At 43.3% G+C, this 288,358-nt stretch overlaps 3 protein-coding genes and 1 long non-coding RNA gene across 5 annotated transcripts; 2 read left to right on the top strand and 2 right to left on the bottom strand.

Annotated features, from left to right (window-relative positions):
* The first annotated feature begins 80,201 nt into the window (after nt 1-80,201).
* Nucleotides 80,202-204,217, top strand: TRPC7 (transient receptor potential cation channel subfamily C member 7). Its single transcript, XM_017681083.3, has 11 exons — nt 80,202-80,973; nt 123,872-124,054; nt 155,602-155,766; nt 162,911-163,127; nt 171,590-171,823; nt 174,829-175,093; nt 189,233-189,428; nt 194,396-194,617; nt 195,280-195,360; nt 201,691-201,766; nt 203,389-204,217. Exons 1-11 carry the CDS (start codon nt 80,221-80,223, stop codon nt 203,556-203,558), a joined length of 2,562 nt encoding a protein of 853 aa, XP_017536572.3. The 5' UTR covers nt 80,202-80,220; the 3' UTR covers nt 203,559-204,217.
* LOC140846180 (uncharacterized) lies at nt 101,906-171,674 on the bottom strand. 2 transcript variants are annotated; one of them, XR_012125093.1, is made up of 3 exons: nt 171,571-171,674; nt 163,858-163,983; nt 101,906-102,085 (listed from the first exon to the last, which is right to left on the bottom strand). It is a non-coding gene; the product is annotated as an uncharacterized lncRNA (long non-coding RNA). The 2 variants fall into 2 exon arrangements; XR_012125094.1 differs by lacking the exon at nt 101,906-102,085 and adding an exon at nt 161,074-161,164.
* An 18,171-nt stretch (nt 204,218-222,388) lies between the features above and the next one.
* SMIM32 (small integral membrane protein 32) lies at nt 222,389-222,983 on the top strand. Its single transcript, XM_037015904.2, has one exon. It carries the CDS (start codon nt 222,537-222,539, stop codon nt 222,846-222,848), a length of 312 nt encoding a protein of 103 aa, XP_036871799.1. The 5' UTR covers nt 222,389-222,536; the 3' UTR covers nt 222,849-222,983.
* An 8,633-nt stretch (nt 222,984-231,616) lies between these two features.
* SMAD5 (SMAD family member 5) lies at nt 231,617-287,401 on the bottom strand. The gene is made up of 7 exons (XM_073221668.1): nt 286,955-287,401; nt 260,699-261,259; nt 253,006-253,257; nt 249,248-249,367; nt 240,041-240,262; nt 238,043-238,299; nt 231,617-236,618 (listed from the first exon to the last, which is right to left on the bottom strand). The coding sequence occupies exons 2-7, from the start codon at nt 261,099-261,101 to the stop codon at nt 236,475-236,477; spliced, it is 1,398 nt and encodes a 465-aa protein (XP_073077769.1). The 5' UTR covers nt 261,102-261,259; nt 286,955-287,401; the 3' UTR covers nt 231,617-236,474.
* Between the last annotated feature and the right edge of the window lie 957 nt (nt 287,402-288,358).

Below are 288,358 nucleotides of genomic sequence, written 5' to 3'. Positions count from 1 at the left end.
GTGAAATATTCCATTAGCATGTTGTCTATATGTGGGTGGCTCAAAATGAGTTTTGTGGTTTTAGTGATCAATTTCCAGATGGAAAAGCAAACAGAGATATACTGTACCACCACCCATAGTGTAATCCAACTGTGACCCTGTGCTAGAAATCTCCGTTGGCAGCCTGAAGTGACAGTGTGGACACATATTCAGAACTAAACAATGGGTGTGTTCCATCCCAGAAAAATATGAGTGGGGAAATGTATTTGACTAGGGGACCCACCACTGAAACCATTATGTAAGAGAATACTTAGAAGCATGCCCCAAAATACAGAGGGTTTTTGAAAATAGCATAAAGTCAACTGCAGGAACTATTTAACACTGGTCGTAGTTTCACGTAGACTGCGGCAATGCAACATCCTGTTCTTCTTTCTCGCCTACCATGTCCCCTTCTACCTGGTTCAAAATGCCTGAGAGTGTGACCGGCCATCAGACGAGCACAGGTGAGGAAGCATCTTGGGACGGGCGCAGAGGCACCTGAGAGACAGAGACAAGCACACACCTGCCCCAAGAAATTTCAGTCATGCAGCACTTCAGTCCAGCACTGCCACCACATCCAGTTAATGAATTCGGTTCTCATATTCTCCTTGGTAAGGCAGTTTTTTCTTCAAGGAGTTGCACACATTTTCAAAGTCTGAATATCTGCAAAGAATGTTTTACCCTCCATGGCAGGATTAGTTTTTCCTGCTCTAATAGGACTGTAAGTTAAGGTCTTTCATTTCAGCGTATATCCTGTTAGCACACACAGTAGCATGGAACACGGAGGAACCACGCAAACAGCAAGCCCTTTACATTAAAACAATCACTTTCCCTCAATACTGTATATTAATTAGTCCTTTCCACCCTACATGATCAAGGGTCAAGTGGCTGGTCTGCAGGAAGCTCCACATTACTTGGCTCCCAGTCTGTTCCCCCAAATTCAGACCTTGTCACCAGCCCCCCTGTATTTTCTAGAAGCAAGAGTGGAGGCTACTCTCAGTTTAGTCCCACGGAGAGGCTCAGGTACAGCTGCTGCCTGGTGGAGCTTCGGCAGCAGAGTCCGGCGGATAAACCGTGTCCAAAGGCGGCTCCCTCCCTCACTCTCCCAGGAAACTTTCCCCCCTGCTGTGTATCACAGGGGCCCCTGCCTCACGTATTATTTATTTTATTAGTGAGGATATCCAGAAACCTAACCTCCGGGGAGACAAGGAAAAGGTTCTGAGCAGAGAGTGGTATGCCCTTTTTTATCTGATTATCATGGAATTAATCTTCTTGTTCCGGGCAGAACTCTCTTATTTTTTACCAGAACCATCTGGCTTACAGTTCCTTGTACCCATTGCACTTTCAAATGATAGAGAAAAATGAATACCACAATTAAGAAACTGAGATTTCTTTAACTAAGAATATAACTAAGGATATAAGAAGTGAGCAAGGTCCAGACAATGCCCAGCCTTGCAAGATTCAAATCCAGCTCTTTCTAAATATGTCATCAGGGCCCAGCTACTTAACCTTTATGATGCTCACTCTCCTTATCTATAAAACAGGGATATTAATAATGCCTACACCTCAGCACTGTTGTGAGGAAGTCTAAATGAATATTCTTTCATTCTAGCTCAACAATTAATGAACAGAATTATTAGAGGTTATTCCTAACTTGTCTTCCTTCACCTTCTCTCTTTTGTAATTAATCCTGTAGTCATTGAAATTTTTCTAAAGCATTGCTAATCATAAACCTACATTGCTTAAAAAATAATGTTCCCTCATTGGCTATAGCAGGAATGGCAAATAGGTTTCATTCAGCTCAGGAACCAATCCCAAGTCATTTATTGTAGATTCCTGGGTTGATGTTTCTGGCCTCAGTAGTAACTATATTCTTACAACTGATTGCAGATGTGTGCCATTCCTTAACTTAGAATACAGATACTTCCCTTGATCTACCTCTTTCTTGTTTTTCAGTCTCCTTCCCAATCACCTTCTGTCCTCTTTCCCAATTAGAAACGTACCTCAAAGAGATGTGCAACTGGATCCAAGAGCCATGCGCGAGGTAATACCACCAATGTGTTACCCTTTGCACAGACTGTGAATACCCGTCATTCTTCTGCATGTTGGTTCATGCTTTTTGTCTGCAAATATTCTTTCCAATTAAGAGAACTCTTACTCATCCATAAAATCCTTGTGTATCTTATTCGAGAAGTCTCTGTCCTTAGTATCCCAGGTCAGGCCCCTTGGATGCATGTTGTCACAGAAACATGCCTCTCTCCTTCAGAGAATGTGTCTTAGTTTGAAGTGACAGAGTCAGCAGTGTGGTCACATGACGACCGCCTGTACTCCTTACCGCACTCCCAAGCAAATCATACCGTTTGGGCCCTCTCCACCACCTCTGTATCTCCAGCACCAAGCACCTAGTCGGCCACAGTTGCCCAGTGTCCTTCTGAAATGGATGGATAGTCCCAAGGTACTAAACTTCTCACCAGCCCAGTCAGTATCAATGCCAAACTTCAGGCAAGAAATGAAGGAAAAAAGACATAAGTATTTATTTTAAATTCCCATGATCTCTTGGTGGTTCTTACATTTCACTGAGTTACAAATGCTATACTCTGACCCTCCCTGGCCCAAACTCTTCCATTACCCTTGACTGAAAGATCTTTCTAGATGCCTCAAATCACTGTAATGCATGTGTTGAAATAATCTAGAGACCTAAAGGAAAAATTGGGATGTCTCTCTCTTTCTCCTATTGCATTCTTTTGATGTGTTAATTTGTCATGTGCCAAGTCAGAGGTTTTGTTTTAGAGCAAGCTCTAAAGATCAAAAAGAGAATTCTAGTTCTATATCCATTAGTAATTCAAGATTCACACTGAGGCACTTTAGGTAGTGTATGAAGTCTATTACTAATATCCAGAGTTCTGATATATTAAAATCTAAGAGAGAGAAGATGAAGGACAGACTCTCTCCTCAGGGGAATTCTGGTTCCTATCTGGTTTGCCAACTAGTAAAACCCCTCCACCAATAAACCTGAGATTTTATTGACAATAGAGTTCCAGTTCTTAGCAAGTTAAAATAACTCTGAAATACTGAGGAAGATTCTATTAGAAAATGTAGTTTGAGAAGAAATTTGTTATTTTATACACCATGAGAATGATGTCTTCCAAAACTATATTTTACATTATACTCATTTGTTTGGGAACTGGCAGGGATCTGAGAATGGTTCCAGCCTAGTATTTGTATTCTATAGGTGAGGAAACCTGGAAGTAGTTACAACTCAATCTCTGAGGCACTCTATAAACCAGCATTTTTTCAAAAAGACTGTTCCTTGGAGTTTAAGTTTTATGAGATGCCATTATGTGTTTCACAAAAAGGAGGAAAGTAATGTCACTGAATTTGTTTGGGAAATGTTGACTTAAGCAAAATCCAACAAGTACCTACCACCAGAATTCTTAGGGCCTTTAATTTGTTAGTAGATTATGAAAGTCTCCAAAAGGGAGAATGCATCAAACAGTTTCACAGTCAGAACCATTTTTCATGACTGTTTCTCAGGACTGTGATTGTTGAAAAGTGTTGGGCAAGAAATACTGCCTTTAGCTTACATGTAAAGGGATTACTTCAGGAGAGAGCCAAACATTGGAAAAGAGAGAGACAATCAAATGAATCAAGCCTCTGAACAGCGGGACCAGCAAAACAAGACAAAAACAAATTCACAAAGCGAGTCTTGACAAGGAAAGAGAGAGATCCAACCGCCTTGGTGAGAGCATTTTTTGGTAAGTGATGCGACCCTGGCTCCTTAGCTCACCAAAGCAGCTATTGCCCTGGGGTCAAGCAAATAGCTTTCTCACATGGAGACTTGCACCACCTGCTCTGCTCTCCCCCAGAAGGACTCAGGATGGAACCGGACACATGTTGTGCAGTAACTGGGCTCCTCTTCATTTTAATTCACATGGGATGCAAAATGGAAATCAGGAGCGTTTGAGGTGGTTGCATTCTGCCTAAATCAATTCTGCCTTTGGTTATAATTGGATAATCCTGCCCTAAATTGTCGTCTCATGCATCCGTGGGCTCTTAAACAGCAAGTGCTTTTCATTTCACAGGAAATGACTTTTGACTGTATAAAGCAATCTTTGTGGGAAGTTTGTATTTCTCTTTATGTTTGTGAAGTGCTTTGAGACAGAGGTCAGAATAAAATATAGATTTATAACTACTATTAGTAATCATAAAAGCATTATGAAGTCATTTATTCTGCCTTTGATACAGACAGGTGGAAAAAAGCTAATTCTTGTATGTAGAATGGGAGCTCAGTCTCCAATGACAAACATCCATCTTCCCTGTGTGCACCAACTCCCAATTGTAGGTATGTAGACAGAAGCTGAGTGAGGATTCTGGCAACTGAGTTCTAAGCCAGTCTCACCTGGCTTCTGGAGTTGAAAGCCACACCTTCCTAAGTGGGAGGGAGCCATGGGTGCATATGTAGGAACAAAATATCGGGCCGTATCCAATGCTCATCCCAAACTAACACAGGCAGTTTTGCTTTGGTGTTCGGATTTGTTTTTGTTTTTCTTTCCATATGTATTTATTTGTTTTCACTAATTATTTTAATGAAATTAGCTGTAGGTTTTTAGCACAGTCCAGAAGAGAGAGACAAAGTTTCAATTTCTCACTGTAACTAAAATTTTAAAAATTCTGTTCCCCAAATATTGTGAGTCCAAGCCAACCACTGACAAAGCTCTCCAGCAGTGGTTTTCCTTATGCATTGTTTTGCTTCCATTCTTACCTTTTCCCCATGACCAAATGAAGACTTTCCATTCGAATAGGTGCCATAAAGAAGAAATGGAGAAAGATATGCCTCGATGAAGGTCAACTTCTAACAGCCTTTAATTATTTAATTTTTGAGCTTGCTGATTTTGATGATAGCAGAAGGGTTGTTTCATTAAATATTAGCAAACATCTCATACAAACCTCAAAACATGACGTCTTATAGTTCTTCACAAATGTTATTAAAGCTGGAAGACACATATTTTCCTCAAAGTCTAACTTGCATTAGCTATCTCAACAAAACAGTAATTATAGTATAGTATAGTATAGTATATAGTATAGTATAATAATATAATACAGTAGAGTAATATAATAATTATGATTTTCTCCAGCAGTGCTGGGCTTACCAGGTACCAAAGCAGATAAGACAAGTGGCTGGGTCACGACTTCTAGCAATGTTCAGTGTCAGGAATGTTCAGACAAGGAATGTCGGTTTGAAGAGGTGTTAGTAGAGACTCTAAATGAAATGAAAAGGAGGGCAATCCTTAGCTGCCTTAATGTTGAGGGACTGTCTCTGGCCCCCACCCAGCAAAGGAGGCCCTGGGACAGGAGCACCAAAGCCAGAGTACACCACCACAGGACCCCAGAGACTTTCTCCCTGTTCAGAAGCCCTCCCCCCCTCCTGGTTTGGCCATGAGGGGGTGGGAAACCCCTGTCCCATATCACACAGTGGGTGCTCAAAATGTGATGGCTGGGTAACAAGTCTGTGGTGTTCTTTTTTAAAAAAGCACATGGGAGCTCAGAATTTCTTCATGTATTATTTAGTCTGAGCAAGGGATTGTTTCTTTATATATGGCTATGTTTTACCCCTGTTGTAATACTTCCCAAAGAAATCATGGTTTTTCTTCTTTGCTGGTAAGAATAAAAGGAAGGAAGAATAGAGGGAAGACCCAAAGGAAGGAAAGAAGGAGAGAGGAGGAGAAGGTGAGAAGAGGAAGGGAGAAAATGAGCGAAATAAAAGAAAAGCCATCTCTACGGGTTTTGAAATATGCCTAAGAAAATGACTAATAGAAGACTTAAATGAATTCTTAAGTAATTCCAAGAACCCAAACTGTCACCATTCATTATGGGTTTGCATTCATTTAAAAGTCCTATAAAACTCTCACTTGGCCCTACTACTCTCTTTAGGTATTCCATTTGTTCTGGAAATACAGTGTTGTCCACATAGAAGCCTACATTGTGTGTATTAATTTTAAATATTTAGAGCCATGGGTGAACGGAGGAAGGTCCAAAGCACAACGTGCATTAAATCTCAAAAATGAAATCCATATTTTGTTATGTTCTAATATATTAACACATGGGGATTTTTTAATTGTCAGAGGAGCTCATTTCTCCTGGCCCTGTGTTAGGCATAGAATATAAGGGGTAATCAGACACTTAAGTACTTAACCAAATTCAGTACACTGCAGTTTTAAAACATAAATGTGAGTATCTTTATTCTCCTGTTTGTCAGGGCATGTTTTTCTTTGACATGCCTTCCTTGGAGATTATTTTGAGTTATAATGATGGGCAAATTAAGGAAAGCATTTTAAGAAGACAAGATTCTAAATAGGTTATAATTGCAGAAAAAGAGTTGGCTCTACTGAATGTGTTTTTCCTTTCCTTCATCATTAGAGCTGTGTCTAATTCCTATGACATAAAAAAACCTCAAAGGCTACAATGATTTATTTTCACATTTTCAACTCAAATCTGAAGACAGCTGGGAAATAGCCATGCATTTCTGCATTTATTATTTTTAAATGTAGCATAAGAGCAGTATGGGAGAATATATTCATAAATGACTTATCTAATAAGGGGTTAACATCCAAAATATGTAAAGACCTCACATGCCTCAACATCTAAAAGCAAATGACCCAATTAAAAAACGGGCAGAGGATATGAACAGATACACTTCTCCAAAGAAGGAATTCAGATGGCCAACAGGCACATGAGAAGATGCTCCACATCGCTAATCATCAGGGAAATGCAAATGAAAACCACAAGGAGATATCACCTCACACCAGTTAGAAATGGCCAACACAGAAAAGACTAAGAACAACAAATGCTGGCGAGGGTGAGGAGAAAAGGGAACCCTCCTACACTGCTGGTGGGTATGTAAATTAGTTCAACCATTGTGGAAAGCAATATGGAGGTTTCTCAAAAAGCTAAAAATACAAATACCATTTGATTCAGTAATTCCACTCTTAGGAATTTACCCAAAGAAAACAAGATGCCTGAATCCAAAAGACATATGCACTCCTATGTTTATTGCAGCACTACTTACAGTAGCCTAGAAATGGAAGCAACCTAAGTGTCCATCAGTAGATGAACGGATAAAGAAGATGTGGTACATATACACAATGGAATATTATTCAGCCATAAGAAGAAAACAAATCCTACCATTTGCAACAACATGGATGGAGCTAGAGGGTATTATGCTCGGTGAAATAAGCCAGGTGGAGAAGGACAAGTACCAAATGACTTCACTAATTTGTGGAGTATAACAAAGCAAAACTGAAGGAACAAAACAGCAGCAGAATCACAAACTCCAAGAAGGACTTAGCGGTTACCAAAGGGAAAGGGTTTGAGAGGGTGGGTGTGGAGGGAGAAGGGGGTTAAGGGGCATTATAATTAGCACACACAGTACAGGTAGGTCACTGAGAAGACAGTATAGCATGGAGAAGACGAGTAATGACTCTATAGCATCTTACTATGCTGATGGACAGTGACTGCAACGGGGTGGAGGGAGGACTTGATAATATGGGTGAATGTTGAAATCACAATGTTGTTCATGTGAACCTTCATAAGATCGTATATCAATGATACCTTAATTAAAAATAAATAAAATAAAAAATTAACATTAAAAAAATTTGTTTAAATGTAGGGTAAGAAGATGGCACAGGTGAGAGTTACTGGACTTTTATAATTTATTATACTATAGTTTCTAGTTTATTCTAGCTAGGTAGAATGCCTTGGTGTTTGAGTGGTGAGTTCCAAATACCATTTTAATTTTTTTCTGGTTGTAAAAATACTTTCTTGTTGTGTTGTCATTTTTTCACCCACAATAACTATGTCTGCTCTGTAGAGAAAAGGTAATCATAATGGTTGAGAGCAGAAACTCCAGAATCAGGCAAAACCTTGGTTCAAATCCTGCTCATCATTTATTAGAGGGGTCATTTTAGACAAAACAACTCTACCTCATTAAGCTTCAGTTACCTAATCTTTAAAAGTGGGCTGAAAGTACCTATTCCTTGAGATTTCTGTGAGTCCTCCGGTGAAGCGCTTAGCATAATGCTGAGTACCTGATGAACACTCAGTCAGTCCACGGTCTTAGCAGGGGTGGGGAGGACTGCAGAGGCGCTTTCATCCGCCCTGTATTGAGCTGTCTAAGCACAGCTTGGCAGGCTTTCCTCTCTGGGCTTGTCTGAGTAGCTGGGATTCTCTGTTCAAACAGCAGGGATGTATCTGTCTTCTCAGTTCTGCAGCTTAAACCTGATGGGGTCTAGACATTAAGCCATGTCTTAGACATGAATAATTCCTAATTTAGTTTCCTACTGGTTATTAAAACAGCACAATAAAATTAGCTTTGAATAGGTTGGGCCTGCTTTCCAAGGCTGCACTGTTTGATTTCTATCTTGATTCAATATATGGTTTCAGAGGTTCCCAGTCTCACTAGAGGAAAGGCTTCCCCCAACCCCACATCTTGACAAGACTGCAGTTATCTTGATATGCAAGTTATTTTATCACCACAGCCTTAGAAGGCGGCAGGGATGGCTGTCATTGATACCATGGAAGCCATGAGAAATCTGAGCTCTGGAACTAAAGCAACTAGCGTAGGATCCCACAGCTAATGAGAGGCAGAACAAAGAAAAGACCCAATCTCAAGACTTTCAAAGATAACTTTTCCAATTTCTTTTTCAGTGGCTCTGTGCTCGTACGTTAGTCTGAGGTAAACATCTTGGCTAGCAGTTCTCACGTTTGGGTTTGTAAAAGGATCACCTGAGGAGTCTGATACAGTCCAGACACCCAGACCCTAGCTCCAGACACGCAGATTCACTCATTCTGGAGTGGGGCCTGGGAGTCTGTGGATTTCACCAGCTCCCAGGCAGTTCTGATGTGGCACCACATTTGGAGAAACTTTGAATTCTTACAACTCTGGTGCTCTCTAAGCCACAGCAGCACTCCTCTGAGAGAGTTCTCTGAGAAGAATAGACCATTTCTTCAATGTTCTTCATAGATGCAGAAATAATACCAGTCAGCTTAGGCTAAGCTGTTACAGCAGTAACAAAAGCCTCCCAACCTCAGTGGCTTGCAAAAGCAGAGGATTTGCTGACTTACATTTATGTCCCTACGACTTGTCTATAAATAGACATGTCCATTTCATTTGGGCACCTTGCCTGGAGAACAGCCCTTATTCAGAACATCTGATGTCATGGTAGGAAGGAAAAGAGAGAGATGGCAGAATCACATGATGGCTCTTAAAGCTTTTGCTAGGAAGTGTCATATGGCATTTCCACATATATTCATTGGCCAAAGAAAATCACATGCCTAAGTCTGCTGTCAAGGAGTCAGGAAGTAAGTTCCTGCCTTAGGAATGAGCTGGGAGCCAGTTCTGGGGATTATTTTCACGGTAGTATAATGACCCACAGGGGCCTTACGTGTCGTCTTGAGTGCGTCTACTCCATCTTTCCTGGACTAACCAAGATTTTGCCCACCAACTGTTTTCTGGCCAAGCTTAATATTTTGCGACCATAATTTCCTCCTATTCTTTAACTATCTTTTTTTAGGTATTGTGTTTTCTACATTATATTGTCTTATACCTGAATACTTCTGATTATTCAAACATCTAAGTACTTAAGTTCCAAATTCTAAAATTTTATAGTGTTGTTAATATTTCTTCATGTTAAGAAATTTGCTTTGATATATTTAAAGATAATTTTGGGTCCAGGAGTGACCCTCTGTATCTTATAATGTCTATTTCTGCTTTTGGAGCATGCCAGTGGCTGCTGGCCACATGTTTCAATCAAAGGCGATTTTCCTCTCTCTGTTTGGCTCTGTTTCCTGACCAGCAGATAGAATAACTTTGAAGCTTTCCCATTTTTATAATAAACAGGCACTTCAAATGCCAGTGCTCTGTTCATCATTAAAATTCATCTAACATTTTGCGTCTTCCCTGCAACCTCCCAGGTGAATGATGGGTGGTTCGTGGCACAGCTGAAGTGTGTTTTTTGTCCCTGGGGCCATAAAGAATGAACTTGCCAGGAGTAATCTTATTTTCTCTGCTGAGTAAATGATTGTTGGATTATATATGAATACAATATATCTATAGACAGGAGAATACAGTTAGTACAGCCAAGATTTGTAAGACATACGATCAAATGTGTTCCCTCACTTGAGTGACCAATACCAAATAACTAAATAAAATAAAAAAGCTGCTGCTGACAAGGGAGTCAATGAATATTTGTTTGTTTTTCGTATGTTTAGTCAATGAGTTTTTATGATAAACTGTAGTTATTTATTCACAATTCGATTCTCTGTTCTTAGGGAATTGCAAATTTTATTTGAAATTGTAGCTTTAACCTGATAAACCACATGTAAGCTCTAAGCCAATGTGAAATGGGAGTGAGCCCTGAAATATAATTCTGCATTCTCTCTCTTATTCATTCTTTCTTCCTCTCCTCGTCTCTCCTTTAAAAACCTAGTAATATTCCCAATCATTTTGTTAATGAGCTCCGATCTACCTAATTCATACAGGTTTATTGAATGTGTATTATGCATCAGGCATTCTTCAGGGCACTGGGAACAATGTAATGAACAAAACTTAGTCCTGCCCTCACAGACATTCCATACTAATGTGTACATATGTCATTGTGGTTTTTCTATTTCTAAGACACAGTTATTCATAATATATTTAAAAACTTCTACTGAACGTTTACTATGTGCCAGGCATAATTCCAAATACTAACAATAAAGTGATGAATAAAACCAACAAAAATCCCTGTATTTATAGAGCTTACATTAAGTGAGGGGAAATTCATAATGAATACATAACTAAGTAAAACATAAAATATGTCAACAGGTATGTAAGTACTATGGAGAAAAGTAAATCAGGGAAGAAGAAATAGGGAATGTTTGGAGTGGCAATTTAAAGAGGATGCCTGCAGTTCATGAGGAAGAGAGTGATGCAGGTTTTTGGGCTGAGAGCATTCCACGGAGGGGTAACAGCAGGTGCAAGTGCCCTGAGGCAGGAGAGCGTCTGTCATTTTCAGTGCGCAGCAGGACAGTCCTGCTGAAGGTAAGAACATACACATACTGCAGTGACATGTCTAAGCTGGCTTCTATTTGTGGAGTAAGAAACATTGAATCATCAGCTGGAGTAATGCAGAAGTGGACAGACAGCACAGGATTGTAGCTAAAAGGTCTTGCAATTATTCTTATCACCAGAAATAGAAAAATGACAATGAGGAAATTAGTGGAAATGACAACAGGAAAGATCCTCACAATCTGTCTTTGTCTGAAGAGCATCATTTAAAAAATATATATATATATATCCAGATGTGGAATACAAGGTAATCAGCAAACTTAATCCATTGAAATCCAGATGTTGAAAAGTATTCAGTTAAAGAAAAACAAGTACCTTCTTTCTGGAGAGAACCAGCTGATGTGTTCAGTATGGTATAAAGTACAACGACTCGACTCCATTTTATATTTTCTTTTTACGAAAGCTCTAATTCTCAAGAAACTCTCTAATACCCTAGGCTGCTTATGCCTAGATTTCTCCCTATTTTTCTCAATCCTTTGTAAGGTGACAGAAACAGTTCTCTGCACCAACATACTAAAGGAGAGCTGATTTTACAGCAATTGCTAAAAAATCATAGATGTATATATTATAAAATCATTAAATAAAATTTCTGGTCCTAGAAATTATCACGTGATCACTTCAGTGCTTTTCGTTGGTTTAGAATAAACAAACATACAGCTTTCACGGTGTCATTATTATTTTGGTAGTGGTGGTGGCAGGAACTGAAGTCCTTTTTAAAATAAGCTCCTTTATACTTCCTTTTAAAAAGTCAATCATATCAGGTCTTTTAGGACTGGTGATGAAAGGCAGACTCCCTACAGCTTTATCAGAGTAACTAATAAAACTATCAAGAGACCACACAGCATTGCCAAAAATCTGTGCTTTGAAAATGGACCAGAATTTGGATGCCAACACTGACAACACTTAGAAACTGCTTAACCTTGGCAGTTACTTAACCTCTCTGATCCTCTGAAAAATGAGGAAAATCACTCTACCTGCCACAGTAGAGTTCTTTAGAGGAAGAGGTACTATCACCTTTAAGATGCTTTGTGCAGTCCCTGTGCTCAATGCACATCAGCTAATGTTAGAAATAAATACCTTGCAGATTATCTGTTGATTTAGGCAAGGATCTGTCTGTCCAAAAGCCATATACGAGGGATGTTATTTTTACGTATATATTTCTCTGGGTCTGGGGAGAAGGGATTCAGAGGACAAGGAAAACCTTCTGGGTTTCATGAACAAAACACTGAACGCTGTACTAATTGCAGCTGGGGCTGCCGAGCACCCGAGTCACACCTTCCCAGACTTATTCTCGGCTTTGTCCTCCCAGTTAGGAACACATTTCCACTTTGTGCAAATGAGATTTGCCCTTTGTTAATAAAATTCTGCCTTATCTTAAATCAGAATTCTAAAGTGTATTAGTTTTAAAATGGTTAAGTCATTTCTTCAATAGTTTAACTTCTTTTATGCAGAGAGCATCCGAGGGGAGAATCGTTATTAAACACACTCAAAAGAAAAAAATGTCTCTCCAAGCAGGGCTGGCTGTTTAATAAATAATCCATTGAATTTTTGCAGCCCTTTCTTTCAGATAAAAAGCAATAGCAAGGCCCGTTAAAGAAACCCATCCCATCACGGCAAAATCCACACCCCTCAGAAAGTGTCTCATAGACGGAGATGACAGCACGGAGGGCTGAAAGAAGCTTGTCTTTGTGGAGAGAACAAAGATGTCTCTGGCAATTAAAAGCACATTCGTCTGCTTTAGCTGCACTCGAGGGGCAGTCTGAGGAAACCACAGAGTTGGGGTGCCCTTCCTCCAAGGCAGGTGGCAGGAGCACACTAATAAGGGAAAATAATGACTGAATGAGTCAATTCGGTATAGGACTATTTTAAACACATTATAACATAATTGAGGTCTCATGACTTTTACTATGCAACTGTTCTGTTTATTTTTATCTACTATATGGATATATACTTGCATGCCAATGGGGAGACCACTACAGAAGTAAGTCTCAAACAAATTCATCTTCTGGACACCTTCATTCATCTGATAGGCAAGGACCTTCAAATCAGGCCATTACCCATTTTACTGGCTCCTGTCTCTACCGTCACATCTGTGCCGTACACTCCAGACAGACCAATGAGTCTGTGGTCTCCAAGTAAGACATGCCCCTCAAGAGTGTGAGTAGCTGTTTCCTCTCCTGGCCTGCTCTCCTCCCCACCTACAATCATGCTGTCTTCCCTGACTCACTGCTGTCAGGAGGCCCTCCTCACCTCCCATGCAGAGCTCCTTGTCTCCTGTTTTGTCCCCGTGGTGCCCAATACCACATTTTCCTCATAGCTCAGAACCCCACGCAGCGCCCTATTTACTCGTCTATCTCCCCATCAGACCGGAAGTAGTGACTTGCACATGCCAAGATCAAGCATAACACCAACAGAGAGGACCTCAATAAATATTTAAATAAATGAATAAGCCAATAACTATAAATTAATGAATAAAAGATATCTCTCTAAAAAATTAGGGTGCTTTTGGTTTGTCTTTAGCCTTCCTTAAATTGGCATCTGCCCTCCAGCTTCCTAGAAGATGTTACAGGCTGTTCGGTTTGGGCAAAGATTTGCAACTCCAGTGTCTTTCACTATTTCCCTTGAGAAGCAAGGTTAGGAGCTGGTGCCAGACAGCAGGGCCAGAGCCGGCCCTCTGGTTCATTGACAGGATTGAAAAAGCTGGTTTGTCAAACAAGATAATTCAATCTGGGGTAACCAAGTAACCTCGCTTTTGTTCATTGAAAAAAAAAAGTGTATTCAAGTGATACAAATTATCAAGTACACAGAATGCCAGGATTTCAGATGCAGAAATGCTAAAATGAGTAACTTCAAGAATAAACATTTTGAAAAATGAATGATAGAGGCACTCACCTGAGGTCTCACCTGACTCACTGGTAGCTCTCAAGCCCCAGCCTCTGAGAGCACATGGGGGCTGGTGAGCAGACACTGGACTCAGAGATCAGAGGCCAACTCCCCCAGCATGCCCCGAAACTGGGGGAGCCACAAACTGCTCTGGTGAAGTCAAAGGACTTCAACCCAATCTTTCTTCATTCCAGAGCAAAACGTTGGGAAAGGGGCCAAGGTTTACCCCTCTGACCACCCTGTTCTCGAGCGGGCCCAAAAAACTTGATGGCCTTTCACATTAAAAACGTTTATTCAGTATCTGCCCAAGTCCAAGCCCTGTGCTGCCATCACCCATGTCGTTGCCCTCTCAAAATACTTACGAGTTGCTCTCCCTCCCTCACTATTGTCACTTCTGCTGTTGAGGCTATTGACTTCACACCTCTTCTTTCTAGTTAGTGTCAGTTTTCATTTGCCCAAAGCCTTACTTGAAAGTGTTGGGGAAATGTGTTGTTGGTCTCTACTCTCTCAGGCAAAACTCACCTATTCAGAAGGTTGTCATTAACTCAACTATGTACTCTTAGCATTGCTAGTCATTAAATAAACATGGACATTAAGGGGTGTTTAGGAACAGGGAGAGACTGGAAGAGAGAGAATAAAGGACCTGGATCTTGGGAGGATGGGCTGGAATTCATCCAGAATGAGGAAAGTCGGGGGACCCTAGAGCTAGTGCAGTGGAGGCACCCTGGTCAGGGAAGAGTTGGGAGTACTGATCTTAAGACAGAAATGTGGCATAATGGGAGTTAACAGAAAATTTAATATTGTTCAGTGTTCAAAGGAGCCCTTTTCTTTGTGGAGTAAAAATGAAGCTATTTCACTGGATATAAAAAATGGCAATATTTCTGACTGTCCCTGTGTATTTTTAGCTGTCGAGATGAGATGGTTATCTCATAACCATAGTTAATGCATAATTTTCAATGGTTCAGATTTTCCATGTTGCAGATTTGGGTATGACATTTTGGGATCTCTTTGTGTTAAGGGAAGATAGATGTCTTTCTTTGTTAATGATTTAGAATAATTTTTATCTGAGTTCTAACAGATTTTGTTCTTTTTGAAGACCTTTATCTCTTTTTAAAATGACAAAGAATGAGAAAAAATAGGGCTAGAAGACATTTTAAAGCCATCTTGCCCAGTCCTCCGTCCCGTGTGGAAATGCATTTCCATTTGAGCCATTTCAGACACTAATTTGTTTGGACACAAATGCCGTGACATTCAAACACAACACCCAAGTCAGGATCATTCCAGACACCTTGACACAAAAGGTGCTAAAATGAGGAACACATGAGACTTTGAGCATAACACACATGTTAAGTCAAGGCATAAAAATACTAGTTTATTGATTTTAAGGAATTCATGCTCACTTCCAGGAACTGGGAAAGGTCATCATTCTGGCACCAGCCATCCCAGTGCACTGATACGATTTGGTACTGCATCTATCTTCACACGGAACAATGTGGGAACATTGGGGAAGCTTTTATTTTGCAATTCAACAAATGTATGTGAAACACTATTAAAGGTACTTTGGAAGGAGCTGATTCATACGCGGTGAAAGACACTCCATATTCTACTCACAGGAGGATAAACTGGATAACTTCCCAAGAGAATAACCTCTGTGGGGGTGGAGACCACATGCATTGTTCACATGACTTTTTCTCCAATGCCTACTACTGCCTAAAAATAATAGGTGCTTAAAAATATTTGTTAAATAAATACATGAATTAATAGGAATTTGGCTATAAGTTTGGACCCACCATTTTGTCTTTAGGAAGTTATTCTTCTGCCTTTAGAAATGTATTCTAAAAAAATAAGCATGAATGAGATCAAATATTTAGCTATGTAAATTCTCATCCTAATATTGAAAGTGATTTCCAAGAGTAGGAGGGATAAATGTAAAAATTGGGGGAGGGGACACTTAAATTATGTACATCACATAATGGAGTGCTATGAAGTTATTAAAATTAGGTGTTATTTAAAAGTATCTAATGACAGGGAAAGATGAAAAGGTTGATAAATATAAAAGTAGATTACCACCTTTACTAATTATCGTCTTTATCAAAATGACTATAGCATTTACCACAGGGTCTTAGAATTGAAAACAACTTTATTTCCTCATTTTTGTTCATTCTCTACTTTCTGTCATTAATATGTACTATATATTTGTAGCAGTAAGATATATAGTATAATGAAAGGATTTGTTCTCCTTTCTCTACCTCTCACCTGAAAACTATACAATGGTACCTGAAATTGATCTCTATTCATTAAGCTGTCTCAGAGATCATCAATAAATTCCTTAGTTCTTATTAGTTTTATTGTTAGTTTCATTATTAGTTTAGACGAGAATTCAAAGAAAGACGAGGGGCAGATATTTTAACTTATATGAAGCCAACCAGGATTTTTGGAGCCACTGGAAAACATAACAAACAGTTTAAGCAAACTACAATTACTCTAAATCAAAACTCTCAACCATAATTGAGAACTCTGGGGAAGGGAAGACTCTGCTTTGCTTGATATGTTCTAAAAGCACCTGCTATGGTCAACCAGGATCTGAAGACCCCACCTGGGGAGTGGGGAGGCCTTTGGAAGGGAGATACGGCTATGAAGACCCCCACTAAGATGCCAACTGACTATGGGGTTGGGGGGATCACTGTGTGCAAACCAATGAAATGGATAGATCGGCACCAATGGCCATCCTTTCTCATCAGCTGGCCTCAAGTTCACTGTCTTATTAGTCAGCTCAGGCGGCTATGACAAAATGCCATAGACAGGGCGGCTTTCACAACAAACAGTTCTTTCTCACAGTCTTGAGGCTGAAAAGCCTAAGGCCAAGGTGCCAGGAGGTTCTGTGCTTACTGAGGGCCTGCCCCCGGCTCACAGCCAGCCCCCTCCTCTCGTGTGCTCACGTGGCTTTTCCTCACTGCGTGAGAAAGAGAAAGCCCTGGTGTCCCCTCCTCTCCTGTAAGAGCACTAACCCCATCAGTAGGGGGATGGGGAGCTCCACTCTCATAACCTTGTCCGACCCTAACTACGTCACAAAGAAGGTTCGCCATCGCACTGGAGGTTAAAGCTCCAACACAGGGATTCGAGGTGAGGTGGGGACACAAACATTCAGCACTCCCCTTTCTTTGCTTGTTTCTAGCTAATTGTAGCTGAAAATACAACTCTGAGGAAGGGATAAATGAGTTCTACACAATGGGCACAGACTCAAGTCCAGGGTGCAGAGCTGCTTGGTGAAGAGCAGAGAGCAGGGCCATGGGCCGGGAAGGAGGTGGCATTTACTAAGGGTCTTCCAGTTGCCACACCTGGATCCTCCATTATTTGCTCCAAGTCTCACATGATTTCTGTGAGTTGGAATCATGGCCCACATTTTACCCGTGAGAAAAACATGGCTCAGGCAGGTTAGGTCACATAGCTAGGAAGTGGTGGAATTGACTTTAAAATCCACAGCTGGCTGGCTCCAAAGCTAGTGCTTTTTCCAATTAACAATAATGTAAATGGCTGGAATTTAATTTCTATGAGAGCAGGGAGCTTTGTCTTGTTCGCTAATGTGTGCCAAGCATATAGAGCTATCCACATAGTGTTTGTTCAGAAAGTGCTTGTTGAGTGAATGAGTAAATGAATTAATCAAGACAAAAGTATAACTGGCATTGAAAGAAACATCAAAATTCTTACATCTTGTTGAGCTGAGACTTTACAGACATTGTAGATTGAACCCATTAAAATTGGGTGGCTGTGTCCTGGTTTGTAAAGTATTTTAGCACAGCATACACATCTCAATAGTGTTCACAAATAAAATTAATTGTTAAAAGAAGACTTGCTCCAGAAATATTCATTTCAGCTGGAGGGATGATTCCTGACTGATGTTAATGTGCCACCCTGCAGGCTCTTTGCTCCTGAGGCTGAGCGTTCAGACCTCCACCTGTCCTCGGCGCAGCTGCCCACGGGGACAGGAGAGCTGCCAGGCAGAGCTGAGACCAAGGCGAGCTGCCATTCGCTGATGCAGCCGACCTGATGTCTCCCTCCTTTTGCAGCTGGCTGTATGCTTCTTATTGTATCCCTGCCCTGGAATACGGTTCGAGCAAAGTGGTTTAACATTTTAGTCAGTCCCCAATTCGGCACATTCTCAATTCAATTTAAATGGTGCTAAACAGCATTAACAGTCATCTCGCACAGGCAGCTCCTCCCAGCAACTTCATTGTAAATCTTCCCCCATGCAATTTCTATTAGAAACCTTAGTGCAAAACCCCTCCCAAAGACTATAGAAAAGACCAGAATTGACTAAATTTGATAGACATGAATGTGTGTGTGTGTGTGTGTGTGTGTGTGTGTGTGTGTGTGCGCGCATACGCGCGTGAGTGTCTAGGACCAGGCTAGACCTCTCATCTTACATACATTGGCTTTTGGTACCTAGAATCATCACCAAGAGCAAATTTTCTTTATACCTGTGGGTGCCAAAATACTACACAACTTTGAACAAAGCATTTGAACTCTGTAAGCTTCAATTACCTATTCTGTAAATTGGGACCATGAAAACCTGAAAACTATTTTGGGTCTTAAATGAAATTATGCAGCACCTGGAATTCTCTCATTTTAGGAACAGTCATTAAGACATGGCTTCCTCTAGCCTCATAGCTATTTGGTGGCACCTCTAGAATTAGTACCCAAGTCTCCCAATTGAGGGTCCTGTTGTCATCCTGCCACACTTCCCAATTTTAGATAGGATTTAGAGCATGTTTTATATCAGACTCTGGTAATTTTCAATCTCAAAAGCCAACCTAGTATTTTTTTTAAAAAGAATGAATAAAAATCATTCTTAAAATAATTTAGTTCTTTTACTCTCAGGATGTTGAGATACTCCATCCATCACCTGCATCATTTTGTTTGTCATAATATGGTCCTGGAGTGTACTTATTATTTGTTTTATTCACAAAGTAGGAACTCATCCTTAATTCAAAAAGTAGGTGTACAGAACATTTTTTTTGTTTTCCTCCAGAAAAGGAAGCAAAACAAAAATAATAAAAGCTGTGGTTTTAAAAAATTCAAATAAATGGTTCCCAAACTGGATCCTGCAATAGGATAATTTTATACTGTCTGGTATTTTAGTAAGCAGGCTCACAAGAAATGTCTTACAGTCATAAAAAGAATCCACTGTGAGCTATTCAGTTTTGTTGACGGCCAACTTCACTGCAGAATTCTCCAATGAACTGTCAAGTTTCTTGGCATTTGAAATCATCAAGAGACTTCAAGGAACAAAGGAACAGATAAAAATGAAGGTGGTCGCCAGGACTGACCATCTGTGGAGCTCTCAATGCTGCCCTGAACTTGATAGCCAGCCCAGGATTCCCTCATATCCAAAGAGCAGTCTGTTAACATAGTTAGCGAGTAGATAATGCTCTGGGACTAGACAGGTGAGGATTCAAGTCCTGACTGTGCCACTTTACTAGCCCTGTGACCTTGAACAAATAAATATTTAAATGTCAGTTTCCAACTTGCAGTCTTACAAGCTTACTAATAATAGTCCTACAGGCTTACTGTGAAGATTGGATGAGATAATGTGAGATAAAACTTAGGGAATTGCTTAGCATGTGGCAAGCACTCAGTATCATGTTTATTTATTTGATGTTTGTTTGGTTAAATAGGCGCTTAATACCAGGTTGATCACATATCCGGCTGGCATGTTCGTCAATCACTGACGGATGGCCTCCAACCATCCTGTCCAGGTGGTTAGACAAGAAGAGCTTCCTGCTGCGGAGTCCTATCAATGTTCACTGACTTTATGGAATGCCACCCCCAGCAAGTGAAAGGCATTGTGACACCAGCTAGGTTTAATTCATTCTTTCTGGTAACTTACTAGCTCTGAAACTAGGGCAAATAATTCAAAGTCTCCGAACTTTGGGTTTTCTTAACTCCAAAAGTGAAAAAGTCTCTGAGAGACATGAAGATTGATGGAAATAATACATGTAAAGAACCTAGAACAGTGATAACACAGTTAACTTTTGTCAAGCCCTCTTGTAAACTCTCCTTAGCATTGTGATAATCGTCACACCTGCATTATTTCTTCAGTGTTTTCGATCACCGTGTATCATGCCTATTTTACAGGAGAGGACACGGAAGCTCCGAAAGGTAATTCCCATGTCTTAGGTCACATAGCCAAGGGGCACAGAACTAGGAACTGCACCTATTCTGTCTCACTCCAAAGGCCAATACACAACGTACCTCCTTACACCACCTCCTCTGGCCCCTTCACTAATACGGGGCCAGGTTGATTCCGTATCTAAACACTGGATTCACTAGGCATTTAACTAATTCTCTAAATTGTGTCCTCTATGAAATTTCTTCATCCTGATATCAGTATCAATCTTTAGGTCAGTGGAGTATGTGCATCAGAATTTTCTCACCCTGAGTCCTGGCACAACATTAAGTATGAAGCACGGATCACTCCCTTGTTCTGGGTATGTGAAGTGTGCCACCATCGTATTATATGTAGCTAGTCTATTCTAGACACGCTGGGGAACGGCTGTCAAGAGTCTCTGAAACTGCTTTCAAAATCGGTGTAGCACCGGGATGCATCCACAAACACACACAGTAAAGGACTAGGGACTGGCTGAACTCATCAAAATTGGCTCTTGTGGGAAGCAAATGCAATCACTTACTGGAGCTCTGCAAATTACCTAAGTTTCTTCTAAAAATCCTGCAGCCTTTAGGAGAAATAACAAGTTGTAGGATAATTAAATGGCAGGATCTTCCTTTTACTGTGGAAAAATGCTATTATTTATCACTGGTGGGGAATGGAAAGGGGTTATACTACTTAAAAGATGTTCCTGTGTTCTTAGCTTGCTCCAATTTGCAGTCTGGCAAGTGTCTGTTTTGACCAGAGGAGATTTTCCCCTCCCCTTCTTCCCACTGGCAAGACAAGAGATGAAGTTCCCCTGAGAAATACCACACTGAGATTTTCTTGATATATTAGGCTGAAATGTCTTTTTGAATCTTACAATTCCATAAAACCTGAATTACAGTGTAAGTACAGTAGTTTCCCCCTTATCCACGAGGGATGTATTCAAAGACTCCCAGAGGATGCCTGAAATCGCAGATAGTACCAAACCTTAATATTACTGTTTTTTCCTATACATAATTATCTATCATAAATTTTAACTTATAAATTAAGCACAGTATGATTATAGAATATGCATTGTAATAAAAATTATGTGACTGTGGTCTCTCACTCTGAAAATATCTTCTGCTGATGATATGAGATGATGAAATACATATGCTATCAGATGAATTGAGGCGAATGATGTAGACACTGTGGCATCAGGCTACTACTGACCTAACCATCTGGCAGGAACATCATCTGCTTCTGGACTGAGGCTGATGGCAGGTAACTAACTAAACCTGTGGAAAGCAAAGCCGCAACCACTACCTGCTCACTACCCTTTCCACTTTTCTGGAGAAGCACATTTTTCATCGTCATTTCAAAAGTCTGCTGCTTTGCCTGATATCTGATTTTGAAGCAGTGATTTAAGACAATCAGTAAGAACTGGGCCTTTGGGGTTTGAGGTCCAACCACACAGCCATGGCTCAGTCTAGCAGCGCAGCATCCAGCAAAATGTAAGACTGTGGAAGGGTAGCTATTAACCCCCACAAGGTTTTCTTTTCCATAGATTTTCAGTCCTGGCACTAATGCTTGGTTTAGGATATGGTAGGCAGCCAGATGGAATGACCAGACAAACCCATGAAGGGCTGAGTACACATTATGTCCATTGGTAAAATACCACTCCCCATAAAGGAGGAGTGAAACATTACCAAGTAGAAGCTTTAAATTTTATATAAGTTTACAAATATCTGATGATTACTACCAGTTCCTCTCTGCCACCTGTTAGATACGTGAGCACTTGAAAGTTACCCAACTTTCCCAAGCCTCAGTTTTCTTCATCTCTAAAAGAGAGATAATAACAGAAGTCCTCATAAGGTTCTTGTTGGCTTAAATGACATAATCCATAACATGAATTAATATTTGTAAGTGCTTAGAATAATACTTGGCACAGGGTAAATGCCGTATAAATGGCTTTTCATTAAATAAAATGCTTTGTCTAGTGTTTGGCAGATAGAACACACTCAATAAATGCATGATGGTAGAGTTAATATTACTGTCACCATCATCATCTCCATGTCAGAATGCACAGAATGTCAAAATTGCACAGAATAATATGGGAAACAAAGACGAAAATCACATGGTCCTTCTTCTTAAGGAGCTTCCCTTCAGTGGGGAGAAAAACATGTAGGAATGCATCCTACTGACCACTAATCGTGTGTATAGAATCCGAAACACTAACAGCCACTCCCCAGTCTTGTTATCTCAGAAGAGATCAGTCATTAGCTATCATACAAAAACAGTACCCTTCAAATAACCAGACCTAGGAGCTGATACAGCTTTCATATTTCATGATAATAATGGAAGTAAAAAAAGTAATGGACATGGAAGAGAGAAAGAGATTAACTCTGACTGACATTATCAGGAGATACTTCAGGGAAACTGTGGCATTTAAGAGTAAGCCAGAAAAATGAGAAAAATCAAAACATGTTGTCGTGTTAGGATTTCTTTTTCTAGTTATGATGAAGTTATTGGTCCTGGATTTCAATGGGCTCTACCACGGAAAACAACTATAACATTGGACAAAATTACTGAGACAACTGTTTTTGGACATTGGCTAATAGTACTGAAATTCTGTAAGCTGTGAGGGCAGGAGAAATCTTGAGGTGAGTCCCTTAATGGCCACAATCATCTGCTTAGGAACAATTTCCTAACCACTGCACGGTGAGCTGGAGTCCAGGCCGAGCCCGGCAATTCCACTGAGCTGGTGAGAAACAAATAACCATCTGGGCAACTGAAGTCTGAAATATAGGGGCCCAGATATATGGAAACTGTGCCGAAGGGTTCCCCGGAAGCCTGTTTGGAAGCTTCTCATAAGGCTTTGGCAGAGACTGAGCTGTGACTGTATAGGTCAGACAATATGAGACTCATTGGCTACTACAGAGCAGAGGTCAGAACAAAGGTAACAGCAGCCAAGCAGTGCTAGGGAACATTGGTGGTCAAATCTAGACTGAGAGAATAAGACTCATTAATACCTCTTTAACGTCTTACAGATACAGCTGAGATGCCAGAAAGGCTGAACCTAAAGAGTAAAGACCACATCATAAAAAAAGGGATACTCTACATCTATCCTTGCAAAGCCTAACACCAAGACCTGACAGATCTGTATGGGGAGATAAAGATAAAGGCTGAGTCCCACCAAGTTAGAGCAGCTAAGGAAATACTTCAGGCTTTTCACAGATCCACCATAAATAAAGCATAAAACCAAGTCTACACAGGTTGAAGGCAATCAACCAGTACTGAACTGCCCTAACAGAACAAAAATTAACACTCTTCAGAAGAAGATAACAGATTTCAGAGTTTCTTAAATGTATCATTATCCAGTACACAACCAAAAATTACTAGAGATAAAGGGGTGTGGTGGGTGGAGGAGAAAGGAAGGAAGAGGAGAAGCAAAGAGGAAAGAAAAATGGGAATGTGTGACCCATGCTCAAAAAGGAGCCATCAATAAAAACCAAAGGTAGATGTTGTATTCAGCAAACAAAGGTGTTACAACGTGTATGATAAATTCATTTAAAGAACTAAAGAAATGAAGAATTCAAGAAATATTACCTTAATAGTATTAAATCTCATTAGAATATAAAAATCCTTTCTATCACTTGACATCAACCACTGTGAAGAGAACCTAAAGGCAAGCCACAATTTGGGAGAAAATATTTTCAAACTACATGTCTGATAAAGGACTTGTATCCCAAATGTACAAAGGACTCTTAAAACTCAACAATAAAAAAACAATTAAACTAAAACATGGGCAAAAATTAGAACAAACATTTCACAAAAGACATATAGATGACAAAAGATGCTCAACATTATATGTCATTAGGGAATCACAAATTAAAACAATGAGACACTACCTATACTCTGATATACCTATTAGAATAGCAAAAAACAAAAAATATAAACCTGATCATACAATGGCTACTGAGGATGTGGAATAAAAGGAACTCTCATTCATTATTTGTAAGAAATGAAAATTGCATTGCACTTTAGAAGACAGTTTGGCAGTTTCTTACAAAGTTTTACCACACAATCATACTTCTGCTATTTACCAACCTAATTTGGAAATTTATGTCTACACAAAAGCTGCACAGGAACATTTAGAGTAGATGTATTCATAATCATCCCAAACAAGAGGTAACCAAAATGCTCTTCAAGGGCAAATGGATAAATAAACCAGTCTATCCATACACTGGAGAAACGAGGAATGTTCCCAGTCCCTCCCAACCAAACGGCCTGTTCGGGAAACGGAGCTGTGTTTGGGATGGCCCCTCCCCTTCCTGCCCGGGCAAGGGGGCTGAGACACAGCCACACTCACTGTGGTTTTCAGCACCGTCTGACCAGAAGGGCTGATGAGAACACCTGAAAGCTGTGCAGCCCAGCAGTCCTCGAGCTGAGATAAGGGTAGGCACAGCCAATAGTTTGCAGCAAAGCCAGTGAACCTGTTCAGGCAGGGAACTTGGGGTGCAAGTTGGCTTAGTTAAGACAACAAAGAGCTTTACTAGATTTAGAGCTGCTCCTCCCACTGCACCTGGGCAGGGAAACAAATTTGTAGCCCTGCTCATTGCTGACTACAACCTCCAGCCTGCCTTTCCAGGGAACCTAAACAGAACACACAAGAAGCTTCGAAGCCCGTCCAATAGCCTGGCTCACGGTGTCCCCTGAACAGACGGAATGGCCCATGGTTTTACCTGCAGAGCAAAACCAAGGAAAGGATAGTCTTTTTGTAAAATGGAATGGGAGCCAATTAGATGTTCATATGGAAAAGTAATGAACATCTATTCATACCTTTTGCCATATACAAAAATGAATCCAAAACAAATTGTATACCTAAAATACTTATACACTTAAAATCTAAAACTATGAAGGGAAAATCTAAACTTCTAGAGGGAAACAAATGAAAAAAATATTCACAACCCTAAGATAATCAAAAATACTTTACACAGGACACAAAACATTAGTAAGTAGACAATCCAATAAAATATGGATAAGTGACTTGAAGATACATCAAAAAAGAAGATAAATGGAAAATACACACATGAAGAGGTTTTAAACAATATGGGGAAAAGTAAACTATCATCACAATTATATACCATTGCACACCCACTTAAAAGGCTACAATTAAGGAAAACTGCTAATACCAAGTGTTACAAAAGTGTGGAGCAACTAGAACTCTTATATATTGCTGGTGGAAATGTAAATATAAAATGAAACAATCACCTTAGGGAACTATTTGGCTATTTCTTAGAAAATTAAACATACACTTACCTCTGACCCAGCAATCTACTCCTAGGTATTTTCTCTAAGAAATATGAAAATATATATCCACAAAAAGACTTATACAAGAATACTCACAGCAGTTTTATTCATAATTATTTATAATTATGAATTATTATATATTATTATTATTTATTAACACTATTTATTCATAACTCCAAACTGGAAACAACCGAAATATCTAGCAGTAGGTGAGTAGTTAAACAAATTGCAGTACATTCTCGGCAATAAAAAGTAAAAAGGAACAAAATACTGATTCACACACTATAGATGAATCACACAAACATGCTGAATGTAAACAGACAGACACAAAAAATACACACTGTGCAATTGCCTTTATATAAAGTTCTAGAACAGGCAAAACTAGCCCTAGATGATGGAGAACAAAATCAGTGTTTGACTGTAAGGAGAGTAACAGGCTGGTTGCCAAGGAACCTGAGGAAACTTCCAGAATGATAAAAATATTCTGTATCTTAATTGGGGTGGTGATTACATTAGTTTATACATTTATCAAAACTGGTACACCAAAAATATATACATTTTATTGAATGTAAATAAATCTAGAACACTGATAGACAAATGTTTGCAAACTCACATGGCATTAGGAGGGGGCAGCAGTAAATTATCAGGTGGCGGGAAATGTGTGGAGACAGCAGGTCTTAGCCTTCTCTTAAGTCCTTTGTACTCTGCCGAGAATCCCCTAACAGGAAATCAAACACAGTCGGTCCCCTCAATGACATCACTGCGTAATGAACAGAGCAAATAAGTAAACACAATGAGGACAATGCTGTGACAGAGCGAGCCTAGGTGTTATGGGAACCCTGGGGGGGGTGCCCAATTCAGCCAGCAGGAGCGCTTCACAGGGAGGATGCCAACCAGAATTCTGAAGAAAAAAAAAACCAGATATGCTTAAGGAAGAAAACATAAGCGGTGATGAGGAAGAAGATTCCTGGCAGAGGCACAGGAGCAGGAAATAGCATAGTTTGCTTGGGAAACACAAGTAAGTTCAAGACAGATGAAGGAAGACATGGCAACGTAAGTGGAAAGCTGTCAGGGACTGGGTGGGACCAGCCCCCTTAGGTCGGATTCCAGTTTTAGGCTGCAGATGATTGGCAGGCATTCTCCCGAGAAGCACAGAATCAAGTTGTGATCTTGGAAAGCTCACTGTAGCATGGATGAGAGAAAGGACAGGAGAGAAACTAGAGGCTGCAGGAGACTGGGACGGAAACTGAGGCAAGGAATAATGACCCGGAGTGGGGTGGCCAGGAGGCGGTGAGTGGAGGAGGAGTGGAGTCCAGCACCTGCTACCATGCCTGAGGCAGGTCACAAATCCAAGTCCACTGTCACCCCCAGGTTGAAATCTGTCCTAACATCTCAACTCCTTTCAGCTACTGAAAACTAATTCAGTGGGTCAACTTATGCAGCCTTAAGTAGCACGAGAGCCTTGTGGTGACTGGAAGGGACATGCCTCTGAGCATTAGCTCATTCAAATTCCCCTCCCCTTGGGAATGACTGTCTTTCTACAACCTGTTGGATAGGAAACTCTCATTTCTGGCCATGCGGCTTGGTCTTTCTTCTCAGACGACTGCAATTCCTGTTCACCTCATTTTGCCATTTCTCTGTCTCCTGCCGCTAGGACTAGACCGACTCTCTTTATGCCAATGAGATCTGATTGCTGAGGGAGCCATTCTACTTAGCGTCTGGTGGCAGCCTGGACAAGAGGCTATCCCCTCATTTCAACATGTTTAACCATTAGGTGGAAAACAGAAAAAACAGACTGGGCACTCACTGTCTGAATATTCAGTGAGGAGATATGTTCCAAACTGCCCTCCACTGAGAGTCCTCAAATTGAAGACAAAATCCAGATTATTTTAGATGGGGACTGCGGCAACGCCTCCTCCCGCAGGACTCCAGGAGTCACCCAGCCGAGCAATCATTGCTGAACCCTGCAATGTACTGGTCCCTGCACTGCGTTACTGGGGCCACCAGAGGACAGGTGCTGGGGGATCACGAAGGGACCGTAGAAGGCAGTTCACACACTCGCACTGCAGCTCCCTGAAGGCATACCAGGTGCTTCCCTAGCTTGGGTGGAATGTAGGCCTGGCAGTGGGCAGACTAAGGTGCGCACCTGAGGGATGGTCTGGGCACTCAGATAGGGAAGGTTCTTAGCTCAGAGACTCTGATGCCCTACTATGCTGGCACATGTAGGAGCAGAGAGAGTCTTCTGCTCTCAGGGACATGGACATGTTGGGGGGATGAACCATTGTCCCCCGAGGCTCTGACATCCTGTACTCTGGAAGGAGGCCAACAGCAATGTTGAGAGTGTCCTTCTCCTCATCTGATTCTTTTCACCTGCAGGGGTGCCCCTCTTCCTCCCAGGGAGCTTCTCTCTCTTCTCTGCCTCTGAATCTACCCAGTCCCAGCTCAAACAGCCCCTCCTGCCTGAAGCCTTCCAGATAACCCAGGGCAGAGTTAGTTCATCCTCTGTGCTCACAATTTCTGTATGTCACAGAGGTGGTGGCACTGCAGCTGGCCCTAAAGAATGGGTAAGATTCTGGAAGAATTATGTATATAGAATACTACAGGGGTCAGTCACAGTGTGAATGAAGTCTTAGAGGAGTGAATGCAGTCACCCAGCTATCCACTCATTCACTCGTTCAACATATATCACTGAACTCTGACTAGGTGCCAGCCTCAATGTTGAACATTCACTTGGGAGCCTGACAGACATGGCTCTGACCTATGCAGAGATGTCGCTCCTGAACAAGCACTGGTCTCTCACATGCACACTCTGGATTCCAGAAAACAATCATCTGCTGCACTGTAAACTGCAGCATCAATGTTATGCCAACCTGCTGGCTCAAGCTCAGGAAAAGAGTGGGGATTTTATAGCAGATTTGCATACAGCAGAGGGAACCACAATCTCTATCCTATTTCTATATTTCATGTCTCTGGAGCTAACAGCAGGATTATTTTCCTGGATTTTTTCTCATTTATTTCTCCACAGAAAGAAATGCTTGTTTCTAAAAGAAAAGAAAATCTCCTGATGAGTTATGTATCCCCTGGACACACCGATGGGCTGGATTATTCTAATCAAGGTGAGCACCACAGTATTCATCACAGTCAGAGAAAAAAGACTGGTTGAATGTGGTTTCTCTTTAAGGACTAGTCAGAAATTTCAGAGAAGTGATTTTCAGATATTCACGCTGTTTCCTAGGTCTGTGGTCCCCCAAACTGGAGTAGTTCTGACCTCAGCTTGATTTCATTATAGCTATTTTCAGTCTCCTTTTCAATTGAGTTACATGGCTTATTCATCTTCAGATGTGAACTAAATGTATTTCTCTTTGGGAGGAATGTGTGATGCTTTTTGGAATTATGGGTGGTTCCCTGGTGAGACGGAGAACGGCCAGGGGGTCAGAGACCATGGGTGTACAAGCCCAGAGGCCAACCTTACTGACACTGTGGAAGGTAAGAGCAGGTGGAGGGATGGTTTAGAACTCACCAACCGCTGCCTGTCACCAGGCCAGGCTCCAGTTGGAGAGGCAACTGCCAGGACACTCACATCCTTCATGCATCTAACACACATCCTATGAAGTCTGGAGGCTGTTTGCTCCAGTGGGGAACCGTCAAGTACCCTGCCTCAAGCAGGAGGCAGACAAGGACCTGGACAATCTCTAGTGTGCATAGCCAGAGAGGAAGGCGCTTTAGGGGGATGGCGGAGGTGCTGCAAATGGAAGAAAGAAGAGAGAAATAATAAACTGAATAAATTTCAAAGGGCAAATGGAAGTGAGCCAGGTGATGAGGGCTCAAGACCTTCCAGAGAGAATGAAGCAGCAGCACGTGTAAGTACGTGGGATGCGAATGGTTCACACCGGAAACTGCAGGTCACTCTGCTTGGCTAGAGTAGCAGAGGCTTAAGGAATGTAGGAGAAGAAGGGCCCTGACTGTGCGTGTTAAATCTATGCTTAATCTTTATCAGGATAAACCAGCAACCCACTCTGGAGTCTTTCTGGGCGAGCCTGGGCAAGCTGCTTCACCTTTCCGAGCCTCAGTTTTCTCATCTGCAAAATGAGGATAATAGCAGCACCCATCTCACAGAGTTGTGAAAGTAACAGGATCCCTACAATACTCATCACCCTGCGCTCGAGAACTTACATCCTGTAAATAACACAAGCAACATGCTCGGCCCAATGACCAGCAATAGTATAAGTCCTTAAGATACAATAACTGCTCTCTTTTTAAACTGTCTGTCACCATCATCAAGAGAAAACGTTCTCCCTACCAATTTGCATTTTCTGGGGACTCAAAAAATTACCTTATGTAAAAGCCAATCAGATTATCTAGTTCTCCTATGTCACGCCCCAGTATGAAGGTGAGACAGGGACCATAGATGTAGTCAGAATAGAGTGAGGGCGTCCGGAGGGGGCAGGGCGGGATATCTGCAGTCTGAGCAATGTAACTACACGCAAGGAAACCCCCCTACTAAAAACATTGAGCTCTAGAATCATTCTTCAGTGACATCAGTTAATGTTCCCCAAATAAAAAAGAGTAACACATGTTTTATTATGCTAATCATTTGTAACCCTGTGTAAGACTCACTTTAGCATACTAAAAGGCCCAGGCCTATGTGCTGTCTTTCCTCCTTCAGATCTGACGAGGTAATTCTGCAAACCGAGCAACTAACTTAGCTGCAGACCCAGCTGTAGACGGCAGGGTAAAGGGCAGGAAGAATTCCATCTTAAAGATAAGATTGCATTTTAACACCCAGGAAGTTCAAGAGCAAGATTCTTTAGCAAGTAGACAATACCTCAGCCCACCTTGGGGGCTGGGCAGGCAGCCTTTTGATATGCTCCCAGACCAAGGCGTCCGTGTCCCAGAGAGAAATCAAGGCAGGAAATTCCTTATGTTAAGTTAATTTTTAATATTCAGAGACCACTTAACAAGTCCCCACCCCTAAGTTTTTTCATGTTCTCGAAAAATCCTCAACTGCCTATAAAACCCCCTAGACAAAGCACCACTATGGAGTCTCTAGTCCCTCCTGGCGTGAGCCGGGGGCTCTGTCCTTTCACTTTATCTCTAAATAAAAGCCTGTACCTTGCTCTCCTACCTTGGCTGTTTGTGAAGCTCATTCTTCGGCTCCGCAATCGAACCCCGGCATCAAAGGTATTTGCCTTACGTGACTATTCAGTGATAATTAGAAAGCACATTTATTTCCCTTTTAACTGGTAAATTAAAAACATTCCACGGGAGAGACATGAACAACACAGAGAGTAAAAATATTTATACAAGGAAACTGACCCCTGTATATTAACAATGCAATTAAATGGACTGGAAAGAACTTCCTGTGTTCCCTTAAGTTTTAAAGAAATAGTCCATCTGATACTAATCAAAGTCATAAATAAAATATTAGTAATTAAATCAGTACTAAGTCAAACAAATAAAAATTGGTATCAGTGCTAGAATGAGTCCCTATTATGAAACATATTAATGTAATTAATCACATGAATATTTGGAGAGGTAAGAAGAAGTGATTGTATGATAATGCGGGAGCTGTTTCTGTGCAGTGGCTGAGCCAGAAGCTCTGCCTGCGATGGGTTCGAGGGCAAATCACGCAAGGAAGTGGAGGGGGTAGTTATAGGACAGTCAAGGCTTGGCATGAATGAACACAGGAAAAAGATGGGGTGGTATTTTGAAACAAGAGCACAAAAGATAGTGGTGTGTAGATATATCTTCCTCTCCTACATTCCTCAAGGTGTCAAATACTACGAGATATAACCTACAGGAAAGGAGCTCACATAGGGGGAATATGTAAATATTAGGAAAGTAAAGAGGTGAACTATGCAACTATCAATGAGCTGCGTAAGTGGTTAAGAGCTCAGACTCTGGAGCCAGACTGATGGGTTGAGTTCCGTCTCCATAATTTACTAGCTATGTGATCTTGAGCAAGTTATCTACCCTCTGTATCTTGTATACTTACAAAATTAAAATAACAATGGTGCCCTACTCACAGAGGTGCTATAAGGATTAGACATAGCATTGTTCCTGGCAGTGCATTAAAGAAGTAAAATCAATGTTCTCTACAAAGTGTAAACTACTTAGTCCTACGAAGTATAATACCTGACACTATTAAGTATAGAATAGATATTATGTATCTATATCACATCAGAGTATAGGTACTATTTTTTTCGGATTGGGTACGTAGGAAAGCACAGAAATAAGGAACTTAGAGGATGTCAGACACTGAGAGGCAGAGCTGAGACCAGGAGCGGTTCGTGTCCCCGATAACGTCATCATGAAGCGGGTTCCTCCGAGTGTTGAAGTCAGAAATCCCAGAACTCCATTCTCCCCCAGGATGACCTTGACCATTACAGCAAGAAAAGGAAGAAGCTAAGAAGTATAAGGAGGAAGGGACACAGCACACTAGAGCAATGTCCATGTGAAGAACAAATCGAGAAGAATACGGTTCAAGGTGGACGTTCTGTATACTTCAGTATTATTTGAAACTATGACAGTGAAAATGTATCAATACAGTATTTACGTACTAAAAAAAATGACAAAGTGCACGATGTTACCATTAGGGGTAACCAAGTACAGAGTACATGGGATCTCCTTGCATTATTTTTTAAAACTGTATGTGAATCTCTATGCAACTCAATAGAAATTTCAATAAAAACAAGAATAATAATGGAGAGCGTGCTTGAAAGAAAACCCTACATTGTCTTCCTTGCTCTAATCCTACCCACCACTGCAGAGAGGGGCAAAGGAGCATCTATTTTATACAGAGAAATTAAAACTATGACAACAGGCACGTTTCTCTCCCTATACGTGATGATGCACGGGGGGGAAGGTGGCAGACAGTCCCTCAAGAGCCGCCCAAATATCCTTTGCTTTGGTCCCTTTGCCATGGGTCAGGCCCCTTCCTCAGTGTTGCAGCTCAGGATGTGGTGGCAACTGGTCCAGGGGTGAGAGGCAGATGCACACAGGAGCCAAGCTCACACATTTGCAAAAGAACCCATGATGCCAGGGCAGCCAAGGAGCTAAAACCAGGGGCTGTTATAGGGCGCTTTGGTTTCAATGCTCCTGCTGTCACTTACTGTGTGGCTTTTTGCAATCTCCTTAACCTCTCTGAACATTCATTTCCTTACCTATGATAATCACATTATAACAGTATCACCTTATTTGAAAGATGAAATGCCACGGAGACTTCAAGATAAACAGAGTGGATTGAATAATCCATGGATGTCTACCTCTGCCCAAAACTTTACTAGAATAATAGTTAAGGACTAAAGGAAGTACGATACTCAAGGCCAAAGATAATGTAGAGTAGCCTAAAGGGGAGACACATCAACAATATTCTTAGTATTCAGAACACAGTGAAGAAATGTAACAAGTCGGATTGAACAGAGGAGGCTGAAACCTAAAAGCATCTGGTCAGCCTTCCTTGTAAAATCAAAGTACATAAGAACTAGGAGGAATGTTAGCACCTCAAAGTTCTCTTTGTAAAATGTAGAACTAAGACCTAAAGAACGGAAAGTTGTTCATGGCGCCACGGCAATTGGTGTCAGAGTGGGACTAAACCCCTGTCCTGACTCCAATCCTAATACTTAGCCACAGGGCATTTCGTCTTCCTTGTCTTGATATCTAAGCAGTAGTTTCCAACGTGCTGACCAAAATCAGGATTTTCTATTTTTTTTTGAGCTTGTGGCTCTGGGGTCCTGAAATGGGAAATGAGGCTTACTGAGATGAGAAGGGAGAAAGAATTATTGGGAACCAGGAGATGCACCAAGGTACCTTCCGTGGCCAAACAGAACGTTGCATGCGAGCTCTTTGACTTTCCCAGAAAGTATCTGCAAATCAAAAAGTACTGCAGAAGACAGCCACACAAAGGAGGCCGGTCTGGATGTCACGAAACTAGTGGAGGTTCAGAGTTAATCTGCTGTTTCTCTGGTCCCAGGTGACAGCGCTGCTGGAAGCTTGAATGAAGTTCAGCAAATTAATCGTGCCTATTTTATGCGTCCTGAATACTGTGTACACAGCATTCCTGAGGTTGATTACTGTCTCAGGCAGTGCAGGGGGATTGGTTTTATGATGATTTCAATTACAGATAACTGCTGTACCCAGAATCACACAGCAGCTGCTTGTAAACTAGAGCTTGATATGGACCACTGGCTGCCAGAGGCCAAGGGCTGCCCAGAACATGCTTTTAATTGAAAGCTGATGATGAAAGAGCTCTGTTTCTAGAGAAGGAAGTGCTGTTTCTCCCATGTTTTGCGTGCTTTCCCGTTGGTGCTGTCCCCACTTTGGAGTCAGGCAGAAATGACAGCTCTGCTGCAGCCTCCTTTCTGCTTTTCTGTAAGAATAACTAGCATGTATATCTTGCCAGTGGGTATGCGAAACTGGCACTGGAAACAGCCCAGCAGTCCTGACACCCTCAAGAGGAATTCCCGGCATTATACAATAGGTTTCTGGCTTCCTGCAAATGACCTGAGAGGATGCCTAAGCATGCTGGCCAGAAGCACCGGGGCCGCAGGCACCCAGACTGCCTGCATAGGGAAGTCCTTGCCCCTGTGTCACCCTCAGGCACCTGGAAGCCAGCCTCCCTCTATCGAAGCCATCAGTGAGTGTGTCACCAAGAGCAGCACTCTGAGCGTCTCAGTTTGAGAGGGACCAGGTGCCCAGCAAGTGGTCGCCCCATGGCAGTGGCCTAGATCATCACAGCTGCCAAGGAGCAGGGCTGGCTGCCTGCTGGCCAGAGCACTCCCTCCACTGCAGGGAACGGAGGTCTGGGGGGCAGGGCCCCCCTCCAGGTCACAGAGAATTGGAGCGTCACCTCAGACTACCATCAGACCTCAGGGCTGCACGTTCAGTGATGAAGGTTAGAAACTCATTATTTCTGTTTTCTTACTGGCTTCTCACATCAGGGTTGTTGTAAAGGCAAAATGTTTATGAATCTGTTGCTACTCACACCTTCCAGCTCTTACATTTTCCACGAAATCCCACCTTTACAAATGCCACATGTGGAGACCTCCATTAAAAAAACCTGGTGGTCAGCACTGCAGCTATCCCCCACCACAAGCGATGGTTTGCAGGAAAGCAGAGAAGCAGGGGGTCAGCCCAGCCACCCTCCAGACCGTGTGAGCCTGTGGAACAGATCTGTGTCCTCTCACCTGAACTTGCACAGTTTGAGCCTGCGTTGGCCTAACCCCTCTCAGCCTTTGTCCTTCTGACCCGGAGCACTTCCAGTGCTTTCCATCCCAGGGCCCTGGCATGAATCCCACACACTAAAGTAATTTCAATTTTGGTTTTTATGAGGAGAAAAAATATACTGATGATACCTGTGGGGAACCCCATAGAAACCACCAATCCACTTTCTCACCGGCCTGTGACTATAAAACTAAGCTGCCTTTTCAGAACAAAACACTTAAAATCTGTCTGTAGCACTTCCCTTTTGTTCTTTGGTACATATGGGGCTGACCCAAGAAAATAAGAGAGTCGTTAATTGCCGTACATCTGTATGGCTGAAAGGGCCCCCACTAAAGAGATAGTCCTAGAGAAATTTAGGAGATCTACTCCAAAGATAAATTGCAGTGTTCATCCAGGAATGTTGAAACTGCTTTCAACTCCACAAGTGACAGAATGTCTAGCTTCTAAATGAAGTTTAGTGTCTGTCAGGCTTCCTGCTGCATTCAGATGACACTCTCAAAGCTGTCACATAGAGATCCCATCATGGATGTTTCCTGCTTCTTTAATCCCAAAGGGGTTGCTGAAAATGCAGCAATCAGACCTCAGTATTAACTTAAAAAAAAAAAGGAGGTCACACGATGACAGGGCCACAGCAGTACCAGGTATTAAAGAGGACTTTTTCATAAACTGAAGCCTTTAAGGAAAAACAGTACAATAAACATCATGGCCCAATGTGGCATATAATTTCGCTAAATTAGAAGGAGACAAGGACCTAGCATTCTACATGTACATGGACAGTCAAAAAAAGAGAAATCGGGCTCCACTGACATTACAAATGCTAGGAGGACACTGTGGGCCGCACTGCTCTGCCCGGGCCCTGCCGCCACTGCTAAGGGGGTGCTGCTCTCTGAGAGCGCCCGGTGCTCAATGGCCCAGGGGTTCTGGAGGCAGCGGGGCTGCATGAGTGCTTCCCAGTCGTCTCCATTAGGCTCCCCTCCAGCTCCCCCTCACCACAGAACGTCATCGCCCGTCTAACAGAGGCCCAAGCCCAGAGATGAACAAGGCAGAGAGCCTTCCGCTGACCTGCCCGGCTCCTTCTGCCTTCAGGGTGAATTCTCTCCAGGGGGCTCCTCGGCCCCTTGGCAAGGAGCATTTTGGCTGGTCGGACCAATCCAGCAGACATGAGTCTGCTGCCCAGGGGACATGAGGCGCCCACGCCCCACAAACACGTCCTACACATGATGCCCCGCGCAGAGGGGGGAGCTGCTGTGTCTGCCCTCTGTAGTCGCCAGAATGTGCCTGTGCTCACTGGCCTCCCGCTTCCAGTGTCAGTGCCCATTTCTACCTCAGAACAGGGCACATGCTGGCTGAATGGACTATTCTTTAATGGAGACGTCCAGAACGGAACATCCAGGACAGTTAGAAGAGGGGTGGTTGGCAGTTGGGATGTCCCTTCTGCCAGTAGTTGGGACAGCCTTCCTTAGGCCCTTCAGAAGTCGTTGGGGGAAGAGGTCATTCTTCCCTTCCTCTTTTCTGCTGATTCTCTGTGGGCCACACTCACACGGAGGGCTGCCTCAGGAAGAGGGGAGTGAGCCTCTATGCGCAGTGACCTCAGTGCAGTGCGTTCAAGCCCCGCCCCTAACATCCCCTACCCCAGCATGTCCAGGTATTCAGAGCTCTTGCATTTCTGAAGCCCCACTGCTACCACATCACTTGCAGTGCCACGTCAGGGAAATGAGAAGATAAGAACCACCATGGACAGAGCTTCACGACATGTATAAACATCAGGAAGACATCTCCAAAAGAAGCGACCCCCAGTGCCGCCAGAACGTTCTCTTTTGTACTAGAAGTAGCCACCGTCCTGAGCATGGGGTTCCAGGCCCAGCCACACCCATTCCTTTAGTGAATTTAACGTTCACTTACGGATTTAGGTGCGGTGCCCTTCATCTCCTGCCTGGGTTGACAAGGAAATGAGTTGATAGGGTGTAATATTCCAGTAAAAAAAGTACATATAGGAACTTATGTTGGCTCTATAAATCAACAACCTCTAACATGCCCATTCGGGGATCATTTCCTATTTGTTCCCAGGTACTCCACGAGGAAGCTACTGACAGGAGGGACAGAGTGTGAGGGTGGAAATCAGACCCGAGGCAAAGCAAACACTCTCTTCCTTTGTCTCTCTTGCCAGTGTCACTAGTTCATTGATGGCATCATTGGTGAGTCTGGCTTTGAGCCAAGTGTTGCTTTCTGAACAAGGAGCAGGGGATGGAGAAGCCATAAAATGCTAACTGCTCCACATGTAAGCTCAGGGCCACGTGCCCCATGCTGCTGTGTCCCATCAGTCATTGCAGCCTCTAGTCCCACCAAGTGTAAGGCTTCCTTAGCAGACACCCAGAAGAAGAATAAACAATGGTCCTCCCTGGTGCCTATAGCTCCTGACTGCCTAGTTAACATAAGATGAGCCTAAATTTATTTCCAAAGCTCTGGAAACTCCATTTCCCAGACTGAGATACTGAGTGCAGAATAAAGCAGGGGCCAGGACCACTAAGTCAACAGTTCCACAAGGAGAGAGACCCCACCCGCCACTGCAGAATCCCTAGACCACTGCTCAGCCCCTACCCCTGCGCAGAAGTACAATATTCCTGGTCCCTCCACTCTGACTGTTGCCTTCACTTCTCTCCTGGCTCCCCCACAGATACATGCGGTGACACACAGAAAAGCTCAGCCAGACACCCAACCACACACACACACACACACACACAGAGATGTACACATACGCGTACACTCACACATAGGTGCTTTAATAACAAGGTGTGGGGCTTCTTATTTCTTTCACCAGTATGGCACTCCAATTTGCTGGTGAAAACAGCAATTTATCCCAGTTGGGTCCCTTTTTGTATCATTAATTTCTCACATGCATTGGAAGAGTCCTTAGAGACTAAGGTCAATCTCATTGTAAAAGTAGGAAAACTGAGGCCCAGATGTGGAGGGTAATTGCTTGAGTGAATTAGCAACGGTCAGGAACCACTGGGTCCTCTGTTTCCTAAGCTAAGCAGTCCTTGGTCCCTTCTGGTGATGACTTTTCAGCCATTTGCCCCACCAAGGTTACCCTGATAATGAAAGGGGCTGCCCACTTACTGAGTGTCCCCCACTTGCCAGGCATGGCCGAGGCCTCTCATATGCACTGTCTGCAATCTCAATACGAATCCTGCAGGGTACATGTCATCTGTATCTTAGAACTAAAGAAACCAAAGTTCAATTGAACCACATGAAATGGACAGTATTTGATCATTTCTGATGATAAAAATGGCGAATCAGTAATTCTCCCCAGACCTCAGGGCAGGTAAGGGACCATACCAGGCTGTGCTCCCAGAGCCCTTGCCCTCTGCTGCGGCCTCCTCCGCCCCCGCACTGGCCTCTGGGTCAGGCCGGCTCCCTCCGCCAGTCGCGCCATGGCCTCATTTCATGTCTATGGTCAGCCCAGGCCCACTGCTCCTCACTGAATCCCCACTGCAGCAGCCCTCTTTCCTGACCTCAGCCCTCTCTGCCTTGGAGCTTTTCCGCTCTCATCAGATGTCTGGTGACCCCTCTGACTCTCCTGTTTGCCATGAGGACCCCTGTGCCCACATTGAGCCTCCCCCATCCACACCCATCAGGAGAGCTCCTCTCCTTTCCTGGCCTGCCTGCCCTTTTCCTACTTGGAGCCTCCTAAGTATTTACTCCTCACATTTTCACAGTTTACGCACAGGCGCTGTCTTGGCCTTAAAGATACGTCCATAAATGTTCTGATATTTCTGCTTTAAAGAGGGAGAGCTTACCTCCTCTCCTCCTGAGCACAGGTTGGCCTTAGTGACTGGCTTCTAACAAGGTGAACATACCACTTCTGAGGTTAAGTTATAAAAAGACTACAGCTGCAACCGGAAGCTCGCTCTTTCTCGACACTTGCTCTGGGGGAAGCCGTGTCGTGCACAGCCCTATGGAGAGGTCCATTTAGCAGATTCTTGCCAACAGCCACAGGAATGATCTTGAAGAGGAATCTCCACCCCCATCAAGTCTCAGAGACTGCAGTCCTGGCCAGCAGCTTGGCTTGAACCACCCAGCTAAGATGCTCCTATATTCCTAACCCACAAAAGTTGTAAGATAATTAACATCTGTTGCTTTAAGTTGCTAAATCAAGGATCACTGAATAGCTAATACAGGCACCTTGAGCCTTAATCGGCAGAAAAAGGCCACCACTGTATTGCCAGCTGCATATTGCAGACAGGCTTGCTTACTGGTGTTCCTTAATTATTCTCACTGCCTCCGTAATTGAAAACTGGCCTATATTTGGTCCCTTCCCAGAATCCTTCCTCACCAGGTGCTATGGCTTCCAAGACCTCAGCTAATGGATATTTTCAGATTAATTTTTGTTTTTAGTTCCAAACAAACTAATGAAGAGTAAAACAACAAAATCTCCAAAGATACGATGTACTTGTCTAGCATGAGTATGTGCTGACGCAGAAGGACTTACACAGCTATCACACCACTCAAAACATCTCACTGCTTTGTTCTTGGTTTCTGACTTTGAGCTACAAGATGAGAAGTTTCCAGTCCACTGAAACGCATGCTGACATTAAAAATGTGTCAGAGTAGCGACAGAGACAAAAGACTCAAATATCTGAAAATTGAGTCTAATTCTCAGGAGTGTGCACCTTACCCAGTGGGCAAATCATTTTAAACACTTCTGTGGGGATAAAACCCTGCAATTACAAGCATGGAATGTCCCTGTGGGTTGTTTGGTGGCCATGGAATCCTACTGAATAGAAGTTGATTTAATGTAAGTGGACTCAAAAACCCTGCTGGGGATTCAGAAGCTTTTACCACGGGAGTGCTACTGCGATAAGACAGCGTTTGCTTTCTACAGGCCACTGAGGCGGATGCACTTGGCATTTTCTCTCTCATCCCCTTTGCTCCTCTTGTCTCATCCCTGTGTCACACTCCCTCATCTGCGTGTTAAGCTACTCGGGTCTGTTCAGAAGTGTTAGGGACAGGTTTCATTACTTGTGGCAGGTCTGTCACCGTGGAACCAAGGAATTAACCTCTCCTTGTTTGTGACATGCTTACCAGGCCTTTAAATTGATGTGCAACAATATTGTTTCTAACCTTTGGGAAATGGACAAGAAAATCAACTTGAGCTTTCTAGCTATTTCACAAAGTCCACAATAGTAGCTTTGCTCATTCTTGCTCTGCTGCATTCCCCAGCTCTACCTGCCCCCGGGTGAGCGGCTAATAGTACTGTGCGTCATCTGGAGTCCAGGACACTGGGTAGGAGCTAACGTTAATGATCTGCCCATCCTCAGAATCATCCACCCCAAACCTCTTCTCCTAACAGGGGCACCCTGAGAACATTGCCTGGCTCCAAAGGTAAGCCTCTCCAGTTTGACAGAAACCAGGTCTTTGAAAACCAAATTGGAAGATTGTCCTATAAAAGAGGTGATATCACCTAAGGTAAGACATGGACAGAGGAGGCCATGTGAAATGGGTAAACGTGAACCCTAATCAGAGACAAAAATGAGTCTGTTGTATTTGCTTTTGATATTACAGATAAGGGAAGGTCCAGGTATTAGCCCAGAAGTGCTTCCCCCACTCACTACTTCCACCGACTAAATGGATCTCTGAAGCAGCCAACTGGAAATGTGATCTGTATTTCAAGAAAGCACGCCCAGCTTCCATCATTCGAATTTGGTGATTTACTGTTTATACACATGCTAAAGCAGGAAAGAGTAAAATAATTTGAGATCAAAATCTGAAAACACACGGGTGTTTGAAAGGAAAAGCAACTGGGCCCGTATCAGGAACACCTTTTATTGTCCCAGCTGTCAACCGACTCTGGGATCTGGCTGTAGGATTTCAGTTTTATTATATAACTTCTCTATGGTTTCATCACCTGTCAAATGGAGATATTAATAGAATCTTCCTCATAGGACTATTGTGAAGATAAAATAAAACCACATATTAGAACAATTCCTGGCACACAGGAAGCCCTCAGTGCGTATTAGCTATTGTTGTTGATGTTACTTTTATTATCATCCCGTTCTGTCTGCCAGCAGGTCCATGTGGGAAGCTGCATCATCAGCACGGTGCTGCTTGGTGAGCAGGGGGCCTGCACATTAGGATGAATGCGGTGCTTACGGACACTGGCCAGAAGGCGCACGGACCCCATATCTATTATACACAGAGGGTCTCATCAGTGGGGTCAGAATACTCTAATTCTGCTGCTTAAAGCTTCCTCTGTTCTGGTGGGGTGAGTGCTGCTTATGCACCGTTTGCGCTTCTCCTCTGCCTTTCTCTTTCTTTATTGTAAGTCAAACATTCTAGACAGTCTTTCTGGTGAAGAACCACTGTGTCTCCCCCAGGTCTCTTAATCTATTATGATCAGTATGCCTTAATTGTAACTTTCCCCTCCCAAGGGCCTTACAGCTTTCACGTCCTAGTTCTTGGTGGGCACTGTAGTCCCCAAGAATTTACTAGTTTTCTGACAAAGCTTTTGCCCACATAAGTTTTTGGAGATCTGTAAAATTATCTAAAGAATTCAGTTTAGATACTTCCTAGATTCCTAGTAGTCCAATAAAATGTTCTCTTTTCTGAGTTTGATGAAGGAAATTTGTCCCAGTGCTTAATGTTCTTGTTTATTTCTACTTAAAACGGAAGGAGGAGGGGATTATCCACAAGTGTAAGGTGCCTTGAAACTATAGTCATTATTCGTGCTAGCCTTTGGGTTCTCCTAGGCTAATCACAGGGCAGGACAGCATTATCTGCCCAAGGGGCCACATCGGAGACTGGCAAAAGCTTGAACCACTGAAAATGGTTTTCATTATATTTTCTAATGATAGTTTTCATTAATTTCTTAAAACTGCCCTTAAAACAAATAGATATCCAAGGGATACTTCAAGCCAGATCAGATTTCCACGTCAATTATAATAAAGCCACTTTCTCTGAAATGCTATCCTAACATAAACACAGCTGATTAGGTCAAAGTCTCCTGGCTAATACTGGAAGAGGTCTTCCCATGTGCAAGATGCCTTATATAATCTGCACCACTGGGTTTTCACAACAAACCTTTGAGGAAGGTATTACCCTCAAGAAGCACAAAGAGGTCCACAACTTATTAGAGGACCAGAACTGGCAAGGGAGTGAGTTGGGATACTTTTTTTTCTGGTTCATAATTCAATCTAAAAAAGCAGAAGCCACTCTAGATATTTCAAGTAGAGAGGGATTTAATACAGAGAAATAAGTTACAAAACTGCTGGGCAGGCTGGAAGAACGAAAGGGGGCCATGGTGTGACCCAAAGATGAACTACACTGCCCTCTTCTGACCCATGGCCCTGGGCCCCTGAGCTGCCAGGGCATGTGCCTCAGGGGTCAAGAACCATCAGCGTGCTTACAGCCGTCAGCTGATGCCTCTGCCCCCGGAGCTCCATGAGGAAGTCCATCTCTCCCTGCCTGCACCTCAGTGCTCAAGCGTTCTCCCACTGGAAGAACCCTGCTGAAAAGAGAACCTAGAAGATACAGTTTACAGACTTTGAGCCCCTAGGTTGCAGAGGACCAAGGATGCCTATGGATAGAACTCAGGGGGACTCAAGAACTTACATGAGAAAAAATAATTAATCACCATTGTCACTAATCTCCTACTCGAAATTTAGCATTTCTCTCAAGTATAAGCATGGGTAACTATCTGCAGAACAATAAACAGTACTGTGATTTTTTTAGCAATGAAAGGCACAGTTATCTTCATACCTCATTATAGTTGATATACTTCAAAAATGCACCCCTACCTCAAATTAGTGGCTGTTAGATCCATCACTAGATCTCAGTATTGAAAACATTAATAAAGAAGCACATATATTACTATATCACAAAAGCATTGCTTTATATATTTTCATAGCCAATATAATTAATTTCCAATGAAATCCTGTGTTTTTTATTTTAGTCATTTAAAAGCCATCATTTGAAAAGTGGTCCATGGGTTTCACCAGATGCTGAAGGGTCAGTCTGGGGTACAAGAACATTAATTACCCTTGGCCAAGAAAGACAGAGGTGATTCTTAGAACTAATACACAGTATCTGAAATCTAAACCCCTTTCCGTCAGACCTCATCATCTGTGCCATCATATCACACGTTACTGGGCTTGAGAGTGAGAGCAACCCTTCATGCACTCTGAACACCAGCAGGCACTGATGCAGCCTTGGGAATCCCGAGTGACCCCTGGAGGAGTAGCCTTTTCATCCAAAAGATCAGTTCTTTTCAAGTGAGGTGGAGAGAACATCATCTTTCATCACCTTTGAAGAATCTGATTTGATTTCCACACAAGCTGCCTTTTCATTTGCAAGGTGCCTCTTCCAATGACTTCATTAAGACATCTCAGAACTACAGAGCGGACTCCTATTTCCTCAGGCAGAGTCAGGCCATGTGCAAAGATTAAAGGCTGGAGTGCTCAGAGGAAGAAATAAAGGTGTTCTCCTGTGGTATCTTCCATGGAACATCCAACTCCAAATGCATGTGTGTGGTATTTTCTTTTCTGACAGGGCTTCCATCTGCGAGCCTGGCTACGAATACGGATGACCTGTTTGTCCGCACGCATGTGAAAATGACAGAACTAGAAGAGACCTCACTTGACAGATACAGAGACCAAGAGAAATACTGTGTCATGGTTAAGGTCTAGGTCACAGAGTCAAATGGACTTGGGTTTGAAGTCTGACTTCTCATACTATTCGTGTGACAATGGGTACAAACCTGAGCCAGAGGGTCACTTAATCATAGGCTTGCCATCCATGAAGTGAGGGGAAGAGGGAAGATTTACTTCTCAAGATATTTTCTTTTTGGTAATAAATGAAATAAAACATGAAACAACTAGCACTCACAACAAGTATTATTAGCATAAACAGAGACAAGGCTACTCAAGGTCTTAAGAAGGGATGGTACAGAGCCAGGTCTGAGACCCAAGCTTCTGGCTCTTTCTTTGGTTATTTTCTGCATGAAGATCTTTTTGTGACAGTTTTTCTTTCCCCTAGGATTTGGCTGGGCAGCTGGTGAACTGCCTGGCCCCTTTCTAATATGTGCCTAGAGAAGGAAAGGTATAAAAACAGCATGTTTATGTAACAAACAGAGACTCCCTAAGCAATACCTGCTTCTTCCTTCTCCAGGAAAATGAGAGAATAACAGTGGACCAGCCAAAGACAGACAAAGACAGACATCAAGTGAGCTTTTAATCTTGTACCTGCTAGAAATCAGATTTCTGGACTCTAAGCTCCCTCTGATAAATGGGCTGTCCTCTTTTCACTGCTATGTGATCCATTTGTAGCACATGCTCAGCCAAGGCTTCAGTCCAAATCATAATCACCTTTGGCAAACTCATCTCCAGGTGATTCAACAGATTTCTGCGGGATGACATGTTCCCAAGTTGTGCTGTCACTCATATGGGCTCCCTTTACTGCCCACTTGGCTGAACAGACTGGTAGGGGAGCACCTCCGTTATAGTCCAGGTCCTCAGGGACTCACAGCAGAGAGGAGAGAGCATTGGCAAACAGGCCAAGACCCCACAAATCCAGGATTCCGGGGCAGCACATGCCAGGAGGTACGATCTTAACAGAAGACATAGTCAGGAAGAGCTGCCGGGAGGGAGTCACGTAAGTGGAGAAGTTCAACAGGTGAAAAAAAAAAAAGATAAATACCAGACAAAAGAGAGGGCACACCCCAAGGCCCAGAGGAGAGAAACAGAGTGGGTTTACAAAACCAAAAAAAAAAAAAATTCTGTAGGACTCTGGGATTGGTAAACATTAAATTAAATCTTGAATCTTGGATTAAGGAAATTTCTTTTCCCTAATGCCTTGATACCAGAAAGAAGTTATGTTACACTGACATGATGCCGATTCTTTTCAGAGTGGAGGGGATCTCCCTTGGAGACCTCCAGCTCAGAGCGGAGAGAGCAGTGCTGGGCACCCAACAGGAGCTGGGGTTTGTATAAAACATAGCAAGCGCCTTAAAAGAGACCCTTTTCAGGCTGGCAGCTGGGCTGGCCTCCCTGTACATTTGCCACCCAATGAGAGTGAGTCGGGCAGGGAAACGACGGCATTCCTGCTGATGTGGCCATCAGGAGACGCCGCAACAGAGGGTCTGACTAGAGATGGGACCGGATTTCTGCTGGGCACTCCACTGAGTCTTCAAGCTCCTGACAGCCGAGGGCAAGACAGCAAGTCAGTTTTAGGGTCCAGCTTTTGATGATTTGGCTCGGGTTGTCAGAGCGCTCCAGTTTGCCTGGGACTCGGGGCTTCCAGGAACAGGGGGGCTTTCCATGGTGAATCTAGGCAGGCACCCGATGGGCCGCAATGCCTTGATCACCCAGGTTCAGCCCATGACAAGTGGGCCAACTCTGTGCTGGGCCCCTAGTGAGGCCTAAAAATATGGAGATGGTTAAGACACAGTTCCTGCCCTCAAGAACTGCACAGGGCAATGGAAAAGACAGATGTGTAACCAAAATAAGCCCTGGGACCCCCATGTAGCCTTGTCTTGATTAAGTGGTAAATTCAAAGAAGTAAGCCTGGCAACTACAGTACTGAAATCACGTCTCTAATCTCTCTCTCTCGGAGCGCACCAGAGACCCATTTCATCGCCGCCTGTCTTCTTCCTTTTACAACCCCCCTTCTGTCACCTCTTGTCCAGATCTCTTGGGAACTCAACGTGCCTAAGTTTCTGGGGCCATCCTCACATTCGGCCCCCTCCCGGGGTTTTCCTGGCACCCTAACTGCAAGGGTTGTCTCCCTTCTCTCTGAGCCCACAACACCATTTCTCTACCAGAAGCAGCGCCTGGGACGCAGCCTCCTCCTGGGCCAGTCCCGGAGGGCTGGGGGCCCAGCGACTCCGCAGTCCCAGGCCTCCTCTCTGTCCACAGAGGGGCAGGGCGGTTGTTCTCTCATGTGATCGCTCTGCTTGCAAGCAACTCTCCACCTCATTTCCCACATAAGCAGATCGTTTCAAACTGCTCTGGTAAGGGCCGCGATGAGCATGATACATGCACAGCCACAGAAGTGGGCACTGAGCCCAGGAACAAAGCACATACTCGGTCCCTGGAACGAAACCAGGCTTTGTCCTAGAGAGTCAGGGCTTCTTACTGTTCCACACCCAGAGGAACTCTAACCGTGGAAGTTGGTTGGGGGGAGGGGGGCAGTCCTTTAAGGCCGCATTCAACCAACCCACAAGCAAGGGAGCCCGAAAACAAAGTGAAATGCATACACCAAAGGGCTCTATTTTCTAAACCTCTGAAGAAAAAGAGGTGTTTTGTAGGGGAATCTGGGGTAGGGGTAGCTAGGTCTGCAGGGGATAATCTATTTGGTCACTAGAACTGTGGATTAATTCTGTGGCTAAAGGAACATACAACCTCATCACAGTAAGTGCTAGCAATATCCTGGCTGCAACAGGGGAGGCCTTGTGCACGGCAGTGCCCATTTACACACTCACGGCCCTTTGCCAAGGTCCTTTATGGAACACCAGTAAAATCATGCACTGCACAGATCAATACAGAGCCAGACTGCTTGGCTTTGAGTCCACTGACCAGCTGTGGGACCTTGAACAAGTTTTTTCACCTCTCTGTGGCTCAATTTCTACCTCTGGAAAACAAAGGTAATAATATTAATGCCTACATCAAAAGGTTACTGAGAACATTAAACAACACAATGTCTGCAAAGTACTTGGAATAGTGCCTGGTATATAGTGAGCAGCCACGTAAGTTCTTACTTAATGACTTTTTTATTTTCAGCATCATTTAATCTGTATTTACATTGCACCAAACACTACTTTTACAATAGTCCTAAAAGTTCAAAATTATGTCTGGTTTATATTCAGGGAAACTGAGCCTCAGAAAGGAAAGTAGCTCACCCAGATCACAGGGTTGATAAATAGCAAAGTTAGAAGCCAAGTCCAGGTCTGTCTGGCCTCAAAGCCCACGTTCTGGGCTATTTTGCCTCTTGACTCCCCAAACCAAGTTTTGGAAGGTATTTCTCCAAGGCTTTTTGTCTAAGTCCTACCTCCCTTCTGAAGTCCCTCAGATATTTGGGGCTGGTCTAGAAGCAGCTGTGGGAGCTGCAGTTTGTTCAGGGAGAGGCCCAGACATGGGCCCGGCCAGCCTCTACCCAGCCCCGGGGAGGTGGGGTCTCAGGCTGGGTTCTGGTGCCTGCAAGGCTCCCTGGTGGCTACTCAGGAGAGTGCCTCCCTGGGAAGGTGCCGCCGTCTTCACTGTCAAGTGGCCCAAAGGAAACCGGAGGTCCCCAGAGCCTCCTCGCCTCGGGCCAGTCCCCCCTCCTCAGGGGAGGGGTGCCGCCTTTGACTCTGGGGACAACCTGAAGGAGAGGCACGGGCAGGACAGAGGACAGGGCGCTTTCCCACCCCGACACCATAGCTGTGTCTGCAGAACAACAACAGGAAGGGCAAGCGCAACAATGGATGTAGTGGTTATTACACAAGGACAAGGGGACTGACACGGCTTGAGTCACCAAGCGCAGAGAGCTACTCTGAGCGACCTACACAGAGCATCTCCTATACCCCTCACAACAACCCTACAAATGGTATTAATGACCCCTCCTTACAAATGTGAAATTTAGACCCAGAAACAGGAAGTTATTTGCCCAACACCTCACAGTTAGAGGCAGAACAGGGGAGAGGGCCACCTGATTCCAGTCTGTAAATCTCTTCCCGACTCAGGAGACTAGGACTGAGACCTTGCTCTGGTAGCTCTGTGGGGTAACCGAGTTCGCCCCCTTCCCTGACATACATAGCTTTAACTCTCACTCCACAGGTCAAGTCACACTTCTCCAAAAGCACGATGGCATGTTCCCCACCTCTGTACCTCTGTAAGCCTTCTTCCTCTGTCGGGAACACCCCAGCCCAGTTTCTTGGGCTAAGTCATTCCCACTGCTTTTCTTTCAAGCACCACTTTCTCTGAAAGTCTTCCTGATGCATCCTCCCACCCCACGCTGCATCAGGTGACCTCTTATGAGCTTCCATAGGCCTTCCCTCATCATTGCCAGCACCACACTGAATCAGAATGACCTGTGTAGCAGCTAAGTATCTCAGCACGCAATCTAAATTGTGCACAAAAAAAAACCTTTCCTTCATTGCTCCACAATTGAACTTAATTCCCATTTGCGCTCCTAAATCATAATCTCAGTCACTTCAGGGCAGTATTCGTTAGCCTCTCAGTCCATCTGGCTCACGCCTCATGCCCACACCTTCCCCAGTCTGAGTAGGGGTTGAGAGCTCTCTTTCCCCCACAGAACACCCACCAAGAGCAAAGGCTGATCAGTACTGAGGCATAAGTGAAGAGAGAGATGGATGGAATATCTGCTCCTCGGTTGTTATCCTTAACTCATGCTGGCATCTGGTGAGATACGGCCCACCCCACTTTGAGCCTCTGTTATCTATACGCAGAGGCCTTAGTCCCTGTCTCAAGATCTGGTCATTTCTGTGTCTCTTGGGACACATGGGAATCATTTTCCTGTTCTCCATGCAATGCTGTGCTCTAAGAAGCTGTCTCAAGGCCACCTGCCCTACATATGCCACATACCCACCTCCACTGTCCCTACTTGTCAGGATAAAGACAAGGACAGCTCAGGGAACCCTGTCATCATCCCAGGCTTTGCCAAGAAAGTTAAGTGCAGATACCCTACCTCCAGACTGTTCCCAAACCTACCTTGATACACTGTCAATTCCTTTACCCATCCACCCTAGAACGCATCCCTGAGAGTCACAGGACCCTCCTAAGGGAACAGCATCAGCGCTCATTGCTACTGCAGTCCCTCTACGGCTCCTCCTTTAGCCCAGAAAACTCTTTATCTTTATGGAGCAGGGAGAGGAAACCCCAAACTCTGAATGGTCTTATATTCTCTACACTAAGAGTTTATTTAAAGCAAAGATTTGGGAAACTCTAAATTTCTAAGCTTTTGTAAATAAAAAGTCTATTCTTTCAAACTGTCATCTGTGCTTTGAATTTCCAAGCATTGTTTGAAACTAAAAAGCCAAGACTCATCTTACAGTGGCCATGAGCAGCTGTCTATGACAGGCTGTTATATAAAAACAGAAACAAAGCAAAACAAAACTTCCCTGTAGCAAAGAATCCCTCAAGGTCTAGTTTGAATAGGGAATGTGCTACAGGACAAAAAAAAAAAAAAAAAAATAGTAACCAAACAGTAGTAAATATACTGAAATAGTATCCCACTACTTCTTAACATGTCTGATTCTCCATCAGACTGATGTACAATATAGTTCAGTTGAATAGATAAATAAAAAAACAGTGATTTCTCTTCAGTGTTTGGAATTTCAAGAAATAAACAACTGGGCTATTAAATAGAATATGCATGAGCAATCTAGAAGCTCCCTGTACTGGAACAGTAAGGCCAGCAGAATGGAAACTTCTGCATGACATTTTTCCCCAGTATTTACTAAGCAGTTAATATGAGGCAGACACTGCTAGATGTTTTACAATACATTATCTCAATTCTATCTTAGAAACGAGAGCATGGAATCTTCTAGGGAACAACTTCTAGTGCCTGGGGCTCAGGTTGTTCACTAGAAAATGGGAGAGATCTTTTCCCCTCAGGATAGCCACGAAGCTCAAAGGCTTATCAGCCCAGGTATAGTGAGATGGGAACTGGAGTGCTAAGTTACAGAAAAGGAGCATCTTTCCTGGCATCTGTGGTTCTGACCTCATTAGATCTGAGAGTGAAAAACTGGGAAACGTATCTGTTACTTCATTTCATGTTTTGTATTATCAGCTCTTTCACTGAGATAAATTCACAGAAGTTAATTTGGGGAAACTGGTAATAATTTCAGGGAGACTCTTGGAAACCTCATATTACATTTGCCGGAGGCTCCTAATTTGACTTTCAATCAACACAGCTGAAATACGTGGCATGAAAATTTTATAGCAAAAGGAAAATGTGTGTGCCAGGGGGTAACCTCCTTTATGAGTTAATTATTTACTTTTAAAGGGAAAATACTGCAAAATAAATCACAGGTGCATCGTTCCTCCTAGTCTGGCTGGCGTATGGAGATGACTATGCTCTCTAAAATCAGATGGAACCATTTATTCAGATGCATTCTAAAACTACTGCTGTCCAACTCTACTGTCAAACTGGAAACTGGGAGGGAGACAGTTTACTGCAGGGGGATGACCAGACGCGCAGACAAGAGGTCTGAGCCCAAGCCAGGACTCTCTCCTTCCTGCCTTGCTGGGTCACTCATGACCCTTACTCCGTTTTCTCCTCTCTATCCTGGGGATAATAGTAACCCCCTTACCTGTAGCATATGGTTGCTGTGAGAATTAAACCGGTTGATACACGCGGAAGAGTGTTTACCCTGTAAAACGTCAGGCCCTTCTCAAAAACAAGAAGGTAACCTGGCTAACAGGCAATGCGTCCTGTTCCTCTTACAGAAAAAACAGGAATAACACAGCTAGCACTTCTGAAGAGCTCACCCCATACGAGCACAGCTCTAAATGATTAAAATTAACTCGTTTTATCCTTAAATGACCCAATATAGTAGGTTGCATGATTACTCACATTTATTAATAAGGAAATGAAGTCAAGGAGAGGCTAAGGCGTTTGCCACGACGGTACGCGGTGAAGCCGGGATTCTAACCCAGGCCATCTGGCTCCGGAATCTCTACTCTTACTGTACTCGGGAAGAACGGCTTCCTGTCTGTCAGCCTCCCCTCAGACATCTCTATCCTTTGATCCTTCTGTAAAGCCAAACTTCTTTGGGCCATAGAATAGCTAAAAGAAAGAAATCTCCCCAGAACCGAGTCGGCCTTGGGATCTGGCTCTCCTCCCGCCTTAGCGCTGCTATTTATGTAACTTGTGCCGCTGTAAACTTCTGCCGGCTGATCCTCTCTCTGCTCTCTGAGGTCGTGCGGAGCAAGATGAAGCCCTTCCAGTGGAAATAACGCAAATACTGAAGATAAATCCTCAAATCCACCATGAACCTTTCTAAAAACCTAAACATCCCCGACTCGTCAACTCTTTATCCTATAGGCCGTTCCTTGAACTTCTCCAGGTGCTCACTGACGACTTCTGTGTTCCTGTTTTTGTCCCCTAGAAATGGGCCATGACTGGACAGACTTTACTGTGGTGGGCTAGAACCAGACCTGCAAAATCTCCAAGGTATGCCCATCCGGAGTTTTGGGGAAGAATTATGTATATATTCCAGACAGGAATTCTTTGTCAAGTATACCTGTGTTGCAAGTATCCTCACTCTCTGGGTGTTTTCCATTTTGTTTATGGTAGTTTTTGATGAAGAAAAATTCTTAGTTTTACTGTAGTCGAATGTTCAACCTTTCATTTCCAGTTTAGATTTTTTGCCAACATTTTAAGAAATCATCTCACCACAAAGTCAAAATATATTCTCCAATACTGTCTCCTAAAGTTACATGGTTTGAACTTTCATCTTAATTTTTAAACATATTTTAGGAAGGAATCCAATTATATATTTTAGTATGTAAATGATCCCAGTACCATTTATTGAAAAGCACATCTATTCCCCCATTGATTTACAATTCCAATTTCATCTGAAATCAAGCTCCCATGTATGTGAAGTCTATTTCAGGGCTTTCTATTCAGATTCATTGGCCTATTTTTCTATCCACAACTCACAGAATATTTTCATAGCTTTAAAATAAATCTTCATCTCTGCTCAAGCAATCCCACCCACTATACTTTCCTCCTGTGGGAAGTTTACTACCACTGCCCTTTTGCTGTTCTAAATTTTTAGAAATAACTTAACTTCTCCAACCAACCAAAACACCCCACCACCACACACGCACAGCAAACACAAACCTGTTTTATATATTTTATAAAGTTTAGTAAGGAAAAATAAAGCACACAAATGTGATATGACAATATTAATATTAAATTATGGTAATAAGGCAAATGCATCTTTAGGAATAAAATAAGGTCGTACTTAATGACGGAAGAAAAAATTCACCAGGAAGCTATAAAAATCCTGATCCAGTATTAATATAACCCTGGAGTCTCAAAATGCATAAAAAATAAGTAGACTTGAGAGGAGAAATTGATTATACAACTAATCACAGGATATTTTAACACATCTCTCTTGGAAACCGATAGATCAAGCAGGAAAAATAATAATTATAATAAGGTAATAAGGGATTTGAACAACAAAATGAACAATAGTGATCCAGCAGACATGTTCTGCAAATAGAATAAACACGTTCTTTTCAGGCACACGTGGACCATTCACAAAAAGTGACCATGTCCTGGACCGTGGAAGGAGTTTCTACCAAGCCATCAGTACCAAACACTGGATTCTCTAACTACAAGGCAATAATGCTAGAAATTAACAGCAAAATGACAGCCTTTCAAAGTCCATACATACAGCTCTCACAGGGTGTTTCATGGCTTGTCAAAATCGTGGAAAGAGACCTGGTAAATGGCTTCTCTCATGAGAGTAAAGAAAAAGGACTTAACAACATAAGCTATGGACTTAAGCAGGCTCCAAGTCATTACTAACCAGCCTTGTGACCTTAGGGAAGTGACACAGCCTTTCTGTACCACCATTTCCCTACAGTTAGAATGGAAAGTGTCTTTTTTGCAGGGCTGCATGAGGATTAAATGAGTTAATACATAGCACTTGGCATAAAGACAGACCACACAGAAATATCTAATGTTTACTTTTATAGACTTTGATTTTGTTTAGTTGATGTGATTATTGTTGATACCCTTATTACACTAATACTTGTTTCTTGATTATCACAAAATGAATTTCTCTTAGGTTTTCTACCCTGGTACGAAGCACTCTTTCAAATCTGAACCATTGATTCAGGTTCAAAGTTACTAGCTTCTAGTTGCTCACATTTGGTTTCTCTGGGGGTTCATGAATCCCAAGGAAACTCTTTTTCCAACTTCTCTATTTAAAACACCCAAAGGGGTCATTCAAATTTGGTTATCTTTTATCAAATATAGGACTAATGCCCTTCTCATATCTTCTTTGAAATCTTTCCAAGCCCTTTGTGGATGAGTGTAGATCCTGGATGTCTAAAATGCTCATGAACTACGTGACTTGGGTTAGAAATCCTACCATGTTTCACTTAGTCCCCTGTGACCCTAAAGAGGCTCTGGCTTATAAGTGTAAACAAAGGACAGGCACTACTAGAGGGATGTGACCAAAATGCACTTAATTTTTTTCCCTATTGAAGTATAATTGACACAGAATAAGCCACAAACATTTAAATTGAACAATGGGACAAATTTTGACATATGTACACCACTGTTTAGCCATCAGCAAGATAACGAACATTTAAATCACCCCCAAAAGCTTCCTGTGCACACCCTTTTAACAGCTTTGAGATGGAGGTCTGTGTGCGTGTTTATCTGGGAGGGCTGGCGTCATGATACTGGTGCAGGAGGGAGGGCAGCAGGACTGGAAACAGGGAAGAGTGGGGGGTGACCCACCATGTGCAGGTGACAGAGGCCCCACCCCGCCTAGCTGACCCCATGGGAGCTCAGAGTTGCCTCACATTGAGGCGGGAAGCCTGTCCTTTGTACCCAACCTCTACCAGTCTCTGGATATGGACTTCGCCCTGGGGAGGAATTTAACCCTGGTAGTTCCCTTTGGCCCAAGGCATTCCTGGGGAGGGAGGGTAGGTGACTCAGCAGGCAGCATTCCCGGCATTCACTGGAATGAGTACCTGCATCCTGAAGGGGTATCTGGGTGAAACAGCACAACAGACACCTTCAAATAGCCCAGTAAGGGACACAGGGTGGGGAGACCTGGTCCCTGCCTTCCCAGAGTGAGGATATCGATAGCTCCACTTTGTCAGGGAGAATCCAGCCCAGCCACACCAAAGCCTCTGCCTGCACCCTGCACCGTGCCATGCACTGAGCTAAGCACTGCACATGGGTTACTGCACCACCCAGCCACCATTCCACCCAGTGCAGCAGACGGGGCCGCTGAAGCCCAGGAAGACCAAGTAGCCACCCAACATCCCGCCATCAGTGAACTCAGAGCTAAGAGTCAAAACTCCAGGCTGTGTCCCTATTCCACATTCTAACTACTACAGTCTATGCCTCTTTGAGCTTGTGTTGCAGGAGCTTGTGTTTTTTATTGCATATTTTATATTGCATATCTTGTAAAAGGTACTACTTTTGCAAGTTATGTTTAAATGTGAAAATTAGCAGTTTGGCACCCACTGATTCTATAAATCGCTCAATGCCTGTATTAGAAATTACTAAGGTAACATCTGCAAAGTTATTTAAGACTTTGTCATCACAGTAGGAAAGGCTGTCATTATAGCTTCCAATTGTTGAAGGAAAACACCATGCTAGAATTAGCTTGATTCAACAGTTAGAAACAAGATGGAGATATTCATTCGACAAGAAGGAGAATTTGAAGGCACAGGCACAGAGCCTCATTTCTTATTCCTCAGGAAATGGTCATTTTTACTGAATTTTCCTAGTAACTGAGAGAGATCAAGTTTGACCGATGCAGTTCTCTGATGAAATTCATTACCTATTGTATCTGACAAGGTTCAATCAGAAAGCAAAACCACTGTGACATATTAGATGTATTAAAAGATAAATCATAGAGATTTGACTTTACACAACTGGTGAGGCAGGTTAAAAATGTATGTGAAACTATTCCAACTCCTTCTGGTACTAGAGCCTGATGCAGACAAGGCCATCAGGAAGAGAAGACAGAGGAAATGGGGGGGAAGCAAGGGAAAACTGGAGCCTCTGAGGATGAACAGAAAGGACTAGTACCCACAGCAGTCTCACTATCCCCAGGCTACTGCTGGGATGTGGGGGTACCCTGCAGGGGAAGCTGGCACCCTTCTTCACAGAGCTAAGCACACGTCTGGTCCATGAGTCAAAAAACTTAATGGTGGAACTGCAGCGGAAGCTGGAGTTGAGCCAGCTGGTCAGCTACAGCACGTGACGGTATGCAGGGGGCTGCAGGAGCACCTCCTGCCCCACGCTGACCTTCTGGGCGTAAAAAGTATGGGTGCTGCTTCACTTTCACCTGCCTCATCTCCTGCAAAATGCCTCTTGTGGCCCAACTGACTTAGAATTACACAGGGAAAGGAATTCTAAAGTGTGGAAAGTGTAGTTTTAGCTAAGCTGACACAATACAAATCCACCACAACCATTTTTGAGGGCAGGTCTAGCACGAGGATGTAAACAGCTGTTGTATCTGAGAAAATGTCACTTTATATCTTCTCAAAACCGATTTGGTATTAGGTACGCAAAAACTAAGGTTTTTTATTTCCCAAATAGTAACTAGTTACTAAATACTTGATGGTGGATTTACAACCATTACTTTAGTTAATTTTTATGGCTAATACTGTATTATTACTTCCACTTTGCAAACAAATGCATTGAAGCCTGAGAAGTTAACAGACTTACTCGGAGCTACATGGTAACTTGTAAATTTGGGATCCAGGTCTCCCTAATTCCCGTAACTCCTGCCTGTCACCAATTCACTATGCTAATCCTGTGGCACTAGTTACAGAAAATCTTCAATTATCACCTCTTATCTGAGAAAGCTGAGGAGAGCCAGACTCTCTGTGGCATTGGTGTGGGTCTGCTTACTTTTGGCTGGATGGAGTCACAGACTCATAAAGAATGAGACCTGGAAGGGGGTCCAGAGATGGTCTCCCGCCAGAAACAAGGACGGACAAGGGAAAAGAGGAGGATTAAAAGTTCAGAAGGAGAAGCGAGAGAGGAGAATCACAAGCCGTAAAGGGAATACGTGGCAGAACTAAGATTGGAGGAAAAGGGTATGAGCAGAGGAATTAAAGTACTCGTGCATTTTCAAAAGGGAGAGAAGGATTTATGTAGTCACGCACAGCCCGACGTCCAGTCAGGACCTGCAACGAGGCTGCGGCGACAGACCGGAGCTGCTGTGTCTCAGTCAGACCTGATACACCTGCTGTCATGACCAAAATGACCTCACCATTCCCACAGCTTGACTGAACTTTACAGCTTCCCTTTTCTTCCAGCATTTACTTTACAAAACTTGTAATTATACTCATTTCCCTGCTTCTTTGAAATGTAAATCTTTTTAAAAGTTTCTTACCACTTTACAACCCTGTACTGTTTTTCTGACGGACCTGGAAGCCGTCCCTCTGAAATGTGAATATCTAGGGAGATGGCCCCCGTATCTCCTAGTTTGTGTGGAGGGACAGGAGCCCAGCTTCCCCAGGACCCCCTGCTCCGAGTTGTGAAGCTACCTCCAGTCTGGAAGACACAGGAAGCTTACTTTTCCTTTGGGTAAGGCCTATGATTCCCCCCTGCCCACCGTCCCATCTCTTAAAAACTTTTTAGCCCTGTGTTTCAGCAGAGAAGAACCCAGGCTGGGTTCTAGCCTCTCTCTCGTTTAGCGGTAACCTCTAATAAAGTGTCTCTTGCCTGTTCGATCTTGTTCAGTGTGAATTTTGCTTTAGCAGTCATAAGCCAGACTGAGAATACGCAGAAGTTTAGCTCTGGCCCACCTATTGGGAAAGCATTTATTATGAAAAGGAAAATAATAGCATCAATCAAAAAATGAGGAATTCAAGCACTTGCAGGGCCAAACTGAGAAAGACAGCATAGAGGCTTAGAGCACAGGCTGCGGAGTTCATCAGATTCCAGTCTGAGCCCTCCATCTACCTCTTAAGGGTCCTTACTGCTCTCAGAGGCCGGGGAACATTATTCCACCTTATTTTCTCTATGGCACAGTAAACAGGGATGGTGGTAATTGTGTCACGCTGGCTGTGCTGAGAAGTAAATCAGTGCACCTGACACTTCTGTGAGGCGGGCTAACTAGGAGTAAAGAAAATTATCCTAATTATTTACACCTCAGAAGGAGCCTTTTTCCCCCCAACTTTCTATTCTGAAGTATTTCAGACCTAGGGAAAAGTTAAAGAATAGTACCACATTCCTTTAACCTAGATTCACCGACCTCTCATTTTCCCTCTCTTCCTCTCACTTTCTTCACCATATGAAAATAGATTACAGACACCATGCCTAAATACTTCACCCCTAAATACTTCAGCATCCAGTTCTACAGAAAGGGACATTCCCTACACAACCGAAATGTATTATCACACTGTCTTGCCAATGAGTTTGGCAAGTTCACTATGGTTTCAGTGAGATGGAGATCTAACACTGGAACGTTCTTGGGGTGAAAGGGTTTATTACCTGGCTTGCTCTCCTGGCAATAGGTCGAGCACTAGAATTACATCTGCATCCAGCAGTCTTAAGGTCTGCACTCCTCCTTCGCCTCTGCCTCGCCCAGAGCCCTGGGCGGAGCTCTTTATATAGTGACCAGTCAGTAATAGCTTATTGCCTACGGGTGTGGACGCGGTAGCCTAGGGCCAGTTACATCGTCAAGTAGTTTAGGGTCAGGTGAGGACCTGGCCATGGGAACTTCCATTTTCCCCCCACACACCTAATATCATGTGTTATTTATTCCATATTTAAGTTTCTTCAACTGTTCCAAAAATGTCTTTTATTGTTTGGTTTGGTACTTTCTGATGCAAGATTCCTTCAAGGTTCCCATGCTTCTCTGTATTGTTTACAGAGAAGTAGGTAGACAAGTGTGCATGTTTTTATGTATTAAGTCTGTTTTTTATGACATTGATTTTTTAAAGACTCCAGTCCAGTTGACTTGTAAATAAACTAGATTCTAGATATGCCTGTTGGTTTCCTCACTATTAGATTCAGGCATCCCAACAACTGCAGAATACACATTCTTTTCAAGTACATGTGGAACATTTGCCAAAACAGGTCATAACACGGGGCCACAAAACAAGTCCCTGATCACATTAATATTAAATTAGAAATTAACAGCAATAAGATATTTGGAAAATTCCCAAATATTTGAAAATTGAGGACCATATCTAAATAATCCATGTCAAAGAAAAAATTATAAGAAAAAATAGAAAATAAACTGAATGATACTGAAAACATCTCAAAATCTGCATGATGCAGCTAAGCGCTGCTTACAGAAAAGTTTGTAACTTTGAGTACTCATTTTTCTCTATGCAGAAAATAAGAAAATAATAAAGGTCTTAAATCAATGACCTAAGGTACAAGCCAAACCAAAGTAAACAGAAAAGATGAAATAATATAGAAATAAATAAAACTGAAGCCAGATAAACAAAAGAGAAAACTAGCAATCAAAATTCCTTGAAAAAATAATAAGATTGATAAACACTTACCAAGACTGATTAAGAAAACAAAAGGACACAAATTATCAATACTATGAATAAAAGACAGGTCATCACTGAAAAGCCTACTGTTTTTAAGAGGATAATAGGAGAATATTATTAAGAGCTCTATGCCAATAAATTTGACCACTTAGATGAAATGGACAACTTCCTCAAAAAACACAGCTTACCAAAACTGACCTAAGATTCAGAATATTTTTTAGCAAGTATTTTCTCCAGATGATGTTCTGTATAATTTCAGGAGGCACATTATGTCAGATTATCCCACTTTTAGATATGCTAAGTTTGATTTCTTGGTTAAGGTCTGGGACATCAGATATGTCCATGAGAAAAGCACGTTTTTCCTTTTACCCTGAATAATCTCTGGGGTAATACTTTAAGACCACATCATATCTTGACCCTGCAAATCAACCAATGGTTTCAGCATTCGCTGATCATCCTAGTTTGTAAACTGACTGATAATCAATAAATAATTGATCATTAATAACTAATTACACTGTGATTAAAATACAGATTTTCAAATTGTTATTCCATCTACATTTATTAACTAGCATTTTTTATAAAAAGCTTTTCTTCTCTCTCCTGCTCTCTCAATATTTCTCTCCCATCACTATGAACTCTTGAATTCAATTTTTACTCAACATGTTATAATCAGTTATCATCACTCCCTTTGAGATGTAACTTTTCCCAAGCCAGCTTTCCTACTTTCCTTTTTAATGAACCCATTAGTCTTTGCACACTTAACTTGCTTTTTGACATGAGATTTTTCAGGCTTGCCTCGTAAATTCCTTGCTCTGGGCCTGGAAATGGCCATTTCTCTAAGAAGCACTTTACTGATGATTGGTACTTAGAAATCTGGTCTAGGTGCCAACTGTACTGAAGGGGATCTGCTTAAAGCCCTCTTGGTAACCAGAGCTAGGAAGTGTGTGTGTATATGTCCATGTTATCTATCAATCTACACACACGTGATGAGCTCATTCTGATCCCTCTCTTTGAAATCCAACCCTATGTCATTTGGCCCACCTATGAAAGTAAAAACCCTGCTTCCCCAAAACATCAATATATTTACTCATTTGCTTTATCCTATTATACACACAAAACAGTGTCACAATTATACCACCAAAAACAATGCTACTAAGCAAATGCCAGCAGTTCTCTGTGGTTCTTTTTGACTTTACAATACATTCTATTTAGAGTTTACAGTCAAAGTCCTGTGTTCAAGTTATTTGACCCAAATTCTTTTCTCTGTGATTACTATCAATTTGGCATACAGTTTATTTTTGTTTATATTCAATGTGTACCTTTCTGAGTTTTTGTTGTATTTTTCAGTATTTAAAATTTTACATGGTTCACTATTAAAACTATATAAAAATAATCTACTACAGAAAACCTGCATTCATTCCTATACCCTCCACACCGTCCCTACATGCCCTAAATAAATATTTTCATTAACTTCTAGTTGATGTACCCTGTTCCGTTTTGCAAAAATGAGCAATTTCCCCTTCTTTCTTACATGTTGTAGCCTATTTTATGCACCCCATTATATACTGGATTCATGGAGAGCTACCTACTTTCTTTTTGGCTGCACTGAAAGGAGCACTATGTTTGATTCAGTCATTCTCCTTTGAGTGATCATTTAAATTGACTGCAATATTTTGTTACTACAATTTATTTCTGAATGAAAACCTTGCACATATACTGTTTCATATTTGTGGAGGTGTGTCTTGGGGCAGATATTTAAAAATGGAATTTCTGGTTCAAAAGTAAATGCATAATTTTATTAGATACCAAATCCCCTTCAGAGGGGTTATTATCATTTTGTACTCCCACCAGAAATTTATGGAAATATGTGAATTTCCATAACCTTGGTAAATGCATTATCTGGATTTTGAACTTTCTACCAATCTAATAAAAAATGGCCTCTTCGTAAAGTTCTAATTTTCACTTTATTATAAGTAAAGTTGAATATGTTTTCTTGCATTTAAGGGCCATTTTAATATTTTTTGTGAACTGTTTGGGTTTTTCGTCCACTTATATCATATTTTGTGTTTTTCCCCCCTATTTTTTTTTGATATCTTTAATATACAATCATGAGCAACATTGTGGTTACTGGATTCCCCCCATTATCAAGTCCCTACCACGTACCCCATTACAGTCACTGTCCATCAGCGTAGTAAGATGCTGTAGAGTCACTACTTGTCTTCTCTGTGCTATCCTGCCTTCCCCGTGACCCCACGTTATGTGTGCTAATCGTAATGCCCCTTATTCCCCTTCTCCCTCCCTTCCAGCCCATCCTCCCCAGTCCCTTTCCCTTTGGCAACTGTTAGTCCATTCTTGGGTTCTGTGAGTCTGCTTTTTCCCCCAATTTTTAAGAATTCTCTGCTTATTAAAGAAATAAGTCCTTTGACCATGATATATGTCTCCTGATTTTTCACTGGTCTTTTGATCTTACATGTGGTATTCTGCCATGTAAAAAATATTTTTATTTATTTTTATGTAATTGATAATATCAATCTTTTATTTTGTTGTTTTTAGATTTTGGATTATAGTTTGAAAGTTCGTTCATGCCCAAGTCAGGAGTCAAATCATCTATGTTTTCTTCTCTTATTATACATGGGTTCATTTCTTACATGTAGATCTCTGATCCATTTGGAATTTGTTCTGGTGATTGGTATGAGATATGAAACTAACTTTTTTCCAAATGACTATCCGGTTGTCCCAAAAGCATTTATTTTAAAAGTCCATATTGTCCAAAACAGAAGGAATCTGAGGCATGGAAATAAGTCAGAGAAAGACAAATAGCATAGGATTTCACTTATATGTGGAATCTAAAAGAAAATAAAACAAATAAACAAAACAGAAATAGACTCATAAATACTGAGGACAAACTGGTGCCATGGGGGTGGTGGGTGCAGGAGGATGGGTGAAATAGGTGAAGGAGATAAAGAAGTACAAACTTCCAAAGATAAAAAGTAAAACACAGCAATTGTAGTCAGTAATACTGTAATAACTTTGTAAGGTGAGAGATGGTAACTACACTTACAGTGAGCATTTTGTAATTATGTAATTGTTGAATCATTTTATTGTACACCTGAAACTAATATAATATTATCCTTCAATTTAAAAAAATTGAACTGAAAAATTTTAATTATATTTTAAAGCAAATAAAATTGAATTTTAAAAAAAGAAAGAATATGACCCATACCTAATGAATGCATTAGTTTAAATACTCAGAGGAAGCAAAAGTTTCTTTTTTATCCTTTATAATTTCTCTAGGTGCTACAATTTATTGTGATTTTTTAGAAATATTGACTTTAATCAATCTAACTTTCTATTTTATACATTAAGAAATCCCTCACAGTAATTATTTATACATCCTAATCTAGCAAAATCCAAATATAATCCCAGTTTTGCAAATTTGTTAGTTTCCATAAAAGAAATACTTTGATTTTTTGAAGGAATTATTTATTCTCAGAATTAGTCCAATGAGACAAGATAACTTTCTTAAGGAAACCAATACTGTAACCCTGTTCAATTTCCTAGAATATCAAGGGCTCAATATCAGACACCTTTGCTGACTCACGATTCAGGTACTTCAGAAAGAAGTCTCCAGTTGAGAGACTGTCTCTGCCCTTCAGTGTTCCACATACTTCTCTTCACCAGTGTCCTCTTCTGCACTGGGTAGTATCACATCACCATTTTGGAGAAGGAGAATCCAGAGGGGGAATAAATCAGTTCAAGCAGAAACACCCTGGTGCACAAGAGAGAGAAATAAGTTGTCTTGTCAATGGGTTTCAGCCCTGGGCAACTTCGCTATGGATTCTGTGAGACCAAAGAATTGACAGTAGAACGTTTCTTTGGGGTAAAAGGGTTTATTACCCAGCTCGTTCTCCTGGCGGTAGGCTGAGCACTAGCATCTCTGCCTCTGCCCAGAGCACTGGGCCCATCTCTCTATAGAGTGCAATAATAGCTTATTGCCTACAGGTGTGGAAGCGGTAGCCTAGCAACAGGCCAGTTACACCATCAGGTGGTTTAAGTTCAGTGAGGATCCTGGCCATAGGAACCCCAACTTTCCCACATAAGTAAAATAATGTTTGGGGCCTATTAGTCATCATGATTCTCTATACTCCATCTCTAATAAAACAAACCATCTTAATCAAACACCCCTGGATAATTGGTCCCAGTGACTAATACATACCCACTGATCCAGAGCCTGAGAAATGTGAGTAACAAACAATAAACCTGCTTAGGATAATGTGATTGATTTTAACTTCCTTTGAAATAAGCCCAACAAACGGTGATGCACCATCTAGTTAACCATGCAGCACAACTGCAATTGTCAAGGTTGTTCATTTCATTACACAGTGTCCTTTCTCAGAAAAAAATTTTTCTGCTCTTAGGATAAGGAGTTGTTGTCCTTCTTCATCTTACCACATGGTTTCCACTGGTGACTTGTTTTTATTTCACTCTGACTTCTAGAAAACCTGGAGCCTGTCTGGAGCCTGTGGATAGGATTCAGGGTGATACGTGCACATTAGTTTAGATGGTGCAGTTTATGTCCCTATCCTTAATAATGCCCTATTCTTTTTCACCTATCTCTAATTTATTTTGTATTTTCTGTCCCTGTGAGTCTCCTGTTGCAGGTTGAGCTCTTAGAAAAAGATCAGAGATAGAGTATGAGGTGCACGATGTTTATTTGTAATTAACACTGGTGAAAAAAAGAGAACAGTGGAAAATTGCACAGGGAAAACTGCAGGCCTGATTAAACCTTTGCCAACCTGGCAGGTGCTCTGAAGCAAGTAGAGTCCTGTGCTAAACCACAGTGGTTGGTATATTCTGCACCCCACCAGCCCCACCAGTTAGTCACCAGACACAGGCTTCCCCAAAGGGATGTGAGCTCAGGTAAGATGGGTCTCCACTGAGGCGGACTCGGAAGGAGCTACAGAGGCTGTCTGCTGATCATAATAATCTCAGCTGGGGAGCAAGTCCTTCCTTGAGGGAGAAGCTGTGTGACACACCCACCTCTTTTTCTACATCAGTCGCTTTCTCCATACAGAATGGAAGAAAAGCTGAGAATCTTCCCCAGGTGTCTGGTGTGCCGCTCTTCCTTAAAGAAGCCTAGTAGAGAGATGTTAATGCGATGACTACAGTGCCTAGAGCAGAACTGCGTCTCAGAGTCCCAGCTGATACCCATCATCTTCTTTCATTATGCTTATTAGATTCCATTAACCATTAGCTACCACCTATGCTGGGCTGGCTGCTTACACAGTAGTGTGACCCAGACCTTCAGACCTAAGGACCTGAATCCGTGGTCACCATGCCCTTTGGCTGGAATCACTGTTCGAGCCCATTTACAACCACAATTGGGCAACAGAGTACTAAGATAGCCCAAGAAGATCAACCGAGTTCCACCCCTATTCCTCCCTGCCTCCACTGCACAGTAACAGCCCCATCTCCTCCAAAGTGCTCAAGCAACAAGTGAAGTTTATAATTCAACAGGACCCCTTCTGTGTCGCCTTGAGAAAGTGTACCTCCTTTGCTAAACAGGACATCTAACCCAACGGAACCAGTAGTTACGGGGAAAGGAAAATACAGTGACCCTCAGTGGGGCACGGAAAGTGATGGCAACTGGGGCTTCTACTGTTTCCACCACTTGGTTCTTGTGTGCGTGTATTCTTCCTACTGGGGACACACCACATAAAGGTCAGTGATTCAGTGCATATATAGCATTCTAGCTATCGCCCCATCCTTGTAGAGTATTGCTTCTGAGCCTCCAATGGTCTATCAGGCTAGCAGTTTCTGAGTGGAGTAAGTAGAATGTAATATGGCCACAGAATTTCATAGTCACAGATCCACTCATGAACCTCCTTGGCTATAAATGGGTCCTTGGTCTGAGGCAATGTTGTGATGGATCCCGTGCCAGTGACTCACAAACAATCTATACACTCCTGGACAGTAGTGCTGGCTGAGACCATGTGGACAGGAAAGGCAAATTCATTCCCAGAAAACACATCCATTCCCATGAGACATGTGAAACTAAACAACTAACCCTTCCAGGATGAAATGAGCTCAGTGCAGTCAACCTGCCACCTATAGGCTAGTTGGTCTTCTTGAATAGTGTCATATTAACACCGTTCTCTGTTGCAAGCACACTGGATATTCAGCAGTGACCACAGCTAGACAAGCCCAGATAAATGAGATTCCAGGCTGTTGGGGTCCTGCATATCCTTTACCTTTGCTACCATCATTATGTGTCTGTTGTGCCAGCACTCAGGTAGCTGATGACAGAGGCTAGCTGCTGTCAGCTGGGCAGGTCATTTTATTTACTTGGTTGTTTAGTATCACTTTCACAGTAGACGCTATTTGGTGGACATTAACATGTGGTACAATGATCTTCACAATTCATATCCCATATGTCCATCCATATGCCTGACTTTCTTATCTTCCATTCCTTCTCTTTCCAGGTCCCCAGTCAGCTGGCCAAGCCATTCATCACTATCCATGAGTTTGTATCCATGAGTTTAATCTCAGATTCATTCTCTTTTCATGCAAAAGGGATAACCAGGTCCACCAATTTCTGTGCATTGAGAGGATTTCCCTTATATTTCAAGGCAATCTTTAAATGACATTCTAGTGTATAGCTACCATCCATTTTTGACTTGTACCCAAATACTAAGGCAACTAATCTGTATACTGAATTCAGGCTTTTTCCTCCTCTTTCACCTGGTGTATTAAATTCTCCAGATAGCCACAGATATGAGCTGAGGAAGGGTCACTGGTGCCATGGAGATCTGAGTGACCTCCTTATGCTCATGTAATTTGCTTGTGTCCTCTGGTCCTGCTACTCAGTCCTAGATACCACTTCTATTTTTCAATGCATTGTTCCTGGGTCCATCTAACCTATGACTTATGGATCTGATAGACCCCAGCTCATGATGGACAGTTCTGGACATACAGTCAATTAGTTTCTCATGGTCAAATGGTCCATCTCTGCCAGGACCCAGTGGCATGTCAGTTGTTCTCCAAAAAGGTGTATAACTCTCCCTTGCAAATGGCAAGGCCATGCTTCAGAACCCCAAAGGTCCACATTATGATTCTCTCACTGGGCCTTAACACAAATTATACATATCTTTTCCCACCAATGACAACCCCTAATACTATTTGATCTTCTAGGCTGTGTGGTCCAAGAGCAGGGCTGCCCACACTAAAATCTGGTCCTACTATAGATCACTTTTCTGCTGGGAACTCTACCCAAAGCTGCAATATCTCATGCTTCTTTGAATACAGACTGAAACAGAATCCTTAGATGTAGAATTTGCTGCCTCGTGAATCCAAAGAGGCCTGCCAGTCATTGTGATTCTTTGGGTTGCAGACAGCAGGAGAGTCATTTGTCTTTTACTTTGGAGGGATGTATTTGCATGCTGCTGGTTCCTGGACTCTTAAACATTTTAGAGACACAGAAAACCCATAACTCTTCACAGGTTTCATCTCTTACCTTCTAGAATACATACTTGTAAGACACCAGACCCTCCAGCATACTGACCACCTCTTGCTTCTCTGGCCCAGTCAACATAACATCATCCATCTAATAAAACAACATGTTTTGCAGTATGCTCAGGCAGGCCAGACCTCTGTTCTACACTATGACAGAGAGCAGGACAGTTAACATAAGTCCTCAAGCAAAATTGTAAATATATACTTCTGTCTATTCCACATGAATGCTATCTGATTCTGTTATGTTATGAAAATAACACATTTTCCGAAACAATTACAACATACCTGAGGCCTACTAATCTTCCCCAACAAAGATACCACATCTAATACAGTGGCTGTGACTGGAGCTACTATTTGCTTGAACATGCAGTAGTCTACAGTTGTCACCTGGCATTAAATGGAGGTACCATGGGGACCCTGTTATCCTTTAAACCCTACCGGGTGCCATTAATCTCCACCACTCTCCTTCTCCAGAATGCCATAGTGTTTTTTACTTTACCATCTTGGCTGTGTAACTGGCATGGGGAATAGTTTCAAGAGCCTTCCACTTGATATTCCCTGTTGTGATAATTCTCACCCCACATGACTAGGACCAAATGTGGAGGATGCACCAATAGCTAAGCATTCCGAACTCAATAGTCCAGGACCAGTGAAACTGCTATCAGGTTGACCATCTGACCATGAGTAATACGCACTTAGGATCATGGATCCAGTGGACCCCCTGTAAGCTCAACCTTGGTCAGCACTCCATTTCTTACCTGGTCATTATGCACCACCACACTAACAAGCGGGCATGGAGAGGTTTGGGTCCCTGGACATTCATGTCAACTCAAACCCTGTATTTAACAGATCTCAAAATTAGGAATTCCCCTTTCTCTTTTCCCTAGCGCAAAACTGTTCAAGCAAATGACCACAGGACCCATTGGAGAAAGAATAGAGGAATCATTACCTTGTAAAGAACCTAGGTGTTCTTTCTCTTAGGAATTGACCTGCCTCTGCAATCAACAGGTTCCACAACTGAAAACTGGATCCAATCTAGAAACTGGGCAAGGCAATCATGAATTCTTTTTAAAAGACCAATTTTTTAAAAGACTATTTTAAGTTCACTGCAAAATTAAGCTGCAAGTATAGAGTTCCAATATATCCTCTGCCCCCACATAGGTACAGCCTCCCCAACTATTACCATCCCCTACCAGAGTGGAATATATGTTACAATTGAGAACCTATGTTGACACAGAATTATCAAAGTCCGTAACTCCATCAGAGCCCACTCTCGGTGTAGTGCGTCCTGTGGATCTGGGCAAATGTACAATGATGTGTGTCCAACGTCACAGTATCATACAGAGCACTTTCATTGCACTGTTCATCCTTCCCTCCCTGCCAAGCCCTGCAACCACTGATCCTTTTACTATGTCCATAGTTTTGTCTTTTCAAGTATGTCACAGAGTCAGTCGTGCAGAAGCCTTTTCAGATCGGCTTCTTTCGCTAAGTAATAAGCATTTAGGATCATAACTTTTTATTGAAGTAATATGCCCTCAGTCCTCTGATTATCCTTTCTTGATTTTTCTATAGGCACAAACTGAACAACATCTTAGCCACCCATCTCTTTCATCCCTAGAGACTCTTCTCTGTTAATCATTTCCATAATTCTGTGGGTCTCCACTGTTTCGGGTTTTATCATGCCCATTTCTACCAGTGAGCCAAGTACCTGTACCAGACTATCCTGCTGCAGCCCTCGCCAACAAAGAAGAACCACACTGAATATTTTAGTGGTGCTTGTGCCCTTCTTACCAGTGCATTTCTTACCAGTGAACATAATCATTTCATGGGCCCTCTAGCCAGCACCCCCATATCTATAAGCTTTTTATTCCCTTTCTCCATCCTTTGCCATGGAAATTCTGTCACTTCAACTTTGTGTAATGTAAGCCATTGCTTTTTTTCATGTTTCCAGGGGTCATCCTAGTAGTAAGTTTATACCATTCCCTGGCATCCTTGCCAGAATGTTCAACCCTGTAATTCAAGAGAACCTTTCCAAGTCAATAACCTCTTTACTATCCACTTTTTATTTCAGGCCCCCTTGGTCAAGCATCCTCAGAATCCAGACCCATATCATCTTCCCTGACTCTAGTACATGTTGGCAAGTTCTTTTAGCTCCTTTGGACCATTGTCCTTTTACTGCCTTAGCAGGCATAGAACATCTTCTGCAGTATTATGGTCTCTAGAAATTAAAGTCAACTCAGATCCTGTGTACAACTCAACACTAATTAAAGGCCTTGCAGGCAGTAGGGAAGGTGATGTGAGTCCTAGAGCAGGCACATGGTCTCATGAGAGGCCTGTGTAATGTCTTCCAGTGCAAGATGGTGGGTACTAGCTCTTAATAGGAATAAGTGGGCCATGTCTACAGGCTCAGAGCATTCAGGGCTACATGGGAGGTCAAAAATCTTCAAAGACATCCATGCAGATATCCTAATCCCATCAGAATCCATCAGGTTTTCCCAACCAAGGTGCTAACCTTGGCATGACAAACCTATTTTAGTTGGGCATTTAGTCATCTCTGAAATTCAGTCTTCTGAATATTAATTCTTTTGCTTAGAACAAGACTTTCTCTATCATTCCACTAGAGTTGATAAGAGCTTCTCTGTGTGCAACCAAGAAGTCCTCTGGCTTTTACACCTGGATTTCAATTGTCTATTGTACACCCCCAGCTACTCACTCTTTCTGTTGGGCATCAGTGGCACTTAACAGTGGCCATCCAATACCACTGTGCTTTGTCATTATTATTGCTCCCATAAGTTTCAAATGTATGATACATCACACCTGCTGATGTATTCTCTTCCACCAGTACAACCTCCCAATTCAGTACAGATGAAAGTTTCGGCGGTGGCCCATCACCTTGTTCCGGGAGCTGTGTGTGCTCCACACATGACCAGTGGTGGAGTTCACAATGCCAGATGAATGGTGGTGACCCAGCTCCAAACCCTGTATTTTCTCATACTTCCTCAGACCACACATGGCACTGACTAATGCAGGTTCAGTTCTCTGGATGCAGACACTGAGATCGAGTTTGAGGTGAAAGATACTTATTAGGGATCAATATTTATAGAAGGAAGAGAGAGGACGTAAAATTGGGCAGAGGGATATCAAACTCGGATAATTTAGCCAATACATGGCAGTGAGCTCTGAAATAAGTATTACTCACAAGAGTGGCCCTAAAATGACCTAAATATTCCCACCTTGATCAGTCCCCAGATATATACTGCCCAAGAAAATGTGTGCCTCGGGTAAGGTGGCTCTTTACAGCTGAGGCAGACCCTGAAGGAAATGACTGCAAGTCCATCAGCTGCATGCTATCTCTGCCCACGCCCTTCCTTGAAAGGGATCCCCATGTATAAACAATTATTTCATATTAGTTATGTTTACTTTTTAAAGAAAACTTTAAAAGGTTACTAGCAAATTATAGCTGATATAAATCCTGTAAAGCACAACCATTAAAATCCACACAGGTACAGCCCCAATGGGAAGATCAGTTTGCATAAAAGCATAAAAATGAATAGGACTAAGTTAGCATTCGTCTTACCATCTGTCTAAGACACAGACCCATTTCTACTCACTCCTCACTTGCTCGTGAATACAAACACGACTTCTCATGACTTGAGAACAGTCTAGAGCACAGGATGGACTTTTACTGGATCTTGTGTTCACTCTGGAGAAGTTTTCCATCAACCAAGATAAGAGAGATTCTCCACTCTTAGTGAATATGAGCTTGTTGTTAATCAGAATTACTTTTCTATTGGGCCGATTTGCACTACTTTCTTAAATCAATAGTGTAGGAAGTCCGCCTGCTATATTGCTGCTTCTATCTAGGAGAAACAGCTAATTCTATCCAGTAACCAAACAAAGTAGTATGACTATTAAGGAACATTCTAAGGGGGGAAGAAAAGAGAGTGCGTACCCAAAGGATTCAGTCATTGGAAACAGACTTTCATACTCGTGGCTGCAGTTTCTAAAACAACTTAGTCTTCTGACAGGCAGGAACAGTGTATCATCAAAGTGTGATTTATGAATCCCCTGCATCAGAATCACCAGAAGTCTTTGGGAAAAAAATGCAAATTCTCTGAGAAAGGAGCACCAGAAATTCATGTTTTTATATTTTTAGCAGGCTGATTAGGTGATGATGGCACATTAGTCTGAGAATAACAGGTCAACAATATCGTTCAGTCATAGAGTGAGATATTAAGCAATAATGAAAGCTAAAGTATGCTAAGCTCTGACTATGTGCCAGGCATTTCTGTTAAGTTTTCTCATTTTATTAACATTATAACTCTACAAGTGAGACTGTATTACTTTTATCTTACAGGTGATAAAAGTGACGGACACACTTAGGGGATAGAAGATTTGGAATTAAAAAACAAGAAGTTTGTTGAAAAGTGGTAAGCACTTGCGGGTAAAATTGTAACATTTCCAGAATATCTCGCCTGGCTTTAGTACATCTGCATATCAATAGGCGTTCAGAGGGGGAAAGAAGTACGGCTTTAGTGTGTTTGCATCATTCCTCAGGGGTGGAGAGAAGTTCATCTCCATATCAGTGGGTAATTACCTGGGCAAGGAGGGTTTATCTGTACCTGAGAGGGAGGGGAGGGGAGGGCCGGTTTTGCTGCTGCTGGTGCAGGAAAGAGAGAGGGTCTCAGACTGCAGTTTGTAAGAAATAAATGGATTTTAAACTTTATTTCTCCCTTTGACTGGTTCCGGTTTTTAGAGGTGTTCTGCCTGGAATTTCTTCTCCCCAGACTTACAGCACTCTACTGTGAAAGTAGGAGAAAATAAAGCACAAGACCTTGTACAGGAACCTTAGACATTTATAGTCTTCTGAACTTTTGCTGGTGATAATGAGGACCTAATTACTTCCATGTTTTACATGCTGAAAACATTTTGATATGTATGTAGCATTTTTCAGAGTACAAGTATTTACCCAGTGTACCAAACGTCATGCATGATGTCCTCAACAAGTGATAAAGCTCTCTCCTAACACAGACATCGAACCTTGAATCCATTGCAAAACGTCATCTTATCATCGCTTTTGAAGAGCTGGCTGTCTGGCCTGATTCTGACCTGCCTTCAGTTAATATATCTATGAAATAATTTGCTCATTCCCTCCTTATGTATAACTGTTGTGCCATCACTGGCACACTTTAAAAAATACGGTTTTTTTTTATGAGTTCATTATGAGTGGTAACAAAACATAGTTCATGTCAGAATTTCACAAAAATATTCTCTTGGTTATTTATTAAAAACAGAATATAATAAGACTTCATCTCCATCATTATCAACTCAAAGCTGCAACCCATCCTTCTTTAAAAAGTATTTTATAATTAAGAGTTATTTTATATTGTTTCACTAATTATGATGATGAGGACCCTAATCAAAAGGGTATTACCAGTGTTACAGCTCATCTTCCAACTTGTGGTTAAGACTTTTGTTGGATTTATATATTTTGTTCTACGTTTCAGTGTGACACTAAATAGCTCTCAATGCATTAACATTTTATTCAGATGAGTTAAACGTATTGTTGCTGACTCTAATTAAAAATAAAATTTCCTTGTCTTTCAAGATGTTTCAAGATGTAAAATGTTTTAAAGAAAAAGTCTTAATTTTAAGAAGATTTCTTTTTAAAAGTTGTACTATCCAGTAAAGCACAGTCATTAACATTGGGAAGCTTGTGTGGAGGCTTATAGAAGCAAAATTAGTTTGTTGTCAAGCTACTTAGAGTTTTAACTAGAAAATTACTTTATCTTGAACAAGGAGGGGAGCAAGAACACTTGAACTTATTTGGGTTCAACTGAACCCAATGCTAATATTTGGGTGCTTTGTATATGTTATTTTCAGTTAATTATCCCCATACATTTTGAAAAAGGAATCGATATCCCCTTTATTACCCACCATTTACATATGAGGACACTGAGATTCAGTGAGGTTAAGTATTATGCCCAAGGTCACATAGTTAATGAGTAAAAATTCCTGGGTCTTCCTCCATACACTATGTTGTTTCTGAAGAAAATGCGATTAGGAGCCAATGTAATCTGATTTGCATATAAACCTAGAATGGCATTGTGCAAAATGCATTATAAGCCAACCCTTTAATCCTAAATATTGCATTTGCACACCAAGACAATCTTTACAGATTGTTACTCGTTAATCCATGGGTTGGTTTCAAAGAATAAGTACTCTGATTTATTGTCCTGTGACCCAAGTAGATCCTAAGAGTAATAATGCTGGTTTCTCTCACACAGACAGTACTTCCATTAAAGAGGTTTCTCTCCCATGAGGCCATCAAAATACCTTAGTGTTTCAGAACTGCAGACCATTTGTCAACACAGCAATTGGTGAGAGTGGGGACTGTGGGGGAAATGGTTTTTTGTATTAGGAGTTCCTTTCAAAAAGTGTAGTTACAAATGAAAGGTAGTCTTGTTACTGACATGAGACTTCATCTATACCACTGACCTCTTCTTGATCTTAGACAATGGCAAAAGATTATGAAACAAAAGGCTAAAGTTAAAAGATGATTCACTCACAGAAGACCAAGTGGGGTGAGAACTGAAAGCTTATTAAAGGAAACCATTTCTGTCATTCCTGAGGTTCCTCTTCTCAACTCCGTCTGTAAGCATGCACAAACACAACAGGTAGAAAACCAGTTCATTCCTCATTTTTCATTTATTTAAAAATATGAATATTCTGCCTTAGGAGCCAGAAACTGCTGCCTTATATAACTGAGGTGTGTGTGTGTGTGTGTGTGTGTGTGTGTGTGTGTGTGAGAGAGAGAGAGAGAAAGAGAGAGAGAGAGAGAGAGAGGGAGATGTGCTGCTCTGGGGCATGAGAGGCAGCAGGTAGCAATACCGAGGAGTGTAGGCAGAGTTGCTACTTCCCTTTCAAAGCTGCTGTCTGGGAGAGGGGGTGGGGAATACACCAACCCATCACCATACTGCATGCCAGTCTCACACACGGATTCTTCCCTGTCATGTTCCCTGGGAAATTTCCCCCAGATTAGGAAAAGAACGGTAAGGCGCGTCTGCTTTGAAAAGCGAGTTTTTACCACTGCAGCACAAAGGACAGTGGAGCGCGCCTTCACACACACACACCCTCGCAGCTCCAGTCACTCGACCAGCTATATGCTTCAGCACCACGGAGAGCGGCACCCCCTCGGCTACATGGGGAGCCAGCTTCCCGCGCCTCAACACCGGATTCCGGGCATCTAGAGGAGGGACAAGCCTACGTTGCCTATTTCACCCTCAATGTAAGCAGCTGTGATGATTCTTTCATATTGATTTTTCCAGTAGAGGTTGCTTTCTTGCTGAAATATGTAATTAAACTTTTATTTATTAGCCTTCTCATGCATTGTTTAGATTTTTAGATGTAAATCTGGATCTGAATTCTTTATTATTTGTTCGATTGGTATAGGATTTTTTTACTTTTCATTGGAAGTCTAAGTTTAGAAAGCCATTTAAATAGACAACTCATCCTGGCAGCCCAGTCTTTTTGTGCTGGAGTGTAGTTTTATTCCTAGAAGAGAGTATGTGTTTTGTCTCTTCTCCTACTTCACTACTGACAGCTTTTTAATTTGATATTTTGGGGTCTGTATTTATCTTAATATAAATATGGGGGTAGGAGGAGAAAGAAAGCTATATTCTACTAAGCAACTACTAGTAAGGAACTACAGGTGGGAAGAAATAAATTGATACTTTTCTTTTCTTCATTGAAAATATGTCCTTTAGACATCCATTTCGACATAATGAATATGCTCTTAATAGAAGAGATCTGGGCAGGGCTTTGACACAAGCTTTGAAACTCAAGAATACAGAATCTCCCTCTTTAAGTCTGAAGTTTATATTCACTTAGGTATGATTGAGTAGACATACTCAGGATGCTACGCCATTAATTGTGATTTAAAGACTTAACAGATTCAGGGTAAATTTGAAAGAGGCAATAATGATTGACCCTATCTGATGACACTCACTGAATTTCTGCCTCAGAATGCCACCTGCTGGTGGGTCCTATTTCTGAAGCAGTGGCCATACATCAGATTTATGAATGAATTCACATTAAATCCAGAATATTCATTATAGATATGATTCAAACTCACTAAGATCTTTTAAATAATGACACTGGGTCAATTATTTAACAACTTACCAGGGTTCTATGTCACAATTAAAATTTCATGAAAGTTTATTTCAAAAACAATTGCTCCTAAGCTTAGGGACATGTAAACTAGCTAACTCCTTTAGGCAGTAATTAACCCAGAAAAAAATCAGAACTGTGTGGAGCCTCATTGAGGCTAATTGCAGATGCATGTGGTATCCTGGATGAGAGCTATCAGGAAAATATCTTAGAAAAAGTAATCAACATTCTCCCCCAGATAAAATATTCAGCATGTTATTTCTTTCATTATTATCATTTCACAATTTAAGGGCCTCGCTTACTTTCTTAATGGTAGATATTCATTTGAGACACTTTTGTCACAGAGGTCAATGAAACAATCCAAAGATTACATGTATCTATTTTATTCCAAGACAAATCTTTGAGGGAAAAAAACATGTAACTATTAGAATTTATTGCTTCAGCTCTATTTGGACCTACACACAATGAGATAGAAACCCCCAGTTTCATAACTCCCTAGTTCAAAGAAGAAATTTTAAAAAGCATGCACAAAGTGCTAGTTATACTTGGATGGCTAATATGAGGTAGCTTGAAAATACTGAGTGTGACCTCTTCTCTAAATGATGTTATTTGGTGAAAAATAAATTGCTGACAAAGTCATTTAACATGCAGGATCTCTAGATATTTTTCAACCCAAGATGAATGGGAAAAAAATATCCCACATTGCAGAACAGTTTGAAAAGTATATCTCAATATAATGTTTTGTAATGAGTAGCAGAGGGATACTTTGCTTGTTTCCTGTTGGACCTGACTGGTAAGGTATATGAACTCATTTATATTGATGGGGTAAATAGGTGCATATCTTTTTCATCTTATTCAAAATACAGGTATTGTACAAGCAAATTATTGTCACTAGCTTAGGTGGAGATTGAATGCTTTGGACCCACAATTATTACAATTTTATTAAAGTAGTTAATACTATCCAATGTTATTAGAGCACTTACTAGGCACTACAATTTATATTTACTATCTTGCCTCAACTTCAACAGAATAAGATGACGATACTTAGAACTAGGTTGGATGCCTTTAGAAAGAGATAAAGTTTTTCAGGAGTATTCTGAAGATGTGGGAATGCCTCAGTTTTTGGCCCCAGTCATCCAAGGAACTGAATACATTCTCCGATACATTAGCTCTCATCTGGCGTCTATGGGCCATTGTTCATAGTGGAGCTAACTGGAAACTAATTTTGCTTTCGAACTCATACTTGATTTTAAAAGTTGTCAGTTACAAACAGGATACAGTAGTTACAGGATTGTATGGCTCCTACATTTGTAATAAGAAAGATACTGGTAAATGTTAACACTTCTATTTATTGATCTTCTTTAGTGAAAACCCAATTTGAAGTATTTAAGAATTAAGTTATTTGACCATGAACTATATGTCAGGCAATAGGGGTACTGGGTACCAAGTAATTCCCCTGCCCTCAAGGATCCTGCACTCTAATGGAAAAATTTATAGCCTAAAGAAGCTTAGAGAAAATACAGGAGGAAGATGAATTGCAGTGGCATCACCAGAAAAAAGTGTGGGCTTTAAGCAGGTTAGACTCCTAACAGTGGGTCATAAGCTGTTCAGCTTTAACAAAAGTAATTAATTTATCCATACCTCACTTCGTCATTGGATGAAGTGGAATAACAACAGAACCTGTATCATGTAGTATTTATGAGAATATTAAATAATAATGCATATAAAGTACTCAGCATGGTGTCTGCAATATGGTTAACATGTAATAAATGTTAATCATTATGATTGAGGAAAACAGTTAAGCTATTTATTTCATCTTCACTGTGGTCTTAGGAACCATGGAAGATAGATTTAATCATTTCCTTTCTATTGGTAAGATAACTGAGGTTTAGAAGAAGGCTCCAAATCACTTGACTGTTTCATCACTGTTGCTCTGGACTAAACCTCAAACTATGTAGACTTAAGAGTGAATGCACAGCTCAAACTCCCAGATTTTGTTTGGTTCTACATTCAGTTTTGGAATTTACAGACTGATTTGTTTTCAGACTTGAATAATTTCCACAGAGAACTATGGTACATGAAGCAATGCTACAAAAAGACAAACAATATCTCAAAAAAAGACATTAAGTGGCCTTTTCTTCATCAGTAACTAATCACAATCCCTGTGTCCAAAAGGCTTTATGGTCATGCTCATCTGCAGCTGGTCTTAGGGTACAGAATTCATACTTGTCATGGATCACTGACATCTGGCTTGCTTCAGACTGGCTGATGCATCTGTAAAAGCAGCTTGATAAAAATAGCAACCAAGGTATCAAGAGGGAATTTAATAATCAGTCCTCCTCTCAAACACAGTTTTGTTTCCACTGGAACCCTTCTTCTCAATGACATCAAATGTCAATGTATGCATTTATGGAAAATGAAAAACACAGTATCTTAATTGAGGTGTTTGATGATTTTGATCACACATTACCCCAATAATATATGCAAAAAAATCATATGTACGCAAAGTTCACTTTTAAGAAAAATATTAAAGGGCAATCAAGTGCTAACTGCATTTTAGGGAGAAGCATTTTACCTACTATTGGCCCTAAAACTGTGACAAGATCCCCAGAATCCCACAGAACAACACATCTGATTCATGAGTGTAAGCTTTGGCCACCAGCTCCTGTGGACCAAATGACATACCATCCTCTGTGGCTTCTTTCTAACCCATGTATGGTTATAGCCTGACCATAATGTCACAATTAAGTGGCAAAGATATAGTGGGCAAATATACTTACCGGTATATAAATGTTTAAATGAGGGAAGTCGGGAGAAGTTGGTAAAAGGGTAAAAATGTTAACCTATAAGAAAGTTTGAAGATCGAATGTAAATCATGGTGACTCTAGCTAATAACACTGGATGACATAACTGAAGTTTGCTAAGAGAGTAGAACTTAAATGTTCTCACGCACACAAAATACACACATACATATATACTTGAGGTTTTAGATGTGTTTATTAACCAGATGGTGGGATTCCTTTCATGATGTACACATATATCAAATCACCACAATGTATGCTTTTTAAATATTTTACAATATTGTCAATTATACCTTAATAAAGCTGGAAAAACAAAATCAGTGTTTATAAATGTTGCAGCTGAGCTAAGGGTGCAGAATTCTTACTTCTCTGAAGGATATCAGGGTAAAAGAGAATCAGAGATAATAAGAAGCCCCCAGTGAAAAGGTTAGAAGGCCTCCATCAATATCTGAATCTATTCATGTAGCTTAGGTTCTGCTGTGAAACTCCTTATATTGGAAGCAACTTCCTTCTCGCATGTCTCACTATATGCTTGTATGCATACATGACTTGATGGCCCACAAGGTTTCATCAGTGCCAAATTCTACTAGGAAAGAAGCAAGACTGACAATTCTGTGAGCATCCAAATGTATCTCAAAGCTGACGTTTTAAAGGCTGGGAAAGAGAGGCTTGTTTATTTCTTACTACATCTGGGTGTCTGCTCTCAAGGTCATTCAGAAGAATGCATGTCCAATGGTGAGGATATTTTAATTTTAGAGAAATACCAGCCATACACATATATTTTTTTCTTTAATAAAATGTAATCATTTTAGAAACATCAAATTTCTATGAGGTTCTACTCCTGTGCAGAAATTATTTGCCCTAGGGTTTAGTCTTTTTCTTTCACCTACCTCAATTTCTCCACCTAAAAAATGAGAAGGCTATTCCTTTCCTTTTGCTTGCTTGTTTGTTTAATGAGAGGAATTAATAAACAATGCTTTCACATCCCTTCAGTTTGTAGGCTGTAGCATCTATGAGATTCAAAGGGACTCTGAATCTAGAATGGGTACTTACGTGCTCCCTGTAAAATGTTACTGTGCTCTGACTTGGTTTAGTAGTTACTGTGTTTCCTTTAAATTAATCTCTTGATGGCTAGTTGCTGTGTAGTAGTTGTGTACCCCTGACCTTGGAGTCTGACCTACGCTCCCTCTTGAGCAGACGGATGTGGAGTCAAGCTGAAGGGCCAGCTCCTTCTAGGAGAGCTGCTGCTTCATCTCTGACACACTGCTTAGATGCTCCTGTGTGGAAACTGCCTTTCCTGAGGTTGAGTTGTGATAGCTAGATCCAGAGAGGTGCTCCCAAGAAAGGTGAAAGCCTCATGACAGGGACAGGCAGAGTAATTAGTCTTTCGGGAGCTCAATTCTCACCTGAGTGATGATGACACCCAAATGACAGGCCTTGAAACTGAGTTCACAGCATCCTCTCCAACAAGGCCTTTTGGGGATACAATGAGGTAACTGCTTAGCTTTCAACTCAGTCACCTCCTCTCCACCTATAAAACCTGTAATAATAAATGCCTGCATGCTGTTTGTGAGTCCCTCTCTCTGATAAAGGCTTCTGTTGGACTCCCTATCTATGGTCTGCTTTGGCTTCAATGAGCAGCCACTTTCCCTGGAATGATGGCGTTGCTGAGAGAAATAAGCTCAGAAGGAGCCAAAGAACTTGAATGCTGAGAATGTTTCACACATCAATCTTTGTTATCAAAGTGCACTTTAGAAAAGTGGATGGCAGTTCAGACACTCTTCCTAAAGGAGCACAGAGCCCTCTATTGGGGTTTATGGCCCACAGTTGACTTTTGAGGGAGTTGCCCATACTTATTCCTTTTAATTTTTGCAGATGAAAATGCTGCTCAACTGAACAGGTTAGCAGCTTCTCCCAGGAAGTGTGACTTGGGCCTAGGTAGGATTAGAGAACAAGTTCTGACCTCCAAGTCTTTGCTTTATACCCAACAGGGCCCACTAAAGACGCTAAAACCAAGAGCTTTTGGGCAGATCAAAAGGTAAAAGGAGCAGAAAACTAAATGAAGCTGAAAATTTTAAAAATCACAAGACTGCTTGTCACCTTTTAAAAAAATCTTGAAATACTAGATTTAATGTAAAAACCTTCATCTGTGATTACTTTTATTTTTTATAAATGGTTTAAGTGAAATATTGAATATTCTTAATGCACAGAGACATAACCAATAGCAAAAAGACAACTAGGAACATGGAAAATAGTTCAAAACAATCCCCCAAGTTCTTACTCTCTAGAACAGATAGTCTCTTATTGAAATGTATGCCATTCTATTTGAATAACGTGAGTGAAGGTAGACTAGAAAAGGAGAATAGAAAATATGGGTAGGGCAAAGCAGAGAATCAGAAAAGTGTGAAATATTCAAGTTCATAGACAGTTAGGAAACATCTGGTCCAGACTCACTTTTCTACAGTTGAAGCACCTTGAACTAGAGACCTGCTTAAGGTCCCAAGGCTGGCTGCAGATGGGGTACCTGGCTCAAGTTCATATTACACTACAGCTGTTATTTCCTCTAGTCTGCCATTTTAAAACACTGGCAAACTAAAGGTTAGTCCCAAGTCACAAAGCTGGCAAAAGGTAGAGCCAAGATTCCTACTCCAGACTTCTGATTCTGAAGCCTGTTTCTCAGCTCTACTCGTCTCAGGATCTTCATCTGAGAGAAGCTTAAAAATAGCATCTACTTTATAGGCTTGATGTAAGAATTGCTCAAGTAATATATATGAGGTATATTAACTTCTTAGTATAATTACTGGCATATAATAGGTGCGTAATAAAGGCTGATTGGTATTAGTAGCAGTATTAGTATTAACTTCTATACTAAGACACAACAGGAAAGAACAAGTTAGAAATGAACCCAACATATAAATTGACCTGTTGTTTCAGCTATATAAAAATCCAGGTTCAATCTTAAGAAGCTATGGCAGAATTTCCTCAGGAGGGCTGCCTCAGTGGCCCTGAGAAAGTGGCAATGAGTCGAGGCCTACTCCCTGCTACATCCTGCCCTTTAGGAGGTGCTTAGGATGCATGGGACCAGAAAGTATGCACAGTCCCCATATCCTATAGCACTGAATGCAGAAACACAGGTGTGGCTATGCGTGCCTGTCGTAGGTTTGTTACAGTGCAGGAGCGCAGTGGGGCAGTACACCTGACGCCTGAACCAAAGGCAGCACAACCCACGATGGTCATCCCTAGAGCAGAGCCCTTGGACAGCTGGCCGCACCCACAGGCAAGAGGGTACAGAATAAAACCAACACTGACTGAGTTCTTTCTCCATGCATGTTACCTTGTTTAATTCTCCTAGGGACCCTATGGCACAGAAAAGTTATCCATGTCATACAGGTTAAATTGCAGAGAAGTGTTGTGCTGAAGCACAGAGAAGTTAAGTGGCACGCACAACTTTGCACGGATGCAAATAAAATTGACAGTTCTTGGCCTGTGTCAGTCACACCAGCACCCCACACCCTCCACCTGCATCTCCCATTAGACTCCACCAAAACATACTTCTCCAGCTCTGCCACCTCTCCCCCAACCAAGGAGCGCAGGTGCAAGACAACTACATCAATATTCTTCCATTTGAAGAAGAATAGTCCAGATTATCCAGTTTGTCTTGATCTTAATCCAATGATAAGACAATGATTTCTAGTAAGATTTCATGGTTTCTCTTAAGATGCCAGTCATGACATTCTCCTCGATCTCAACAACTGTCATTTGCTCTGTGCCCTGGGAACCCACAGGCCCGTGGGAGAGTAACCAAGTGTCTTTGCCTTGTCGCCTCACAGGCTGGGGAACAGCACCTTCAAAAACATGCAGCGCAGGCACACAACCCTGAGGGAGAAGGGCCGCCGCCAAGCCATCCGGGGTCCCGCCTACATGTTCAACGAGAAGGGCACCAGCCTGACGCCAGAGGAGGAGCGCTTCCTGGACTCGGCTGAGTATGGCAACATCCCCGTGGTCAGGAAAATGCTGGAGGAGTCTAAGACCCTTAACTTTAACTGCGTGGACTACATGGGGCAAAATGCACTGCAGCTGGCCGTGGGCAATGAGCACCTAGAGGTCACAGAGCTGCTGCTCAAGAAAGAGAACCTGGCACGGGTGGGAGATGCGCTGCTGCTGGCCATCAGCAAGGGCTACGTGCGCATCGTGGAGGCCATCCTCAACCACCCCGCCTTCGCACAGGGCCAGCGCCTGACGCTCAGCCCGCTGGAGCAGGAGCTGCGCGACGACGACTTCTACGCCTATGACGAGGATGGTACGCGCTTCTCCCACGACATCACGCCCATCATCCTGGCCGCCCACTGCCAGGAGTATGAGATCGTGCACATCCTATTACTCAAGGGGGCCCGCATTGAGCGGCCCCACGACTACTTCTGCAAATGCAACGAGTGCACCGAGAAGCAGCGGAAGGACTCCTTCAGCCACTCCCGCTCCCGCATGAACGCCTACAAGGGACTGGCAAGTGCTGCCTACTTGTCCCTGTCCAGTGAAGACCCTGTCCTCACCGCACTGGAGCTAAGCAACGAGTTAGCCAGACTAGCCAACATTGAGACCGAATTCAAGGTAACTCCCCCACTCACCGCCCCACAGGCGGATTGTGCGGTGGGCTCCAGGTGTGTCTAGTAGCCACGTGGGTTGTCTTCTGGTCTAACACAGTGATGGCCTCAGGTCTCCCCGTTCAGGCTCACAGGGAGGAACGCACTTCCTCAACCTGTGTCAGATGTAGACCTGGGGGATATTCGGTCCGTCAGATGGGATATTTGAAACCATATAAATGTGGAGAAGAGGTGACTTAAGCACTAATCCACACTGGAAAAGGCAAGCAGCGCACGGGCAGGATGACGCTGTGGCTCTGGTATAAATGCCTCAGCTCTCCTTCAGGGAGCTCAGGAGGACCTAGGATACCTGTGGCCGCTTCCTAGTCCGAGTCTTAGACTTGATTGTCTCACCTGCATGGTTTTGATGAGTCTTTTTTGTATCTCTCTTCCATCCTAGGCTGTGATGATCCTAGATTCAGTGTCATATCTAATACTAGAAAGATTTGGCTGAAGTCTTTCCCAATTTTGCAAGGTACTGCTTTTGTCCTGCCAAAAACAGATGAGGGGGAGTTCCATGAAAATAAACCTGTCTCTGTAGAGTTGGGCTTGTCACCCCAGTAGATGGACCCAGGGGTGAGCCCAGTAGTTCGGCCACCCTAAGAACACCTGGACCTATCAGGCTGTTCCTGTCCAGCCAAGGGGATGGGGATCCATGTCTAAAGTCCATTATTCAATAATGATCCTGTGCTTTTAATATCCACCGACATCTTTCCTGAAACAGACTTTTGATAACAGTAATAAAGAGCAAACATTTAGTGGCTACTTACATTTAGTACGCCAAGCACACTACTGCCTTACCTATATAATTTTGTATAATACTCATTACCCATTATTGCTACAACCACTATTATCCCAATTTCACAAGCACCCACAGAAGTAGAAAGATATCAAAGCTATTAAACAGCAAAACCATTATTCCTATATAAGCATTTTTACTGCAGAGCCAGCTTCTAGCCATGCCAGGAAATTGCAAGTCGGAGGCCTTGTTTCTGCACTGGGCTTCTCAGTCTCATTTATTTTATCTGAATGATACAGGCATTCTCCGTTGAAGGAGGTGTGACTAGTAGAATAGAAACTACAACTGGGCTCATAATTTCTCACCCCGACATTCAATCAGAGCCTACAATGCCATGGAACATGCAAAAGAGCATCACACGCAGGGCTGACAATGAAGCTGGAGAAAGATGTCAGCTGCAGGAGAAAAGTTCATTGCCCAAGCAAGATGTCTGTGCAAAAACTGGCCGTGCACAGGCCCCAGTTTGGTGATCAAGGATGGATGCCAACCCATAGCAAGGGAGGCCCCTTGGACCACATGGTTCAGGGAGATCCCAGAGGAAGAATCAGAACTGGACAGGGCCTTGCTAAGCAGGAGGAATTAGATCAATGGCAAGAGAGAGGTGGGGGCAAGCAAAGGTGAGGACCAGAGTGGCCCACCGCAGGCAGGCCACCGAGAAGAAGCTCCATGGGACCAGAATAAAGGCCTCCTATAGGGCACACAGGAGAACGCTGAAGAGATGAGTCAGGACAGATCTCAGAGGGCCCCTGCTTGTGAGGCTGAGTATTTTGGATGTTATCCCGTAGGACATGGGGAGCCACTGGAAGTCTGTGATTAGGGGATAAAATGATGAAGATTAAGAGTTTTAGAAACTTGCTAGACTAGCAGGTAAGATGAATTAGAGGATCTGGAGTGTGAGGCACTGGGACTAAAGAAGGGCACAAGTTAGTTGTTCAAGCACAGGGCCTCTCTGTAGGAGAGGGAACACCCACAGCAAAGGACAGAAGAGCCAGGCCTACAGGAAGCTGCAGGACACCACAAGGTGTGACAGGATAAAGATTCCTATAATGAAACCAACTTTATTCCGTCCGTCCCCCCATATTGCACCCATCTACTGAACTGGGGCCACTTCCCTAAATCCTGCATTGTTCATAGCCTCATGCAGAAAAACTGGTGGATGCAGATGGAGAGACGGCCCAAAGCAGCCCCCAAGGAATGTGAGTCATTGCTTGTTCTTCCCTTGTTTCTGTGCAGTAAATGCCACCCACTAGCAATAAGGCCAGTGACATCCCCAGGAAACTTGGGGGACTTCTGCTTGTTCCCTGGGCTTCAGACGGAATCTGCGCAGGTCATGTGAAAGACATGGCTAAGCCAACCAATTTAGATATTTCTTGAAAAAAAAAATTCAAGCAAAAAACGTTTTGGATCAGATTATTTAAATAATCGCACAATTCTCTACTTATCCAGAATCTGGAAATACAACCTTACTAAATACAATGACACTAGACTAACATTTTTAATTACATCTGAGCCATTTGTTTCCTTTACTAAAATCCAGTCTGGCATATTTCAGTGTATATAATATCTAAAAGTGGAAGTTTGTTGAAAGCATGTACTATGATTTTTTATTTAAAAAGTAAATTATGAAAATTATGGACAATTAAGAACACTGCTCATGTGAGGACAAATCCATTCTACAATGCAATGATTTACTCAGAATAAGAGTTAGCCTAAGTACATTTGCTGGCTATTAAATCCCCCTAGTTACCTTTGTTTGAAATAATGTCTTTCAGATTGTCGAAAAATGGCATATTATAAATTAACATAACCATCCTTTTAGAACTTTATTACTTATTCAACTCTCCTCGTATGTGCATTCCTGAAATAATAAATCTTCTCAGAGAAGAGCTTAGCAAGAGGGAAGTAAAATTGTAATAAAAGAATAAAGAGCAAGTGTGCATTGTAAAATGCACTCTTTAGGAGTCTGTTCTGCTTTAAAGGGATCACACGTTGCTGACTGTAGCCAAGTGGAGATTACCCAATGCTGTCAACTGTGTAAAAAAGCTATCAGGTTCTCCCTGGAGATGCCATATACCATCCTCCAGGTCCTCTAAAAAACACTCATTCTAGGAGTGACTCTTACTGTAGACTAGAAAACATTTAAGTGCAAACTCGGAATTCAGTCGCCCAGGCTATGATTTTTGGAGTCATTTTATCACCAGAATAGTCTAGTCATTAGCCAGAAGTACAGCCCATGTCAAGATCTCCAGTAAATTGTGTTGGAACAAGATCCTTGCTAGCAAGCTATTTTTGTGTGGAAGTTATACAGCTGTTGCGGCATTTTCTTACGTTTCTCTTCTTCGTGGGTCTAGAAAAATATTAAAACTCAGTGGGGCTACTGAGACCTTCCTAATCCCCTTCGTGGTGCCCACTAATCTAGTAAACATTTCACAAATACTTGAAAAAGGTAATGAAAGAATCCTAAAAGGAAAATCATTTCAACTGATGAAGCAAGTGCTTACTTTTATCTGTGTTTTAAACTCCTCCTACACGTATGGATTTAATAGAGGGACTGGACAGACATGGCAAAAGGGTGAGGCCCTAAAGGTTATGAAGTGGTTGGGGGGAGAAAACTAACACACATTAAATACCTGAAGTCAATCACATTCTGCATTGTTTGGAACCAAAGACCACCAAGCTCCTGGAGGGCAGAGCATCTTGTTGGTCTTGTCCATAGAACTTCATATGGGGTCTAGGAGCCCTGCCCACAGTGAATTCTGGTTGACTGGTTTACCTGTGCAGGAGACAGAGCAGGGGAAGACTGGCATGGGATGGGCTATTCAGAGGTGTTTCATCCTGATGAAACAGGCTGTCTCTGTGCAGGGGTACTTGGAGTAGCATGGAAAAACAAGGAACATGTTTAAGTCGGTTGCATTACAGCTTCTGCCACCAAGAACGCTGTAAGGTCTCTACCTTTCTGTTGAATTATTCTGCTTGGTTTACTTCACTGATCATCCTGATAATAGTGCTCAGTGTCGCCTTTATTTTGCTGTTGTCTTCCCAGATTCCTCTGCATTCTGTCTATGCATGTTGTTTGTGCAGCTGATGTTTCAAAAGGATGACAGGTGTTAATCTTTCTTTCACTTTAGCTATGTGAACAGCAATGTCTAGCAAGGGCGGGAGGGGCAGAGAAGGAAAGGATGACAACAGAATATTCTAGTGAGTCTTTGGAAAGGAAGGGAACACAGGATGGGGATTGGAGGTACCCTTCTTGTTCTCTGACCTTTGGCTCAAGTTTAAAAGAACCCACTGTTTCTCAGTCAGGGAACTGTGGAAGTCCAACAAACACTGTCTTCGTTATTTAAGATTTTGTCATTCTGACTATTAGCAAGGCTACAACTGAGAATACAAAACACCAGCACAGAGGCTGCTGACTGTGTTTCACTCACAAGCGATTTATTCTTACGGACCACAGAGAAGAGGAGGGGGCAAGACAGCAAAGCTGAGCTGCATCTTGCTTAAGGAGTTGATTTTTCTGTTTGTCAATGGGATGTTAAACACGTGTATTAAGAAAAATAGATAATGAATTATGCATCAGTGTTTGTGTTGCCATTTTAAGACCCATAAAAAAACCTCTCTGGATCTAAAATACCACAAATTAAAAATGTAAATAATGATAAATCAGATCAATTTGCCACCTGCTATGATGTCTAGTAAGATCCTATTGTGGAAGGTAAAGACGTTGAGATGACACTTTGTAATCCGCTTGCAAACTCATCCAAACGGAAGGGGAAAGAGGTGAGGGGAGGAGGACTGACTCTGTGCTGTGGTAGGGGGAGCTCGGGCCACGTCTGCACTCTGGCCACACGGAGCCAGGGGGCCGGGGAGGCTGTACAAAGGCCCACCCTGAGCCTGAGGCGGCACCAAAGGCTAAGTAAGCCCGCTGCCCCCAGCATCCAATGGGAGCGGCTTTTGCACCTGCTTCTCATGCTTTGAATATTTTGAGCATTTCTAAATTTTATAGACCAACACCCTGGGAAAATATATTTCCTTGACGTTTTAAAGTTAGTATAAACAACTGCCTGTTTAACATGCAGGAAATGACTTGAAAATTGCTTCCTTTTCCATTGGGAAAATATTTTTTAAGCTATGAAGGCTGCAGGTCTTAAAGGCAGGTTGTTTCTTTCTAAGACACTGGCAGAAGACTCCTCAAAGCACTCACTTCTGTATCACCCCCAACACCCTTAAGGACCTGACTGTCACCCAAGCCCCCTGCTTGACCACCTGATGATGCAGAATGTAAGCAGAGAAGGATCATGGACGGCAGGCGATGGCATATGATGGAATGGTCCCCCGCTAAGCATGCCCAGGCAGGGTGCAGTCAGAGTGTACATGCCAGTTGTCAGGTGCACCCCGGGGGTAGTTTCATCAGCTTCCGTATCTGAGGGCAAGATCCAGTGACCAGCTTATTTAGGAGAAGGGACACAGGTGACTTCTGCCCATGTTAGCTTTGTCTTTTTCTAGTTTCTACGTAAGTGTCTGAAGGAGCACTTTTGCCAGAGCATTCATTAGTCAGTCATCACAGGAAATGAGCTAATTAATGTGTCCTTTAATGACAGCTTTTCACTGAGTCATAACTACTGCCTCAAGTTAAATGATTTTTCTCTTCCAGGATTTATGCTGTGAGTATCAGCCTCTAAAATACAGGGAGAGAGTGCATGTTGAGTAACAGGTACTCAGGTGTAATACAGGAGGCCACTTCGGGATGAGGACAAGGGCAGGGGACAGGCTCTGCCATGTTTCATTTCCCCAGAACTATGGGTAGAGAGAAAAGAGTTTGACTTTGGAATCAGACTGACTTGGATTCCAGTCTGAGCCCCATCTCCTGACAACCATTCAGTCTTGGGCATCTATTGGTAAGTAACTTTCTTACATGAAACATGGGCAGCACGAGGATAGGTATTAGAATTTAATATGTCTAAAAACAGAGTATTTTGTTTTCCCCATCCAAACACTTGCTCTTACTCTAATCTCTGTAAATGACATCACGATTCAGCCTGTTCTTAAGAGCTTTCTATGCCTCCCCATCCCATTTAACCTCCACAAAGTCCTGGCCCATATTAGCTGCCCTGTAAATAAATAAGTCAGTGAATGAATTAATGATTAATGACCTCCCAGGGTATTGGTGAGGATTAAATGAGATGAAGAACATAAAAGTCTTTGCAAAGAACCTGACACATAATAAGTATAATTCTTCTCCAGAGAGCTCAGTGGGAATCAGCCCACTGGATTTTCAGCACCCCCACAACTTGTCCTCCTGATAAGCACACTTATGGTTCAGCACCTCGTGCATTCAGGGGGGTCTTCCAAATTTCTGCTAAGCTTCCCTACTCTTCCCAGAAGATCCTTCCAGAATGAGGAAAAGTATAAGCTGTACATGTGGCCACAAAGTTAAAAAAAGCCAAGGGAATATTTTCCAATAGGAAAAATGCAGACCACTGAACCTTCGTAAGCCTAGAGTGTTGCTAAAATATTACTATGAAAAGATGAAATGTAGGTGGGAAAGATAGAGCAGCAAGGGAGGGAATGGAGAAAATGGGCAGGCAGAGCTCCTGCCAAATACAGAGGTTTTTTTTAATATCTCCATGGAAAAGATTTCTCACTACACACATACACACACACACACTGGAGAAAAATCATTTCCTATACAAGTGCAACTATCAGTCTGCAGTATCAGAGATGCGGAGAAGGTGGAGACAGCGCTTGAGAACATTAGTCAGTGAGCAGTAGCACAAATTAAATTAAATGGAAATGACAGAGAAGCAGGATTTTTCTCTGGAAAAATGTTACAATGCTATATAAATTCATCATAATAGAAAAATGTTAATCAAATACACTGCACACCCATCAACACAGAGGCATGGGTTTTACTACTAGCAAATTAACTTTCAGAATGAATGTGGAAAATATGTCAGGAGGGTGGGATGGGACTATGGTCTACGGACCTATAGGGTATCAGAACTGGAGGAGCCCTAGTTATAGAGCCATCTAAAAATTCAGCATTCATACATATAAACATACAACAAACATTTACTAAGCCTCTAGTTTGTACCATACTCTGGGCTGGGTGCTGGGATGTAATGATGAATAAGATAGTTTTTCTCTTCAGCACCTTATAGCCTAGTAGAGAAGATAGGCATTCCCCATATAATCATACAAATAAACATAGGTTTACAACCATGCTGAGTGCTGAGCAGTAAAAGGGCACTTTTAAAAGAGCTGACTTTGTGTGTGTGTGTGTGTGTGTGTGTGTGTGTGTGTGTGTGTGTGTGTGTGTGTGTGTGTGTGTGTGTGTGTGTGTTGGCAGCAGGGGGTAGGGGGCATACACACACATTTAAAGATTTCTCAGAGGAGACAATGTTTAACGATACCTGAGAGTATTTCAGAGACAAACAGAGACCAGGGAATAGGGAAGACTGTTCCAGGCCTAGAAACTGCACATGAAATAGCCCAAAGCCAAGAGCAGAAAGAGGCCCATCTCCAGAATCGTGAGCAGCTCCCTCCCTCTTGTGGGGAGTTAAGGGGAGGCAGCAGGTGGAAGAGACACTGAAGAAAAGCATCTCTGCCAGGACATCACTGGAGGCCAGGTTAAGAAGATGGACTTCATTTTAGGGTGAACAGGAACCACTAAAGGTTTCAGCAGGTTAGTGAGTGACTCACATCTGCCATTTAAAAAGATCTACCCTGCCTGCTGTTGGTAATGGATCAGAGGGTACAAGACCGGAAGGAGCTGGATGACTCCGGAGAAAGGGGAGGGCCTCCCAGAGAGGCAGCGAATGGCACGTGCATGCGGAAGGACCAGTGCGTCTCGGCCAGTGGGTGATCTGTAAAAGTCGGGGTACCAGCACAGGCAAGGAGGCCGGCTCGCGACTGTTTCCAGGGCAGGTTTCTTGTCTCTGAGCACCCAGGACCTTGCTTCTTCTCTCCCTGGGGCCTCTCAGTGCTTCCCAGTGGAGGGGCATAGGGAGAAGAAACACCCTCGACCTCGCACACTTGGATTTGAGCCATCCCACCAAAGTACCCACTGCTTGGCACATACCAGGACACAACCAGAGCATGCCCGTGTGGCCTCCAGTCACCCTACCAGGGTGCCCTCTATAGTGAACAACTCAAGACCCCAACCCCTGCCTGCTTCAACTAACTATAGCAGTCCTACCAGGGCACCCCCTAAACACAGCACCCCAGGATACCCTGAAATGTACCCACCTGGGCTCCAGCCAGCCAGCCAAAGCCTACCCAGGGCATGTTCTTACAGTAAGCCATTTCTCCAAATTGGGAGAGGTAGCTGTTTTGTCTATTTCATAGAAACAAAGAAACTAAAAAAATAAAATAAAAAGAGAGACAGAGGACTACCCTCCAAACAAAAGAACAAGACAAAACATCAGAAAAAGAAGTAAACAAAATGGAGTTTAAAAATCTACCTGATACTCAGAACCTCACCCCCCCTGCTTTGAGAGAAATCTTCTGCATCCGTGGATGTCTTGCTGCCCTTGTCTAGCCTGGATTAATACTTAGTCCATAGGCACACACCTGATCATCTGATCATCTACATTTGCCCTCTTACTGCACTAAACTATGTTTTCTACCTTTATCTTGCATCTACCTACCACTTCAGCATTTTATTAAAAATAATAATAATAATAATAATAATAATAATAGGAGAAATGTGGGATCAACATATAAATCAAGTATAAAAATCAAATGAATATTCATATTTGACCTGATTGTTTATAGGTCATATTGCATGATCAAAACCGAAAGTTTCTGTGATGAATGCCCTTGTACTGTTCACCATGTAAGAATTTATTCACTCTGTAAGAACTCGTTCACCATGTAAGAACTTGTTCATTATGCTTCAGAAGATTGGAGACTGACGAGAATTAGGCTTGAGATGGATTAATGATTGTACATTGAGCGTTGACCCCCCTATACTGAATTTTATTGTTGTTAACAACCATTTGATCAATAAATATGAGAGATGCCCTCTCAAAAAAAAAAAATCTACCTGATAAAGAGTTCATAATAATGGTTATAAAGATGCCCACCAGACTTGAGGAGAGAGTGTATAAACTCAGAGAACTTCAACAAAGAGACAATATAAAAAAGAGCCAATCAGAGTTGAAGACTACAATAAAATAAATGAAAAACAGCAAATTAGAGGATGCAGAAGGCACATCAGCAATCTGGAAGACAGAGTAATAGTATTCAAACTGAGCAACAAAAGGAAAACCTCAAAAGAATGAGGATAGGTTAAGGAACCAATAGGAAAACATACAGCAAAAGTAGTACATAGTCACTCGTATAAAAGTTAAAAGACAAAGTAATAAAATCAACTGTGTCTAAAAAATTAGTAAAAGGAACCACAAAATAAAAAGGTGTAAAGTATACCATCATATTCAGAAAACAGAGTATGGAGAATAAAAACGTAGTGCTCTTAGAATGCATTCGAACTTAAGTAAGCATCAACTTAACATAGACTGGTTTATACACAGGATGTCATATGTGAACCTCATGGTAACCACAAACAAAAACCTATAATAGATACACCAAAAATAAAGGGAAAGAAATTTAAGCATAATGTTAAATAAAGTCATAAAATTACAAGGGAAGAGAGCAAAAGAAGAAAGGGACAGTGAAAAAATAATCGAAATACAATTAAAATAGCAATATACCTATCAATAATTTCACTAAATGCAAATAGTACAAATGCTTCAGTGAAAATACAAAGAGTGGTTGAGTGGATAAACACACAAGACCCATCTATAAACTGTCTAAAAAACACTCACTTCAGACCTAAAGACACATACAGACTTAAAGTGAAGGGATGGCAAAGACATTCCATGAAAACAGAATTGAAGGGGAAAAAAAGCTGGGGTAGCACTACTTATATCAGACTTACATAATAGACTTTAAAACAAGGATTGTAACAAGACACAAAGCAGGATATTATATAACAATAAAGGAATCAATCCTGCAAGAAGACAAAATTGTAAATATCTATGCAATTAACACAGGAGCACCTAAATACATAAGGCAAATATTAACAGATGTAAAGGGAGAGACAGCAATACAATAGTAATAGGGGACTTTAACCCCCGACCTACATCAATGGATAGATAATTCAGATAGAAAATCAATTAAGAAACAGCATCTCTGAATGACACACTAGACCAGATGGACTTAACAGATATATACAGAATATTCCATCCAAAACAGCAGAATACACATTCTTTTCAACTGCACATGAAACACTCTCCAGGACAGATCACAATGTTAGGCCACAAAACAAGTCTCAATAAATTTAAGAAGACCGAAATCTCATTAAGCATCTTCTCCTACCACAATGATATAAAACTCAAAATCAATTACAAGAAAGAAAAAAAAAAGACACAAACATGGGAGACTAACCAACATGCTATTAAACAACCAATAGGTTGATAGAGAAATCAAAGAGGAAATAAAAAAATACTTGGAGACTAATGAAAATAGAAACACACAGTCTCAAAATCTTTGGAACACAGCAAAAGGGGTTCTAAAAGGGAAGTTTATAGCAATACATGCCTACCTCAGGAAACAAGAAATTCTCAAATAAGCAATCTAATCTTACACCTAAAGGACCAATAAAAACAAGAACAAAGCCCAAAGTTAGTAGAGGAAGGAAATAAGACCAGAGTAGAAATAAATGAAATAGAGACTAAAAATCATAGAAAATATCTGTAAAACTAAGAGCTTGTTCTTTGAAAAGATAAACCAAATTGATAAATACTTAGCCACACACATCAAGAAAAAAAGAGAGTCCAAATAAATATAATCAGAAATGAAATATAAGTTACAACGGACATCACAGAAATACAAAGGATTGTAAGAGATTACTATGAAAAATTATATGGTAACAGAATGGATAACCTAGGAGAAATGGATAAATTCCTAGAAATATAAAATATTCCAAGACTGAAATAGGAAGAAATAGAAAATCAGAGAAGGCCAATTACTAGTGATGAAATTAACTGGTAATCAAAACTCGCCCAGCAAACAAAACTACAATACCAGGTGTCTTCACAGGTGAATTCTACCAAACATTTCAAGAACAATTAACACCTATCCTTCTTAAACTATTCCAAAAAACTGAAGATGAAGGAATACTTCCAAATTAATTCTACAGGGCCAATATTACCCTGATAATGCTGACAAAAACACTACCAAAGATTACAGACTAATATCCTTGCTGAACACAGATGCAAAGATCCTCAACAAACTATTAGCAAATTGAATTCAAAAATACATTAAAAGGATCATTCGCCACAACCAAGTGGGATTTATTCCAGGGATGCAAGAATATTTCAGCATCAAAAAATCAACCCATGTAATACATTAACAAAAGGAAGGATAAAAACCATACAGTCATTTCAATATATGCTGAAAAACTATTGGACAAAATTCAACATCCAGTTATGATAAAAGCTCTCAACAAAGTGGGTACAAAGGGAACATATGTCAACACAATAAAGACCATATATGACAACACCACAGCTACCATCAAACTCAGTGTGAAAAACTGAAAGCTTTTCCTCCAAGATAAGGAAAAAGACAAGGATGTCTTTACCCAGATTAGACAAAATAGATTTTATTTGACATAGTACTGGAAGTCCTAGCCAGAGTAATCAGGAAAAAAAAAAGGAAATAAAAGGCATCAAATTGGTAAGGAAGAAGTAAAACTATCACTATATAAGATGACATGGTATATATATATAGGAAACTTTTGAAGACTCCACCAAAAAACTATTAAAAATAATAAATTCAATAAAGTGGTAAGATATAACTGTTGCATTTCTGTATACTAAAAACAAACTAGAAGAAAGAGAAATTAAGAAAAAAATCCCATCAAAAGGAATAAAATACCTAGGAATAAATTTAACCAAAGAGGTGAAAGACCTGTACTCTGAAAACTATTCCACAATGACACAAATGGAAGGATAGCCCTGCTTAGGGATTGGAAGAATTAATAGTATTTAAATGACCATTTAAGCAATCTACAGATTTCATACAATGCCTATCAAAATACCAATGGAGTTTTTCACAGAACTAGAACAAGTAATTCCAAAATTTGTGTGGAACTACAAAAGATCTGGAATAACCAAGACAATCTTAAGAAAGAAGAACAAAGCTGGAGGTGTCATGCTTCCTGCTTTCAAACTATACTACAAAGCTATAGTAATCAAAACAGTGTGGTACTAGCATAAAAAATAGACACACAAATAAATGGAATAGGATGGAGCCCAGAAATAAACCCACATTTATATGGTCAATTAATACATGACAAAAGAGGCAAGAATATACAATGGGAGAAAAGAGTCTCTTCAGTAAATGGTGTTGGGAAAACCATACAACTACATGTAAAAAAATCAAACTGGACCACTCCTTTACATCATACACAAAAAATAAACTCAAAATGGATTAATGACCTAAATGAAAGACCTGAAACCACAAAACTAAAAGAAAACAAAGGCAGTAAACACTTCAACATCAGCATAAGCAACTTTTATCTGGACACACTCAGGCAAGGGAAACCAAAACAAAAATATACAAGTGGGACTACATTTAACTAGAAAGCTTCTGCATAGCAAGGGAGCAAGGGAAATCATCAACAAAAAGAAATGGCAACCAACTGTATAAGAGAATATATTTGCATATGATATACCTAATAAGGGGCTAATACCCAAAATACATAATTCATTCAACACCAAAAAAAAACCAAAAACCAAGCAACCCAATTAAAAAATGGGCAGAGGACCTGAAAGAACATTTTTCCAAGACACACAGATGGCCAACAGGCACCTGAAGAGATGCTCCACATCACTGATCATCAGGAAAATGCAAATCAGAACCACATGAGGTATCACCTCACACCAGTCAGAATGGCCACCATCCAAAAGACAAGAAATAACAGGTGTTGGCAAGGATGTGGAGAAAAGGGAGCCCTTCTACACTGTTGGTGGGAATGTAAAATTGGTCCAGCCACTATGGAAAGCAGTATAGAAGTTCCTCAAAAAACTAAAAACAGAAATACCATACAACCCAGTAATTCCACTTCTGGGAATTTCCCTGAAGAAAACAAAAATCACTGATTCATAAAGATATATGCACCCCTATGTTTATTGTTGTATTATTTACAATAGCCAAGATATGGAAGCAACTTAAGTGTCCATCAGTAGATGAATTGATAAGGAAGATGTGGTACATATACACAGTGGAATATTATTCAGTCATAAAAAAAAGAAATCCTGCCATTTGCAACAACATGAATGGACCCAGAATGTATTATGCCAAGTGAAGTAAGTCAGGAAGAGAAAGACAAATGCTATATGATTTCACTTATATGTGGATTCCAAAAAAAATAAAACAAATGAACAAAACAGAAATTGACTCAATAGACACTGAGAAGAGACCAGTGTTTGCCATAGGGGAAGGAGGTTGGTGAAATAGGTGAAGGGGATAAAGAGGCACAAAATCTCAATCACAATATAAATTGGTCATGGGATGAAAGTTCAGCATAGAGAATACAGTCAAAACACACTGTAATATCTAAGTTGTCAGACAGTAACTACACTAGCTGGGGTGAGCATTTAATAATGTAGATAACTGCCAAATCGCTGCTGTGTACTTGAAACCAATATAATATTGTGTATCAACTACACTTCAATTTGAAAAAATAATAAATTGACAGGGAAAAAAAAGGGGTCTATATACCAACTTAGTAGTGAAAGGGGAGGGACAAAAAATATCTAAAGGAAAAGAGGGCTTTTAGGAAACACATGTACTTTTAGGGACCCAGATGGAAGGCGTGAGGTTTGTGATGTTTGTTATCATCTGGATGCAGGTGGTCAGTCTCTTTTCTGGCCAGAAACCCCCACCCCACAGGATTATGGCAGCTGCATTTTGGGGGAAGGCTCTGTTAAGAAGTTTTAAAAGAAGCCAAAGAAATTCAGCTGCTGTTTGTTCAGATGTTTTTAGCTTAAAATAATCTTTATGCCATTCTGATGGGCCGAGAGTCCTTAGAGATAATCAATAAAACTAAACCTCTAACAATTCACTGAGTTTGTAATAGAAAACAACTTCTGCAGCCCAGTATTGGGTGAGGGTGGGTCCCAGACCCTGTGTCTTTTCCACACCCCCTTGCCCACAGGAACTGCTCTCAAACTTTTTAATTGTTGTGGGTTTTACAGGTGAGACATGATCACCCAATGCTATTTTAATCTGAATATTTTAAGAGTAAGATTAAACACTTTTTGTTTCTTGTTTGCATTTCTTTTTCTGTGAATTGTCTGTTCCTCTTTTTTTGCTCATTTTGGGTCATTCCTGTTTTAATTTTTGACTTGTAAAAATTTTTTATGAAAAACAAGTCAGCCCTTTGTATTATGTGTTGTGAATATTTTTCAGCTTGGCTTGTTATATCCCTACGGTATGCCTTTCTGAAGGGAAATGTTTATTTTTTGTTTTATTTATTGTTTTATTTGTCAGTCTTTCATTTGTGGTTTCTAAGTTTCATGCCATGCTTGGCAAGGTCTTCCCTATTCGAATATTATTTTTAAAATGCACCTGTGTTTTCTTCTAGTATTGTTAACAGCTTCATCTTGTGTATTTAACTCTTTCATCCATCCAGAAACCATTCTGATTTAAGAAAGACATTCTCTCACCTTCTTAAGAGCAATATCCCTCTGCTCCTTCCAGTTAGTTATCAAGATTTGATTCTGTCTGACAGTCAAAGACTCCCATCTGAAAATATCAAACACAGGAACTTCATGTAATTAAGCGGAATGAAGGCGGCTGCCAGTGGATAGGACTGCATGTTTGCCCATCAAATCCCAGACACATATATTTAAGCCAGAAGTTTTAAAAAGGAAAAGCCAAAAGCCATTCAGTTAATTTCTAAAACTTTTTCTAAAAGGCTTTCTTTTTCAGGCTATGAATCATTTTAATATTGGGTTTTTAGGCTGTAAAATGGTAAAGAGCCATGGTTCTCTTCTGCCATTAGGCTGTAGGGGAGGAAAAATATATTTTTCCCCCTACCCGCCTAGTTTCCCAGCTGGAGCCCTGACAAAAGACAGGTTAACAAGAAAAAAATAGCAGTTTATTAACAGGTGTATTACACACACAGATGGAAGAATTCAGAGACGAGTGAGTCAAAGGAGTCATTGGAAGTTGGGCTTATACAGCATCTTAACAAAAGGAGAATAAAATTTTAGAAAAGTGACAAGAAAAATGAAAAGGATTTTGAGCTTCTGGGGGCATCAAAGTGTTAGAAGGTAAATATGTGGGGGAAACTAATGGTAGCTGGGGGCTAGTTTTAGCAAGGCTTGTTATAAAGACTCCCCTGGTGCTGTCTCTGAACTGAAAAGAGTCGACTAGGGTTTTCTCGGTGACAACTTCTTTCCTTCTTGGTAGAGCGGAGAGCGATGACTCTCTTGACAAACTTACATCCTGCTTTTAGCCAAACGGGAGAGCAGAGAGCCTTTCTTTTATCTTTTTCTTCTTGATTGCCCTCAGCTAAAAATAATCCTTATGTCAAAGTGGCATATTTGGAGGCAGCATATTCTGCTATCCTTCAAGCCCATGAATTATATAAAAAGCTGGCAAATGCCACTGCAGCTTCTGGGTCCAAGGTGGAGGTTCACTTAACACCAATCAAGAGAACTGAGAGAACTGCATTTGATTGCAAAGTGAAAAAAATCTCCATCATTCAGAAATCTCACTTGGCATGGATGAAGGAAGCGTCTCCCTCTCTTTCCCACTTATGAACTATGTGAGCGGTGCTTACCCCAGGCATTACACAGTCAACTCAGTGTAGGAATAAGAAACTGCAATAAACACTCTTTGGACACTCCTGGCATTGGCTTCCTTCCAAAACCTGTGCTCAAACAGGAAGCCATGCACTTTTCCACCAGCTCTCAGTAAAAAAGATCAGGTAGTGTGTTACCATCTGTATGCCTTTGCCAACCCCAAGAGGTCCGGAGAAGTTGGGGAATACAGGCTCTGGTCACAGGAGAAGCAGGATGCTATCAGACCCGGGAAAACTAAGAAAACTAAAGCTGTGTTTCTAGTCCTCAGATTACAATGATGTTAAAATGATTAAGGCTAAAATTTTGTATTATCAATTTTCAACCAGAAAAGCACTCCCCAAATGCTTGGTAGCATGATTATCTTTCATATTATGATCTGTTTCCCATGCCTACAATGTGGAATTAATAATAATGCCCTATTTTTCTGGGCTCCAGAGCAGGCTTGCTAATTATTGATGGATCAATGCTTTGAAAATTAAGAAGGACCACACTGAAATGTTAAGCAATGCTCCTCTCTCTCTCTCTCTCTCTCTCTCTCTCTCACACACACACACACACACACACACACACACACACACACACACACATTCTGGAAATACAACACACTTCACATTTACTAATAATACAGTTGCTTGGTGGGAGTCAGAGCTCATATTTGCATTCTTGGGAACAGTAGCGTGAGTCTGTGGGCCTTTTGCATGATGAAGAATAAAGCTTTACCTGTTGAGTGAATAGCTCTCTCCAGCTTCTCCTATGTACTCTCTGAAACAGTGGTTCAAGAATCATTCTAATGCCAATTTCTCTTCTCCAGTGATTATTAATTGTGCTTAAAGTTTATACTCCAAAAAATTTCCATACTAGCTTCCCATTGCACATCAGAAACTTGTTTTATGTGCTTGAAACTGACATTTTAACATAAATATGGAGATGAGCCCCAGGAAATGTGCAGAAAGAAGAAAAATGCTGAAAAAATTAGGAGCAAAGCTTATCTTCCTAAATGGCATCTCTTCAAGATTACAAATGTAGAGACCAGATTCTGAACATAGTGTTGGACCATTTCCTCATTGAAGCAAGTGTCTGAGGGGCGCTCTCACAGCACTGAGACTTTGAAAATCACTTAAGGGGACCGAATAGCTTGGAGCCCTGGGGTCACACTCTCCACAGGACACAGCTTAAGTCACAGGTGCTATGGCATCATAAAAGGTCCTCTGGGGCACTGCTAGGAGGGGACCTTGACAGGCGAGCCTCTAGACACAGAAAGTGGAAGGAAGAGGCCCAGGGCGCCCGTGAGCTGCCGTGTGACTCTGGCTCGGTCACTGCACTGCCCTGCAGCTCCTCCTCCTCATTCGTGGAGCCAGGCGCTGGGGCTAGTGATCCCTTAAGACCCCGACCTCTCTAGCCTTTCCTGCTTCTCATTTCTTCAGAGCATTTTCATGAACAACATTTAAACTGAGATTTAAGAAGAGATGAGTGAACAGACTGAGTGGTTAAATGACTTCTCAGCAAAGGGTGGTCTTTGTTCTGTGTACCAGATACTGTACCAGGCACTAGGAGTACCAGCATGGATGAGACCCAGGCTCAGTCCTCAAAGCAATGAGAGAGACTGGAGGGTTGAGGGATCATCAGAGCGTAGCAGAGCAGGACGCAACACTGTGAGAACACAGAGAGGAGAGCAGGAACTGCCTGGTGATGTCAGAGAAGACCTCCTGGAAGAAGTGGTATTTTGAAGTGGTTCTTGAAGGATGAGTAGGAGTTTGTTAAATGGACAAGAGAAAGAAAAGCATAAAGGCAGAGGAATGAGCATTTCAGAGGCATGAACGACCCCATGTACTTGGTGAACAGGTGTAACTGGAGGGGACCTGAATTTATAGAAGGAGGCTAATGTTGGTAAGGTATGATAATAAAATGTTTGATTTTATCCTGTAGCTTTTTAACCAAGGGGGTGATGGTTTGGCATCTGGGTAGGACAAGGAACTGCCATCAGCAAATGGCAGGTCTTCAAATGGAGGCTAGTTCAAAAGTCTACACACTAAACTATAAGGACTTGAATTAAAATTGTGACTATGGATACGAGGAGTGGGGATCAGACACAAGAGATACTTTAGATCAGAATCCATGGATTCCGGTAACTAACAGGCAAAGAAAAAGGTGGACCCAGGGTTTCTAGCTCAGGAGGCTGAGTCGATGGGGACTCTACTTTCTAGAACAGAAAGCGTATCAGGTTTGTTTGTTAGATGGAAGACTCACTCACGTTCAGCTTGGGGCTTGCAGAGTTTTAAGTGTCTGCAGGACTTACTGGTGTATAGGACCACTTGGCAGCTGAGTATGTAAATCAGCTCCTGAGAATACAAGTTGGGTTTAGAGGTGAAAACCTGGAAATCATCAGCAAACAGGTGACAGTGGAAGCTGTGCAGAGAAAGGAGATCTTGTCAAAACCTCAATCTTTTTTTATATTTACAAAATAGGTACAGTATAAGACCTACTTCCAAGGATTCTTCAGTCATTCATTAGATAGATTACTTTAAAGCAAAAAAATGGAATCTGCTTTTCTTGATTAGATTTGGACTTATTTAAATCCAATCACTTGCTCATCTTTCCCCATGTCTTCTGGGCTTCTAGAAAGTCACCCCAGTTGTCTGTGCATAAGATAATGAGCCTTTAACAGGCAGCTTGGGCCCTAAGACCATCTTTTAGAGCCAAGTGTCACCTTCTCACTGCTCCCAGATCAGTTCCCTGGTAGCCACACACTAGCACTTAGTTCCTCCTTCGCTTCCTGTAAGTAAAATTCCTGAATCAGAGTATGTGTATGAAGTCATTTTATGCAACGCTTACTAAGTCCTATAATGTGGCATGCCCGGGGCTGGAATACACAAACGAATGAAACTGATTAGTTAGGCATGAAAATGTCAAAAATACAGAGAGCACTTCATCAGGGCTACTGGGCCCTAAGAATTAAATGCAGTGGGGGCCCAAGTATGAAACAGTGGATTTCCCAAGGGACGCCATGAAAGCCATCCTGGAGTTACCTTCAAGCTGGTCTTGAGAAGAGGCAGGGGTTTTTAGAGGCAGCAAAGAGGAGAGTCAGTGCAGGCCTGGGAACACAATGGACAGACTCACCGACGTGAAAAGAATGGAGTAGGCTCCTTTGGTCAGAGACACCACAAGCACTAATTTACTTAACTCAGTTTTGGGTTCTGATTTATAATTAAGCAGGGCTCTATGTTTTTTTAATTGCTACGTTGCCATCTAGTTATTAGCTCCACTTAATCAATAGCATTTTCAGCAATCATAAGCAAATTTTTAAAAATTACTTCTATACATACACTGTGCTAAAATTACTCTTCAACACGATTCTCATCAACATTTACTATTCTGAATCCATAATCAGGTGAGTCATGACATAATCCTCTGCAAGGGTATATTATCTGGTGATGCCAATTCTAAATTAGTGTTTCCCTGAACTGTTTTCACAATATACAGTTAGTACAAATAAGATGCATAGGTCACATTGGCTCTGAACCTCTTGCATCTTCTCCTAATTTGATACTGAAAGAACAAATAGAGTTTTCAGGTCTCAAGTAGAGGAGATGGCAGCCCTGCCAGCACAGCAGCACTGAGGGTGGATGCCCGTCTCCCACACTGAGATTTAAGGGGTCAGCAAACTTGGTCCAAAGGAAAACAGGCAGGCTGAAATACAAGAACACTCAGGTTTTTTTCTGATTATACTGGTAATACATAATTAATGCTCAAAATGAATCCATGTATAAGAAGAAAAGAAAAATTATCTGTCATCCATCAGGTATTGACATGTTAGGGAATTGCCTTCCAGGGTTTAATGTCCCAAGTACGCTACATATTGAACTCCCACTTTGTCTCTGTACCTTAAATCCTGCTGGTATTGAAACTTAAATATTCCCTCAATCCATGTCCATCCCCGCATCCTGACCAGCACAGCACTCGATCGGCTCCCACCTTGAGCCTGCCTCCAGGCCACACTGCACCCCTACACTAAGGCTGTCCTCCACACAGGGCGGGAAGGATTCCACCCAGATACAATCGGCCTGTGCCATTCTTCCCCTTAGGAAGCCCTGGTGGCTCCCCACTGCCTACGGAGTAAGGTCCCAGCACCTTCCTTACCAGGGACACAAAACCCTCCGTGACCCGGCTCCCGCCTGCCCCTCCAGGCCCAGGGTCTTCTGCCATCCTCTGCCTGTCTATGCTCCCCTGTCTATGGAAGAAGAACCATGATACTATGTACGTCCTAGGTTTGTCATGGGAACTGAATGAGCTAAACATGTAAAGCATTCAGGGTGGGACCTGGCACACGGTAAGCAGTCAGTAAAGGGTGATTGCAGTAAGAACGGTGACAGTCATTTGTTTTAATATTGTCTCCCATTATAGTACATATAGGGACCAGCCAATGGCTGCTAAGCAAACCCCACGTGAGCAAGACCGGAAGGCAGGGGAAAGATGGGACTGCTTCTATGGAAGTGAACCATGGGGCTTCCTGAGGGTCCCTCTTTCTCTTTCAATCACACATCCTGCCCGATTTCCTGAGTACAACATGGAATAATAACCCTACAATGAAGCAATGACCTCTGGCGACAGGAGAGGCAGAGAGATGGAGAGACAGAGACAGAGAAAACAGAGAGCACTGGACAGAGGGAAGAGAGCCCTGAAGTCTCCCAAGGAACCCAGGAGTCTGAGAGGTGTGGGGCCGGGGCAGGGCCCCTCAGACCTGCCCGTGCATCCAGCAGAACAGGCAGAAAGCTGAGGCCGGGCTCTTCTGGGAGTTCAGTGAGCAAGGACCACAGAGCAGCTTTAACCTGGGGAAGAATGTGCGGGGTGCACATGGATTTCTCTCTGGATACGTAAGTGCATCCCTGTTTATTTAACTATGAGAAGTAATGTAAAACATCGGATAATGTGCACAACCTATGCACATAACCATGCTACGGCTGAAGCAGCCAATAACCATCACAGTGCACATGTCAGTGAATCCTCGCTCCCCTCCAGCCTTTGCACCTGCCAGGCTGTCTTCCTGGGAGGTCATTCATTCCCTGTTACCTCTCCTCCCCACATCTGCCCCACCCCTGCTAGCTTTACCCAAACTCAGGTCTCAGTTTGTACTCTAACTCCTTTTGGAAGTCCCCCATATCTGTAGCTGGGAGGCGTGTCCAGGGTGCTTACGTCACCTTGTGGTCCTTACCTGGTTATACGTATCATTCCTCAAGGTCAAGGACTGTGCTTTATTTAGAAGTGTATCCCCATGCCTGGCACACGGTGGGCGCTCAAATATACTTGGAGAATTAGTGAATGAAGTTCTTTGAGTTACTCATCTGTTTCCTTGAAAGACAGCCTCTACCTTCTTTAGGCGAGCCTCTGGATCCGTCAGAGGGGACTTGCTGTGAATCAACAAGCAGAGTCACCTATTACCTCTGGGGCCTCACAGTGCCGTGGTGACGGGTTAAGGAGGCCCTTACACTGTTAGCAGCTGCCAACTACGTAAACCAAAAATCAGGTTGGAAACCAGAGTAACCAGCTGGCTCTGAAAGGCAGTGCAGTCACCTGCAGATTCAGGGGACCGGCACCTGTGCCTGCACCTGCACCTGCACCATGAGTAGTCAAGGATCAGCGCCAACCCTGTGCTCTCAGCTTCCTTCCCACTGCCCGTACCTTCCACTTGAGGACTGATCGTGAAGCTGGGCAACCGAAGTCAGCGAGTGATACGTCAGCTTTGCTACAAAAAGCACTTGAAGACTAACACTCAAAAGAGACAAATGTTCCACATTTATACTCTTTGCTAACCTGTAAGCCACAGGTATCACAGCATTGGCTAACAGTTGTCACATATTGTGTTATGTGACTTATATTCACCGTCTTACTGTTTACTCCTTGCAACAACACTATAAAGAGCATCATAATCCGCCAAGTATAGATTAAACTAGAGCGCACAGAGATGTGTTACACACTCAAATCACACAGCAGTATGCAGCAGGATGGGATTTGAACCCAGACACTCTGATTCTAAAGCCCAGGCACTAACCACTCAGTAATCCCCCTCATGCAAAGACTGATCAGGCCTGTGCCAAACAATTCTAACATCACCAACGGCCCACATACAATCATTTTTCCCAAATCCTGAAACTCTTAGGACAGACACCCCATAGAAAAATGTAGGGAGTAAGTCTGGCATAAATAAAGGAAGGCCTGCAAAGAGTGAATAATAAATTCAAGGAGCCAGAGGGTGACTGCCGGCAGAGTCAGGGCCTGGTCTTTAAGAGGGTCACTGGAGCAGGGAGCCTGTCCTGCCCCATCCCACCTGCATGGCAGAACTCTTGATTCTGAGGACCCAGGGGCTGTCCAGATGTCCCTAGAAGAACCAGGGCAAGAAATGCTGGCTACCCACCTTAGATCTGCATTCCTCGATGGGGATTAAATGCCAAAGGATATTTGCTTGTTATGGTCCTTCAAAGCATGGGCGTTATCGATATGGCGCATGTTAATGAAACAATTAAGTGTGTGCATGAAAGCTAAAACATGGATTGAAGCTTTTCAATTTTCATCTGCAATAAGGAGCACCAGGCTCAGGTCCATGTTTAACATCCATTCATTATTTCAGTGATTCCGGTTACAGTTAATAAGGATTCAGCCGTGTGTTAAATCCTATCATTCACTTTTTTCATCCATCAGCTGGATGAGGGGACGTGGAAAAGGGAGTGCTGGGGGGCGGGATGCGGCCTGGGAGTCCTTTCTCAGCTAAGGTACTGAGCATCTGTATGCCCAGCACCGTGCTATGTGCCTCGCTGAGCCCTCACAGTATGATCCGAGGGAGTGTTGTCATCCCTCTTTGCGTCATCGCCACCTCCTAGGTCACCCCTCAGAACCTGTGCTCGAGCCTCCACAAGGCTCACTGTCCTTACTCCCCCTTCTGCACCTTGGAGGCCTCCCCACTTCACACTCAGGACATCATAGTTCCTCCTCAGCAAAGCCCCCCATGTCACTGTCCCCTCCTCCTGCACATCTGTCACCTCCTTGCTCTTCCTAAGGACTGGCTCCCTAAGGACACACCTTCCGCGTAGCTCTCTCAAGTGGGGCTGGTTTTGCTCCACTGGGCATGGAGGAGAGGTCAGGGGGCATGCATCTCCTGCTCTTACCTTGTCATTTCCAGACCTTTCTCCTTCTCTCCTCCCTAAGGACACGCCTCTTGCAGTCAGTTTCATGAGAGGGTATCACCCGTTATCCCTCATCATTGCAGTGTTAGACAGTGGGTCACTCTATCACGCCCCCATGGTTTTAGTTCCTGCTATGTAAGTTCTTGGTACTTTAATATACACACAGATCGTGCTTTTAACACCCTGGCTGTTTTAAGAACTCATTTCCTCCAGTGATCTTCCTTGAGTCACCATGAGCCTATCTGAGCCTATACTTCTCATGATCAATAAATGCAAATTCTTCATAATCTAAGCATCACGGTCACACCCTGACTACTAGCTCAGATTTTTCCGTCTCCCTCTAATACCCCTACTCTATCTATCTTTTGCTTTCCCCCCAGGACCTCTAACTCACTAATCAAACCATCTTTTTCTTAAAGAGGATTTTTTAGAGCAATTTTAGGTTCACAGCACTAATGAGCAGGAAGTACAGGGATTTCCCATATACCCTCTGCTTCCCCATGCAGAGCCTCCCCCATTACCAACATCCCCACCAGAGCGCCCCACTTGGCACAGCTGGTGGCCCTGCACTGATGCATCAGCACCACGCGGGGTCCACGGCCTACATCAGGCTCCACTCCTGGCGATGTGCGTTCTACAGGTTTGGACAAATGTTTGGTGGCATGGATCCACCATTGCACTACCACAGAAAGCAGGTCCACTGCCCCACAAATCCTCTGGGCTGTGACCATTCGTCCCTCCCCACAGCCCACCCTCAATCCCTGGCAATAACCAATCTTTCAACTGTCCCCAGGATTTTGTCTTTTTCAGAATGTCATAGTTGGAATCATACAGTATGTGGCATTTTCACATTGGCTTCTTTCACTTAGTGATATGCATTTATGGTTCCTCTGTCTCTTTTCATGGCTGGATAGCTCGTTTCTTTATAGCCCTGAATAATATTCCATTGTCTGCAAGTACCACTTTATCCATCACCTACTAAAGGACATCTTGGTTGCTTCCAAGTTTGGGCAATTAGGAATAAAGCTGCCATAAACATCCACATGCAGGTTTTTATGTGGACATAGTTTTTGACTCCTTTGTCTAAATACTAAGAGCATGTCTGATGCTTAGTTTTGTAAAAAACTACCAAGTTTATATTTAAAATGGGTTTCTTATAGACAATACACAGTTGGGTCTTGCTTTTCTAAACATGTTCCCACTTTCCTTCTCCCCTGGAAGTCCTACCTCCCCTCATACAAGCCTCAGTTCCAGGGACTATTATCATCTCTCCTTCACATACACCTCAATTCCTTGGCCCCTCTTGTATTCTTTGGCAAAAATAAAATCCTGCTAAATCTAATTCTCTATCTACTCCATGCCAGCACCTAGAAAGGGGAATGTGGTTTTAAAGAATCAACCATGTTAGCTGGTCCTTTTAAATTTCTGACCATAACACTGAAATGGACTCTTACTGTTCTCCAGCAATCATATCTTCCTAATCCATTCCCTCTAAAATCCCCTAAAACTTTTTCAGACCTCCTCTCCTCAAATTCCCATTACCTACTCAATTCTTATTCTCAGCTGATCATTTTTCTTCATATTTCACTTTTTAAAAAATGAAGCATTAGAAAGACAATGTCTACAGATTCCAAACACCAATGCAGGCATCCAGCTACTAGCATCCTCACCCACACACTTGACCTTCTCCTATTACACATACACCGTCTGTGATTCTAATTCATCTCTCCATGTACATACTATTTATATAATCTTCTGTCATATATACTACTAACTACTGGATTAGCAAAATGATCTATGATATCATATGCAATAATCTGCATAATTATCTTCCGGAAAATTCCCATCAACATACAAAATATCATGATTTCCCCAGTCGGGAGGATGGACGGAGAAAGAAAGGGAAGGAGGGAGGGAGGTGGGAGACAGAGGGAAGGGGGAGGGGAGGGAGGTGGGAGACAGAGGGAAGGGGGAGGGGAGGGAGGTGGCAGACAGACGGAAGGGGGAGGGGAGGGAGGTGGCAGACAGAGGGAAGGGGGAGGGGAGGGAGGTGGCAGACGGAAGGGGGAGGGGAGGAAGGTGGCAGACAGGGAAGGGGAGGGGAGGGAGGTGGTAGACAGATGGAAGGGGGAGGGGAGGGAGGTAGGAGACAGAGGGAAGGGGCAGGGGAGGGAGGTGGGAGATAGGGAAGGGGGAGGGGAGGGAGGTGGGAGACAGAGGGAAGGGGGAGGGGAGGGAGGTGGCAGACAGACGGAAGGGGGAGGGGAGGGAGGTGGGAGGTGGTAAACAGACGGAAGGGGGAGGGGAGGGAGGTGGGAGACAGAGGGAAGGGGCAGGGGAGGGAGGTGGGAGATAGGGAAGGGGGAGGGGAGGGAGGTGGCAGACAGACGGAAGGGGGAGGGGAGGGAGGTGGCAGACAGGGAAGGGGAGGGGAGGGGAGGGAGGTGGCAGACAGGGAAGGGGAGGGGAGGGAGGTGGCAGACAGGGAAGGGGAGGGGAGGGAGGTGGCAGACAGGGAAGGGGAGGGGAGGGAGGTGGCAGACAGGGAAGGGGAGGGTCAAGAGAGGAAAAAAAGAAAGCTTCCCTTGACCTTGTATTTCTCATGTCAACTCCTTGTCCATTTCAGCAAGCCCCTTCACACTAAAAATCCTCAGAAGTGCTTCTATATTACTGACCTCCAGTTCATCTCCTCCCAGCCTTTAATCCTCACCAGTCATGCCCCACACTCCCCCATCAGGGTCATCAGTGACCTCCAGGTTGCTAGATCCAGTGGCCGACTCTCAGTCCTCTTCCTTGGGAATACTACTACCAGCATTACAGGGTAACTGTCACCATTTAATGTGAAATACTCAAATTTTTAGAACACTTTTATTCTAAGCTGTTACTGTAATCACTTCTTAAACAAATTCAGCCTAAATGTCAAAAATCAGAAAACCCTCCAGGTTTGCAGCATGCCCGCTTGCGTTGATCATTTCCATTAGCATTTCCTCTGGCGCTTTCTGTAACATTCCTGCCCACGCCTGGGTCTCTGGAGGGACGAAAGGGGGAGTGGACCTGAGGCCCACACCCTTTTTAAGATCTAATTTCTATGGTCTCTGGTGAGGAATGAGTGCTGGTTATCCTGTACTGTGCGGGTGTCTCCACAATATCAGTCTGAGATATTCGTTTAAGTTCTGACCAATCAAAGTAATGAGCTTCATTCTCTCTTCCACTTCGCTTGTCAGTCACTTTGAAAAAGTTTCAGAGTTGGGATTTTTAACCAAACTCAAGCAAACTAATAATTTCCTGAAATTGGTATTGTCAAAACAATGGCTTCCACACCCAAAATTTAAGGTATCAACATACCTGGTTAGATGATCGTGGTTTGTCCTCTGTGACGGAGCCAGAGATTCACCTCATAACAAATTAGTTAGTGAAATTTATGGACAAAGAGGAAAGGGAAGAAATTCTGGACCAGTTGAAAATCAAACAATCTCTGTTAATATCTGTGTTACGCAGAGCTCAAGAAATTAATGGTGGATAAATATTCTAAAAGTAGTTCAACACATTGACCAAATAAAAAGCTCTGAGCCTATAATTTTGGATTGAAAGCCAGCAACATTTTATTCATAGATATTAATACTTTGTAAAAAAAATAATTCAAACCAAAGTGAAAGCTTGTTATTTACCATTTTATTAGTCATACTGGTAAGTGCTTCTACGTTACGTGTTCTTTCAGGATTGTTCAAGTGTAAACAATACACATTTACAGACAACATGCTTGTGTATATAGAAAATTCCAAGTAATCTACAAAGAACAAGAAAGTGATTTTTACCTAGGTCATAGAATATAAAGTCAACTTATAAAAATCTATCATATTTCTAGGGACAGTAATGAACAATTAAAAACCAAACATTTTAAACAGTATTTCCAATAGCTAGAAAAATGAAATACTTGGATATCTTACAAAACATATGTAGAAACTACATTTTGAAAGCTATAAAACACTAAAGAGAAATCAAAGAAGACCCAACTAATGGAGAGGTATACCATGTTCATGGTTTGAAGGATTCAACATAGTTAAGATGTCAGTTCTCCTCAAACTAATCTATAGACTTAACACAATTCCCATAAAAAAATCCAGCAGAATTTCTGGTAGATATGGACAAGCCTCATTCAAAAATGTGTATGAAAAAGGACAGGAAGAAAAAGAGCCAGAAATTTTTGAAAAATAATGGCAGACTTGAAGGACCCAAAGTACTTCATTTTAAGGCTTAATACAAAGCTACAAAAATAAAAAGAGTGGGTAGTAGTGAAATAAAAGATACACAGATCGAGGACACAGAATAGAAAGCACAAAAGCAACCCTATAAAATATGGTTAACAATTTTTAACAACTATAAAAGCAATTCAATGAGAAAGAATACTATTTCAATAAATTAGGCTTGAAACAAATGAACACCATCCATGTGCAGTAAAAGGAATCTTAACTCATACCTTATCCCTCAAATAAAAGATAACACAAAATGATTCATGATATTTAAAAAAGATACACAAAATTCACCTAAATGGAAAACCTAAACTATAAAACTCCTAGAGGAAATCATAGAACATATTTGTGACCTGGAATTAAGAAAAGATTTCCTAGCTATGAACCAAAAGTGTGTAACAAAAGAAATAATGTAAGTTGAATGTCACCAAAATTTAAAACTTTTATTCTTTGAAAGATACTAAGAAAATGAAAATATAAGTCAGAGGCTGAGAGAAAATATTTATAAACCCTATCTTTTATAAAGGAATTATATCCAGAATACATATCAGAACTCTCAAAGCTCAATAATAAGAAAACAGACTGAATATTTTTAACAATGTACAATGAAAAGAAAGGAGAGAAGATGGCAAAGTAAGAGGAGCCTAAGCTAACCCCCTTCCACAGATGCACAAAAGATGCAACTCTACACGGAGCAACTCTCTGAAAACAGCCCAAAACTCAGACTAGCAAAACAGACCTTCCACAGATAAAGATATAAAGTAATGGCACATCAAGGTGAGTAGGACCGGCAGAGACACAATGTAGTCAAGACCCACACCCACTGCATGACCGCCCATAAGGAGGAAAGATATCGCAAATGCAGACAGCCTCTTGGAGGAGCAAGGGGTTCAAGCCCAACCTAGAGCATCCCTGCCCTGGGATGACAAGACCCAGACGTTTGGCTTTGAAAATCAGGGGGCTTAATTCCAGGAGAGCCAGGAAACCAAGACACTACTTTTAAAGGGCCCATGCACAAATGAATTTGCTACAAGATCTAACACAGAGACAGCAGTTTGAAAACCTCTTGAGTCATATATGAAGATTTATTGACTAGTTTTATAGCATGTGCTGAAGGGGCAGCAATTGGTAGGAACTTTCTCCAGGAATGGAAGCACTGGCAGGCACCATTTCTATGACCCTCATGCCACCTCGTTGACCCAAAACTGGCAGGTGCCATTTCTGACACTCTCCATCTACCATGCTAGCACCACTCACCTGGCCCTGGCACTCTCCTGCATGCCAACCCTGCTCAACCTGCCCACTCTGGCAGGCACCAGTCCGAAGCAGCTTCTGCCCTGCCACATCCAGTGAGTGGCCTTGGCCAGGATGGTGCCCCCCAAACAAAATGGCTCCTGCCTGGAGTGGAGGGGGGTGGTGTACCATCCTTGCCACCAGTGCAGCACAGCAGTCAAGACCCAGACAACAGGAGGGCACACACACCCCACACAGGACACCCCTGGAGCACCAGGGGTATTGTGCTCCTAGACCCCACAGGACACCTTCTAGGTAAGGCCACTATCTCGAGGCTGGGAGAAACAGCTGATCTACTGAAAAGAACAAAAGACAGAGAGTCAAGCAGAATAAGGAGACCAACAAAAGGACAGGAGAAAACCTCAGAAAAAGAAATGATGAAGTGGAAATAAGCAGCCAGATAGAGTTCAAAGTAATAGTCATAAAGATACCAAATTCAAGATAAAAATGGATAAATACACAATATTATATTGGTTTCAACTATACGACATACTGATTTGACAATTGCCTATATTACTAAATACTCACCCCAACTAGTATAGTTACCATCTGTCAACATAGAAACATGGTACAGAAACACTGACTATATTCTCTATGCTGTACTTTCATCCCCAAAACTAATTTATATGTGATTGAGATTTTGTGCCCTTTATCCCCTTCACCTATTTCACCCATCCCTCTCCAAACCCTCCCCCATGGTAACCACCAGTCACCTCTCAGTATCTATGAGACTGCTGTTGTTTCTGTTCATTTAATTTTGTTTGGTTTGGATTCTACATATAAGTGAAATCATACTGTATTTGTTTTTTTCTGCCTGGTTTATTTCACTTAGCATAATATCCTGTAGGTCTACACATATTGTATATCAGCTATACTTCAATAAAAATATTTTTTAAAACTCATCAAAAGAGAAATCTTCTCACAAAAGAGGAGATGAGAAATTGGCACCACACCCATACAGACACTGTCATAAACTATCATATCCCCCACGCTATTCCCTCAAAGTCTATTTATCAATATTTTCTAAAACTTATGTGCTTTCCCATAAGCAGCCTTTGTCCCTTACTTTCCCCTATTAAGATGGCATATAAGTTCTCATACCTCACTGCTCCACTGGATAGTCACTTCCTCTACATGAAGCCCTTGTGTATGTATGTAAAATTATAAATGAATAAACTTGTAAGCCTTTTCTCCTATTAAAAAAAGAATGGATTAACACAGTGAAATTTTTTAAAAAAGAGAGATAAAAAATATATAAAAAGAACCAATCAAGATTGAAGAATATAATAAATGAAATGAAAAATACACTAAAGGGAATGAATGGCAGATTAGATAATGCAAAAGAGTTAGTCAGTGACCTGGAAAACACCCAAGTAATGGAAATAACCCAAGCTGAACAGCAAAAAGAAAAAGGAATTTTAAATAAAAAAATACAGATAGTTTAAAGGACCTCTTGTGCAACATCAAGTGCACTGACATTCACAATATAGGGATCCCTGAAGGAGAAGAAAGAAAGAGGGAAGAACACTTACTTGAAGAAGTAATAAATGAAAAATTCCCCAGCCTGGGAAGAAAACAGACATCCAGGTCCATAGAGCACAGAAAGTCCCAAACAAGATGAACTCTAAAGAGGTCCTAACCAACACACATAATAATGAAAATGTCAAACATTAAAGAAAAAGAGAGACTCTTAAAAGCAGCAAGAGAAAAGTAACAAATTACATACAAGAGAACATCCATAAGCCTATTAGTGATTTTTCAGAAATTCTGCAAGCCAGAAGGGAGTGCCATGATATAATCAAAGTGCTAAAAGGAAGAAACCTACAACCAAGCAGACTCTACCTGGCAAGGTTATCATTCAGAATTGAAGGGCAGAAAGAAGTTCATCATCACTAAATTTGCAACATTACAAGAAATCTTAAAAGACAATTTTTTATGTGAAAAATAAAATGCCATAACTAGAAGACAGTGAAAGAAAAAAAATCTCACTAGTTAAAGTCAACATACAGAAAAGGCAGTGGATCAAACACATATAATCCTAGTATGAAAGTTAAAAGAGAAAAGTATAACAATCAAATATATCTAGAATAATTAGCTAAGGGGTACACATAATAAAAAGATCTAATTATGACATCAAAAACAAAACATGGGTGAGGGAGAGTAAAAAATATAGTGCTTTTAGAATGTGTTCAAACTTAAGCAACCATCAATTTAAAATAGACTGCTATATACATGTGAACCTCATAGCAACCATAAACCAAAAAAAAAAAAACTGTAGTATGTACCCAAAAAATACAGAGAAAGAAATCCAAGTATAACACTAAAGAAAGTCATCAACTCATGGAAGAAAGCAACAGAAGAAATGAACAGAGAAGAACCTTAGAAGAAAACAGAAAACAATTAACCAAATAACAGTAAGCACATACCTATTAAAATTACTTTAAGTGTAAATGGACTAAATGTTCCAATAAAAAGATACAGAATGCAAGAGTGGATTAAGAAAAACTCATCTATATGCTGCCTACAAGAGACTCAACTTAAGACCTAAAGATATATACAGACTGAAAGTGAAAGGATGAAAAAAGATATTTCATGAAAATAGAAATGAAAAGGAAATGGGAGTAACAATACTTACATCAGACAAAAGAGAATTTAAAACAAAGACTGTAACAAGAAACCAAGAAGGACATTACATAATGATAAAAGGATCAATTAAACAAGAGGATATAACAATTATAAATATTTATGACCCAACACAGGGGCACCTAAATCTATAAAGCAAATATTAACAGACAAAGAGAGAAACTGACAGTAACACAATAACTGTAGGGGCCTTTAACACCCTCCCATTTACATAACTAAGTAGATCAATCCAAGCAAAATAATAAGGAAACAATGGACTTAAATGACACAGATGTACTTAACAGATATATACAAAACTTTTCATCCAAAAAGAGTAAAGTAATACACATTCTTTTATATGCACATGGCACATTCTCCAGGATAGATCACATGTTGAGCCGCAAAACAAATCTCAATAAATTTAAGGTAACTGAAAATAGAAAACATCTTTTCTAAACACAAACAGTATGAAATCAATTAAAAGGGGAAAAAAAGAAAAGAAACAACCCAAACTGTGGAGAATAAAAAACATGCTATTAAACAACAAAAAGTCAAAGAGAAAATAAACTAGTTTGAGGCAACAAAAAATGAAAACACAATGTTCCAAAATCTATGGGACAGAGCAAAAGCAGTTCTAAGAGAAAAGTTTTATACAGACCTACCTCCAGGAAAAAGAAATATCTCAAAAAAATAATATAACTAACATTACATGTAGAGGAACTAGAAAAGGAAAAACAAAGTACAAGTTAGTAGAAGAAAGGAAACAATAAAGATCAGGGTGGAAACAATGAAACACAGACTAAAAAAAATACAAAGATCAATGAAACTAAGACTTGGTTCTTTGAAAAGATAACAAAAATTGAAAACCTTGAGCCAGACACATTGAAAAAAAAGGGAGCAAGCCCAAATGAATAAAATCAAAAATGGAACAGGTGATATTACAACTGACTTTGTAGAAATGCAAAGAATTTTGAGAGACTACTATGAACATTTATATGTTAACAGATTGGACAACCTAGAAGAAATGAATAAATTCCTAGAAACACACAATCTTCCAAGACTAAACCAGGAAGAAACAGAAAATCTGAACAGACCAAATACTAGTAATAAAACTGCATCATAATTTTTAAAGACCTCCCAAATACAAAAATAAAACAGACACATGTCCAGGTGAATTCTACCAAATATTTAAAGAATAATTAATACCTATACTTCTGAAACTATTTTTAAAAAATAAATAAAATTCATTCTATAAGGCAGCATTGTATTGATACCAAAACCAAACAAAGACACTACTAAAAAGAAAAAGAAAATTACAGATCAATTTACCTGATGAACACAGATGAGACAATCCTAAACAAAATATTAGCAAACCAAATGCAAAAAATATATTAAAAGGATCATTCACTATGACCAAGTGGGATTTATTCCAGGGATGCAAGGATGGTTCGATATTCACAAATCAATTGATGTGACACACCACGTTAACAAAAGGAAGGATAAAAACTATATGATTATCTCAATAGAGCCAGAAAAATATGACAAAATTCAACATCCATCTGTGATAAAAACTCTCAACAAAGTGGGTGCAGAGGGAATATACCTCAACATAATAAAGTGCACATATGAAAACACCACACCTACCATCATACAGCTGGAAGCTTTTCCTCAACAGAAGTAAGACAAGGTAGCCCACTCTCACCACTTTTATTCAACATAGTACTGTAAGTCCTAGCCATAGCAATCAGATGAGAAAGAGATAAAATGCACTCCAAATTGACAAGAAGCAAAATTGTCACTATTTGCAAATGACATACTATATATAGAAAACTCTAAAGACTCCACCAAAAAAACTATTACAGCCAATAAATTAATTCAGCAAAAGTTGCAGGACATTTAGTAAGTAAATATCTTGTGTTTCTCTATACTAATAACAAATTAATAGAAAGGAATTAAGAAAATAATCCCATTTATAATTGCATCACAAACTCTTATGAAGGTTTCACAAGAAAACAATGTGGTTACTACATTCACCCTTATTATCGAGTCCCCTCCCATACCCATTACAGTCACTGTCCATCAGCGTAGTAAGATGCCACAATCTCCCCACTTGTCTTCTCTGAGCTACACTGTCTTCCCTGTGACCCCACACACACTATGTGAACTGATCATGATACCCCACAATCCCCTTCTCCCTCCTTCCCCACCCACCCTCCCACACACACCCCCTTTGGTAACCACTAGTCCCTTCTTGGAGTCTGTGAGTCTGCTGCTATTTTTGTTCCTTTAGTTTTGCTTCATTGTTATACTCCACAAATGAGGGAAATCATTTGGTATTTTGTCCTTCTCTGCCTGACTCATCTCACTGAGCATAATACCCTCTAGCTCTATCCATGTTGTTGCAAATGGTAAGATTTATTTCTTTCTTATGACTGAATAGTATTCCATTGTGTATATGTACCACCTCTTCTTTATCCATTCATTTACTGATGGACACTTAGGTTGCTTCCATATCTTGGCTATTGTAAATAGTACTGCAATAAACATAGGGGTGCATATGTCTTTTTGAATCTGAGAAGTTGTTTTCTTTGAGTAAATTCCTAGGAGTGGAGTGGAATGCCTGCATCAAATGGTATTTCTATTTTTAGTTTTTTGAGGGATCTCGATATTGTTTTCCACAATGGTTGAACTAGTTTACATTCCCACCAGCAGTGTAGGAGGGCTCCCCTTTCTTCACATTCTCTCCAGCATTTGTTGTTCCTAGTCTTTTGGATGTTGGCCATCCTAACTGGTGTGAGGTGATATCGAATTGTGGTTTTAATTTTCATTTCCCTGATAATTAGCGATGCAGAGCATCTTTTCATGTGGCTGTTGGCCATCTGAATTTTTTCTTTGGAGAAGTGTCTGTTCATATCCTCCACCCATTTTTTAATAGGGTTATTTGCCTTTGGGTGTTGAGGCATTGTGAGTTCTTTAAATATTTTGGAACTAGGAATAAATTTAATGAAAGAGGTAAAAGACCTATACCCTGAAAACTATAAGACATTGATTAAAAACTGAAGATGATACAAATAAACAGAAAGATATATAATGTTCATGGATTGGAAGAATTAATATTGTTAAAATGTCCATACTACCCAACCCAATGCAATCTTCAGATCTAGTGAAATCCCTATCAAGTTACCAATCACATTTTTCACAGCCAGAACAAATAATCCTAAAATTTGTAAGGAACCACAAAAGACCAAATAATAGCCAAAGCAATCTTGAAAAAGAACAAAGCTGGAGGTATTACACTCCCATATTTCAAACTATATTACAAATACAAAGTAATCAAAACAGTATGGTACCGACACAAAAACAGACACGCAGATCAGTGGAATAGAGAACCCAGACAGACCCACACATACATGCTCAAATAATCTACAGCAAAGGAAGTAAGAATATACAATAGGGAAAAGAAAGTCTCTTCCATAAATGGTGTAGGGAAAATGGGACAGCTACATGCAAAGGAATGAAACTGGGCCTCCTTTTTAGATCATATATAAAAATTAACTTGAAATTGATCTAAGACCTGAAACCACAAAACTCCTAAAAGATAACATGGCAGCAAACTCTTGGACATCAATCTTAGCAATATTTTTCTGGGTCTGTGTCCTTGGGCAAGGGCAACAAAAGCAAAAATAAATAGATGGGACTACACCAAACTAAAAAGTTTCTGCACACTAAAAGAAACCATCAACAAACTTTTTAACAAAAATGAAAAGGCAACCTACTGAATGGGAGGAGATAATTGCAAGTGATATGTCTGATAAGGGGTTTAATATCAAAATATATAACGAACTCATAAAACTCAACACCAAAACAAACAAACAAACATTGATTTAAAAGTGGGCAGAGAACTTGAATAGATATGTTTCCAAAGAAGACAAACAGATGGCCAACAGGTACATGAAAAGATGCTCAACATCACTAATCATCAGGGAAATGCAAATTAAAACCACAATGAGATATCACCTCTCACATGTTAAAATAGCCAGTAGCAAAAACACAAGAGATAACAAGTGTTGGTGAGGATGCGAAGAAAAGGGAACCCCATGCACTGTTGGTAGGAATGCAAATTGGTAAAACCACAGCAGAAAACAGTATTGAGGTTCCTCAAAAATTATAAATAGAAACACCATGATCCAGAAATTCTTTTGATATTTATTCCAAGAAAATGAAAACACTAATTTGAGAAAACTTATGTTCATTATGTTTTCACTAAATGCATGCTTATGTTCACTAAAAAATATTTAGTACATATACACAACAGAATATTACTCAGCCATAAAAAAAGAATGAGGTCTTGCCATTTGCAACTAAACAGAAGGACCCAGAAGGTATTATGCTAAGTGACATAAGTTAAGGAATGACAAATGCCTTGTATAACTTCGTTATACATGGAATCTAAAAAACATAAAAACAAAAAAACATAACAATTAAATATACAGAGAACTGATGGTTACTAGAGTAGAGGGGTGTGGGCGAATGGGTGAAATAGGTGACAGGGATTAAGAGTACAAATGTCCAGTTATGAAATAAATAAGCCACAGGGATATAAAGAACAGCATAGGGAATACAGTCCAAAGTATTATAATAACTCTGTATGGTGACAGATGGAAACTAGACTCAGGTGATCATTTTGCAATGTACATAAATGTTGAATCACTATATTGTACATCTGAAACTAATATAATAAACAAAAGATGTGAAAAGAAACTGTATTAGAAAGGTAGCAAATAAGCACATAAGAAGATGCTCAACATCATTAGCCATTAGGGGATACAAATTAAAACCACAAGAGATACCACCACAGAGAAAATAAACTGACCATACCAAATTGATAAGAATATGGAGCATAGAACTCTCATATACTGGTGGTAATATAAATTACACAACCATTTCAGAAAATGATTGCCAGTCATGGTAAATTAAACATATATTTAACCATGTAGCCAGTAATCCCTCTCCTAGATATTTACCATAAAGAATTAAAAATTTCACTCAAGAACTTGTACATGAATGTGTTTATAGAAGCTCTATTCATAATTGCCAAAAACTAGGAGCAACCAAATGTCCTTTTATGAGTGATTATGAACTGATGTGTGCATGAAATGGATGTGAACTAAAAAGAAATTTACTAGTGATACATACAACAACATGGATGAATCTCAGGGGAATTATACTGAGTAAAAGCAGCCAGTCTCTAAAGGTTATATACTACACAATTTCATTTACATTTTATTCTGGAAAAGGCAAAAGTCTAGTGCCTCTTTGTTTCATGCTCAGCACAGCCACAGCTCATGGTCCCAAGAAGCACTACAGCATGCAGTGGCTTCAAAGCATTCATCTGGACAAAATAACTGGTGCACTTGCTCTTCATCCATTCACCAGTCCCCAGAAGCTAAGAATGGCTTCCCTTTGTCTCTTTAAGAACACACTTGAGTATGCCCTCAGAGGAGATTAAAGAATATCTGCCTATCACCGTTCTATCTGCCTATCACCGTTCATTGAGATAAATGGCAAGGTGATAAGGACTTACATTGCTGGTTTTGTAAATGTCATCAGCACTGAAAAGACGAGAACTTCCATCTGCCTATGAGGCCAAGGGTCAACTTTGTCGTTCATTGTATTACTCCTAAGGAGGTCAAACGTAAGCGGTACAAAATGAGAAAGATCTCCATGAACACAAAAGAAATCTCTTCTCTGGTGATACTATCCACTCCCCTGACCTCATCAAGGGGAACATCATCATTCAGACTGACCTGGAAACAGACAAGATTAGAAATTTAATCAAGATTTAATCAAGATTACAGATTTCAACACTGCTAACCTATGTACAGTGACTAGAGGTGCGAACCTGGGAAGGACTGGTGTGATGAAGGACTAGAGATAAAGAGCAGGGAACAGATGCAGGGCATACTTTTGATATATAGATTAGCTATGGAGTGAAAGAGAAAGAAGAATCAAGCTCCCCATATTTTGTGTTCTCCTCCCCTTGGGCCAGTCTTGCTTCTACTCCAGTGATTGAAAATCAAAAAGGGCAGGAGGTCACGAATTTGAAATCAATGGTCAAATGAGGTGGTAACAATAACAAAACTGCTTTAGTTTTGGTATCTAATTTTATTTAGTTTTTATTTGTTATCTGTGCTATTTATTAACTATACATCATCTTACATCATCTTGATATTGATTTTCAAAATGATTTTATATATATATGTGTGTGTATGTTATTACAGATTAAAAACTGAGGTGCAAAAGAGTGAAATGGCTTGCTCTATTTCTAACTACTCAGTAATAAAATAAGAGTTAAAACTCCAGATCCTTCCAGCTTCAAAACCTATGCCCCACTCTACTACAGAATCTATTGGGTATTCAAATATCCAGCCCACCCTCTACTTCCCCAAGTTAGTTGAAAGTCAGCCCCAGTTGTGCCTCTGATTTTACAACATGCTAAGCAGAAGGAAACATCCTGCTCACTGAGGGGCAACAAGGTGAGAGGGAGGAGAACAGGATTTGAATCAGACTGAGTTGTTTTGAATCTTGGTTCTATTATTTAGTAATTATGTCGTCTTAGACAAGTACACTGTTCTGACTGATTGAACAAGTACTTATTAAGTGCCCATCATGTTCCAAGAACTGTTCTAGACCCATACGATATAGCTGTGAACAAAACAGCAAAGATTCCTGCCCTCAAGAAGCTTGCATTCTAGAGGAGGCCACAGATAATAAACATAATAAAGAGGTAATATACATAGTATGTCATGTGGCCACAGTACTATGAAGAAAACAAGTTTTTAAAAATATTAAAGGAAGGCTTCTGAGAAAGTGACACTTGAGCAAAGACTTGAAGGAGTTGATCAAGTGGTTCATGTAAATCCCTGGGGGAGGAGTTATACAAAGAGAACAGACAGTACAAAGTTCTGGTCCATGCCAAGTGTGAACAGCAGGGGGTTAGAGAGGCTGGAGCAGACTGAGGGAGGGAGAGAACCACAGGAAGGAAAAGCAGGGAGAGAGCGAGAGGCGACGGAACACATATCCTCGTAGGGCAGCGTAATGACTCCTCTTACTTTGAGTGGATGGGGAGCCATCGGAGGGTTTGAGCAGAACAGCGCCATGATCTGACTATTTGTTCTAAGTATCCCTCCAACTGATGTATAGAGAATACACCATAGGGGACCAGGACAGAATCAGGGAGACCAGTCAGAGGAGTCTCTTGGGTTAGTCCAACCAAGAGATGTCAATGGTTTGGACCAAGGTTGAAACAGAATTGGTGAAAAGAGATCAGATTATGTATGTATTTGGAAGGTAGAGCTTGCAGCATCCGCCACTGAATTACATGCCATGTGTAAGAGGAAGAGCGGCACCAAGGATAAATCTAAGATTTTTTTTTGTCCTGAAAAACAGAAAGGGTAGGGAAAGCTAGGTAAGGTAGAAAAGACTAAATCCAGGTTAGTTTTGTTAAGTATCCAAATGGAAATATCAAGTTGTTAACTGGATATATGAGTTAGCTTCAGGAGAGAAGTCTGGGCTTAAGATGTAAATTTTGGAGTCATCAGCATATGGGTGGCATGTGAATTCTAGATAAGATCACTAAGGCAATGACTATAAGTAAATAAAACGAGAATTCAAAGGACTGGGCACATCTTTAGGGCATTCCAAATTAAAATATCAGGGAGATGAGAGTGAACCAACAAAGAATGCAAAAAGGAGTCATTTCAGAAGAAAAAACACAGACTAGGTTATGCTGGAAGCCAAGTAAAGAATGTGTATTACAAGTAATCAGCTACTTCAAAGCACTTGGCAGTCATTTAAGATGAGGACTGAGAACCCAATCACTGTATTTAGCGACATGAAAGTCACTTGTTGACCTTGATAAGGACAGTCTCAGTGGAGGCAGAGGGTAAGTCTTATTGAACTGTGCAAGAATGCAACAAGTGCAATTGGAAACAATGGGTGTAGACAACTCTATTGAGGAGCTTCGCTATAAAATGAACAGAAAGTTGGAGTAATAAATGGAGAGGGAAGTGGGGTCAAGATAAAACCCTTTTTACCTCTGTAAGACAAAAGAGTAGCAGCATGTTTGTTTACTAAGTCAGTAGGGAAAGAGAAATTGACAATGCAGATGAAAGAAAGGAAGACTGCAGAGCCATGTCCCTGCCCATCACCCATAAGGAGCTGGTATCCAGCACCCACCCGGCAGAGTTGGCCTTAGATAGGAGCAGGGGCAGTTCATCTGTAGTAAGAAGAAGGGAAACAAAGTCCGTGAGCACAGATGCATGTAGGTAGGAGAAGTGGTAGTATGAGTATGTGGACCTCGTTTTCTGATGACTATATTATCCAAACAAAATAGGAAACAAGGTCCTCATCTGAAAGTTAGGAGGTGGAGATGTTACAAGAGTGAGGTTAGAAGGAATGAAACGCTTTCTTAGGAGAGAGGGAGAATGAGTTGCCCAAGAGCAATAGGGACTACTTGCCGGCAGAGGTGGTGTGTTTACACATGCGTGGTCAGGGCAGTTGTGTTTGTTCCAGCACATTCACTGCACAGAGGCAGGAGCAGAGCAGTGGAGTTGGATTCAACCAAGGTCAGGCTTCTACCCAGTGACGAGGATGAAATAAGAGCAAGAGGGGTATGTGCAGGGACAACTGTAATGACTGTCCAGGAAATACAAGCTCTGCAAGGAGGGAGATAAGGACCTGAGGGGGATGAATACCAATGAAAAGATGGTATGGCCTATGGCTTGTAGGTCTGGTGGAATCAAAAGATTGCTGGAGTTGGGGTCCCAGAGGAAGTAGCTGGCCATATAGGAGGGGGTGGTCAGAGAGGAAAACGTGAGGGTACAGCTGGGGCATTGCTGCAGTTATTGGGAATAGCCAAAGGAATGAGTGGCTCAGTTAAGAGTTGAGGATAAAGCATTGGAAAAGATGTTGTCAAGGAAATGAGAGGGCAGGCGAATGGGAGGGTCACCTTCCTGGCTACTGAAAGCACCAAGAATAGCAGCAGCAGCAATGCTGGGAGAGTGACAGTGAGACAGGAGCTAAAACCTTCATGAAAGGTCAGAGTGACCCAGAGACGATATAAGCGCTAATATAAGGAAAAGTGGATTTGGCCCGTTTGTTTACCTCTCTGAATCTCTGCTTCCTCATTTGTAAAATGGAAGTGCTGACAGCCCTTCCATCATGAGGTTTTATAAGGACCAGTGAGATGACGCAAGTAGGACATCTGTCGCCCATTGGGACTGGCAGACTTTACTGTGCAGGATATTAAATTATTTAGGTCTTGGGTATGTGCCTCATCTGCCTCCAACTCCAAAATTAAGGAGTGTGGCCTGGAAGGCTCACTGAGCTCAGGGTTAACCCACTAAATCACAATCACCATAATTCCCTAGAGATGCTCTCCAATGGCTTTCTCTTAGGCCTGGGCCTGGCCATGACCCTCCCACCTGGAGCTATCCTATCCATGTCATCTCCCTCTTCCTCGCACGCCTGGGTTCTGTCTGTCTCTCACAGCCATTTGCAGATACCAGGCTTCTTATCTTCCAGCCTGTGTCTAATGCAGAAGGCAAAAGGCACATCACCTGCTCTGGCTGCTCCAGTATGTCTCCCTTTTTATGTCCAGGCTAGCTGGGAGAGCCCAAGGAAGCAGAAGTCTCTAATGAAATGGTACTCTGTGTTCTGTGCTGAGCCCACAAATGTGCAAAGGCTCTGGGGCAGCACAGGCTGACTTACAACTAGGATACGGAGCTCGGGCCAAGGGCTGGGTTAGACCTTTCCATTTCTTTTCTGTATCCATCCATGCATCAACTCTAAGCGCAAGTTTCCACCGTGAGATGAGGTCTTATCTAGCTAACAGGGAACTGCCTGTTCTACCAGGAACAGGCAATAATATTCAGAGACTCCTCGTTCTGAAAGAGACACAATAGCGTTGATGGAAAGGGGGCAGAGACTCAGGGAACCCGAGCTGCAGCAGCACGACTGCCAGAGTTGAATGGGTCCATGTAATGAGGTGACCTTCCTTGTTCATTTTGCTGAGCCCAGTGTCCCTTGAGACTCCCACCCCAGCTCATCAGGGCTCTGGGAGTATCTTAGCTGGGATTAGCTACAAGCAAGTTTTACTTCGCATTACTCTGGTGCAACCCTGAGGGCGGGTCCCTAGCCTCCTCTACCCCCACACTACTCAGAGGTCACGTCTGCCTTGTTCATGGCTAATTTTTCATTGCCTGGGACACAGTAAGTAGGAAGTGGGGGAGGAAGGGAAGAAGGAAAGGGGAAAGGAGAAGAGAAGGGTAGGGAAGGGAAGGAAGGAAGGAATAGAGGGATGATGGGATTGTGTGTGTGCATGTGTGTGAGGATGGAGGAACACAAGAACACAGCTATTCATGTCACCAACTAGCTCTGCGCTAGGTGCCAAAACCTAGAACACTCCAAGTATCTTCACTGAATCGATCTCCATGAAAAACTGCTTGAACTGAGCAGTTGTTTTTCTACCCAGCCTGTCCCTTCTCTCCCTAAATTATACATAAAAATGAAGGGTGGCCGCTCTTGTCTCAAAATATTTTCTTGATCCTTTTCCTTTGCCTACCAAACAAACATTGACTTGCCTCTTTCTCTAATGCAAAGTGTCACCTTGAGGCAGCACTGCTGGAAGGAGACAAGAATCATTAATTCAGAAAAATGGCTAAGCGGTGACAGCTTGCCATGCTCCCACCTATTTGCTGAGGAATCCAGGTTCTGGAAAAGCAAACCTGCGTTCCTATTGACCAACCACTATTCACGAGTCTGAGGGCTACTGACATTAACACTGAAAGTGACATTTGGCTCTTGTGTCTTTTCTGAATAGACTCATTTCAACTAAGAGACCAAGAAGGAAGCCTCCAGGAGAAAATATTTTGGGGGAGGAGTGGTGTGAGGATGACATGAAACATTCTTTGTGGATATTCCGGATCCTTATCTGGAATTGCAGCAGTCTGTATGAGGGAGAGAGAAGCTGGCATGTTACTAGGGAAGAAGTCAACCTCTCAAAGAGAATTCATAAAGGTATGCTTAGGGAAGAGGAGAGAGAACTCCTGAGCAACTCATGAAAAAACAAAACAAAAGGTCAAGGTCTAAAAATGTTTATTCAACAGGCAAGTAATTTAAGGAGCCATGATTTGCTGTACAAAAGAATTTGTGGTAAGATTTAAATTACATTTGATTTTTAAATTTATAATTGATAAGCAGATTTTCTGGCACATTAAAAGAAAGCACACCTGTAGACAGTTTTTTACAATTTTAGCATATCAGCCGTATCCCTCCAGTAAACTTCCTGTGTAGAGCAGTTACCGTTAGAGATTGGTGATAAACGAGTGACGTGTTACTTCCGCCAGCCTTTGAAGTTCATATCCTTACCACTCCTATCTCAGAACTGGGTAGGGAGAACTGCCGCTTTGAAAGAGCTTAGGATGGCCTTGGCAGAATCACTTGGAGAACAAGGTCTTTTGAAGACAGACTGCTTAGCCTCATCACAGGAATTATGAGTCATTAAATCTGCCACAGGGCCCAGGAACCTGCCGTTTGAGCACACACCCAGGGTGATTTTGAGGCAGATGGCCTGTGGAGAACATCTTGACTAATCCTGGCTCAGGGAAGATATTCTTTGGCTTGTGTGTCAAGAGGAATTTCCCTGCCTTCTGGACCCGCACGTCCCCTAGTTCCAATACTCTCCATAAGCTCATGCTTAATGGACAGGTTCTGGCTGACAATGCAGTGCTGGGCAGTATGATCTGTGAGGCTCATTGTGACACACCCTGGTTTCTTTTTATTCTGTCAGAACGATTACAGGAAGTTATCTATGCAATGCAAGGATTTTGTGGTGGGAGTGCTGGACCTGTGCCGAGACACCGAAGAGGTGGAAGCGATTTTAAATGGTGATGTGAACTTCCAAGTCTTGTCTGACCACCACCGACCGAGTCTGAGCCGGATCAAACTTGCCATTAAATATGAAGTCAAGAAGGTAAGCTTCCCTGCCCCTCCCGGCCTTTCTGCATCACAGAACCACTGGCCTAGCTTTGTGCGCGTGCATATTTTATGTTCCCACAAGATGACAGCGACAGCACCAACTGCCCGACTTCTCTGTAGACGGGGAACGGCCAGCCTGCAGGACAGCTCAGAGCCCCTCCCCCACCCCACCCCCTCCTGCCCCAGCCCACAGGGAGAGAGAGGGGAGAGACAGAGACAGAAAGAGACAGACAGAGACAGACGGGGTGGGCAGTGCTGATTATCACTGATAGTCGTTCCACGGACAGGCTTTGAGCCTGGAGGCCAAGAGGGGATGTTCAGCCTCCAAACCACTGGCGGGGACAATGTCACTCACAGTCAATGCTCCCATTGGTTGGAAGGCCGATTCCCCAAGTTTTCATGAGAAACATATTACTCAAGTCTTTCAGCACCATCTACTGAGCTTCCTCTGTGCTTGGGGACTTGGGTAGAAAACGTTTTAGTGTAGGGGCTTCGTGGAATCCATGCTTCTGGGAAGCTTAGAGGAATTTCACTCCCCAGGACTATGAAAGTCCTCAGCAGGAAGCTCGAACAGACTTCCACAAGAGTAAGCTTGTCCCACCTCATCCATCAACCTCAAGGTTTCTTTAATGGCCACTGGCACCCAGTAGCCCTCAAATCCACAGTGACTGGTCAGACTGAGGTCCTAAGGAGCACAACTCAATTACGTTTCACTTTGGAAGTAATCTAGCGTCCGTCTTCAGCATCTGCTCTTAGGTTAGATGATGTCATTCATTCTGATAAAAACTGCAGAGCTCCAAAGATACATGTGTTTAAATAGCAATGTGCTTTCCATATAAGCAAGATGGCTGATCAATCTTTAAGGATTCTTCCCCCAATTATTAGACAGGGTCAGTACTGTGGGTATTTTCGATGCCCCTGAATTGGCCTCTGGGCATTTTTCCTCTTGCCTGATTATCTTAATACGTGTGCAGTGAACTCTCTTTTAAGAAATCACATTTAACTCGAGAGCTCCCAAGTTTGATAAAATCTTCCCTGTCCTTTTACTTTTAATAATAATCAAAAACTCTAAGAAAAAATATCTTTTTTTAAAGACTCTGAGTCCCAAAGATAAAAATGGTAAATCATGAGAAAGGTGGCCTTAGATTCATATTCCAAAACATAGTGTTATGAGAAGGGAGTAGTCAGACTGCAATTTCAAGAACAATCCTGTTTTCTTAGCTCAGACACGAACTCCTTTCTCAGCCCGCCGCAAGAGCTCCCTAGGCTGCTCATCAAAGCATAGCAACCCCTTCCAGAAGCTGAGACACCCACGGCTTTGGAGTTTAAACAAACCCTGCTGTGGAGACCACTTGGCAATGGTAAAGATGAGCTTGAGTTTCCAGAACCAAAAGCATTTCCTTCTTTCCCCAAGCCATCGCAGCCTCCTGCCTCCCAGCGTGGGGGAAGACAGCACAGTGTGAAAGGTGAAGACGTGTCATCTTCAAAGAACAGGGCATGTTTGGCATTTGCAAATTTACATTCACGGCTTTGGCTGTTCATGAGCAATTCCAACAGCCCGTGAAACACAAGCATTTATCAGTTTACACAAACATTAATCTAAATCTCTTAGCCAAACTACCTTTCAGGGTAGACCAGATAGTCCAGATGTCTGCCCACCACCTCACAGCTCCATGTTCCCTCTCACTGTCAGCTACCAAGTACAAAACAGTCCTGGTTATGAATAAAAAGAAAGTAAGGCACTCAACAAACATGACGGTTTGCGTCAGAATGAAAAGTTTCATAAGGGAATTACTTAGTGGTATTTGCCAATTAAGAAAGTCATAAAGGCCTCAGGAAATACCCAATGTGAATGTCAAGTGTCTGTTGCAATCCACAGGTAGGAAGATGATAAATGACCTGCATAAAATGTCAACCTTGCTCAATTCAAAGACCTCCCAAAAGGTAAATTCTTTCAAATCACGTGTGCCATCAAATCACATGTGCAGAAGTAAACAGACTCATAGTTTTCCTTGACATTTACTCTGTCATGAATCACTAGTGAAAACACCTATTATTAAAAAGGATTGTTAATATCATAATGCGATTCCATTTTTAACTTCTAAACCTTAGCATGCTTGCATGGGCCCAATCTAACCCTAGCTCTTTAAGTTATGAAATGACTAGCACCAAGGCCTATTTATAAATACATTTCCTTTTACACCTGATGAGCCCAAAGCTGGACTATAAGAACACAAAAAATTCCTAGGGCTCTACCCCCATGCTATCAAATCAAACCATTAATTCAGTGGTTAAATCAAACTAATTATTCTTGGCTGTTCCAGGGGCCCTACTGATAGATGTGACCTTAAAAAAAGGTTTTGTGTTCAAATAAATTTGGAGACCTTGAGTTAAACAGAGTCCAAAGATTTCCTTGCTTAAAGACATTATAGAGACTTTACTATGCATTGCTACTCTGAAAGAAAATGGGTACAATACGTATTACTTGATCGCAGAACTCTATTTGTCATGGAACATCAGATGAAACTAGTTTTCCATGTAGTAATCTTTGAGAAACTGTAACATAGAATCAGCCTATAAATCTCTGAAATTCGTAGATCTGAATGAAGTGGGTACCGCCCTGTCGCTGGTACTCAGCCCTGGATCATCTCCTTTGTTAGAATGTCTGCCTCTTCTTGGGCATCACCCTAATGTCAGGTCTCTGGCTGGCTCAGTTACAGTCAGCCTCCACTAGATAAAGACAATTGTCCTACTATGGCACAAGGGCCCTGATAAAGCGGAAAGGATCAGGAAGTGGGTATCAGGAGACCAAATTTCTAGCATGATTCTTAACACTTACTAGTCATGCGCTCTTGGGCAAGTCTTTTAAAGTCCTCTGGGCCTCATTCCTCATCTGCAAAATGGGTATGTAAGCTTTTGCTTCACAGTTTTCTGTGAACTTTCAAATGCATTGATATGAGAAGAACTGCTCTGGAAACTGTGAAGTTCTCTGCCGCTCCACAGGGAAGCATCGTTGATCATTCAATGATGCCCCTTCCTTGGGACTTGAGGAGTCCTTCTATCCCTAAAGACAGTCCCAAGCTTATCCTTCATTATATCCCCAGAGAATGCTAGCAATGTTCCCCGGGTAAGGACATCATCCTTATAGCCTAAAATTCCTCTAGAAAAGACCACAGACCTTGGGAGGATATGATTGTTCTCCAAGACTTCTGCCTTAACAGGGTAACTCAGCCTCTCCAGTACCCAGGTGGTGTCATCTGAAATGTTTACCATTATGTTTGGTAGACAGGGTTGGAGAAATGGCCAGGAGGGTTTCCGTTAAGGTTAATCTTGGTCCAGTCACTTATTAATGGGGTCACTTGATTGAGTCAGCCTCTCTATGTCTTACTTTCCTCACCTATAGTTTGGAGAAAAATGCCTACTTATAGGATTATGATGAGAATCAAATGGGATAAAGTATGTGTACTTCAAATAGCCCTTGACCTCACCAGGCTTTGGGTATAAAACAAGTAGTAGTACACACGTTGCACTGGCTTAGAGTCGGTGTCCACATGACATAAGATACTTCTTTTATCCACCCTGGTCCATCCCAGTCCATCCCAGCCTTTACGGGTCACAGTCCCTTGAGAAGTCAAGCTTGCCTCACGAAGAAGCAAGGATGCCTCTCTCCCCATGCGGAGTCACACTTCAGCTCAGAAGCAGCTCTACTTGTGCCTCACAGATAAAGGAAACAATCCCTCCAGCTCTGGCCCGCAGCCCTGTGTGTATGCAGGCTTCAGGCTTCTTCTCCAGGGCTAATATGAGTAAAAGACATCTTGTTGTCTTCTCCATTTCTGCCTCCCTTCCCAAGAACCATGCCTAAATTCCTTCTTAAAGGCCCTCTTCTCCCCCTGCATAGCAACTCTAAATAAATGCTTAGGGGACTCCCAGCCTCCCTAACTGGGAAGACACAAACAGTCCCTGAACCTGCTTAGGCTCACTGGGCCCAAGCTGCACCCATAAAAGAAGCCCAGTGTCTGGCATGTGGTCATGGCTGAGGAACTGGTCACAGAGACCCACACACCACCCCTGGGGCTCTCAAACTTGCCTACCTGAAGCTACACATCAGGGCCCTTCACCTCCCTCCCTCCCTCTCTCCTTTTTATCACTTCATCATCTCTAGGCCTACAGGGATGTTATCTCCCTTTCTTTCCCCTACATCACCTCTTCCTTCTTCCTGACTTCAGGTCACTTTAATGAGGATCAGGTGAAAGGTCTTCACCTGATCCAAGTTCACTGAAAGAACTTTGTAGGCATGTGTCCTCCGGGCTCAACTGCCAAAGAAAAATGGGTCAGAGAGACCCAGAAGTGCCTATTTAACATGACAGAAGACTTAACTCTCCCTGTAGAGGAAATGGAGGCCAATTTGGACATAACAAAGCAAAGGTACGCTACTTAAAAAAAAAGGAAAACACATGAATACTTTATCCCAAACTGTATTACTCCCACTGCAGAAAGCATGTCTATTATCAGGCATTATTCCACCACCAGGGTTGGTTAGTTCAATCTGACCTGCTGCTGCAGACACCGTCTGTGAGCTCTACAGACACTGCCCAGCCTGCCGGGGTCCTGAGGAGGGTTAAGACACAGCGCTGCTCTCAAAGAGCCATCAGTGTGGCGGGGGAGGTGGGAACAGCTACGCTCTGTCTGCAGCAACAGCAGCCCCTGCACTCCACCAGCTGAGCAAGGTCAAGTTCACAGCAGTCACCTCTTTCAGACTTCTAGGTGGCCCCAATTCCCACATCTTGGCATGTGGCTTGATTTGGGGCTCCAGTCATGGTGCCAGCCATCTTTCCTTCCAACTGATGAGACTCCCCACTCTCCTCAAGCAGCAGTTCCACTCCACCGAGCCTTCCAGACCCAGACATTTTAGAAGTGCTCTTTCATGACTCTGCCAACTCCTGGGTGATTCCTAGCTCAGAAATCTAGTCTCATGAAATAAAGACCTGGAACAGGACTGTGGAGGGGGAAGGAATGAAGAGGGGTACCCTCAATAGCCCTACTCAGTAACAGAGCTCCCTTTATCTTCACATCATTGTACTAAGGAACGATGGTTTTCATTCATTTAGTGACTCGGCATTTAACAGGCACTCATGGATGTCTACCGCACCACCAGCTCTGTGCGGAGAAGACCAAGACCCAGGCCTTGCCTTTGAGGGTTCATGTAACAAAGCAGAGAGATGTATGAACAATGGGTTACAATCCCGTCTGAGCTGGGGAAACAAGAATGGGAAGCGGGGAGCAGAAAGGCCAGCAAACACTCTGACCGGCACAGTCTAAACCTCAGGAGAAGTCTCTGAAGCGGAAACACTTGCGACAGGGCTGAGCTGATGGAAGGTGCTGGATGGGTGGCAATTCAAGCAGAAAGTGGTGAGAAAAGACAAACAGGCAGCGAGAGGTGGAGGCTGAAAAGCTGCGGGCACCCGAGGAAGAGGCATGTTTAGGGAACATGTTTATGGAGGGGATGAGTGTTTCCCTGTGGCTATATCACTGGGGAAAGAAACAGACTAGAAAGCTTGTCAGAACCAGACCCCTGAAGATATTAAATGCCATGAACTAGAGCTTGAACTTCCTACTGCCAGCCCTATCAAGTAGAATTTTCTGTGATGATGGAAATGTTCTCTTTTCTACTAATATGGTGGCTAATTAGCCTTTGAAATGTGGCTAACGTAATTATGCAACTGAATTCTTTTTAATTAATTAATTTCAATTTCAATAGCCACATGTGGCCAGTGGTTACCAAATTGGACAGCGTGACTATATATCCTTATTCATGCATTCAACAAACTTTCACTGTGTGACTACAAAGTATGCTGTGCTAATCACTGGGGACATGGCAGTGAATAAAAATGACATGATGTCAGCCATCCTGGGAAGGCAGATATTAATCAAAACATCACACCAATAAATTATAATGTTGCAATTGAAGTATTATAAAGGAGAAGAACGTGGCATTACAACTTCTAAAGGTCGATGCGACCTGATCAGGAACGTCAAGGAAGGCTTCTCCTGGGACCTCATGCTTTCTGAGAGTGAAAGAAGAAAAGTTAACCACAGGCAAGGAGGACATTTCTGGCAGAGAGAACATGTTCCAAGCATGTTTAAAGGCCTACGGGAAGAAGAAACAGCATGTACGGGGAACTGAAATAATGTGAATGCTGCCATGTTAGAAAGCAGGCGGAAGAGCTGGGGTGGGACGGGTCTGGAGAAGCAGGCAGGGATGGGCCATGCGGAGGCTCACACACCTGCTCATGGATTTTGTTCTTTTCTTTTTTAAAGACAAACATAGGAAACCACTGGAGAGGACTTTAACGAGAAGTGACTGTAAAGATTAGTACAGATGGGGAGACAGCTTTTTCTCTGAGGAAGGCTGGAAGGCATAAAGGGTAAATACGCGTGCAGCATTATTTGTTGGGCAAAAGGGACAGGATATTAACCCAGATAGGTGAAGTTGTGTTGACGAGCAAAATCAAACTGTAGTGGCTTTTAACAAAAGAAAGTTTATGTACTGCTCATCCTATTTCCATTTTGGAGCAGAATTCACTCAGAAACCCAGGCTGACAGAATGGCCAGCATCTCAAATGTTTCCACCCTGCTAACACCAGAGTCTCATACCGGCAATTAACTGCTGTCACCTGGGAGTGGCGCACATCGTTGCTGCTCACAACTCATTGTCAGCCACGGGTCACATTACCCACGCCGTCAGCAGAGGGGTCAAGAGGTTTAACCCTGTCCTCTGTTTGAAAGCAGAGAAAAATGAAGCGTTTTAGCAAATAACACTAATGACTACCAACAGGAGGAGGAGGTGGATGGAAATATTAATAGCCTCAACTTCTCTATCAATAGAAAGCAGAAACACCCTGAGGTAGAAGGCAGCCTGGAAAAAGTGAAAAAAAAAAAAGTTTGGGGAAAGTTCTTGGGGCGATGGGGAGAGCGCTGAACAGTAAATCAATAGCCTAGCCAAGGCTGGAGATTTGTACATTTTTTAGTAATGGACTGTGTTTTTACTAAAAAGAGAAAATCTCTGAGAAAAATGGGAACACAACAAGTAAGTGTCCTCCAAGAGCCTCCGTTCCCTGCTGCCAACTTGATTTCAAGAGACACGGGGCCAGAAGTGCACAGAATGTGCCCTTAGGGCACAGCACCCAGAAGGTTCCCCGCAGAGAAAGGTCGGGGGGAGGAGGCGCGGGCCGATCCACTCACATCACCGCTCCGTCTAAAGCTGGCTAGGGCCTCTCAGCCCAGAAGTTCCCTTGCTTCTTTCTCTAAAAATCACTGCCTTGGGCACATTCTATAGCCATGCTGTAAATGGGCCCGTTTTTTTCACCTAGAAAAACTCCCAGAAGAAAATAGAACCTGCTGGGTAGCAATACAGTGTTAGGGCCCAGAGCCTGCCTGCTCACATTCCCCTTGCTAAGTACATAGCTTTAGGTAAGCTATTTAACCCGCTGGCCTGCAGGGACCTCCAGCTAAGGCGGACACCGCTCCAACCCTCGGGAGCCTCTTGGCCTCAGACTGTGCTGAGAGAGACATGGGGGTCTGGCAGCGGATGCCCCGGGGCTGAAACCCCTCATCCTAGTGCAGTGACCATGGGTAGGGACACTAGAGGGAGGGCAGACGACCTCAGCTGGGGTTCTCTTTCATCTCCTCGGTCTCCACAGAGCATAGGGCCGGGGAGCAAAGGGGACCTGGGGACACCAGGGCTTTCTAGAGGACGTCTGAAAGGCCACTCAGTGGCTCACGTGATCTAAGCAGACATTCTCCCACTGTGTCTTCCTGCTGAGACATCATTTGAACAGATGCTCAGAGTTAAGAAGATCAGAGCACACAGTCTGGCTGGTCAGGCAGTACCCCAAACTGCACTGTAGGACACCCAGTAACTGCCAAACGGTGTTGGAATCCACTGGTGTCAAAACCATTAAGCAACATCCTCTTTGGAGATTTCACTCGGCACTTCCATGGCCCTGGCCTGGCCACATGGCACAGAAATCAATGTCCATTCATCTCCCAGCTCAGAGAGGTGGAAACCTTTGCATAGTTTTGTTTTTCTCAAGCAGCAAATCTTAAGAAGGAGTAATCCAAGTATGTATGTATCTCTTTTCTGCCTAGAAAAACTCTCTGGGATGAAAAATAAAACCTGTTGGGCAGAAGTATTGGCTAAGGCACAAGTATAGAAGCCTGACTGCACATTCAAATCCCAAATTCTTTATTTACAAGATATGTGGCCTTAGATAAGTTATTTCATCTCTGGGCTTCAATTTTTTTTTATCTGCATAATGGGAACAAATAACAGTACCTAACAAACTATAATCAATGTTTATTACCACAAATAAGGTAGCTAGAACATTGTAAGTGCATAATACATGTTGGCTAAAGGAAGTTGTTTCCCATGTCGGTTTTACAATCAGAACTATCCTTTCTTAAGAGAACTATCAAAACCAGGGTACCCCAACCTCAGCACTGCTGCCATTTGGGGCCAGATAGTTTATTGCTGTGGGCAAAGAATGTGTCCTGTGTCCTACAAGATATTTAGCAATATCCCTGGCCTCTCCCACTAGATGCCAGTAGCACTCTCCCCTGAAGCTGTGTCACCCAAAAATGTCTCCAGACAAGGTCTCTAATGTCCCTGTGGGGAGGAGTGGAGCAAAATCACCTCCTGTTGAAATCTCCAGGGTAGTTTTCAGGATCTAGGTCATAACCTCTGAGCTGTAAAGCCCTGATGCAGGGATTGTAGTTCTCCAAGAATGCACTGCATCTCCGGAGACCAAACCTAAAATTAAGCCAAATTCAAACTCATGGCATCTCTCCAGAACAAACCAAATTCTCAAACTTAGCTGCACAACAGAACCACCAGCTTTGTAAAAGACACCAGTGTTATTGCCTCATCCACACAGTTTTTAATCCAGTTCTTCTGGGTGGGAGCCCAGGGCCTGTGTTTTTTTAAGGCGCTCTGATAATTCTACATATTGTAAAGACTGAGCTCCTAGAAGGTGGGACCTCTCCTCATCCATCTTGGTCTCTGAAGACAGAGAACAAGACATACCCTGGCACATAATGTGCAGGCTCCATGCTGAACAAATGAAAAGAAGGTGTCAAGGGCAAAGCCATTGGCTTTAATGCTTCCCCTTGTGATTAAAACCCATATAACGGAATTCCGATAATGTTCCAGGCTGGCCTCAGACTATGGGGCCCTCGTTTCCACTGCTGACCTCTGTCCCTTTTGGGTCTGTAACTCTGGAAAAGAGCCCTCACTACCCACTGGTTCTGGCCTGGCAGTCTAAGGGATGGAGCTGTCAGCTGGGTGGTTCCCAGGGTGGCCCTGCACAGCCAGGGAGAGGCACTGGAGCCCTGGTCCTCTGCAGGGGAGCTCAGCTCGCTGAGGGCTCCACAGCAGGTCTCAGCAGTGCCCCTCACCAGCCTGAGGGCTGGCCTGCCCCTGCACCCTGCCTGACTCCGCTTGAAGTGGGGGAGAGCAGAGCACCTGATGCCTCCCCTCGTCCCTCCCTCAGGCCTGTTGTGAATTATCTGACACAACTTTCTCTGAAGAGCAGATACTACATATCTGCACATTTGCAAAAGAGATTTCAGATCCTCAAAGTACAGGTTGTCACACAGGGCAGAAAACTATTGCCTTTTGGGTTATTTTCCTGCCTTCTGTTCAGCTCTTTCAATACATAAATACTTAGATGAAAGAATAATCTTTTAAAGCATATTTCTCCTTGGTTATTATGTTTCCCAAGCCATGTAACCCAACAGCTTATGTAACTCTCATTCCCATTCATCATGTGATATTTTGTTAAGATAGTCAGAGCTTGATTATCATTACCTGATTTGGGAGCTAAAAAGAAGAGAGGAATTTGAGGAGCTTTCAAGAAAGGAACATAAATCCCCAGTGCTCCCAAGAAATAGATGGAAAACAGATGCATTTACTAGCCCAAAGTGGAAAGAACAATAGCCATTTTCAAATTATCACTTTTATCCCAATGTCAAACAGATCTTAGATATTATAGTCTCCATCCCTCCCCAAGCACCTGTGACTAAGTCTAGTAATTAAGCTAAAGACCAACTACACATTTCTGTTTTATTATTTCTGTAGTAAATGCTCATGTATGGATTCAGAGTCTTAATGAATATTTGATCTTTTATATATTCTTCCTATTATGTGCCACAATGCATTATTCTTTTATTAACATTCATCTGCCTAAGGTCACTTGCAAATTACTTGATGGAAGGGGAGTTTTGTAAGTATAATTGTAGATGAAAATCTTTGCTTAATGGAGATCCTTTCATTTATGCAATCCAAGCCACAGTCATATCTTACCTAGATGACTTCAATAGCCTGAAACGTTACCTATCTTGGCCTTTCCCTCCCTACATTCCCTCCCCTGATACTCTCAAGAAACAGAATTTTTTTAAGTAATCAGATTCTGTCATGCTGTCTCTCAAATCTTCCATCTAAAAGTGAACAAGACAAGCACAGTCCCTGCCCTCAGGGAGTTCATAGTCTAATAATCATCACTGCTGAAAGCAGAGCCTGAGGCAAGGATCCTTGTGCAAGTGAGTGATCTCAGGAGAAACCTGCAATGAAGGAGTTGAAGCAGGATGAAGACAGGAGAAGCTAAGATGTGGTTTCATGAAGCCTAACTTCAGCCCAATCTTGGGAGGAGCTCTGGAGTGAGTACCACCAGACATGCCCCATATTGCAGTAAGGGGACTGGCCTTTTGCATTCCTCTATTAGTCAGTCATTAGTTGCAGGCTGCCTCCGAGGGCAGGGCATGATCTCCTAGGTATTTCTGTGCAAAGGAGCTTCCACTGGCTGGGGGAGTTTTTGGAGAAGGGTATACATGTGAGCCCTCAGCAGCCAATACCACCAGCAGCCGGCGATGGGGGCATCTTACTTTTGAAGGGATCTTGGCAGGCCACTAACAACATCTTCTTGTCCCTAAAGCACTTCAAATCCAAACTACTAACCCCTACAAGGTGCTTCATGGCCTGACCTCTGCCTTCCTGTCCAAACTCACCTTGCGACAAGCTCCCTCCTGCCCACAGATCTCCAGCCACAGTGCCTGCCTCTCTTTGGCAGTGTACTGACTTGACACTAGCCCACACCACAGAAGTTACCGATCCCTTTCCCTCGAATCTCTGCTGGCTGCGTTCTCCTCACTGTTCAAAACTCCAAAACTCAGATAAGTGTCTCCTTCTCCGAGAGCCTCCTGACCACCCCAGGTGAATGTGGTCTCCCCAGGGCTCCTTCTCTCATCAGCCACTCTGTACCACAGCACCCTCTTTTATAGTAAATATCATTTGTTTACCTGTTTATTGTCTATTCCCCCCAACGTAGTAAACTCTATGGCAGCCGCTCACCACTGTATCCCTAGCCTGGAACAGACCCAGGCAAGTAGAAAACTCTCACAAATATTTATTGAATAAGTGAATAACTGAATGAATCGATGCACCATCCCTGAGTTTTCCTCTAGTTTTTATTTTTCTGAAATGCAACAAAATCCCACATTCTAGGTGAGATGCATTCCCAAAAGCTGTCGAGGAAACTCTCAGCGTTCTCTCAAGATCAAAATGAGACCAACAGAAAAGCAGCCCCTGATGAGCTACTAGGTATTAGGCATTACCTGTCTCATTCTTGAACTCGTAAAACTACTGGCACTTAGTCCATGGAAACGCAGATCCTAACTGATGGCCTTATTGTATTTAGGGAAAAAAATACCATTGTTGATTAATAAAATTAATTGCATCACCAAATTGCATCCTGACGAAATTGCAAATCAATTAATTTTTTCTACTTAATATTCTATAATAAACCCACCTGATGTATCGTCTGACTGCTCTGCTTGCTGCCCTGCTGACAGGTGCTAGCTCTTCCTAAAGAGACAGACGTGCGAGCTTGAAGGGGGGAACAATCATGCGACACCTATTATCAGCTAAATCTGGACATTAACTAGATAAGTAGGACCCAGCCCCGGCCACCAGAAAGGAAAGGTCAACGCCGGCAAAACGCTGTGGGAAACCTTCAAGGAAGAAGCAGAGGCAGCTTCTGGGTCAGACCCTCAAGGCTGGGTCAGAGCTCAGAAGAACAAGGGAATGAAGACATTCCGGACGGCGGAAACAGCGGGGGAAGCACAAAGGCGGGAACTGCGGAGGGCCAGGGTGAAGGCAAACGGGAAGAGAGCAGGCTGCTCAGGAGAAGACAGAGTGAGGAGCCTGGGGCTGGAGGAAGAGGGCCAGCTGGGCTGGGCTGGGCCGGGCCAGGGGGACGTGCTGAGTGGGCAACGTTCACTCCATAACAGGAAACCCTCGAGGCTGTCTTTGCAGTGCGCCTTTATAACTGTGCGTATTTATTACACAAACAGCATTGTAACGATAAGGAAAATATTTAAAAGGAAAAGAACACTCTGTGATCGTATGCCCCACATGCCAATTGTTTTCATTTGTTTACATTCTCCCAATTCTTTCCCATATGCAGACATGAATTTACACAGTTAGAGCTATAGAGTAAATAATTCTGTGATTTGATTTATCTAGCTTTAGAAGATAAATATTTTTCTATATTTTTGGATAATTATTATTTTATGCCAGCATAATATCGATGTACCATTGTTTATATCTTCCCTACTGGTGAACATTCACTTTTCATATAGATTTGTATTTTACTATTACCTCCATACGTATTGTTTTCTTTCCTTCTTTTCTGTTATTTATTAAAATTGAATTTCTGAGAGTGAGGCTACTAGGTCAAAGGACAGAAATATTTGTGAAACACATTGTAAAATTAGTTTCCCAAAGGGCTATACTATTTCCCAACATCAGCCATATTATACGGCTGAACTGGTTTCATCAGTACTTTGCGAGTATTAGGTAATGCTGGGACTGTTTCCTCTAACTTAGGAGATGTAAACTACTGTTGTGTGCATATTTAAAATGCACTCCTCTGGTCACTAGGCAGACGAATATTTTCTCTGTGAACTCCCCCCACCCACAGTCATTCACTACACCACACCACCAATATCCTCTAGCATTTCCATACTGAAGCCTTGATCTTTTCCGTGTTGATTTGTATGGCTCTTGCGTAATGTGGAACTTCTTGCACATTTGTGGCCAACTTGGTGGTACGGCGTGACTATAGGAAGCCTTGCTTCCATAGACAGTTCTAGTAGCAAGGTCTGATGGCCACTACGTAAGCTGCTATCAGCAGCAAGGTTTGAGGGGACCAACCAAGATGTCATCAGAGGAATCCAGTGGGAGGTGACGGAGGCCAAAAGCAAGGTGGTGGCTGTTTGTCAAATGAAGGAACCTATGTAACTGTTATTTTGGAAGTGAAAAGTAGGACTTTGCAATCCAGGGCACAAATTCAACCTAGAAGCTTCTGTGAGAACGTGGCCTACCAACCGTAGAATAAATTGCTTTACTCATACTCCTTAGTTGCCCTAAGAGAGATTTCATTACGGTGAGGCGGGGAATGGGGGCCTTTATGGCAGGAGGGGGCAGTGCAGAGCTCAGGGCCCACATGGATGAGGGGAGGCACTGGGCGACAGACAAGGAGAGAAGCATCAGGACTCCAGAGAGCTGCCCGGAGAGAAGGCGCGCAGAGTGGCTCTCTCGGCGAGTGCCGGCCCTGTCCTGGACCCTCATGTGCGTGCCACATTCTCAGGGCAGCCTTAGTCCCATTTGCCCACTTCACTGATGAAGGAACCGAGCCCAGAAAGGGAAAGTCACCAAAAATTATGCAGATAGTAAGAAGCACAGCTTTGGCTTTGTTCCTGGTAACAAATCCCCTGTCCCGAACGACCATACTGTGCCGGGACCAGCAGGGCTAAGATCAGCTCTCCCAGGTTGCCAGAAGAGTTCCCAGGCAGGGCGGGGGCAAGTGAGCTCCCAGAGCCAGGTGCTCTTGCTCAAGTCCACGGCCGTGTGCGTAAAGGCAGAGCGGCCCACAACCTGGAGGAGGGGCCTGACAGTGCGACTAACACAGCAGATTCCCAGAGACGGACTGAGCCTCTCACCAGATCATCCACTGCCCTTCTTATTCAGTTTTCCCTGGTTATTTTCAGCGGACTCAAATTCCTAATAAGGACCCTCATTCAATGGACAAAAAGGAGATGTTAAAATGTTCACTGACTGGAAGCTTCTTTCAATAATCACCAGGTTGGAATTAAGTGAAATTAAAATCGGTTAGGGAGTATTTACAAAGTGCCAACAACCAAATCCATTAGCACCAGTTAGAGATCCTCAACTGATAATAGACCACTGCCAGAGATAACTGACCGTGGACCATGAGGGTGAGGGGTGCATATATATTTAATATATATATATAGTGTTCTATTAGCTGTAATTGGCTGTGTTACTTATAAACAATACACACATATCCTGAAGGTTCTTTACTTGGTTGTTAAAAACTTCTTTATAAAATAATAGACTCCCTCCCAGATAATCAAAGAATGTGTTTCTGCTAAAAAACCAGACAGGATGTGGAAAGAAGATTCCATTTGGAGTAGTGGTTAGAATCCTGAGCTCTGCAGTGAGACAGTCGGGGGTTGCCTTAGGCAAATCACTTAACCTTGCTTTTCCTTTATCTCTAAAGTGGGGGTAATAAACTTGCCTTATAAAGTTCCAGAAGAGAGTTAAGTACTGAATAAATGTGGACTACTAGCACCTTACAAATGCTACCTTTCAGGAACTAATTCTGATCCACAGCAGACACTGTTAGGGGCCTGGTTACGTATTATCTGTGGGGCAGGCCAGGCACAACCCACTCTGACTTGCTATAGCCTATTACTAGGAAAGTTCTCTTTCTCTAACCTTAATTTACTCTGTTGGAATTATTATTTTATTATATTATTAAAATTGCATATGTAACATTATACATATATTCATATATAATATTAAATATATAATTAGTGGAGAAACAGGTATAATCAGTATGAATTTGCTTCATGACTCTCGGATTAAGAAATCTCCCATCTTAACTGGTAGTTGGTTGAGACGGAACCCTGGAGTGAGAGGGTCTGGTGGCTTACATCCTGACTGTTGTGTGACCTTAGATAAGTTACATAGCTTTCTCCATGCCTGTTTCCTTATTTCTTAAAACTACAAAAAGCTGATGATTATGTCTGTCATAGGATAATTGTTAGGATCAAATTAATACATGAAAATCACTTACAACAAAATCTGGTGCATCGTAAGTGCTCAAAAAACGTTGGCTCTTACCATTTTTTAATTTTTCTAAATAACAGGAAATCTGACCCAGTGTCTCCTACCCAGGTTGCCAAAAAGTCCTGTCTAATTTACCCTGGGCATCCTCACCACAGTTCTGAAGACTCAATGGTATACCTGAAGGAGGGCTCTTGGCCTGTGTCCTTCTCCTTGTGGACACCTGATGTCCCTAACACACACTGGTCACCACCATCTGTCCCGAGCCAGGGCTCCATCTTCTCCATTCACTCACTGGGTCCCAGATACTATGGTGGTGCCGGGAATATAAGAACAAAAACAAAACAGACAAGAATCCCTTCCTTCACGGTGCTTCCAATGAAGCAAGATCTCTGGGCCAGACTAGTACTAGGACTCCCCCCTTCCACAAAGAACTCCCTTGGCCTTGGTCAGTTCCCCCAACACTCTAGCATAACACCCATTTCAGGGTCCTTCTCATTCCAGGGCAGGTGGTTCATGTGGAATCTGATATCTGTATCCCATGGAAAACTCCCAACGCCCACTTCCCTCTTCTAGTCTCAGGAAGCATTTTTCTAACACCAGGTACCCTCCTCCACCCCTCCCATTCATTGGGCCTCAAAAATAGGCCAGCATATGATCTTCAGAACTATACCTAAAACCCCCAGAAGCTGTGAACCTCTTCCTAAGCCAGGACCACCTGGCTCACAAAGCCCTTCTGGGTGCTTCGTCAGTAAGTGAAGGCAAAACACCACTCGTTCTCCCACAGTGAGACTTCACACAAGAAAACAAGACAGGTTCATCTCCCAGGCAGGATATTCAGACACACAGCAACGCAGAGCGGGTCCAAGCAAGAGGCATGCATGGTTCAGCAAGCAGTAGGTAGCGGCTGGGCCCCAGAGCAGTCAGAGGGAAGGGTGACCCAGAACAGACCCATGGGTCTGCTAACCATGCAATTAACATGATCTGGGGAGACCACTTACAGCGGAGTTCAGGAGCCAGATTTCATATGGTCCGGAGGCGTTTAGGGAAGATAAAAAAAAAAACACAGGTGAGAGCAGCTGTGCCAAGGAGGGACGCTCCCTCCTCAGGGAACAGAGAGAAGCAGAGGCTGAGCATCGTGACAGAGAGGAGGTGGGGACCGAGGGGGAAGCCCTTGCCCAACAGCCCCACAGAGGAAACACGGCGGAGTGTGGGGACTGGAAGCAGAAGGGAGGTCCAACCAACAGCAATCGTCTGATTTGGTTACAATTCTGTGGGTCAGGAAGCCAGGCAGGACTCCAGTGATAAGTGCTCAGGTGCTCAACGCACCAGCTGCAGTCATCTGCTCGGCTGTCTTCAGTGGTGACTGGGCTGGAGCGGAAGAGGCCAGAAAGCTCCACCGCCATGTCGAGCACTGAGGTGCTCCTCCACGCGGTCTCTCTTTCTCTCCCTCCACACATGGCTACGTCAGGCTTCCTAACAGCATAGTGATGTCAGGGAGGTGGCTTCTTACCCAGCAGCTGCCTTCCGAGAAAGAGCTCTCCCAGGAGAAGGGACATGCTGAAGACCTCTTAGGCCCAGTCTTAGAAAGTTTGCGGCATCACTTCTGCCACAGTCCACTGATCGAAACAGATGGCCGCGAGCTAGCTCAACTTCAAGGGCAACAGAACTAGAGCCACTTCCTGAGGAGGGAGAGTCAGGGTCACTGCGAAGCATGTGACATGGGAAATATTGCTGCTACCATCTTTAAAAATGCCATTTTAGTCCAGGAGGAAAGAAGGGTTAGAGTTCCTATTTGTGGGGGTGCACTGCAGAGTTAAGGAGATGAGCTAGAAGATTCATTTATTCACGCAGAAAACATTTGTTGAGAACCTACTATGTGCCAGACACTGTTCTGGGCACTCTGAATACAATATAATAAAAAAGGTCCTTGCCCTTATGGAACTTGCCCTCTAGTACAATGACAGACAATAAATACAGAATATAAAGTCAGGAGGTTGGTAAGTAATATAAATAGAAAAAATACAGGGTGACAGATGAATGGATACAGAAGATGTGGTACATATTATTCAGCCATAAGAAGAAAACAGATCCTACCATTTGCAACAACACGGATGGAGCTGGAGGGTATTATGCTCAGTGAAATAAGCCAGGCAGAGAAAGACAAGTATCAAATGATTTCCCTCATCTGTGGAGTATAAGAACTAAGAAAAAACTGAAGGAGCAAAACAGCAGCAGACTCACAGAACCCAAGAATGGACGAACAATTACCAAAGGGAAAGGGACTGGGGAAGTTGGGTGGGAAGGGAGGGATAAGGGGGAATAAGGGGTATTACGATCAGCACACATAATGTAGCAGGGGGGAGATACTCGGAAGGCAGTATAACACAAAGACAAGTAGTGATTCTATAGCATCTTACTACGCTGATGGACAGTGACTGCAATGGGGTGTGTGTGGTGGGCACATAATAATAGGGGAAGTCTAGTAACCATAATATTGCTCACGTAATTGTAATTGCTCATTAATAATAGCAAAATAAAAATAAAAAAATACAGGGTGAGAGGACAGGAAGGGACTGAGTTATTGATAGAGGGAAGGCTCCTACTTCGATCAGGGTGGTCCAGGAAGGCCTTGGTGTGTTTCGGGAAAAGTCAGGTCAGTGGGACTAGACCACAGTGAGCAGAGCAGGAGAGTGGCAGGATGTGAAAGAGGCAAGAACCGGATTATCACAAATTTTATAGACACTGGAAGAAATGTGATTTTTTTCTCAGCAGAGTGAGGTCTGGCCTTTCTCACCCAGCTGATGGAGGCTCGGGAACCCATCCTCACTAGCTGGATAATGCCATCTCCCTGCTCTTGGGGAAAGAAGGTGGGGTGAGACCACTGCACTCACCATCATACCTGTGCCCCCTGCCTTATCCTCAGGTCCCCAGCCTGCCCTTCTAGATTCTCAGAGCTTCGGTGTAGTGCGCTTGCTATATGTTTGACATCATAGTGACTAGAAGCTACCCAAACCTGATCCAGAAAAAATGTAAAAAGAATTCTGCATAGCTCCAGATGGCCTTATAAATTAAGTTAAACCCATAACTGGCCCAGGAACCTTCCCCACCATAATTACATTAGTGATCATTAACATTTAAAGAGGCTGCAAACAGAATCCTGGACATTGCAATAAATCAGCATTGTCCACTGGTTGGTTCCATGAGTCAGGTGTTCCTGGAGCCTTCGGAGACAGTCTGATGCTACAATTTAAATGATATGGTTCTGCTCTCTGGTAAATGGGAGGGCAGCAGGGGCAGAAGTGGGGGCAAGTATATGCACACACATGGTCCACACCACAGGTATCTGGACCATGCATCTAAAAGTAGAGTCTATTACAACTCCACCTAGCTCTCAAGGCACCCTACTTTTCCAAGTGATGTTTAGTGTCCATCTTAGCATGATGCAAGACCCTTGAAAGACTCCAATCTCCCATCACTCCTCAGTGGTCCATCCACCCTGTACCTCTCCTGACACAGCAGCTCTAGGGCATCCCTAACACAACAAAACAACACACTTTATTAAGTGCTCGATCTACACCCTTCACCATACCAAGTGCTTTGAATGCACTCATTCGATGTGCCATCAATACAGTGATCGGTAAATCCAGCTCAGAGGCAAGTCAAGATTTAAACCAGGATCTATCTGACTCTTGAGCCCAAAGTCTGTGCAGCTCCTTCTCCTCAGCACGTCCTTCTTGACTCTTGATGGCCTGGTTACAGCTCATGTAGTTTATAGCTCAGCTCAAGGGTCCCTCCTCTGGGAAACCTTTCCTTGGGCTAGCTGCCTCTTTGCTGCTATTTCATGGTGTGCTGAGCTAACCCCATTACAGCACTCACTGAGCTACACTGAATGTGCCCGTGTGCTCCTGTGTCTCTCTGACTGGACTTTGTGGGCCCTGAGAGCAAGGACATTATTTTAGACCTCTGTGTTCCTGGTGTCTTGCTCAATAGGTATTTTCTGGATGGATGGATATAAATTTATGTATTCACAAATGTAACCTTAAATGTATCACAATAATTTATGGGACTCATTTTCTACTTCTTACGAAAATGGACATGCTGCATGGAAGAAAGAGAGATTTTATTTGCCATAGGTTGATAAAAACCAGCAATCAATGTATGTCCAAAACTCAACCCATCAAGAAACCTTCTCTGGATAGCATAGCCTGGGGGTTGGCCCCTGAATGACAAATGGGACGGACTACTGTTCAAATACCAAATGCGACTGTCGAGGAGACCTTTGCACGGGTTGCTGAATATTCATACCCCTCATTTGACATCTAAGAACAGGGAGCCGGTAACCACCCACGTGTTCAGAATGTGCCTTCACCAGAAACAAATGCTGCAAGCTTCCCAGTGTTTGGGCTGTGGTGAATTTCCACATTTCCCAAAGAAGTGACAGGAGCCATTGAGGACGTCCAGGCTAGAAGCCATGGATGACAGAGCAGACACAGATACCACCAAGAGAAAAGAAACTAACATTCAGGAATCTGGTTAAGGTATGCACCAGGCTCTTGTCTAAGTAACAATGTCCCTTCAAGTATCAAAGGGTAGAAATGGACAGTGTGACATATGGAGTTAGGAGACACCCCTTCTCTGTGTGCTCCAGATGTGAAGAATTATAGCGGCTGCTTGCATAGGGTCCAAAACCATATGAAAAAGAACTTGAACACTGTTTACCCTGGGTTTGACTTTGTTGATCAGGATGGTGCTAGTAAGTGGGAGCAAGAAGTAAGATTAGTTTTTAAGGATGGTCTGAGAAATAAATTCCCAAAAGTTTCAAGAGTCTGTCAAAGGTCTGAATGTGGGGGATGAGCACAGGTTGTGAGCTCAGCGAAAGGTGGTGTTCATATCCTCCCCGACCTCCCACAAGCCAAGACGAGCTGTGTGTACGGAGCTAAGGGCACTGCCCCAGGATTTAACACTTCTGTCCATCCAGCATTTGGGAAGCTAACTCATGCAGTCAAATCAAGGTAAAATTAAATAAGACAAGTAGACCTCCATCTGGGATCGTCGGAAGCAGAATCATGCAGGCCTGAGCACCAAGAAGGGGAATCTGTGGAACAATGAAGACATTACTTCACCTTGGGCATCATTTCCAGCAATTCTGCTGGGGGTCTGCCCCCTAAAAAAGATGGAAATTTGGAAACTTTGGACTCATGAAGAGAAAGTTGTAAGTAAACTCCAGGTAGTAGTTCCCTGTGGTTCCTTCATCTGCAACTGAACTAGTATTTTATTTGATTATTTGAGAAAATATTTCTTAAAAATATATGACTATCCCACCCTACCACCTTGCCATGAGCTCCATTACCCTAGAACTACAGTTTTTGTTTTGGTTGGAAGCTGTATTTCATATTTCAAGAAAGTACATCCAATCTACATGTCTTTTTCAGTTTAATTAAAAGTAGATGCAAATTTTCTACATCAATACCAATACCTCTGGGTATTCTTGCAAGAAAAATTTAAAGTTCTTTCTCTACTGAAGAACCATGAAAACTGTAGATGAACACTATGTATGTGAGCATACCTTAGATTGTTTAAAAATTTTAATGGGTGACATAATTCTTTGGGCAGGGCTTACAATACAATGATTTATATTTCTGATTTTTATTACAGAAATAAAAAATTATACCAACAAAAAAGAAAGTATTTTGCCACTTAAGAATTGAACCACACACCAAAATTAGAATTGTATTTCCAGACCCTTGAAACCTCCCTTGAGTTGTTGTGGTTATGGTCATTTTATAGATGGAGAAACTGAGGCATGAGACGTTAAGCTACTCTGCTCCTCACTGGTTAGCAATACAGCCAAGACTGGCACCCAGGCATGCTGACCTCAGAGCCTGTGTGTCTTCTATGACCCCATGATACCAAAGGGACAGCACAGTCACCAGGGAAGGTCTACAGAGTTACAGATACAACTTAGGAACATTATCCAGTCAGACCTCAAGCTCAGAGAATTACCTGAAACTACAGCTTTTCCTAGCAAGATGTTAGTGTCAGGTAGGACTTGGCAAGAGGCCCAAGTTCCTAATTAGGTTCCTTCAGCAAAGTGGTTTTTTGACTGGGGTCTGTACGTTTCAAGGTTGTCAATCTGGACTCAGGTGGCCTCCACGTTAACCCGGTTTCTGGCAAAGCGGTGACCCGGTAGTTGAGCCGCTGCTGAATCCACTGCTGCTACTCCTGTCTGTGCACAGGGAAGAGGGCCCGGGACTTCACCGTCAGTGTGGTGACTCACTCCTTTCAGAAGATGAAGCTGTCGAGGAAACTGGCTTCCAGCCTTTCCCCTTGCGCACCCCTGATTTTTACCTCCACTGGGACTTGGCTGGTCCACAGGCAGAGCACAGAAAGATGAGGGTTCTAACAGCACCTTTAATCAAGAGGCTCCCTGACCTCAGGGGGCTTGGAGAGATCACTGTGGTCTCTCGTGCTTTGGAGTATCTACCGATTTTAAATCCACCTTGCGGAAATAGAGGAGAACAGCTGAAGCGTTGTTTTTAAAGTCAGACTGGCCCGACTTCAAGTCCAGACCCTGTCATAGTCGCCTTTGTGATTGCAGGCAAGTTATTTAACTTCTCTGTGCCTCATGCTTCCATATTTAAAACAGGGATATAACAATACCTATCTCAAGGACTTGATGTGAGGGCTAAATAATATAGTGACTTAAGGCCAGAGCCTGAATAGATGCTCAATAAACATGAGCTGTTCTTTATTTTAATCATAATTATGATGGTCTAAGCATTTTCTGGATTGGTGTCAGTTTGCAATGGTAATGGAATACATAGAAATTAAGCAATCCTAATCGTAACTCCAAAACATAAACCTCAAACCCTACATTAGCCTCACATTTCGATCTTCTCTTCCACAAGAACAGCCTCAATAGTTCGTATCACCTCTTCCTGTCTACCCTCTAGTAGAGCTGTGAAGACAGGTGTTCATCAGACCCTGAGCAACAGAGGTTGATATTTAGAAATTATTCTGCAATGACGAGTCACAGAGAAGATCACGGAGCAAATCTTAGAGGCTTTGGAAGAGCAGCAATTCATTGCCCAACAAGTATTTAATGAACAGCTATTATGCAAAACACAAGGCTGCATACTCTTGGAGACACAAAGACAGTTGGTTCTTTCAAAAGCTTAAGAAGAACAGAAGAGAGCAGAGGTAAACACACAGTACAGCTATTCTCACCTTGACCATGAGTCATGATTACCAAGTGAGTGGGCCACAGAACAAGACCCAGAGGAGCCCAAGACATCTAAGGGGGCTGAGGGACTTGACAGGACCTGAAGGTAGAGTGAAACTTGGGTCTAGAAGGCTGAATAGGAATTGAACCAGAGAGGAATAAGCGTCCTTCCTTGAACACAGACGGGGGGCTACACAGGCCATGTCTGAGAGCAGTAAGCAAAGCAGCTTGGCTGGAGACGAAGGCTCAGGATAGGGAGTAGCTGGAGATGATCCACGAAGGTATGCTAGAAGCTGCTTCCATTTCTCCTTTGGTTCAATGCTAGGGCTATGCCCTAAGCTGGGTGGAGAGAGTCACTGCCCAGGTATGGAGAGTGGCCTCTCGGTGACACTGTGGAAGAGCAGAGGCAGTCATCTGGAGCCAACCAAAAGTTCACTCAGCCCACAGTGGGACTCGGGAAGCTGGGTCACCTCAACAGCACCCTCTGGGCTCACTGCTGTGGGAGGACTTCTGGTGGGCACTGTAAAATCACACACTTGGCATCTGCCTCTAGAAGGCCAGCCACGGGCCCCTGCCATGGCACTAGCGCTTAGGAAATGGCTCACCCACAGCTCTGGGAGAAGTCCAGCACCAATTTGGGGGGTTCCTATGCCCTAGAGACTAAAGTACAGACTGTTTACAAGCAAGTATCTTCATGAAAAAAATCATTCTTTCTTGGTAAGAGGGAAGCTGCTGAGTCACAGGTAGTCAGTCCTCAGAGGAACCCACCAGAATCTAGGGCACTTGTAAAAGTAATCCCTTGTTGGTCTAGAAAACTGGAGATTGGCTTAATTTGAGGTAGGAGAGTTTTTTTTTATGTTCTGCTGTCCCAGGGAAACAGGAACACAGAGTTGTCTTGGAGAACAGTGGAGAAAACTAGTCCACAGAGTGATGATATCAAATCTCTGTGGGAGTAAAGAGCCTTCAGAAATGCCCATCTCCTCTGGCTGGGAGATTTCTAGAATGGCTCGGTGAGCAGCTGCCTGGCAGGACCCTCAGCTGTGGGAATAACTGAGAAGCAAGCTGGTGGGACGTTCGGTTGCACGAGCAGAAGAGGAGGTAGACGCTGGAATCAAATGGCAGACGTCTACACAGGCATCCTCGGGGACTCCCCCAGCAATGAAGGACGCATCTAAAAGATACCTGAAGAGTAAGAAAACGGAAAACTTAGAAGGTGGTGTTGCAAAAAGGTGAGAAGGGGGAAGGCAGTGTGCCGAGGCAACGCACATAAAACAAAGAACGAAAAACCCCCACGAGCTGGGCTCTCATCCAGGTCCCACTCGCTGGCTCTGTTCTTGGGCACCCACTTCATATGACCATATGAATTTTTCCTGGTAAGATCTTCAAAATCCCAGCTGCCTTTAGGAAGGAAGGAAATTGTTGTCGTTGTCATTGTTTTCCAATCCCTGGCACTTCCACATGAAAATCAATTCGGTGCAGACATGATTTCAGTCATTTATCCGTTCATCGTGTCCTGGGGACCAAGCAAAACCTTCAGACTCTTGCACCCATGTGCCTCTTCCAGATGTGGTGACATGGCCAGAAGTGCTGGGAATCTGCCACATCACAGGGGCAGTGAGTAAGGAAGGCCACCCTAGTCCTGTGGGTGGCACCTGAGCTCAGAGAATGTCTAGCTGGGCCATTCGCTCATTCAAACGGCACTGCCTGAGCACCCAGTCACTGAGCACCAGGCTAAGCACCACATGAGCCATGAGGGAGTTTTCTCCCCAGTAGGGGATCATTCAGCCATATAACTATGATAAAAGGGAGAGACTAAGAATTATTTAAGAGAGTGAGAGATTCCCACCTGAGGGGGTAAGGTAAGCTTTCATGGCAGAGGTAATTATTGAGCAGGACAGAACTTGGATATGTGGAAATGAGAGAGAAAGCATTCCAGGCAGCAGAGAGACCGTGAGCAAAGGCTCAGAGAAGGACAAGCCTGAGGAAGCTCCGAGAACAGCTCTGCTGGAGTCTGGCCAGAGACCAGGGATGGGAGGGAAAAGAGCAGGGGTCAACCTGGAACAGCAGCTGGAAGTCAGGTTTCAAACTCTATCTCCTACTCTCCCCTCCTTTGTTGTCTTCTTCTCTTTTTTTCCCTCCTTTCTTTCCCTTTCATTTGCTGCCTTTCTCCCCAGTCCCCTGCTCCTAGGCCTCCATTGCTCCATCCATCCCAAATAGTGCAAATGGAGTAGATGTGGGATTAGCATAGAATTTCTACTGCTTTGGAGAAGGAAGTCAGAGATCAACTGTCCTCCCCAAGAGGAGTGTGCTGCCCACTGCCACAACGTGAAAGGAGACCCCCAAAACTTTGGCTGGAAAACCACAGGAGCATCTCTGTGGCACATCTGAAATCTGCAGGCTCAGAGATGTCATTCTGCTTGGCAGACAGAATGGAGAAAGTGGCCTGACCCAGAAGGGATGTGGGAAACCTCAGCTGGTGGAGGCGCTGCGTGGAAGTGGTTAAGAACGTCCACTCCGGAGTCAGATCTGAAGTCATAGCACCATTTAGTGGACACGATAGTTCCCACCTTGTGTAAGGAGGATTAAATGAGAAAATGATTCTAATGTGCTCAGCACAGGTCCTAGCCCATATGAGTACTCAACAGACCTTTGGTTTCTGTTCATTTATTACAAAGAACTAGGACCAGGAAGGACTAAGTCCAAGCCAGACAATCAGGAGATTTAAGAAGGAACTTACTAGAATGGAAAGACCTCAGATAGACCAGTTGGACACCTAACTGCACCACTTTCTAGCTGTTGAACTTGAGTTAACCCAGCCTCAGTTTCCCCAACTGCGAGATGGGGATGATAATATAACCTCAGCTGTATATGAGGATGCAGTTAACAGGTCTATTTTTTGGAGGGTTATTATGAAGATTATAGATGATGTAATTAAAATCCCTTCATAAACTGGGTCCTCAATAATTAACAGTAGAAACACTCAAGCTGTGAGTGTGCTCTTGTCACTCCCACCACCATCCCCCTGCAGTAGCCACTTGCGAGTGACAGGGCTAAATAAACAGGCTCGATGAGCATGGTGACAATGTTGGTCACCAGAATGCTCCACTGATTTAAAACTTGATAAAAACAATGGCAATTTTTGCTTTCTTTGTTATTGCAATCAGGCATACTAAATGTCAGGAATGTTTAACTCTAAAAACACAACGGCCACTCAACACTCTCTCTGAAGGCATAAGCTCCGCAAAGAGAAAAGCTAAGTGACCTACTTAACAGCTCTGAAGGGGAAGCAGAAGTGGTAGTAGGAATGGCAGCAGCAGGAATGCCAATGCCCACCTTAAATACTCAGCACCTGGCCAGAGACTCAACACCCACCTCGCATTTTCCTCTCTCACGGATCACAATGGCAGGAGCAGGAAGTGACTTGCCCCGGGTCTCACAGCTAGGAAGTGGCAGATCTGGGATTTGCACCTGGATGGTCCCACCTCAGAGCCCGTGCACGTAACCAATTAGCTAACTGCTGGCATGGAGAAGAGCAGTGGGAAGATTAGGTTATCCATGGAGGCAAAACAATTAGCTGGGCCACGAGGGGGACTTTCAGCAGCAGGTCTCACAAGGAGGAAGGGCCCAGGGGAAAGCACACCAGGCACCCGCTGGTGGGTGAGCATTCAGTGTTTATTCATTCACTCACCGTGGAGAGCCTACTCCAGAGTCGGAAGGGTGTTACTGCTAAACCCTATTCCACCTGCAGGGTGACACAGCTGAGAGCTCCAAGTGGACCAAAGACCGCAACTGCCCTATTTCCAGGGCTGAGCACCGTGCCTGGTGAAAGGGGACACTGAGGAAAAGTTTGCTGAGTGAATGAATGAATGAACAAATAAACCAACAACTGAACTAGTAAATGAATGAAATTTGCATTTCTCTTTTTCCCTTTTCAACTTCCATGACTTGAGAGCTTCGCCAAGACAAAATGGGAGGAAAGCACATTACCAGCACTGAACCCAATCCTGAGAGGTGTTCCAAAGAGTAAACGGCAGTGCAGAATCACTCTAATTCAGATCAACCGTCTACACACAGAAAAACCACTTTATGACTGTGGCTTGAGACAACGGCTGTCTTATTTTGCTTATGCAGACAGCTTCCAAAAAGGAAATATATTTCTATAAGCAAATGCTGGTGATGAGCTAAATAGAAAATCTTGACCAGAGTCACACTGGACCTCAGTGGAGCCCTGATGGTTTCTCTCTATAAAAGAAAGTAATTTTCTCTATAAGCATTGGATTTCATAAATTTTTCTCCAGCTAAGTTATTCTTCAGCTTATCAAACCATGTAATGCCACATCTCATTATTCTATAAATGAAGCCTAGCATCAGAGAGAAAAATCTGTGCTTAAGGGATATGGAACTCACACAGCCTCACAGTCTCTGAGCTCAAATGTAGCCCTCTTTCCCTCCCCTCGAAAAAGGCAAAATGCAGGACATAACAGTTTTGAAGGTGGAGCAAGGGAGGGGCATTCAGGAGAAAGGAGGAGGACTTCCTGCAGGCCCAGTAACTTGTGCGCTCCCCACTGACGGAGGGCTCACTAATCAGCAGCGGGTGAGTATCGCTGTGCGGCTGAACTGATCTGATGGTAACCCTGGCTGCCCTAGTACAGACCTGCCCACTTTGAGCTAACTGCCTAGATAAACCAAGCTGCACCTTCAGTGGAAGATGAAAAAGGAGGGACTGGATAGAGAGGGAGTGGCCTACCCCACACGGTTAGGTTACATAGGCTTTCCAAAGGCACCGACATTTCAAGAAACTATCTGCTGAAATAGCATGGAAGCCAGAATAAAGACAGGAGGGTGCAGCAGAGCTACAGGGAGTGGAAGGGAAGAAAGGAGAAATAAAAGGAAGGGACAGAAAAAAATGGAAGAGTCATAGGCTTATTACTATTTATCAAATACTAATACAGCACTTACTATTTGTCAGGTACTGTTCTAAACACTTTATAAATAGTAATTCACTTAATCCTCATTATTAGCCTCATTTTACAGAGGAGGAAAGCCAAGCAGAGAGAGAGCCGATGACCTGAGAGCAAATGGCCAACGTGCAGCAGAGCTAGGACTTGAACCCAGGGAGACGAGCATCAATCCACATAACTTCCCCTATCACGGAAGTCTTGGAACCTATCGTAATGTATCTGGTCCAAAGGTGTTAACATCCCATGAAACAGCCCTCAAAATAGTTAAGGAACCTTTATCAACAACTAACTATTCCTCAATCCTTGTAGATGAATATAAGATGGGGAAAAGAGTAAAGTGAATGGTTTCCCTCTGGGCAATAAAAAAAATAGTAGCCCATGGATCAACTAAAAGCAAAGTAACAGCCAAGATTTGGCCAATATACTCAAGAGTTCCCATATATGAGCATTATATTCTATGTCACCAGGGGCTAGAAGGGACAAGAAGTTTAGGTGAGATATTAACAGAAAACTAGCTTTGGGTACAATATTGTTTTATATTAACCATATTAATATAAGGCTGGTAAAATGTGCCGGCAGGATAACTGGCCTGGGACGGATTCAAGAACTGGCAGCCACACGAGTCCTGGTCCGTCCTCATCTCAGGTCCTGTTTTCCAGTCTGGCTCCTCCCACCAGTCTCTTTTTTCATTAAAGGTAATTCTGTCTCAGAGCTCCCTCCAATCTCTTTGCATTTTAACTTCTCTTGGCTCCCCCGAGATCTCTGGACAGTCCATCCCCCTTGGGGCTGTGGTTTGATTCATTTCTCCTGAGGCTGCTGAGCTCCATCTAAGCCACCTTAACAGCTTCTCAGCCCCAGGCCATCGTGAACTTGCTGCTATGACGAGTATCAGTCATGTCACAGGAAAAACTGAGGTGGTCCCATCAGTTCTTCCCTTGAAGAACTTTCATAAAAGTGTACCATGCTCCCAGGCTAGAATGGTTTAGGAGAAGAAATGGCCTGGGCAAAGCTCACTGTGTCGTCCATCCTTCGATCATTCCATCCTTCTGTGAGCTGCACGCCCAAGACAGCACGATTCCCATTCTAGTCTAGCTGCGGGGTTTTCCTCCACGCTTTGACCCTGCTTTTGAAAATCTTCCCCTTCGCCCTCTCCCCAGGGGCTCTCCCTGCCTTTCCTCCTTCGCTGAGCACCCTTTTGGTTGGGGTGCTCTTTGTGTCCTGACACTCTGCCCTGTGCTACCTTCATATTCCTCAGGTCAGGGATGATACTTCAAAAGCACAGTGGAAAAGCTCTTTGACCCACACAGAACTGTATGTCATGACGTTGTCTTCAACACAGAAAAGTGCCCATATAAAGATAAACAACAGTTCCGCCTTCAGCTATCAGCTGCTGTCAGCTTTCTGGGAGCATGACGAAGTCTATCTGCAGAGAAACGGCATGTTTGGAGTTAGGTTGCTTTATTTCAGAGGAAGAAATGTAGCTGTGGAAATTAGCAAAGGTCTAATCAGAGGAGGAGAGTCTCAAGAGAGCTCCTCGTTTCATTTGGGACCACTGTCTACCTCTGAGGCGGGCAAGGGAGAGTGGGAACGGTTCCCCCGTGTCCTCTCAGAATGTCTTGCCCTCTGGCTCTGCTGCCCAATCTGTTGTGCTGACTTGTCTGCAAGAGGCAGCAGCAGAAGTGTGGATGGGCTCTTCCAGGATAGGGACACAGTCCAATGGAGGGAACTAAGCCTGGAGTCCTTCAGAGCAGCTACAATGCAGCAAACCTTAGGGTGAACCACGTGGCCTTCTGCTATTTCGAAGATATATTCTACCTTCTAATCGGATTGTGATTTTCTCCAGGGCAAGGTCATCTCAGCACCCAGAGAAGGCTGACTGTTGAAAAACGAAGTGACTGACCCCCCTTCCCACCAGCCCATCCCTCTATGGTACCTGTGTTGTGAAGAGGTGCTGAGAATTACTGAAACCTCTGCATGATTTTCCGTTGCTTGTTCCACTTTGCTGTTAGCCAGAAAGCACAGGAAAGCATACTGCCTGCTGGCTTCAGGGTTCCTACCTGGGTTAAGGAGAATCCACTGCTCTTGTTCTTGGAAGGCATGACCACAGGGGTTTCCACAATTGACAGCAATGAGTGCAATGATGCTACAGAAAAGCCCCATGGGCAGCTCTACTGTTTGAGTAACAATGTATCAGGTGCTGTTGCAGGACCAAATGAGCCTCTGACAGTGTCCTCACAGATGACCCTGCTGCCGCCATGAGTTCTCAGAAACTGGAAACAAGAACGTGTTGCCATCCACACTGGGAATTTGAAAAAATATAGTTTTATTTATATTGTTCTTATAATGAAAAGGGAATGTTTTGCATTTCCTCAGGATCACTGTACACATTCCCTCAATACCCAATGAGGTAAATGGGATGAAAACTGGCACATTATGCTCCAGGGCAATCAGATGAAAAGTCAGTCCCTTCGAGGAATGCCCAGTCTCTCTGCTCTAATCCATGGGTCCCTAGCTCCTGAGTAGGCCACCCTGAGCAGGGCCAAAGAGCCCTAGCACATATAGTAGACCCTGGATAACACAGATTTGAACTGCATGGGTCTACTTATACAGAGCACTTTTTCAAAAATAAACTGAAATTTTTTTTGGAGATTTGCAACAGTTTGAAAGAAACACTTTCTTTTCTCTAGCTTACGTTAAGAATACAGTATCTAAAACACATAACATACCAAACATGCGTTAACTATTTATATTATCAGTCAACAGCAAGCTCTTAAGTAGTTAAGTTTTGGGGGAGCAAAAGTTATACATGGATTTTCTACTGTGGGAGTGTTCAGCACCCCTAACTCCCATGTTGTTCAAGGGTCAGCTATAAAGGCATCCTCCTGTCACAGAGTGGAAATAAGCTAAGGAGAAAAATGTTCTCAAATGTAAACTTTAACATTTTACTTAAATATTGCCTATTACCAGTTTCCACTGGCCAGGACTCAGAATCAGCTAAACAGATAGCCAAGTAGCGCCAAACATTTGCAGAAAAAGGAAGTTTGGCTTCAGCAACTCAAGCAGAAAAAGGAAGATTTTATACATAAATATACGGCTGTCTCGTGGATCACGTGGGCAGAGTAGAGCTGGGTCCCAGAGAGGGTGGGACACTCTCTGAGCCTCTTTCTTTTTGCTCTTTTTATGTGGCTTGTTTCTCCACACAGTGGAAGATGGTTACCCACATCTCCCAAGGCTACATGTTAACACCCCAGTAAATAAAGAAACTAGTTCTCTCAGTCATAGTCTCAAATACCCAGCTGAGAAACCTTGGCAGGCCTGGTTTATGGCAGGGTTCCAGTCCAGTATGCTATACCCAGCAGGGTGAGGTCATACAGTACAAAGTGGCCCCAAGAGGCCCATCTTATAACCCGGGCATCAGGGCAGGGCAGTCCTAGGGGGAGTTGGTGGTGAGAAGCCACTGCATGAGGGATGCAATGTTTCCGTGCCCAGCATGCCACAGAGAGCCCCATGGAGCCAAGCCAAACACCACTGCGGTCCAGTGGGGAATTACCCAGGAGCTCGAACATGTCCTCTAGATTAAGGACTTTTTCTTAGACAACATACGAAGAGAGAGGAGAACCTTTCTACAGTATCTTGTTTAATCCCAGAAGACCATGTACCACACTCTGTTTTGCGAATGAGAATATTGAAGCTCAGAGTGGTTAAGTAACCAGCCGAAAGTCACCTGGCTAGTAAATAATAAGGAAAAACTCAAATCCATGGGGTACTCCCAAACCCCATTCATGTTCCACCATTCTTCTGTTTGCCTCCAAAATGAACTCCTTCCAGAGATACATCTCCCTGGATTGGAGACAAGCATTAACCCTGATACTGGCTATCATTTTCTGTGCCTGAGACTTCTATAGGTCCTCAAACTGCCAAGTACTGATGCAGGCAGTCCTGCAAGGACCGTGACTATAGCACAAAGTCCCCCAGCATCCCCCGTTCAGAAGAGCCCAGCAGGTACCTGACCCAGCCACCCCAACTCTAACACCCAGGCCACCCCCAGGTGAAACATTTCAGCCCCGAGCTACTCACAGGACACACACTGTTCAAGTGTACCAATGCCATTTTCCTGTTTGCATTTTGTTTTTGTTTTTGTTTTGTTTTTACAGTTCGTTGCTCATCCTAACTGTCAGCAGCAATTGCTTACCATGTGGTATGAAAATCTCTCAGGCTTACGTCAACAATCTATCGCTGTGAAATTCCTGGCTGTCTTTGGAGTCTCCCTAGGCCTCCCTTTTCTCGCCATAGCCTATTGGATTGCTCCGTGCAGCAAGGTACAGACTGCTTAAGGTGCATGTCATTTGCAGTTATTTCTTCTCTCTTCTTAGCATGACCTGAAGTTCATTTTTGTTCAAATCACCAGCTGATCATTTCCCACGTTTAAAGAAAATAGCCCTGAGGTACCCAGCAAAGGTAGAAAACCACACAGAACTGACTTTTTTAAATCATTTTTTTTAAAAAGAGAGGAGTGGTAAGACAGGAAATTTTAAACATGTGAAGCAAAATCTGATAAGTAACAAAAGTGAGAGGGAATAAAGGCACTTTTCCCTTCTAACTATGCAATGTCCTAGGCATGGCCTCCAAACGCATAGTAATAATTACAGTAATGGTAACAGGGATAGCCAACATTCATTGGGCACTTTCTTTTTGCTAAGCCTTTTTCAGAGAATATCTCATTTCATTCCCCCAATTACGTTATGACGCATATACTTCACAAAGTAGGTTCAGAAAAGAGCAGTAACTAATAGGCTAAGAGTCCAGTGCAGCTCATGCTGGGGCACTGCAGACCCACCTTAGCATCTACTCAGTTTCCCAGGCTTTCTTAATTGGATCCTGGTCCACACGGGCAGCTAATTAGGTCACGAGAAGGAAAGACACAGGAAAGAGAAGGAGATGTTGAAAAATGCAGAGCTGGGTTTCTCTAGGCCAAGGGAGAGTATCTGGTGCCCATGCGTCACAGGAGGAGTGGAATCTGCAGGTGCCAAGCTGTCACGCCTCCCACTCTACCATCCCTACGGCCGGGCCATTTGATCCAAAGCCACAGGAAGCCCCAGCAGGGACTCTAGTTTCAGGCAAGAGTTAGTGCCTCTAAGACTGAACCATGCAGAAATTCAGAAATACGTTTCATGGGTTAAGATGGTCCTTAAAGGTTGCAAAGCTACATTTACCCACTGATACATTAAAAAGGACTTAAGCTTAAGTAATCAATGTTCAGTAGAAGAAATATGACTACAGGGAGATTAGTACCACAGGATATTTCATCAGCTAATGTGGTTAATAAAGGTGTCATCAGTGAACAGAACCTCTTGTCAACATCACCAAGAGGAAACTCATGCTGGGACAACGGGCCTGAGACTTCAGAGTTGGCTGTTGATGAGGCCACCTAACCAGGCAGGCAATGAACTTAGCACAGGAGGGGTGCCAGAGAGACGTGTTAGGGCTCAAACTCTTTCTTCTGTAGAGGGTATTACAAACACAAGTCTTCAGACTGAATATCAGTGGTGTTGAACCATGTGTCTCCTGAGGATTTTGTTTCTATGGCACTCTGCCATGCCATGGACTTCTAAATCAGAATTCCCCAAATGACACACATGTAGGTGAAGGCAAGGTTTTCTGTCCTCCATTATGAGCTGGAGAAAAAAATGCAGCAAGTGAAAAAAGCCAATCAGATTTTAAACTGGATTAGAATTGTTCATTGATTTCAGGCACGTGTTTTCATACTAGAATTATCTAGTCTACACTGCAGGTTAGATCCTTGCCTTCACCCAGAGCCTAGATGGATAGGGATGCTAACCTCTCCACTCTTGGAGCCCCAAACTGATTCTAGGAGGCTGTCCAATCACTAAAGGAACAGCACTTGCTAGGAAAAAATCATTCCCAATCCTCACTTCTGCTCTAAAACAAAACGTGACACTTCCAGGCAAGTGGGACTAGCCAATACCAGCAAATCAATTTGCCTCTTGCTGCCTGGTGGCCTGGGGAAATATTCAGAAAGAGATGATATACCAGGAGCTGCATAAATTTTTTACATTTTCAGTAAGTCTGAGAATAATAATTTTGGCCAATATCATGTACATGTGATGCAAAAAAAAAAAGAGCACATGCGGGACAGGGAGGGAATTCTGGACTTTTGGGGGACCCAGTAAATCCAGAAGACCGATGCCACCATGGAACATAGGGGTCAGACCTATAGCAGTCTTCTAGAACATTCTGGAAGCAATGATTGCAGGAAAGTTTGGCCCTATGGCTGGAGCTCCCTCTTCTATGTTCAGATACACTCCTGATTAACATTTGGTGCTCCTGGAGCTTCTAGTAAGACTGAAACAGGACAGCACTAAAGATACACATGAGCTGGTCATTAAGCCATTTGTGCCTATGTGCACTTTCTGGGCTGCAATTCTGAGCTCAATGCAGTGCAAGCTCAGTGTCTGGAGCTGAGTGACAAGTGGCATGAGATAATTCTGGGTGGCACCGCTCATTCTAAGGAAAGATTCCCTCATTAAACAGCTTGTCAAATTTGCTCTGAGGCATCTAAAGGACAGATAAAACAGCCAAGATATTTTTAGTGTTTCCTTTCACCATTTAGAAAGAAAACTTTTCAAGTTTGGCAGAGATATTTTATTACTAGGGATTACAGAGGGGTCACATCTTCCAGGTGAAGAAACCAGCCTCTCTAAAGGCTTCTGATGTCCAGTATACAATGCCCTCCAGAGAGGAGTGGTGGTACAGTGCAGAAATCTGTTGGTCTTCTGGCATCCCTGCTCCCAAGGGGCCGCTGCCTTCTTATCTGTCTAGTAAATCTATGAAAAAGGCAGTGTCATTCCAGTAATTTCTAGTTCTAATGACATTATTATACCTCCCTCGAAGAAATTAGACCTTGATGTTCTTTAATAAATGTATTCATAAAATGTTACTGCTAAACCTCATCAACCATTTAATGTCCGTCAATGTCTAGCAAAAGTTGAGGTTTCTGTTTCCAACCTAATAGTGCATTTGTTTTCTAACAGTTGCTGTCCTACTTTAGGGACTATTAGGGACACCAAAGTCACTTGATTAGCTGCCAAAATAACCTCATCATTTCTCTCCTATTGAATTCCCAAGGCTGTCAATTCTATTTTTACCTAAGTTCTGAGGGTCTCTAAGAAAGACAGTTAAATGAGATTATAATGCTGACAGTGTCAACAGTTCTTCTTCTTACTAACATGGTCATTGAAGAGGGTAACCAAGTCACAGATGTGTACATCTGGTGATAACTACAGGTCTGGAGCATGGGGCAGGCTTGTCAGGGTCAACAGGAGAACAGATATTTTGTCATCTCTCTTCACTGTCAGCACCCTGAGTGAGGTGGCGCAGCCCACGGGGAGGCCCAGGAGTGCTTATCTGCAGGCATGCTCCTGCAGGGATCTTGTCCAGCAGAAACCTTTCACCTCTCAACATAAGACCCAAGGCCAAGGGGCCTTTACAGCTGACAAGGCTGTTTCCATTCTTCACTGTTCCATTCTGATTCTTAATTTGGGTTGTTTGCTGTTAAGATCTGAGCACTGGAAGAATAACAGACATCTTCCAGGGCTCAAACAGCATCTCTCTAGCCAGTGGATGAGGGCAGAAGTCAGCATCATGAAAGTGCTGCGGAACCACATAAGTTCTAATTGTAAAGGGAAGAGAAATGAAACTGACTTCTTCGGTTATCTGTTAACCTTTTGCTGTTCAATTATCCTTAGAATTAGTCCCAGGACTCAGGCAGGGAGAGCTGTAAACAACTTTAGACTCCTACCTCATGTCTTTGTAACATGCAATAATCTATAAGTGCTACTGCCACATAACTCTTGCTTGGAGAAATATCAGTGTTAGTTGCCACCCCAGGCCCCCTCAGCACCATTCCCAACAAAACAACTAGTGAGAAGGTGCAAGTGACTCCACAGCTTTTAAAGATCCCTGCTTTACCTTACCAAAGCTGAAATGGTTTGAAACAAGAGTCTTCAAACCATGTGGTCCAGGGATAATCAGGAGAGGACAGTGCCTCCGAAGGCCTCTGTACACCCCTCATTTGTCTTTACCAGAGATCTACGCTAAAGAAAATCACTAGGCAATTTTTGAAGCACTGAAATGGAGGGGATATTTGTGCCAGGAAATAGGTCACTTCTTGCTTTTATGTTACAAAAGCTTCTGCCCTCACATCCAAACAGAAAGTCTATCACCTGTCACCCTACTGACACAGGATTTAAGGATTTAAGAAGGCTGATCACTTTCATGCTTAGCCCAGTCTCAGCCCTGCCACACTCTCCCAATCTCTCTATTTCCAATCACAGGTTGTAGCCTGTCTCTCTCCCCAAGAAAATCAGCAACTCTGAAGGGGAAGACCAACTCTTACAGCTTGTTTCATGTCCATCATCTACAATGCCTAGCATCTTGTTGCACACAGAAAGCACCCTAAAAGGGCTCATCGCCTGAATAATGTAAGGACTCTGTGTAGGCCCCACTTTGTGAACCTGTGCATCTAAGCTCTTCCAGCATCAGCTGAGTTTCTTTTGAGTTTCCCCTTAGAGGAATTGCCTGAAGCCCTCCAGCGCCACATAGCAAGTGCTTCCTATGTGTCAGCTGCTGTTCTGCTTTGTGCACAGTATATAGTTCATTCCTTACAAAAAAAAAAAAAAAAAGAAATAGACTCAGAAATGCAGAGAACAGACTGGTGGTTGTCCTAGGGGAGGGGGTGGGAGATGGATGAAATAGGTAAAGGGGAAAACATTAGTGAGAATGTATGATATCTTGACCTGGGCAATGGTTATATGAGTATATGCATATGTCAAAATTTGTCAAACTGTACACTAAGATTTGTACGTTTTATTTATTAAATTTAAAGTTAAAAGGTAAAAATAAAAAAACAAATACAGAGAACAGACTGGTGGTTGCCACCAGAGAGGGGGATGGGGTGATGGGTGAAATAGATGAAGGGTATAAAGAGGTACAAACTTCCAATTATAAAATCAATTAGTCATAGGGATGAAAGGGCAGCATAGGGAATATAGTAACATCTTTGTATGTTGACAGAGGGTAACTACACTTATCGTGGTGAGCATTTAATAATGTATAAAACTGTCAAATCACTAGGTTGTACACCTGAAACCAATATAAAATTGTATATCAACTATATTTCAATTTTTTTTGAATCCCACACAAAGATAAAGCAAATAAATCCCTCAAACCAGCTGTTCTGAGGAATCCCAAGGCCTACTTGGGTGGTTGAGTGTGGATTCCTGCAGTCACGTGCCTCGCCTGGGTGAGAAGACAGAAAGGCACTCCCATATCGTCATCCGGGCAATCACTGGGAGGTGCTACGTAGAGGCCACTGATAAAGGACTGGGAAAACCTAGCCATCTATCACTTAAGAGCTGTGTCCATCTCTATTTTCCCCACCTTTGTCTGACATTTCTGAAACCCTGCTGGGACACACAAGACCTGGGTCCCCTGGCAACTCTGCTCAGCCTACCCTCTCCCCCTGACCCACTCCCCACCCCGCAGCCAGGCTCCACATTCCCTCACCTCACCACTGCCCCAGCAGGGACACAGTCACAGGAACAGCGCAGCGTGAAGACTGTTTAGGGACATCTCCTGGGCACACCAAAGTATCCCAGGATCCTGGTTGGGAAATGGGGCTCCAAGAGTCCAACACAGCTAAAACATTGAAAAATCCAAACAAACTAGTTGATATATAAATCAAAATGACACATGGTTTAATTCAGTTTTTCACCAAATTTATGTTAGCTATTTTATTTGTCCTTATACTTAATTTCTGCATTTCGAATATAGCACATGTACCTATGGCCAACAATGACCTACAGTCCCTATTTTGTAAACAATGAGGTTAAACATTAAGAGAAATGCCGCTTGTAAAACGTTTGCGGGCCCCATGGTTTACAGGTAAACATTTTTTTCCATTTCTGAAGTTACTCTACCGTCTTATGACATTTGACAATGCAGGTGAATTCAAATAAGTTTCTTCCAGCACAAGTAGGATTCCCAATGTCTGCACTTGAGATGCAGTTTCTTTAAAAAGATAAAAATTTATCTTTTTAAAATTTCAATGGGTTCTAAGGCTTTAGAATCATTAACAAATCATGTTACACTAATAACTAGAATAATTAAAGTGGATGGCAACCCTACTGAGGCATTTACTAAAAGAACATTATCGAGCTACCTGATTTATAAGTACTGTGTTGAACAGAGTCGTAATTAGGGAAGTTTTACCTAGAGAAACCCCTGTAACTGATTTTCTACTGAACCAATACTTGATCTGCTGGGTGACATTTCATTCTAGGACATTTCACTGAATGAGGCAGAATGTGAGCCTCAGTTGGCCAGTCGCTGGCTGCAACTGAACGTCGCCCTGGAGAATGAGCTGAGCCTCAGAAAAGGTTTCCCTCTTGGCTCTTGTCCTACAAGCATACCTGCGTAAGGGGTGAGATTTAATGCTTAGATGAGGGTGATGGCAGTGACATGGAAGAGACCCACGTGAGTCTATTACTAGGGGTCAGCAAAGACTGACTGTGCCGCCCCCAGTTTAGTCCTAAAATATCTAAGTGGGCTTTGGATGACATTCCAGGGACAGAGAAGATGTGACCAATACCTGCTCCCTAACAGGGCATCATTTGGGTCATTTCAGGCTTACATGGAACAATTGTACAACTGAATTATGCACTGGGTCATTAGGAAAACTTCAGTGTTTTAAAACAGTATCACAAAGGCTATGGTCTTTTCCTGTGCTACAATAAAATTACAATTTTTTAAATTAGAAAATAAAAGTCCTGTATGTCTAGAAACTAAATAACCTCTGAATTAAAAGTGAAACCAAAGGGAAATTACGAACTATTTATAACTGAGTATCAGTGAAAACACTATGTCTCAAAATTTAAGGGAATACAACTAAAGCAGGACCTAGTAGGAAATGTATAGCTTTAAACAAATTTACCAAGATATAAGACAGAATGAAAACAGATCATCTAAGTATAAAACTCAGGAAAATGGACAAAAGAGCAACAGAGCATAACCATACTGTAGTGTGAAAATTCTGAACTCTCTAAGACAGATTGTTTTTTCCCCAGATCTGGAAGGACTAAGACTCATATCCATGCAGCTGGGGATGGCTGTGTAGTTGGCTGGTACTATGATGCTATGTTATTCATTTCTCCCATCACTCCCGCTAATCTTCTAAATAGCGAAAAACTGAAATCAATAGAAAATAGATTTGGTCAAGCAGCATCTCAGAGAAAAGTGCAAAGGACAATGTCTGGATTCGGTTAGCGGTTTCTGTCCAAGATGGAGGAGACACTGGTTAAGCTAGTGGCAGAAGTGTTTTAAAGAGAGAGACGGGCCCTCACCCAGAGCTGCCAGTTTAACATGTCTTGTATGTATTGTTTCCAGCTAGGAAGAACCCTGAGGAGCCCTTTCATGAAATTTGTAGCTCATGCAGTTTCTTTCACAATCTTCTTGGGATTGTTAGTTGTGAATGCGTCAGACCGCTTCGAAGGGGTTAAAACCCTGCCCAACGAGACCTTCACGGACTACCCAAAACAGGTCTTCAGAGTGAAAACGACACAATTCTCCTGGACAGAAATGCTCATCATGAAGTGGGTCTTAGGTAAGCAAGTCACTCTCTCTTTTATCCTCCCCTCCCCTGATTATAACAGACATGACTGAACTCTGACTTCCGAACCCCTTCCTCTCCTCCTGAGCGCACTCTGGGCACACAATGGGGAGTGGGCGGACAAAACAGAAGTCAAGGCCAATGTCTGTGTGTGCTGGTGTGCAAGGTGCACAGATCTGTGATACAAATGCTAATTTTGAAAGGAGCTGTTTGGGGGAAATTCATTACATACTTTTCATTATACATGTAATGAAAGTGACTATAAAATGGCTTCACATGGGAAAACATTATTTTGACCATTTAAATATAGTCTACTGGAAGCCTTTAGGAAAACAAGTTCTGCTTCTGAAAATGAGTATAAAATTGCACGGCTTTAGTGGTACTTTTTGTTTTCATTTTTTCATTGAAGACTGATATATAGTAGAATCATGATGATAAATATAAATCTAAAAAGTTATAGGATAACATTTTCTCATTATTTGTGTCAATGAATATAACAAAGCTATGAATTCCTCTTCGTGGTGGTATCTGGTGCTGCCCAGGTCTGCCACTAATTGCCAAGGACACTGGTCCCAGTTTCCTCATTGCCTAGCTAAGGAAGGCCATCTCTCTTTTGCCCAACTCATAAGAACTTTTAATAATATGAAGAAACAAGATAAAATAAAACTAAAAAAGGTTAAAACTGTACATGGCAAAATGTGACAGACGTGCTCATGTGGCTTACCTTGCGTGTTTCCCTTTACTTAAAGGACCATAGTCCTGTGCAGTTTCCAATGTCTGAAGATAGTTTCTTTTTTCTTTTTCTGTTTGTTTCTCCATCACGGCTGACAAAGGAAGTCAGAATTCTTTTCTAAAACAGAACCACAAATATAAAAGAAAATTAATTATAAAATTAATAATAATGTCTTCGTATCTTCAGATACAGTCAGTATTCAAATTTCTTTGAGAAGGAGGATGAATAAATATCTGCAAAGCTTGCTTTCTCTCCTCCTTCAGGTCTCTGTTCAGGTTTTACCGTATTAGGGTAGGTGAGTAGGTAAGAACATGCCCCCTTATCTCCTTTTTCTGCTAAGGTGAAGTTTGAACAGACACCTGAAGGAACAGAGGAAGCAAGCTTTGCAGACATCTGGGTGAAAAGCATTCCAGACCGAAGGATCAGTTTATGTTAAAGGTTTAGATTCAGGACGAGGCTGGACCTGCTTCACAGCAAAAAAAAAAAAAAAAAAACCGCAGGGTGGCTGGAGCATAATAAATAAGGGGGAGAGAGCAGAGATAAGGTCACAGGGATAAGCAGAGTCAAATCACACCAAGGCCTTGTAAGCCATGAAACAGAGTTTAGACTTTATTCTGAGGGTGGTGGGAAACCATTGGAGAGTTCCGCGCACAGAAGTGACATCACAGGACGTAAGTCTCTAACGGATCACTGGTTGCTGTCTAGAGAACAGCTGATTCTGGGACATGAGCAGAAGCAGCGAGGTCAGTTAGGAGGCCACTACAGCAGTTCACGCAGGAAATGGGTGGTTTTGAGGAGGTGGTCGGTGGTGATTACATTGTAAAAGTCAAGTCAGTATTATTTATTATTGGATTTTCTGTGAGGTGTGAAAGAAAAGAGAGCAATCAAGGAAAATTCCGTATGTTTTTAGCTCGAGTAATGGTATAATAGAAAACCATTCACTAAGACAGGAAAGCCCAGGGGAGCAGCAGTTTGGAGAGGGAGTAGAGAGGGAAACCAAGAGCTCAGTTTGAGATATCCTTCAGGTATCTAAGTGGGAATGTCAAGTAGCAACTGGATACACGTACCTGAAGCTCAGAGGAGAGGGTGGGGCAGGAGACATAAATGTAGGCATATCAGCATATTTACAGTAAATTATATGCTATCACCCCGACTGCAAATGTGGAGAGATGAGCTGAGGACCAAGCCCTAAGGCACACCAACGTTAAAACGATGGGAAGTTGAGAAGCCGCCAGCAAAGGAGACTGGGGAAGAGGAGAGCTGAGACAGTGGCATCCCAGGAGCCACAGGGACTGTATCAAGAACGAGGGCGTGATCACTCCTGCCAGATGCTGCGGACAGATCAAGTAATGGGAGGCCTGAGACGTGACCGTTGAATCTGGAAGCCAACTTCCTGAGCAGCACGCGGGAATGGAGTCCAGCATGCAAGTGGAGGACCTGACCTCAGCAGGCACATGGACACTTCATTTACTGCAACAGGAGGGAAGATGGAGGTGGAGGCAGAGAGCAGGTGGCTTGAGAGATGCAGTGGTGGGAGCAATGGGGACGTTTTCTGATATTTCTTCTATTTTTCTCAATTTTTTTTCCTCAATAAATATTTTCTAGTTACTAAGCATTACATTATGTTTAAGGTACTATAACAGATAATGGGGGAGCAGCTATGTAAGAGTAACATCTTATGTCTGCCTTCTGGAGCTCTATAATTATTATAAAATAATAACAACAATAATAATAATAGCCCTTGAGAGAAATATTCTGAGTGCTGTGGTCCCTGTGTTCTTTGTGCTGGCCCCCCTGAAGTCCACAATCTCACCAACTCTCCTCTCATCAAGACGCCTGAAATGGCAGCAGGCCCCTAACAATGAAGTCTTTGAATTCTACTCCCAGGCACTGCTGGGAAGGCCTTGGACCAGCCAGAAACACAGCAGCACAGTCCTTTACTCCTTTACGCCCATAATGCATCATACTCACAAATGCAGAACTCTTAAAACCGACTGGTTATAAGAACACCCAAACCATAACTCCCTCTCTGCCAGAAGCAGCCCTGGGGTTGAAGAGAAGTCTAGGACCCTAATGAGTCCAACCTGTTCTTTTCGGGGATGGAGAGGCTGACCACAGAGAGGCGAATGACTTGCCCACGTGTCCCTTCCCACCCCCATGCCTCGGTATGTTCTCAGCACAGGAGCTAAAGTGACCCACTTAAAATGCAATCAGATTTTGTCACTCGGCCTCAAAACTCTTCACTGGCTTCCCGTCTCCCTCACAGTGACAGCCAATGTTGTTAAAATACTTACAAAGCCCTCACCTCTCCTCTCCGTCTCTATGGCCTCATATCCCACCACCTTCCACCTCACTCACTGTTTCAGCCCCGCTGGCTTCCTGGCTTCAGTTTCTGCCTCAGAACCTTTGCTTGCGCTGTCCCCTCTGCCTCCAAGTTCTTCCCACAGATAGCCTGGTTCACTCCAGAGCTGCTTCAAGTCCCTGCTCAAAAGTCTCCTCAAAATGAGGCCTTTTTAAACCAACCTATTTAAAACTGCAAGTTCCTCCACCCTGTCTTCCTATTCTCCATTCTCTTTTGCATGTGTCATACCAGTCAACCCCTCTGACAATACTACATGCTTTCCTTTGTTTCCTGCCTGCCTCTATTAATATTACTATTTCTGTAATCACACAGATGTGCAGTTGACCCTCTTCATCTTCTGTCAGCCCTCTCTCCATGTGGCCAGCTGATTTTCCCAATGACCTCTTTCAATGGCCACGGAGTGTGACAATACTCTTATTTTCCCAACCCCCACTCCTCCTGGGCATGCAGGTCGTTCCTTATGCTGCATACTTCTACGGAAAGATCAAACCCAGCTAGAAATACATCTTTCCTTTACTCTCAATGCTTTACTTGATTAGCAGCAGAATGGGGGAACACTCTAGATCATCAATCCAGAAGACTGAAGGCCTGAAGGGGGGGGGGCTCTCACGGTCTAGTGGGCCCTCACTGACTGACCTTCCGTGCTGCCAAGCTCCAAACCCACTCCCTGACCCTTGAGCCACAGTGGGCCTCCTGAACTTCCCTAGAAGAGCCTGTTCTTTCTCACTTCCAAGGCCACCATCTGGAACACCCTGTCAGCCCCTCCTCCTTCACCTAGTTACTTCCTGATTCCTCATGCCAGGTGTCACCTCCTCCATGAATTCACTCCATTTGTCAACAGAGACAAGTTGTTCCAGGCACTCTACTGGGTCTCGCGATTATAATGCTGACTGCTCTTACCCCTGTGTCTCCACGAACAGTCCCCCAGACATTCTTTACTATGGCATCTGTCACCCTGTAGCCCTAATGCTTGAGGGCACATCAGTCTCCAGCACAAGACTGAGCTTGCTTTGGCAAGGATGGCATCTTCTTGGTCATTGTATCCCCAGAATGGTGGCTGGCACACAGTCGAGACTCAACAGTGTCTGTTAAGTGGGTGAATGAGTTCCTGACCAGTTAGAGCAAGCTTGTGCCTCACAGAATGCACAGTGGACAACAGCACAGTGGACAGCAAGGGCTCTGGACTGCCTGCATAGCTGTGGACAACTCACGTGCCGTCTTCAAACATGAGTTTTTTCATCTGTAAAGAGGGATAATTACAGCAAACACCTCTCAAGCTAGTAAGAAGATTTAGTGTTGACAAAGTGCTTACTGCAGGGTCTGGCGCCTAGCAGGTGTGCAATAATTGTTAGCTACTAAAATCAGAGAAGAGAAGGTAGAACTTTGTTAAGAAATTTTTTAATCTATTAATATTATCTTCCTGCCTGGAGAACGGATGAACCCTGAATGTATCTAAGGCCCCGATCTGTTGTAAAGGACCTGCCATTGGGATAGTATTCGGGTGTTACGGCTTGAGGACATATTCTCCCATGTGTGAGTTCACAGAACACCTGGCCTAACGGCTGAAAAGTTGACCTGAAAGAACAGCCAGGCCCCCCAGGAGGTGGTTTGGGAAGAGGTCTCTTCTGCTAGGGGCTCTGGGGCTCTGTAGCGGAAGCCATGGCCATTTAAGAAATGTGCATATTTAAGTCTCAGGGGATTTTGAAGGGTTAGACCTTCTGAATAGAATGTGACGCAGGGATGGGAGGGAACCACCTTTTGAACTGTCAGGCTCCATCTCAGCAGCCTGCGGGCCTCAGAACCTGCCCAAATGAAACTACCCACCTTCCCCAAGGCTTCCCACCATTTCCCCGCCTGTTCCTCTGCCAGCCACTCCGACTGAGGATGAGTGACCCTGTTCTCTGAGCTCCAGGCATCCCTGAGTAAAAGGGATTCTGCCTCAAGGGTCCAAGGCGCTCATCCTTCTCCCCAGAGCCCGCAGGCTCTAAATACTCTGATTGATTTGCTGGGAACAAGAGACCAGGAGGCTCAGCTTGGATATAAAATGCTGAACTAGCCTCAGCACCTTGGAAGCAGAGGGCCTAATTTCACTCACTAAATTAATTTCACACATCTCTTTTTTCATTAAGCATTCCTGCTGCTCAAACCTTTGGGCCCATTCTACTTTTACTCATGGCCTTGGAATAATTTTCATTAGTCTGTGTGAGTTACTATTTAAATTTAGAAAGACTGATGTGGGCATCTGACCGCAGAGGAAGTGATCCGCAATGCCCAATGAGGAGCTACTCTACTAATGAGGAAAGTCAGTTTTCTATAAATAATTTGCATTTCAGATTTGTAGAGCTTTTAGTGTTTGAAATTACCCCAAAACCCCAAGGAAATCAAGGGATTTATCTAAAATGACACATCCAGTAAGGCACCAAGCTAGAACTTGAACTCAGGGCTTCCTAAACTAAGGTGCTCATCCTGAGTGACTGCCTGTGATTCTCCTAGTGCCCAACTAAAAGCAATTCCATTAAGATATGAGGAATTTTAATGGTGGGGGAAGAAAGCAACAAACATTATTTTTTCCAGCCTGTAATGGTTTTTCTAATAACATTTTTAAAACATCTATTTCAATGGGCACAGATGAAAAGTACATTTCAGTGTTAAGAAAATCATTGCTTCACTGAACTAGCACACATTTTGAAAGGGGTAGCTTAAGAAGTGTGGCTTTGTTACAGACAGAAAGGCAAGGTGAGGACAGATGGTGCCAGGTACACTGTGAACAGACCTGCAATGTTTCCTATTGTGGGGACTCCAATTTGACACAGACACACAGATCTTACAATCTGTTTCATCAAACAAAGCCACGACTGCTCTGCCCAGCTGCTTTCAAGTTATTTTCCTCCTTAGAAAAACACTGTTTCAATTCCTTTTGTTTAATGGACCCTTTTCACCAGAAAAAGGTAAGATTCTGAATAAAAGAGTCCCTGACGAGAGAAAAGATGATCAGCTCAGCACTGAAATGTGGCCAGATGTGGGCCTGTGACCAAGTGGGCTATGCTTCAGCCCCATGACCATTTGTCCGTCCCTGGTATCATCCTTGACTCCAGCTTTCCAGGCTGCTGGTTCCTCTAAGGTCACTATGCTACGATGTGGCCATCTGCCTTTGTGCTTGAGATTGAGGTCTGGAGGAGGCAGGGGAGAGAACAGAAGCAAAGGGTTGAGGTGGAACTGTTAGGGGACTTCTGGGTAGGCCTGCTGTGGGAGAATACAGGATGTATAAAGAGTAGAAGGTCTGACAGCCTAGCTTTGGGGTCAGGACTTTTATCTTGGGGGTCATGAAGAATGCATAGCAGGGGAAAGTGACCATGATCTGACCTGTAGCCTGGGAGGTAACAAAATGGAACTTCTAACTGAGAGGCAGGATGGATCTGATGTCACCGGAGGAGGATCTGCAGAACTGTGGTGGTCCAGTGACAGTCCAAGGAGTCAGGGCTGCAAGAGAGCCCTGGGCAACGGTGAGATGGGGATGGGAGGCTGGGGGGCCAGTTTGGGATATATGCTATCTCTGGTGCCACCAGGACGTCATTTATAGCCTTTTCCTGCAGTGTGGAAATTCAGCTTTGAAACTCCAGAAAAACAGTAACATATTTACCTGTGGGGCATTTACAAGAAAATGAAGGACAAAGCTTAGGAGTGGATGCACTTATGCAAGGACAGAGGGAAGGAAAAGAATGGCTGAAACCTTCAAAAGCAGCAGCCTTTAAGGGATGGGGGGAAGATAAGGAGCAACAAGGGAAGCTGAGGAGAAGCAGTGGGAAGTGCAGGAGGCACCTGGGAAGGCTGGTCATCATATCCAAGGTGCAGGAGCCAGGGGAGTGCCAAGAGAGGCCAGCAGTGTTAAGCCTTTGGTAGGGTGTGGTCAGTGAGCTGGAATTGTTTCACTAACCAAGCAGTTGGCGATTCTGTTACCATTGATGTGGTAATCCCTCGTAAGTGTACAGGTTAAGTGTAGCATGGTATAACACAGAATAGGCTGGTTCTGCGTCAAATCTTTCCCAGGTCTGAATAGCTATAAGACTCTGATAGCATTTTCAAAATGTTCAGAAGTTTTTCACATATTTCCTGCTTTGAACCCAATTTTATTTCGTGGAGGGGCAGAAAAACATAGTGGTCAAGAGCAGGGACGCTCCAGGGTCAGACCTTATGGATTCAAATTCCAGATCTTCTGCTTCCTAGCGGGGGCATAGTACATTCTCTGTGCCTAATGAGACATTAACTATAAAATTGGGGAAATAACAATGTTTTTCATGGGATTGTTGCAAAGATTTAAGGGAATTAATATATACAGAACAGTGCCCAGCGCACTGTTGGTGCTCAAACTGTTCTCAAATAGTAGTTACGTTTTAATAATCTAATTTAGTTTTAAAAATCAGTGAAGATGAAGGTAGAGAATAGCACTATTCAAGAGAACATAGTGCAAGCCACACATTTAATTTAAAATTTTCTAGTAGCCACATTGTGAAAAAAAAAATGTGAAGTTAATATTAACCCAATATACCAAAACACTATCATTCCAAAAAGTGACTGATATAAAAAATTCCTGAGATTTTTACTCTGTTTGTACTAAGTCTTTAAAATCTGATGTGTACTTGACACTTACACAGCACCTCTCCATTCAACTGGCCACATTTCAAGTGCTCAATATCCGCATGTGATTAGAGTGCAGGCATCGAAGGACACACACCAAACTGTCAGTCTAGCCACCTCACAGGCGGGCTTTCCAGTAGCGTGGGGGAACTAGTTACATTTTATTTACACACTTGTGCATTATTTACTATGTAAGGAGGACATACATTTATAAAATCTATTAAGTTGCAAAAGAGCAAGGAAAAAAACGAATAACCCAAAAATCAATGCTCACTGAAACAATCATAGAAACACAGTCAAGTATTCTAATATGGGAGTTAGGAGAACCAGGTTCTAGGTCACATGTAGGACCTTCAGGAAGCTCTTTCTCATTCCTAGGCCTGTTTCCTAATATTTCGTTTAGAACTGTATGATTCCTTAAGACTTCCCACTTCTTAAAAGGTATAAATGTCAGCCCTACACTTCTGTATTGCCTCCAAGAATCTATCAATGGCTGAGAACGCTCACTTCGGGAGATGGTTTATCCTTAAGCAAACGGCCAGGTGATACATCTCATCATCCCAAGGTGTCCTACCTCTAGAGCCTTTGGAGACACGTTTTGTTTGCTGCTGAGTATCAACGCCCTCAAGCTCCAAAGGGCCTACATTTACATTTGTATCCCGGTTCCTTCCAAATCATCCCCCGTGGCCACAAACTGAAAAACGAACCTGACCATCTCTTCCGCAGGAATGATTTGGTCCGAATGCAAGGAAATCTGGGAGGAGGGGCCTCGGGAGTACGTGCTACACCTGTGGAACCTGCTGGATTTCGGGATGCTGTCCATCTTCGTGGCTTCCTTCACCGCCAGGTTCATGGCCTTCTTAAAGGCCAGCGAGGCCCAGCTGTACGTGGACCAACACGTGCAGGATGACACGCTGCGCAACGTCTCGCTTCCGCCGGAAGTGGCGTACTTCACCTACGGTGAGCCGGAGGGGACTGGGGACCGGTGCGCTCATGGGGCGTGGCTGGGGCCCTTGGCGTGATGGGCCCTCGGCTTGGCTGGCCCCAGAGCTGGGGATTTGTACTGTGGACGACGTGGTCATCTGGACTCCCAGTGCAGACGCCCTCTCCTGAAAAAGGTCCACTCCCCGCAGTATGACCAGCTGAATTAATATAAGAACTCAATCTTTCTGTGTTAAGGGTGATTTTAGAAAGACTCTTGGAATCTTTGTGGGGGGTTTTTTTCTATTACTTTTTAAAGAAAGATCTCGTTTCTGATGTGGATACAGAGCACAAAGGGGAAATGTACATATGGAAGGATTTTCTTTCTATATTTGATCCCTGTGCAAAGATAAATCCTGCTTTCCCAGATTGAAAGTTCTTTTCTCGTGGCAAAATACGTTCTTAGGAGATGCCTTAATTCTTTCAGAAAAGGCCATACAGTACAAGATTGAAGCCACACAGCTCCTGTGACCTCAGACTCTTCATGGTCAGGTATAGCAACCCTGCAGGTTGGCCACGTAACGCAAAACTTTACTTACTGCACAAATTCAATGTAGGTTGTGTTATGCAGATTACGTGGCATGTAAATATAATAGGGAAACACCCACTGAGAAATGAGTCTTGTAGTATTACAAATTATCCACTATTCATTTGTCGGTTTGACAAATTCAGACTTTTTAAAAACAAAATGGTTTGTATACTTTCCCCTCTGCTGCTCAGTATTCATTAATGAAAGATGAGAGAACCTTGATACAGCCTTAGGTACTTTTCTTAATGTCATGTTCAGGCTGAAGTATTGTCCACTTGTGAATTCTATTCCTTTTATGGACTGTATTAGGGTCTCACCCCACCCAGAGTATTGCACATTATTGCCCTTGTTTTGTGGTTCACCCTATGCCCTTGGAGATCTCTGGATCGCCGAAGGTTCACTGGTGTTCCAGTTGTGGGGAAAGAGAGCCCTCTTGTGGCCAGCCAGGTAGTGGTCCCTTCCAACCTCCACAGCACCAAGTAGGCAGATACCAATTTTTCAGGTCCCAATAAGGGCAGTTTTTCTCACGGATAGAGCTCCAACAAGAAAATCCCTTTGTCTGAATATCACAGTGCTGTTTGCTTTTACACCCATCACAACTTTTAAAAGCCAGTCCAAATAGGTTATTTTTCACTAAAATTCCTGACAACAGCTAAATCTATTTTAACAGATTTTAGGAGTGGCTTTTATCATTACAGCTTAGGTTTAAGATGGTAAATTATAGGGGGGCAGAAAAAAGAAATTCCTTATTGGTGTCTGTTTGAAGAAGCCAAGTCTTATTTCATGTTATCCAAATGTGTTATTTATTCAAAGTGAACGACAGATAGAGTGGAAAAACATAATTTGTTCTTCCTACTTGTCTTTCCTGGACTTCTGTGTTATGACCTTGATGAGAACATAGAGTCTATAATTTTATTATATTTATAAATGTAAGTGAGAATGCACTATGTGAAACTATGGCAAATAGAGGTCTTGATTCCCTTAGTAAAGGTCTCTCTGCTCCTTATTATAATTGTTTAACAGAGTCTAGCCTTGAAAACAAAGAACAAAATTTCTCCTCTTCCAGCTCCCTTGGGGTGCCAAGAATTGCTACATAATGTCCTTGCTATCTGCATTTACCTGGCTCTGAAAAGGACCCCATACCCCAAATCTAATCTTAAAAATGGCAACAGTCATATCTACTCTACAGGGTTGTTGTGAAAATTACAGCTAATGTAAGTCGAAGGGCTAATTTAGGTTTCTTGAAGTTTCTCGATTGAAGTTTCACTTAGCATTTCTCAACAGGGACCCCACAGGCATATTCAGCAGAGCAATTTTCATGGATCGGTCTGTCTGGAGCATTGCAGGATGTTAGCACCCCAGTAATATTCCTACCCCGTCATTCTGACAACAAACAGCAGACGCCTACAAACACTTCCCCAGGAGAAAGGTGCTGCCTGCACAAGAGAGTCACTGTACATCCGGCTTTTTAGCAGTAGACGCTGCCCCTTGTACCATTAGAACTGCAACAGGAACCCTTTACAGGCTTGTTCTGTGGTAGGAATACACCCAGGTAGCTCAGATCCTCACCACAAGCAGAACCACCTCTCCAGCTCAGGACGGGTCTCAGGACTCTTGCCACCCAGGATGGAGGCCTTCGCTCAAGCAAGGAGCAGTTCTCCCAGATACACGCTGCCTGTGGAATAAAACTAAGAGCATTTTCTCAGGCAATATCCTCCGGACTCCTAGCCCACTTGTGGGCACATTTATTCTGATTAGTAGCTACTCTATATTTTCAGTTAGGATTTTATTCAATCACTTAACATTTATCAGTACCTGCTGTGTGTCAAACCCTATGCTAAGCACTTTACATATATGATTTCATTTCATCCTTTTTACAGTTAGTGTGTGAGGTTGATATCCCCAATTTAAGGATGGGGACAATGAGGCTCAAAAAGATTAACTGATTTGCTCAGAGTCACACAGCCAGTGAGTAGAAAGGCTACTTTCAACCTCGGGTCTGCCTAGATTCCAAGTCCATGCTCCTCGCCACTACCTCCTCGTGGTACTTGCCCAGGAAATGGGACAGTCCCTGCTTGTGGAGCCCAAACACCGGTAAGGAGGACAGAACAGCAGGGAGCACTGACAGAGGGGTGCAAAGGATACCGTGGGAGCAGAAAGGAGTAGGGAACCTGTCCCAGCCACGGGGGTCACAGAAGGCTTCCTGAATAAGATGGCATCTGAGCAGAGCCTTGAAGGATGACTGAGCGTGAAGCAGACCCTAAAGTGATGGACAGGCATCTCAGACAGATGGGCCAGCACCTTCAGAGTATTGGGATTAATGTGAGAAGGGATATAATTTAAAGACAAGGGCAGGTATGACAAGCGATAAGTTTACAGACCTCTAAATATGTCTAACTGGTTTCTCTTCCAGAGCAGATCCTGTCCCCCAGTAACCCAGATTGTTTTCTTTTAGCCAGGGACAAGTGGTGGCCTTCAGACCCCCAGATCATATCGGAAGGGCTGTATGCAATAGCTGTTGTGCTGAGCTTCTCTCGGATCGCGTACATCCTGCCAGCCAATGAGAGCTTTGGGCCCCTGCAGATCTCCCTGGGGAGGACTGTGAAAGATATCTTCAAGTTCATGGTCATTTTCATCATGGTATTTGTGGCCTTCATGATTGGGATGTTCAATCTGTATTCCTACTATCGAGGTGCAAAGTACAACCCAGCGTTTACAACGTGAGTATCCCAGGGCTCCCCCTGAGGGTTTCTTTGGGCTTCCCAGGAATCCTTGGGAGTCTCTTGCAAGTGTCTCCTTGACAAGACTCAGGTTTCCTTGGTATTTCTGAAGGTTAAAGGCAACTTTATTCAAGGGTGGCTTAGAGTTGAGGTTCTGGAGCTGAAAGAACAGAAGAGCTCATTAAATCCTCACTTTCCCACACAAATTGCATGCTGTGTGGCCATGAGCATGTTCCTTAACATCTCTGATCCTTAGCTTCCTCATCTTTAAAATGAGGATAATAGTAGTACCTGCTTCATAGATTCAGTGAGATGAAGATTCAGTGAGATGATATAGCTGCCGCACAGTAAACTCAATAAATAGGAGGAATTATTATTATATCTATTATTATTGTCTTAGCCTGTGTTACCTAGAAAGCGGAGCCCTGGGCAAATATGGCATGCCAACACTTTATTAGAGCAAGGAGGTTACAATCCAAATAAAATAAGATGGATAGAAAAAAGAAGGTGACGTGTGGAAGGAGGGAAAGCAAATACAGGTTGCTGACCAGGCCACCACCTACCAGAATGTGCAACTTCTGAATGGGGAAGTCACAGGGAAACACTATGTCTCAGAAGACCCCAGCAGCATGAGAAACAGAGAATGGACCAGCCAGATCCTTCCCATCTGCTGTCTCTCATTAGTCAAATTCATTGTAGGACACGAACTCACCTGCACTTGCAGGGCGGCCACTGGGGAAGCCCTGGCTGCACAGCACGAGAGCCGGTCTGCAGGTGGGTGTGGGAAGCAGCTCCCTGTGCCTGGCTGGGCAAGCCAGCACCTGTGCATGGACACCCAGCAAGTCCCACAGCATCATGGGTCTTGGCAGCAGCAGGGAAGGCCCAGACAAGAGAGCCAAAGCCCTGTCAGCTGACTGACCTCAGGGTTCAGAAGCAGCTGATACAGGCAGAGCAAGACAATACCATGGAGGTGGTATGGAAGCTTGCTGAGCCTGTGTCTGCAAAGACCCAGAGCTCCTCCCCTCTGGAGAGGATGCCAGGTGGTCTTCTCTGGAGGGCCATCAGTAGCTCTGGGCAGGGGCCTAGTGGAGGAGGCAGGCACACCTGAGCTTACATCCTGGCACAGATACTTACTGGCTGATGACCTTATGCCAGGTCACTTGATTTATCTGAGCCTCTGTGTTCTCACCTATAAAATGGAAATAACTTTCCACCTTGATCATAACAACCTTTGTGAATAAATGAAGAAGTCATACAAAGTGCTTGAAGCCCAGAAGGGATTCTAACCTAGGTCCTTCCCCAGGTCCATCCAGGACCAGAGCTTCTTGCCTTCAACAAGCTGTTGCCCTGAATCTGGAGGGAAGGGCAGGGAGGTCTCTCTAGCCACCAGCAAAGCACTGGAACCAGCAGGGCTAAGCACTTCATGACACCTGTCCCCAGACACCCTGAGTGGCCTGGGATTTGTTTTGCAGCCAGTGAAAACAGCGGAGCTGCAGCCACACAAGTCCCAGAGCAATCCCTGCCTGGCAGCAGGACTTCACTCTGCTCTTTCTCCCGAGAAACCTTCCTTCAAGGGAAGCTCCTTGTCTCTAGAACCCAGACCAAGGGCAGTGAACCCTGTGCCCCTCAGCTCAGAATCACAGACAGCCCTGCTGCCCACGTGCAACTACCCAGAAGGGTGGGACCCTCGTGCTACTGAGCCACAGAAGCCCTTCTCTGAGGCAGTTTGTATTCACAGAGAGCAGGTGCCCTGCGCAGTGCTGAGAAATGCCCCTGAGGGGTGCCTGGCTCTGCCCCTCAGGCCCCAGCAGCCCACAGCTCAGACAGACGGGTTTCTGTTGAGCTCTTCTCTTACTGGTTGGGTGGCCATGGGTAAGTGCTGAAATCCCCTGGGCCTCAATTTCCCAGCTCTAAAGTGAGAAAACTAAGATGGCAAACTTCCCAGGACTGTTGTAAAGACAGAGTAAGAAGAAACAGGATCAGATACAGGGCTTAGCGTATATAATGTTTCCATGGATGGCAGTGATGACAATGGAGATGGTGAGGAAGGAAGAGGGGGAAAGATACGTTGCAAGAAAAGATGCCTAGGTACTGATTTGGCTCTAAAGGACCCTTTCCGGGCAGTGGCCTAGTTTGCGAACTGTCCACCAGGCCAGACCAAGTGCATTATCGAACCAGCTGGACTATTTCATATCACGTCAAAACTCAGTGACTAACTGTTGGAGGAAGAATGAAGTAAACTTTAATCACCCAAAAGCAAATTTGCCCTAAATCTACTAGAAGCAAAGCAGAAAGCATCCTCTCAGCACGGGATGCACTGTCGTTAAACAACAGTCAAGATGTCCGTCAATAAACAAAGGCTCTTAACCCTCTGTGGTCAGACCCTCACGTCCCCCCTGTGTTTCCGGTCTAGCCCCGGGCCTTGCACACAGTTATGCTTCATGAATGAGAATGAGAAAAGGAACAGGAGAAACGAAGCCCAATTCAAGCGACAGGCTGCAAATCTGACCACATGGACTTCTGCCCGTTTCTGCCGCCCTGGGGTTTCTGTGCAAGCCCCCTTCCTTCTCCTTACAGGGAACCGGTACTGGCAGGACTGACCGTCCTGTACAGCAGGACTGACCTGGCCACAGCTCTCAGCGAGGTGCAGCACAGCTCATCCGCAGAGGGAGCCTCTAAGCTCAGGACAAGGCCTGCAAAAGGTGAAATCTGGAGAAACGGGCCCAGCACCTGGCTTGTCCCATGAGACTCTGCAGACCCAAGCCACCCAACCGAAGCGCCCTCCCAGAAGGGGGAGGGAAGAAAAGGTGTGGCAACGCCAAGTGCAGTAAAGAGAGGACAGGATATTTATCACCTTGCTGGTTCCTAAAATGGGAGGTGCAGCCGTGAACAGAATTTGACTGAGCAGGAAAATGGTCAGTAGAGCAGTGGACTGGAGAGGAAAGAATGGATTTTTGTGAATGTCACCTTTGACCTTTTGACTGCTCTCTGGAGTGCGTCGCCCAAAGAGATCTTTGATAAGCAAAAAGCCATGTCAGGATAAATGAGACCGGAACTCGAGGGGCCTCAGAACTGTTCCGGGACTGAAGTGGAATGACCGCTCTCGGGGGAATGCTTGCTTCGAGTGGCCCATGCCCAGGCACGCCACCCTGCTAGGAAGCTTCCCGCGGGCCCACCCACAAGAGGCCTTCCCTCCTGCGGACTCTGGGCTCGCAGGGTAAGACGGGCCCTCTCATCTGTTCCTGTGAAGTTGGAAGATTCAATCCTACAGAAAAGGAATTTGGACCGGAGCACACTGCAGGAATCCTACCCTATCTTTGACCCCCCCCAACCCCACCCCTACATGTTCATGGATGGCGTTCACTCCTTAAGGCTGTTCAGAAGTCCACTTTGAAAGTCAGCTGTTAGGAACCAAGGCACAGCTGCTCAGAAGAGCCCTGCTCCCCCTCGGGGTGTGGCCCCACACTAGGTCATGAAAGCCAGTCCTACCCAAATCCCTTGAGTTATAGTACTGTTCCAAAAGGGAAGGATAGGGATATTCTGGGACAAAAGAGAAGGTTCCTCTACCAACCACAGACCCCCCCCCAATCCCCAAAGTCCTTCCCTAACCCCCAGAGTATCCTGGGGATTATCTGGGGCGATGTCTAAATTTGGGACTTACCATCCCCACCCCCACCCCCAGAGAGAGTCTAATTGCAGTAGTTCCAGGATAGAGCCCAGAAATCTGCCTTAACAAGCCACTGGGCGATTCTGATATAGGCGGGCCTGGGACCACACGTTAAGAAATGCTGAACTAATCCAACCTCACCATCACTCAGATGGGGAGACAGAGGTCACTCTGCTATGTGCATTTCAAAAGGGAAAGCTTGCTAGCCTAAGTGAGGGTCTGATTGGTGGAATCTCGGCCCTGTGCAGGTGGGACTACGGGGGTTTTTTGGCAAGCGCTAGTCAGAACAGGTAGCCAGACCCTGCAGGGAGCAAGCTCCGGAGTCAGATTCTATGAGCAGATCCCAATCTGTCAGCCTCCTTGCCCTTCAGAACCAGGGTTCTCTCAAAGGTCTGGGTTATTTTTCACAGTTGCTCCTGTGTCTGGGGCTGGCCTGAAGCCAGGAGCAGGGGCGTATGCACAGGGGTCTGGATCGGTGAGCTACGCCTGTCTGCACACGACAGATTATACACCTGCCAGGAGCACATTATCTGCAAGGGACTTCGGTAGAGACTTCCAGTGACCAAAAGGAGGAAGAGAAGGTGGTCAGACACACTTCATGCCCTCAGAGGACAAAATCAAAGTGTCCCAAGGCCGGGACGGGGGTGAGGAAGTGGAGAGAAAATCGCCCGTGAACACTCCTTCTTCAAGAAAGTCTAAATTCTCCATTCGAACTATTAGTAATTTTGTTCTTAATGGGAACTTACCTTTGATTTTATCCTGGAAGTCAGTAGACAGATAGAATTTGCTTTTTGGAGGTTTGTTTGGTAGCCAGCTTTGCTGGAATGTACACATCCCATAAAGCAAAGACTTTCTGCGTAGAGACTGCATGGAAAGCCTGGGCTCCCGGCACTCCAGTCACAGTGTTAGAGGAAGAGAGACAACAGGTCCTCGGCTCGCTGATGACAAACGGGTGGGCGAGAATGCACAGAGAAACGATAGCCTTCCGTGTGCTGAGAGAAGCATGGGGGCTGGGGGCGACGAGGTGACCCCCAGCGGGGAAGTGAAGGGCTCTCCGACACACTCCGGATGGGTTCCTGATCCCCCCTTTGGGCGAACTTGGACTCCCCTACTTGATTCTGGTTGGAGATTAAACGTGGGCCCTGCCCCTGAAAAGATGATCCCGGCTGATCTTTGCTGCAGACTGTTGTGGAACCAGCTTCGTAGCCTAGCTGGGTTAAGACTTCTCTAATCAAAAACAATACCTCTTCTAAGGCTTTTCTGCCTCCCCAGGAATCATTTTAATGGAAGGAGCTTCAGCAGTGCTAGACAAAATTAGAAGCTTCCATTTTCCCTTGACAGTGATGGAAAATTTCCCCATTCTATGAAGGGAGGGAGTCATATGCCCACTAGGGGCAGGAGGCCCTGATTCAGCTCACCCGACTCAGCAAGGCCACAGAAAAGCAGCCCCTCCCTGCCGGGCGGGCACTGGGGCTGAGGACAAGGCTCCCTAGGACTCCTGCACACACCCCACCCAGGGCTACTGCACCAGCCGCTGTGGAATAAGGGGTGACAGACACGTGACCCGCTCTCTCATTTAATCCATGCAGCAGTGGAATGACATAGATTCTACGACCAGAAAACTAAGGCTCAAAGAGATTCTCGCCTTGCCCAAGATCAGAGCCAAGAGGATCTGAGCACAGACCTGTATGACTCCACGCCCATCTTGCAACTTTTGACCTGCAATTCCCGAGAGTGGGACTCCTACCCCCACACCAGGGCCTATGCTCTGAAGTGGAGGCTGAGTCTCTTCAAAAGTTGGGTCACTTTGCTGTGGCAGTAAATTCTAAAGACTAGCATATTAAATTTGGATTTTTATGATGATTCTGCACACCTCGTCCCCGAATACGCAGCCTGTGGTTGTTCTCTGGGCAAGGCAGGTTCCGACTCCCGAGTGTGTGCATCCATTTGACAAACACTATGCGCTACTCCTGCCAAGTTCTGTGTTGGGCCCTGGGATCATACAAACTAATATAATCCTCCTCCTGTCCCCAGGGAACTCTTAAACAAGCGGGGCGTAAGGGAAGAAAAGCATCAGCTCTTACACCACGTGATCATCACCACCGGGTGCTCGGCAGCACAGCGAGAAAGAGGCACTGAACTCTGCCTGGCAGGGTCCAGGAAGGCTTCCTGGAGGGAGTGACACTAAACCGAGGGTCTTGGGTGACTAGAACGGCGTGCCAGCCTGCTCAAGGTGTAAAGGACAGGACACTCTTTGAGAACTGCAAGTAGGCAAGAGGTTGGGGAAATGGCAGAAGACCAAATAAGACAACCCAGGACTTTTTAAGTCCTGGTAAATCCCGTCTCCGCTGAGGCCTTTTTAAAAGGAGCAAGACATGATCAGATCTGCCCTCAGAAAGAGTGCTGTGGCCCCTGTGCGAGGGCTGGGGGAAGGGGCGAGGGAAGGCCGAGCTGGGCCTGAGCTTGGTGGTGGGATTTCATGATAAGCAATAGCTCCCCTCATGGAACTTGCAGACTATTTGGGAGGAATGTTAATCAAAGAGTCACAGAATGAGGGTCTGTTTGCAAGCTGAGAACATGTTGTGAAGGAAAGGAACTTGAAAGAGGCAGCCCCAAAGGAAGCCAAACTAAACCCGTTGGGGGGCTGGGGCAGGGAGCCCTGCGAGAGGGCGCGCGGTCCGCAGGGACGGAGGAGGTGGGGGGGGATGAGGCGTGGAGACTGACTGGGCGAGGGGCTGTGTGAGGGCAGGAGCATGTTCTCGGGTTTGACGTTGGGGAGGCTCTAGAAGGACTTGGGGGAAGGGGTCAAGGAGAGTATGACGCAGAGAAGGGCGGGTCCCTGGTGCTCCATGGAAGGGACAGGGGCTGTGACCTTCCCCAGGGTCCACGGCCAGCAGAGCTGGAGGCAGCCACTCAGAGCTGGGGGAAGGCGCCGAGGCTTGGTGAAGTCTGTGTCCCAGAGGACCGGAGGAACCGCGGGGCCTTGAGGGCCCGTGCTCTGCACCAAGGGCCAAGCAGAGACTTGCTGAGGGGAAAGTGGGCTCATTAGCTAAAAATACCATACATGCTTTGCAAACAGAAGACCAGAGCCTGAGACTCGCCAAAGAAGGAAAGGAAGGGAGACAGTCAGCGGGCCTTACAGGCCCAGACACCTCCAGAGAGAATGATGCGTCGGAGGGGGCCCCTGATGGCAAAGGGCGATACCCCTGGGAAGGTCCAGCAGGCGCAGAGGGCGCTCTGGGGCCATGTGAGGCTGGATCACATTACCTGCCCTCATGAGACTCACCAGAACCAAGGGTTCGTCAAGAGAAAGCAGGGAAAGGCGGCAGGTGGCATCGTAGGACCCTGGCGCACCACCATGTGCTTTGAGCGGAGCCGCTGAAGGTGTTTGTAGGTGGGAGCGTGGAAGGGAGCCGGCCTACTGTGCTGTACGGAGAGCAGATTCGCCCAGGCTCCTGGGTCAGTGTTGACATACAGGCATCTTTGATACAGAAGTGCTTTATCATATTTTCTTATATTTCGATAGTTCTAATCTTACCTTTCATTTGTTAAATTCTAGTGAGGCATAAGGGTTTGGCGGAATGCAAGAGCTTATTCTGCCCATTTTTGTGTGAAGAAACTAGTCCAGAGAGGCTCTGAGACTTGATGGAGGAGACAGCAGTGGCCCCTGAGGGCCCAGGTCAGGGTCAGAGAGGCTGGGCATCGGGAAATAGCCTTCATGTATCAAAAATCAGCTTAGGTCTAATGTGAGTTCTTATCTTTGCATAACTCTCCAATAAGTGAGAAAAATCAAAATGTTTTCCTGGACTGCATTACAATGATTATGCCTATCATAGTGGGCATTCTACTATCATATGATGATTATTTATACTTTTCCCTCATGTTTATTCATGACATGAAATTTTAAAAACCCACCAGTAACTTGGAATGTCTGGAACAGGCTGCGAGCCCACAAACTTTTGAGAAAGCCTTGACGATACACAGAAAACATGCTTTTTTTGATGACACCTTCACAGCATATCTTCAGGTGCTCCCCCACATCCCCCAGCCCGCTCTCCGAGCCACCTTCCTCAAGGGGAGGAAAGCCCTGCCTGTTTATCCATGAACATTCAATTCTAGGATGGGAATAAGGCTTAAGCGGTTGGTCCTCAAAGTGACAGAGTGTCAGGAATCTGAACTCTCCAGGGTCAGCTCTAAAGATACAATCGGAAGGGACAGTGCTTAGGGTTATCTGCAGCAAGCTGGCAAACAACAAATCGCCTTGTGCCTCAATTTCCCAGCATTCAATCCTGCATTGACAAAAAACATTTACTGGATCCCTACCATGGGCCAGGCGCTGTCTGCACACTGGTGACGGGGCAGCCGGCAGGTCAGCAGGAGGACCCTGCCCCGTGGAGGTCACATTCCTCCATGAAGGGGAAAAGAGGGAAAAGAATAAAAGAATAAACAGACCACTACGATCATTCCTGATTAAGAGCTGGAAGCTAGGGAAGAAAGTAAAATGCTGTACAAAAGGGTAATTAGGGGAGGCCTCCTTCCGTCCAGGTGGTCAGAGAGGCCATCTGAGCATGTGGAAATTAAGTTTAAAGCCCAGGGGCTGAGAAGAATGAGGAGGATGGCCAACTGGAAAGGACAGGGAAGGGCATTCCAGGCAGAGGGAACAGCAGATGCACCGGGCCAGGAGCGCAGCGCCCTGAGTGAGGGGCAGCCAGTGGAGCTCCAGGAGGTGGTCAAGAGTCAGACGAGGACGGGCCTGGAGGCCTTGGTCAGGTGACCTGGTTCAGGTCATCAGCCTCAGGAAAACCACCAAAGAGGAAGGGCAGAATCTGATCTGTATTTTTAATGGGTTGTTCTGAGCACTGATTGTAGGGTATATGTGTTCTTTGGTCTGATGCTGAAGCCTACTGCAGTTAAGAAAGAAAGAAAGAAAAAATAGCACTAATAATAAAATTAGTAACATGTATTGCATATGTGTTACATGCCAAGCAGTATTTTATGCACTTCACATTCTATTAACTCATTTAATCCTCACAACAACCTACCAAGTAGTGATTGCAGCTTTCCCGTTTTACAGCTAGAGAAAAAAGAGGCCCAGAGAGACTAAGTTATTTGGCCAAAAGCTCACAGCCAAACCCACGATTGTCTGACCTTAGGACCTGCCCTTCGCCTCACCAGGGCCCTGCCTCAACACTAAGGTCACGATCCAGCAAGGATTCATGTATTCATTCAATGGACATTGAGTTCACCGAGTTCTTTCAGTGTGCCAGGTTCCGTACTAGGTTTGGTGTCTCAGGAGTGAAGAAAACACAGCTCTGCCCTCAAGGGGCAGCCAAGGTACCAGGCGTAGGGTTTGACCCTCAGGATGAACACATCTGTGCTCCACAGGCTTTGTACTTCCCGTTCCCTGGCACTGACCCTGGGGCTGGCCTCCCCTACTTCTGGACTAAGCTAAACTCCTTGTTTAGGACCCGAGATGAACCTGGCAGTGACTCAGAGGACACAGGCTCGCAGGGCAGGGCAGAGGCGGGTTCAGCCTTCCTCAGGCACTTGACTCCCTCTTCTGACCTTCTGCAAGACTGGTCCAGTTGCTCTCGGTCTCCAGGTCTGGGCATCAGACAAACAGCCACCCTGGCAGGGTCTTTCTATACTCCAACCACCTTCCTCCATCACTCCAGCTCGGATGGCAGGGGAGCATCGTTTCTGCTTCAGCAGAACTCCAGCACAGCAGTAGCTATTGTCTTCCGGACTTGAGAACAGCCTTTCAGGGGCTGATCCTCCTGCTTAATGTTAGCCTGCTCTGTGCACATGTGGGTAGGTAAGTGAACTTAGCCGTTTGGGGTGGGGGCCAGTTCCATGATACCGGAGGGAGGGCGTCCTGGCATTTCTGAAGCAGCAATTTTCATAACAATTGCCCCAAACCCTCGCCTTGTTGATCAGTTTGTTCTCTGAGATCCATACACAACTGCCTCTTCAGGCAACCTGTTATTAAGGTCCCATCATCCAGGCGAGACAGACCTGGAAGAGAACTGATTACGTCGCCCTGCCTCCTGCATGACAGATCAGCCCCAACCTTCCCCCCCAAACACCCCCGCGCAGTAAGAGGGGTGAATCACGGTCTATTCAGCGTCACTCACAGACATTCCCCTGGGAGCACTTCTTATGCTAGGATGGCCTATTGACTACACTTTCCAGTCCCTTCCACTGCAAGCCAAGAGTCAAATATTAAAAGACAGCATGGGCTGGAGAAATCAGAAAGAGGATTCGCATGAAATCCAGGGTTTTGGACGATATTGGCAGACAGGAAGGAAAATGTGGCTTGTCAGAAAAGTCAACAAACTTCTGAATTATTAACTCCATTCAGCCCTGTGTGGGAGCACCTGAGGGGCTGATGGGCGCATGTGTGTTCCCTCCCCAGTAAGGCAAGACAAACGGCATCCTTGCCTACAGCCATACAGCCTTCTCTCACCCTGTCTGGGACCTCCACAGGGACAGAAACAAGTCTGGGCACCCTTGTATCCTTACCACCTGGTACAGTGCCTGGCACATCGTCCATAGCTCATTTAGTATTGGCAAATAGATGAATAAATATAATAGTGACCCTTACTGGGCTTTTACTATATACTTCACATGGGTTGTTCATTTAATTCACAGCAACTTAATAATAAGGCACCACTAACCCTTTCACAGATGAGTAAATGGAGGCTTGAACAGGTTCTGTAACATGCCTCAAGTCCCACAGCCAGTGCATGGCGGAGCTCGGATTTGAACCCAGGCATGCACCTTTGTTCTTACTCCTCCTGCTATCTTGTGAAGCTTCCTGTGATGGACACACTTGAAGGAGTCTGTCACGAACTCTGCAGGTGGCCAGAGTGATTAGGAGGAGAATGTGGAGCCAGTGACCACCATCCCTTCAGGACAGAACCTCAGGTTTAGCCTTGAAACCAGCTAGTTGATTGGAGGGGCTTTTGAGATAAGTTGCTTCATGGTGAGTATCAAGCCTATTCCAAGATATCTTCTTCCTGAAACACAGCCCCTCACCTCCAGCCTCCACAGTGACTGCCTTCTGCCCCATGCCCTGGGTCTCACAGTCCTGAAAATTGTGGGTGATGGTTCATGCATGACTCAGAGAGCATCACAAACTCATGAAACATTGCAGTCAGCACCAGTGCCCAAGCTCTTGGGATTAGTAAGGTGCCTTTGACTCCTTTGCAAGGCCAGCCTTCTCTCTAAGAATGTATCATGGTAGTTTCCAAGGTCAAGGTAACACAGGTCTTTATCCACTCAGGACAGTAAAAACAAGTTTTGTTTAATTCTTGGCACATATTTAACCAGAAGATGCCACTACCATGGCATATCAATTAATTGTGGAGCTCTTGTCACCATAAAAAAAAATCTAGATTTCATGGAATTTTTTCCCTCCCTTTTTCTTTCTGCTAGGCTGTCATATTCATATTGATTTCTAAGAGCTCTTTATATAAGAAAGACATTATTCATTGTCATGTGTTACAAATACGAATTCTTTTCTCTTATATTTTTACTTACTATGTTTTTGATATGCAAGTATAGTTTCATGTGATCATCTCTCTCCTTTCCCTTTCTGTTTCTGAAACCTCTCCCAACCCAATATTATATAAATACCAATATTTTATTCTAGTTTTTTGATCATGTAGTTTTTAGCATTGAACTCTTCAATTCCATTCAGAACTTATTTAGTTATTTGGTTTGAGCTATGGATAGAATATTTGGTTTTGCTCACCATTTAGCCCAGCAAATTAAGCATAACTCAGCCCATAAGATCCTCTCTGAGAAACAACAAAATCAGTCTTTTCAGTTAGTCCTGTTCATGTCAAGAGCACTGAGTGCAAATGAAATACCCAAGAGATCCTCAGGTGAATCTAGCCATTTTGGATGATTTGAGCCAATGGACCCAGCTTTTCTTTAAAGGGGTTCTTGCTACTGCAACCCATTTTGCCTCATAATAAAAGGAAGTGAGGCTTATAGACACTCCCTAAAGAACTTGGAAAAGATTGTTAAAAATGTGTCGTTGGGCTAAGACCCCACCCCTTCCTGCCCAGTCAGGTGCCATGGACTCGGGCAATCCCAGTGAATCTGGGCTTCTTGTAATTAGATTCTCGTGGAGGTCATGGCCAAATTCAAGTCCAGAGGCTAATCCTTAAACTATAGAATAGAAATGAAAAAGGTGTAAAGATTGTTTGGAAGCCAGACAACAGATCAAACAGACCGGCACTGCAAGCCTGGGGTTGGGGGTGCTGGGAGGGGAGGATCTAAGGCACAGTTGGTGGAAGTATCTGTAAATATTCTTTTACTAGAACACGTACTGCTTAATGGGCCAGCTCCACTTCCTGCAGATTATTGACACAGAATGCCTAAGTGAAGGCAGCAAGGATGAATCAGAACTTAGTGGCAAAATCCATAGCAAGAAGCAAATGAGAAAAAAATACAAGCTGGAATCTAGGCCATTTTCCCTGATCAAAATTCAGAAGGCTTTCCCTGAATGAGTTCCATCAGTTGCTTCGTTTATGTCAGCCAAAGGCTTGTGGGGTTTTCCAGGGTAGGAAAGGGCAGATGAGTTTCTGTAAAACATCTCTCAGTCGCATGCATTGTCCGTCTCTTAGGTTGTTCATGGTAAATGCATCATCCTGAACCAGTGCCCGGCTGCCCAGCCCCTCCCTCACACAGCGTGTCCACCAGCTCCCCTGCTGAGCCTGCTGGGGAAAAGAACAATGTCAGAGAGATCGCATCTGCTGTCTCCTTCCAGTGCCGGACCTGGGGCTCAGCCAGTGGTTTGGGCTGCTCTCTGCCACTGTTCCCTTCCACCAGGGTGGTAACTGAAAGATTACTTCTTCACGGAAGACAATACCTGCCGTGAATCCTGCCCACATGTTGAATTGCATCTTTTTGACACAAAATGGATGCTATATCTTGCATGAGGAAACAGTTGCGTCCTGGTCTCCAAATAGCATCAGGAGCTGGACCTCCAAAATAATAGCTTAATATCCAGTCGTTACTTATAACTCCCAACTAAATTCCTTCTTACTAAAACCAAAATAAATTAAAAATTCCAAACTCACAATTTTAAAAGAAACCAAAATCAAATAATGATAACAAAAATTCACTTCAATTTTCAGTTTTCAGACTCTAGGATGGATGCATAGGGAGTGAGTCAAACAGCTGGCTAGACCTAGACACACACACACACACACACACACACAAAAGCTGAAAATTCATGCAAGTCAGAGTTGGATTTTTAGCCAAAGTGCCTAGTAACTAGTATTTTTGTACATCTTGTGAAATAAATACCAATCCTTAAGAAATGCTGGGTTTGTTTTTTTTTTGAGATTTAGCTAAGTCTGGCTATTTTGGGGTGTGTTGAAAATGTGAAATGTTAAAGAGAAAAAAGAAAGTGCTTTCTCATAATGGTACCAAAAACCTGGATACAAACTAAAAGACCTGCACTTAACCATTCAGATGTTAATCGGATAGACATGCATGTTCTAAACCATTCAGGCGAATGCCAGCTTTCTGATTAAGTTTGATATCATAAGCCTGATGTAGGATCATAGCCACAAAGTATAGACTGTGAAATGTGCTTGGAGTGTATTCTTAAAGCTAGTATATTTTGACAACTTTGTAAGCTCAGAGGGGTCAAAGAGCACTGTTCTAAAAGCCACACCTTCTCTGAACTGCCCTCAGAGCACAGGCAGCGTCTACCTTGAGTAAGCTGCAGGGTGAGGTCTGGACAGTTACCTGGGAAATATGAACACACCAAACTCATCACTCTCATAATTCAACTCCAGTTTAGGGGTCTTGATACATGTGGATGGCCTCACTACCCAGAGCCAGCGGGTAGTAAAACATAGTAGTTAGAAGTGTGTGCTTTTGAAACCCTTGGACATGCCTGGGTTTGCACCCCACTTTTCTGCTGGGTGCCACTGGGAAAGGCATGTAAGACCTTGTCAGTGCTTCTATCTGTAAAAAGGAAGTAATGAGTGAGCCACCACACAGGTGGTCATGAGGCTTAAGAGCTGCTCTGGCAAGTGCCCAGCAAGGGCCGGGCACCCTGATGCTAACTCCTCCGTGGGTGCCACCCTCTACCCCTTCACACAGGGCTGCAAGTCTGAGAAGAGACACTCAAGAGACTATTGAAGAGTGTTCTTTCTAAGGCTAAAAGGCTAAAACAAGAGCAAACATTTGCCCTTGGTGTTTAATTTTAAATGTTTAATTACAAGATAAAAACGATGCCACAGCCGGGAGTCCCAGTAAATGGACTGAATGGAAAAGAAAGAGCCTGTGCTTTGTAATATTCTTGGAAATCTGGATATCTCATTATTTCATAATGCAGGCACCAGCCCCACTGCAGGGTAACTGCTGAAGTCTGGGTAATGGCAATTTTCTTATGAGAAGTGTTAGCTGATGCAAACTGCCTGAAAGGACTGTCTGTTCCCTTGCAGGGTTGAAGAAAGTTTTAAAACCTTATTTTGGTCCATCTTTGGCTTGTCTGAAGTGATCTCGGTGGTGCTGAAATACGACCATAAGTTCATTGAGAACATCGGCTACGTTCTCTATGGCGTTTACAACGTCACTATGGTGGTAGTACTGCTCAATATGCTAATAGCCATGATCAACAACTCCTATCAGGAAATTGAGGTAAGACCAGTTCACTGAAAATGCTCTCTCCCCCTTGGTTTAATTTACACTGATGTTTTCAGAAATGAGGATAATGATCTTAAAAGCCTTTGTGTTATTAAATGTGAGGCCAGAACAGCAAACAACCAGCATTCTTCCTGGATTCCTCCAACAGCCTGGGGGCTGTTGACACAGCAGGCACCACATGTAAAATGGTCCAAGTGGCAGAAAGAATCAGGGTCAGGAATCTTTCCTCTTTTACATGTGTCTCCCCAGGACAGCATGCAGGTGACCTATGGCAAATTGGAATGACTGTATTTTCAGGCCACATCCCTTCTAAAGCCATGCACACATTATTCATTAAGTACCGACTGTATGCCACGCCTGTGCTAAGCACTGGCAATATAGAGATGACTAAGACAGAGCCCCTGCCCTGAAAGAACTCAGTCCTTGGAGGAGAACAGAGGCTTCAATCAGCAAATTGCTGTGTCCTGGGGCAAACTCACCCAGAGGAGATCAACCAGGTGCAGGAGGTACTAAGCAAGCTGTGACTGACTACGGGGGAAGGGAGCATCCAGAAGTGATGATTGAAGGCCAGTCAAAGACTAATACAATCTTGCTGAACAGATGAGATAGTTGGGAGGCAATTTATCAAAATCTAAAATGCACAAACCATAAGGTATTGATTGCAGCCTTGTTTGGAACAGCCAGAAAATGAAAACAAACTAAATGAGTATTAATAGGCTTCTAGTTAAATAGAGCGGTGGGATACTTGTAATTTTGAGAGGAAGATGTTCTCTATATACTGATGTGGAAAGACCTCCAGTTAGAGTGAAAAAAAAATCAAGTTGCAGAACAATGTATACCATGTGCTCTTTCTCATGTAAGAGAGGAAGAAAAGGGACCACATACTCATTTTTTATTGTATAAGCATTTGAAAAAGAAAAGAGCCTCTGAAAGGGTACTCAAGAAACCGCAGAACAGGGGAGGGGTTGAGAGGGGAGGGTTGGGGACATGGTGGGTGGAAGGCTTTTCTCTTTATACCTTTTTATGTTTTATAAATCATATTGTTGTTTTACTTATCATAAAGTTAAGTAAACAAACTAAAAATTAAAGTAAAATCATTAACCCTTTGACTCAACAATTCCAATTCTAGGACCAAATCCATGCAGAAATACAATTTCACATAGATGTTCATTAAAGGAAAACCTTGGAAATAACCCATCAATACCAGAAAGTTTAAATAAACTAAGATATAGTATAGATCTTAGGACAGTGTATATACAATGAGAAAAAATTTTTGTCTTAACACAGCAAAATCCCTATGATATTGTTAGGTGGAAAAATGCAAGTTGTAGAAATACACATATAGGTAACATCTTATTTACATAATAATGCATGCATATACAGAAAGGAAAAGTAGAAAAGGTAGAGAAACAGTACCACACCCTTGACCCTGGACATCCCCCGAGGAAGGGAGCAAGAGGAAAGAGGAGATTGAAAGGGAACTGTCACATTTTCTGGTGCACTGTACTTGTCTTTTATTAGAAACAGTTATTTGTGTATTTCTCCCATAGAAAAGACTTAAGACCTCCATGTATCAGTTTGCTACAGCTGTCATAGCAGAATCCCACAGACCGGGTGGCTTAGCACCCGAAAGTCATTTCCTCACTGTTCTGTAGGTGAGACGTTCAAGACCACAGGGTGGTTTCTTAGAGGGCCCTTTCCTTGGCTTGCAGACGGCCGCCTTCCCGCTGGGTCCTCACGTGGCCTTTCCTCTGTGCACATGCATCCCTGCCTCTCTTGTTCTATGATGGCACTAGTCATACTGGAGGAGGGTCCCACCTTATAACCTCACTTGGCCTTCATTAGATTTTGAAAGGCCTTATCTCCAAATACAGTCACATTCTAAAATACTAGGGACTAAGGCTTCAACATACAAATTTTAGGAGGGAATGTTTGGTCCATACACACACACCCCACCAAAAAAAAGAGTATTCTAAATAGGAGGAACAACATGTATAAGGCATAGGGGGTGAAACAGTCTGGTTTATTTGCCTGGAAGAGGGTAGACTGTGTAAGGAAAAGCGGTGAGAGGTGAGAGGTGAGAGAAAGAGGTGAGCCGGCAGGAAGTCTTAGCCTCCCCAGAGGCCGCCACCCACAGGAAATGCAGCACAGCTGATGGACAAACATATTTTTTTCAAACTGCTTTATGTGTATGGTCACCTGTGTGAATGAGCTGCTGCCAACTAGCCCTCCCTGCCCCTCTGGGCCTCAGTTTCCCCACGAGTAAGAGAAACAATCTGTGGGTCTCTGTACCACTCACCCCAGGCAGTCTGCACCATCCTAGCAAACACATCCCACTTTGCTCCAAATGAAGGTGGTATGTAAAGCCGAGTGATTGGCAAGAGAGAGGCCCACTACTTTGAGGCAGGAGTGGGCAAGCGCCCCACCACAGCACGGTGCCATGAGCTGGAGAGAGCACAGCATCCCACACCTCCCTGCTGGGCTCTGAGCTGCTCTTTGTCAGGTGACAGCATGTGTCCTTCCCCATCCTAACTAGCACCTCGAGTGCAAGGACACTGAGAGGCAGAGTGAAGCCTCTGGGCAGTGGCCGGTACGCCCAGTCACAGTGCACTTAGATGAAGCGCACGTCTAGACATCTTTGCATGAGAAGGCTCATTTATTCAGGCAGTGCGTCCTGAGCAGCTGCTCTCTGAATCCGTGGACCGCCTGCCTGTGCCCCTGCCATCCCTGCACTGCTGGCCCATGGGTGGGAGAGAGGCCTGCCCCCACCCAGCCCGGCAGCCCTGCCCACGCCTGCTGCCTGTGTTCCCTCCTCCCGGGAGCCACTGCAGTTATCCCTGCTGCACCTGCACACCCCCTCCATCTAATACTTCCTGTCAGCTTTTAAATAATTCTCTTGATCTTAAAAACATAAAAACTACAAAAAAATCCTGTCTCACTTTCCAGCTCTTGACCTCTTTCTCTCCTGTCCTTTCCTACCCACTTTCTCAAAGAGTTGTTTGCCCTTCTCACTGCCTCTCCCACTAACTCACTCCTGTTCTTCTCTACTCCCCACCTCACCCACACTGACCCGGTTGAGAGCTACTCACCCCTTGGACGGCAGCTCAAACACCAGCCACCAGGGCAGCCTCCCTGACCCCCAGGCCAGGTCAGGGGCCCCTGCGCCCACAGCCAGACTGTTCGGCAAAGAACAGATTGGCTGTGCCAGGACCTACCTTGCACAGGCCAGGTGCACGGTAGGTGTTCAACAGATGTTTGCTAAAAGGTAGGCACTGAAAACTAGGTACATTTAAATTCTCTAGTAACCACATTATAAAAAGTAAACATGGAATAGGTGAAATTAATTTCAGTGATATGTTTAGTAGCTGAAATTTACTAGCTACTAAAGTAGCTAGGTTTACTAAGTGTCTGACATTAAGTGTTTTTCATGCATTAAGTCCTTTAATTTTCACAACAACCCATGAGATAGGTATTGTCATCCTCATTTTTCAGACGAGGAAACTGAGAAGCAGCTAAGTCACCTGCCACAGCTACACAGCTAGAAGGGGACAGAGCCGTGATTTGAGCCCTGGCAGCCTCCAGAGCCTGCGCTCTCACCGTTGTACCACCCTCTCTCTCAGATGGGGTGTCCCTGTCACAGCTGTCTGCTGTTGAGCAGAGGCCAAGAGCAGCCCTTGCCTTCACAAAGCTTCCAGTCTAAAAGACCTGTATGGGTTGTCCCTGTAACCCAGGCCAGGTGCTGACGGGGTCTCAGCAAACGCAAACAAGCTAGTGATGCCTGCAGGTGATGGCCCTGTATCTCACAGGGCGCCCTTGCTGGGTTCACAGCCCCTTGAAGCATAGCTCGTGCCTGTGCGGAGAGGAAGCCAGGCTCACGGACCGCAGGGCCATGTGAAGGCGGCAGCATTGTCTCCATGTGCGGATGAGGAAGCCCAAGGCCCTCACCTGAAGCCGCACAGCCTGCGAGGGGTTGCAAACCAAATCCCACGCCTCTTCCCCGGCCTCAGACGTCAGGGGCCCCACCTCGCTTTCTGGCATGAGCACCGAGTCAGAAGTAACAGATGGGAGGCTTAAATCCACCACTCCTACCAGAGAAAGCAACTGGCCAGACTGTCCTGCTAACTAACTAGTCAGGTCTGTTTCCCTTGAGCTGCATATGCAGAATCTCTTAACATCCTCCCAGCAGCACCCAGACCATTAAGAAATACACTTCGTAGTGAAATGCACTGTGGTGTCCAGTACGTAGACACTATGTACCTGTTGAGGACTTGAAATGTGGCTGGTCCCAACTGAGATGTGCTATTAGTATGCAATACACACCAATTTCAAAGACTCAGTAGAAAAAAAAGTGAGCTATCTCAATAATTTTTATAAGGATTACATGTTGAAATATTTCAAATCATTAACTAATGGATTGCCCATTAAAAATGGACTAAAACATATCACTGAAATTCATTTCACCTATTCCATGTTTACTTTTTATAATGTGGTTCCTAGAGAATTTAAATGTACTTGGGTGGCTCGCCTTGTGGCCCACATCCTATTTCTGTCGGGCGCTGCTGCTCTGAAAGGTGAATAGCGGGTGCTGCGGTGGCTGGGGGCGCAGTGAGCAGAGCTGTAAATGCCAACAGATGACGAGAGCAAGTGGCAGTGGAAAAGGTCTTTAGTAAAGGGTAAGCGGAAGATGTTGGTGAAAATACCCAGTGGAGAATCAGGGCGGAGGAGCTGGCTGAGGATTTCAGCCATGAATCCTGAGGAATTAGGCAGAGATTAGGAGTGACTCCTTGTCGGGTTTCCGTGAGTGCAGAGGCCGCAGTGCGTGCCTCTGTAAGGAGGAAGAATATCCACAATGTATCATAGCTCCTGTTCGGAAAATCCCCCGTCAGGATCTGCAGACACATCCCCACTCCAGATGGACCTATTGCAGCCTTTGACAGTGTGCGGTCTCCCTCGTCTCACAGGAGGATGCAGACGTGGAGTGGAAATTTGCCCGAGCAAAGCTCTGGCTGTCCTATTTTGATGAAGGAAGAACTTTACCTGCTCCTTTTAACCTAGTGCCAAGTCCTAAATCATTTTATTATCTCATAATGAGAATCAAGATGTGCCTCATAAAACTCTGCAAATCTAAGGCCAAAAGCTGTGAAAATGACCTTGAAATGGGCATGCTGAACTCCAAATTCAAGGTAGGTGGCATGGGGTATGATGGGGCTAAAGAAGGCAGCAGGAGGGCGAGAAGGGAGTTGTGTGCTTGATTCAGATGGTGTCCCCGATGCAAGGGGGACTCAGGAGCCGGGTGGGGCCACTGCTTTTCTGAATCTGCGGCACCTCCGCAAAGCTGCAGCACCAGCAGAGGTGGGGCGGCCTGTGGGGGCTCCCCTTCTGTGCGCTGTCCCTGAGAGGTGCACATTGCTGGGGGCTTAGCAAGCCACCTGGTCGACAAGTGACCCCCCTGAGGGAACCTCTTAGTGGACTCGGAAGCAAAATAGCTCTTTCCAGAAAGGACCTGGAGAATGGTCTCAGAGAAGAAACTTCTCTGACCATTATTTCCTCCTCCTGAAAGTCACAAAATTTATTAGCATATTAAAATCTCTGAGGAGTCCTAGAGGAAAGACACCCATATAACTTTAATTCAGTGTTTCCCAGACAATGTGGACCAAACAATATTCTGTAACCACTGACATCCTACAGAACTAAACTCCCCAGGAACAGTGTTGTAGTAAGCCAAGCAGCAATGGATGTATCAGCCTCCCAAGGGTCCTCTTTTTAGAGACAGCCCCATATGTGGGTGCTGTTCAAGTTCTATCCTGTATGTATGTATTATGTATTGGGGTTTTCTCTTCCCCAGAAGGCTCGCTACCAGGCTGGCATAAGGAATTCTGAAAACCTGACAGCAAATAACAGTTTCAGCAAGCCCACCAGATACCAGGTAAGCCCCCCTTTCCCAGGTCTGGGCAGAAGTGGACTCCACTCAGACATGGACTTAGTCACATGGTTCTCTCATCCCCTCCGAACGCAGCTTCTTCCCTTCCTTCACTCAGAAAGTATGGAGTACCTACTATACGCCAGGTGCTGCACTAGTTACTGGGGCTACAGACATGGGTCCATCCTAGTGACCCTCCCAGTCCAGTAAGGGATAGAGAAGTTAACAAGTAAACACACAATAAATACATAACTTCAAGTCAGTGAAAGTGCCAGGAAGAAACAGCATGCAAAAACAGAGAAAAATTGAGGGCTCCTAACACTGATGGGCAGTGACTGCAATGGGGCATGGGGGGGAGACTCGATAATATGGGTGAATGTAGCAACTACATTGTTTTCTTGTGAAACCTTCATCAGAGTGTATATCAATGATACCTTCATAAAAATAATAATAATAATAATAATAAACAATCGCGGGGCCCTGCTTAGATATGGTTATCAGAGGAGGCATCGTCAGGGAGAGAACTGTTAGCTGAGACCTCAGATGAGGAGGAGGCAGAGATGTGAGGCCTTCTGGCAGAGGAAAAGCAGCAGCAAAAGCCAGAGGGGAGAGGTTTGGCAGTTCCAGGGCAGCTGGGGCTCAGCAGGGAAGAGGGGAGGGCACTGAGGTCAGAGGAGAAAGCAGGGCACCAGACCAAGGTGAGGATGTGGAAGGCAGCGGGAAGAATTTAACTCTGGGGAGGGAGAAGATGACAGCATTTTATTTATGCTGAATGAAGACCACCTAACTGCTACCATGAGAGAAGACTCAAGGGCCAAGCATGGAGGCAGGAAGACAAGTTAGGAGGATGTGACAGGCACCCAGGTGCAAGGGATGGTGGCCTGGACATGAGGGTGAGTAGGATGACGGGGAAAAGCAGGCAGATACACGCACAGCCAGTGGGACCTGACGCACACCAACAGGGGTGGGGTAAGGAGACGCAGGGACTCCCAGGCATCTGTCGTAAGCAACCAGGTGGGTATCCGTGTTTTCAGTGAGAGCGCCTGACCCCAGACTGCCAGCCTGGAGAAGTCTGCTGTTACAAAAGTCAGATCTTTCCTGCTTGTAGTCCTTGCATTGCTTTTGGCAGTTAATACCAAACCTCTGTTTGGTATTAACTGTCTGAGTCAGCCGTGAGCTGGTGCTACCCGGTAACTACGGGTCATCGGTTATGAAAGTGCAGGCCATCCCTTCTCTCCCTTCCTCTGCTCGGCAATCAGCAGTGTTACCCATGCTGATCATTCCTTGTAGATGTAAATGTGAAGCTGTCCTCAGCCTTCCTTTGGGCGAGGTGATGTGTCCCCGGCCCCACCATCCCAGGGGGAGCAATCACAGACTTAGCATCACCCCGACACAGGTCTCTAATTGAATCTCCATCCAGATTTCAGAAGCCAGCTGTGCAGCTAAGAGGATGTAAATGCACAATTAAGAAATGGCTCATCCCTCAAAGTACTTACAGTTTTATCAGATGACATGAGTGAAAAATGGGCAACAGGCAAATCTTTTATTTAATTGTGTGCAAAATTGGGTCTGGCCAGTTCCATCCATTTTGAGTGATTTTACAGGACAAATCCCTTGGTCACTGGAAGGGTTTTTATTTCTCGGCTTCTCAGAGAGAAGTATAGATTGTGTGTGTCACAGAAAAGATAGAAAGCCCTAATGGGTTAGCGCCAAGTCTCTCATGGGCTTGGAGAAGAATCACTGCTGATATAAAGGAAGACTGATGATGCGGTGAGTGCCCTGTACCCAGAATGAATCCTTCATGAGTGAGACTGCTTGCAGAAGCCATCTCTGAGCAATCCCATTTTACCTCCCATCATCCCGGTTGGGCCACTGAGGCCCTCAGCCTCCGGGAGTGCTTCCAGCTGTGCTGACATGGCAGCTTCGGGCTACTGGTGACCTTGGACAGCTTGCTCACCTTGTATTCTGTGAATCCACCAAGAAATGCCCGGGGCTACTCATTCAAATAGTTACTGCAGAAAAGAAGAAAGGAAAACTGGGCCAGCAGGCATCAGAGGGAAAGGCTTGAGAGGACAGCAGCGGGGCCAGGGGATTCCAGGCCCTCACACTCTGCTCAGCCCAGCCTGGTGCGGTCCGCAGCTTCCTGAAGCATCCGTCATCTGCTCAAATAGGAGGACACCGTGAGATGGACAGAAGGACAGCTGGGAGCAGGCTAGACACTAGCCAGGGGCAATCTCACCATGTTCCTATGAGAGGCAGCATCCTTCACCCCATGTAGGCTCGCTGGTGAAGATCACAGAGCCAGTTGAACTGAGATCGGTCTGTACTGCATCACGCTGCCCAGGCACTGGCCCGTTACTCATCCGCACAGTGGTGGACCAGAACCAGCCTTAGAACCTGCCCCGCCTGCTTTCGACCACCACTAAGAGATCTCCCTGAGCTTTGGAACCTGAGTGGGGGAGGCAAGGGGCAGGAGTTACATTTGCTCTTACCAGGCAGCAACTAGCGAAGCGGCGTGAAGGTTGCTTTCTTCCCAAAGCAGCTTCCAAAGGTGCAGAGACAGGACCCCAGTTCACCACCTCATCCCTGCTCTCCAGGCTGCACCCAGGGCCTCAGTTTCCCGAGTACGTAGGCTGTCAGCCCCTCACATGCTCGTGTTCTGAGGAGCGCTGCAGCGTTCCCAATAATACAGAAGCCCCGTCCTTCTTGCCCATGTAGTTTTCAGCTTGTTTCCTTTGTGTCTCCTCAGAAGATGGGTTTGGTTTTTCACACTTAGTGTTTGCCATGTTTATTTTAAGCTCATCAACCCTTCCACCTCCGGGGTTCTCCATTGTCAGGGAAGGCGGTTCCCTCAGGCCCAAGGCTCCCCTTGCTTTGCTTCTTCTTATAGGCTTCTGGGCATCTCTACTGTTAGTTTTCACAGAACTGGTTCCTTGCTTGCACAGTGTTTTTTCCAATCTGGACTCTGTGGCATGAGACTAAACAATCGAACAAAACCATAATCTTGGTGAGACGGCCAAAGCTTCCTGCCAAAGCTATTCTGTGACCTCTTCCAAGACCCGGTTTGTTGGGGTGCGCACAGACTCTGCACGTTCACTTCCAGAGGCACGTTTCCTTCGTGGGCAAAGCAAGCAAGCTGCAGCCCGAATGGGCCACAGAGGCCAGGCACAGCCAGCCCCACCTTTACAATGCAGTCCCTTCCCCAGAGGGGACTTGGTGTCTGTCCCCTCAGCCCTCAGGGGAGCAGGTTCAGCTCACACAGAAGGATGACCAAGAAACAGGGACTCCCCCCCCTTCTTTGCCGGCTGCTCAGCTCTTGAGTGCCACCAGCAGGGCCATGTTAACTGGGCAAGTTTATTATCATCATGGAGTGAGAACTACATGGAGACAGCACAGAGATGTCTCAACCCCATCACAAAGGAAACAAACCTTTCCCCCACATACTGAAGGACGAGAGATCTTTAATGTCCATATTTTCTGGGAACACATATCCTCACATCATCCACTTTAAATAGAACTTTTGGCATGTTCCAACCATTTCAGACTTCCTGTGGACAAGACTAGTGTTTTGCTCCTGCAGATCCCAAGCTGTCTAACACGCACACGCCAGGGGGAAGCTAGGGCTCAGTCAGGACACCAAGTCTCTAAGCAACTGGCAGGCAGTTCACGCTGTTCCCTCTCAAGGTACTTGTCACTCCTGGGAGTGAACTGGGGTGAGGAGGAAGGTTTCAGGCTGCAGCGCTCATGAGATTCCGCTTCCTTATTAAACCTCTACAATCCTAACGCACGACACGAGGCTTAAAAATAAACCTTTGCTTCTCTCCCCTTAGAGCTGCAAGCCTGCAGCAACCCTAGCTCAGGTCAAGTACGTGTTCAATAGCAGGCCACAAGCATTCGTGACAGTGACATACCCGCGATCCTCCTCCCCAAGGGTAGTGATTTGTTCTTATTGAAATACCCCAGGAGTAACAATTGAATGAAGCCATCCATCCTTTGAAATCTAGTTGAGGCATCCTGCTATAGAAAAGACTCTGCTCTTTGAAAGGACAAACAGTTACCCAAAAGCGGCCCAAACCCCCGTGACCGATGGGAGCCAGTTTCCTGCCTCTCATGCCCTAAAGTAGCTGGTACTTGACCTCTTTCTGAAGCTGGGGTGAAGCCCCAGCTTTGATTTCCATGTTGGTTAATATCGCAGATCCAGCACTTCCTGTGTGGCCATGGGGAAGTCCCCTCACTCTCTGGGCCTCAGGGTCCTCATTTGTTCATGGGGGTCAACGGGTCATTTTGCCAAGGAGGCAAACACGACTCCTGCCTGGAGGAAGCCATCAATCCGCTTGTTTCTTTGCTGGCTCTTCAGCCTTTCTCCCGTCTTCCCAGAGGGCTGCTCCACATGGAAGGGGGCTTGTGAGGGGGGGTCTTACCTATTCAAGACAAATGGAGAGGGAGGGGCACGTCTTCTATGAAGAATAAATACATACTGTGGAAACTTTTTAAATAACCGGCTCCATCACGTTACACTAAAACCCAGTGTGCACAGTGGGCCGGGAGGGCGACACCTGCCTCCACGGCTGTGAGGACATTCTGCCCAACACCGTCACAGGAGAGAGAACCTTCCCTTCCAACCTCTGACTTATAATTTTACCTCATAAATCTAAAGGCTCTCTGACTGATGGATCCAGAAACTGCAGATCGCTTCATTCTGGAGGTTTTCCTTAAAAAGGCAACCAACTTGAACTAGATCCCCTTGACTTCCATCAGCCTGAAGGTTTGCAGGGGAAGAATCCTTCCGAACTCCTTATTCAGTAAGAACATTAGATACTTGGATTTGGGGGGGTTTTTTTCCCCATGAGAACTGGTTCAGAACAGTTTTTGTTTTGTTTTGTCCTGTTTTTCCAATGGAACATCAAGAAAATCATTGAGCCCCATGGAAAGGCATATATTCTTGTGACTTGGGCAGCCTGCCTTATTGACTAGAAGCATGTCAGTGAGAAGTCTAGCGCCGAGGTGTAACTACTGACATGACAGACCCAGGCCTCCCCGAGAAGGCACCTTGCTGAGTAACTGCTCAGCCTGAAATCAGATCATGACTCCAGCCACAGGCCAAGAGGACCCTGGCCCACAGGAGCGGCGCCTTCGCTCACCCTGGAGAGCCCTTCCACATTCGCCTGAAGGACTGCAGACGCCTCCTAGGCCAGGTCCTCACCAGCAGAGGCACTGAGAGAGCCACTGGCTGCTGGTGGTAATGAGCCATCGTCCAGCGCTTTGCCTCCCGGCAGCTCACTTCTCTTATACTGTAAGCAGCTCTTCCTGAGCCCTTGTGGCCCGAGACAATCTGCTGACATCACACAGTGAAGCTGGGAACGGAATTCAGGCCCCTCCAATCTAGAATCTCTGTCCCCTCGGCCCTCAGGGTGAGCAGGGACAGCTCACACAGAAGGATGACCAAGAAACAGGGACTCCAGCCCCCCTTCTTTGCTGGCTGCTCAGCTCTTGAAAGAGTCCGGAGTCTGAGCTACCAGAATATTTTTAAATCCTGTGATTTCACAGAAACCCTGGAAAGACTAGTTGGCAAAATCCTAAAGTTCACCTCCTGCAGTCTCCTTACACTTGGCTCTATTCACGGCGTCTCTTAGGTGTTTATTCACACCTCATTAGCTTACAGAGCCAGTGTCTGTGTAATAAATGGAAGCTGCAGGCCAGACCCAGCCCCCACCCGGCATGACTGGCGGTGCGGTGCCAGGCCTGTGGGACTTCAGGGCAGCAGGATCTTGGCAAAACCTCCCAAGGCCCGGCTCTGTCTATTTCTGCCTCTGGTAGGAATTTTCCAAGGTGCGATGGACTGGTGCCCTAAACCTGGTCCTGACTGGCCTAAGTGAATCCCCTCTTAAGCCCAGCACCTCAGAGAGACACAGCTCCACCTGAGCTGCCCTGCTGAGACCTCAAGACTCCCTCCCTCCTGTTCACAGTAGTTGTTGAAATAGAAGAAAGAGTTTCAGAGCTGAAGCCCAAGAAGAGGATATGACTGGCTAAGGTCACTAAGAAGGTCAGGGTCAAGTCAGGCCTAAGACCCCGGTGGGATCTTAGATGCTTCTCCCTCCTGGGGCTGTGCCTTCTGCCATGGAGTGTCCTGTCTTTACATCCTGAGACCAGGAGGTACTGAATTCTGGGGCAAGAAGTTAAATTGAGAGACTGGCCCAGGTTCCCCACCAAGCAGGGTACGCCTCAGAAGTGAGGCACCAGGGGTGGGAGGATCCCCAGCAGTTGTGCCTACACCGTGCCGGCTGCCTCTGTGCTCAGCCAGGCTTGTTTGATCCCTCCCTTGTGTTCACATTTCAGAAAATCATGAAACGGCTCATAAAAAGATATGTCCTGAAGGCCCAGGTGGATAGAGAAAACGATGAAGTCAATGAAGGTGGGTGATTGGATTAGCTTCCTGAGGGTCAGAAGTCAGACACGCTCTGACCAGGCCACCAGCCAAGTGGGGTCAGCAGGGCTGCGTTCTGGGGGCCCCGAGGAGGCCTGGTTTCCTCGCTCTGTCAGTCATCAGTAGAATGCAGGTCCACGCAGTCCTGGCACTGGGGTCTGTGCTCCCTGGCTGGCTTTGGCTCTAACCAAGAGCAGATCCCAGACCCCACCCACACCTAATGGATCTGTATCTCTGGGGTGCTGCCTGGGAGTCTGCATTTTGATAAGAACACCAGGTCAGTCCCATGCACAGTGAAGTTTGCCAACTACATTATTTTCACTGTTCAGGTTATTTTCCAGTCTACTTAAGCAGGTACTCTTAAATGAAAAGCACATTACCTGATACCAAGTAATTAATCTTCGTGAGACACCGAGGACAAATATTTGCTACCTAGAAACAGCCTCAGCCATGAACAAAGGCACTAAGTGTCCTCCTTTCTTGGGCCTCAGGGGCCCCCTGAACCTGGTCTTCAGTGACCCTCAGACTCACCTGGGGCATCAGCGTGCAGCCTGAAGGTCAACAAGGACTGAACTCACCCCTTAGCTGACAATTTCTAGGGGCTGAGCACAGCCCATCCACCCACCCCTACTTCAAACATAAAACTGCAGGTGCCATGCCGGCCAGGCTTGAGCAGTGTATGACTGTGACTGACAGGAATGTACCCGATTCTAGAAGGTGGGCCAGCCCAGGTCTCATGCCACTAGACTCACACCAGGAAACAGAGGCTCACTGAGGCCCCTGATGAAAATAAAATAGTACGCATTTGTCCAAATTGGCCAGACTGTACCTTTAAGATCTCTGCATTTTCTTATGTAAGGTATACCTAGAAAATAGATACGAATAATATGTTCCCAGGCAGTGGACTCCCACTTAAGTCTACTGTCTATAACATCAGAAAGGAGCCTTTCAAGGAAAAAGAATCCAACAGCCCAGGCCCATGTGGATTCCTAAGGATGAGGTTCACTGGGGAAGTAAGAGAACATCCCACCTGCTGGTCACCTGCTGTCTGGGGAGAGGAGGTGGCAGAGCCGCTGGCCTGGTGTGGCTGGACCCAGCTTCCGTGAGGCTGCGTGGCTCCGTGGTGATGTCCGCTGTGCTGAGCAGTTCCCTTCACACTTGGGAGTTTCTTCTTTCTGTAAATAACAACAGAACAAATGAAAAAAAATGTTCCATTCAATGAGGGTGTTGCCCTCTGTCTTTATTGGCTCCAAGACCTACATTCTAAAAACTATGATAGGTAACACTGTTTAGAGAACAACAAAATCTATCATGGTTTTTAGAATGTAGGTGCTAGCAATTCACAACCCTGATCTTGACTCCTCTGTCCACCTCAGACCCTTAACAGAGAGCTTGACCAGAAATGGGAGAAGAGTTTTAAATGCCCTTCAGTGGTAGGAGCTGGGGGGTACTCAGGTCAAAACAGAGCTCCCCTTCCCTCCCCTCCACCCCTGGAAGGCTGGGCCAGCAACCTGACATCCTGCTGGGAAGACGCAGGCCCCAAACATACGTGCGTGGGGCGAGCCCCGTCTGCCCGCTCCTGCTCACCAAAATCTCATCTGTCTTTGCAGGTGAACTGAAGGAAATCAAGCAAGATATCTCCAGCCTGCGCTATGAGCTTCTTGAAGAGAAATCTCAAGCTACCGGTGAGCTGGCAGACCTGATCCAGCAGCTCAGTGAGAAATTCGGGAAGAATTTAACCAAAGATCACCTGAGGGTCAACAAGGGCAAAGACATTTAGCAGCCTGCACCGGCATCTGTGACCTCTACCAGCATTCTAAGGCCAGGTGGGGTGCCCTGGCCACCAGCCCTGGTGGGGAGGGGTCCCAGGCCCACTCCTCTAGGACACTGCGGGGACCCACTGGCTCGGTCCTGAGCAGCCTTGCTGACATCTGCAGCCTGGTGGCCTTCCTGGACACAGAACTGTTGTGAATCTAGGCCGTTGGGTAAGAACGGCGACCTTAGGAAGAGGGGAGGAAGTGCTCCAGACACGTGTGGGCCCTTTGGTCCAGTCACAGTGACGTGTGTCCCTGTGGCCAGCACAGGAAAAGGCCTTCTTGGATGCACACACGTGCCCTCCTGCTGCACACGGACCACAGCTCTGTCTGCAACCCGAGACCACAAACCACCTCATCCCATGTGCCCTTCCTCGTTCCCTCCCTGCCACCCACACACATCCCAACGGAACCGGGAGGTGACCTGTGATCTATTCTTAAGTGCCAGCTGAGAACACAGATAGCCTACTAGCAAAATAGTTCTATTTGTTTATAAAAAAAAAAAATTTAAAAATCTTAAATCAAAAATTGTACTGTAGGTAACACTGTTTAGAGAACAACAAAATCTAAATGATGTATTTTTACCTTTATTAAGATTATCTTGTATTTACTATTTTTACCTAAAATGGAAATAAAATTACCTCGTCATAACCCGGGGAGGCCCTGTGGATGCGCTGCCCTCCTGCTGCCCTGCGCCATCCGGAGGTGGCCGCAGGGGCCTCGGACAAGCACTTCCCCGGGGACACAATGGGGCACGTGTGAGCAGGGACAAGACCACCCCCTGGCTGAGTGTCATGCCCCAGAGACCCCCCACCTCCCTGGACCTCCTCCCACCCCAGACCCAGTGACCCCAACACTGTCAGGAAGGAAGCAAAGGAAATCGTGAGGGAAGCGGAACATTTTCTCCTGCCCACCCGCCTCCACCGTCTCAGTGAGAATGGGAGGGGAGGGGGTGCCTGGTTAAACGGAGGGACCTGGGTGTGAATGGGGAGAGCGGCCACCAGAGGGCGCCCCGGCCCCAACAACGCCCATTCCGGGCAGGCAGACGATACCGCTGAATTCCAGGAGCGCCCACAGCCCCAAAGGAAACCCTCACTCGTTACACGGGCCAGACGTCCTGAGAGCGCTTGCCGTGTACCCCAGCACAGCGCTGAGGCCCGTGCCTGCGTCAGTCCGCTGAACCATCACAGCAGCCCCGTGAAGAGGCAGCTCAGGGCCAAATCCAGATGCCTTGCAGACCCTCGGGAAGGGCAAAGTATTTGCATGCATGTGTGTGCGTTTTATATTATGTGCATGTCTGCAGGGGCTTTGTTTCATGATATACAGTGTATCTGCAGAGAAAATTTTTTATGTAATTCTGCTCTAAGAAAAGAGCAGATCAAATGGAGTGATAAACAGAACTGCAGTTGGAAGGAGGGGAGGGGCTCTGACAAACCTGACAGCTGTGTCTTATCTAAAGCAAGCCACACACACAGCCCAGCCAATTGTCACTGTAAGGAAGACAGGCCCAGTTTTGCCAAATTTTCCCAGTTTCTGGAGGGGAAAGCCCACATTTGTAGGGCCCCTGGCAGCTAAGATGGGTGACTGGAGAAGATGCTCTGAAATGTGGCTCCATCCCTGGGCCTTCCTGCCACCACCTTCCAGTGCTCAAACAAGAAGGGAAGAGGTACCCAGTGGTACCGGGGGCACACGGTATAGGCAGAGAGCTTGAGAGATATGAACTCTGGTCCAGGAGTTTTTCACCTGGGGTCCATTCAAGGGTATGTGGATGAATTTCACAGAACCCGCAAATCCTCAAGTGCCCATCGGATGGTGAGGGGGTCTCTGTGACGGCATGTTGTTCTGGGGAGAACACCTGCAGCTTTCCTCAACAGCTCAGCCGTGGCCCCCCAAGCCCGCTGGTGCTGACTGCACTCACTCAGCAGGTGTTGCTGACCCCTTGTCCAGTCCTGGGCATGAGACACATAAGCATCCAGTGGGGCTCCTTTTTTAAGCCAGGACTCTGAGAAGGGAGGATGACATGCCTTCTAGGAAGAGGAATTGATTCATGTAAGGGACAAATTACCAGCACTTCTGGAAGATGTCCTTTCAGATCCCTCACTTACCTTCGTCAGAATGCTAATAAACACTTCTATGATGCATTATTCAATTTCCCATCTGCCTTCAACCAGAGGCAGCTAGCAACCCCATTTTCAAATCCTGGGCACCCTCTTCCTATCACACTTAAGTCTCAAGTTGGCCCCTTTGGGAGATAAAGGAAAACAAGTCCCGCTGAGTAATTAAAACCTGGAAAGCCCCATCCGTTGGGCTCTAGATGACACATCTGAGAGGCGAAGGTAGTCCAGGAATGGATTCATGGCAGCCAGATGGATGGGGAGGTGGAGAGGGGGACCCCACTTTCATGGAACGCTGATGGAGAGGCCTTGGAACTGAGGCTGGTAAAGCGATCAGCCTGGAGCCAGGCACAAGCGCTTAGTGATTTTTGGGGCTCTGACAACCTCCCTCCCCCCTTTTCCCCCACCAACTTGGCTCCTGTTGAATTAGCCAGGCGGAGGAAGCGGTTCTTGGAGAAAAGAAAAACAGGAGAAAGGTAGTCTGGGAGGAGCTCAAGGACAGACAGGGAAGAGAGAGGCCCCAGGCCCTCCCTGACACCAGCCAAGGCTTGCACTCTACCCAAAGCAGCCTGTCCACCCCCCCACAGCCCTCTGCACATCTGTCGCTACTTCATCTGTAACTCGAAGGCATGCGTACAACACCTGCCTCCAGTGCTGGCGAGACAGCTCCATGAAGGGAGCTGGCTCTGTTTATTTCCACTGTGCACTGGCACAGGGTCAAAGAGTCGTCGTTCAGGGCATCCCTGCTGGGCCCCATTTTCTACAATTCCTTCAGATGGCATCATCGAGCTCAGAAAATCTGGCAAGTACAGGAATCACAAGCCATCCCCTACTGCTGCCCAGGGCAGGTTCAGCAGCACCACGGCTGGGTCCCTGCTGGCCACAGCACGGAAGGAGCCCCCAGCTGCAGGAGCCTCCATGACTACTAAGCTCCTTCAGACTCTGTGCCTGGGCCACACACACGCAGTGCAGACCCGCCTGGGGTGCTTGTGGAACCTGGGAGTGGCAGCCTGTCCAAGTCTCTGGGTAACCATTGGTTAGGCAGTGAGTTCTCCAGCAACTTGTCACCTTCTGATGGCTCCTAATAGGACTCTACAAATCCTAGTGACACTTCCTGGGCAAAAACTCCCAATTAGTCTCAGAGCTATTCCTAAAGGCCGTGTGCTCACACACGAGAAAGCAGACGCCTCCTCTGCCCATCACCGAGCCCCCTCCCTCCCAACAAGGCCAGGAAGACAAAAAGTTGGTCAACATAGCCCAGGCTGGGTGAGATTCCTTCACTCGGATGCAATTCTCATAACTTCTCCAAGTGGCTACAGGCCTGGGAAGGCCTGACAAGACTCCTTCACGTCTGCTTGCTTGTCCCCAGGAGCCCAAGACACCTTGCCCTCCTCAGGAGCTGTCAGTGCCTGGTTAAAAATAAGCAGCCTCATAGCCCCTCACTCCTCATGTCCATTAACGCTTAAGCAGAGTGTACGGTTTGAGACTCCTGGAGGCTGACAGGAATTAATGAGTTGTGATCCTCTGAGGCAGGGAGTGACACCCCCATTCTATGCTTAGCACGTCTCTTCCCCTCACCCCTTGAAGGGCGAGCATACTAGACAGGACGGATTCTGGGAGAGACGCGTGAATGTAAGTCAACTCAGGTGTTAATCAGGCAGCAAAAAGCCTTCCAGCCCCGACCTGCAGACACCCACAGCTCCTGAGGTCGACCCAGCCTCGCCCCAGAGCTTGAGAGCGCAGCCGCCTGGGCTGGCCCTGCAGGGAGAAATCCCCTGATCTCCACCTGGGATTTCTCCCTTCGCTTCCCCATCACAGTCCAGCCATTAGGATATTCTTGCCCTTTGCTTGGGTGGAGGACTGGCACAGGTGCAGGGAAGGCAGGTGCACTGGCCCTGGGTTTCCAAGGTCTGAGCCTTTAAAGAAGGGAGAAGATTCAGGGAAGAATCCAAAAGTTTGAAAGAAATGGTGCCCGAGGAGCACGGGGCTCCCTTACCCCTCTGACAGGAGAGAAGAGGACAGGCGGCAGCGTCCTGAGAACAGAAGGTGGAGGCAGCCTGGCCCTGGCTGCACGGAGGCCGGAGGAGGAGGGAGGGTGGGCTCCGCCGGCTGGGGCAGGGGCAGAAGTGCATCCTCATTACAGTCGTTTAAAAAGGGCAGATTCCAGGTCCTCAGAGTGTTTAAGTCAGAAATAACTGGATCAAACAGAGCCAGAGTCCAGACAGGGACACAGCATCAGACAAATGACTGACATGCTGGCTGACAAGAGTCCTGACCCCACCCCCTCGCAGGCCCACCCGCCCCAACAGGGTGCTGGGAAATGCAAGGCAGAAGAAGGCAATTTACAGCCAAATAACAGGTTAGCAGAGGCCACAGGGCTCTTGTAGGCTTTGTTCTGGCTGGGACCCCTGCTTTGGCTGGAAACAGAGCTCCCCCCAACCCCGAGCATGGGCTGGCACCTGACCCCAGCCCAACTGACCAGAGCACCCAGCGCCCCTGGAATCAGCGCCATCCCAAGCAGGCCAATCACATTCCTGCCTTGGAATCCGTATGCACGTGGACACTGGGAAAGAGGTTCCTTCTCCAGTAGGGTGACTGAACAGGAATCTGTCCAGGGTCACTGAAATGTGAATCTGGGACCCTCCCTGCCACATGGAGAGGGACTGTCTGCACAGAAGTGGGAGATGGGAAATAAATGAGCGGGAGAAGTGAAGGTAGGGGGAGGACAGGAGAGGGGAAAAGAGGGAGAAGGGAGTGAGGAAATACGGGGAGGGGAGGGGAAGCCCTGTCCTCCTGAAGTCCTTCCCTACAGGGGGTCTCTTCCCCACTTCTCAGCTTTGCTGCCGGTTAAATCCCATTGCTGTCAAAGCTAGTTGGCACTGGGTTTCTGGGTGTCGTTTACATCGGCAGAGTCCTCATGAACACAGAAGGGATGCCAGAACTTCTTTGACCCACTTCCTGCTCCCCAAGGCTGCTTTGCATTTCTGGGATCATAGGAGCAAAGCCAGACATTTCCAGGACTGTTTTTCTGAAGACTCAGTGAGTTTCTGGACTATGCATAATGGCCTCAAGCTGGTTAATCTGTTCAAGAGCAAATCTACAAGATGCTGGGCATAAGGGCCTCCCTGGGTCCCAAGTGATGAGGACCTCAGGCCCAGTGAGAGTCCTCTCCCTGCTCTGCCAGGCTCCAGCTCTGGAAGGATCCAGAATTGGCACCCTGGGCACTTCTGTGATGGGCAGTGGCCCTAGTGAGGTACACCTCAACAGCTGTGCCCACAGCAAGAAATGGGGAGGCCCAGGGGGACAAAGCAGAGAGGTGGGACAGGGAAGCCAACAGGACGACAATTGCAAGCTCCCTTGCTTTGTGGGGATCACCACTTAGAGATTCCAGAAGCCACCACAGACACCTTGAGGACGACCAGTTTCTGGCTGGTGAGGTTCCTGATATAAATAGGAAATACACAGCTTCCTGTTGTAGGTATAGGCTGATGAAGTGAACTATTCAAGTTACAGAAATACAACTCCATACTGGGTCTGGGCACTCCTGCTGCTTTCTGTGAGCATAGGTGATTGAATCCCAGCAGGAAGCCCGGCAGCTCAGGGGGAAGGAGCACCGGCTGCCCAGACCTGAGCCGCCTCGCTCTCCCAGAGAAAGGAAGCAACTCCTCGGATCACGTCAGTGACAGAACGGAACAGAGCCCGGGGCCTCGTGCTCCGTTCAAATCAATCACAGGACAGACAGTCCAGCCAAACAGAGCCTCTGGTGCCTTCCTGACCTGCAGACTAACTAGAAGCCCCCAAGGCTGGCAGAGCCCCATGGAATGGGAACATCCTCTCTGAGAGCTGACCTGTTCTTTTAGACACATCTTCAGGTAAAGATGCTCACAGCATCAGTGCTGTCTGTCACCAAGAGCATGAACAGAATGAGTATTCTGGGTTCCTGCACCCCCGGGTGGGTGGGGTCAGGGTGGTTTCTGTGGTGTTGCAAAGACATGCAGGCGTATTTGCTGCATCCCGGCCCTTCTGAGCATCTGTGTGCCACTGCAATGGCTCAGAGGGGAAGGAGTGCCAGCGTGCCGAGGCCGCAGCCAGGGGAGAGTACAGACAGTATTCTGGTCACTTTGCACAGGTTTTCCATTTTTCTCCCCAAGGGTAGAAATACCACCTCCCTGTGAGTCTGTACCACTGACTCACAGTTTTCAGATCTTCAGTCTGTCTTCCCCCTGCAAACCTACGACATGAAAGGTGCAGCCTGAGGCGAAACATAAGGGACCTTTCCTGGGGAAGGGAGCCGGCAGTTTGTGACACAAGCACAGACGTGTGCAGAAACCACAGGGACTCAGCCCACACACAGCCCAGGTGTGTGTGCCCCACAGGGTCACGCGGCAGGTGCCTGCGCAACTCTGAAGAGACCCAAGGCCGCCAAGCCCCAGGGTCATGCTGGCCCCCCCCCAGCACCCACAGTGTGGTCGGAGACTAGAGGGCGATGTAGAGGTAAGAATACCATCTGGGCCCAAGTGCCCAGAGACCCGGCAAGAGTGGAGTGGGCGAGCCCAGCACAGGCCTCCGCATGCGTCCCCCTGGCGGCAGAGACCGGAGGCAACCCGAGCAGGTATGGAGGGTGACGTTCACGGCTTCTGGGAGCCGGAGGCCACCCCAGAAAGAGAGGGCCAGAACCAGTGCCCCCGAGGCAGGCCCTGTGTGAAGCCGCGCTACACTGCTTACCGGCCATGACTCTGAGTCCCTTCCTACAGTCTGGGGTCACGCCAAGAGAGAAGCGAGCTTTGTCGCGGAGCAGAGCGGCCTGGACCCTAGGGACCTGCCCCAGTCCCGCCGCAGGCCCCCTGCACGCCCGGCGCGCAGCACGGGAGCCGGAGGGAGGGCAGCGGGTGAACGCAGACCCGGGCGTGGTCGCAGCCCTGGTCTGTTGGGTGTTTGGATGACTTCCCAAGACAGAAAGGAAAATACGGTCGTGGTGTGGAGGACTGTCCTCAGGGGCCCCAGGGAATGCGCCGACTCCGCCTGCCCTTGCTCGGTCCTCTCCCACCTCCACGCTGCCTTGCGTGAGTGAGTGGGGCATGGATAGCTTGTTCCCTGCGTCACAGGCCGGCCGCTGTGGTGCAGGGACGCTTGGCTAGACCCCTGGACGTGGAGAGGCCACGTGGAGGGAAACCTTGGAAGCCAAAAGGCCTCCTGTCCTTTGTCCTTTCCAGTCTAGCCACGCTCCCCGCTGAGGGCAGCCCTGAGTGAGTCAGGGAGCCGAACCTCCAACTGAGGTCTGTCAATTACAGAATCCTGGGAGATAATGAAATAATCAAGGGCTGTTTTAAGCCACTTAACTGTTGAGGTGACCAGTTACCCAAGCAATAGATGGCTTAAACCAAGGGACTGAGGGATGGAAGGTCCAGGAACTTTTCACACCATACTCTGCCTAGTTACAGGAGGGGAATCTCACCCATTTACCCCAAGAGAATGATGGACTCCTAGTGCGTCAATCACCAGTCCCTGGGAATGCAGGTCAGCTGGCATCACTGAAGCCATAGTCAGGGCTCCCAACTACTGAGGCCAGCTTTGACCCACCTAGAAAGAGACCCTGTTTCTGTCCACCAATAGATCACCCCCAAAACAGCTCTGGCCATCTGGCAGAAGGATGCACACTTTGTTGAGCAGGCTGAATGCAGCAAGTCAACACAGCCATCCCCCTGGCTCCTCCGCTGCCGTGTGCAAAGGATTGAAAGGATGCTAAGGACTCCCAGTGCTGAGGAGCCTACAGGCTCACTGTAGAGAAAAGAGGGAAAACTGGGAATAGTTAGGACAGTTTATAAGATTTTAATCAGAGTGGTGGACAACACAGAGGATGTCACAAGGCAATCAGTGAATCGCTGCCCAATGGACAATGCTAATACTCCCTAAGATTTCCAACGTTATAGCTGGTAGAGCTTTTTCACATCTCTTGTCTCATTTAATTAAAAGAACAACCCAGCAAACCAAAAACAAAGGTTTGGGATAACATTCTCCAGGGCTGACCTGATTTGGATTTTGTCTCCGGTGAGGTGAGGAAATGTCATTCTTGCACTGGGGCCTGGGCAGGGGGCACTGCCTGCTCCATCCTGAGATCTTGGGGCTCATCTTAAGTCAAAAAGCAAAGCCCTGAGCAGACAACCTGCCCCTGTGGGGACAGCATGCTTCCTGGGTGTTCTGGCATTAGAGCACCTGTGGGGGTGGGGCCACTAAGCCCCCTTAGGCACAGGTGAGCCCGTCAGGCAGAGATGGCCGGGAGCAAACTCCCTCCAGGCTGAGCACGTTGGGGGTGGGGGTGTCCTCTCCTCTTCCCACCACAACTAACAGGGGGTGCAAGGAGAAGGGGAAGAGACACAGGCTGCCTCCTCACATTTGGGACCCACCTTTAATCTCTGTCACTCTTTCCTACTCTGTGTGATGGAATCCGAGCCACTTCTGATCTGTATCCGCAGGAAATGTGCTGTTTAAGTGCACTCCTAATTGAACCCAGGTAACTCGCTCTTTAATGATGAGCATGTTTCTCCTTCCAGCTCACTAAGCCTCCCCCTCCTGCCTCTGTTCTATTTTCAGCCTCTCCCCTCCCAGGTGGGGATTCCTTAAAGGGGCCCAGCTGATTTGTCAGCGTTTCGGTTTCTTCCAAATGTCCCTAACAGTCCCCAAGGGTGGCCATTTTCCTCCTCGTGATTCAGAGCGAGGCTCTGAGGGACCAGAAGAGTGGATTCTGAGAAACGACACTATTTTGGGAGCTCGGTCAGTGGAAAGGCCCAGCCTACTCACCCTCTGGCTCAGCAGCGCCCAGCCAGGCTCTCCCACCTGGCAGGAGGAGGGACCACCTCCCCAAAGCCAAAAATGACGAATGAGTCTTCCACCTGGGCTGTCCTCTCAGGTGGGTGCCTTAGGAGAGGGAATGTGTCCTCGGAGACATTACTGTCGGCGTCACCGGGAATGGGGGCCTGTGGCTCCGGGACTCCAGACGGGCCCGCTCCTACCTTGAGCCGGTGCCTGCCGGGCCCGGGCAGGAAGGTGCCCTGGAGGAGTTGCAGGGAACATGACGGATGAGGCGCGGAAGGAACCAGCGCCCCAGAGAGCGGAGAAAAATAAAACAGCAAATGACTTCTGCTATTTTGTTTTATACTGTTTTAAGAAATTATTATTCTTATTACAGAAGTAAGCCATGGTCACGGGGGACAGTTTCAAACACCTCAGCACTCAAAAGGAAGAAAATGAAAATTGCCCTTAATCCCACTGCACAGAGATCATTATTAGAAGCTATTTATCTGTGGTTTCCTCTGCATATTTATATCCACCTTAATCCTCAAACTCAAGTGGACAAGGAATGTCACGCTATTTCTCCACGAGTTACTCTCTGGGAGGAGCCCTCCCCGCTGCCCCCCCTGACGTGGTTGCAGTCTCTGCTCCAAGCACCCACACCCACCCTCCTGGCATGGTGCTAACTCCTGCAGGCTGCAGGTGGGTGGGACTCTCGTCCCAGTGATCCTCGTGGCATCAGCCAAGCTCCTGCTGTCCTGTCTGCTTCCTAAAGGTCAGTCCTGAAAGGCGCTGCCACATGGGCCCTCATTCCCACCCAGAAGATGTCCCCAGACCCCTCCTTACTGCTTGCATGTCCTTCTTGGGGCGCTGGCCCAGAGGCCCTCCTTCTGTCCCAAACCGGTTTGAAGCTGGGGGAAGCTAGCTGCGTCTGTGGCACCGTAGAACCCCACGCATGCTTCGGTAGGCCTGCAGGAATGACCACACCACCTCACACCGAGGAGCCTGGGGGAGCCAGTCATCCTGTATGGGCTTCTGTCTCCCTGGGGCTCTACCCAAGAAAAGTATTTATTATCTGCCTCTGTACCCTGGTCCCCCAAAACTATCCAGGGGTCTGCCATGCCTCTCAGGATAGAGAGAGCCCCTCTGTGCCTTCTCACGGATGCACCAACATCTATGGTTTTCTTGTCTCTTCACCAACTTTCCTCTCCTCACCGCCCATTTACACTGCGTGAGACCAGGGAGATCTCTGCTCATTTGAGGAATGGCAAAATTTACCCTTACACAGGGTGACTGTGTAAGTTTGGGTGGTGTGTGCACTGCACAAAGGTGCCCTGCTAAGGGGGGAGGCTACAACAGGAGGCTCAAGTCTACCCAGGCCCTGCCGAAGAGAAAGACACCCTTTTATAATTCACCCGCAGATGCTATGTATGGCAGCCACGGCCCGTCCTTTTCATCATGTCTGGTTCCAAACTTTAGACCCAGACCTAGACTTTTGAAACTCAAAAGCCAACAATTTGACTCCTCTGTTCCTTGAGTCCTACCCTGTCATCCCTTCCCTGAGGTGGTTAATGTAGGGCAGTCTGACTGCCGTTGGCCTGCCAAGAAGAATCACAGATGTCAGGAGAGGCCTGGCCAGGTCACGCACACCCACCCACACACACACACACTCCAGTCTTTGGGGCTGGGGCCAGAATCTGAATTTGCAAACTCCCCAGGCGACTCCGAAGGGGTTGGGGAAGAAGAGGCCCCACAGGCCCCAGCTCCCTGTTCTTGCCTAGATGGGCAGATTCAGGCCTGGCTGGGTGATGGGTGGTCATACCTGAAATGCCCTTGACATCCCCAAGCATCTTCTTACTTTCCATATGTGGCTCCAGTTGAGATGTTGAGAATATCCACTCAATACCATTTCTGGGGGAGTGTCATCGTAAAGGCTCTCTCAAAGAAGAACCAGATGATTCCAAGTCATCCAGCCCACGTCTTCCGTCCACAGAGCGTCGGGCAGCCTCCTTAAGCAGTGGCGGGAGAGGCCCCTTCCCCAGCAGCAATGGGGTGCAGGACCTCATATGCCTCCCCCAAGGAGACCTTCCAGGAGAGAGACACCCTGATTTCTAACCTGGAGACTCAACCCGAGGGGAGGAGCAGGTTAAATTTCTGTTGCCTCAGCACACAAATGCCAATGCTAATGTAGTTTCCAGTTTAGGTTTTAAAATGCCACTTAAAGGACAGCTTCAGTTCTCTCACTTACACCTTTTTTAAAATAATCGCATTTCCTCGTGAATCAGACTGTGGGCCTATTTGTGCCTCCCTCCCTGTCAGGAACTGACAGAGCAAAGGGGATATTCTCTCACACTTCTTCATGACCAGTGTGCCCCTGCTTTGGGTGGCGGCTTTCTCTGCCCAGCCCCACATCCACATTCACTCTGCCCAGGACCTAAGCAGCTCTGCCCCTACCCACTGCCCTGGGGGCGAAGATGGCACCAGCCGGTAGCAGAGGTGCAGGAAGGACTGGAAAGGAATGGGAGCTGTTCCCCAGACACTGGTCGCGGGGAAGGTTGGGAGCAGAGGTGATTGGCTGTAAGGAGGGATTTCTCCAAAATTAAGATCAGTGAGGTCCCTAGGAGTTTTATGGGAGAGAAATCGAGTCAATCTGTTTTGTCTTTCAAAGCCCTGGGAGAGGAAAAAAAACAATTTCAAACCCTGGAAGAATACGCTCCCTTATTTTATAAACTTGGGTTTTCCTTCCTCCTTCTAATCAAGGATGGAAACCCTTCCCAACACCTTAGTACAGGTGGGGGGGAGGGACCATGAGAGCAAATGCTATCAGAAGGACCTCTCCCGTCCCACCTTCCCATTAACTTCAGAAGTGATTTCCGGATTTGTGCCCATGGAAACCGGGTCTGTGGAGGCCTGACTCAGCTGCAAGGAGTCCAGTCAAGAAGATAGAGTTTTGTCTAGAAGACGGGATTTGCAGGCTTGGCCTGGTCTCTGGGGAGGGAGGTGAAGAGGGTGCCTGTCCATGCGGGGCCAGGACTAATGCCCTGCAGTGGAAGTCAGGCTTCCAGCTGCCCACCCAGGACCTCAGCTCCAATCTGCTGCAGCTCCCCGGCCTAGTGCATCCTCCTGCAGGCTTCCCAGAGTGCTCACTCTGGAGGCTGCCAAGAGAAGGAGGTCCTGATGGCAGGAGCTGGTGGCACCCCTTCCTATAGGTCCCCAATCCCAGAGCTTCTTGCTGACTCAGACAGTCTTCCCAGCTGGTGTTGCCTTCAGCCATGGGTGGGGTCACAGGTCACCTGGCCCATCGGCTGTACCACCAGGTACAGTCAAACCTGAATCCTGATGCCCTGCCTAGTCCTTCTGTGGCAGGCACCCTGCCCCTTCTGCTGCCCACACCCCAGACATCAGGCATCCCTGACACAGTTGGAAGCAGGGCCAGGCCCTCAGCTTATCCGTTCTAGGGAACCCACAGACTCCCAGCAAGGAAAGACCTTTTCCCACCATTTCAAACAGGCGGGAGTCAAGACAGGCATCTCACTTATCAAGACTTCCCAGCTGGGCTGTGGTACTGGTCAGGCCCTTCGTTTGAGCCATAAAGGGCTCTGGGCAGAAACAATAATGGAGGCTCACAGTCAGGAATGTTCTAGAACAACCAGCCAGAGTGAAAGGAGAGGCATAATGCAAGTGCATGTGCTGATGGTGGACTTTCTGTCACGATGTCGTGTCAAATTCCTAGCAGGGGAAGGGACAAGAGTGGGATTCTAAATTGTTACTGCTTGCGTATGGAGTTTACTCCAGGATGACTTGTATTTTCTTCTTTATCCTTGTGTATATTTTCCCAATAATGACCAAATCTACTTTTATAACCAGGATAAAAACAGGGGGAAATGAGTTTTCTTTTCAAAAGGTCAGTGGGTGCCATTGTAAGTCATTAATAGGCAGGGACCTAAAGGTAATCTGGGCTCACTGTGGCAGGCTTCCGGGATGGATCAAGATGGATTTACTGTGAGGTCTGTGAGGCTTAAGCTTTGGACCCCAGTTCATGTTCACCTGGTCACATGTTTTTGTAAAATTTGCAAACCTAAGACATTGTATCAGGTAAGACTACTGTCTTTCACTGTAACTTCTCCTCAGGTTGGACAGCACTGAAGAGACCATGGAAATTGGGTGGTCCGGCTGAAAGGAGGCCAAGCTGGAAAAGACTAACCCTCATTCCCTGTGGAAATGCTGAAGGCAAGGAGACAGAGAAGGTCCAGCCACGAAACACAGCCCAGGGTACATGTGCACCTTACCCAGAAGCAAGGCATTGACCAGTTGAGATGGGGGTGGGGCTGTGTGGCTGTGACCCTGGATTCTGGCCTCAGCCTAGACTCACAGGTCAAAACCCAAGATGTGACTCTCACCCGTGGGAGACTCTGAATCTGAGACGCAGAGTAAAACCAGCTGTAAACATATGGAGACTGCCTGGGTCTCACCCACCCAAGAAAGAGGCCAGAGAGGAGGGGTTAGCAGGAGCCAGGGACTAGAAGAAGGTGCTTCTGAGATGAGGTGAATTTGCTGGGACTTCAGTCCCTGGCTCTTGCCCCTTTCTCCAGGCCTCCTGCCCCTCCCTCTGCAAAGGGTCCCCAGCCCCATCCTCAGCAGGGAAAAATGGCTCTGCTCTTGACTACCTAGGGAGTCAGACACTGCCACCGGCTGCACGCATCCTGCCTGACAGGGACTCTCCTGACAGGCAACCCCAGGTCTGGCTGAGACAGTTTTAGTTGGAGGCTCTTCCTACCAAGACCTTCCTTCCCCTCTGCTCTCAGAAGCGTCAGACCTGCATTGTGTCTGGACAGCTGTCCTCGCCTCCTCCAGCTCCCACACCTTTTATATACCACAGGCATTTCTGCTAATAAATATTTTGCATGTGCTTCCTGGACTATCTGAGCTGACACAGGACCAAATGGGATTTTTCTTCTTACCATAATCAGAATAATTAAAGGAGATTAAAAGATGGTGACTTTTGCATTGTGTGACTCAATGATGTTTAATACTGCTGTATCCATGTGCTAAAATAATACTGCATCTCACTTGAAGTATGCATACTAAATCTTAAGAAATTCAATCTTAGAAAAGACTACCTTCTTCCTGAATGAGCTCTGCCCAGCCTCACCACCAAGTCCCAGACCTTTCCATGAAGTAGTCTTCCATCAATGCCACAGATGAGATAGGGTGGGAAGCCTCTTGACTGACTGAATATACCTCCTGCCTGCCTTGTTATTTGTCTCCACTTCTGGGAGCAAGGTGCACCCTCTGGCTCCCAGTCTCCCCCCAGGCATAACTCCACAGGCCAGGCATTCCCTGCCCTGGAAGCACAGGGACAGGGACCAGAGGACCCCAGCCAGATGACCAAGTGCCCCTGAGCCTGGCTACTCATTCCAAAGAACAGTCCTCTTCTAAGTCCTTCACTTTCTGGCACATGCTGGCTCTGTCCCAGCATCGGTTTACTTCCCATTCTTGGCCAGAATGTTGGCCTGCTCCTTAGCATGCAGTGGCTTCACTTAGAACTTCACCCCAACACCTCCGGTCAGGCCCAGGCAGCAGGATGAATACAGTTTTCCCATCATGTTTTGGTCCTTCCCAGGAAAGGCTAGGGGACCGGGTCCAGGGGGTGTCAATCAGCCTGCACTCAGCCCCAGCAGCCTGGAAGCTTGTGTCTCTGTGGCCCACTTAGCTAGATGTCACACAGCTCGAGGGACCCAGAGAGGCAGGTGTGGTCACATGTCAATGGGACCAAAGAGAAGGATGGCAAAGTACTAACCAGCAAGACTTTGTCCAAAATACAGCGTAGCCAGAGTCATCCTGTCACCAGAGTCAGAGCCAACAGGCATGGCCTACAGGTCCAGAATCCCCAGGCCCAGGCCCAGGCAGCCCCAGGCCCAGGGTTACTGACTCTCTTCATGCTACCATCAGATCCTACAGCAGACCTGCAGGCCCTTGAGGTCAGAGGACGGAGGGGGAGATGTCCTTTCTGGGAGAGGAGCCCTTTGGTGGGCACCCTGCTTGCCCCTCACTCCTGCCCCTCTCTCCACTTATTCCACTCCACGAAGCATATGGGGGCCCCTGGAAAGTCCCGGCCCGACTATTCCCCAAGCCTCCTGCCATTTTGAAGACCACTTCATGCAGAACCACTACTCGCTGCTTAGTTTCTAAAACGGTCATTCTAAAATGCAACTTTAAGTCACCAACCATTATGGCTGCCAAAGCCATCTGTTAAAAAACAAAAAAACATTGCCAGGGATGATGGTTAAAATCATAAGGTCCGCACACAAGGGAATCATCAACATTCACAAAGGAAATGGAGGCCATTCCACAGCAATACACCCAACACTCAGGGACAACCCGCTCCAGTACCAGTGCCTCCAGCCTGAGGGCAATGCTTCACCCTGGACCTTCACTCCAAGCTCTGGGGGACACTGAGTGGCCTAATAATAATTCCCCTAGTGTGCAGAAAAACAGAAATAGTTTCACCAAGCACCACAGGCCAGCACGGCACCATTTATGAAATCCTGGGGCTCTAGTTCTCCCAGTTTCCCAAGTTTCCATTAAACAGCTGCCAAATGGCCCTATGGTGGCAGGAAAGGCACCCTTGCCTCACCTCTCTCAGTCTCTCAGAAGACAGGCTGGCGGGGAAGGAATGTGTGTCACTCAGTGACCGTGTAATGGGGAAGAGGTTGCTCTGGGGTCCTGGCCCTGTGACCTCTGCCTGTCAAAGCCAACTCCAAGCCCCTTTAGAATGTTTTCTGAGACTTAAATGTTTGGGTACACAAATCTCCCTTAATGGAAGCTTGCTCTGGCTTGTGTAAAAAGCTGTGTAAACTTCATCTCTGCATTTACTCAGCACCAGCCTTGTTTAATTTCCTGCCCGGGGACATTCAGGGAACATGACTACCCTCTCAGGACTCTGCACATCTCTCAGAAAAGAAACATTGCCCTCCCCACTTTAGGACCAAAAGACCCCTCAAAAAGGGCAATATACCCCCCACCAACTTAACCAAAACGGCAAGGCAGTTTGACCATATGCTCTTTGTTGAGTTTCTCATTAGAAAAAGTAGCTTAAGACTGAGGGGACAAGCAGCAGCTACAGAATGTGAGGCGGCTCCCTTACGCTGTGAACCAACAATGTGATGCCGCTCGTCAAGGTTCCACCTTCGTCCTTGGACAGTGGAGGCAATAGCGTGCCTGCCTTGCAGATTGCTGCGAGGCCCAAGCCAGCATCAGAGGTGGTCATGGTAGTGGTTAAGTGCTTGCACTCTGGAGCCTGGCTCCAGTTCAAGTCTCAACTCCTCTCTTCACAGGCTGCAAGACCTTGCAGTTACTTCTGCAAAAATGCAACATGATGGTGAGAAGCGACAGCTGTGGGGAAGGAATAAGCAGTGTCCTAGAGAGAGACGCCAGGTTCTGAGATTTCCGCTCCACTCCGCCATGAGCTGTGGAGCTGCAGGAGCCCTCCCACCACACCAAAGCCTGTGCAGACCCTGTGCCCACTTCCTGGATGCTCAGATCAGGATCATAAATCACTTGCCATAAACCCTTGTCTTCAAGGGCAGCGTCCTATTCCAGATTCCACTTAGGACCTCCCAACAGAGCTTCCCGCTTCCTGCCACCACTTAGTGTCTGGCATCTCAGAGACCTGAGCTCACGGGTGGAGTGGACAGGAAGTGGGGACGGCAGGACCATGTCATTCCGCATACAGAGCAAGGAGGAAATCCCAGGCCAAACCCCAAGCCAAGCTACTCAAGCCCTACAGTCAAGCCAGGCCAGGACCCAGGGAGTTCCTGACAGCAGGGGCCTGACCTAGATTAAATTCTCCTCCACCCAGCCCACATCCTGACCCTCTCCACTGCTGTGTCGGTGAGAAAGCCTGTTCTGGCTTCACATAATGTTCCCTGGGATCCTGCTGGCATATGCTGTCAGGACTGCAGAGAAAGGGGCTCCCGTCCCTCGCAGAGCAGCCCACTTTCATGGCCGCTACATCACTGTTATGTGGCGACTCTCCTGTGCTACATGCATAAGCGTCGCTCCTCTCAGAGCCAACTCTCCCACCTGGAAAATGAAGGACTGGCCTAAGCAGTGGCAAGGCATGGGGGCTCTGGGCCCTATGCCCTTGGAGCACCCTGGGCAGCTCCCCAGGACCAAGGTGGGCCGATGGGGCAGTGCTGAGTCCCGCCAGGTCCTGCTGTCCACCCCACACCCACACACAGTCCCTTCTCGGCCCAGGGAGGCCCCAGAAGCCTGCCCAATGCACCAAGAGGAGAGCGTTGACCAGGGCCTCAGAGCGGCTCTGCACCTCACTCAGCAGGCACGCAAACACTCTGCAGGGGCAGGACTTGGGGCCACAGTCTCGGTGTGAGACCAAGAGGCTGCAGAGGTGTTTCTCCTGGGCTGCGCTGGGATGTGTGGGAATGAGCTCCGGCCAAGACTGGCCTTGCGCACCTTGGTTGTTCATGTGATGCCTGTGGCCGGGTGTGAGGTGTAGGGAGGACGAAGGGAATGGCCACCTCATCCTTCCACTGGCTCATTCAGCCGGGCCTCACCCAGCTCTCCCCACGCACTGTACCACTAATGGGGGAAGGAGGTAAGGCAGAGAGACACAGCCCGCAGGGGGCCTCAGACAAGTGAGGCGGCCGAGCTGGAGCTGGGGGAGGGGAGGTGCCCAGGGTGTGCACCTCCTTCATGTTGGTGCCCTGGGCTTCTCACCCCCCGCCGCGCCCCCTGATTCTGGCCCTACCAGTGCCGGTCCAGGGTGGTTAGCGCTTCGTGAGAAGTACAGGGGCTGTGGCAGCCGGGGCCCTGGTTCCCATTCTAGTCTGCGGATCCGGGAAGGGTTTTCACCAGATGTGAGGAGTTTGGACTCCAGGAAAAGGAGTCCCCTCAGTCCTGCTGACTGCTGCTCCCCTCTGTTGAGGTCACCAAGCCTTTGCCAGGGCTGCGGAGGGCAGGAAGACCACAACCACCTCCTCTTCTTGCCCCCTGCGCTGGAGCAGACGGAGGAAGGGATGCTGAGCAAGCCAGCTCACAGTGGCTGGGGGACGCACCTGTGCCCTCGGGGCACAGCTGGAGAGGCGCGGGGCCCCTGGAACCCGTCCCAGCTCGTCTGGGCGCCTCTGCCTGCCGCGGGCCTCCCCCTGGGCCCTGCCTGGGTTACCCAGCAGCCAGTGGGGCTCCGCGCCAACCGGGCTACACAGGGAGAGAGCCTGTCCAGGGGAAGCTGGAGGCAGGTGCCCATGCCCGGCGAGCCCTGTCTGTGACACGGTGTGCGGTCCACGACCGTCTGTTTGGCGTATGTCTCTGATCACAGGTCTGTAACCGTTTCTCGGCCGTCAGTCTGTGTGACCCCGTGGGTCCCTCTGTCCGTGCGCGCTGCGAGGCCGGGCCGGGGCAGCCGCAGCCGCGTCCTCGCTCGCCCTCATTGGTTGGCAGCCGCTCCCCGGGGGCAGCCGCCGCCAGTCCCGCCCCCCGCCCGGGACCGGCCGCGCTCAGAGCCGCCTCCGAGCTCAGTCTCCTGCTCGAGACCGCGGCGGCCAAGCAGGGACACGGGCTCGCCGCACGCCGGGCGTCCTGACGGCGACTCCAGGCTGCGGGGCTGCTCCGCGCCAGGGGGCTCCCGCCACCCGCCCCGGGTGCACGCGGCGTCCCGGCGCTGAGCGGGCGCAGAGCGCTGCGGCCGCGCTCCCCGGACACTGTCGCCGCCGCCGCAGCTCCGAAGCGCCCCGTGCCCGCGGCTCATCGGAGACGGGCGGCTCGGCACTGCGGGCGGCTCCGGCGACAAGCGGCGAGAGCGCGCGGGTCGTCCAGCCCCGAGCCCTGGGCTCCGCCGGCTGAGCGCGGAGGCGAGGGGGCGGCCGCGGGCTCTGTGGCCCCCCGCCGGCCCGGAGGCACCGACGCTCGGCCAGCCGCGCGCAGCAGGGCGGAGGGGGCGCGCCATGGAGGCCCCGCGCGGCGCTGGTCCGCGCGAGGCCAAGTGAGGCTGCCCGGCCGGGGCCGGCGGGCCGGCGGGCCATGTACGGCGACGTGTTCAACGCCACGGGCGGCCCCGAGGCGGCGGCGCGCGGCGCGCTGGGCCTGGCGGCCACGGTCAAGGCAGAGGGCGCGCTGCCGCTGGAGCTGGCCACCGCGCGCGGGGTGCGGGACGGCGCGGCCGCCAGGCCCGACCTGCCCACCTACCTGCTGCTCTTCTTCCTGCTGCTGCTCTCCGTGGCGCTCGTCGTCCTCTTCATCGGCTGCCAGCTGCGCCACTCGGCCTTCGCGGCGCTGCCCCACGACCGCTCGCTGCGCGACGCCCGCGCGCCCTGGAAGACGCGGCCGGTGTAGCGGCGGAGCGGGCCTGGGCGGCCGGGGGCCGGGTCCCTGTCTCGCCACGAGCAGGCGGTACGAGCCGGGCAGGGTGGGCCTGACCCCGCGCTTGGGTCTCTGGCCCCGGGGAGCACGGCGCCCTGACCCAAAGACCCTTCCGGACTTGGAACGGCACCTGGGGGGTAAAGGGAGTGTTAGGAGGCTGGGTAGGACCCCGATACTGGTAGCCGTGGGGTAGCACTGTTCTGATCCCCTGGCGGAGGCTTTCTGTGCCCGGACGGGACAGCGGGTCCAGCCGGGGTGCCGCCGGGACGCAGAAGCTCTCCTCGGCTCGTGCTGGCTTCCGTACTCTGCGCGCAGAGGGGCAGGCACGGCGAGCGTGCAGCGGCCGCTAGGATCCGGGAGCTGCCTGCTTGGCCCCTCTGGCCCTGGGGCCGTCTTCCCGCGCCGCTACCGCCTCTCGCACTCTTTGGCACCGAGGACCCCACCAGGCTCCGAGCGTGAACTCAGCTGGACTTTGGAATGAAGGCCCTCGGGGGCCGCTTCCCCGGGGGAAAGTGAGGGGACGCAGAGTTTCAGTAAGTCCCACCAAGGTCCGATGACCCAGGTTCCCCTACCCGCACGGGCGGAGGGGAAGCAGGCCTAGAGGCAGAGGCACCTCACGGTCAGGGATCCGCGTCCCGCATCCCCAGGGGCGGCATTTCTACAATAAAACCTCACCGAATTAGACTCAGCGCTGAGAACGCTCTGGTCCTTCGTTGCGCCACTTTGGAAAGGGGGACGAGGGCAGGGCGATCCCGAGCGGGGTGAGCCCCAAGCGCGGCTCCCCACCCTCCCACCCCGCCTCCTCGTCTCCTGCTTCCCTGGGGCCCAGGTAATTTTTAATGATGCTTCTTTCTCTCCAGCTTCCCTAGAGGGTCAGTCAGTTACCTGCTGTGGGAAGAGGAATTGCTGCCTCACCTGCTGAAAACACTCCCGGAAAGGGGCTCCCAGGAGACCTTCTTTCCCCGCCAAGGTGGTTCCTTCCACCTGACCTCCTCTCCTTTGCTCTCAGAGCCTCCTTGGACCCGAACCTTTCCAAGAGCCCAGGACCAGAACCATCTGGTAAAGAGCCTGAGGATTAGGTGATGAGGGCTGCTGCCCAGCACTTCTTCCTGAACGAGGCAGGAGGCTAGCTCTGCAGAACGCAGCTGGAAAGCAGTGGGTGAATAAACCCAGCTAGGAGATGATTGCAAAGAACCTGAGAAAGATTGGTGACGACTTTGACCATTTTCAAAGTTAATCTAATTCTAGGGAGTCTTCTGTATGGGGCTTCAGAATAGTTTCAGGAATCACCTGGCTCAGGAGGGCATTATAATTTAGAGAATATTTGACTAAAAAAGGATTGTAGATTATCTAATCTGGTAGATTTAAACTGTCTGGGGTCACTCAGGTTTTGAGAATCTGAAAAATGCTGGACATTTGTCTCTGGCAAAGGCATACAGGCACACAATTCTGCAAACCTTTTGTAAGGGTTGTCAGACACTAAGAGTGGTCTAAGGACACAAGCTGAGGCTGGGGCTGCTTGCTTAGGCTAGGGCTCCCTGCACGGCTTCTCAGCCACGCCCAAGACTCCCTCCTGGTTGCTGTCCCATGAAGCAGGAGAGATGAGCAGTGGACGTTCCACCTTGGGCTTGATTACCCGTGTCTAGGAGAGCTAACTCCAGCTGAGTCCAGATGGTGCTAATTCAATGATAACCTCACAGAATATTTTAGTTTGGTCTTTGAAGATGTAGCCAAACCTCTCCAGCCTGTATCATAGTAACCCAGCCAATATGCATGACCCTTGCTAGCAGAGAAGACTGAATGGAGTAAATGTAAGGAAATTACGACAGCCCCTGGCTGGCATACTTTAATCAGACACTGCTGATGTGGGGGGCCGTTTGGCCTTGAGGTGGGGGCTGTGAGGGGAAGGAGACTAACGCAGAGGCAGCGCAGTCCTCCTCCGCGTCTTCTGAAGGACGCATCTGAAGGCACTGCGCAGAGTGGTCAGAAGTACAGGCTCTGGAGCCAGTCTGGCTTTTGATCCCAGCTCCACCGCTCACGGGCTATGTGACTGTGCAAATTACTTAATCTTCCTTTCACCTATTTCCTCATCTGTGAGATGGGTATTCTATCACCCGGCTCTACAGGGTCAAATGTGAAATAACATCACACATGTGACATGCTAGCTCCTGAATGTTGGCTCTGGTTGTAACTGAGCCTCAGGCTTCGGCAGCACTGCCTAAAGGGGAAGCTGGCCCCCAAAGCAGCATGTGCTCTCTGAGGGCTCACTGTCTGCTGTGACCACAAACAAATGCAAGAGCAGATCCTTGCAGGGGAGAATATGAGTGGGTGACCGGCCTAGACGGCTCCTGAAGTTCCTGAGCCAGAATCAGCTAAAGCCATTAGGATCCAGGGGACTCTCGGATCCCTCATAGAATATTGGCCCAAAAGGTGTCAAGAGGTTAAAGCTAAAAAGTGCTAAGATGTAAACAACTTGGAAAGCACCTCTCTGAGGTCTCTTAGGGTTGCAGAGGCCTCAGGCACCTGAGCCAAAAGCTTGGCCCCTTCAAACAAACGGACCCTTTTGGAACGAACTCCCAGGTAGGCGGGCCCATGTAGAGCTGAAATCTAGAAACCGCACAGGGTCTCCAACAGGAACTCGACAAGGGGTTCTGCTTTCCGCCAACACTCTGACTGTGAATAGTTTCGTTCCCTTCTTTAGGCTAGAGTTTGACTAGTTGAGCAGTCATGGGTCCCTTTCCCTGTTGGACCTGGTCCCATTCTCCCCTGGAAGGCAGGGATATGGCGAGTTCATGTCTGCCCTCTGCTGATAGGCAGGATAAGTGGACTACAATGCGGCCATTGGGCATTTAGATGGCTGTACACACGTCCTCCTGCCCTTTGCTCTCCCATCAGCCCTGTGTTGCCTTGGAGCCCCTCGGCAGAGCTGGGCATGGCAGGCAAAGAATAAGACCAAGACCCACGAATAGGTGTTTTTTCTACTCTGCCATAACCAGCCACAGGGAGCAGGCAAGAAGGTTGAGGACACATTGCTGATGGTGACTAGGGTGGAACGTAGGGAAGGTGGTTGCAGATGCCAGGAACCAGGGAGAAACAGCAGCGTAGTGACCAAGAGCCTTAGTCCTGGAGCCAAGAAACTGATTGCGGCCAACCATCTATGTTTGTCTTGATCATGTTTCTGGTTTCTGAAAGCCTCAACTTCCTCATTTGTAATATGGAAATAAAAATCAGACTTGCTTCACAGGATTTTCAACATTGCATGAAACACTGTAGGTAAAGTTTTTAGCTCGTGTCTGACAGGTAGTATTTTGGACGTGCGCTGCCATTATTACTAACGCTTCAGAAGTGCTGGCAGCAGCACAACCAGCAAGTGCCCTCAGTGACCTGCAGTCCTTGTTCACAAGCCATGTGCTTCCACCAAACAGTAAAGAGGCCTGTCGCGCCCCAGCAGATGTGTCCCGAGTTGGAGGGCAGCTCTCCTAGGTCTTCTCTCACTGCTCTCTCCTGTTAAACTACCTCATCCTTGCTTGTAGCTTCAGGTGCATTTCAAATGACTCTCCAGACCTCCCCTGAGCCCATTCAACATGCCCATTTGGATATTTCATAGGGAACCTGAAACTCAAGGTGTCTGAAACTCATCATCTTTACACATAAATGAAATCTTCCTCCAGTCTTCCCCATTTCATTAAATTGTACCTGGTTGCCCAAAGCAAAAAACATGGTGGTCATTCGTGACCCCAAACTCTTCTTCATCCTCCACATGCAATCCATCGCCTCCTAGACACCCCTCCATCCCCTTTACTTCCCTCTATCTCCACTATCACTACAGGAATTCAAAGCCCGACATCCATGTTTGCCTCTCACCAATCAAAGTGGCGCCTGATCCCAGGATCTGCCTCCAGCCCCAGCTTAGTCAGTGGCTTCTCCTTGCTCTCAGGATTTAAAACAAAACCCTAACCTTGCCCTACAAGACCCAGCCATCATCTGGCCACTACTCACCTCTCCAGCCCATTTCCTCTTGTACTCCAGGCTCCAGTCACCGAAGCCGTTCAATCCCTACGTCTCTCTGCACAGCTCTTTGTCTCCCCTCCATCTGGGTAACAACTTCTCCTTCAGGTCTCAATTTAAATCTCTCTTCCTCAAAAAGGACTTGCCTGAGTTCCAGAAAAGATCAATTATATTCATTCACAGCCCCCAGGCAGCTCCCTTATCACAACTCTTAAATTTAACTGTAAAATGTGCAGCCTAACGCCTCCCTGCCCCTATGAACATGTAAATTGTATGAGGTCAGGGACATCCACCTTGTCCACTGCTGCTTTTCCAACACCTGACTGTGTGAAACACAAAGTAGACACTGAATAGGTGTTTGTTGCACAAAATACACTGGCAAGACAGTGCTAGAGATTTAAGGTAAATTTGCCTGTGGGTTCTTCACCTGAACAATTCACCTTTGATTTTCTGCCTCAGACTAGTGTCAGATGTAATACTGAGTTGAACTCTCCTTGGTTAGGCTCCAAGCCGCCGTCTGCTGGAGGTAATCCACCAAGTTGTTAGCAACTGACATTTCTTGTCTCCATCTCTGTAATACCTCAGTATTATTTTATCTCCCACAGATACTAAAGAACATGCAATTTGCAAGTTTGTACATTCAGTTATTTCTGCTTGTGTCACTCCTTTTCCTGCTGGGAGGCAGGATTGCTCATATGCCTTCTGGATTGCCTTGACTAAGGATCAAATAAATCCCTGCTTCACACACACTGACTTCCTCACATTTTCCTGGACTTTGATCAGCTTTCTTTCTCAGTGAGACCTTCCCTGGCTTCTTGATCTAAAACTTCAACCTCCCTCCCCTACCCCTGATGTTATAAAACTCCCTTTCTTAGTTTTTTCTCCTTAGACCTTACCACTACCTTATATATTTTATCTTGTTTTGAATCTTCATCAACCAGAATGAAGGAAGATTCCTGAGGAAAAGAATTTTCATTTTATTCAGTTTATCCTTAGCTGGTTATTGAACAAGCCATCAAATATTAGTTGAATAAATGAACAACCTGATACTGCTCAAGACCAGGAAAAAATACAGATATTCAAAAACACAGGAGCAGAGTCTATTTTTAAGTCTCCTTCATTCTGTTCCTGCTCCTCCAACTCCCCAAAACCAAACAGGGACCATGAACACTAAACTATTGTAGAGCCTCACTTACCATGAGGATAGGAGGCTTTCCTGCTATTGCGCTACACTCCCTACCTCCAAGTTCTTTTTCACGCTCTGCCATCCTCGTCCTGTGGCTGCCACATCCACCTCAACGTGGCTACTCCCCGCCGTCATTTCTGCCTTCTAGCCATCGGAAGTGGGAAGGAGCAAGGAAAACCCTCCTCTTTGGAGAATTATGCTGGAATGGCACATATAATTTCCACTCATATCTTGTTGGTCAGAACTTAGTCACATGACTCTAGCTGAAAGTGAGGTTGGGAAAGGTGGTATGCAGCTGAACGTGGGTGTTCTATACTAAGTGGAGAATGGGTATTGGTTAACTTTCAGCAGTTTACTAAACAGACAATAAAAGAAAGCACCTTTCTTTTCACATGAATATCTTTACAGTCTTACTGTTGACCCATTAACTAGTTGTGTCTTCATCCTCACTATCGTCAGTTTAGCTTACACTAATGGCAGAACTTACAGAACTTTATGTGAAGAAAAGGTCATCAGTATTTACTATTAACTTCTTGACTAATGTTGGCATAGCCCTTCAAACTCCCCTATGCTCCCCCTACACCACAATCACACACAGTCTTCAGCAAAATTCACCTTTTATTCTGAAGTCACTTGAAAGTTGTCACTTGTGGTGCCCTACCTGAATGCAACTAAAGGCCTTTCCCATACAAGAGTGAGGGATGCTATTCTGGGATCTAAACCAGGGCACCTTAAGCAAATGCCAGGGTTCCTAACACTGTCATCTCTATAAGCCATGAAAAAATATATACATTTTGGTTATTTTCTCTTCAAGGAAACTTAGTCTGACTTTCCCTGGAGAAATACTAAATGTCAATAGGTTAAAGCTCCAACTTGGCTGTTAATAATGTAGGTTCTCTAACCAACAATTCCAGCAATCTGACAACTTTAGGACAACAGTTCAAAGGCTCCAAGAGAAAAAGTTATGAGTGTCCTGAGTTACCCCTTTCTTCTCTTACGAGCATGTAATGAAAGATAAAGTACTGACTTAAAATCCATTCAATGAAGAATTGTCTTATTACATAACTTAAAGGATAAATTCTAGAATGAAAAAAAAATCACATCTGACCTCAGTACTTCATTCATTTAACAAATACTGGAGTGCTTACAATTTATCAAGAATGGCTCAAGCAGTGGGAACACAGGTCTGGCTTCATAAACTTACATTCCTATGAGATTAGACAATCTATAAACAGGGTAAAGAAAATAAATAGTACGTTGGAGGGTAAGAATGAAAAACTTATTTTTCTCCTTAATTTCCGAGGTCTTATTTTCCTTCTTTCTGAAAGCTCTCCCAGATTAATCTCAATTGGCCTTTTGAGGGGTCACTTCAGCAATCTCATTAAAATATCTCCATAGCTAGGCTTTATCCATATTCTGGAAAGGTTTGCCATTCAAAATGAGATAGCTAAGAGAGGACAATGCTCTCTGGGATATACAGAAGTCAAGAAACACTTCGGAACCAAACCAATTTCTTTGACAATCCTTTCAAAAAAAGAGCTCTTGCTCCACCCGTAATCAGCTCAATTTTTGTCAGAGACAGGAAAGGACCCATGCAGAGTGACTACTGGAACAGGTTACCAGGGAACACACATAAATGTTTAGTGGTTAGCTATTTGGTTTTGAGTTTTGAGTTTACTTTTCTGTACTGTTAAAATTCTCAGCATTTATCTCAGATAAAAGTATTACTTAAAATGAAGTAACAGGTAAGGTCTTTATTGGATGGGGAGAGATAAGAAGAAAGAGATGAAGACAAAGTATAAGGAGGCTTTCAAAATCCATCCCCCAACATCAAAACACTGTCTCAGGAAGCACCTCTCACAGGAATTATACAGACATCCACTTGGTACACTGTGGGTAATACAAGTCTTAACCACCAACCTAATCCCCCTTCCGCCTCCCACCCAGCATACTTTTAAGGTGGAGATGGTTAAACTACCAACTGCATTTTCCCTGTAGTCCCATTCCCCTTTCAAAATACAAGCACAGGAAGTGATTTAGGTTAAAAAAAAATGTATTTTTTACTGAAGTGTTCATTAAAAATAGGCTTACAAATTCAATAGCAAAAAACAGAGTATTTAAAATGTTAAATAGGGGGAGAGTCTTTAAAAAAATGCTTCCTTCTTTGAACCATATACACTATGGAAGTCAAAATAGGACCTCTTAATAAGCTTGTTCCAACCTGCTGAAAGCCTTCTTATAAATATTTATAAATATGAACTGAATCAAAACTGCTGCAATATGGAATAGCATTAGCCACTGAGTCTCAAGTCTAAAAGAAAATTGAAGCAGATGTCACAACTGATCCCCTCATCACCTGAACTGTTCTGGCTATAACAATTTGAAACCTAATTATCTTAAGTCTGAGAAAAGCTAACACCTCTCAGTCTTCAGTGTAATCTTTTGCCAGAAAAAAATAAGTCTTTGAAAATACACTTTTAAAAAAAAATGCTTCTAAAAGAGCCAGTCAAGTCACTACTAAATACCTTACTAAATGCCTTACACATGAAATAAAAAGGCATTAAGAAAGAACAGGTTTCCAGAAATGGATTCTTTTGATGGATCTTTTTCTCTAAAGAGAATAGTAAGGGTTTTTATACTTATTCTTTGGGTTACAGTATTTTGTTTGGGTTTCTCTACTTTTCAAGTGAGGGGCACATGGATTCTCACCATCCCTTCCATTCCATTAGACTAAGTTTGCATTTCTTGTATCTGCAACTCTGCTGAGGTAGAAGTGTGCACTAAGCAGGGACACTATAACTAACCTATGATTTAAGATATTTTTTAAAAGGAGAAAATAAAGAAAAACAAAGCAGATTTGCAAAGTGGATAATCCAGGGTTGATTTACTAAGGTCAAGCAACATCAGAGATAAGTTCTCTGAATCAAAGAAGAAATATAAGAGATAGTAAGAATAAAAATGTCAGTTCTTAGGTACCAGCAACTGTTTTAAATATTTTATTTGCATTACTTTATTTAATATTTCCCCAAATCCTATGAAATAAGAGTTTTACTTTACAGATGAGGGAACTGAGGCACAGAGAGATAAGCATGTTGCTTAAGAGCACAGAGTTAAGAAAGCTGTGAGGCCCAGGGCTCAAATGCAGGCAAGCAGACTCCAGGGCGAGCTCTGCTGAGAGCTCCTCTCTCCCAATCATCCCGTCAAGACCTCTCTCTCCTTTATAAATTTAGGGAAGGGAAATTAAAGGTTAAGTGAAATAGTCCCACAGTCCAAAGCCAAAATCTTTTTCAAAACAGAATTAAACTAAACCAAAAAAATCCACATCAACTCTCTTACACACAGAATAGAAAAATACTGGTAATTCTGAACAAATCGCATACCACATAGAAAGGCATGGATACCCACTTTTTGTCTTGCACACAAACACAAATAACATAGCCACTCATAGCAACTGATAACCTCATCCTTTTTGTAACTCCATTCAATGAAACACATTAAGTCACAACAGAGTACGAAAAACCAAAAACCAAAAACCACACACATTAAGCAGGTTTTGAGGTTTATTAAAATAAAGTATTAGCAAACAATATGCAAAAACAAAGTCCTTAAAGTTATGGCTTTGAAAAGCACAATATAGTAAGACCTAATACATTTTTGTAAGTATCAAAAAAGAACAGAATTGAAGCATGTTGCTAGAATTTAATTTTCTACAACATAAAAGCAGAACAAGCACAAATAAGAAGCAGACCTACGGGGCAGCCCTTGGTTTGGTCTTTATCATCTGTAAATGAAGCATCTTTTTAAGAGAACACGGGCAGCTACGTACAAACATCCAGTTTTCATATTATAATCCTATCCAATTTTAAAATAAGTGATTTTTCAAAATGCAACTTTAACCAACCAGGCCGAGAAGAAAATCACTTGCCCAACTATTACCCATCTTCAAGAGTCCCTGGAGTTAAAACACTTTGTGAATAAATCAAAGCAACATCAGCTCCACTGGTATTAGAAGACACACACAGTCTGACTCTTGATTTCTTCTTTTATAAAGAACTTGGGATTTTTGGCCTCACTGGAGTTTTGTTATAGCTAACACCAGCTAGTATTAAGAAGGCACTACCTGTTCATGGGAGGGAAATATCTGTACACAAAATGCTGAACGTTTAAACACAGCATCTTCAAATAAATCTTTAAAGGACATGGTTTATGATGATTTTGTGAATTTTAAACACTTATTTGGACAAGAACCATACAAATCTTTTTCACTCTGCCATGAATGACAAGAGTCCTGCTCTAAAACTGGATCTTTTCAACACAACTCACCACTTGTTTTACAGTAACTGCTACCGGCAAATACCGTCATAAGCTCTTACTTTGAAAATATTTATATATAAAATCCCTCTCACTGGTTTTTGTAAACCACCTAGTTTTAGGGTGACACTTCAGTTAAAACAGTTGCTTTTTAGGAGGTATGTTTCTATTATGAATAATCCAGTATTACAAAGGCTTGATAAATACTGTCACCTCTTATAATTAGGATATGCTAAACTGCAATTGGTGAATTCCAAAAATCTGTCCAGCAGGTAGAATTATTTATGCAGAAGAAATGCCTTGAAATCTCACTTTTCATACATGCATCTTCTGTGAGAAGAAAACCACCCCAGAATCCCACCTGTATCAATGAGGAAAATGCTGTTGCTCTAGGGTATACAGGCATCAAACCAGAAAACACCCCCCCCAAAAGCTGCTTCCCTATTAAATAGCCAAGACCACCCATAAACCAATGCTTAGAAAAACTCCCTCCCATAAAAATGATAAAACATCTGAAAACCACCAGGCTATCTACCACCTTAAAAGATTCTTGCTTACTGAGCTGATGGCTATAATGAGGACACACATTTATATTCAGACCTGAGAGATTAAGTGGGGATTTAACTAGAAAGTCAAAGAAGGGCCCTGACCTTCCTAAAATAAAAGCTAATAGATCCAAAATTTAACTCGTCATTGGAAGTTGAATTCAATAATTATGAAAAGATTCTTCCTTCTTCAGGAAACATAAGAGATATTAATATATTTTAAGTGAGAAAATGACAATGATCCAAAGTAATATTAAGCAAACCAGAAAGTTTAAAGAAATGGATCCAAACGGGTATTATCAGATGTTCTCGATGACAGAAGTACGGCACTTAAACAGGTGCCATCAGACCTTGTAGAGTTTCTCTGCTATTGATAGGACTTCATGTTTTATATAAACTTTCACCTTCAAAAGAACACTGTTTACAGGGGAACTGTTTCCTACGGATACCCTCAGGTAATACTGAAGATGTTACAGTGTGAACCCCAGTTCTAATCTTTACAGGAGATTTCAGATCTGAATACTGTTGATCATTTTACATCCTAAAAGGATGTCATACTCTCAAATGTTAGGAAGAGCATAATACAGCTACATCCTCTTTCTGTACTACTGGGTATAGCTTACCGAACTACTTAACAATATTACTGTGAATTTCACCTCAGAAACCCAGCCAATTCTATTATCACAGTTTTCTTACGTAACAAAATGTGAAAAATGATTTATATTCTGAGGTATATATTTGACATTTTGACTCATGTCTTCCTTAATCTATAAAGAAAAAGTTAGCCTCAGTAGATCAATAACATGCCTATTAGTTTACACTCTGTAACTTAAGCCAAGCAATACCAACCAGACCATAATATTCTTATTACATAGATACATTAGTCAGATGCACCTCTCAGATTTTTTTTTCCCAATCGACATCTTTTTGTTGCTCTAATTCATTACTGAAATTAATTTTTATTCTATTCCTCTTTTGGCATTTACCAAACTGGTTGTAATTTCATTATTCCCAGACTCTTATAAGCTTATGTATTAATATATAGTACATGCTATAAAATGTGATTTTCCAGTGGTATTGATGTTTTTATACATTTGATTATAAACTATTCTGGAGATTAAATAAAAACTTCAAACTAATTTTCTGAAATAGCTTCTTTCAGAGGTGCTTTCTTTTCATTAGTATGAAAATTTTACTTAGGTTTTTTTTTTTTTAAATTTTACTTGGCAATTTTTATTTCCTATCTTTGGATATTGGGCATCCTCTGAAATTACTGAAGCAGAGTGAATAAAGTTTTAATTTAAAATCCAGGGGTGTGGAGTTGACAACTTTTAAGAAATACACCAGAATTATACTTTATGAAATTCTTAATAATTAGTTTTAGTACTGTCCTTTTATGAGACACAACCTCTTAAAGAAAACAAACAAAAGGCCAGTCACATAAAATCCTCCTACTTCTAAAGTGTGACATGAATAGAAACAATTTTTGATTAAATTGAAAGCATTCGTAAAACAAATCAGTAGTGTCCACCACCAGTTCAAGCACACTGGAGCTGATCTCACGTATCTGTCATTCAAACTGGGTGTCTTTTTTCAACAAATTTGTTCCAAAGATTGCGGCTTGAGTCTAGTAAGTAAAAGAACCTTGTAAAGGGCTGAATTCCATCACTAAGCAAACAATCCTCTCTCAGGTGTGGCTAACACAACTCTGGGAGACTGAGAATGCATGTAAAACTCATGTTTAAGGCTCAGATGACTCTCAAAGTATTCTTTTAACCCAGAGAAGGGTTGTGAGCCGAAACACATACACGTACGGCACTTCATCTACAAGAATGAAAACCATCCATCAGCTGCACTCTGTAAAGGCAATAAATAACACCACAGAAAACAAAAGGGATCACATTCTCCTCTGCTCAAAAAATGCACTGTATCCTCATAAAATCAGAAAGGGCAAAGTAGAAAGTCAAACCAAACTAACATTTTAAACAGAAGATTGACATGGTTCCACCTACTTGCAAAAGGCACCAGAAAATAAGCTGCTTCTGGTAGGTAAATTAGGTCATTTTCTTTTTTCAAAATAATGTCTTTGTTCTCATGCCCTAACTAAGTGACCACTTGACTGCTCCCTAGAAAAAGAGGTTAAAAGCTCTTTACCCAAAACCTTTTAAGCATGACTGATTAATTGGATATTTTATTAGCGTTTTCATGTCTTTTCTCTCTGAGGGTTGTGTTCTGGAGACTAGCATCCACACAGGTGCTAAAAAAAAAACAATAAGAAAAAAAGAGCATGGATGATAACTGAGAGAACAGTCTACATTCATTGATATGTGATCATTTTAAAATCAGCTATCTCAATAACCACCACTGATTCATATATCAAACCAGAAGCCTCATCACTGTAGACAGACAGAAGAGGCTCCTATGAGCAACGGGATTAAGTACATGATTTTCCAACATTAATAACAACCATAAAATTGTAGGGAACTAAAAAGGCACCTTAAGTTGGAGCTATAGAATAACAGTCTTATAATCTAGGTTGAAAATACAATAAAAGCTAGAAAAAGTGTAGCTTCCTACAACAGTAATCTATAAATTGCAGTGTGTTTGTTAATACAAAAGGGGCACCAAGGAAGTATGGATGAGCATCTAAGTACAAGTCAGTTGTGTTTCACAAAAAGTTACACTAAAAACTGTCACCCATCAAAGTGCAAAGTAAAAGATTAATGCATGTTAAAATTAGAGTTCTTGCAACATGGGCCAAAAGCAGCAAACAGAGCTGAAGAAGGCCAGGTGTGTGCTGTCACTAGCTATAAACTAGTACTTAGGACAGGTTCTAAGTAAACGACATATACTGGAGATCTGTTGTTGTTTGCAATAATTTTTCTTAAAAAAGGAAATGTTTTACAAAAGATATACTGAGTTAAATAACAATACACTGACAGACATTTAGCTGTATTAAATGTAAATTTTGTGATATCATCTAGAAAACTATCATTTTGCTTGTACTGAACACTAATTAGTGTCCTTTCAAATAAAAGATACTCTTTTATAGTTTCTTTTAAGCCCCTACCATATGCTTTTACAAAACAATGAATTCTACTTTTTTTAAGTTGGTGGTTAAAAGAAACTGGTAAAAGTACAGCTTCCGGAGGGCCAAGAGTCCAAGGGAAGACTTTTCACTGCATACCCTCTCATACTCTTATAATTTTTCATCATGTGATTATTATTTTTTCAAGAAAACTTAAAAAATAAACTGTTGGGACAATAAGGCAAAAGTATGTTCTAGTCTAAGATCGATGCCAAACTTCCGAATTGGGGCACAATACTTACTCTGTATCTTTCACAATATTTTTGAGAGTTAATCACATGAACATGAACACAAACAAATGTAGATTCATCACAAAATACAAATGTATTGGTCACAATTATGTAGAAAAAAAATCAGCTGTAATATCTGTTTTCCATGTAAGCTCACAGTTTCTGTACTGAAAGTTTCCCTAAAATTAAAACAAGTCCACTAAGAATATAATTGAGAAGAACATTTCTGCACTATGAAACAGAAGATATGGGGTTCAGGGGAGAGCCCATCTGAGTGAGGACTTTATCCAGCCACTGGAGAGGCCCGTGCAGGTGAATCTCGATCCAGCAGGGCGTGCTGGTGACGTCCTGCCGATGATACTCGGCTCCCCAGCCCTGTGAAAATGAACAGGCATCTCAGCAAATCCCTCTATGAACTGTCAGCCAATCCAAGCTGATTTTAACATACTTACAAAAAGATACTTTAACAGTACATATATAGAGAATGTACTTAAAGAAAAAACTATCACAAAGCCAATCTTAGCATTCACCATGGACTTAGATGCACCATAATAGCTGTTATTGAAACGTACATTAATTTTTTTACTAACACGTAATTTCCTTAATAGAAACCCTTGGAGCAAGACATACTTTGGAATTCTTTTTTTAATTTAGAAAGTTTATGTGGTATAGTATCTCATAATTAAAACATTAATATTTCTGCAGTAAGAAACATTCTTATCTAATGAGATAAATAACCTCATGTAAGTTCATATCAGACTTCGTTACCAAAAAGGTTTTGTCTTTTGGTCTTCAGGTTTGGGGTGTTTTTTTCTTAATATCAGGTAAGGCACTGTAGATATGATCAATGTATGCAAGTGCAATTAAAGTGGCAATCACATACCAACTATTCTTCAAGAGGGGAAATTATTAGGATCAATTGAGCTGGAACACTTTAGCCTAAAACTCCAGACAAGATTAAAATAGAGTTTTTTCATTTTCCTGCATTCATCAAGCTCTCTGCTTTCCTGCTTATGGTAGTCCTGGCCCAGGAAAATCAGGCCAGTGGCTGAAGTGGAAGAGAGACTGGGGAGTAGAGATTAAATATGCAAAAATCATGTTTCTATAGAAGCTAGAAGGCGGGGGGAGGGTGATGTTGTGCTTTCAGGGCTGTTGATAAACATGCATTTGACAGATGTACATCAAAGCAGCAAGGAAACACTGAACTATGCAACTAAAAACACGGCATTTAACAGTACTCTTCTTTAGTTAAAAGCTAAAGAACCAAGTGGATATATTTTGGGTTGCTTAAACACATCACTAAACTCCAGATTTTGCTCATGAACCACCATTTTTGGAATGTCAATAAAATCAGTAAGGGATAAATTTGAAAAGTTCTTTCGACTTTGCAAATCCTTAGTAACAGAACTTAGATACAAGGACAATAATTTTAGCATTCTAAAGAATTCTTTAAATCTAATGGGATCTAATTATAATTTAAATTGCTGAAGCTAAGGAACTTCAAAAGCAAATTTAATATTAAATGCTTACTAGCACTTTAGTCTTTAACTGAAATTCTTTATATCAGTATCAAAATCAGTATCAATATCATACATTTTATCATCTCTGGATTATAAAATAAAAACAGACCTATCATGCTGTTAGAGTTATAAGTTCAAGAATTCCATTAAAAAAACTATTATCAGGTCAAAAGTAATTACCACCTTCCATTTAACAAAGGCTTTTTAAAATTATAACCTATAAGACATAATATATATTTACATTGACTCAAATTAAGCTACAGGTCACTACCCACTCACCTTGACAAAACTCATTCGAATGGTACACATTTTGGTGAGCTCATATACTGCCTCAAACCCGTGGTTGACAGACTGAGCCAGAAGCTGAGCAAACTCTTGATTGTTAAAAATTTTGAGGCTGCAGCTGCTGGGAATCTTACACACCGTGGTCGGATGGAAGCCGTGATGAAAGTTGCAGTTCCTACTCTGTACAAATATGCTGCTGTCACTGAGACACTCGGCGTACACCTCCCCGCCAACATAGTACAGATGAACGCCTTAAAAAGACAGCATTTCAAGAGCGAATTTAACAAAGCAGTGTAATGAAACAAGAGAGGGTGCATGAGGTACGACCAATACCACTCGTCGGCAAGCAAACTCGCAACAATCTTTAGACAGAAGCTACCACTAGATGGCCTCCTGCTGCCAAAGATAATCCTGAATCTACCTACATCTAAAATAGTCCTTGAATAATGAAGACTTACACCTCAAACTGGCAGCGTGTTAGGTCATCAGCTCTAAGGCCTTTTTCCCTTTTCCAACAATCATTTACCGTGTCTATGAGAGAAAGTGATGGCAAAAAAAAAAAAAAAGTGCCTTATGATGAGTTCTTTCAAAACAGCACTTAGTGCTATCAACTATCGTGTGGCAGAGTTGTACACTCCTGTGCTAATGGAGACAACAGCAGCATTTAAAAAAACCCTAAGTGACATGTAATCTCAGGTCATGGGAATGCCTTTAAATGGCAGATTTTACTTTCCTTTGAAAAAATGTTCTTGGCATTTAAAAAATACATAAATAATATGTGAATGCATATATAACAAATTCAAATAACAGAGCTAAAGCTGAAATTGTTTCCAACTTTTTACTACTATGAATAGTACTTAAAAAGACCATCCTTGTACATACATATCTCAGCTCACATGTGAGTCAACATTTTTATCAGGCTATGGTACTAAAAACCATGTATTTTTTTCTGAGCAAACAAAAATGAACTGTAGAAAGGGTTATAAAACTCTGTATACTGGAAAAAAGGGAAAACTGATTGTACAATTTAAGAATTCACCAAGTAGATTTCTCTTAAATTACTCTACTGTAATGGGAAAATCAATGTATAAAAGCGAGGCATCCCGCCTAAAAAAATTATGGCAAGTTGGCAGTAAAATCAAAAGAGAATGGAAAGTTCCTTTTGACTTATTTTTGGCCTTAGTATTTTTCTGAATCTCTTCTATAAGAAATCACATCACAATTATAGTCATTAACCTTTTGTTCCTAATTTGGACTAAGACTTTCTCAAGTCAAAGAAGCAAAAAGCAGCAAATGGTAGACACAAAACTTCTAAAGAGACAGGTAATACGGTCTACCTGGGATAGGTTTCCTTCCTGACTACTTGATGCATAAGACAGACATTTCATTGCAATGTGAGAAGTTCCTTGTTTGTTGCAGGATGAATTATAAATAAACCTTGTTACCTGAATTTGAAAGGTGGGACACAGGTGGTGGGTGGTGAAGTCATTGAAGACTTAAGTCTTCAGTGGTGGATTTCCTACCTATAATCCTGCTCCTCCAACATAATGGAAATTCTTACAAGTCATTGCAACCCAAAATACTTCATAAATTCAGTAATTTAAAAATTGTAATTCTTCACCAACATTCATATACTCCACAAATATTTGCTGTGTATTTACTCATATGAGCCAGGCACTGTTCTAACTGCTGAAGATATTGTTGGAACCAGGCAAATTTCTGTAAAGTTCATATTCTGGTCAGGAAGAAACTCAACAAATAAACATGGAAGCAATATGATTTCAGACCCTAAGTACTATGAAGAGAAATTAAACAGGGTAAGGAAAAGAGGACTGATACGCCTTTACTTAATACACTCTTCAACATCCAAAACTTGAGAGCAGAGACTATGCCTTAAACTTCTTTGTAGGTTCCAGCTCCTTACACAATGCCTGGTACACAAGTGCAACAAATGAACATATTCAACTGAATGTAGGGAAATGACAAGATTACCTTTTCCAATATGTCGCCTAGTGTTTTCAATTGTTGAATTACGATTAACATTTGACAACAACCCCAAGCAGAATCTACTTTTGTTATTTGAAGGGTCTGTGAATCCATCTACTAACACACTAGTAGAAGACGCATGAAAAGCTTCCCCAACACGATTGTTTAATTCATAGTAGACAATTGAACACCAATGTTTGGGCTCTTCATAGGCAACAGGCTGAACATCTGTGAACAAACCAGACCAATAAAACGTTTAATGAGTGATCATCAGAAACTCCAGATTCTTTATGTGCTCCTCCTTAACCCAACTAAAGCACTATATGAAAAAAATATTTCACTTTGACTTGCAGATATTTCACAGACTTAAGTCTCACTGTCTTTCCTGGCTTTGAGTCTGTATCTAAGAAACAAACACCAGAAATGCCTTCAATATGATGATTTTAAAAATTATACAAATACAAGGATAGCAACATTACATTTTAAATTGTTTTTCTAGCAAAATCTAACCCAGTTTTAAATTTGGGATGACAACCTGAAAGATTGTTTTTCTCTTGGCAATCTGTAAGATTTAACTATACCAGTATATGTAAAATTATTTTGAACTAAAAATCTGAGACTCTCAGAAAACTAGGAATAGAGGGGAACTTCTTCAATTTAATAAAGAACTTTTACAAAAAACCTACAGCTAATATCATAATTAATGATAAGAAACTAGAAACTTTCCTGCTAAGAGCAGTAACAAGGCAAAGATTTCTCACCACTCCTTTCAACACTGTACTGGGAGCCCTAGCTAATGCAAGAAGGCAAGAAAAGGAAATGAAAAGGTATACAGATTGGGAAGGAAGAAATAAAATTGTCTTTGTTCACAAATGATGATTATCTATGTAGAAAAATTTGAACAGATTGGCAAAACAAACAAACAAAAACTCCTGGAACTAATAAGCAACTATAGCAAGGTTGCAGGATTCAAAGTTAATATGCAAAAGTCAATCACTTTCCTATATACCAGCCACAAACAAGTGGAATTTGAAATTAAAAACTCATCCATTTATATTATCACTCAAAAAATGAAATACTTTGGTAAATTTATCAAAGGAAATAGGTACAAGACCTATGTGAGGAAACTATAAAACCCTAAAGAAAGCAATCAAAGAAGAATTAATTAATGAAGAGACATTCCATGTCCACAGATTGGAAGCCTCAATATATGTCAGCTCTTCCCAATATGATCTATAGATTCAATGCAATCCCAACCAAAATCCCAGCAAATCATTTTATAAATATTAACACACTGATCCTAAAGTTTATATGGTGAAGCAACAGACCCTAAATAACCCACACAATATTGAAAGACTGACAATATCCAACCATAAAGCTACAGTAATCAAGACAGTGTGGTACTGGTAAAAGAAGAGACAAATAGATCAAAGGAACAGAATGGAGAGTCAAGAAATAGACCCACATATACACAGTTAACTGATTTTTTGATGAAGGAGCAAAGAGAATAATGGAGAAAAGAAAGTTATTTTTACCAAATGACATTCATGTGCAAAAAGATAAACCTAGACACAGAACTTACACTCTTCACAAAAATTACCTCAAAATGATAATGGTCTAAATGTAAGACACAAAACTAAAAAATTCTAGATGACAACATAGGAGAAAATCTACATGACCTTGAATATAGTGATTTTTTTATATACAATATCAAAGCTCACACCACGAAAGAAATAATTGATAAAGTGGACATCATTAAAAATGTATAACTTCTGCTCTGTAAGACACTGTCAAGAAAATGAAAAGACAAACCACAAAATGGGAGAAAAGATTTGCAAAACACGTATCTGGTAAAGGACTGTTATACAAAACATACAAGGAACTCTTAAAAGTCAACAAGAAAATGAACAACCCAACTAAAAACATGGGTCAAAGACACTAACAGACATCTCACTAAAGAGCATATACACATGCAAACAAGCATATTAAAAATCCTTCACATCATATGTCATCAAGGAAATGCAAATTAAAATAGCAATGCGATGGCACTACACATTCATTAGAATGGCCAAAAGCCCAAATATGACACCAGTTGTCACTGCTGATGAGGATGTGGAGCAGTAGGAACTCTCATTCACTGCTGGTGGGAATATAAAATGGTACAGCCACTTGGAAGACAGTATGGCAGTTTCTTACAAAACTAAACATACTCTTACCATACAATTCAGTAAACATGCTCCTTATTATTGACCCAAAGGAGAAGAAAACTTATGACCACAGAACAACTTGTGCAGAGATGTTTATAGAACATCTTTATTCATAATTGCCAAAACTTGGAAGCAACCAAGATGTCCTTAAGTAGGTGAATGGATAAATAAACTGAGGTACGTCCAGATGATGGAATTCTATTCATCACTAAAATGAAATGAGCTAGCAAGCCATGAAAAGACATGGGAAAAATATAATGCATCTTACTAAGTGAAAGAAGCCAATCTGAAAAGGCTACACACTGTACAATTTCAATTATGACAATCTGGAGAAGGCAAAACTGGAGACAACTGAAGAATCAGTGATTGTCAAAGGTCAGGTGGGAGGGAGGGATGAACAGGCAGAGCACAGAGGACTTTTAGGGCAGTGAAACCATTCGGTATTGTACTATAATAGTGGATACATGTCATTATTCATTCATTACAACCCAGACTGCACAACACCAAAAATGAACCTAATGTGAACTATGGCTTTTGGGTGATAATGTATGTCAATACAGGTTCATGATTCAATGTAGATTCAGCACTCTGGCGTGCGGGAAGCCATGCCATGTGTGGAGGCAAGGGACATGTGGGAACTCTCTACTTTCTGCTCAAATTCGCTATGAACCTAAAACTGATATAAAAATTTTAAAAAAGAAAAAAAAAAACACAACCAAGTGAGCATTATCTTTGGACAAAAGGTAATACACATTTTAAATATTAAGTGCCAGAACTGCCAAGGGAAAAAGGTTTGTACATATATAAAATACCAGCCAAATTCATTAGTGTTAAAGTCAACAATTCATAATTTCACAATGGGTGGGAAGGACACACGGAAGTTCTTTATTCAGTGCTAGTAGGGTATCTTTCTTGGAGTTGAAACCAGGCAGAGAAGTCACAGACCCTCAATTTTCTTTCAAGAAAGGCAGGGATTTTTTTAAAAAGCACAAGAAAAACTTAAGAGTGGTCATGTGGCAGTACAAAAGAATTGGTTAACTTTTCAAACTCAATTCTGATTACTCAACTTCAAAGAATTCAGATGAGGAGGAACAGAGAAAAATAAACCAATGTGGACCCATGGAGAGACATCCTTAAGAGCACAGATTTTAACAAAGTTTATATAAAAGATGGGACAAGGAGAGATCCATAACCAATGACACATATAAATAAATAGCAGGAAGCTATAAGAATATAGTGTCAGGAAAGCTTGAGCCAAGAAAGCGAGCAGATGCTTATAGGGAAAAAAATGCTAAGCAAAACTAAAAAAGATCATTGTAGTTAGAATGAAAAGAAAAAGAGAAGCTTTGCCTCTGCTTGAGGTAAAGATGTTGCTGAGTGGTCTGAAGCACTGCAGTTTAACTGTGATTTTCCATTTGTCACATCTCTGTCAAAGAAAAAAGAAAAAATACAAAATATGATCAAAATGAGAAGAAACTTGGTGAAAAAAGAGATCTATAAGGGTGAGAAAACATGGGCGCCAAGTTCCTCTAAAGGGACTCAATTGTTTGGCTGAGGCAAATTATATTCCAAGGAATATCTAACAGAATAGTATTAAACTGCACTCTCTGATCTCTGTAGAGTCAGAAGAAAGAAGAACAGGAAAATGATAGGTGGGGTAAATATAGTCCATATAGTCAGAAGGAAGATGACAACATTATTTATTGGGTAGAACCTGATACTGCATACTAAGATCATAACATATACTGTCTAATTCAATCACCACATTGTAATTCTTATGTAAATATTATCTCTATTTATTTTACAAGTGGGAAAAACTTGGCTTAGAGATTTTAAAAGGCTACCTTAAGTTGAAAAGCAAGTAAGAGATGCAGGAATTCAAATACAGAAATTCATGTTCTCAGACATCTTGCTCTAAATGAAGGTAAATTAGTGTAACAAAATTCCTAGATAAATTCTAGACACTGAAAAAGCAAAGACATTATTTACACATTAACAAAACTATTAGGGGAGACTGAAATTTATTCTTGACAATGTGGGGCTCCTGGGAAAATTGTGATATAGTCATTTGGTATCATACAAACACACAAAAACACCATTCTCTGAAGAAATGTATAAAATGGCAATACTTCTAAACTTCTGACAAAGTAAAGAGTTTAAGGTCTCAAAGTGGCTTTAAAACCACAATGAGAAACTATTTCACACCCATTAGGATGGCTATTTAAACAGAAAAGAAGTATTGACAAGAATGTAGCAAAATTAGAACCCTAATGCACTTTGAGTGGAAACATAAATGGTGCAGGCACTGTGGTAAAGTTTGGCAGTTCCTCAAAAAGTTAAACAGAATTACCATAAAATCCAGCAATCCTACCTAAGTATTTAATACCACATGAACTGAAAAGCAGAGACTCAAACAGGTACTTGTATACCAATGCTCACAGCAGTGTTATTCAGAATAGCCAAAATGGGGAAACCCAAATATCCATCAAATGGCAAATGAATGGCAAAATGTGCCATATATATATATATATATAGAATAGAATATTATTCAGCCTTAAAAAGGAATGAAATTCTGATATATGCTACAACATGAATAAACCTTGAAGACATTATGCTAAGTGAAATAAGCCAGTCACAAGAGGACAAATATTCTGATTCCACTTAGAGGTAATTAGAATATGCAAATTCAGAGACAGAAAGTAGAATGGTATTTACCAAGGGCTAGGTCAAGGGGGTAGGTAGGGAAAATGGAAGTTCCATGGCCAGGATCCTCACCTGATCCGAACCTACTCACCCACTGTGTACGTGCGATAACGTAGTACTACTTAGTGTACTGTGTAAGCACGTGCTTGCATATCTGTTGGTGATAAGCCATTTTTGCCTGTGTTGCTATAAAAAGAGCTCTGCCCAGTGCTAAGAAAAGAGGAAAGCAGAAGCTGGAGGTGAGAGCAGAGCCTGGAGTGGAAACAGAGCCTGGAGCAGAGGCTGGGACAGAGGCAGAGGCTGGAATAGAAGCAGGCACAGAGGCAGACGGGTTTCTAGCACTTGACCCGCCACCGTGAGAATAAAGCTTGGTACAAACTCTTTTACCCACAATGTTCTGTTGTTGTTACTTGGTCTCACTGAATCCAGAGTAAACTTGGAAGGGCTGAAGCCCTCTTTGGCTCTGAACTACAGGAAAATAGGGAGTTATTGTTTAATGGATATGGAATTCTGTTTGAGATGATGAAAAATTCTGGAAATGGATAGTGGTGATGGTTACACAACCTTCTAAATGTACATAAAGTCACTGAACTATATACACTTTAACGACAGTCCCCAGAACACATGAAGCAAAGACCAACAGAACTGAGAGCAGAAATAAATGATTAAAGAGTACTAGTTGGGAACTTCAATTTCCTAATCTCAATCGAACAATCAAAAAAAAGATGCAAGAAACAGAAGACTTGAACAATACTATCAACCAAATTAATCTAATTGAAATCCCTGAATCCTGTAACACCCTAAACATCAGAATATATAATTTTTTTCAAATGTACATGGAATATTCTCTAAAACCATGTGGCCTGCCAGGAGTTGGCAAACCTTTTCTGCCCACCAAATACTGCAATTATAAGAAGGATTAAATAACATGACCAAGTGGAATGTAAATATTTTAGGTTTTACAGGCCACATATTATCTTTGTCACATAATCTTCTTCTTTAACAACACTTTAATCATCTAAACACCATTCTTAGGTCGCAGGCTGTACAAAAACTTGCATAAAACAAGTCTCAGTAAATGTAAAAGAACCAAAATCATACAAAGTATGCTTGATGCCCACAATGGAATTAAATTAGGAATCAACAAAAGAAATATGGGAAATACTGAATTATTTGGAAATTGACTAATATGCTGCTAAATAATCCAAGAGTCAAAGAATAATAAATCACAAGGGAAACTTAAAATTGAACTGAGCAACGATGAAAGCAAAACATACCACAATTTATGTGGTGCAATTAAAGGAGTAATTAGGGGGAAATTAACAGTTTTAAACACCTATGTCTAAAAAAAGAATTAATAAGCTAAGATTCCACCTTAAGAAATTATAAAAAGAAAAGCAAACTAAACCCAAAGCACGTAAAATAAAAGGAATCAATGAAAAAGAGAAAAGTTGGTTCTTTCAAAAGATCAATGAAACTGACAATTCTTCAGTAAAGTTTAACCGACCAAAGAAAAAAGAACAAGACACAAATTACCAAAATGAGGAATGAAGACATCAATACCAATCTCTACAAAAATTAGAGATTATAAAGGATACTGTGCAAACCCTTATGCTAACAATTTAGACAATTCAGATGAAACGGGCAAAGTGCTAGAAACAAATTACCAAAACTGACTCAAAAAAAAAAAGACTTTGAATAGACCAATATTACAACTAAAGAAATTGAATCAGTAATTAATAATCTTTCCACAGAGGAAAGTCCAAACCCAAACAGCTTCACAGGTATATTCTATCAGATATTTAAAGAAAAAATAATACCAATACATTTCAAACTCTCCCAAAAGTAGGAGAGAGCACTTCACTTCATGAGGCCATTATTATCCTGATTCTAATGTCAAACAAAGACATCACAAGAAAACTACAGACAAATATCCCTCATGAACATACAAGCAAAAATACTCAATGAAATTTTAGTAAACTTAATCTAGCAATATTTAAGAAAGAAGTATACACTATGACCATGTGGGATTTATCCAAGGAATGTAAGGCTGACATAACATCAGAAAATCAGATCATGTAATAATACCTTATTACTAGAAGAAAACTGAAAACCTACATGGTCATCTCAATAGGCACAGAAAAAAACTTTTGACAAAATCCAGCATCTATTCATGACAAAAAGTCTCAACAAACTGTGAACAGAAGGGAACCAGTAGTTTGCTGGCTTGACTCCAAAATGACATTGAACAGAAATAGTGGGAGCAGACATCCTTGTCTTATTGCCAAATGCAGGAGAAAAATGATTCAGTCTTTTACCTTTAAGTAGGATGACAGCTGTAGGTTTTTCATACGTGCCCTTTAATTATAAGAGAGAGAGGGAAGTTAAGGGTATGTAGGTTGGGGGCAGGAAAAAGTGACACTGATTTTTATTCACAGATGACACACTCTTAACATTTAGAAGACCTAAGGAACCCATATATTCACACACAAAAAAACCAACTACTAGAATGAACAAATGAGTTCAGCAAGGCCACAGGGTACAAGATTAATATACAAATACCAATTGTTTTTTTATATACTAATAAAGAAGAATCCAAACATGAAACTTTTAAAACTTCCATTCACTTAATACATTTAAAAAGAGAAACAGAAGTAAAAAATTTGTATACTGAAAACTGAGAAGATCTAAATAAATGAGACATTCCATGGCTGAGTATTGGAAGATAATGGCAAATGTCTCCAAACTGACTTCGAAATTCAATGTGAGTGCCATCAAAATGCAAGGAGAATTTTTTTGGGGGTAGCAGAAATTGACAAATGTATTCTAAAATGATATGGAAATACAAAGAATGCAAATTTCCCAAACAATTTTGAAAAAGAACAATTAGAGGACTAATACTTCTTGTTTTCAAAACTTACTATAAGCCTTAGTAGTCAAGACTATGAGATATATAAAGACAGATGAACAAAATAGAGAGTCCTGAAATAAATTCTCATATTTATAGTCAACTGGTTTCTGAAAAAGATGCCAAGGCTATTCAATGGAGAAATGATTCTCTTTCAACACACTGCTAGAACCAACTGGATATCCAACATGCATATGGATGAATTTAGACCTTTATTCATCATACAAAAAGCTTAACTCAAAATGAATCATAGGCCTAAATGTAAGAGCTGAAACTATAGAACTTCTAGAAGAAAATAGTAAAACATTTTCATGACTTGGGATGGACAACGATTTCTTAGATGCAACACCAAAAGCAGGATCAGAAAAGAAAAAAATTGATAAACTGGATTTCATCAAAATTACAAACTTCTGTGCTTAAAAAGACACCAGTAAGAAAATGAAAAAACAATCCACAGACTAAGAGAAAATATTTTTTAAAGAACTCTTACAACTCAATAATAAAACAAACAACCTAGTTAAAAAATGGGCAAAAATTTCAAGTAAACACTTCACCAAAAAGATAAATGAGTGGTTAATTAGCACATAAAAACGTTCAACATTATTACTCATTGGAGAAATGCAAATTAAAACCAGAATGAGATTCCACTTCACACCCACTAGAATGGCTATAATCAAAAAGACGTATAATAAGGAGGACGGGAGAAACTGGAACCTTCACAAATCACCGATATGAATATAAAATGGTACTGCCATTTTGGAAAAGTTTGGCAGTTTTTCTTAGTTAACTTTACCATACGACTCATAAAATCTAATGTTAGATTATCTACCTAAGAAAAATAAAAACAATGTGCACACAAATAATTACATGTAAGTATTCATAATAACATTATTCACACTAACCCAAAAGTGAAAGCAATTCAAATGTCCATCAACTGGTGAATGGACAAAGAAAATGTGGATACTGTTCAGCAATAAAAAAGAAGATACTACTGATACATGCTACAACACAGATGAACCTTGAAAACACTATGATAAGTGAAAAAAGCTAGATGCAAAAAACTACGCATTACGTGTTTCTATTAATATGAAATGTTCAGAAAAGGCAAACCTACAGACACAAAACAGATGAGAGGGTCTCTGGAGCTAGGAATAGGAGCAAGGACAGACCGCAAACACAGACAAAGCACAGTTTTAAATAGTTACGAAAATGTTCTAAAATTAGATTGTAGTGACGGTGAAAAACTATATTTACTAAAAGTCACTGAATCATACACATAAAATGGGTAAGTTTTATGGTATGTAGGTTATACTTCAATAACGCTGTTTTTAAAAAATTGCCAAAAAATTTAAAAAAATAAAAAATAAAATAAAAACGGTGTGTATAACCTCTTACCTCTACTGGATATACTGGGCATAATCTGAGGAATCATATTATTGCTTGTATCCATGGGCTGGGAATTATCTTGACCCATCTGGTCATCTGGTGGCATATAGGCAGGAGGAGGAGTATCAGCTAAGAGGAAGAAAATGAGACACTTAAAGACCCAAAAGAACAGTTAAAATATTCACCCTGCTCAGAGTTATTTTAAAAGCATTCAAAAATTCATGAGATTGCGAGGAGGGCTCATTATTGAACATCACAGACACACAAAATGTAGAATGTAACTCAGGGCAAGAGAAAGAAGGAAAGTCAGCAAACGCATCAGCTACTGACGACTTACTGCAAGTCCACACGTATTTGGTCCAATAGAGGACAGTAAGATCGGTGCTAAAATTCACTACAGTAGAAGTCAAGGTCAAGAATTTTGTCTTTATTTGCTCAGAATCACATGCTCAAAGAAACTATACTACTGCAAATCAACCGGAAGGACACAGATTAACCTAGTGTGGGTATTTATCTACAGAGACACTTAAACTGTCAAGATCATCACACACCGTATACTGTTATTTAAAACTGGAAATCAGACTACGCTCCTCCAAAATTTGCCATCAGCACTAACAGCAAATGTCTAATTCTTTTACAATGTCCTAAAATGGCTGTTGTCCGCTACTGAAAGCGTAGATCATTCTCTTCAGAAGTTGAATGTTAATTAGAAAATCTTTCGAGGCCCAACACCGGTGACTCAAAATACTTACAAAAGCTACAGCTATACTTTGTCTCAGTAACTATATAAACTGAATACAATGTCTTTCATTGACCCAAGGTTTGTACAAGATATATTGAGTCACAGCTACAATCAGCACTGAATCTAAGACAAAGCACGAAAATTAGTTTTTGACAAATATCAAATAGCAAGTTAAACAGCTGGTAGTGAATTCCTCTTTGAAAAGTAACAATAAAAACCGCATCAACTGAGATTTTGCAGTAGACAAACCACAAAGAATATACTTACATATGACTCCACCTGCAAAGGTAGGCATCCAAGTATTTCTTGACCAAGTGGCATAATGATGTATCTATACATGACATGCCAATAGCAAAATTTAGGAACTTTATAAAATCTACTTATGATCTTTTTCTAGGCAAGGCAGTTCATCAGTTATCTATTTAAAGATAACTGGGGTTCATTTTAACCTTCCGAAGTCTAAAATGACTTGACAAGCAGTGTAGTAAAGTTAAAAAAGCACAGACTTGTAAGTCAGAGAAACCTGGGTCTGAGCCCCCACTTAACCAACTATGTGACCTCTAGGCAAGGTACTTAAACTCTAGAGGTTAATATGGATTTCTTTCCATCTATAAAACAGGAATAATATCTATCCCACATGATTGTTCTGAAGATTAAAGTTAATATCTTTCATCACAGTATCAGTTATATAAAAGGCACTCAGTAAATGGTACTCAATATTATTAATTATATGAAAATATTTAAGTCAAATAGGGCTACTTCCTTTTTTTTGGGCAGAATTTTTTATTTTAATGCCTGGTGGCATGTAATTTAGTTATTTGGGCCAAAAAAAGGTCAACTGATATCTAACAATTTGTTTTCCCGATTACCAACTTTAATTCACATTCATCAAACAGTCTTTTTCTGTCTTCATGGTTTTGTTAACTTTTTATTACAATCTGCCTTTAGTGTACATAGGACTCTTCTCCGTGAAACCTTTCAAGTTAACATTTGGTCTCAATCTCTAAGTCACACAGGCAACAACTGCTTAGCTATAGTCATAAATGTATAGATGTGTTTCTGTAATTTCATCTGTTCATTTCACAAATATTTATTGAGGGTCTACTGTAATACTAGATTCTGATAGGCACTGGGAGTGTAGTAGTAAACAAGAGTCTAAAATCCCTTTTCAAGGACTTTAGTCAGGACAGGGGAAGGAAGGGGCAGGCTATGAATAAATAAAGAACTATACACACTGTTGCTACAGAGAAAACTCAAACAGTGAGAAAGTGGGTTGAAAGGAAGGATAATTTTCTTTTTCTTTTTTATTTGTCACATTATTCTTAGAGGATCATCTCCCCAAAACAGTATTAACTTCTACAAAAAATTAGATTTAAACAGAAACCAAAACACAAAAAGCCTTCACCCATTTTGCCCACCCCTCATCACCTGCCTCTGACAACCACGAATCTATCCTCTGTAGCTAGGAGCTTGCTTCTTTCTTTCTTTCTTTCTTTCTTTCTTTCTTTCTTTCTTTCTTTCTTTCTTTCTTGATAATTTTATTTATTTATTTATTTATTTTTAGACTTCACATTTGAGAGAGATTATATGGTTGATATTTGTCTTTCTGTCTGCCTTATTTCACATAGCACAATGACCTTGAGGTCTACTGATGTTAAAATGGCAGGATTTCATCTTTTTAAAGGCTGAATAAAATTCCACTGAATATGTACACATATTTCTTTACCTATTCATCCACTGATACTTAGGTTGTTCCCATGTCTTGGTTATTATAAACAATGCTACAATGAACATGAAGGTGTACACATCTTTTTGAGTTAGTGTTTTTGTTTTCTTCTGGTAAATACCCAGAAATGGAACTGCTGGACCACATGTTAGTTCTATTTTTAATTTTCTGAGGATCCTCCATGTTGTTTTCCATAGTGGCTGCACCAGTTTACATTCCCACCAACAGTGCATGAGGATTCCCTTGTCTCCGCATTCTCACCAACACTTGTTATTACTGGTCTTTTTGATACGAGCTATTCTGGCTGGTGTGAGGTAGTATCTCACTGAGGCTTTGATTTGCATTTTCCTGATGGTTAGTAATGTAGAGCACCTTTTCATGTACCTGCTGTCCATTTTTATGTCTTCTTCAGAAAAATGTCCATTCAAATCTTCTCCCCATTTTTTAATCAGATTTTCTTTTCATTACTGAGTTGTAGATGTTCTTTATATCACTTACTAGCCCCTCACCAGATAGGTAACTTATATTTTCTCCTGCTCAGGAGATCGCTTTCTCATTTTGTTGATGATTTCCTTTGCTGTGCAGAAGCTTTTTTGCTTGACATCACCCTGCTTCCTTATTTTTGCTTTTGTTGCTTTTGCTTTTGGTGTCAGATTATAAAAATCATCACTAAGACCTATGCCAAGGAGCTTACTGCCTATGTTTTTCTTCTGTTTTGTGGGTTCAGGTCTTATAATCAAATCTTGAATCTATTTTGAGTTATTTTTGTGAATGGTGTAAGTCAGTTGTTCAGTGTCATTTCTTTTGCATGTGGCTGTCTAATTTCCCCAACACCGTTTATTAAAGAGATTGTCTTTTCCCCATTGTATAGTACAGGCTCCTTGGTCATACATTAACTGGCCATATATGCATGGGTTTATTTCTGAACTCTGTTCCAATGATTTATGTCTGTTTTTATGCCATTGCCATACAGTTTTAATTACTATAGCTTTGCTATACAGTTTGAAATCAGGAAGTGTGATGCCTACAGCTTTGTTCTTTTTCAAGATCACTTCGGCTATTGGGAATGTTTCAGGATTGTTCTATTTCTGTGAAAAATATGGTCATTTCCACATTTTTAAATATACGGTACTTGGTAAAATAAAATCCAAAATGCCTCTGCAAATCAATTACCAAAGGATATAGAGTCAAAAATAGCTAGCTGTTGGCACATAACAGTTCACCCAGAGGGTTAGCAGTATAAGAACAACAGTTGATTCTCAGGGATTATTTTTTTGGATCAATAAAAAAAATTCTTACCTGGGAGTTGAAATGGACTTCCTGGTCCAGAACTTGCAGGGGAGTTGGGGTACGTGCTACTAGCAGGGGAAGGGGGATAGGGGCTATTTGGAGATAAGGGGAAAGGAGTGTTGTTGGGCTGGTGGAAAGAATCTGGAAACGTTGCATTTTGTGGCATGTGTGGTTCATTGTGGCTCAGGTTTCTAAACTGAACCAGAAGGCTGTGTTGTGGATTAAATTCATTATGACGAGGCACTAATACTGGAGGTAAGACTGAAAGACAAAAATCAGAAGTCATCTGTCAGCAATGATTAAAGCAAATATCCCATACACATTAAGGAGTAGATAGAAAGGATTCAGATAAGACTGTAAACCTGTTAGAACAATTTACTTTCAGGAAGGGCTGCTTTGTAGAACCTTCAAACTGTTTTTATATAATAACCAAAAACTCTTCAGGCATTTAGCCTGTGTAGAGTACTCTGGAAGACAGAAAATCTAAAAAAGATAACATTCTTATACAACAGGAGATAAAGCATATAGAAAACAACTATAATACCGAAGATGCAATGAAAGTTCAACAGGTGAGCACTTCTAGTTAGCAAGGAATCAAACAAAATACTGTGGAAAAGACAATATCTGCTTGGACTATAAAGAATGGGTGGTACTAGGGAGGGGAGGGTTAGAGGAAGAGACAGGGATTCTCCAGAAAGGAGACAAAAAATGATAGTTGGCCTCAACACTGAACCAGGAGTGAAGTTGAGGTCAGCTATGTAGATGCCCTGAAAGCCTCCATGTTCCCAATTTTGAAGATATTTCATCTTTATTAGTTTGAGAGATTCTACATTTATGTTCGTTAGTATTATTTTCCCTGAAAATAGTAACATTTCATAGGTAGAAGCCTAAACATTGTAAGAAATATATTTTTTAAAAGATCAACTTTATTCAAACATTCACTTTCTCTTTAGACCCAAGGGATCAATCACATTCAAATATCTGATTATCCTTCCCTATAAGAAATTTTTTTAAATTGTGACTTCAAACTCAACTGTACCAATTCATCTCTTTTACAACTTTCTCATATTTGTCAATGTAACTTCACTTCTGAAAATCTCACTTTGCTTCTGACATCATTCAGCAACATCAAAGTCAATGTTTTTAAGTTAACAAATCATACTTCTCCTCCAAATAGGAATGTAGCTGTGAAATCGGAGGCTCTATAAGTCAGTATTTGTACTTCTTTCTTCATTTTACTGAATACTAGTGTTGTAATTAATTGATTGTAATCCGGTTAACATATGATTACAATTGTTTTGTTCTACAGTGTCTTACCAACTGCTGTTCCCCTTACAGAATGATGGGACAGCTGCCACTGGAGAGCAGGGCATTAGACAGTAAGAATTTCTATGTTTAGCTGGCTAGCAATCTGAAAGACAGTGAAATAACTACTTAGGAATTCAATCCAGCAAGGATTTCTTTATGACTATTATTTTTTTTAGAGGCAGAGCTAAAACCACAGACTTGTCTCTTACTTCTGTTATTATCTAAACACAAAATTTTTAAAGAAACTATTTTATTTTCACCCCAAATAATACAGAGAATTTTTAAAAGATAGATGTTATAAGAGATAACAAAAACAGCAATTTGTCTTGCTCTACTGCTTCCAGAAACAATAAATTTAAAGTCTTAGCCATTTCTTTCAACATTTACTTTGTACATTGCTAAATAACATGCTTATATTGCTATTACTGATTGGTCAAGACATGATCTGTAGACTTGCTGTTATGGCAAATAAAATAGCTTTCTTTTATCATTCTGTTCTACTTCTATTCCTCTTTTCCACAATAAACTTGAATAAAAAATTTTGGTTAAATGAATAAAACTCATTGCTGAGCTAAGTATGTACTATGATGATATTTTTTCTTGAAAAGTACTTTTATTAAAGCTGATTATTGCCTTCATTTGCTTAATCTTAAGTATGTACCACTAATACTTTCAGAACTCCAACAGAACTGTCAAATTCCTCTGGATACTATCTTTCAGTTGCCACAAATAAAAATAAATGCATAATCTATTAATCCCATTTTTCCCCTAGACCTTCCAACCTTTTGCTACAATCTAGACTGGTTGCCACTAAAGTGTCCTACAAATCTGAAGCCCTTAACACTTCTTTTCTCTTCGCTCCTGTTGAATCCCATTTCCTAGATCTCATCCTCTATTACCTTCCTAAGAGAAGGTACATGGAAGATATATTTTGAATCCTTTCTCTATGAAAATATCTTCTCTTTTGTCTGTCTGTAGAAAGATTCCAGGATAGACAACTTTTTCCCTCTGAATTTTGGGGGACACTGTTTCCTTATGGAATCCAGAATTACACTGAGAATTCCAATATTGTCATTTCCAGTCCTTTGTATTATGTATCCTGTCTTTTCTCTGGGAACTTTCAGAATATTTTATCTGTAATGTACTAAAATTTCATGTTTGGGCCTTTCTCTATCCCTTGTTCTAGTTACCCAGTCACTGGCCCTGTCAATTTTCAGTCTGGGAACCGTTCTAGTATTTGATGACTTTCTCTCTGCCATTTTCCCTGATGCTGTACTTCCAGAATGAATTCTTTTAAATGTGAAACTCATTCGGAGACAGTTAATGTTTTAATCTATGTACTTTTCATGCATCAACTCATCTAATCCTCATAACAAACCTGTGACATAAAACTTACTATTCTCATTTTATAGATGAAGCCACTAATTCACAGAAAGGTGAGGTAACCTGCCTGCAGTCACACTGGTGTATTAGTAAAATCACTATTCGAATCCAGAAAGTCTGGTTACAGGATCTAGTCTTAACCAGTAGACAGTTCTGGCTATCAAACATTGGACCACCTGGGTTGATTGGCCCTCTATTTTTATCACTTTCCAACTATCTTCCATCTCTTTTTTATCATTTTGTAATGTGGCTCTACTAAATATTACATATGTGATCTTCTGTAAGTTACTTCCCTTTTAAGTCTTGGCTTTCTTACCTGTAAACCTATTAAGTAAACTTACAGGGTTGAAAATGTTAAAACCATGTTCTAATGCTATTAAGGAATAACTTCACAGGGATAGATAATGACGTGTTCAAATGCTCAACAGATGCTCATTACTATTACCGTTACTACTGCTTTATTAATCCTGGTACCATAAAGTGATCCATCATCAGCTGCTTGATTACCTTAAGAATATCAGAGGTATGCTCCAGTCTTTTATATATAATTATATAGTCTTTTATATAGAATCACACCTGAGAAAAATGGATTAAAAAAAAATAAGACATTTCTATTGGCTGATTATCAGTCATGTCCTGGCTATGGAGAAATGCACTAAATTCCTAGACTTTCTTTCCAACAACTCCTAGTAAATATTAAGGTTGGCAGTTTTTCAGACTACACTTCTCTATTAAATCCTCTCAGCTTCCTTTCTTCATCAATTCCTTTAGGCTACAGGTCTCCCTGGACTCAAAAAGAGACTGAGAATCACCTTAAACACCAACGGGCAGCCCTAAAGCCCTTAAACTGAACTTTCCCTGACAGCGCCATCACTGTCATTCTTTTTGTTAGTCTCCATATCCAATGTTATTTTCATAGCCTTTTTACCATACTGGAAAATCCAGTGTGGCAAAGTCTAAGGTGGCCACCATGATTCTCACCTCTGGGTTTCACCCTTGCATAATCCTCTCCCTTTGAGTGCGAGTATTATCTGTGACTTGCTTCTAACCAATATGACAAAAGTGACAGGATATATGTGATGACATTCCATAATAATATAATGCCCTTCTATCAAGAAGACTTTCTCTTAGTGCCCTAGAAGAAGTAAGCTGCCATGAATGTAAGCTACCTATGAGGAAGGTCACATGGCAAGCAAATGAAGGCAGCCTCCAGTCAACAACTAGCAAGAGTTCAACGGCCTGCAAAAAACTGGATCCTGTCAACAATCACATTAAGCTGGAAGCATATCCTTACCCAACTGAGCCTCACATGAGAACCACCCCCTGACACCAACACCTTGATTACAGCCTTGAAAAGGACCCGGTGAAGCCATGCCCAGACTCCTTAACCCACAGAAGCTGGGAGATAACAAATGCGTGTTAAACCACTTAACTTGCAGTAATTGTTACGCAGCAATAGGTAACTAATGCACCCAGCTAGTATCTCAGCTTATAAATTCACTCATTACAAAAAAAAAGAAAAAAACCTACTGTGCACCACCTACTAAGTTCCACGTAATAATACTATTCTAGGTACTGGGGATGCAGTATAGAATGAGACAGAGGAAGTTCATCAGTCAGTAAACAAAATAAAATATCTAACGCAGAGTTAAGTAGTGAATGGACTACTTGTGAGCAAAGACTGAATGGAGTAAGAAAGGTGCCATGACAAGATCCTGGGGGAAGAGTCCTCGAAGTAGAGGAAATAGCAAGAAAAAAAAAAAAAACAAGCCTAGAGGCAGGCCTATGGCAAGTCCAGGAGCAGAGAAAGTTTGAGGAAGGTCATGTAGGGTCTTGACAAAATCTGTTCTGTGTGTGATGGAAAGCCGTTAAAGAGTTTTGAGCAGGGACTGACATGATTTGATACATACTTTCTAAAGATCACTCTGGCTGCTGCGCAGAAAACAGAATGGGTTGAGGGAAAGAAAAGAGGCAGAGAAACCAATCAGGAGATTATTTAAGGTGAAAGATGATGACAGTCTATACAACTGTCAGTGGAGTCAGATGGTGAAGGGAGATGTTAACAAGATATATTTTGAGGTACAGCAAACAGCATTTGCTCATACTCAAAATCAGGACTTATGAAAGAGAAATAAAAGATGAGTTCTAATTTAATTAGTAGTTTAAAGCCTATACATGCTTAAGTTACTCTACAAGAAGATATGTCAAAGAAATAATCAATCCTCCCATGTTTTCTTTCGTCTGCTACCTCTATAGCTTTTCTTCTTCCTTCCTAATTACAACCCTTAAATAGAATTCGTGCCTCATATCGAATTTACCGAGTATCATAATTCCTCCAGGTGGTAAAGATACCTCGAGACAAGTGCTGGGCATAGAAGCCACAGGGCAAAATCTGCAAAGAAGTAAAAAGCTAACCTTTTCAAACAATATGGCTTCTCTCTCACTTACCAACTTTACATTTCCCTGTATGGCCCCGGAAGATCACTGGTTAGCCAGAGACGGGTAAGATTCCTCAAGGGAGGAACAACCTAAGACAGGCACAGTCGCAGGGGGGCCATCAGGTGAGAAATTGGGGATCAACAGTGGTGAGGCTTAGAACCTCACCCCCCCTGTTTTGAGAGAAATCTTCTGCATCCGTGGATGTTTTAAGGCCCTTGTCTAGCTTGGATTAACACATAGTCTACAGGCACACACCTGATCATCTACATTTGCTCTCTTACAACACTAAACTATGTTTTCTACCTTTATCTTGCATCTACCTACCACTTCAGCAGTTTATTAAAAATAATAATAATAATAATAATAAAGGGAGAAATGTGGGATCCACATAAAAATCAAATGAATATTCATATTTGACCTGATTGTTTAGCATAAGGCATGTAGTTCATAAGGCGTGATCAAAACCAAAAGTTTCTGTGATGACTGCCCTTGTACTGTTCACCATGTAAGAACTTATTCACTATGTAAGAATTCGTTCACCATGTAAGAACTTGTTCGTTATGCTTCAGAAGATTGGAGACTGACGAGAATTAGGCTTGGGGTGGATTAATGATTGTGCATTGAGCATTGACTCCCCTATACAGAATTTTATTGTTGTTAACAACCATTTGATCAATAAATATGAGATGCCCTCTCAAAAAAAAAAAAAAAAACTACAGTTGACTTCTGAACAACATGGGGGTCGAGAGTGCCAAATCCCTGCATAACTGAAAATTCATGCAGAACTGTTGACTCCTCCAAAATGTAACTACTAATAGCCTACTGACTGGAAGCCTTACTAATAACCTAAGTAGTCAAAGTACAGTTTGTATGTTATATGTATTATGTATTGTATTCCTGCAATAAAGTTAGCTAGAGAAAAGAAAATGTTCTTCAAATGGCTACAAATTTCCAGAAATTTTCCAATATATTTTACCAGAAAAAATCTACATATAAGTGCACCCATGCAGTTCAAAACTGTGTTGTTCAAGGGTCAACTGTGATTACAATAAAAGGAAATGACATGTGGTATACACAAGAAAATGGGTGAATCTTGAAATAATTATACTGAGAGAGAGAAAGAAACCAAACCAAAAAAAGAGCACATACTCTAATGACTACATTTATATAAAACTCTAGGAGACACAAACTAATCTACAGTGAGAGCAAACAGATCAGTGGTTGCCTGGTGATGAGGTGGAGCAATACAGATTAAAAAGGGGCACAAAGAAAGTTTTGAGACTGATGGATATTTTAATTGTGATGGTTTATTTCACAAATGTGTATGTGTCTGAAAACCTGTAAGTTGTACACATTATATAGATGCAATTTATTATATGTTGATTATTCCTCAATAAAGCTGTTTAAAAAGCAATTTTGGACTTAAATTTAGGTTAAAAGTCAAAAATATTTAAGACTAGAGACAATGTTATGGCTCCATAAAGTAAAAATAAAATAGATGAATGCTAGGAAAAAAAAAAAAAGATGAGTTCTAGGTAATTACATGAATGCTGGTGTTATTTACTTCAATAGGAAAAACTGGAGGAAAAAAAAATGACTTGGCAGGAAAAAAAATCCAAAGTCCTATTTAGACATTGTACATCTGATGTTTGTTAGCCACCCAAGTGGAAACGCCAAGTAGGCAATCAGGTACAGAGTCCCAAACTCAAAAGAAGTTGGCTCTGAAGTTCAAAATGTGAGCATAAGCTTCCAGATGTTTTTAAGACATGTGCCAGCATGATAGCACCCAGAGGAAAAACACAGATACACAAAAGGACCAGGGACTGAGTCCTATGAAGACAGGAAAATAAACCAACAAGACAAGCACACAGGGTCGGTGAGGTAGGAGAACCAGGAGAGCACAGCGTCTCAGAAGCCAACAAAGAGAAGTTTGAACTGCATCAGACGATGCCAAGAGGCCAAGAGGAGGACTAAGAATGACCCTCTGTCTGTAAAAAAGTCATTACTGGTGCTACTGGCAAGTCAAGTGGTAGGTAAGAAAGACTAACTGGGGAGGTGTCGAGAAAAAATGGAAGAGAGAAAAATGGAGACTCTTAGAAAAGGAGTGTGGTAGATTAGAGGTGAGAGGTGTGAATGAGCTCAAGACCAGAATTATTCTTCGACTTTTATTTTAGGATGGGCACACTTGTATGTCATCAGAAATAGTCTAGTAGAGAGGGAAAATATAATGCTGCGGAGAGAGGTGACAGGAACAAGATTCTTGTAAAGACAAAAAGGAGTGGCATGTAGTACATGTAATGAAGCTTAGGCCTTAGATTAAAGAGAGACAGGTCATCCACAGGAATGGCAAGGCAGACATCTGCCCGCTCCTGGTGGACAATGAATGAGAATGAGCCACTCGGGAGCTATAACCCCTACATATAAAAAGCTAAACTGGAAATCCAGTACTCCTTCCAAGACTAAGGTTTTAAGACGGAAACACAAGGCTAATAGAACCTTTCAACTCTAAATCCAGTTAAATACAAATCAGGAAGACATAAGTTTTTAAAATTCTTCTCGGAGTAAAACCTACCTGGACTCTCCACCCTCTTATAGTGGTATGGGTTGATACAAACTTCTTTTTGCTTAGATCCAAAAGGAAATTCACAAATATCCAATGGCTTCAGCTCATGATGACTCTGCAAATCAGGCCAGCGCCAAACACGACAATATATAACATGGGGTAACCCTTTTCTGTGAGAGACCTGAAGACGTCCGTCTAAAGATCTGGGAATAGTGACACATTTGCTTGGCTGTCCTGGACTACTCAAGGCTTTCTCCAGTTCCTCCATGGCACCCTTTTTCTTTTTCAGCTTTTTCACCAAAGCATCGACTGCCTTTTCTGCCCATTTCTCTTCTTCATCACCTTGTTTCCAGCCCAACAATCGCTTTACTGCTGGACTAGTAAAAGAAAATAAGCTGGCCATTGACGTCATTTGATACGAATCTTCAGAGACTTTCCGGCAACTTAAAGTCAGTGGCTACTGAAAGGACAGATGAGAAGTCACATACAGGTTCTAAGCAAAGTTTCAATTAAAAAGGGAGGAGTGACATTTATCTTCATAAGTGCCATACGTTTTCATTGGTTCAAGTCCTGAAAGAGAAAGAGGGAGAGGGATAAGACCCCTAATTTAAATTAATATAATTAACATGCATTTAAAACAACATAATCGAAAAGTATTATATTTTAAATAAGAGAGAAACATTACAAAGTAAAACAAAAAACCTGTCTAGAAAGAGAAATTTCCTCTGAGGTCCTGTGACCACTCACTTAATTGCATTGCCAAATGATATAACCAAAAGCAAAAACAGATTGTTTTACCTCCTACGTATTATCCGAAAAAATAGCCTCTGGATTTTTATTTCTTTCAGGCCAGTAAGTCCCCAAGCAGCCGTCTACGGTCAGATTCTGAAGTACTCTTCTTCGGTGAAACCCATCTCACATGACGCTATGTCGATTCTGGATATGGTATGTCCCTATCCAAATAAAAGCCTTGAGAGAAATCTAGCTCTTCCCTAATGTCATTATTCTTTTTAAAATGTTTCACAGACTTACCAGGTTTGGAAAAAAGCTGTGACTATTCAAGTCATACTATTAGATACAGACTTTATTAAAGGCTGTCATAAAACAAGATGTAATAAACCCTAAAATAAATCATAACACACATAATTGCCAAATGGGAAGTACCTATCTTTAAAACTAAGAATGCTGAATAGATTTAAAGAGAATAAATTCAATTTAAACCAAAACAGGAGAATTTGTAATGTTATAATCCCTATTGCCTTCTGTGATATTTTAAGCATGGTAAGTTAACGAACCTGCTCCAGGCAGACCACCACTCTGCACCCTTATGCCCTTGGCAATGATGACAAGAGGAAGTGATGTGCAGTGGCACTTCACTGATAAGAGTGGGTACAATCCCCTGTGGTCACTACACAGCCAGCTACAAACAATGAGCAGCTAGTGAAAAGCAGGAGCAATGTTTGGCAAAAGGATGTCAGTAACAAAAGATGTTTCCTTTCTTGTGCCTAAAATTACCAAATAATGCTACAGCCCTGCCGTTGACGAATTCTAGCAAATTCTAGCATCAAAATTATTCTGCATCAGAGTCCATGTCCCCAGAAGAAAATTCATGTGCTCAGTTAAAACCACATAAACATAAACTAAGATAAAACCAAGTTAATTTCAACAGATAATTATTGTTTGTTATGTGCCATGTAGTGTAAACAGCCGTGGTGGTGCTTAAAAAGTCACACCAAATAGGTTTAATCTTAAAAGGCAACTGATTCATTCATTCAACATATACTTGCTGGGAGCCTTCTCAGTGCCAGGCACTCTTCTAGGTGCTGATCAACTAGCAGTGGCTATCCACACCACTGTGCTGGAACCACAGCAAAAAGGGTACCCAGAAGTAAAGGTATTCTGTTTCTATTTATATGGATGGATATGCCTAACACTACATACATAGGACAGTTTTTGGCTGATAAGCAAAACTAGCTACCTTAAACTAAAGAAATGTAACAAGAGAATGAAGGCACATTTTTCAGTAACAGGTCACAGAATGTAAAGTGTGATGTGTTCAACCCTAAGAACAGCCAACCTCAGTTGTAGCTATATCAAGGACAAAGGATAACAACTATCTGGCTCAGAAAAGGAAAGGCATGGTTTGGTTGTCCAAGATGAGAAGGGAAATTTTAAAGGCAAAAAAGGACAAAAAATTTATGTGGGCAGACATGAACAGAGCGTTTTGTAAGACACAGAGGAATTAGGCTGGCTGACAAAGATCTTACTCAGTAATACTGGAATAATGAAGACTAGAGAGCATAGTGTACACAAGTAAGAGAGGGCATGTACGAGCAATGGGGAGATACACCGAGGAAGGGAGACAAAAGGCAAGAAGCTTGAAGACCAGATACTAGATTAGTAGTTAACCACTAGAAAGTGCTTAATAGATGTTAACTATTAACTAACCTAATAGCACTATCATCATCCTCACCATCATCCTTATCACCATACTATGTACTAAGGAGAAAAAACAGAAGTTGTTTGTGTAAGTAAACACAGAACAAAGCCTAAATTACACACTAAATCATTCATTGTGTTACCTTTGGGAGAGGCATGCAGTGGGGGAGAGGCAACCGAAAGGGGTTCTATGTAATTTGTTTCATATACTTCTGTATTGTTTTACCCTTTTAACAAAGGGGATCTATTAATGCATTACTTGGATAATGCTAAAAATAAAAACAGTAGATAATTTAAAGCAAATCACAGCAAAGAGAATGGAATTAAAAGTGGTGGTATATAAAGCAGGAGAGACTAACATTTTTAGAAGTCAGGGTGGTGGTTACCCTTTGAAGGGAATATTAACCACAAGGGAACCTGAGGGCGCCGTCCTGGTAAAATTCTGCTTCTTGCTCTGGGTGATTACATGTGAGAGTTCAGTTTGTGAAAATTCAGCTGAATACTTGAGATGTGTACACTCTTCTGTATGACTTTAAAATATTTTCTTGACTCATAGTAAGCGTCAAGTGGTCAGTTTTCTTCCCATTTTTCTCCCTCTCACCAGTTCCCCTTCTCACAGGGAATTCTCTTTATATTTTGTCTTTTATGTCCTTCAAGAGACATTTTACACAAATACAAAATATATATATATAGTATTTTTTTTACATAAATGGATATTCTAAAAAGAAAAAAAAATACAGAGAAATGTATGAACAATGTATCTTTAAGATATTTTCATGACAATATAGAAAGACCGTCCACACTGTTTTCTACCACAGAGAATCTAAAAAGTGCATCAAACCATGTCATTCCTCTGCTGAAAAACAATCTAGTGGCTTGCCATTAACACTCGGTATCCAAATTCCTTAACATACCTCATAGGCCTACATGATCTGGAATTTGGCTTATCCTCCAAGCTCAGTTCTTACAGTTCTTCTCGCTAACTGTGCACTTGACACACTTGACTTCTTTCCATTTCCCAAGTGCTCCAAGGTCATTTCTACCTCAAGGCCTTTGCACTTGACATTTCCTCCCCTAGAATTCTCATCTCCCAGATCTTAACATGGCTTACGCTTTCAATTAATTGAGCCACTCAAATGTCACCTCCTGAAAAAGGACTTCCCTGACCACTTTATCTAAAAGAGCATACTTCTCACTCCTACATCATTCTCCATCCCTGATTCTGCTCAATTTTCTTTCGTGGCTGTTATCCTAGCTCGACAACACATCGTCCACTCTACATTTTTACTGTGTCCTCCTCACTGACGTGCTGGTAGGAAGTACAGCCTCATCTTACTGATCCACCACCATATTCCCCTGGACCCAGAAGAGTGCTTCAGTAAGAGTGAACAGTAGATTAAGTTTTTAAAAAAGCAATTTGCAAAAATATGTATATCTCTATAGGAGCAACTGTGTAAAATTTAAAACAAGAATTGCTATTTATAGATATGAACAAATTTAGTAAGAAAATAAAAGTATGCACAGAAATGATACACACCAACCTAAGAATACTGAATATTGGTTGCCTCTGGTAAAACAAGGAAAGGATGAAAACAGAAAAGATTTAGTTGTGTTTCTTTTAAAACTAGATTTGAAGAAAATATGGCAAAGAAAATGTTATTTTCTCTATGTTCAAATATTTGATAACTCAAAAAATTCACTATTTTAATTTTTAAAAAGTAGTATAATGAGATTAAAGATGGCCACGTGAGAGGAGAGACAGAGGCTTCCTCCTAAAACTGGATACAATTAGAAAATTTAATTGGCGCAACTACTCCCGAAAGAGCAACAGGACCGAGGACGGTGTCAGACTGCACACACCTGGAGAAAACCGCAGACTCAGCGAACGGGGTAACGTACCAGAGCTGTGGCTCCGCGGGACCCGAGCCCCTCCCCCACCCCAGCTCACCGGCGGGAGGAAGAGAAACGGAGCAGGCAGGGAGTGTAAGGCTTGGGACTGCTGAATACCTGGCTCTGGAGATCCACGCTGGGAGCACAAACCTACACTTGATGGTGCTTTCATGAGACTCGCATGACTACCGGGTTGGAAAGTTAATACAGGCGGAGTTCCTGGGGAGACTGGGATTCCAGCTCTTGTGGAAAGCAGGGATCTATATCTGGCTGCTCTGGGACAAAATCTTATACCTGTGTGCCCGGCCCACTGGCTCAGGCAGTGGAGACAGGCACAGCAGCCAGGAGGCGAGGAACAGCTCTTTCCTCCCCCCAGTACGGCTCCCCTGCAACCCCTGACATTGCTTCAGGGACTCAGCAGCTCCAGAATAGAGCTTCTGGACACCAGAGGGCGCCATATACAAACATGAAAAGCCAAAGGAACCTTGTCCAGAGTAAAATTGTTAATACAACTCCAGAGAAAGATTTAAATGATATGGACCTCGTGACTCTTCCTGAAAGGGAGTTCCAAATAAAAATAATCAACATCCTAATGGAGGTACGGAAAGACATCCAAGAACTCAGGAATGAATTCAGGTCAGAGATCCAATCCTTAAAGAACACGATGGAGGGTATTAAAAGCAGGTTGGATACGGTGGAGGAGAAAATAAATGAAATAGAAACTAGAGAAGAGGAATACAAAGAAGCTGAGGCACAGAGAGAAAAAAGGATCTCTAAAAATGAAAGAATATTGAGAGAAGTGTGACCAATCCAAGCAGAACAATATTCGCATTATAGGGATACCAGAAGAAGAAGAGAGAGAAAAAGGGATAGAAAGTGTCTTTGAGAAGGTAGTTGCTGAAAACTTCCCCAATCTGGGGAAGGAGATAGTCTCTCAGGCCATGGAGATTCACAGATCCCCCTACACAAGGGACCCAAGGAAGACAACACCACCAAGACAAATAGTAATTAAAATGGGAAAGATCAAGGATAAGGACAGACTGTTAAAAGCAGCCAGAGGCAGAAATAAGATCACATACAAAGGAAAGCCCATCAGGCTAACATCAGACTTTTCAGCAGAAACCTTACAGGCCAGAAGGGAGTGGCAGGATGTATTTAATGCCATGAAGCAGAAGGGCCTGGAACCAAGATTACATTATCTGGTGAGATTATCATTTAAATTTGAAGGAGGGATTAAATAATTTCCAGATAAGCAAAAGCTGAGAGAGTTTACCTCCCACAAACCATCTCTGCAGTCTATTTTGGAGGGACTGCTATAGATGGAAGTGTTCCTAGGGTTGGATAGCTGTCACCAGAGGTAGTAAAATCATGGTAGGGAGGGTGGAGCAGCTGATTGCGAGGCAAATGCAAAATTAAATTGACTATCCCCAAAGCCAATCAAGGGATAGAGGAAAAGTACAGAATCTGATACCTAATATATAAAGAATGAAGGAGGAAGAAAAAGGAGGAGAAAAAGAAAAGAACCTTTAGATTGTGTTTGTAACAGCATACTAAGTGAGTTAAGTTAGACTCTTAGATAGTAAGGAAAGTAACCTGGAACCTTTGGTAACCACGAATCTAAAGCCTGAAATGGCAATAAGTACATACCTATCAATAATCACCCTAAATGTAAATGGACTGAATGCACCAATCAAAAGACACAGAGTCACTGAATGGATAAGAAAGCAAGACCCATCTATACACTGCTTACAAGACTCACCTCAAACCCAAAGACATGCACAGACTAAAAGTCAAGGGATGGAAAAAGATATTTCATGCAAACAATAGGGAGAAAAAAGCAGGAGTTGCAGTACTAGTATCAGACAAAATAGACTTCAAAACAAAGAAAGTAACAAGAGATAAAGAAGGATATTACATAATGATAAAGGGCTCAGTCCAACAAGAGGATATAACCATTATAAATATATATGCACCCAACACAGGAGCACCAGCATATGTGAAACAAATACTAACAGAACTAAAGGAGGAAACAGAAAGCAATGCATTCATTTTAGGAGATTTCAACACACCACTCACCCCAAAGGACAGATCCACCAGACAGAGGCACTGAACAACACACTAGAACAGATGGACCTAATAGACATCTATAGAACTCTACATCCAAAAGCAACAGGATACACATTCTTCTCAAGTGCATATGGAACATTCTCCAGAATAGACCACATACTAGGCCACAAAAAGAGCCTAAGTAAATTCAAAAAGATTGAAATCCTACCAACCAACTTTTCAGACCACAAAGGTATAAAACTAGAAATAAATTGTACCAAGAAAGCAAAAAGGCTCACAAACACATGGAGGCTTAAGAACACGCTTCTAAATAGTCAATGGATCAATGACCAAATTAAAATGAAGATCCAGCAATATATGGAAATAAATGACAACAACAACACAAAGCCCCAACTTCTGTGGGATGCAGCGAAAGCAGTCTTAAGAGGAAAGTATATAGCAATCCAGGCATATATAAAGAAGGAAGAACAAACCCAAATGAATAGACTACCGTCACAGTTATCAAAATTGAAAAAAGAAGAACAAATGAGGCCTAAAGTCAGCAGAAGGAGGGACATAATAAAGATCAGAGAAGAAATAAACAAAATTGAGAAGAATAAAACAAAAGAAAAAAATCAATGAAAACAACAGCTGGTTCTTTGAGAAAATAGACAAAATAGATAAGCCTCTAGCCAGACTTAAGAGAAAAAGAGAATCAACACACATCAACAGAATCAGAAATGAGAAAGGAAACATCAAGACGGACCCAACAGAAATACAAAGAATTATTAGAGACTACTATGAAAACCTATATGCTAAGAAGTTGGAAAACCTAGAAGAAATGGACAACTTCCTAGAAAAATACAACCTTCCAAGACTGACGAAGGAAGAAACACAAAATCTAAACAAACCAATTACAAACAAAGAAATTGAAGAGGTAATCAAAACACTACCCAAGAAAAAAAACCCTGGGCCAGATGGATTTACCTCAGAATTTTATCAGACATACAGAAAAGATATAATACCCATTCTCCTTAAAGTTTTCCAAAAAATAGAAGAGGAGGGAATACTCCCAAATGCATTCCATGAAGCCAACATCACCCTAATACCAAAACCAGGCAAAGACCCCACCAAAGAAGAAAATTACAGACCAATATCCCTGATGAATGTAGATGCAAAAATACTCAATAAAATATTAGCAAGCCGAATTCAAAAATACATCAAAAGGATCATACACCACGACCATGTGGGATTCATCAGGGATGCAAGGACGGTACAACATTCAAAAATCCATCAACATCATCCACCACATCAACAAAAAGAAAGACAAAAACCACATGATCATCTCCATAGATGCTGAAAAAGCATTCGACAAAATTCAACATCCATTCATGATAAAAACTCTCAGCAAAATGGGTATAGAGGGCAAGTACCTCAACATAATAAAGACCATATATGACAAACCCACAGCCAACATCATACTTAACAGCGAGAACCTGAAAGCTTTTCCTCTGAGATCGGGAACAAGACAGGGATGCCCACTCTCCCCACTGTTATTTAACATAGTACTGGAAGTCCTAGCCACAGCAATTAGACAAAACAAAGAAATATGAGGAATCCAGATTGGTAAAGAAGAAGTTAAACTGTCACTATTTGCAGATGACATGATATCGTACATAAAAAACCCTAAAGACTCCACTCCAAAACTACTAGAACTGATATCGGAATACTGCAAAGTTGCAGGATACAAAATTAACACACAGAAATCTGTGGCTTTCCTATACACTAACAATGAGCCAATAGAAAGAGAAATCAGGAAAACAATTCCATTCACAATTGTATCAAAAAGAATAAAATACCTAGGAATAAACCTAACCAAAGAAGTGTAAGACCTATACCCTGGAAACTGTAAGACACTCTTAAAAGAAGTTAAAGAGGACATTAACAAATGGAAACTCATCCCATGCTCTTGGCTAGGGAGAATTAATTCATCAAAATGGCCATCCTGCCCAAAGCAATATACAGATTTGATGCAGTCCCTATCAAATTACCAACAACATTCTTCAACAAACTGGAACAAATAGTTCAAAAATTCATATGGAAACATTAAAGACCCCGAATAGCCAAAGCAATCCTGAGAAAGAAGAATAAAGTGGCAGGGATCTCACTCCCCAACTTCAAGCTCTACTACAAAGCCATAGTAATCAAGACAGTTTGGTATTGGCACAAGAGCAGAGCCACAGACCAGTGGAACAGATTAGAGACTCCAAACATTAACCCAAACATATATGGTCAATTAATATTTGATAAAGGAGCCATGGACATACAATGGGGAAATGACAGTCTCTTCAACAAATGGTGCTGGCAGAACCGGACAGCTACATGTAAGAGAATGAAACTGGATCACTGTCTAACTCCATACACAAAAGTAAATTCAAAATGGATCAAAGACCTGAATGTAAGTCATGAAACCATAAAACTCTTGGAAAAAAACATAGGCAAAAATCTCTTGGATGTGAACATTAGTGACTTCTTCATGAATATCTCTCCCCAGGCAAGGAAAACAAAAGCAAAAATGAACAAGTGGGACTATATCAAACTGAAAAGCTTCTGTACAGCAAAGGACACCATCAATAGAACAAAAAGATACCCTACAGTATGGGAGAATATTTTCGTAAATGACAGATCCGATAAAGGCTTGACATCCAAAATATATAAAGAGCTCATGCTCCTCAACAAACAAAAAGCAAATAATCCAATTAAAAAATGGGCAGAGGAGCTGAACAGACAGTTCTCCAAGGAAGAAATTCAGATGGCCGACAGACACATGAAAAGATGCTCCACATCACTAGTTATCAGAGAAATGCAAATTAAAACCACAATGAGATATCACTCATACCAGTAAGGATGGCCACCATCCAAAAGACAAACAACAAATGTTGGCAAGGTTGCAGAGAAAGGGGAACCCTCCTACACTGCTGGTGGGAATGTAAATTAGTTCACCATTGTGGAAAGCAATATGGAGGTTCCTCAAAATGCTCAAAACAGACTTACCATTTGACCCAGGAATTCCACTTCTAGGAATTTACCCTAAGGATGCAGCACTCCAGTTTGAAAAAGACAGATGCACCCCTATGTTTATCGCAGCACTATTTACAATAGCCAAGATATGAAAGCAACCTAAGTGTCCATCAGTAGATGACTGGATAAAGAAGATGAGGTACATATACACAATGGAATATTATTCAGCCATAAGAAGAAAACAAATCCTACCATTTGCAACAACATGGATGGAGCTAGAGGGTATTATGCTCAGTGAAATAAGCCAAGCAGAGAAAAACAAATATCAAATGATTTCACTCATGTGTGGAGTATAAGAACAAAAGAAAAACTGAAGAAACGAAATAGCAGCAGAATCACAGAACCTAAGAATGGACTAACAGTTACCAAAGGGAAAGAGACTGGGGAGAATGGGAGGGGAGGGAGGGATAAGGGCGGGGAAGAAAGGAGGTATTATGATTAGCATGTATAATGTGGGGTGTGGGAGAAAGGGGAGGGCTTTGTAACACAGAGAAGACAAGTAGTAATTCTACAACATCTTACTATGCTGATGGACAGTGACTGTAATGGGGTTTGTCGGGGGGACTTGGGGTAGGGGAGAGCCTAGTAAACATAATGTTCTTCAAAAAGGTAAAAATAAATTTTAAAAAAAAGTAGTATAATGAAAACAGAAGAGGACCAGCCTCAGTCCTTTAGTAGGTATATGACCATGACCAAGTATCACTCTTTCTAATCCTATTAACTTTCCCATAAAGTAGGGATGATGTTTCCTAAAGTCACTGAAACGTTGAACTAATAAAATAATGTGTGTGTGAGTATATACACTCAGATATACATATATGTAAAATAGATGCTTTACAAATTGAAAAATGCTATTCAAACATGAATTATGATCATTATTAGTCAAAGGAAAAAGAGTCAAGAGTTGAAAGTCTGGCTGCATCTCATCCCACTCTAACATGACCACCACTGTACCACCAACCACACTTTCTAATCCAGCCCAAATCCCTGTACTTCTGCACATTTGTGTCTTCCAAGAAATCTCAGTCACCCTTAATAGACTCAAATCCATTCCATTTCAGGAAGAATTCCTTTACCACCATTCCCAAAGAGACTATAGTCACTGTATATTTATCACGAAAACTAATTTATAATAAAACACATAGATTTAAAAAAAAAATCTTAACTTCCCAAATGGAATGCAAATCCTTCCAGGATTACAAGATCAGTAAGCACCTGGCACCATTCCATGCACCATACTGCATACTAAGGGAGTATTTAATGAATAGACACTGATTTTTCTACCAACAGTACCTTGAAATTAAAGGTATCTTCAACTTTGAAACCCAAATAATGATTAAGATAATGATAATTCCATTAACAGAATAAAGGACACTCAGAAAGCAGCTTAGTCAGTAGAGAAGATGGTTAACTGGATTGAAAAAGGGCCTGACTGGAGATACAGATTTAGGTTTGCTGGTAGGAAAGAGGAAGGGTTACTGATTAAGTATTATAAAAATGAGTTTAGAAACAGATACAATGGTATAATTGTAGAAGATTAAACACAAGGGAGAGTTTAAGGAGAATGTGAATAAAGAAAAGGCCAATGACTTTGGTGAATGAGGATGTCATTAGACTTTAAGAGACTAGTTTCATAAGGAATAATGGGTGTCAGATTCCAAAAACCTCAGACTCAATATTCATGTTTCCTGAAAACTAGCACTGGGAAAGGGGTAGGAACAAACCTGGTACTCAACTCTTTAAATAAGGAGTAATTAAAAATTTTAAACACACTTAATGGAATTATTTCTAAAAATGTTTTATAATTTTCCAAACTGCCAAAATGGCGTGGGGAAGTAAACCAAGTACTCATTTATCTAAATCTCAACTTACAAAGTTTAAAAATTGGGCAAAAAATTCATCATAAAAATTCCCTACAGAGTAAACAAAAGAACTGATGAAGCAGTTCACAGAAGATACCAAAGGCCATGAGATGGTAAAATGGGCCCAACATCTTTAGTTATCAGAGAAAAAATTTTAAATGAAAATAGCGAAATAATCATTCCACGCTAAACATAGATCCTTAAGACCCAGCAATTCCATCCTAGGTATATACCCAAGAGAAACGAGTGCTATGTCCACCAAAAGGGAAGTACATGTTCATAGCAATTTCATTTGTAGTAGTCCTAAATTGAAATAACCCAAATATCCATCAACAGTAGAATAAGTAAATATACCATGGTAATAAATTAATACAATGGGTATGTCACAGCAATGACAACAAACTCACATACACAAAACACGGATCAACCTCATGGATCTATTATTGAAGAAGTCAGATACAAAAGATTACACATTCTATCACTCCATTTATATGACATCCCAAACAGGCAAAAGTAACCTATGGCATGAGGCAAGAATGTTACTAAGAGGGGACAAGAGAGAACCTTCTGGGGAGCTAGAAATTTTCTACCTTGATTTGGGTGATGGTGACATAGATGTACACCTGTAAAAGCTCATTGGGCTATATACATAAGATTTGTGTACTTTTTATAAAATATACTTCAATATTTTATATATTCTAGTAATGGTCAATATGGAAAAATCTTTTAAAAATGTATTAGTGAACTGATGATTGATGACTTATGAAATTAGCTACCATTCACTAACATCTCCCTCACCAAAATGGCTTATAAATCACAAGGAAACTGCAAATTCTGCAAAAACTATAAAATTATACAAAGTTTATTAAAATGATGGTAAACCATGTACGGTCTGGAATTAAATTTTACCCTACTACTCTACAGGCAAATGTCAGTCTGTTACTATTTCAAGGATGCTGACAAAGGATATGAGACTCCAGGCTTAGAGAAAAAGACTTCATTACTCATGACAGAATGCATCATAAGCATCAGATCTGCAGTTCCCTTTACCTCAGACCCATGGTAGTGATGCAATATGGCCCAGATGGATAGTACTCCGGCAGTGGGTTTGCACTAATGAGGCACCCTGGGCTTGGGGAATCCACACGTATAGTAGTCAGTATGCAAGCCTATTCTGATTGTGGAAAAAGAATAACTTCACTATCAGATGATTAACAGAGGGAATATTGATACACACACACGCGCATATGTTTTAATGAATATTTTAGCAAAAAAAAAATCTTAATGTTAGTACCACAAATGTCAAACATGATGTCATATCACACTACTGAACTATTTTGTGAAAAAAAGTAAGCCTGTCCATTCACATTTGATCATTACAAAAACATGCTTATACTTATTATAACCTAAAGTTTTTCCAAAATTTTAATTTTTCAAGATACAGTCCTATCAGACCTTTTATTTACAATTTAGTATGAAATACTGGTCTACATTTTAAGTGGTTTCATTTTAAATGAGCTTTTTTCCTGAGTCAACTGTTGTTCAGTTCATGAAGGCCTAATTGTAGCATGTGCTTTTCTTGAGGATTTAGTTATCATGTATCTCTGTTTCCGTGTTGTGCTGGAAACCATCTATGGAAAGCATGGAACATGGGCTGCAGTGTTACTGACTGAGGAGACAAAAGCGCACAAATGATCTTAAGTTTCTTAAGGAGGTAGGTAGACTTTTGGACCTTTGACTTTCTTAAAAGAACAGCAATTTCAGGGATTTCAACAGTTTCCTTTCTACAAAATCAATTGATAATAATATTCTGTTATGATGATGATTGGTAATGATAATAATAAACCACTAACATTTACTGAACACTCATTAAGCCAAGCACTGTTAAAGATGTTAGGACCGAAAATCATCAAAATCTCTAAACAGCCATATGAGGTAAATTTTATTATTCTCATTTTACAGATGAGAAATCAGGCAAAGAGAAATTAAATGTAACTTGCTTACTTACACAGATACGAAGAAACAGGGCCAGGAATTGAGCAGCCCAGCTGCAGAACCCACACTCCTAACCACTGTACACAATCTTAAAACCTCCTGCTAATGAAATTGTCTTTCCTTAAGGATCTCTATTTTTCTCCATATCTCTTTGACTTCTCCAAAATATTCAGATCTTTATGTTATAATAAAATAAAATTATATAGTTTCAGAGATCACAAGTAACCACTTCAATGCTCGCATTTTCAAAATGATTTTTCATACCACATCAAATATCTTATCAACTTCCTTCTCTACTTTAACTGACTCTTCCCTTAAACTAAATAAGTCAGTAGGTATGAAAGGGCTGTCTAAGCATTTACTACTATTGCACAAAAATTCACTTTTTTTTTGGCAGCCTTACTCCAAAGCCTTTTTAATTATCATTAGGAAATTTTTGCTACACTTATCACTAGAACACAATTATCTCTGAAATGATGAGACAATGCCCTACTTTTTTTAAAACATTTTTTCTAACTATAAAACTTCTAATTATAAAGCATGTTTACCCACAATCACTTTATTAATATTTGATATACTTACTTCCTTATGTTTCTTCCTCTGCATACATATATTCTCCCCACCTCTGGACATGACTGAGGGTATACCATGGTGCTACCAGGTATTCTGAATTTTTCATTTAACACAATAATTTACCTACACCTCACTCATCCACTTTAATGTTTAACATTTAGGTTTCCAAATGAAACTGTTATATTGAGATTAAAACTGTTCTTTAGTACCTATATGATAGATCAATTTTCTCCTGTAATCTTTTCTGTAGAATGTATCATATTCAAAAGAACACCTTGGTCCACAAGTTGAAATAAAAGTATCAGAGTGCTTGGGATACAGCAATAGCTTTATTTTACTATCCTCACTAAATCCTTGGTTGTGAAATAATTTCTCATAATGTATACAAAAAAACAGAGTAAGATACGATACTTTTTACATTTGCATATGTTAGCATATGTATTATGAGCCCCAAGTGAACTTGCAATACTTTTGAAAATAAAAGCATGATTGAGTTTTTTAGTAACCAAAAGGTGTAATTTTGAATCTCTTTTTGAACAGTTGGTTCAATTTTTGACGCCCCTTTTGCCTTTCACTAAATAAGATAAATTTATAAACAGAGAACATCCATCCTCAATTCAATCAGCTGACTGCATAACCATCCATACTTTTCTGTATTATCTCTAAACTTATCCTATTGCTACAGGAAAGTCCCAAAAGGCTATACTCTGTAGCTTCAGTCTTTGGAGGCAACAGATCGCTGGGCAGTTATAGTTGGTCCTCTGTACCCCACTTTCTACAATGCTTTCAGGGTCGACTGAGACACAAATACACACAACTTTAACATAAACTTAATCTCATACTTAACAGTCTTATTCAAACACACATACTTTTTTAGTGTACCTAAGAAGGGCAAGCCACTAAACTAGGTGCTAAAAACTTAAAAATAAATCAGATCCAGATATTAACTTTAAAGAATTACAATTAATACACAATTAAGATATATCCAAAGGGTAATGACAATGGAGAATGGCAGATGTGTAAAGGTGCATAGGGTGCTAAAAGAAATTCAGGAGATAGCCTTTTGGGGAAGGGAGTGATAAGAGAAAAGAAGCATGAAGTAGCTTTATATTAGGCATAAAAGTTACTGTGAGTAAAGAGACAAAATCAGAATTTTTATCCTCTAGGATGAGAAAATATTACAGTTCAGTTTGCTCAAACACAGACCGTAGAACAAGAGAACTGGCTAGAAATATACAAAAAGGCTAATCTACACAGGGATATATGCAATTAACACATAAAAACACCAGATTTGAAGTCTAATGAACTTGGGTTCAAATTCTGGGTCTAACATTTATACCTAAATCTCCATTTTTCCTATTTTGTATTATGAACATCAGTTCTGAGAATTAAATGAGATAAACACTTAACTCAGTGCCCTGACATACTGCATACTCAACAAAGGGAATCTGTAATAACTACTACTGGAATAATCATGAAAAGTTTTGGTATCAGGCTATGAATTTTAAGTATACAGCGAGGATACTTTATTTCAACAAATGCACAAAGCCACCTACTTAAGAAATACCATTATTTTATGAACCTTGAAGGTAGAAAAAGCTACAAACTATCATACAACACTTTCTTATCACTTAAAATTTTTCTTCACAATACCATTTTTCTGCCATCAAGAGTGTTTCAATATTACTCCAGAACTGTCACTCAAACCATGGACACCAATCCTGCAAGTTCTGACACTGCTCCTTGCTTGATCTTCCCAGCGTGTAAACAGAAGAAATGACAGCAACAGGAACACCAGAAGCAGAGCTCATGTACATGCAGTGACAATTACATCAAAACCGCCACTTGGCTAACACCAATACTCACAGGCCATCGATTGTAAGACACATCCCAATTTCAGAGACGATACGAGGTGAAAAAACAATGTACATCTTAGAAGAAATAAAGCAGCTTTCTCTTTTCTCCTCTCTCAAAGTCCTTTCTGATGTTCCCATCGCTTCCCGCCAGTGATCTACAGCTCCCCCTTCTCTTTTGTTCTCCTTCCCGTGACTCTTCTTTCTCGCCTCCTCTTTCTCCAGCCCTCATAGCTTCTCCCACACTCCTCAGTGTTGATGTAGGAATGTGGCTACTACAAAATGATGTATAATGGATCCAATGAAAATGAAGTCTTCCTCTACCTCCAAAAGATCCCAATTAGCACAGAGTATGTGATTTTTATCTTTGGTACTTTCATGTGCTCCAGGGTTTGCTTGCCTCTGAGTGGGGGAGATGCATTTGACAACCAGATAATGTGCCACAATGCCCTGCATGAAAACCTGACTTCTGAGGGGATTCCACATGTGCCTCTGCCATCCTCATCCTGGGCCATCTAACACATTGAAGCTACTCTGAAATACACCATTGGGAATAATGTATATTTGTTATTATTTTTTAAAGGTGATATATTTAGTTACCAAGAAAACCAAGAATTCAGTAGCCTTCCAGGAACTTGAATCACTGAGTATTTTTGCACTAAGTCTCTGGAAGAAGCTATTTCAAAGCAGTTACAATTTATAAATATTAATGCCTTATTCCAGTAGCTTAAGCAGGGATATAAAACAAATTCTGTTTTCTCTTTTTTCCTCTTATTGAGGCTGTACTAAACCAACTTTTGCAATGCTAGATTTCAAATTGAGCCTTTTCCTTAAAAGCCAAGTCTTGTTACAATAATGCATAGTGGGCCAACGAAGAGGTTAAACAAAAAACAAACTGAATTGAGCAAGGAATCTCCCAAGGAATTTCTTGTTCTATCTTAAATCTCAGAGAACCCCCAAAATCTAAAATCCCATCAGGAAACAGGACAATCTGTGCAAGATGAAACAGTCAATTCTTAATCAATATTGCAGTCTGAGTGAATATAATTAAATCAAGTGATCACCTTCAAGTCTATTTAGGAGGACTATAAATAGAACAGAAATGACAAGAAATTATCCCACATAACTGGAAAATGGGGGAAGAAAGAGGTGAAAAGATTATACACTTGTGAATAAGACTGGTTAAGAAGGAATTAACTGGGCTGCAAATGCCTGTGACAGACAAAAAACTAAAGGGCTTACTTAACAAGTGCACAAAACACCTGGCTGTGACAGGCTCCCCATTCCCCCCCAAACACACACACATTTGCATCTAGGTGAATAGAAGCCTTAAGGGTGAGGTGTGGATAACCTCATCATATTAGCACAAATTTTGGTAGCAATTATCACAAGATCCAAATAGGAATATGACAATCTACACTTACAGTCCAGTTGGTAATGAAGAAGAACAAGGAAAACCAAGGATCATTACGGCAGGCTTGGCAGGAAAGACTGGGAGGAGACAATTAGCCAGTCTGTGAAGCCAAAGGGCTTTCCACCACAGAGTGAAGGCCAACAGGGAGAGACTGAATACAGGCTAAGGAGCCGGGCTTCTAGAAGTGATCCTATGTGCGGTGTAGAGTTCTATTCAGCAGAAAGGTATGTTCAAAGAGGAACTTCAAAAATGCAAAAATGGCAACAGCACATGACCCAGCAAGAGACTTAATTGGGAGGGAGCGGGGGTGAGGGGCAAAGGGGGTAGAGGGAAAACATGGAAGCAACCCGACGATGAGAGGAAGACACGCACAGTGGTGACGGTAGTAGAGACAGAAAAGGAGAAGATAGGAGGGACGTCACAAATAAACAACCCTTAGGACTTGGTGGCCACCTAGAACAGAAGCAAGAAAGGTAAAGGTTTAAAAGCTGAAAGAATGAAGACACCATTTACCTAAAAAGAGAACTCTAGTTGTCGCCAAGATGAGGCAAGAAGGTGACGGTGGGGGGATGTGGGGGAGGGAGCACTGATGCATGTCGAGCGGATGTGAAATTAAAGCTCAAGAGAGAATGAATGGATATGTAGATCTGGTGGCTGATAAGAATACAAGTGAGAGTTTAATCTGTAAGAATAGATGTTTCATTTATTCAAAATTTACTGGGTACTTAATAAACCAGGAATACTATGCTAGGAATTTAGGCTTAAAAGACACAATCTGTAATCTCAAAGATCTTAAAGAGCAATGGGGAAAAAGGAGGTTCTATGAAGAGCTTCATTTGCCATTTCGCACATCACTTTGTTTTATTCTACATTTATTTCCATGACAGCCAACAGAGACAGGACAATAAAAGAGTAAAAACTACGTACAGCAACCACAGAAGGCCAGTAATTCAGCAGGCAGGAATGTGTGCTACTTTTTACATCAGAACTTGGAGGGACTTAAGGAAGTAACTACGGCCCCATATCTGCTATTAATGCTTGCCTTTTATACCTCCCGTTTCTGAAGACCTAAGTAGATGAACTTTTCATTGATGTGTTTTGTCATTTCTTTGACAAATGACCTCAAAGCCAGAAAGAACATTGGGATAATAATGAGAGTTAGAGATCTCTCTGTGTTATGTTTTCTAAAATTCTTCTGAGAAAAACTGCAACTATTGATTAAACAATGACACAGAACAGTACCTTGGCAAAGAAATGCAGTGGTACCTCAGCCATAAATGAAAATCTTGTAAAGTTAAGAGATAATCATGCATTACAAAAAAAAATCTATCACATTATAAAACACACACATCACACACACATCTATCTTAACCTCTATTTCACCTCAAGCATCCCTTCTTCAGGGAGGCCTTCACAGACTGCCCTGCCTGGGTGAAATTCCTCTATTATACACTAACTGCACCACATACCTCTACTTTGTAGCACTTAACATGCCTACATTCGTACATTTATCTGCCTAACCAAGAAAGAATGTAAGTTCTGCAAGAATGTAAATGAGAGGAGCCATATGCTGTTTTCACTCATCACTGTAAGCCTACTGACACACATGCTCAATAGATATTTGTATAATGAATTTTGGAATGAAAGAGAACGTGCATGATGAATTTCTGAAAGGACATAAGCTGTGGGAATGGGTGGGGTTAGAGGTACTTTATACTTTCTGCTTCATACAATTCTTAAACATTTTTCTTGTATAGTCAGGGGAAAAAACATTTTTAAAATCAAAGCACAGCTGTACCTCAGCCATATTAAAATCCTTACTTAAGAGAGGATTTATATTACAAGAGTTACTCATATTTCAAAAGAATTCTCTCCAATATATTTAGGGTTATACAAGTTTGGATGTTAAAATCTAGAAAAATAATAAATCAGAAACTCAGGGTAAATATCTTCTGCTCCCAGTAAATATTAGCAAGAATCCATTTTTCAATAGCATTTATCACCCTTATTGGAATAACGTCTTTTGTACCTCAGAGACTTCACAAACGTCATTCTCTGCCTGGACCACCTTCCTCAAGATCCAACCACTAATTTCAGCCCTCTCAGCATTTACGGTTCAGCTTTAGCTATCATCCCAGAGACCCTTCCTAATCACCCCATACCCCTATCTACAGGTAGGTCTTCCCAACTCTCTAAACCAATACTATGTTCATTTCCTTCAGTGTATTAACCAATTTGTAATTATTTGTCGGTTTACTTGATTTGTCTCTCCCACTAGAATGTGATCTTTAACAGTACTAAGCATATTCAGAGAAATTGTTTATACAAGTTATTCATTCAAAAGTATATGTATTGAGGTAGCATTCTAGGAGCTAGGAATACGTACGTGAATAAGGGAGATCGAAACCCTTATCCTCACGTAACTTACATACCAGTGGAGGAAGACAGACAAAATACAACAAATAAGTGATATAATATGGCTTGTTAGACGAAAAGTGCCAGGGAGAAAAACTATGCAGAGGAAGGTGGGTGGGGGTGGGCTATTTTGAATAGGGTTTTGGGCTGGGCCTCACTGGGCAGGCGCCAACTGCATCAAAACTTTAAGGAAATAAGAGTGAGCTAGGCAGGTATCTGTGGAAAACCATTACAGGCAAAGGCAACAAGCAGTATCAAGATCCCAAGGTGGGAACACGCGCGCCACACTCGGGGAACTGCAGACCAGAGTAGCCTGAGAGCAAACTGGAGGAGAGGAAAAGAAGGAATGGGGTCGGCGTGCCAGGTTATGATCAGGGCTTTGGCTTTTATTGTAAGAGAAATGCTGACCCATATGAGAAATCTGGGTGGACATATTTTCTGACTTACATTATTAAGGAATCACTCTGGCTGATGTGTTGAGAATAAGTGGCTGGGAGGGGTGGGCAGTTAAAAGCGGGGAGACCATTTCAGCTGTGGTCATCTACGTAAGGGAGGATGATGGCTTAAACCAGGGTGACAGCAGTGGGGTGGTGACAAGTAGACAATTTCACATATATTTTGGGAGACAGCAAGTTCCCTGATGAAAGAGATATGGGGAATCTGAGAACAGAGGAGTGAACAATGATTCCAAAGTGTCAGCCTGGGCTACTGGAAGAATGGGGTTTGTCATCACATGATCTGGGGAAGGCTCATGGGGAGGCTAAAGGAAGGTCAGGAGTTACGTTCTACATACATACGATGTATGAATAAAATGTTAAGCTTCTCCAGGCTTCTGTTTCAAATGAAGTCATATTAATATCAAGAACCCAGAGGTCCTGTTCTTGCCTCACGCTACTTGAGTAAGACCTCCTGGCCAACTTCCATACACACACATACACACACCCCTTAACACTCTCCCCCTGATAGACAGGTAGACACGCTGCTTATGCCCAGAAATCAGAGGTAAATTATAGACAATAACTCCTTCACTCTCTGCTTTAACATCTAATTGCTTCTAAGAAGAGGCAAGCAAACCAATCCAAAAAATTTACACAACACTGTTAAGCTGAAACAAAATCTCTTGAGCACATCAACCTACACAAATAAATGCCAGTAGGGGTCACAACCCACCATTATCTCAGCCAAACCTATGCAAAAGAAATATAAATGGGGATTTTAAAGAAACAAATTTCTCATAATCATCCCACAAAATTCAGATTCATTAGGTTTGAGAGCAGAGCATTGCCTCCCACTGTTTTAAAGAGTCCCAGGTTTTGCAGCAGGTTTGAAAACCAAGGTCCTAAGGATCACCTGCAATGGAAGAAAGTGACCTGCCTATATACATCCAAGAATAACTCTTTTGTGGTTGGTGGGCATAAAGCTTTAAAAATATCTTACCCATAATATAGAGGAGGCACAGGGAAGGCAGTATAGCACAGAGAAGACAAGTAGTGACTCTACAGCATCTCACTACGTTGATGGACAGTGACTGACATGGGGTATGTGGTGGGGACTTGATAATAGGGGGGAATATAGTAACCACAATGTTGCTCATGTGAAACCTTCATAAGATTGTGTATCAATGATACCTTAACAAAAAAATATCTTACCCTTGTGGTTCTAATATCAATAGTATTCTCTAAGTATCAGCACGAGTAGACATCCACCACTGTCAAACCAATCCTAGATCCAAGTATGCAATTACTATGAAACATGTAAGCCACATCCATGTCAGGGAGAGAAGAGAAAGAAACCAAGAGCAAGTGTGCCTACACGCTCTCCCAGATTCAGAAATCCTATTCTTTATGGGAATATCCAAGGAAGAGGGGATAAATCACATGGGCACCAAAATCATTTTCCCAGAGGAACATTTCCATCCCACTTTCCCCAGTTGTGACTCCCAATTTCCAAAGATATCAAAAGTTCTCAGAGAGGATTTCAAAGCTATTTAGGAGCTGAATTAATGATTCCTGACATTTCTCACAGCCTAATCTTCTTGCCTAGTCTGAGCCCACACAAGCCTCTACTTTATCTCCCACATTCAGACTTCGGTTTCCCAGTTTTTAATCACTCTTTAAACTTCACCTGATCGTCTAAGTGCTCTAATTAAGAAAAGCCTGGTCTACATGTAGCACTCACCCCCACAGAGCCTTCAAGATTTCCTACAATGCTACCAGATGTGTTTGAGTATACATGTATAGGCTTGTCGGCACAGGAATAGACACAGAGCTGGTCAATCTCTATAGTGCTTTCCTTTTGATTATAAAGTTGTCAAAGTCATATACCAAATCACTACATTACAAAATGAGTCTCTGGAGCAGAAAGTGCTCACTTGTGTACACAACATATACTTCAATGCCTTAGGAAGAAGTTCTCCAGATACCTCACGCACATCCCAGAGTTCAAGCCACCTACTTAGAAGAAAAGGGAGGAAATAACGGCTCTGGGTCCCTTTTCAGCTCTAGTCAGCACTCATTTAATTTACAACTCCAAAGAGTGGAAATGGCCAGTGATTGAGGCCTAACTTAAGTAGGCAAAAAGATGTAAATAAGGAGAAAGAAAACAAAAGACTGGCTTTGAAATATTTCTGCAGTACCCCCTTTTCCTGGGAACACACAAACCAGAATAACGAGATCTCAAGTTATACAGCCTACCAGGTAGGATGCTAGGCAGATCCTAACACATCACGAAAACAAAACTGAACAAAACAAAACTTGCCTTGAAAGCACCAGCCATATTCTGAGATCATAGTTAAATATGAAAAGTGTAAGACTCTTTCCAGGACTCAAATTGTTCTGCTCAGAGAAAGGTGAGATGGTGACACTAGGTATTTTTCTTACTTTTAGCTTCAGTTATAACAAAACAACATACATGGAAATCAAAAGGAAAAATCAGGTTAAAACCTCATAACAGATGAAACCATTTTCAAATTTCCACAAGGTATACCAGTCTATAAATTATATATACAATACAGGCAGAGACTGGTATATCAAAGAATTCAAGAGCAAAACCTGTTTACAAAATGCACTTTAATAACTAGCTTCCAAAAGTGATTTACAATTATAGCATTGCACATTCAATAATGAATTCTTCTAAAATATTATCACTACCAAGTTAGGAACAGAGTTAAGCAGGAAAAGAAAAAGTCACTGAAATGGAGCCAAAAATCTCTCCACCTAGTGCCCAAGGCAAAAAATATCAAAACTAAAGAGCCCAGAACTAGATGATTATTTATGAAAAACATGACTGCATTTACCCCATACTTTCAAAGCTGTAAAACAATAAAAGCTGTTGGAATATAGAGGTGATCTATGAGTCTGGAAAAGTAGCTGGTAGTAACAGTTTAGCTTTTAACAATTCTTCGAAAAGAATTTTACATCTTTAACCTTCCAGCTAGTAAACATACCTTTCAGATTCACAACTCTAGACAATGGCAATGAACTGGATAGCCCAGTATTCAAATTTTCAATTACTATTATTCTATCAACTTTGGAAGTGGAAAAACAAGGTATGAAAAGACACGGATAGGCTTCCTGGAGTCATTCATCATCTTCGGCGGGAAAGCTTCCTACCAAAGCCTTCTTGGATCCTAACCTCCCAGATATTCTTTTCTCCAGAATATCCAGACTAGTGGAGTATTACTCAGGCTGCTACTGACCCTCATAAAAGGAAATCTCCAATGTTTTTGACCTTATGAGTAGACTGGCAAATCCACAGGATGTAAGGAGCCTGTATTATTTGAAGAAATAAATTATTTGGCTTCTCCTTTGTGATTAGTATGAAGCATATATACACAAAAAAAGAGACAGAGAACATAGATCCTTCAGAAGTAAAGCGAACAGGGAAGACTGATAAACCAGGGGAATAAAGGCAGCTATATACTAAAGTGTACTCAAGTCAGCTCTGAAATTCACCCAAATGTGTGGCTCACTGCCTAGACCAACATATACATCTGGTAATAGTAAACGCTGAGAAATCATAAACCAAAAAGGCTTTCTTAATTCAGAGCCTCTACAAACTTCTGGTACCATTAAAATTTACATGAAACAATCAAACAATATGTGTGAAATAGATTTATTTTAGATAGTATTCTAAGTTACTAAGAAATGAAAAACTGGTACTTTACTATCTTCAAAACACTAAGAAGTCAGTATCTTTGCTTTGATCAAGTGACAGATCTGTTTTCAGTAGAGACAGAAAACATGTTGTCTCTGTTTAAGGCTAAGGACAAAAAAGATCTTCACTGCAAATCATAATGTTTGGGTTCATGATAAAAACAGGAAACAGGCTGCCCAGGTGTAATTATGGTTATAGTTTAATGTGCCTTCAGGTTTGGCCAAGAATTAAAACCCAGTGAAGAGGGTAAGCAGAATTTGTCTTTACCGTGCTACAGAAGGCAACTTTTAATAATACTCCCAGCAACGTGTTACATAACCGAGAGCAAACAACAACCTGACTCAAACCTCATTAGGAACAACATTCTGTCACTGTCTCCCACTGAAATTATTAGGTGAATCTGCCAGAGGGGAAAGAAATGCAACACTTTTCAATCTATCCCCTTTTGTGGCACCTACCACAGTGAACTAAACAAGCAGATAATACCACCAAATCTGCATAGAAACTACACAAATATTTTATTTTCCGATTCACTGCCCTCTTCTTCCTTTTAACTAGACCATACCATATAAACGTATTTAAAATCTAAAAGGAAAGTCATTTGAAAACATTCATCTAACTTTCACTGCCTATATCAGCTATGATTGGAAAGGAATGAAGCATAAATGACAAGTGGATTTTTGTAACAAAGATACATGAAAAGTTTATGCGGTAACAACAGCTATGTGGATAGACACAATGATGGGGCAATGCAGAGAGAAAAGGAAAGTAGGATGCTACGTAGTCATGCAGTCAAACAAAAATTAAATTCCAAAATTCTAAACATCTTGTGTACAATCTTTCTGAAGGTAAGTTTTGTTAAATTGTCTCCTATGAGTTGCTTTGTATTCTTATAATCTCTGGGCTCACCTTAGAGTAAAATAAATAAATAGCTACCAAAGAAGGAATAAAGGGGAAAAGTATAAAATAATTTGTTCAGATCTATAAATAATTCCTTATTTACTAGAATTGGAACACACTAATTTCATAACAATATTCAGATCAATAAATATGAAACTGTCAAACTGCGTCTAGGTGTTGTTTTCTCCACAACAGCCACTATGCACATTTGACAGAAATTTTAAACTACTTGGGATGTTACTGAATCTATTTTTAAAGTTTTTAAACCTTTCAGCTTTCATATTTAAAACTAATTTACTCTGGGCAAATCGCGCACTCTAAGGAAATTCAAGAACTCTAGTTTTAAAAAATGATTTTAAAAACAACTCAAGTACCCTTTCTTCTCAACTTCTCTGAGGCCAAGACACCACCTCCACCTATCCAGTCTTTGTTGCTAGATAAGAACACTTCTGATGGTGCTAGGCAACAGTCATGATGTGACAAACCCAACCAGACTTCAAAACTTTTTCCACAGAAAGATAAGGTAAACAAGATATACTTGGCACCACACCCATTTAAACGCACAAGCAGCCAGGAATGCTTTATTTCCCCTCTCCAGACCTCCAGCTGGTCAGGAAACAATGTCTCTACAATCAAGATAGAGATCTGGTCAGGGTGTTCAGGCATTCCTCACCTCCAGGCTGGCCTACAGCTCCATTCTCCAATGCCACCAAAGCCCGAATTGGAACATTTTGTTAGGGATCGGGCAATCGTCCAAATACCCGACTATCATCGCCCCAGTTCTTTTTGCAACCAGTCTGTTTTGGCTACTGAGCATGCTCCGATTTAAGAGAGGCGCCACATGGGACTTTTCAAAGCTCGGGCTCCAAACTCCAAGTAAAAACAGCAGCTGAAGGGAAGAGAGGAAAGCGGGGGGGCGGGGGGGGAGCCGGAATATGAAATTGAGTACTGATGCTGACGGGCAAGACCCGCGCGGGGCCTGATACGATGAAGGCAGACATACAGTGCCTGGCATTCTCCTTGCAGCACCGCCTAAGTGTACGTGAAGTAGAAAGAAATCTTTGCAATGGTGGAAACTGGCACGGCAAGTGGCAGACACCAAGTCTAACTACCAGGTGGGTGCAGCGACAGGTCACAAACACCCAGAGTGTGATTCCCACCGCGAAGTGTGGCTCCGTGTCTTTGAAACACACAGCGACGGCGGCACGGATTCCACAAGCCATCTGACCGACTGCTCCGCGGTGCAGCGGACCGGGCTGCTCGGCCCCGCACGGCCGCCCTATCGGGGGTGTGGGCTGAGGACGGTGCTCGGATGAGGGCGGACAAACCGCTCCTCGGGACGGAAGCGAGGCCGGGGACCCCCTCGAGGGCGTCCCGACGCCTCCCACCCCAGGCCGGGCGGCAGCGGCGGCGCTGCGACGAAGGCCAGCTCGGGGCGCCCCCGGCCGAGGCGAGCGCCCCGCAGCGCGCCCGCCCGCACCCCAGCAGGCCGGTACTCGGCCTGCCTCCCGCCCCGCAGGCCCGGCGAGGCCGGACGCCCCGCCTCGGCCCGCGGCCGGCCACGGGGGCCGGACAGCAGGCCGCGTGCGAGCGGAGCCTGCAGCCCGGGGCCCGCCGCCCGCGCGGCCCCGCACTCACTCACCCGCCGGCTGAGCGCAACTCTCCGGCGCCGTCGCTGCGCTGCCCCTCGGCGCAACTTTATTAGCAGCTCGACCGCGGGACACGCGCACGGGGCCCGCTCGCCCAGGACCCGGATGAGGGAGGGAAGGAGCGGGGAGGACGCCGCTGGGGCCTGCGCATGCGCGCGAGAGGCTGAGTGACCGCTGGGGGACGGAGGCAAGTCCGCCTTGCTGTGGCGATTGAAGGAAGCCTGCGCGCTTGGCTGTCCGCCGGCAAAGCCGGCTTCCGATCAGCCGGAGGCTTCCCCGGGGCAGTGGCCCGGCCCAGCAGTGGGAGTCAGCTGGCTCCCACCGAAACAATAGCCACACTTAAGTCTCCACTAACCAAATCAACCCACCTTATAATAAAATTAAGTAATTGCCCTCAATGAGGACAATTGGAGATTTTCTCGGCCATCTGTAAAGTGTAAATTAAAGCACCTTAAGATACAACTTTGCTACGTTTATTCATTTGGAATATAGATATAAATCTGAGTGAAGAGTGTTCCCTTTCTGTGACAATTTAGTAGCTGCAGAACGAATGTCTGAATATAGCACAGCTTCTTACTAGATGCAGCCCTGAAACACCTCGCACATGGAAGTCTTGGAGCCTCTGCTATCCCCCAACCCCTCCTGCAGTGCCTGACCTTTGAGTTCCCTGAAGTAGGAGTGTCTGTATTGGGAGATCGACCCCAGTAGTTGCTACCCACTCCATCCTGGACAGGTGAGGCCACTGAGGTGCTAAGAGGCCATCCATAGGCTGATATCCCTCCCCTCCATTCGTGGGACAAGAGCCTAACTGTCTTTTCTTAAACAGGCTCCTCAAAATCAATGCATTTCCCCTCCAAATTCCCAAAAGGGTCAGCCTTTCCCAGAATGTGGTAGTGGTACCATCTAAGGCACCCTGTTTGGAGAGCACTAGTAAAGAAAAACTTCTTAAATAATTTTGTTCTTATTTTTAAAGTTCAATACTGGTTTTCCAATATTCCACTATTGGCTTCCTGTACAAATAAATTGAAGAAAAAAGTCATTTTTGAATCCTCTCTCAGGGCTTAGTCCAATCAATGACCAAATCCTATTAACCCTACCTTTGACATATATCCCAAATCTCTCTACCTCTATGGCCACCTCCATGGCCTGAGCCAGGTCATCTCACCTGAGACACAAATAGGCAGCTGCTATTTTGCTCTACGCTCCAGAGGTTTCTTTCCACAGTGAAAAGACAAAATAAATGCTGCAGAAGTCCCTGCAGTAAGGGTGGCTGCCTCAAATGTGGACAGAGGACTGGCTGGGCAGTGTCGTGGGCCAGGGTGGGAAGCCAGGGAGTGCTTCCTCTGATCAAAGGCGGCAGCTGCCTGTTCCACTGCAGCCAACTGTCACCAGGAGGA

The sequence above is a fragment of the Manis javanica genome, chromosome 14 (genome assembly GCF_040802235.1).
Source record: "Manis javanica isolate MJ-LG chromosome 14, MJ_LKY, whole genome shotgun sequence".
NCBI classification, from domain to species: domain Eukaryota; kingdom Metazoa; phylum Chordata; class Mammalia; order Pholidota; family Manidae; genus Manis; species Manis javanica.
The sequence above is the reverse complement of the archived record's forward strand: the minus strand, read 5'-3'. Positions and strand labels throughout refer to the sequence as shown.

What these genes read in the sequence shown, in the direction of transcription:
- TRPC7 (XM_017681083.3), top strand. Translation starts at nt 80,221, where the DNA reads ATGCAGCGCAGGCACACAACCCTGAGGGAGAAGGGCCGCCGCCAAGCC. An exon ending in AGTGGCGTACTTCACCTACG is followed by an intron (nt 171,824 to 174,828) that starts GTGAGCCGGAGG and finishes GTTTTCTTTTAG; the next exon opens with CCAGGGACAAGTGGTGGCCT. An exon ending in GCAAGCCCACCAGATACCAG is followed by an intron (nt 195,361 to 201,690) that starts GTAAGCCCCCCT and finishes TTCACATTTCAG; the next exon opens with AAAATCATGAAACGGCTCAT.
- SMIM32 (XM_037015904.2), top strand. Translation starts at nt 222,537, where the DNA reads ATGTACGGCGACGTGTTCAACGCCACGGGCGGCCCCGAGGCGGCGGCG.
- SMAD5 (XM_073221668.1), bottom strand. Translation starts at nt 261,101, where the DNA reads ATGACGTCAATGGCCAGCTTATTTTCTTTTACTAGTCCAGCAGTAAAG. An exon ending in TAAGAGGGTGGAGAGTCCAG is followed by an intron (nt 253,258 to 260,698) that starts GTAGGTTTTACT and finishes TTTGTCTTTCAG; the next exon opens with TCTTACCTCCAGTATTAGTG. An exon ending in AAGTCCATTTCAACTCCCAG is followed by an intron (nt 249,368 to 253,005) that starts GTAAGAATTTTT and finishes TCTTCCTCTTAG; the next exon opens with CTGATACTCCTCCTCCTGCC.